This window comes from Natator depressus, chromosome 4 (assembly GCF_965152275.1).
Source record: "Natator depressus isolate rNatDep1 chromosome 4, rNatDep2.hap1, whole genome shotgun sequence".
NCBI lineage: Eukaryota > Metazoa > Chordata > Testudines > Cheloniidae > Natator > Natator depressus.
Window position 1 is genome coordinate 62,768,670 of NC_134237.1, and position 224,971 is coordinate 62,993,640.

At 41.2% G+C, this 224,971-nt stretch overlaps 4 protein-coding genes across 6 annotated transcripts; 2 read left to right on the top strand and 2 right to left on the bottom strand.

Moving 5' to 3' along the window:
• The first annotated feature begins 71,525 nt into the window (after positions 1-71,525).
• RXFP1 (relaxin family peptide receptor 1) lies at positions 71,526-157,827 on the top strand. Its single transcript, XM_074951059.1, has 18 exons — positions 71,526-71,830; positions 96,674-96,829; positions 119,798-119,896; positions 122,857-122,962; positions 128,249-128,320; positions 130,948-131,019; positions 132,181-132,252; positions 133,210-133,281; positions 135,796-135,870; positions 136,468-136,539; positions 137,599-137,670; positions 139,052-139,123; positions 143,099-143,170; positions 147,589-147,660; positions 149,192-149,421; positions 152,464-152,874; positions 153,850-154,068; positions 156,521-157,827. The coding sequence occupies exons 1-18, from the start codon at positions 71,782-71,784 to the stop codon at positions 156,820-156,822; spliced, it is 2,295 nt and encodes a 764-aa protein (XP_074807160.1). The 5' UTR covers positions 71,526-71,781; the 3' UTR covers positions 156,823-157,827.
• C4H4orf46 (chromosome 4 C4orf46 homolog) lies at positions 156,016-160,547 on the bottom strand. The gene is made up of 2 exons (XM_074951060.1): positions 160,183-160,547; positions 156,016-159,575 (listed from the first exon to the last, which is right to left on the bottom strand). Exons 1-2 carry the CDS (start codon positions 160,351-160,353, stop codon positions 159,420-159,422), a joined length of 327 nt encoding a protein of 108 aa, XP_074807161.1. The 5' UTR covers positions 160,354-160,547; the 3' UTR covers positions 156,016-159,419.
• A 522-nt stretch (positions 160,548-161,069) lies between these two features.
• Positions 161,070-190,683, top strand: ETFDH (electron transfer flavoprotein dehydrogenase). 2 transcript variants are annotated; one of them, XM_074951061.1, is made up of 13 exons: positions 161,070-161,334; positions 171,124-171,270; positions 172,250-172,479; positions 172,913-172,994; positions 173,903-174,021; positions 174,322-174,399; positions 178,034-178,180; positions 179,763-179,903; positions 182,093-182,236; positions 186,054-186,222; positions 188,121-188,303; positions 188,720-188,941; positions 189,716-190,683. In XM_074951061.1, the coding sequence occupies exons 1-13, from the start codon at positions 161,301-161,303 to the stop codon at positions 189,877-189,879; spliced, it is 1,860 nt and encodes a 619-aa protein (XP_074807162.1). In that variant the 5' UTR covers positions 161,070-161,300; the 3' UTR covers positions 189,880-190,683. The 2 variants fall into 2 exon arrangements, with proteins under 2 accessions (XP_074807162.1, XP_074807163.1); XM_074951062.1 differs by lacking the exon at positions 161,070-161,334 and adding an exon at positions 163,278-163,766.
• PPID (peptidylprolyl isomerase D) lies at positions 185,586-217,359 on the bottom strand. 2 transcript variants are annotated; one of them, XM_074951063.1, is made up of 10 exons: positions 217,138-217,358; positions 210,812-210,952; positions 209,191-209,297; positions 205,529-205,717; positions 203,457-203,579; positions 201,974-202,080; positions 198,065-198,206; positions 192,449-192,535; positions 192,330-192,372; positions 185,588-191,012 (listed from the first exon to the last, which is right to left on the bottom strand). In XM_074951063.1, the coding sequence occupies exons 1-10, from the start codon at positions 217,202-217,204 to the stop codon at positions 190,924-190,926; spliced, it is 1,095 nt and encodes a 364-aa protein (XP_074807164.1). In that variant the 5' UTR covers positions 217,205-217,358; the 3' UTR covers positions 185,588-190,923. The 2 variants fall into 2 exon arrangements, with proteins under 2 accessions (XP_074807165.1, XP_074807164.1); XM_074951064.1 differs by lacking the exon at positions 192,449-192,535 and having other exon boundaries at positions 185,586-191,012; positions 217,138-217,359.
• Between the last annotated feature and the right edge of the window lie 7,612 nt (positions 217,360-224,971).

Genomic DNA, 224,971 nt, shown 5'->3' on the forward strand with positions numbered 1-224,971 from the left:
AAAAGTCACTGAGATCTTTTCGAGTCCTGCAACCTCATGCTCAGAAACAACCCAGAAGATTTTCTGATTTTTTAAAATTTTGATTACGCCCTCTAAATTTATTATAGGCACTCCAGAAGGCCTACTAGAGTTTTGGGCAGATCTTGCACTTATTGGAGCCAATAGCAAAACTACCATTGACTTAAGTAGGAAAACAATTGGGCCTATTTTGATTCAATAAAAATAAATCTTTATTCTGAACAAGAGCCAGAGTTCAAGTGCCTGATAGAGATGGGTGACTATGTTTGGATAAAATAAGAATGATTCCAATGCTCAAATTGAACCAGATTTTGAAAGAGTTATGAGTCTAATTCTCATCTCATTTACAATGGCTGAACATCTGTGTAATTCGTTGATTTGGGTAAAGTTATTCCTGACTTTTACCAGTGCAAGTTAGAGAAAAATCAGGCCCCATGGCTTTTGCAAGCATTCTACTAAGAAGTACTGTTGCCTGCACAAGCCTCACTGAGCTTGGGTGTGAATGCACCTTTCAATTAACATAATTGTCAGGATAAGTTAATCACAAGCTCCATCTAAGAAAAAAGGGGTACGTGATCCTACCCAAGCGTTTTGGACGGTTTGGGTGGTGGGGCTTTGCTGCATATTGTTTAGATGTGTGAGAGAAGGCAGAACACAGAACCAGAGAGCCATATAAGTAGTCTAAGGGCTGGTCTACACTACCCCAGCATGTTGACCTAAGTTACTCTACTCCAGCTATGTGAATAACTTAACTAAAATCAATGTCGCTTAGGTCGACTTACTGCAGTGTCTACACCGCACTGTGTTGACGGGAGACACTCTCCCACCGACTTACCTTACTCTTCTTGGGGAGCTGGAGTACTGGAGTCAATGGGAGAGTGCTCTGCCATCGACTTAAGCGGGTCTGATCGACACTGCTGCATTGATCGCAGCAGTGCCTATCTACCAGTAAGTGTAGACATGGACTAAGAAGCAGCTGAAAACACAGCACATGATCCTGAAAGAAAACTGGGGAGAGGTTTCTGGGTAATGGGCAGTGCTTAATTTGTGCCAGGACTTGCCAGAGCTAAGCCCTGGCAACTTTGGGCTTGGCAGTTCATAGCCTCAGCATCTCTAGGCTTGCCACGTCAGTTATGAAAGTAAAAAAAAATTGCTTAAGCCCTGGCACCTAATTATTTGAGCCCTGGCACCTCGTTCATTACAAATTAAGCATTGGTAATGGATGCAAGCTAAAAAGAGTATTCTTGGTGCTTTGAGCAAAAGAAGCTGTTTCTTGTTATTTGATTCCATCTATGTTGAGAGACACAGGATTTTGTATGTTCTTTATAAATAAAACTGCATCATGAAAATACATGACTATCACCAATTTCTCCTTGTAACTGCAACAACCTAATAAACCTCAAATATTTGACTAGCCACACAGGTCAAAAGAGATAAACAAGCATCTCAAGGCTGACCTTAGGCTCCCAGCTCCCTGGTTATCACTGGCACAAAAATAAAAACAGCACACGAGGCTGGAAGCTCTTTGGATAAGATCTGTATATTCTTCCCACACTTTGGAAAGTCCTAATCCAATGTAAACTGTGCAGCTTGTGCCCATATGTAATCCTGGTGCTGATCTACGTCTACTATTCACAGCCACCTCCTGATTAATATCTTCAAAAAAAAGTGAACTTTGAGTGCCATTGCAAGACAATGTCCATTTTAAAAAGCATCTTTTCAAGAGAATAGCTGTCTCACTTTTTGTCATACTTCTCAGAAAATATCAGTAAAGCAGGACATAAAAGGCCAAGGCACACGGCACAAATGCAAACCACAGAAGAATAAAAACACATTATGCAGATTCAGAGTGGTACCAAATGCTTTGATATTCTCTGCTCTTTCTGTGAAGTGTTTGGTTTCAAGATAAGACCAATGAGACAAAAGTCTCACATTTACCAGAGTGTTAGATTTTTGCTGCACGTGACATTCATTTCTTCCATCTTCCAGCCCAAATTATTTTTCTGTCTTTTATGTTTTAAAATCCATAATATTTTTGTGTAGATGATGCTTAAATAAAAGCCCTATAAAAAGTACATTGATTTAAACTCCCATTTCTTAATCCAAGGTATTAGCCTGAGCTCAGCATCATGCTCATATCTCATCCAACCTTGTCCATGAAACCTGTGTCTCAGCAGTATATGTATATTACTAGATGATCAGCATAGAGGAGAAAATGTTGGCAACAATCGGTTGCACTGTATCTCCCCCTCCAGGGCCTAGCTAGATCACTCAAAGTGAGGAAACTCCAACATAATTTAGTTTCTGCTTTAAGGATGTCGACTACTAGAAATCTTGAATGTTTGAAGGGATATTCAGACCAGCTATCATCTATAATTTGACAGAGAAGGAAGCCTAAGATATCCGGGCCAGCGGGTTACATTAGCCCGGGCAAAGCTCACATTAAAGCAAAATAAGAATTTTACCCACACAAAGCTCACAGGCAGGCAACTCAGCATGTCTAATGGAATGATAATCAGGGTTAAAATATCCTTACATTAAAAGAATATAAAATTCTTTATAATATCATTAAAATATCATTAAAAGAATATAAAATTAATTACATCAAAGGTTCATAGACTCATCAAGCAGATGTACGAGTGGTTCAACAATCAGACCCAAACTAATAGCTTAATGTTGTGGCTCAGACCCATTTATAGTGAAAATAAATGGGTCTGAGCCATTTATAGTGGCCCTGAAATCAATAATTTCCTATTACCTTTCTGTGTCAGATCCTTGGGCACCAAAGCTGGCACATCATTTTTTAAAAAGCAATCTTCAAACAGATGGGGAACTGCTGGAGTTGAACCTGCCGTTAAGGCACAGCTATGGAGACATGCCAAAGTCTGTGTGATGTTATTTACTGTGTAGATTAATGGTGAGTCTCTCCTACAACAATAGTCACTAGCGGCTGTGTACTGAACTGTGCAGTCTGTCAGCTGACCCATATTCAATCTGAACTTCAGACGTGAGAGGAGCTATACCACCCTTTCAATCAGCAATGCAGTGCTTAAGTTATTGATAGGAAACAAATGTTATAGTGTATTAGGAATAGTACTGTTTTGTTGTCTATGTTACGCTCAGCTAAGACATATTGGATGAATCCTGGAGACTAAAAAGGGCCCTTAAAACAGAACTATGTAACAAAGCTAAAAAATATTGGTTAAAAACTACACTAAGGTTATAAAAATGAATGATGGTATAAATGTGAATACTGTTAATTATTTCACAGTTGATCCTTTTAGCAGAAGCATCTAGTTAATATGCTTTTCCATTACTGTCGAAAGCAGTGGCTGATATTAGGGTAGGGAGCAGCTGGGGAAAGTAAGAGTTCAAGCTTCTCAAAAATGTTAAGTCATCTTGAACGCTGTCCTACAGGGAAGGAGCGAGAGGATATATTTCCGCTCCATTGGTAAAACTCTCAAAACCCCAAACACCATCCAACTTCCACAAGTACCAAAAGTTCCAGCTGTCCCCTATCCAGGTGTCAAAACTAGAGCTGGTCGTAAAAGTTCCAATGAAACAATGTTTTGGGGCAATAGGCAAATTCTGACAAAAATCAGTATGTTTTGCCGGGATCGTCTGATTGGTTTTATGCCAGCTCACCTACCCAGCTCCTTGGCAGGCAGCTGGGGAGCCCAGGCTTCCAGGATCTCTGACTCTGGAGCAGCTAGCCATGTGCTCTATTCCCTTTTTCAGGAGAATTTCTCAGTTTGGGATTTTCATATTTAATCAGAATGAAACAACATTTCGAAATATCAAAATCTTCTGCAAAACAGCTCTAGTAAAAGCCTCAAGGTTCCCCCATGACAACTTCTATAATGCAGTTGTGCACTGCCAATAAAAAAATCTGACAAACTGAAAGTTTGGGAGCGTATGTAAAAGAAGCTGATTGCAATTTCAAAACATGACCCAACAAAAGGTAAATTGATAGTGTCATAAATATAAAGGGAAGGGTAAACACCTTTAAATCCCTCCTGGCCAGAGGAAAAACCCTTTCACCTGTAAAGGGTTAAGAAGCTAAGATAACCTCACTGGCACCTGACCAAAATGACCAATGAGGAGACAAGATACTTTCAAAGCTGGAGGCGGGTGGAAACAAAGGCTTCTCTGTGTCTGTGTGATGCTTTTGCCGGGACCAGAGCAGGAATGCAGGTCACAACTCCTGTAAAGAGTTAGTAAGCAATCTAGTTAGATATGCGTTAGATTCTGTTTTGTTTAAATGGCTGATAAAAGAAGTTGTGCTGAATGGAATATATATTCCTGTTTTTGTGTCTTTTTGTAACTTAAGGTTTTGCCAAGAGGGATACTCTATGTTTTGAATCTGATTACTCTGTAAGGTATTTACCATCCTGATTTTACAGAGGTGATTCTTTTACTTTTTCTTTAATTAAAATTCTTCTTTTAAGAACCTGATTGCTTGTTCATTGTTCTTAAGATCCAAGGGTTTGGGTCTGTGTTCACCTATGCAAATTGGTGAGGATTTTTATCAAGCCTTCCCCAGGAAAGGGGGTGTAGTTCTTGGGGGGATATTTTTTTGGGGGGGAGACATTTCCAAGTGGGCACTTCCCCTGTTCTTTGTGTAACACTTTGGTGGTGGCAGCGTTTAACCTAAGCTGGTAAGAATAAGCTAAGAGGGTCTTTCATGCAGGTCCCCACATCTGTACCCTAGAGTTCAGAGTGGAGAGGGAACCTTGACAGGTAGATTTAGTTATTTTCATATGTAATTCAAAAAAAATCCTCTATTTTTAATATTTCTGAAGCTACTACAGAATGTCCAGTGTGCTGCAAAATTTAACATTGCTGTGCCTCAGAAATCATGTTCCTTGCAAAAGAATGTAATTCTTGTTTATCTTAGTATACACAGGGCCATGATTATTATTTATAGAATACTGCTTATCACTGTATAATTTCCCTAAACCAATACATTTCCAATGTAAATTATAGACAGCACAGTCTACACATATGTACTCTGTGGGCTGGAAGGCATTTAAAACATTAATGTAGTAGGTTTCACTACAGCTGGAAGTTATGTTGACCTTTGGTGTTATTTCCAGGTTATTGCTAATAAAGTATTTCACTCTTTTAACCACGTGTCTCTGTGCTCTCTGATCAGGGCTGAATCACAAGGCAGATACATCAGGTGGTACAATTTAAAATAAGAAAACATAAATTATCTACTTTTGGTGAGCTGCTATTGAAAGCCTCCTGAAAGAAGTGTGTTGTCAAGATGGATTTAAATATAGAGAGGAAATCAAGAGGGTGGAGTTTCTAATGGTTGGCACAGCATTATAATGTCCCAAGTTTGGTATAGACACCAAGGTAGCTAACTGGGAGACACAGCCCAGAAAACTCCAACAAATGGAGCTTTACTGTAGTTTGATTAGAGATCATTCTATCTGCACCATAAGCAAATATGGAGGTGACTTACTGTGATTGAAAGTTCTTTGAGATGTGTGGTCCCTATCTGAATTCCACAGGTGGGTATGCATGCTTACCATGCGCCTGAGTCTGGAGATTTTAACAAGCAGTATCCATTGGCCCACACATACACAATTGATCTCCTCATGCTCCCAAGCGAGGGTATAAGAGGAGTGTGGATTGGCACCCTCTTGGTTCCTCTTCTTACTGTGAATCTAAACAGATCTGAAGTAGAGTGGATGGACGATGGGTAGTGGAGTACAGATAGGGACCACACATCTTGAAGAACTTCCAGTTACAGAAAGTAATCTCCATTTCTTCTTCAATGCTGGTCCCTATGTGTATTCCACACATAGGTGATTAGCAAGCAGTGCTCAGACGAGAGGTGGGTGCAAGGAAGCCAGCAGCAAAGATGCTTGCAGAGGCAGCAGTGGGAGCTGTAGTACTGGAGCAGAGTAGTGCATAATGTCTAGCAAACATGTGTATGGAGCTCCAGGTGGCTGCTCTGCATATGTCGTGCATCAGGACTTCCTGCAGAGATGCTGCAGCAGTGGCCTGTGCTCTCATACAGTGTGCTGTTACACTACTGGGAGGCAGAATATGAGCTAGCCTATAGCACTTGATGCAGCCAGAAATCCACTTAGAAATTCTTTGAGAGGATATGGCTTGACCTTGAGATCTCTCTGCTATTGTGATAGAGAGTCTCAGTGACTTTCTGAAAGGTTGATTCTTTGCAGGTAAAAAGCCCGTGCATGCCAGATGTCGAGGGAGTGAAGTCTCTTCTCTTCAGGAAAAGCGTGGGGGGGGGGGTCGAAAAAACAGGCAAGTGAATGCACTGGTTGGTGTGAAATTCGGACACAACTTTTGGGAGAAATTTATAATGGGAGATAAGAACATAAGAACAGCCATACTGGGTCAGACCAAAGGTCCATCTAGCCCAGTATACTGTCTTCCGACAGTGGCCAATGCCAGGTGCCCCAGAGGGAATGAGCAGAACAGGTAATCATCAACTGATCCATCCTCTGTCGCCCATTCCCAGCTTCTGGCAAACAGAGGGACACCATCCCTGCCCATCCTGGTTAATAGCCATTGTTAGACCTATCCTCCACGAACTTATCTAGTTCTTTTTTTAACCCTGTTATAGTCTTGGCCTCCACAACATCCTCTGTCAAAGAGTTCCACAGGTTGACTGTGTGTTATGTGAAAAAATACTTCCTTTTATTTGTTTTAAACCTGCTGCCTATTAATTTGGAGGCAAAGGGTACCTTCTCTTTCTGAAAGACCTTATAGGGACGGTTTGCTATGAGGGCTCCAAGGTTGCTGACCCTCCTGGCCCAAGTGATGGCCACTAGAAATGCTACTTTCATGGTTAGGTAAGACATAGAGCATGTCACTGTGGTTCAAACAGAGGTCTGATAAATTTCAAAAACGGAAAGTTAAGATTCCATAGCAGTGTAGGTTTAATAACTGGTGGGAAGGCCTTGATGAGGCCCTTCATGAATTGTGTCATAGTTGGATGGGTAAAAACTGTCTAGTGTAAGGAAGAAGGCATTGATGGCTGCAAGGTGGACTCATAATGAGCTAATCAAGAGACCAAACTTCTTGATCACAGGAGGTAATCTGAAATGATCAGGTGTTTGTTGTGACTGAGTAAGACTGATTGTGCTGTGCAAGCTTCCATTTAGCTAAATAGCAGGTCCTAGTTGAATCTTTTCTCCTCTGGGTAAGTTGAATCTTTTCTACTCTGGATGGGGTATGAGCAGGAGCATTCTACTTCCGACACTCATCCAAAAACCAGGCATTGAGGTGGAGCGAGCCTGGGTTGGGGTGTTTGACTCTGCCCCTGGTCTGCATCAGGAATTCTAGGAAGGAGTGGATCTTGACTGGAGGGTGGGCTGACATTGACAGAAGCTCTAGGAAGTAAAACTGTCTGGGCCTGTAGGGTGCTAGGAGAACATCAAACTTGCCTCCTAGCAGGGTGCTGGGAATGGGTCATGGTTATGATGATAGAGGGGCTAAAAAGTGGGGCCTCTGAGACTTGTGTTATTTGGGTGGAGGCTTGGCAGGATGTTGGTAGTAGAAAGCATGAGGAGGAGGAGGAAGCAGTCCTGGTTTGTAGGTCTGCCTCTGGCACTTCTTCCTTGGGGCTGGTGTGTAGATCCCCAGGGAATGGAGGGTTGACCTTGAGTCCTTTAACTAATGAAGAGAGTCATCAGTTTTCTCATTAAAGAGGTACAATTCATTGAATGGAAGATACTGCATAGTATTCTGCACTTTCCTAGGAAAGCCTGAGGATTGCAACCAAGAATCCCTTCTCATAACAATAAAAGTGGCCAAACCTCTGGATGCTGTATCTACTGCATCCACTGTAGCCTGGAGGGCTGTTTTTGCCTCCAACTTGCCCTCCTCTAGAAGGGAGAGGAATAGGGCTCTGTCTTCAGGGGAAAGTTTATCCTGAAAGGCCACCAGCCTAGACTAGTTGTTGAAATCGTACTTAGCTAGCTGAGCATGATAATTGGCTGTGTGGAATTGCAAGCCTGCAGAGGAGATGACCTTTCTCCCCAGGAGGTCCAGTCTCTTGGAGCTCTTGTCTGATGGGGTGGTCCTTAGGTACTGAGTGCTAGTCCTTTCCATAGAAGCCTGTACCACCAGGATATTTGGGGCAGGCTGGAAGAACAAACATTTGCCGGGACAAAATAGCATCTCTTGGCCCTTTTAGGTGTGGGAGTGCAGAATGTTGGGGTGTGTCAGATCGAACTCACTGGTTCCAATATGGCCTCATTAACCAGAAGGGCCATGTAGCGGGGTGGTCACCCTGTTCCGGCCCTTAAGGGTTAAAACAGCCCTGGGAGACGGCTGCTCTGGGGAGCCAATAGTAAAAGCAGCCCTGGAGAGGGCTGTGGCTGGGGCAAAGGAGTGAAAGCTCCTGAGTAGCTGACCACAGCTGTGGCCAGCTCAATTAGGGCTCAGCTGGCCCTGATAAGAGGGCTGTGGGCCAGAAGCTGAAGGAATCTCACTCTAGCCCTGGAGTGAGAAGGGCTAGCTGCCTGGGAGCAAGGTACCTGAAGTGGAGCAGTGCTGGGGAAGGGCAAAGGGAGCTGGGGAGCTCCAGCCTGGTAAGCCCCCAGGCTGCAGGCCTTGGAGAAGGTCTACACAGGTACTGGGGTTGCAGAGATGTAGTCTAGGGTTAGGCACAGGCAGCTGGTCCAACCTCCTTGCCAATGATGAGTGACCATGACAGACTGCAGTCTGCCCCAGTGAGTGGGGGCTAGATGATGACTGGCAGTAGCCACTGAGGCAAGATAGGTTTAGAAGGTTGGGGGTTCCCCTGGGAGGGGAAACCCAAAATAAGGGGGTACTGCTGGGGCAGAACCCTGAGGTAAAGGGCACCAGGGTCTGGGAGGGACAGGGGGCCAGCGGCAGGCGAGACACCAGCCTGCAGAGGGTGCTCCGTATGCTGGGAAAGAGCTAATTCCCAGGACAGCCAGCAGAGGGTGCTGGTGAGTTCTTGCCCCACTACAGGACACCTAAGTTAGGCCATGGGGCTACAGAATGCTCAGTAGTCAGTGGTATGGGCCTTGGTATCTGGAGATTGTTAGCCATTCTTCAGAACAACTCCTGGTATTGCCTATGGTCACCTAGTGGGGACAGAGAATAAGGAGAGAGACTACCTGATCCAGGGAAGAGGAGAAGACTCTTGTCAAAAGGGTTGGTACCTATGGTTTCAGTTTGATATGCTCCTCCTCACCAGTGGATCCAGTTGTTGGCGAGAAGGAGAAGAGTGGAAAGACTCCCAGGTGGGTCCCGGGCATCTCCTATAGGGATCCCATGGTCCCCCCAGTAAGGCCAGAAGGAGAGGCCAACCATTTGTGGGGGACCCCATGACATGGGTTAACATCAGTCTCTGGGGAGGTCACAGCTATAAGGGTACTGACCTTAAGTCCTGGATTGCCTGTCAGGGCTTGGCTCTTTCTGGGAGGATGAAGGAAGAGCCAGCACATCAGGTTCATCCAAATCTGGAATGGTGAAGCCAATCCTGCCTGACGGTTGTGAGATGGTTCCTGGGACACCAAAGTAATATTTTTGAGTGTAGTAACATCTGTCAGGAGAATTCAGCCATAGAAGATGGGAGGACTGCAGATAGAGGAGGAAGATGTCATAGGGTGCCATGTAGGTCTCTATATGTGCTGTTTTGCCAGGGGTTCTGATTGTTGGTATAGCGGGGCAGTCACTCCGCTCCAGCTCAGCAAGGGTTAAAACCCAGCCCTTAGAGAGGGCTGGGGCTGAGAGCCAATCAGAAAAGGCTGAGAGGCAGCCAATCAGGGCCAGGCTGGGCCCTATAACAGGGTTGCAGTGCCAGAAGTCAGAGTCTTTCTCTAGCTGTAGAGAAAGAAGGACCTAGCTGCCTGGTAGCTCAGGGTACTGGGAGTAGAGCAGTGCTGGGGAAAGGCAAGAGGAGTTGGGGAGCTCCAGCCTGGCAATTCCCCAGGCTGTGGGCCTTGCTAAAGGCCAAAGCAGGTACTGGGGTTGCAGAGGAACAGCCTGGGGTTAGGTAGAGGCAGCTGGTCCGAACCCCTTGCCAACGATGAGTGGGCTTTACAGACTGCAGTTTGCCGCAGTGAGCAGGGGCTAGATGATGACTGGCAGTAGCCACTGAGGCAAGGTGGGTGTAGAGGGTTGGGGGTTCCACTGGGAGGGGAGACCCAGGGTGTGGGGGTACTGCTGGGGCAGAACCCCAGGGTAAGGGGCACTGGGGTCCAGGAGGGACACGGGGCCTGAGGCAGGCAAGATATCAGCCGGCAGAGAGCGCTCCGGAGGCTGAAGAGCTAATTCCCAAGACGACCAGCAGGAGGCGTGGCGCTGGTGAGTCTTAGCTTCACTACAGTTGGCATCAACTGTACCAGTGTATCCCTGGGTGTGCTGCAGTCTTTGGGCAGATGGTACTAAGGAGTCTGAACCTGCACTAATAGATGGAACTAGCAGATGATGGGCCTTATACTTTGGCGCTGGAATCGTTGACGGAATTGATGATCCTTCTTTCTACACACTTTACCCTCCAGTCCAGAGGTTTTTGGGGTCTGCATGTGAAGCCTCACACAACCTCAGACTCAGGGAAGCAGCACATCTCTCATGGACTGTCCTCGACAAGGATCTTTCCTTGGACCATAAGAGTACCCCTGACTCTCATGGGGAAGCGCTGGAGGAAGAGTCTTTGAGCTTAGATGCTGAAGGCTCCACTCTTAAGCACATCCACAGTGGGTGCTGCTCATTTGTTGATGTACAGGGGAGTCTTCCAGGCACGAATCAGAGAGAGGCCTCAGAGCCTTCTCCCTCACATGTTTCCTAAGGCGAATCTCATGGCTTCATAAGTTCTGGTGGAAATGAGTGACAAATACTGCACTTAACAGAAATGTGTACCACCCAGACAGCATCACTGATGGAGAAGGATTGAGGGCAGGATACACAGTTTTTGAAGCCCTGGGCATAGTCCCAGGCCATGGGAAGGGAGTCACCAGTTTAGGGAAACAAACTACACTAAAAATATAACTGTACTAAAGCTAAGAAGAATAACTACTAACAATTTGTGCAGGCTCTCTGAAAAGCTGAAGAGGACACTGGATTCCAATTCAGGCCATGTGGCAGTAAAAAGGAACTGAGGGGGTGTTGACCCACACTGCCTCTTGTGCTCCTGAACAAGGGTATAAGTAAACAGGGGTGGCTCCAGGCACCAGCTTTGCAAGCAGGTGCTTGTGGGGCATTCAGAATGGGGTGGCAGTCCGTGTCCCGCGGCTGCAATTCGGCGGCAGCTCTTCCGCTCTTCCGGGCGCGGCGGTAATTCAGCGGCAACTGCTTGGGGCAGCAAAATTGGTAGAGCCGCCCCGTAAGGAAACCTACTGCAAACAGGTACTGCTTATTAAAATCTCCATGTGGAATACACATAGGGGCCAGCACTCGAAGAAGAACCAGCCAGTTATACTTTCAGGTGTGTGTGCGTCATGCTAGCAGTCCACTACAGGCCTGGAAGAAGACATGAAGAAAACAGTAGGAAAAAGATTCACATGAGAAGATTGCTAAATAACAAAAATGACCTGGCTTCAATCCCAAATATCCCCCAAAATGAGTGAACACATGGGAAAGGAGGCAAATATTTTTCTCTGACCTGTGTTAACCAGAATTATGCAGTGTTGTTGTAGGTATGTTGGTCCTGGATATTCGAGAGACAAGGTGGGTGAGGTAATATATTTTATTGGACCAACTTCTGTTGGTGAGGGAGACAAACTTTCAAGCTAACATAGAGCTCTTCTTCAGGACCAATAAAATATATCACCTCACCCATTTTGTCTCAGCCAGCCATAGTCAAGCTTAGTGTAGTGGGGTTCTGCAAAGTCTGTGGAAGAGCAGTCTTCCCCTTTACAGGTTGCATAGTGCATTGGATCCTGCAAAATGCTGAAAATTCTCCACTGCTGTGAGGGGCCCAGCCTTTTAAAGAGACTCATGCCAGCTATACAACTGGCTCCACTGAGTAACTTAACAATTCTTGACAGCAAGAATGTCCATTGTGCTCAGCCTCTTTAACTGGCAGGCAGGAGTAGGAAAGGCTCTTGATATCCTCTCCCACACTTACTTAGCAATGCAGGAGCTAGACACCAATCTGGTTCTATAGTGCTGGATATCCATAATCATAACCATAATTCTCTCAACTCTACTAGGTAAATTACATTTATCACTGAATATAAAACCTAATAGAAAATCTCCTGAACATGAATTTACATGTAATAAAAAGAATTGGAAAATAAAAGAATAATAGGCCACATCCTCTACTGGTGTAAATCAGCATAGCTCCATTGTCACTAGCAGTAGGTCAATTTACACCAGTTTAGCATCTGACCAAGTTACCAATTTCTAAAATGCAAACTGAGGAGTGAACCATTGCTCAAGTTTGTAACTTGGACTACGGATTGAGATTTCCAGAATGTTTTCTAGGGTAAAAACAACATGTTAATCAGCTGTCACTATGGGGGCTTTAATGGGAGGGAAAGAAAATGGCTATCTTGGCATCAGAATGCCAAGTGATTTCCAAGAACTTGTATCACTTTTTTTAGTCATGGCAATTTCATTTTCTCTACATTCGTGACCATTCAATTCACTATTGGTTAACCAAATTAAAAATAACAAGCTATAGAACCCTGGAGTTCTTGTTCCCAGATTATGTTAATGTCAATAAAAATCTGAGCCACAGACTGTAGCTGCAGAAGATATATTTATTCCCACAAGAACAGCATTAATAAGAGGAAATCCTCTCAAACTGGCTTGGTATCTTTGGAAACCTCTTTGAAGTTTGTTTTTGCCCTAGCTCTAATTAATTTTGTCCTTATTAGGTCATTTTCATTTTTATAGGACAAAATATTGAATTCCATGGGGCCAGAACTTTAGCTCAGCAGGAAGGAAAGTAGCTGTAAGACTTCTTTTCCCTTCCCTGATCCCAAGACTGGCTGGGGACTGCTCTGACCCCAGTACAATTCAATGCTGCTTGAAATGATGCCCGTGAAATGGGCCCAACAGCCTCCTAGGGACCATTTCAAAGTTGGAAATTCCTAGAATTCAGACGTATTTGGGCCATGCCCTCTTCCCCCGCCATGCACAACCAAAACACACCCCTACACCAGGACCAGGAGGAGGTGATGTAGAGCTGACTACACTGGTTCCTGAGGATTCTCCTAGATTGTGGAGATCCACAAGCAACGGAATCAGCCATTTTAATGCCTTCCTATCATCCGTCTACTGTGTCTAGAGGAAGAAACAGTGTAGATCCTGATGAACATATCCTATAGAATGGTATTGGAGGGAACAATCAATAGGAAATGTAGGTATTTCAGAGATCACGTTATTCATAGATCAAAAGTGAGTTGCTGCAACCAGTCAATGTTATGTGGTAATACCTATTTGGTATCAGATTTATGGTGCAGATATACATAGTTTTACAATTCTGAAGACACAAATGAACTTGGGGCAGGGGGGTGGTCAAGGTTCCCTCCCCACTCTGAACTCTAGGGTACATATGTGGGGACCTGCATGAAAGACCCCCTAAGCTTATTCTTACCAGCTTAGGTTAAACGCTGCCACCACCAAAGGGTTACACAAAGAACAGGGGAAGTGCCCACTTGGAAACGTCTTCTATCCCCCCAAACACTACACCCCCTTTCCTGGGATAGGCTTGATAAAAATCCTCACCAATTTGCATAGGTGAACACAGACCCAAACCTTTGGATCTCAAGAGCAATGAAAAAAGCGATCAGGTTCTTAAAAGAAGAATTTTAATTGAAGAAAAAATAAAAGAATCACCTCTGTAAAATCAGGATGGTAAATACCTTACAGGGTAATCAGATTCAAAACATAGAGACTCCCTCTAGGCAAAACCTTAAGTTACAAAAAGACACGAAACCAGAAATATACATTCCATTCAGCACAACTTATTTTATCAGTCATTTAAACAAAACAGAATCTAACGCATATCTAACTAGATTGCTTACCAATTCTTTACAGGAGTTCTGACCTACATTCCTGCTCTGGTCCCAGCAAAAGCATCACACAGACAGAGAGAAGCCTTTCTTTCCGTCCCACTCCAGCTTTGAAAGTATCTTGTCTCCTTTTTGGTCAGGTGCCAGCGAGGTTATCTTAGCTTCTTAACCCTTTACAGGTGAAAGGGTTTTTCCTCTGGCCAGGAGGGATTTAAAGGTGTTTACCCTTCCCTTTATATTTATGACAGGGGGGTTAACTGATATATGAAAACTTTCTAAAATTTCAAACATTTCTCTTTTCACACGTAACTGAACAGTAACATGATAGAAAGGGCAGTACTTTTTTCTCAGGGTTTACTTTTTTCCTGAAAAAGATAAAATGATTGCTATATAGAACTCTTAAAGGTTAGTAGCTCCTGATAAGCTGAAGATCTGAAGAATAGCTAAATAAAAAGCTAAAATGTCAAATGCTTTGAGGAAAAAGGCAAAGTGATTAACTAAACATTTCAGGGCTTTTCAAGCCAATGGGTGTTTTGACTGTGTAAAGACTTTTAGGCAGAGCCCTTTAGTTGAAATAATTTAACCTATTGCATAAGGATGCTGCCACTGTACAGTAACTCCTCACTTAAAGTTGTCCCGGTTAACGTTGTTACGTTGCTGATCAATTAGGGAACATGCTCGTTTAAAGTTGCGCAATGCTCCCTTATAACGTTGTTTGGCAGCCGCCTGCTTTGTCCACGGCTTGCAGGAAGAGCTGTCTGTTGGAACTAGCTGGTGGGGGCTTGGAACGAGGGTGGACCGGCAGCCCCCCGCTCCCCTAAGTTCCCTGTGCGGCAGTCACCCAGCAGGTCATCAATTGCCGGCAGTTCAGCTGTCCCTCCCCCCACTGCCATGTGCTGCTCCTGCCCTCTGCCTTGGAGCTGCTCTCGGAGCCTCCTGCTTGCTGTGCGGAGGGGAGGTGGGGAAGAGTAGGGCTAATGTCAGGGTGTCCCCCTCCCCCCTCCTCCTGAACCCCACTTACCCCATCTTCCATAGAGCAGGGGGGGCTCTAGGGCACAACAGGGCTCAGGATGGAGGGAGCTTCCTGGCAGCAGCTGCGGTCTCAGCTTGCTGATCTACTTAACAAGGTAGTGTACTTAAGAGTGGGGTCAGCGTACTTAAAGGGGCAATGTACATCTCTTTCTCTCTCTCACAGACGGTGTGTGTCTCTGTCTCTGTCTGCCATGCTGTCTCCCCTCCCTCTTTGTGCTGCCTTGTGGAGTCTGAGGCTACATTAACAAAGAGTTAACCCTTGAGGGCTCAGCCAATTGCTAGTTCATCATTTAGCAGTAAGGCATTCCCTGGGAAATATCCCACCCTCTGACTTCACTACCTCAACCAAGCTTCACAATCATTATCGCTGTGTGCCAATATTAAATTGTTTGTTTAAAACTTACACTGTGAGTGTGATACAGAAGGACCTGGGAGAGTGCTAGAGGGGAAATATATAAGCTCAAGACTAATTAAAGTGTGGTTCCCTGTCGACTAGGGAAGGTGGCAGCAGGAGCACCTGCAGTCAATTAAGGCCCTGTTAGGAACCTAATAAAATCCCCTGCATCAGGCAGACAGAGGAGGAAGAAGGAGAAAGGACTGGAGTTTGGAGGTGCGTTGAGAGATTTGGAAGACCTGAGAATTGGAGTAAGGGAGACCCTGCCCAGCAGGACCGGGAGACTCCCTTCCCCCCAGCATCTAAGGACCGAGGGTAACCCCACCTAAGGAAGACAAGGGTAAGAAACCCAAAGGGGTTGAGAGGGGCTGGGACTCAGAGCGAGGAGCAAACCCAGACCTCCTCCCCTGCTTCCCTCCTCTACCACCTTCCTGGGCTAATAGCGGGGCCCTTGGCACCCAAGAGCAGGGGCAAAGGGTGGCATCTTAGCTCCCTGCCAAGAAAAGCGCAGGACCCACCAAACTAAAATCGGCCATCTTGCCACAATACATATAATAGTCTTTTGTTTGCTGAAAAAAATTTCCCTGGAACCTAACCTCCCACCCCACCCCATTTACATTAATTCTTATGGGGAAATTGGATTCGCTTAACATTGTTTTGCTTAAAGTCGCATTTTTCAGGAACATAACTACAATGTTAAGTGAGGAGTTACTGTATGTAGAAAAAAAGTTAAAAAATAAAGTTCTCTCTGGCATGCAATCAACATGAAGTCTTTTACTTGGGCCAAATAATATAAAGGGGTACTAGATTTTTTCAGCCCTCATAGCAAACCCAGTGAATGCTGAGCAAGGGGGAAATAAGAAAGTATATCATCCTCCAAGGGCCAAATCCTATTCTGAACATTAAGCCAGAGTAGCCAGGCAATGTGAGGGTAAGTTTTGCATGGAGACAGAATCTTTCATAGCTTCAAGGCTATAGTGACCCCTATTGTTGCTATGCCATCCTACCTCTCACCCCACCTTACCGCCCTCCACACAGTGGAAATGGCAAGTGGAACAAGCAGGTACAGAGCCACCAGTCATGACTCCCATTCCCCTCTCTGGCCCCTCCCCAAGCCATCTGTGCATTGGGATACTGGGAAAGTTTGCAAAACTGCACTCAAAAGTACACATGGGGTTTGCATGCCCTGTGCTGTCTTCCTGAATCTGTCCCAGGCTGGACAGTGAAACCAACCTTGCTTCCATTCTGTTTAAGCACATTCCAGGCACATCAGCTGCAGGGCATGAGTTGCTCCCAAAAGCTACAGAGAAAAAAAATGCAAAAATAATTTATATATCACAGTGTGACAGCAATCTGATCCCAGCTATTGCTTTGAATTAAATGTAATTTCACCTTTCAGTGTATTGAGGAAAGAGGTAGCTGCTTAGCTTTTTAATAATAAAGAGAAAACCAATATGTATTTAAATGTTTAAAATAAGACTTCAGTAAGATATCAGAGTCCTTTTCCCTTTCTTACAAAGAATGAATAACACTGGACAGTGAAATTAAATGGATTTCAGCTCTTTGAAATTATAATCTTCTGTAGCTACCAATTAAATTTATTAATAATGGGTCATTATTTAAACTTCCCATCATGTGCTTGTTATCGGTATTAGGAAAGAGTGAAGAGATGGGATTTGAGAGGAAATAAACATTTTGTTTTCAAAATCCTTTTTCTCTCTGCAAATTTGTTTTGAGCTGCTTCCAATTTTCACAGCACTGGCACTTAGATTCTTGCAAAAATTGACTTGAAGTTTAGAGAAGCTGATTTGCAGAGGTGCAGAATTTGGCAGGAGAAAGGTCACCTGTTATCAGCTTATAACCCACTATTAATCAGTGGAGAAGTCCTTTTTTTAGTCAAACCGCATTTTACTGGTAGATATTAATTAGACTAAGTATCAACGATGGAGGCCATAGTTATGATATATACTATAATCTGCTTTCCACTCAGCTGGTTTTTCAGACCAGTTAGTGTTGCTGGAGTTTCAGACTGCACTGAGATATCAGAAAGGAAATATTTTTTTGGCTATTAGCCATTACGTGGCTGACAGTGAAGCCATTTAAACAGACTTTTTTCTCACACATAGTACATTTTGTAATGGAAATTAGATTTATTGCTTAAATGACCTGATCCTTTTCACAGTTGGGTCCATTTCGGTTAATTTTTTTGAAGTACTGTACATCCTAGGGCAACATGTCCTGCTGATACACTAAATTATTTCTCCCAAATATTAGATATACTAGAACAAAGTCTGATAAAAATGCATACATTGTATATACTATAATAACAGAACTGATGCCAATCCCAGCTCATGAGGAAATTATCTACATTAACTAGAAGGCATTTTCCCCCTCGTTTGTATAACTGTTCCTTATATTAAAGTTATTGAACCAATTTTAAGTTTTGATATTCTGCAGCTTCTTGGCTGCTGTTTTCATAAGACATTATTCATCTTCCCAAAGAATATGTTCTTCGTCCAGGGAAAACACTGATACTATTTAGTAATGTATTACTATTTTTAATTAAGTGCCTCTAAAATGTTCCAGATTGACAGGCCTAGAAATTAAAGTCTTCGTGTGATGTTTTGGGGGATCACCCAGAGTCCAATAAAAGGTTCCATCACCACCTGCCATGCAACCTTGGGTGCCTTTATGCTGTGCAGCTTTAGTTCAGACCCCTGACACCAAAGCCTGCCCACAAGTGCAGGGGCTCATCCTAGCTTCCACCATCCTACTTACTCCTTGCAGGGTGACATCAACAGCCTTTCCAGTCCTGAGTCTCCCCAAACCAGTCCTCCCTGAGATCTTAACTACCAGACTCTCAAACTTTTCCTCTCAGGTTAGTCAACCCAGAAGGTGTCAAACCAATCCCCAGACACAGCTCGCTCTGGCACATACATTCCACACAGTTTGCACAACAGAGTCCCACTTGGGGTAAAAATAAACAGAAGGTTATTTCACAGAAAAGCCACAGATTCAAAGATGAAATAGTAAGCGAGAGCCCACATATACAAGTTACACAGTAAATGAACATAAAAATGCAACTTCAGGCTTTACACTTCTATACTAGACAAAATCCCGTTTCTAATACAAGTTACCTACAGCCTTTGAACAATTGCTTAGCATACCACCTAGCCTGTGGGAGGATGCAGCATTTCCCAGACAGCACTCACCAAGTGACTGGATGAAGACCTTAGTTTCAAGCTTTGTTAAGGGCTTTTTCATTTTTTCTTTTTCCCCTCTCTCCTAGCATGGTGACTCATGATTATTCAGAATTCAGGATTCTAGCAGAATGTATCAATGTCTTCCCACTAACTCTAATGGCCTATCATTTGTCTTTTCCTGGCTTGCACAAGGTTAGCTACTTGGAACTAGTCTCATCTGGCTGGGGACACAGGCCCTCCCAGACCTACTGCACCACAAATTATGAGCATTTTCCTATATCCCCTATAACATAAATTCATAATCACAGGCTGTATACTTATCCCATAATGACCGTTAAGTTTAGAACATTACAAACTTTCATAAGAGACTTCACAAGACATATTTACAACACAATAACAGTGGATATAATCAGTTGGTTCAACTGCTTATTCTTTAGGGTTCAACACCCCTGTTCTCCCCTTGGGACCCTGACTCTCACACTTGTATTCATTAATTTTATCCAGAGGACAGGTATGGCACCACCTGTAGTAATGCAAACTTATATTGCCCTAAAGTAACACTTGCAAAGTGAGATGGCAGTTCATTCTCTGTACTCATTGAATTCTTGGTCTCTCTATCCGAAATCTTAGCAAGGGAGCTGTAACAAGCTGACCTTCTCCCCAGCTCAGGAAGGGCCTACTGCCACACCAAGTCTCTTTTCCAGGCAGTTCATTTTCTTCAAACATAGGCAAACACAACAAAACAGTTCCTCAGCCCACCCTGGGCTACAGCTTCCAGGGATTTTTTCCCCCTTTACCTCTTTGTCCTTCCTCTTCAAGCCTTCCAGCAGGACTCCTCCATGCTCTGGTCACTTTCCACCCCACCCTGTCCCCAACATGTTCCCAAGGCCTCCCTTCCCAGGGCACTCTACCAGCCTCTCTCAAGGAGCTCCCTGCTTCTGCCCTGTCTGACTGTTCCCAAGGAACTGGCAGTGAGAGCCTTCTATCTGCTCTCTTTACCCCTTTTCCGACTGACTCTCCAGGCCAATTCACCCAGGCTTCCCCTCCTTCAGACCCCAGTGCTTTTTCTTTTAGCCCAATTGGGATGAGGCATAGGTGCATCGGTGCTGCTCCCTCTTAAAGGCCCAATGTCACTCTGTGACAGAGGCCTTGTCAATTGGGGTGATGCTTTGCTGCCAACACCTGTTCACTGATCCTGACTGTGGAGGAGAAATTGAGAATGTATTTTTACTGGGCGTGGAAAACTGAATCCTCTTCCAGGGTTTGTCATTTGTCTGTGGGTGAGGGACATTATGAGAATGGCAGGGAGCTCATGTTAAACGTAGTGGTGAAGAGAAACTATGTTGACTCTGGAGGTCTCTGCAAAGTGGCAGGTATTGTGGCAATGGTGGGAAAGGAGTCAGTCTATACAATAGCTTCATTACCAAGAGGTGATTCACACTATGTAAATGTTTGGGAACCCTGATTTACAGGATTTTAAAAAGAAAGACATGTTCCCACATCCTAAGCCATTCATTGAAATAAACCAGAGTATTCTTCATCAGAAAATCCCAAACAAAACTAAATATATTTATTTCTGCTGTGGAAATATATGTAAATTGGTACATGAGATTATAATTTGAACAGCATTACAAGTCCCTCAATATTTACAAACACAAAATATTTTTTTATTTATTCAGAAATAGGGACACAAACAAATCATTTTGGAGGCAGAATTCAAATCTGAGTCTGAGACCTTTCTGACTGCAGAAGGGAATTTAGCACAGGTGTCTTACTGAGAATCACACATTGATTGAATTGCAATTAAATAAAAAAATAGAGAGACCTGGGGTGAATACTGAGTCTCCTTCCTTCCCAGGCCAAAATTATGACTCCTGACTGCATTCCTGTTCATTGCTTAGGACCCATTCCAGCAATGCACTTAAGTATGAAATCAAGGGACATAGGCAGATACTTTAGAAGTGCTTTGCTGAATTGGGGCCATAGTTTCTTAATTTTCTTTTTATCCGTTCTTTCCATATTTTTAAGAAGAAATTAGTTCAGTGGAGTTAGAACAGGGATGAATTTGACCAACATTTTCAAATCATCTTTTGTCTCCCACCATGATATGGCCTGTCATTTGAATCTCAAAATATTTCAAATAAATATGTAAATAGAACTGAAATATTATTTCCTCTTTTTCCGTTTTTTTAGGGTCTAGGTTAATTATTGTACCTCTTTTCAATGAGTAATATTTGGTAACATCAGAATAGCTGAAAAGTGTTCATTGGTAGTGCTCCTGTAAGTATGATATGCTTAATTCCAAAAATCCACAGTGAAGTTAGCTGGGTCAGCTTTAAAATGTGATTCTACTCTGAGAAGTAACTTTACAAAATTGACCCTTGTTACAGATCTGTTCTTTGTGTGTTTGCATATGTTCATTGTTGTTTCTGCTTTCCTTACTGATTAACATAAGGTTTTTTACTAGTTTCTGTTCCTGCTAGCCCTGCAGAGCGAACTAGCTCTGAGAGAGTCTTAAACTGTTGTGTGCACTTTTGAATAGCTGTTGCATTCCACCCCAAAGATGGATGTCGTTCAGGAGAGGAGGAAGACATCCTTGTATATCAGTTTATACGGCATTTTAGGATCTTTTTGGATGAAAGGTACTACGTTAAATTTTGGATTATTGTTTTCTCATCTTCAGGGCAACAACAACAAAAATCTCTAAACTGCAGCTTGCCACAAACGTAAAGTGGGAAATTCAAGCTCTTGGACTCAAATATTTCAGAACTTTCCCTTAGCCCTCTGATGTGCCAACCAAGCAACTGCTAGGGTTTGATAACATTCAGCACATTGCAGACTTTGTTAGCCGGAAAGCTCTATGACTACTATATATTTATCTACTTGTGTTTTCATTTGACAACCACCGTGTCAGAACTGCCACCAAACGTGTAAATTTGCAGAGATGACTTTGTTTCATTTCCTTTATCGCTGCTTGTGTGAAATAAGGATTCAGCCCAATTACAGTAGGGCACAGACCTTTGAAAAAGTGTAAGAAAGTCCTAGCATGCACATTTGTTTTTCTTAAATGTTTGAGGTGACCACAGAAGTAGACAGTGTTTGTGGAGCTCCTTGCACATGTAAAGTAGAATACATTATTTTTTAAAATTAATTATTGTAAAATAGGTGCACTTTGGGCCAAATTCTACACTCATTTGTACCCAGGTAACCCCTTGAGTGCTGATTTAAAAAAAAAAAAAAGCATAACTGATTGCTGGAGGACATGCTGGCTCTTTAAGGCTGGAAAAGGGGGCAAGGATGTAAATAAATCCCCTGTCCTCATAAGAGATGACAGACCAGGGAAGGAACAAGGTCTGCCATGTGTTGTTCCACTGAGAAAACTGGGGAAACTGTGGGTAAATTTTGACTTTTTAAATAGCAACCATTCCCAAATTATTCAACTGGAGGACAACTAGGTGATTTTGGATTGCTAAGTGACACCAGGATTGAGAGCAACCTTAATATGCACTACAGAAGGGTAGGTGGGATCAACTCTGCTTCTTCTATGGCTCTCCATTTTTCAATAAGTGTGAAACAGACAAAATATTGTTCCATTAGCATTGCCTACAGAAGCAGGGAAAGGACATGAGACATAATTAAGATATATACAACAGATACAGAGAGACTGAAGTGACAAAGTTATAAAGATATCAAGTAACCAAAGGATTGTCTTCTTTAAACAAAAGCTTTTAATTCCAGTTTTGTTTTAGTTATGCTTTAGCTGCTATTGGCACTTAAAATTGAAATTATACTCAAACTTTAAAGAGCAAATCTTGAGACTAATACCACGTTAATCTATTCTTTTGCACTAAAACTATCCAGCATATTTTAGGGCATCACTGTTCTTGCATTTTAAAAAAACCACCCTCTCCAAACTTTCTATACTCATGTTTTATGGAACTCTGACTATGTAGTTGTTACTATGGCATTCAGAGTCACACTTCCTTCCCCGTGCTCCTCCTCGAACAGCACAGCCACGCACTGTAATTTAATGAGAGAGAAACCTAATGGCTCAAACGAGACCTAAAAACTGAAGAATATTCACTTTACTTATAGTCTTGTAAACTTTTGAAAGTAAATTTTTATTCTTAAATGTTTGGCATGCTAAAATTGTTTTTATTCACTTCATCTAAAAGAGAGAGAGAGATACTCTACATGTTTGTGGATTAATCCAAGAGTTAGACCATAACTGCCATGCCAGAGAAAGCCACTGAACTTGATGTCTTGCTATCATGCAATTGGATCTAAAAGGGACAGGAAGGCTACTCTAGCTGTGAGACCACTGGCTTAGTACTCAGAAGACCTAGGTTCAATTCCCTGCTTTGCCACTGACTTCTTGTCTGACCTCAGACAAGTCTCTCTCTGCCTCAGTTCCCCAACTGTAAATTGGGATACTAGTACTTCCCTACCTTAAGAAGGTGTTGTAAGTATATATTAAACATTATGATACACTCAGATACTACAGTACCTTAGATTCTCCCATGTTTGTGTCAGGTTTATGTGAGTAACACACCAATAGGTGCCCCATTGGGAGAACAATCCCCTGAAGACACAGCAAGCTTTCACTAATCTTTGCCTTCTGACAAGTCTAATGTAAATAGCTAGAGTATTATCATGTCTTCAGCCCCCAGTGCAGCTCCAGCTACTCTTTTCCCAGGCGTTCCTCAACCACCCCTGCCCACCTTATGGGCGCAGTAGCCAGCTCCAGTCATCTCAGCAATATGGTGGTGACGTGAGGTTTGTGCATTTGTACACTTGCTCCGGGCAGGCTTCCTGTCGGGAAATCATCATCTTCACTAATCAACACTTGTTTCCAGTTTTCTAAGGTTGCTTTTATGCTTTAAAACCACAAATTCTATACCTGCTTCTTAGCTATTAATAAAAATAACAATTTATTACCAACTTTATTGATACATTAGGCCCAGCAAACATAAAGATGACATAAAGACTTTGGAGTGTCAAGTCATGAAACATATCATGGAACAGAATCCAGAAGTTACGATTAAATGGGCCGCTATAGAGCATAATAAAACTGTGACTTTAAGCATTTAAAGCAGTTTGATGGTATGCCTGGCTGTACCTTTCTGACAAAATTTTAGGAAGGAAATTTAATCTGTGGGTAATGAAATACTACTTTTGGATATATATGTTTCAAAGTGAAGATTTATGTAATGTAGACAACACTGTTGCCCAGATATCTCTCAGAATCACTATATCTAAATCACTGCTCCATGCTGTGAAGTCACTTGGTATTTGTTGTTTAGTGAGCCTGGAAGGATGGGAAAAAATGTTAATAGGAATTTTTTTTGTTATATTTGCCAGCTGAAAAGGAAACCCTACAATCTTTTAGTGAGATCTCTGATCTGAATAGACAAACTGTGTCCCTATCATTAAATGATTGAAGGGACAATTCAGCCTTACGTTGGAGCTGACTGGCTCAAGCAGTGGAAGGGAGACACCTCTTCTGGTCTGGCCAGTAACCACTTCAGCCCCCAGTTCAAATTGGGCCACTTTAAGGGCTACCCTTACTGCCTCCATTACTAGGGTCTTTGTAAGGGGACCATAAAGTGCTGATACTATGCCAGATGGAGAAGCCCACTTTCTTAGAGTGATTCTTCCCCAGCAGAGCAAATGTAAAGGACCCTCAAAACAAGCATGAATGGGGCACAAGGTGACCATCTAAGAAACAGTCTAAAATTCTTCAGTTTCCTTTGAGTGCCTATCCCTTTTCAATGGAAAGCTGGGATTGAATTAGCCATACTATTGGAATCCTGGCTGGGAAATAATGTTCTACTGATTCTACGCCAGTTTTACAGAACTATTGCCAGAATAAGACTGAGCCTAACAACAGCAGTAATCTTATGTTTAGTTCAAGATGACAGTGTGCTTATTTTCATAGTTCCACTTTTGTATGACATTTTATGCTTTTTTCTTTGTTTTCCAAAATTTTATCAAAAATATTGAAATTTTCCATGTATTAAAAACTGTTTTCCAGCCAAACAAAACACTGACACACACCAAGAAGATGCAAGAGAGGCATATTAGTTAATCAGAAAATCACTCATTGGCTAATTAATTGGCAAGACTGCTACTCAGCTGAGAGTTGAGAGCTGTTTAAACCTCTTGCGGGTTATACATACACCACATGAGGACAGCCATGTTGAGTCAGACCAATGGTCCATCTAGCCCAGTATTCTGTCTTCTGACAGTGGCAGATGCTTCAGAGGCAATGAACAGAACAGGCAATCATCAAATGATCCATCTCCTGTCACCCACTCCCAGCTTCTGGCGAACAGAGGCTAGGTACACTCAGAGCATGGGGTTGCATCCCTTCCAATCCTGGCTAATAGCCATTGATATCCTATCTTCCCTGAACTTATCTAGTTCTTTTTTGAACACTGTTATAGTTTTGGCCTTCACAACATCCCCTGGCAAAGAGTTCCACAGGTTGGCTGTGTGTTATGTGAAGAAATACTTCCTTTTGTTTGTTTTTAAACCTGCTGCCTATTAATTTCATTGGGTGACCTCTAGTTCTTGTGTTATGTGAAAGAATAAATAACATTTCCTTATTCACTTTTGCCACACCAGTCAAGATTTTATTGACCACTATCATCTCACACCTTAGTCGTCTCTTTTCCAAGCTGAAAAGTCCCAGTTTTTTAAATCTCTCCTTATATGAAAGCTGTTCCATAACTCTAATAATTTTAGTTGCCCTTCTCTTAACCTTTTCCAATTCCAATATATCTTTTTGAGATGGGGCATGCAGATCTGCACCCAGTATTCAAGATGTGGGATTTATATAGAAGCATTATGATATTTTCTGTCTTGTTATCTATCCACTTCCTAATGGTTCCTAACATTGTTAGCTTTTTTGATCGCCCCTTCACGTTGAGCAGATGTTTTCAGAGAACTATCGACAATGGCTCCAAGATCTTTCTTGAGTGGTAACGGCTAATTTAGACCCCATCATTTTGTATGTAGAGTTGGGATTATGTTTTCTAATGTGCATTACTTTGCATTTATCAAAATTGAATTTCACCTGCCATTTTGTTGTCCATAATAAACTACAACCGTTAATGATGAAGTTAGTCTAGACAATTTAATGTCCTTTGTCAGTAATGAATTATTGTGACAGAAAGTGATTTGCTAATGGAATTAACATTGTCAAAATTTATTTTTAATGCAAACATCAAGTTCATTACATTCTCTTAACACATTAATTAAATCAGACAACATGTTTTCCTGTCAGATGATGGATTTCCACCTCAGTATTCAACAAGTCAGGCATCACTGATTTCCAAGAATATTAAAACAACAGAAGTTCTGTCATCTGCTTTGTTTCAAAACCATTTAATATGTTTGTAGCATACAGAGGTTAGTTTCAAGGAAGAGATAATAATTCAGTTTTAGAATTCTTTGACCTACTAGTTTAGGGCCTAATCCAAATCCCATTAAGGTAAACAGAAAGATTCCTGATGCCTTCAGTGGGGTTTGGCTCAGTCCCTAAACTCTCTGTACATCAATTTATTGTTCCCTTAAATGTATACAGTATTTTTCATGGACGGCAGTATCTAAGAGCTTTACAGGATATCTATAGGTGTCTGAAAATGCAGCTATTTCTGGGCTGCAGCCTGACAGCCATTCTGGGCTAACAGCACTTACACACGTTTACTAGGAGGAGAAATGAAAATTAACTTCTTCAACTGACACTACTGGGATAACTATAACGGTCAGAATGTAATTACCTAACCGGAAAGTTGTCTGAGATACTGATACTCTTACAAAAATGTCAGCCCAAACTTACTCCTTATTTGTTATTGACTTCAAAAGGCATTGGGATCAGGTCCAGTGCCCTGTGATCAGAACCTCCATTTTATGTATCATCTACAACATCGGTGCTGCAAAGTTGTTGCCTTCCTCTTAGGATCACAGTCTAGGAGTTAGCAAATTGATCCCCTTGTTAGAGACCAATGGATAGAATTCACTCGTCAGAAAAGCAAGATAAGAGACCAAATATCCCAAAGATTCAGTTACCTGAAATCCCATAAAAAAAATCAGGAAACCCACTACTATATACAGGACACTTTTCCCGCTGTACTACTTTGGCTTCCCCGCCTAAAAGCATTCTGATAATCAAAGGGGTAGATGACACAGCTCCATTCTCAAGTACTTGTTCTTTTAAACAGTCTGGCAAAAGAATAGACCACAGAATCCCTTAAGCCTAGAGTTGGAGACTAGCTTATTATCAGTCACATGTGAGACATTTAAAGGTCCTTAGAATCAGTAGTGCAAGGACAAGAGCTATGTAGGACCCTCATTTGCACGAGCTACCTTTCTCCCAGCAGAAAGTAAGTAGCTCCTTTGGCTGTAGTGAAGTAGCTGGCTGTTGATAGTTGCTGAAATCAGCAGCTAAAGGGTTAATTCGCATTAAGCCAGTGTCTTACACAGCTATTAGCATAGTCCCTATAATACCAATATGTCATTATGTCATAAGTACAGTCCCTCTCACACTTTAGCTAAAAAGATCCTTACAATTAACTTCTAAAAATGTAGTGATAAACTTGGCATACTTGAATACTTTGAGAAAATGCCAGAATTCAATAAGCTCTGCACCGCAGTTTTAATAGACTTCCGTCAGGCCTTTGATTCAGTGCATCTAGCAACTGTGAAGGATCTGATGAAGCAACTTGGCCTCCCTGAGAAGATAATGTCCTTGACAGAAGAGCTCTCCAATGAAACGGAAAGCTACATTTGAGTCAATGGCACACACATGGCATGCTTTCCTATCTCCACAGGAGTGCGGCAAGACTGTATTCTGCCATCGTTGCAGTTCAGTATCGGTATTGATTGGTTGATGGATAAGCTTGTGGAGGCAGCTGTCAGTGGTGTTGACCTGGACACCATTCTGCTTTGAGATCTTGAATATGTTGATGATGCTGTCTTATTGGCTCAGCATGGTGAATTGCTGCAGCTGATGGCTGATCTAGTCAGGCAAGAAGCATCATGCATTTGTCTGGTTATTAATCTGGTTACTACCATCAGACAGCCTCCCGCTCCAGACTGCAATCATCTCAGTATTCACCTGTCACTACAGAACATCCAGCAGTTGGCATCTGTCAAATATGTTTGCTGCACCACAGGCAGTGCTGGAGCATGCTCAAAAGATGTGGCTGTGCATACAGCAGCTGCTGCTGCATTCTGGGCCCTTCAACGGTCTCTGTGGGGAGGTTGGGACGTCATTCTTGCTACAAAGCTGTAGATCTAGAGAACCGCAGTTATACCAGCTCCATAGCATCGACTGCAGTGTTAGCACTGAGAAAAGCTGACGGACACCAGACTGATGTGTTCCGTTCTTAGCATCTTAATCAGCTACCTCATATGAAGTTGCAGGATGAACCAGTCAGGAGGCTGTTCAAAGCTGAACCCAGCAACCACCTCCAGCAGCACTGGTTTGATTTTAGCAGCTTTCTCAGTATGAACATATTATAATGGAGGACCAATGAATTCCAAAACGTTTTTACCGAGGAATGTTGCTGTAAACGTGCCTCTGTGGGTCACAACTGAGGATGCCAAATTCAGGACAAACTGCTGAGAAACAGGGCAAACAGCCCAAAACTAGTGGTTATTCTTCCATTAAGATATCAAACCAACAACCAAAGTAAACTTCTATTTCACCACACTGGCTAATCAGAAGTCATAAAAGCAGTTTCCTTAGACATTCCAGTTCTTCTATCACCACCAAATACACTGGATTTAGAGATAAGTGTTTCTTTAAAACCAGTCTCTTCAAATAAAACATTCTTCTGATCCCAAAGGACCAGCCACACACCCAGGTCAATACATAACTTAGAGCTTACCCAAAAATCACTCTGATGCCAATCCTTTAGTATCTATAATCTAAAGGTTTATTCATAAAAAAGAAAGAATGGTGAGAGTTAAAATTGGTTAAAAGAATCAAATACATAAAATAAATGCAAAGTTCTTGGTTCAGACTTGTAGCAGCGATGGAATAAACTGCTGGCTCAAGTCAAGTCCCTGGCTGCTTCCAAATCATTGGAAGGTCCTCAATTCCTTGGTTAGAATGCTTCCATTAATATAAGTTCACAGTCCAGAGGCTGGAGCAGAAGAGAGACAAAATGGAGGGGTTTCCAGGACCTTTTATATTTTCTGCCATGTGGAGGGAAACCCATTGTTCCAGACAAAGCCCTCAGCACAGCTAGTAGAAAATTACAGATGACAAGATAGTGTTTGGAGTCACATGGGCAAGTCACATGTCCATGAATGAAGGTTTGGACACAGTAGAAGCCCTTACCTATACCTCAAACAGCACGTTTGCAGGACAGTCCATTCAGTGTAGATGGGCGTCTACCATGGTCCACTGTCAGTTAAGTGTTTCTTGATGAGCCACTTAATTTGAACAGTCCCTCCAAGATGTGCTGGCTAACTACCTTGTGGGCGTTACCCCAAAAGCAAACATTTGAAATCCAGGTAGAGAGCCAATATTCATGACTTCAAATACAAAAATGATACATGCATACAGATAGCATAATCATAACCAGCAAATCATAACCTTTCCATAGACATCTTACATGCCACATTTTGTATAAGATTTGTTGCAAATATATAACAGTGGTTGCAACAATTATCTGTTTGGTCATATTTTAATCAGCTAACATCACAGTTGCTTTTTGGCTGACAATCACATAGGCTTCAAAAGCTTCAGTTGTGCAACAAGACTGCCTGTGATAGACATAAACTGTAAATAAAGAGTTAAACCACCTTCACTACCTTACCAGAGATCGATCCAGATGGTGCTCAATTGGCAAGGAGGCCATGTCCTTTTGGGATGTTCTATGATGATGATAACTTGGCATACATTAATAAATATAAATATTTGTTTTTTGCAGCAAATCACAAACTGTCTAACATGTTTTGACATGTCATTTTACTTGATCAGTTAAGCAATGCAGAAGCAATTCATTGCATCTTGAGAAGATGAAAATCTTCTGAGGGAATTGTTCACTGAGGGGTGTTTCTTAGGAGTACAATTGGATCCCTGGCTGCATAGCAATGACAAATTATCACCAAAAGGGTGTGGTTCTTGCCAACAACTATAATAAAAATGACAAATAATTGGAGTATAGCAATGGGTGAATTAAAAATGCATGGGTACAGGCCTACATTATCCTCACAGGGTGGCAAACTAGTTGTTAAAGTAACAGGAAAAGCAGGCTACTCCAATTCAGTGAAGCTGTATACATAGACTAATACCAATATAAACTAAAAAATACAGATTTTCTGGATAGTTGTTTTTGGTCTTTGTAGGGCACAGTATCCAGCACCCTCATTTCCACCTGTCAGTCTAGAACTGAACAGCATCTAGTCTTGTACCTATTACTGAAGAATGTATAGTGACTTAGATGCTGAAGGATGCCTAGTCATGGAGTAAACAACATTTGGATTATTTTATGAAATGTAATTGATTTGCCTTTTTTAACAAACTGCTTCATTTCAATTATGTGCATTTCAAAATCCTATGATGGTGGGAGTTTTTTGGAGCGGGATGTTTAGATTTAGTTTACTCTGTCTACTCTAGGCCAAAAAAGTGATCCAAATCCAGTTCCGAGTTTCCTTCAGATTGAAACTCCTTTTTTACCCATATGTAGAACACAATTTCAGCCTTTTGGAAGTGAGATCAACACCATTATTGGTCTGGATCTCTTAGCTGGAACTGATGTAGCTGATCACACTTTCTCCACAGTGTAAATAGGAAGTTTCTGAATCAGTTTTGTTGTCCTTCTTGATTCCCACTTTTCTTCAATTGGCAGTCTTACAAAGCAATCCCACATTTTACAGGGAATGCTCTATCTCCTCCTTTTATGCCACCTGTGCTTTGCATCACAAGGCAATGCTTACAGCATAACATGAACGCTGGTATGTATAATCCAGAAATACCTACTATACAAGCCCCATCCATTTCTGTCAGCCATACGAGCAATGTCTATGAAGAGTCATTCATCTAACTGTGCCAAGACCAATCTGAGGATCATACTTATGATCTGTATTATTTTTCTATTTGGCCAAATTCCTTTCCATTATGAGACATCAGTCTTTAGACAAATTCTGTACAAACTCCCTCAATCAGAAATCACACCGTTTATAGTTTCAATGAGTTACAATCCTTCCACAAACTTCTATGTGCATATAGGATGTACAGGCTGCTCTGTTCTCTAGAAGAAGGTAGCCTATTTCTGCTACTGAGGCTGGCACACTCCCTGGGCTGGCACAAAGAACAAAACCAGGCTCATCTCCTGTGGCTGGCTTTTATATGGACCTCATAAGAGTGGTGGAGCCTACTTTTGCTCTTCTTCTTCCCCACCTGTAAAAGATCAGCCCCCATCTGGTTCTAGATTTCTTAAAACAAAAAATGCCGAAATGTAAACCTCTCCGTGATCCACAGTAACCCTAACTGCCTTGTGCTTTGTCCTCCCAGCTCTCAGCTTGCATGGTACAAGTGTTCTGCACTGAATAACTGGTGTTTATCATTAACAACTGGTGACTGGTGTGTTTTGTCCACTTTGATCACTTCAAAGAACAGGGAAGGATAATTAATGTTTTCCCTTAATCCAGATGCTGTTTGAGATCAGGATGTTTTATTTTATTTTAAATCAATAGCAATTATTACAGTGCCTTTTTAAACATTTCTAATAGAAAGGCTGCATGTTGAGGCTGCTCAATACACCAAAACCCTAGGATGCCAGTAACATGCCCAATATGCCACCACTTGGAGGCAAGCACTGTAAGTACTTCAGCAGCTAGGCCTTGTTGGTGTTAGCCCTGATAGATCCCAGTAACCACTCAGACACTTGGCTAAGGGAAAAGTTATTTTACTACAGTTGATAGGAAAGGTAAAGGTTTCAAATGCCCTAGATACAAAGGCTTAAACAGTTACAGTTCAAAATGAGCGATGAAGTAAATGTTTAGACCCCAAGACAGCCCAGTTGAGAGTCAACTCTCCTTAGGCCTAGTATCTGGGGTGCCTTCTCTACTTCAATCTCTGTTCCAAGCAAATAGGCACTTACGTATTTCCAAGCCAGGCTTACTTAGTTTCTTTCATTGGGGCCCCTCTACACTGGCTCTTTGCTCAGCTGATGCTGCTTCCCCATAAGCCCTGTACAGGCCTGCATCTAGCTGTAATTTTCAGTAGTCACAGCCTGCTCCACACAGATTTCTGCATACAGTTCCTGGAGAATCTTTGCTGCCTCCAGTTTCCCTGCAGCTCCTGGCTAGCCATGCAGCTGATACTTTCAAACAGAGCTTGGCTGCTTCTTGGTTCAGGCCTGTTCCCTACCTGGCCAGGAGGATGGGGACGTGCCGTGGAGAGAGAGATGATGGGGATTGTAGTCTCCTGCTCAAAAGATCCATCACAGTGCATTTTGATCTGTAGTGACCAAAGCCCTTTCCTACTTGTCCATGTCTCCAATCCTCTTTGGGTTTTTTCCTCTGTCCTCAAAGAGATACACGTGCTCTGTACTCCCTCTGTTACTCACACTCTCTCTATGGCACAAATTCTTCTCCGAGCCTGGGTAAGAGCGGGCGGGGGTGCTAGAGTAAACAAATAATTTTAAAAACTTTTGAATATGGCTTCAATGAGTAGTTTTGTACCATAACTAAATTTGTGCACTTCTAATAAAGTGAAATAAATGATCTTCTGCTCCAAACTCCATGCTTCCTCTATTTACTAATGCAATCTCTAAAATCTTGGGGGGAGCTAAAGCCTCAGCATAGCCCCAGTTGTCTGCACATGATTAGCTAGAGGTAGCTCTCGTGAGATATGTAGTGGGCCCAGGCCAGAAGAATCCTCCTTTCCAGGGCACAAAGCAGCTGCAAAGTTCTTCCATGGAGGCTGCGCTGACCCAGTCATTGGAGAAATCAATGTGATTCCTTACACAGCCCCTCTGTATGGTATAAAAGGAACAGGAGGATTTTATAGGCTACATCTCTTCAGAGCACCTATGTCTCACACTCTCTGGATTCTGCTACACAGGGGGCTTATTTGGAACCATGTTCTGCACCCACTCATGTTGCTCGCCCACTGCACAACCACCATTGCACACAACCTCAGCAAACACACCTCCCACAGAATAGCCATAATACCACTTCCACTGCACACTCTCAAAACTATCAGCTAAACCGTAACAAAGGCTGAGCACTCACAACTTCCTTTGATTGCAGGCATTGTGAGCTCTCTGTGAGATCTGGCTCTTTTGCCATTCCTGAGCTCATTTTCTAGACCACAAGGCTGATTTGCTTTTTATCCAACTGCTCCATAGCAACAGTTTATCTGCAAAATACTAGCGGAGAAAACACAGTGTTACCAGCTCTCATGACTGTATCATGCCTTGCAATATTTGGTGTTTTTCTGAAAGCCCCAGCTGATAAAATCAAGAATCATTGGATGAGAATTTCAGTTTTCATTCTTTTGAAAATTTTTTAGCAAGTATAACCTAAAGGCTCAAAAATCAGAAGGCAATATAAACAACCCATAACAAAGTGTTTTAAAGCAATCTCATGACTGTTTTCGGTTCTGGCACCTTTTTATTATCTTATTAATTATATTAACTTTTTACCATAATCTTGTAATCCTGCTGTAACTGGGTAATTTCATTTTATTACATTTTTAAATTTTATTTTATAGTGAATTACCTGTAAAACAAAAGAGATAAGCAGCTGTTGTAAAAGCCCATCCACATAGCCTTCAGAATGTAAAATAAATTTAAATTCTTTCTGATGCCTACTGCTAAGTTGATATTTAAACTCAGCCCTGTCTTATTATCATAAAGTGTTGGGGGGGTGGTCTATTAATAGCCTTTAATTTCACTATCTATTTATCTTAAGTGAGTCGCAGACTACTTCTAATGCAATTTTAAAACTACATTCCTAGCAATTCTTCCTAAAGATAATTGTGTACAATTGTTGCTTTCCACCCAACTTTAATAAAACACAGCAATACGAAACATATGCAAAGAGGTAGTAACATGTTTGTAGTTTTCTGCACATTCATATAGGAAAGCTTGGCTGGAATATTGTCTTGGTATGCTATCCACTAAATTATGGCTATATTTAAATTATTAAATATGAAAATCCATTCTTGAAATGCACATTTTTTCTACTACACAGTGTTGCTGTAGTCATGTTGGTCCCAGGATATTAGAGAGACAAGGTGGGTAAAGGTTATAAACTCTATTAGACTAACTTCAGTCTGGTGAGGCAGACAACCTTTCAAGCTTACACAGAGCTCTTCTTCAGGTCTGAGAAATGCATGCAGGGCAGATCTACACTTAAAATGCTGCTTCGGCCCATCTGCACCGTAATATCTACACTGTAACACTTCAGTGAAGACACTACTACACCGATGGAAGAGCTTCCCATAGTTAATCCGTGAGAGGCAGTAGTTATGTCAGTGGGAGAAGACCTCCCATTGACATAGCACTGTCTACACCAGGGGTTAGCTTGGTGTAACTGCATCACTCAGGAGTGTGAGCTGTCTTCACAGTGTCACAGCTAAATACAAAGTGGAACAGAATGTTCAGCAAAAGTAGTTACATATTTCAAGGAACCATTCAAGGTGAAGTGGCTTGTTAATACCACTCCATTCACAGGGTCAGGAAGCAGGGGCAGAAGGATGAGTGGGTTATAGATTATTGTATTAAGCCAGGTTTCAGAGTAAAGCCAGTGTCTCTATTCGGTCCATGATTGCTAGTGTCTAGCAAAGTTATGAATTCAAGCTCCCAGGCTTGTCTTTTGAAGTGTTGTGCAGATTTCCTTTGAGAGGTCAGCTTTGTGAAAAGTGTGATATGATGATGTTTTTGTCTTATTTTAATGTGTGGGTTCATTCAAGAGCATAGTAGCTGTCTCGTTTCACCCACATAGTTGTTATTGGAGCATTTAGTGCACTGGATGAGTACACTACATATGCTAGGCAAGTGTAGGACCCATGGATCTTGAAAGGTGCATTGTGGGGGTTGTTGATCATCATAGCAGTGGAGATATGTATACAGGTTTTGCATATGTTGTTCTGGAAGAGTCTGGTGCCGCTTTGAGTTAGTGTGTCCTGGTCTGTGGAGAGCTTGCTTCTGATTATGAGCTTGGAGAGGTAGAGGGTGTGTGGAGTGGGAGGTGACAACTAAGGGTGTGCAGTCAGAGAGGGATTTATTTTTGTTTTGAAGCAGGTTCCTTTGGGGCATTTGGTTGGCCCATTCCATGACACATTCTAATTTTCTGGTGGAGTGCCCTTGTTTGGGGAAGGCAGTGTTAAGTGTATATGCTGGACTTTCTCCTTGGCACATATTCTTTGGTATCTGAGTGCCTGACTGTAGATAATGGATTTCTTGATGTGTCTGGGATGGTTACTGGATCTGTGAAGGTAAGTGTGGTGATCCCTGGGTTTCTTGTATATAGTTGTCTGTAGGTATCCATTGTTGACGCTGATTGTAGTGTCCAGGAAATTGATTCTAGTGTGGGAGTGTTCTAGAGACAGTTGAATGGATGGGTGACGGTTGTTGAAGTTGTGGTAGAAATCTATGAGGGAGTTCAAGCTGTCTGTCCAAAGGATGAATATATCATCTATGTATCTCAGGTAGATCACTGGTTTTGTGGTGCATTTGTCCAGAAACTCTTCTTCAAGGTGGCCCTTGAAGAGGTTGGCATATTGGGGAGCCATCCTAGTATAATGGCTGTTCTCATGGTTTGGACAAAGCGTTTGTTGTTGAATGGAAAATTGTTATGGATAAGAATGAAATGGATGAATTTGGTGATGTGTTTCAGGTGATATTTGAGGGTGGTCCATTGTCTTATAAAAATTTGAGGAAGGCAGCCATTCTGTCATTATTTCTAATGCAATTTTGATTGAGATGCATTCTGGAGTTTTACAGAAGGCCTCAACCTGCCCAGGAGAGTCTCTGAATTGCTTGCAATACTTTGTTGTACTAAATCTACAATGTGCCAGGAATCATACAAATGCATCTGCATCACAGGCTATATCTTCACTATGACCTAGGGTTGTAATTCCTCTGCTGGTATTCCAACACTGGTAGCTCCATGAGAGCTAGTGCAAGTATAAACAGTAGTGTAGCCCTGGTGCCATTGGTAGTGTAGCCACAGCTGAGCCATGCCGAGTATGTACCCACCGTTAATTTTCAGAGTAGAACCACACTTAAAGGAATAGAAATCTCTAACAATAATTAATAGATTTTTGCAATCTCAAATGAAAGATTAATTCCCGTAACTCAAAACCAGCTTTCCTTATTTTTTAAATTATTGTACTATTGTGAACTAGCCCCTTCAGTAATAATACAAAATAGATCTTATTATTCGAAATGTATCTATTGCCAATTGATTTCTCTCCATGAGCAATAACTCCTTCTTATGATGCAATTTAATATGTCTCACCATTTTACCCCTTTAACAGCTCCTTACTACACTCTGTCAAGATGTCACATAACCAATCCAAAAAAGCCATTATTACTAGATATTGTGCCAAAGATATACTGTTCAAATCAGCCATTAGTCTGTAGTTTCATGTCTTGTTACTTTGAGTTCCATTTTGTTTTGAAATACTGCTATAAAAGGGCAACTCAAAACAAAAATTAAAAGGAAAATTAAATGACAAAAGTTATCATTAAAGGTCTAATTTCTAATCCCACAAGAGCAAGGGACAAAAGTAAAACTCCATCCTTCTCTTCACCCCTGGGCTTTCAAAGGCTCAAATCCTGGTCACTGTGAAGTCAATATCAAACATTTCATTGACTTCACTGGGACTAGGCTTAAAACCAAGCATATTAGAACTATGCAAAATACTAAAGGGGGGAGGGAGGAGAAATCATATTTTACCAGTTTAAAGAAGTAAAATCTTTTGCAGATAATCCAGTAACTAAGTGCTAAGAGTCCTCCAATAGCACACACTCCAGACTCCCACTACTTTAGCCAACTTTGAGCTGGTATAAGCGGATGCTGCTTACACCAGATATGAATTTGGCCCCAAGCTTCTACTGTGTTTCTGTTAGAAAGGCAGTCACACACAGATCAAAGGCATTTGTAACCCCTGAAATGCTACATATGATGATCAAAAGCAGCTGTCCTGGAAAACTGGTTGAAAAGAAACCTGGAAACCTGTATGACTCTTGGTCTGATTTCTCTTATTCATTGGTGAATCTCTGAACAATACAAGTTAGCATTAACAAGATCCACCTGGATGCTTTTATTGTTCAATAAATGCCAGGAAACATTGTTCATTTCTGACTCACATTTCTGACAAAAATGAAAGACAGTTTCAGGGACACAGGTTTGTGGGGTTTTTGTTTTGTTTTTTTTGGTCACGTTTTTTTTTTCATAAAATTTGCTTTTACTGTGAAAATAATGAATGTAAGCCCAAAGAAAATGTTAAGCAACTCACAGTTTTGTTAAGGAACAGAATTTTGATATTTCTGCTGAAGCAAATGAAAATATTTGCCCTGCATCCCATTCCCGGGGAACTGCCTATTTCCACATTGTATTTTCAGATAAAAATTATATTTTCCTGGGAATTTTACCCAGGAAAATAAAATTTTAATTTTAAAATACAGTGTGAAGCTTGGCAGCTTCACACAGTTCTAAAAGGGGAGAGGTCAAGGCTGGTGGATTCAAATATGACCTTAGTGGGGGAGAGGAAATGGCAACTATAATTTAAAATGCTCTGTGCAAAGCCTGCAGTTTAAGGATGAGTTCATATTTGGTCTTGTTACCTTCTTCCAATCCATTAAGCTAAAATAGGTTTAGAAAGTTCCAAGCACTCTTTGTCTTTATGTATCACCTTCCTCATCCTAAAATCAAGTTAAATTGTAATGTCTAGCTCTTATCTATGTACAAATTGACTAGTCACTTTACAAACAATAAATAAGAGAGTACACGAATGTTGTCTGCTTTCTGAACCAGAACAGAACACGTTATCCCTAAATTGTAATTAACTAAAACCACTCCCACAGATGGATATTTTCTTGTTGGCTAATCAATAGCCAAATGGATGACACTGAACTCTGTAAAGAGCAAAATTGTTTTAAGAGGCAGTTATTACTGAATGTCATCATTCAGGTTGTACTATTGTAGAGATAAAATCATAAGGCCATCTTGAATTCCTCTAAAGGACAACTGGGCGTCCATCTTGTAAGCCCTTCTTGTCCCCTCCTACCTGTAGTTTGGCACTTTTTCTGTTTTGGTGGGAAATGACAGTAGCTGTCAATCACCTAATCTGCCTAGAGACCAAAAGTCTATATAAGGCAGTGTTCAAATCAGATCGGGGCTGCTCATCTGAGTGGTCGTGTCTGGTTGAGACAAACTCGGTAACTGAGGGTAGGCCATTCACCCCACAAGGGTTACTTGTCATACTTACCTACACACACCTGATCCACCTATATAGGATTCACTTACTACACGCTCGACGATGCAGGATAGGGAGTGGGCGGGTTTTAGCAACTTACCTGAAGAAGCACTCATCTGATCCTGTTCTGGGTTCCCTGGTTCCATCTGAGTTATCCTGGGAGTTCTTGCCACCCTCTTTAATAAATTCTGTTGTACCTTTATTGGTTTGAGTTTTATGTAAAGATTACAAGCCCCCAGTGATAGATACAGGTAGGAGACGAACCTGAGACCAAATGATCTGGGCCACTTTTCATTTCAGCTCCTATTTCGGTCAACACTATCATTTAACAGTTGAGCTCCCTCAACTCCCGTTCCCACTCCTGCCCCAAACAGCTTATAAAGATAGCTAGAAACAAATCACAACAGTTCAAGTAAGACAGGGTGTGGAATGATTATTGGTGAGGAGACAGAAGGAAGATGATTTTGGAAGAAAATTTTAAGATGAGGGATTTGAAGAAGGAAAGAGAACTTGGCAGAATGTAGAGGACTATTAAAAGCACAAGGATAACATAAAGAGAGGCTCAAAATCTATAAGATGAGATGGAGGGAGAAGTAAGAAGACAGAATTAGGAGAGAGCTGAACAAAAGTTCTTGACAAAAACTTCGGGGGGCAAAAATGCAGATTGGATGACACCAAAATATTTTGTGAATTTGTGTCAATTTTGCTAAATTGTTTCAGTAAATAAAATCCTAAAAATGTGACTTATTCCATTTTGAAGATTTCTTTGTAAAGAGTTTCAATTATTTGTATTCAAAATGACTTTTCATTTCTAAATTTCCTTTAATTTTATTTTAAGCAGTAGAGAACATTAGAAAAGGCTTTAAATCAAAATGAAATATTTTGTTTCATTTGACCCAAAAGCAAAAAGATTTTTCCCCAGAATTGCCAGTGAAGCAAAAAATCCATTATTCATCCAGCTTTAGGTGGGAGCAATACGGAGAGTAGGAACAATCCGAACACAAATGTGGGATGGAGGGAAATTATGTAGGACCTTGAAAAAGAGGATAAGAAGCTTGAATTTTTTGCATTGAGACAGGAATTTAGCAGAGGGATTAAAGGAGGACCAAAAAAAAGATGTTTTGCTCTGAACAGCAAAAGAAAATGACAAACTCCAGTGGTGTTTTGGACAGATTGGAGGGAAGAACAGTGGAAAAATAGGGAGATTGGAGAGAGGAAGGTTACAGAATTCAGTGTAAAATAAGATTAAAACAGGGGAATCAGTAAGAATAAGCACAGAAGTTACCCCTTTGAAGTAGTAGGAAGGGGTATGTTATTGGTATTGCCCTTGGCAAGTTTTAAGGGGCGATACATGTGGGAGCAGAACTGGAAAAAAATCAAGACGCATCTTGAAGAGAAAGTCTAGGAAGCAGCAGTAACCAGCCTACAGAAGGATTCTGGCGAGAAAATGAAAGGGAAACTACAACAATGGTAGAAGAAGCAAGCAGTGTTTAGGGGACATGTTGTCACAGAAAACAAGACACATGCCTTTAGGTGGTGAGTGGAACCGGAGAAGTTAAAGATTAAATGAGAGTGAGGGGTTGAGTGAAGAAGTAGCAGCAGGTAGGAGTTGGATGAAGGAGGATAGGAGGAGAGAGAGTTGAGGTGACAGGTGGAGGAACTAGAGCCACACAGTAGAAGGGAGACCTCGGAGCTATGCCAGAGTGAAGGAGAGAGAGTGGAGTTAGGAGCGCAATAGTGTCAGTTTTGTTTTGGCAAGAGGATTGGCAGAGGGGGGAAAGGAGACTAGGGAAAGGGTGAGGGGAGAAAAAAGCCAGCTAAAGTCAAGAGACAGGAAAAAAGTGGGGAGAGAGAGTGAGTTGGGGCAGTCAGTAGATAATAGCCACATCAGGGAGAGATGGGGAGAAGCAGCACACAGGAGAGTGGACTTGAAAAGAAGTAAGGGTGTGGGATGAGGATAAGGGGAGGTTTGAAAGCAATAAGGAGGTTGCCTGGCAAAGCATCTTATTTCTATTAATACTCACAGACAGGAAGAACACAGGTTAAAAGAACTCGCTCTTTTGTGTGTGCTCTATGTGGGAGTGAAATAGTTGAATAAAGGGCAAATAAATCACTCACTAAACTATAGAGTGATAATAAACAATTTAATTAAATGTTGCTCACCAGATATCCTGTGCATCGAAGCATGCACAAGCCTTCCATGTCTGAACTATTTTCTTCACTACCTATTAACTTGTGTCTTTCAGTTTGGCTCTGAAAGGTCACATTAAAAGGATTATAACATCTCATTTGAAAAAAGAGAAGTTGAAGGGAGCAGTCTAGTTGGAAGACTTATTGGCTGTTGCAGAGCCATCATCCCATTAGAAGTTTATTGGCCATTGACCTTCAAAATCAGAAACTGGCGAACAGCCAGCTATGCCTTCCTGGTCTGTTTGTTTGGGGGGATAGTTAACAGTTACATCGTAAATGGTTTCAGAAGGACAAGTTCAGCTAGGGCCCAATCCTGTGACGTGCTTAGCACCTTTAGCTTCCACTGAAGAAGTTCAGTGAGAGTTGAGGGAGCTCAACACCTCCAATAATATCTAATAGGGCTGGGTCCCTAATCAGCTTGGGATCCTAGGGATCTATCAAACAGCAAGACAGTTGTTTATAAAGGTGTTTTGTAATCACACTTTAAAAATGTAAGTGAGAATTTTATTGATTTTTTGTTCACTTGACCAGATTAGCTCTTTTTAAAGGAAATGTGTCACATTTGAAAAAAGCATAGATTCCAAAAAATCAATGTATTGTAATATTCTCATTGTGACTCTATATTGCAATTGTGTTGTGATTAAAATTCAACTGCTGAGTAGCAGTTTATTTATACTAAACTTCCCCCTCTTTTGAATGGGGGGGAAGTGGAAAGTGAAGAAAAAATTAAACAGCTATCTTCAAAGTCCACCTTGCGTATTGGCAGTGTGTGACATGAAACCTAGCTCACGGCCAGTTGCTGAATTAAAAATAAATACTGTCAGTAAATTGTCTATCACTTTTTTTAAATGTAAAATATTCTGACTTAAACAAATATATATTCAAATTAATAGCATAGCACTTAGCTATGTAGAGAAATAGTGTAATGTGTACATCTAGAGTTGTATGCACAGGAGGCAAAGAGCCCAGCTCAAGCCAGAATGATGTTTTCTGGAATGAAATCATGATTTCTCTTTTAGCAAAAGAATTGAGTAACACCCCAGTTCAACATGGTATTTGGGCACATGCCTAACCATACGCATGGAAGTAGTCCCAGGTTCCTTGCTGAATCGGAGCCTAAGGCCCCAATGTATCCAGTGCCACAGCAATACATGTGATGTAGGAACACGTACCCAAAAATGGCATAATGTTCAAAGAATCTTGAGTCCTATGTAGCCTTATCTCTTTGGCATGGGGCTGTACTGTGGAGATACAGAAAGGCCACATCCAGAGAGAAGACCAGGGAGAAAGTAATAGTATTCTTCCAAGCTCCACACACAAAATAACATCCATCCATGTTGTCGTAACTATAAAGGGAAGGGTAAACCCCTTTAAAATCCCTCCTGGCCAGAGGAAAAATCCTCTCACCTGTAAAGGGTTAAGAAGCTAAAGGTAACCTCGCTGGCACCTGACCAAAATGACCAATGAGGAGACAAGATACTTTCAAAAGCTGGGAGGAGGGAGAAAAACAAAGGGTCTGTGTCTGTCTGTAGGATGCTTTTGCCGGGGACAGAACAGGAATGGAGTCTTAGAACTTAGTAGGTAATCTAGCTAGGTATGTGTTAGATTATGATTTCTTTAAATGGCTGAGAAAATAGCTGTGCTGAATAGAACGAATATTCCTTTCTGTGTGTCTTTTTTGTAACTTAAGGTTTTGCCTAGAGGGATTCTCTATGTTTTGAATCTAATTACCCTGTAAGGTATTCACCATCCTGATTTTACAGAGGTGATTCTTTTTTTACTTCTATTAAAAGTCTTCTTGTAACGAAACGGAATGCTTTTTCATTGTTCTAAGATCCAAGGGTTTGGGTCTGTGGTCACCCATGCAAATTGGTGAGGATTTTTACCAAACCTTCCCCAGGAAGTGGGGTGCAAGGGTTGGGAGGATTTTGGGGGGAAAGATGTTTCCAAACTACGTTTTTTCAGGAACCCAGATAAAGTTTGGTGGTGGCAGTGGAAGTCCAAGGGCAAAGGGTAAAATTAGTTTGTACCTTAGGGAAGTTTTAACCTAAGCTGGTAAAAGTAAGCTTGGGAGGTTTTCATGCAGGTCCCCACATCTGTACCCTAGAGTTCAGAGTGGGGAAGGAACCTTGACACATGTGAATTACAGCAGTGAGAAGCTGCTCATAATAGATTGTTCAAAACATGATTGGGCTTGCTGTCTGGGCTGCACTGAGCTACTTAAGGTCCCCCTTGGCAAGACATGCCCATGGGCTCTGTGAGGCTCCTTGAGCTCACTACCTACATGTACACCAAAATGAGACACTCATAGCAAATTGTGCAGATCTGTGATCTTCTCTCTCCTTTCTTTTATGAGGAATGAAATAGTTAGCAATGGTAAACATTTAAATGATCATCACAGGGCACATGAGTTAATCCCAGTCACTGAGATTAATGGAGCAGTTCACACATCTCAGTGCTTGTCTACACAGCAAGATACTGCCCTGACAGCCAGGATGTGACTCTACAGTTCACCAGTTTCCCAAATAGTAACATCACAGCACAGTGAATATCCTGGAGTGAGGTTTGAGGCATTACGCTTTCAAGTAGTAATACACTAACTACTTAAAAGCATAGTACATCAAGCCATCCTCCAGGACATTCACTGCACTGTAGCAATGTCCAGATGAGAAAAGTTACTGTGAGGCAAGCTGGTGTGCTGTTGATTCACACCCTGGCTTGATGTGTAGTAACTTGTCTAGTAGACAAGCCTTTAGAGTTTTATTCTGTACTCTGCAGACTCACACAGACATCCTTTCATTGGTTATGCTCAGTTCAGATTTGAGATTTTCTTCACAACCATAACTGGAGATTTGATGGTTGGGGCGAGGGGAGGGTTATTTGGTTGTGTTGTTTGTTTTGGCGCAGGTTTGGTTCAGTTTTTTTTTTTAAATAAAGCGGAGATTCTGGAGAAGACATCAGCTTCAGAGAGGTGCTGGTATGGCATATGGCTATGTACTGACTATTTCTGAGTTATGGCCAGGTCCCAAGAACTGAACTGCTGCCTTAAACAGATTTATGGGAAAAACTGGTCCAGAATATAGCCTCTGGGCCCACATTGTCATTTAAGGAGGTAAAGACAAAGGAGAATAGAGAAATGTTTTCAGCTGACAGTTGAAAATATATAGGGCCTGATTACTTAGTGTAAAAGGGAAAGAAGCTTTAAAAAGGTGTTAATGTAATTTACTCCCACTTTCAGGCCCCTTTACATTGCCAAAGTGGTTTAAAGGGGCCTTAATGTAAATGAGAGTTAGGTCCATAGAGTTCATGCAGTGGGGAGATGCAGAAATGCTGTTCCAGATGACAAGGGAAGCAGAGAAAAAAGGTCTTGCACCAACAATGGAAATAGTGTGAAGGCGAAAGAGGAATCTGGTGCAAGCTGAAAAGAGGGAAGGAGCAGTGTAGAAGGAAAAATCTGTGAAGGAGGCTGGAGCTATCCCAGGGAGGAGCTGGCAGGGGAGGGTGTGTTTTAAAAGGGCAGTTTAAATTGGATCCTAAAATTAGTTATTATAGAAGATATGCTAATATACACTGAGAAATGCTGTCAGATTCTCATGAGGAGAAAAAAGAACAGGAGAAAAGATTTAGGAGGAACATTAATTGACGCTTTCATGAATGCCAGCGACTGCTAGCAGGTGGCCAGCAGTTAAGAGGGAAATGTGAAGTGGAGAGTTTTTATCTTTGCTGATTTCAGTCCCTTGACTCAGTCAGAGACAAGAACTCAGAGACATTAAACAGGATTTCTTGGATGAATGAGAGGAAGGAGCTTTACTGTTCCTGGCCAAACTTCTTATTAATTACAAGAAAACCTTCGTACATCTTTTGGGGGACTGAACATCCATGAATATTTTATTGGAAAGGTTAAGAGAAAAAAAATGCATCTGAGGAAGGAGTGCGAATCTGACTGAAAAGAATGATCCGATTATTTGTATTACTTTCTATTTTTCTCCTTTCCATTCAGTGATGCATTGAAAAGATTCTCAGTTCATTAGAGCATTGTGGGAACTGTAAAATTTTTATATTTACAGGAGAAAACAATTTATAGAAGTATCTCCAAAAAAAAATTATATGAATCAATGGTCTTCATCTATTATACTTTTATGTACCTTTCATTTTTAACTGCAACACTTAAAAGATTTAAAGTGTATTTTATTTAGGTATCGGTTTCCTATAACACTAATCACTAACCACAGAATGTTAGGAACCATTAGGAAAGGGATAGATAATCAGGCAGAAGATATCATAGTGCCACTATATACATTCACGGTACCCACACCTGGAATACATGAAGTTCTGGTCCCTCCATCTCAAAAAAGATGTATTAGAATTGGGAAAGGTGCAGAGAAGGGCAACAAAAATGATCAGGGGTATGGAACAGCTTCCATATGAGGAGAAATTAAAAAGACAGGGACTGTTCAGCTTAGAAAAGAGGTGACTAAGGGAGGATATAACAGAGGTCTATACAATCATGACTGGTGTGGAGAAAGTGAATAAGGAAATATTCTTTACCCCTTCACATAACACAAGAGCCAGGGGCCATTCAATGAAATTAAGAGGTATTACCAAACGTGAGGAAGTACTTCTTTACACAATGCATAGTCAACTTGCATGAAGTGAGGAGGCATGGCTTCCTTCAGAGGAGGACACGGAGGGAACACCACAAGCCGCCTGGTGGGTGGAACCAGGAGGGCCACGCTCTGCACACTGGAAGCAGAGGGGCAGGACAGGAAGAGGCGGTATAAAAGGCCGACCCAGCACTTCAGTAGAGAGGAATCTGCTGAGGGAGGCAAATACTTCTTCCCTGCTGTTGGAGTGGAACTCCAAGGAGAACAACTGCTGCTCCAAGGACTAGCCCAAGCTTCCAGAGAGCCCTGCCACTACCGATGCTGAGGAGCTGCTACTGCTACCCCGGCAGTATATCATGAGAAGACTGAGGATGACCCCTGAATGCAGGTACCCCCAAGGGGGAGAATAGGAAGCAGCCATGGGGAACCAGACTACCATCGGGCTGTGGTGCTGCTGGAAATAGAGTCAGCGGGTGGAGGGTGGATTCCCTGCTGACCAAATGGCAGACCACTCTGCCACAGTTAGGGCCCTGGGCTGGGATGCAGTGGAGGCAGGCGGGCCTGCATTCCCCTACCCCTGCCACCCACTCTTGGGACTCTCCCTCCTTAGGCCAGGAGGCTCATGCTCCTCAGTCACCCCTGCTGGAGTGCATAGACTGTGTCTGGGGGGCTCTCCCCCTGCCTGACTGCAGGCCAGAGCCCTGACTGTTTGCTGCCCTGCCCTACTTGAGGGTTGGGCTTATACTTGCTATAGCTCTGCCTGATTGCAGGCCAGAGCCATGACTGTTTGCTGCCCTGCCCTATTTAAAGGCTGGGCACATAAACTGATAACAGCTCTGCCTGACTGCAGGCCAGAGCCCTGACTCTTTACTGCCCCTTCCTGCTCAAGGGCTGGACTTATAACTTAGTACTGCTCTGTCTGAACCACCGACCAGAGACTGTTTGCAGCCCCTCCCTGCTTGAAGACAGGGCCCATCTAGTCCCAGTGTTTCCCCCTTTCTTTGTTTTGAGCATACTCTAACAGACCAGACAGTGAGGAGGCATGGCCTCCCTCAGAGGTGGATACGGAGGGATGGCCAAACCCACTTACACTGCAGAACTCATTGCCTGTGGATTTTGTGAAGGCCAAAAGTATAACTGGGTTCAAAAAAGAATTAGATAAGTGCCTGGAAGATAGGTCCATCAATGGCTATTAGCCAAGATGGTCTGGGATGAAACCCTATGCTCCAGGTGTCCCTAAACCTCTGACTGCAGAAGCTGGGACTGGACAACATGGGATGAATCACTCAAGAAATGCTCTGTTCTATTCATTCCCACTGAAGCATCTGGCACTGGCCACTGCTGGAAGACAGGATACTGAGTTAGATGGACCATTGGTCTTACCCAGTATGGCTGTTCTTATGTTCTTATATGTGACCGATGCAAAACTATAAATGAATTTATTGTTGCAAAACTGCTATGAGCTGGGGAAGTACTACCCCATTCTACAGATGAGGAAAATGGAGGCACACAGAAACTGAGCGACTTGCCAAAAGTCACACAAGAAGTCTGTGGCAGGGCTAAAAACAGAGCCAGTTTGTAGAGGGGTAAAGTCACGGTTTTGCCTCTCACCATCCACCCACTGTTTTTGTGGAGATTTGGTCATGCAGCACTTGCACTGCATTCCTCTCATACCCAGAGCCATGATCCAGGCAAGTCAAACATGGTCATCCACACAAGGAGTAAGGCACCTTATTTTCCCTACCTGTTTGCAGCCATGTTTAGCCTCCACTACAAGTTAGCCCATTGTCACTAGTGATTTAGCGTTTTCTTATTGTACATAAGGAAACTATATTATCTGTTAGAAGAATGAATAGAAAATTTTCATTTTCATCCCATAGGATTTACCAATTTAGGACATACAGTGGTCACCATTTCAGTAAGTCAACAAGATATCTGTTGGCAAATGTAATTACCAGAGCTGTGTCCATTTTGAAGTAGAGGGGTAAAACTGTGGTATCTCAGATAAGGAGGTAACTATGTTGGTAAATACTGACTTTTTAATTGTACCATTATCAGGGGGAAAAGGAGTGAGAGAATAGATTCTTCCAGCAAATTTAAACCCATTTTTATCTAATTTTTTTTAAGGTCACATAACCTACATTAATCAACATGCTATCTCTGATGGTATCATTCATTCCTTGTACAATACACATCAATATGCCCAGCAAAATTTAAATTTGGTCTGAATATCTTGTTCACTCCTACTTTAAAAGGAAATGTCTCAGATTTATTTTAAGGTACTTTGACACCAAATCTGAATTTATTTCCCTGATTGCATTTGGAAGGACAACTGGTTGAGCCATCATTAGCATAAGGAATTATATATCTATTCACCACTCCCAGTGGTGATTCTGCAGATGTCTGGATTATCCCCCATCCTCTGTACAAACTATTCCATGAAGATCATGAATAGGATGTTGGGGAAGGAAAAAAAGAACACCATTTCCTTGTCTTCATTCTGTTTTCATGGAAATATTGGGGTATCCTATACATTACTTGTTGACTACCTATATACTGTTGTCCCATTTAGGAATTTCTCAGCTGCCTTAGTGATCAAACAAATAATAATACAGTATTTCCTGTAATCCTGAGGTAGTATTTTTATTGAGTACTTGGGACATGATAACACAATCTAGTTATCAAAGGCAAAGTTTAGCACATTTTAGGGCCAACACAGTCACGTGGGTCTAAGTCAAACAGGACTTAGCATGGTACAGGATTTTCCCATCTGTCTTTCATTATTGCGTGTTCCAAAGAAGTGATGGTTACTCTGTGCACTTGGGTTTCTTATTCTGAATACAAAACTTCATATCCTTAGTTTCATATGATGGAATTCAGTTCTCATGCACATAGGTGCATCTCCCACTGAAGTCAATGTAATAAGAGCAGAATTTGCCTTTATGGTCTTTGTCTTATAATGTATGCAGCTATCATAAGCTCAGTCTTTCTGGTTCATAGGTTCTCATTTTAATGCATTTGTATGGACTAATTACCAGAAGCTGGCTATTGTGTTTGACAGTCAACTCTGACTCTTTTGTCATGTATTATGGATATAACTCAATTCTCAGAGGATTTTTAAATTTAAAACATACAGAAAATTGGGAAGAGGCTTTACATTTTAAGCATGTGCATTATCACTGAACAAAAGCAGTAGCAATTGATTGGTTGACTCAGGTTCATAAGCTCTCTTCTTCCAACACAGCATGTACAGAAACAGAAGGGCCCTAACTGCAAGGGGAGATGGGACTGTACAGAAAGGAAAGGTGGTTGCATAGCTCTTTCCTTCCTGCCCCTTTTTATGTATCAGCATTGCCTATATTATTCGTTTTCCCTATTACTTAGGTAGCAAACTTAGACAGATAAACCTTGGCACACAATCTTTTTTTATAATAGCTTAACTTTCTAAAATGAGTCAACTCTTTTCCCCTTATGAGTTATTTTTGGCATTTCTCCATTCCCCCTTTTTTTTCATTTTATTTGTGCTCTGACACAATTATTTCATTTGTCCATCAAACTCATTTTGCTACTGCTTAAAGTACAGTTCTCTTAATTGAAGAAAGAGAGAGATACATCCATGTAGAACTCTGAGTAAAAAAAAAAAAGCCTGTCCAGTGCCACTCTTTCTACTCATTGATCTTATTGTCCTGACTATAGTAATACTATACAGTAGACTAGCCTAACAGCAGAATGGGAGTACTACACAACACTGTGAACTAGTCACAATGAGTAAAACATGAGAGCTGAAGATTCACATTTTTCCTTGTGTATTCAGATATCACAATGACTAGCACTGTATAAGAACCCATACAGATTAAGATCTTTATTGGGGAAATTCAGGTAAGGTTTAATAAAAGCTCTACACTCCTAACTCTAAATCATAAAGATTATCTCTACCTTGGAATTTGTCTCTCCTGCCAAAAACATTCTGAGCAACATATCTTTGTAATGGAACTTGTGATGTGAAGATTAAGTGGCGAACATCTGTAAAGTGGCTTGCAGATCCATGGGGAGGATGCCATGCGATATACTGTGGGTTTTATAGTGTAACAGTTATTGTCTTTCAAATAATATAAAATATTCTCTTAAGCCATATTGGCAGTGATTTTCTTTGCAGTAAAGCACTCATAAAGATGCTATTTTGTGTTTATAAGGTAAATAAATATGCTGTCATGCCCCATTAAATGTGCAATACATCAAAAAAGATAACTTTTAAAATAAATCCAATGTTAAAATCTTCCCAGCAATTTTAATACTTTTTTCCTCTTCAAAGAGAACTGAGTAGTCATGTACTCCAATTGAAGTTACCATTATTATACTCCTCAGCTGGATTCATAGCAGCAGAATGTGAATCTCAGTATTTAAAATGTAATCTCACCCTCAACTGACTTTAAACCAGTAGAGAATTATACAGGATAGTTGGAGAGAAAGAAGGGACAGATTAAATGTAAAGGGACTGCAGAAAAGGTAGGAGTAAGAAATGGAACCTGCATGTTTTTCCTGTAACATCCTCCTCTACAGAGCCTGCTTTTTAAAAGTGAAATAATGTCATTACTTGGTGAGGAACAGAGTACCTTTCTCATATCCCCTGAACATTATGATAAAGAATTGGCCATCTTTTGGCTGCATTAAGACAATGCCACAATAGCAAAGACCATAAAAGCAAGGAGATCTCTTATTGTTTCCTTGGAATAATTTTTATTATGAGGCTTTAAAGGGAAATTATACTAGAATTTCACTAACTGTTTTTAATGTCATTATTGTTGCAGTGCCTGAACACCAGACATGAAAGGAAGTTATAAGGTTTGTGTTAGATCTTTGCCAGAAACACTGAGGATTTAGCTATTAGGCTATCAGTGTACCAGGCTTGAAAAAGTGATGAATGAAACAGTGATCTGAGATAAACATAGATGTGGTGGCCAATATCTCTCAGTGGTAACTTTCCCAGTATATCTAGAGAAAGTCAACACAGTCACGCTTGTGATGACGCTTTTTTTTTTTTAGGAAATTATGGTTGGCTGAAGATACCACTCTTGAAGCAGAGTCCATGATTTCTAAGTCAGTGTCCCGGGCAAATGTAACTATCTTTCTGTTTTAGGATTTTGCATTATTATCTATCTGTATGCAACCCAGCAATCTATGCTACCAGGTCTGACTGGAGGACTGAGTCCTTACTTGTTTAACTCTACCCTCTGTACGGGAAGAGATTACCCATAAACAAAAATGTTTTTGTTTCATAAACAACAAAATTAATCTTCATTCAACCCTCTCTTGCAGTTAACTTATGTAGGCTAAGGAAATAATCAATTCATCCATCATCATCATCCTCCTTTAATGCAAAAAATTTCTCAGTAAAGCCACATTTTTTTTAATTTAAAAAAAAATTCACAGTAAACTGGAAACTCAATAACTACATGTCTTGAAAGGCCTACAGCCAGAGTTCACACTACCTTCCCAGTTATAAGAACCTCTTGTTCGAGCCACACCCCTGTTACAGGAACCCCTGTTACAAGAAGGACTCTCTTAGTAAACAGAATCTTCTCAACATTCACTGGCCATGCTGTTGCATAAAAAACCCAAGATAAGGAACCTTTAGCAAAATATTAACTGTTACATTATACAACAGCTCTCTCAGTTGCATGCTGTAATTAATATCAGCCTTTTGTTTACTTACTCTAGCCTAAGTAAAAGCAACCCACTCATATACTGAAAGGCCCTTCCAAAGATACAGAGCATTTTTAAATAGCCATTTTACCTAACATACTACATTTCACAGAATAATTTTCACTGTTTCAGGATTAATCCAGGACACACTAGAAACAACATAATATATTTCTTCTTTGGAACAGCCTGAGGTCCTCTACGAGCATTCATTGTAACTAAATCCACTTGTAAATAATCAGAAAACCTCAATGTCATATTTAATTTTTATACATAGATTGCTAAAACTATTGTATATTACATTTGAGATATAATACATATATCCACTATGTTATCCATCATTTTTGAGTTGTGTGTTGTGCACCATGACTAGCAACTAGAAACTACCTATATGGAATGATCTAGAGAAGTTTATCCAGAATCTAGTATTATCTTCTATAGCAGCATATTTTAGGAAGACCATTCTTAAGCCATTTGTTGCTCCAGCTCTTCACCCCTTCTTGTTCTTGGAGTTTAGTTAGGAATCCTAGTAATGTATAAAATACAAACAGTACTAAGAAACAAGGTTAAATTAAAAATAAACACATCCGTTAAAGTTCAGAGATTTAAGCAAGACATTGTTAAACAATCAGTGTACAAGGCTGAAAATTATTTATTATTTTTCAAACTATTGGACTGTAGATTTTCCTAAGAAAAAGGACAAAAATCAGACAGATGTGATTAGATACAGATTCACTTTGGAGATGAAGTCACATCTTCCTTGCAGCCAGAAACCTTTATCTCATTAAAATACATGTTTGAATCAGAAAATGAAGTTTCACAGGATATTGTTCAATGAAGAAATAATTTTGGCAAACCAATTAGCTCAGACTAATACAGATAGGTCTGGCTGTATTATATTGTTACATGGCATTAGGAACAATTCTGGTCAATATAAATAAAGGTGCAAATATAAAAACTACATTTTTGCAAATTGTTCAGATCTGTCCAGGACTTTATAAATGACTGTTCAGAGCTGCCATCTCATTCACTGGACCATTTTTCTATCAAGAGAGCTGATGTTGTCCATCACTGCTAAGGAAGGAGTTTGTTTTTAGCAAACAGGGTTGCTGTCAGGAGCTGGTCAACCAACCTCATTTTTGCATCTGGTTCCTATTTCTGTAGCCAAACCAAAACCCCAGGACCAAACACCCACCCACACCCCATCTAAACTTTGGGAAAGATCATATCCAGACTGGGACTATGCAATCTGATCCCATCTCTAATTCCTGTAGGTAATTTTGTAAATGCTCCAGTCATGTTGAGGAAAAAAAATTAACCAAGGTAGACCATATCAGTGTCCATAAAGAAACAGCTGTTCATAAGTAGATGAACCTGAATGTTTTCGTAGATCCACCACTTAAATTTGCAGGGCGTATTTATTCTGAGCTGCCTCTGAACTCTTCCTTTCCCTGTCCTCAAGGATGATTATTCTGTCCTATATTTTGGACATGCTGGGTGTTATATATGAGAGATGCTATTCACATCATTTAATGGACTTCTGGAAGGTGCTGAGATACTATGGTGATGACAGCTGTATAAGAAGCTGAATAGAATTCAACAGAACACCTGCAGCGTAGTCTAAACCTAGCACAGTTTATATTGTTGGAATGTTACTTCATTAACTGACCACTCTCTGTGTAGAGATAAACTTAAATTCGTAGGTATTGTATTGTGTCTCCAGGCTTTAGTATACAAGAGATATTTCAGGAAGGGTTTGGAAGGCACTGTTATCAGGAGATGGCAAGAGCTCTATCTTATCTTTCTGTATTCCATCATAGGGATCACATCACCATGCTGTCTGAGCACTACCCAAAATGTTCCAGGGTGCACAAGAAGAAAATCTGTCTCTCAGTGCTCTAATCACCAGGGACTGACAGAACTTGCTTCTTTCCCCTACGTAAAATGAAGCTTTTGTCATAGCAAGTTCTGTTTCAAAGTAAGCTTGAAATAACAGTAGTGATGTAATTGTGTTTGTTCTGTTTCCTACATCAGCCTTGCTTACTGGCTCCAAATAAAATACACATCTGAAGGTGCACCTCTCTTTTTTCCAGCTCTTGATCACACTTTTATCTGTTGTGAACTATTAAGCAACAATATTCTGTAGGCTATTATCTGCATTGTACTAACCTTTTTGTTCATTAACTTGTGAAACCAGCAACTTCCTGTTAACTGCACGCTGATTAGGGCTGGCCTTTCGTTGAGGAAGGACACAAAATGTTCAGCCCATGCTAAAATGTGCACTGTTCCCTTGTGGTAAGATCATATGAGGAATACAGTGACTCATCATTTTGAAATACAAGGGCACTTCATGTATCAGATTCTCATTAATGTCAATGAGATATCCATGGTGAATGAAGTAGTATCTCTGTGCTGATCTGGGGTTCAACCGAGATGAGTAAGGGGCTGTCTCATAGGTGCCTGTGTGCAGTGCAGCTTTGGTTCAGAGCTCTGACACCAACAGCCTGCTTACAGCACACTGACCTGTGTAGCATGGAGAGTTGACAACCTTTACTGGCTTTACCGGTATTATGTGTAAGATCTTATAATTGAGACATTCATCTTGTAGTATTTGTGTCCTTCACCTATTGATGAAATGCTGTTTAATGAAATCCTCTAATGCAGCCTTAACAGGTTAGTCTTCAAAAGGTGCTTGCAAAATCCAGATAGAAGAGTTCTAAGCTACATGTGCAAAACTCTTAATTTTAAGAGTCCATAACTTTAAAGAAATACATTATTTCCTTCTATATTTGGGTTGATATTTTTGATTGACGCCTACACGGCAAAGTATAAAGGTAGTTAGCATAACAAAGAGAAGGTTAAGAAAAAGTAACTTGATCAATGTCTAAAATTACTTACATGGGGAGAAGACTTCTGATAGTAGAAGTCTCTTTAACCTAGATGGAAAAGGTACAACACTTGAAGAAGAACTTGTTGATCAGTAATATGGTAAAATGCATGGAGCAACATTATGTGTAAAGAGGCTCAGGCTGCAGGAGGGGGCTCCAGGAGGGGGCAGGGGGTTGGGGTGTGAGAGGGGATGAGGGCTCTGGGCTGAGGGTGTGGGCTCAGGGGTGGGGCCAGAAATGAGGGGTTCAGGGTGTGGGGGGGGGCTCAGGGCTGGGGCACAGGATTGGGGTTGGGGGGGTGAGGGTTCTGGCTGGGGGTGCGGGTTCTGGGGTGGGGTTGGAGATGATGGGTTTGGGCTGCAGGAGGGGGCTCTGGGCTAGGGTCAAGGGATTTGGAGTGCTAGAGGGGGTTCCAAGCTGGGGCAGGAGGTTCAGGGTGTGGGCTCCAGGATGGAGTTTGAATGTCAAAGGGGGCTCAGGCCTGGGGCAGGGGTTTGGAGTGTGGGAGGAGTTGAGGGGTGCGGGCTCTGGGCGGCACTTACCTCAGGCGGCTCCCAGGAAGTGGTGACATGTCCCTCAGCTTCATCCTCTAGGTGGAGACATGTATTGTTTTTAATCTTTTTACTGTGTATGCCCCGACTCTGGAGTGACGTCTTGTCTGAGGTTGTTAGATGTCCAGTTTTTGACCAGAACACCTGGTCAAAATGGGACCCTGGCGGCTCAGTCAGTACCGCTGAACAGGCCATTAAAAGTCTAGTCGGCAGTTCAGCTCCCTGGAAGTGGCGACATGTCCTGCAGCTCTCCACGATTTGCGCTGCCTCCGCCCATGGGCGCCACCCATCCAGCTCCCATTGGCTATGGTTCGAGGGACATGTTGCCACTTCCGGGGAGCTGCATTGCCAACTATACTTTTAATGGCCTAGTCAGCAGTACTGACTGAGCCGCCAGGGCAACCTTAGACAAGATGTCGCTGCAGAGTAGGGGCATACACAGTAAAAAGATTAAAAAAATACACGTCTCCATCTGGAGAATCCAGCCCTGCACACTCTCCTTCACAGAGAGGATCTATGCTCCTGCATCTCATGAAAAGAGAACAGCTACCTCAACAGAAAATGTGGAAATGGTAGAAGTGCTAAATGACTTTTTTCTTTCAGTTTTCACCAAAATGTTAAGTAGAAATTAGATATCTAACTAATGCCAGTGAAATGAGGTAGGATCAGAGGCTAAAACAGGGAGAGAACAAGTTAAAAATTACTGTACTTAGACCAGTTAGAGGTCACCAGGGTCTGATGAAATACATCCTAGAATACTCAAGGAGCTGACTGAGGAGATATCTGAGCCATTAATGATTATCTTCTAAAATCATGGAAGACAGGAGAGATTCTAGAGGACTGGAAAAGGGCAAATATAGTGCCAATCTACAAAAAAGGGGGGAAAGGACCACCTGGAGAATTATAGACCAGTCATCTTAACTTCACTACCCAGAAAGATAATGGAGCAAATAAATAAGCAATTGATTTGCAGACACATGTATAATAATAATGTGATAAGTAACAGCATGGATTTGTCAAGAACAAATCGTGTCAAACCAACCTAATAGCTTTCTTTGACAGGGTAACAAGCCTTGTGGTTAGTGGGGGAAGTGGTAGATGTGGTATATCTTGATTTTAGTAAGGCTTTTGATACTGTCTCACATGACTGTCTCATAAGCAAACTAGGGAAATACAACCTAGATGGAGCTATTATAAGGTGGGTGCATAACTGCTTGGAAAACCATTCCCAGAGAGTAGTTATCAGTGGTTCACAGTCAAGCTGGAAGGGAATTTCAAGTGAGGTCCCACAGGGATCAGTTCTGGGTCTGGTTCTGTTCAATATCTTCATCAACGATTTAGATAAGGGCAAAGAGAGCACACCTATAAAGTTTGCGGATGATACCAACCTTTGGAGAATAGTATTAAAATTCCAAATGATCTGGACAAACTGGAGAAATGGTCTGAAGTAAATAGGATGAAATTCAATAAGGACAAGTGCAAAGTACTCCGCTTAAAAAGCAGCCATCAGTTGCACACAATCAAAATGGAAAATGACTGCCTAGGAAGGAGTACTGCAGAATGGGATTTGGGGGTCAGAGTGGATCACTAGCTAAATATGAGTGAACAACATAAAACTGTTGCAAAAAAAGCAAACATCATTCTGGAATGTGTTAGCAAGAGTGTTGTAAGAAAGACACGAGAAATAATTCTTCCACTCTACTCCGCACCGATTAGGCCTCAGCTGAAGTATTGGGTCCAGTTCTGGGCGCCACATTTCAGTAAGGATGTGGACAAATTGGAGAAAGTCCAGAGAAGAGCAACAAAAATTATTAAAAGTATAGAAAACATGACTTATGGGGGAAGATTGAAAACACTGGGTTTGTTTAGTCTGGAGAAGAGAAGACTGAAGAGGGGACATGATAATAGTTTTCAAGTACTGTGACATTCTATATCTTGGGGGAGCGTACTATAACCCCCATATTCCTCGTTTTCATATAATCGTGATCTTACATATAAAGCATGCCTTGTAAGGTATCAATGGAAAGGTTATGATCTGCTGAAAGTCATTTCTCTATCCATATATGTGTATCATTAATGCATATGAAGTTATGAGAATTGTGTTGTATGGTGGTCACTAAAACATGCTGTAAGTTGGGAAATCAGCCAGATATTAGCTCCCTAAAGGCAACAGCAAGGAAAGTAACCAACACCCAGGTGGGGTGTCAAACAACCCATCAACTGCCATTGTCCAGCAAGGGAGCTAAAATGCAATGACTCACCTGCATGAGGCCACACCAGGGGAATTGCTCAACCTTGCTTGGAGAGACTCAGCAATGCCCCTCAGACGTGCCTGGAGTTGTGCTCCCCAAGCACATGGACTGAGGGTATAGAACAGACAGAGTGGACACACACTGGGCCCTTCTCCTGCCCCCACCTTCGCTGCAAGCAACTAAGACACTGAGTAGACAAGACTCCAACAGAGGAGATTGTTCCTTAAACCTGGGCCAAACCTTTATATGAAGGACTGCAGTATCCAATGGGGTGAGAAACTGCTTAATCTAGATGTTGCCCAGTCTAATAGGGTTGAGAGTTTAGACTACGTCCTTATATATTATTTTATTTTGGTAACCACTCTGACTTTTTGCCTATCACTTAAAATCTATCTTTGTAGTTGATAAATCTGCTTGTTTATTCTACCTGAAGCAGTGCATTTGGTTTGATGTGTGTCAGAGACTCCCCTTGGGATAACAAGCCTGGTACATATCAATTTCTTTGTTAAATTGACGAACTCGTATAAGCTTGCAGAGTCCAGCAGGCATAACTGGACACTGCAAGATGGAGGTTCCTAGGGTTGTGTCTGGGACTGGAGATATTAGCTAGTGTCATTCGACTGCACAATCTAAGGAGCAGCTTACATGCAGAGGCTGTGCGTGAACAGCCCAGGCGTGGGGGTTCTCACAGCAGAGCAGGGAAGGCTGGCTCCCAGAGTCATGGACTGGAGTGACCTAGCGGATCACCAGTCCAGATAACACCAGGGGAACGTCACAAATACATGAAAGAAAAATTGTTATCTTTAACCTCTGAGGATAGGACAAGAAACAATGTGCTGAAATTGAACCAAGGGCAATTTAGGTTGGACATTAGAAAAAACTTCCTGTCAGTGTGGTTAAGCACTGGAATAATTGCCTAGGGAGGTTGTGGAATCTCCATCAGTGGAGATTTTTAAGAGCAGGTTAGACAAACAACTGTCAGGGATGGTCTAGATAATATTTAGTCCTGCCTTAAGTGCTGGGGACTGGACTAGAAGATCCCTTTCAGTCCTACAATTCTATGATTATCCATCAAATATGCCCACGCCAAGTATTTGTCCTTAAAATTACATTCATTAGTTACTATTTATTGACGCTAAAGAAGGTTTTACATAATGTGAATATTACAGAGAATAATAGCACCTGTACATTAGATATTCCATTTCCTCTCAGAGAGATCCAGTATGGTCAGCAGCATTTGCTCTGTACACTGTGTATAAACTAAAGGTATACATTAGATCCTGTGGGATCTAAACAAGGGGTGGGCAAACTTTTTGGCCTCAGGGCCACATCGGGGTTCCGAAACTGAATGGCAAGCCGGTGTCGTGTATGATACTGTTCCCCTAGGAATGTGCTACTTACGGTGTACTACTTATGGCTGCCAGTCCTGGTGCTCTGAGCAGCCTGGCGCTCTGAGTAGCGGCCAGTCCTGGTGCTCTGAGCAGCATAAACCAATAACCTCCCTGCCCCTTATCCAACCCTGCCCCCCCCTGCAGTCCACTCATGGTAAGGGTGCGGGGAGCAAGGGAGTTGGATAAGGGGTAGGGAGACCCGGGGGGGCAATCAGGGGACAGGGAGAAGGGGATGGTTGGATAGACGTGGGAGTCCCGGGAGGCCTGTCAGGGGGTGGGGGTGTGGATAGGGATCAGGGGGTGGGGTCCCAGCAGGAATGTGCTACTTAAAGTGTACTATTTACGGCTGCCAGTCCTGATGCTCCATAAGTAGCACATTCCTATGGGGAGCAATTTAATACACTACACCTGGGTAGGGAAGGCTCTGCCTCCCCAAACAGCCTGGCCTCTGCCCCCATCTGCCCCCTCCCACTTCCCGCCTCTTGACTTCCCCCCCCTCAGAATTCTCGACCCATCCAACCCCCCTGCTGCTTGTCCCCTGACTGCCCCCTCCTGGGACCCCCTGCCCCTAATCGCCTCCCCAGGACCCCACCCCCTATCCCAGGCCGGGAGCTCAAGGGCCGGGCAGGACAGTCCTGTGGGCCGGATGTGGCCCGCAGGCCATAGTTTGCCCTCCTTTGATCTAAACCCTTGGAAGTGTATCAGAGCTTTAATATATTCAGCTATCTTGGGCCTGATCTCGTTTACACCAGTGTAAATCAAGAGTAACCTCACTGAAGTTACACCTATGTAAAACCAGCATGGATCAGAATCAGTCTCATGATATTACTAACTACTTGATTCATCCTTAATTTTTCTGTGCATTTTGGAGCACAATTCTACAGGAAGGGGTGATTCCAAGTCAAATTCTATTGCCATGGAATACCCAGGGCCCAATTTCATGTGATCTTCTGAATACACATATAAATATTTGTTTACCCAGTTTTGACAGCGGTAAGTGAACCAGTCTGCATAAACTAATAACCTCTCCAAACTGTCACCCAAAATTTAACTGCCCCTTTTTTGGAATTATGGAAATGTTTGAATGTTTTATTCATTAGCGCATGGAAGGACCAGAAATCTCACTAGAAACACTGATTCTGTGAGACTACCATTCTATTTTCCAAACAAAAGCGTTTTACAGAGTTCATATAAGTCTCCAGATTTTGGGGTACAGATCAAAATCAAACCTGAAAACAAACATGCATATGCCATGCAAAGTTTTGATAATGTAGTCCTACCCTTATTCGTCATGCACAGTGGTACAGAACTTTACGGTTAGTCAATACTTTTTGTTGGCTCAGTGGGCTCATAGAAACATTTACTAAAATGCACAAGTTGGCATAGACAAAGGAAGACAAACACATAACAAAAGTGTCTGCTAAACTAAATTTTCTCACTGAGGACCATCAACATAACATGGCTGACATCTTTATTGTCTGTGTTTAGCAACCCTTATTTTAATGCTCTGCCTAAACTAATTCTGGATAGGAGTAAATGCAGCATCCTCATTGGTAATTGTGCCAACTGAATGTCTTGTCTATGTACAACAAAGAATCTGAGTTGTAAGCCAAGTGCCAATGAACACAATGTTTTAGTGAATTCAGCTTCTAGATGTTTACTGAGAAAGAAAGAATGGTATTTTACTGACCGCTTGCGGTTACGACTAAAGACCTCCGGACTGTTAAATTGGATGGCACCCTTTCCCTTCTGCTCATGCTGTTCTGTTCTATGTGGACAGTTTTAGAACTGGAAAATTAGAAATGGATCTTAAGATGTTACATCTAGGCAACTGGATTTTGAAATATCTATACCCTGAAGGGTAATTCATTGCATATAGTACATTACATGACTCCACAACGTTGCTTCATTTACCACTAGAAATAATAATGCATATCAAAGGCACATACAGCCCTACTGATTGTATTTCTCAAGTGTCTTCCTTTAGTCCAGAGGTTCCCTTTGTCTGCTGGAGTCTTCTCATATTATACATTGGCAATTAAGTGCACCTCATCAACAAGCCCTCTATTCTTTTCCCTTCTCATGCCCATTTTCCCCCTACACATTTTTTTTGTTTTCTGCTTTTATTCTCATTTTTTCCTCTGTCTTATTTTTAATCCTACCCTTCTCCTTTGGAGGCTCCCACTGCTGTTCTGTTCCTTCCCTCAAACCCCAGTTAAGTATATGCTTGCTAATGACTCTCACTGAGGTTTGGAAGTACTGGGGTGCTTTGAGCTGCAACCTGCAACCCACCTTCTTCCTTGTTAGTGAGGCCTAGTGAGGAGGTATTTGTCTTTTGTAGGTAGATTGTAAAACATTCTTCTTTTCCACTGTGCAAACAGATTATCTTCTGCTGAGCGTGGAGATAATGTTTTTAGCATTTGTTTCCTTGGTTGCAGCATCGCTGCGGACACTAGCCCATATCTGGAAATTGAGTTGGTTGACTGTGCTGGAGCTAACACAGGAAGAATAAAACCAACGACAACATTAACTAGTAGAGTGCAAGCACAATGCTTTACAGGAAAGTGTACAAATCTCTGCACACATAAAAATATCTTGAAGTCTGCACTCTGGCTTGCAAAACAGTAGTAAAACAGGTATGTTATGTAACTGGCTCGTACTTGAGACTAAATCCTGCTCATGAATGCACATGTACAAGAAGTGGAAACATGAACAAATTGTTAAGGATGAGTAAAAAAAGAATAGTTCAAGCTGTAAGGATAAAATCAGAAAGGCTAAGGCACAACATGAGTTACACCTAATGGGGGACACAAGAGGCAATAAGATATGGTTCTATAAGGACATTAGGAGCAAGAGAGATGAAGGAAAGTATAGGTCAACTACTAAGCAGGGAAGGAGAGCTTGTTATGGGAAGAGGGATGTGTTTAATGCTTATTTTGCTTTAGTCGTCACAAAAAGTTAACTTGTGACCAGATGCTTACCACAATTAATATTAACAGCCAGGGAGAAGGAACACAAACCAAATTTGGAAAGAACTGGTTAAAAATATTATTGTAAATTAGATGTATTCAAGTCACCAGGATGTGACAACATACACCCTTGTGTACTTAAGGAACTAGCTTAAACAACCTCGGAACCACTAGTGACTACCTTCAAGAACTCATGGATGACAGATGAGGTCCCAAAGGACTGGAGAAAGGCAAATGTAGTACCTATCCTTAAAGAGGGGAACACAGAGAACCCAGGGAATTATAGATCAGTCAGCCTAACTTTAATACCTAAAAAGATAGTGGAACAAATTATCAGTCAATCAATTTGTAAACACTTAGAGGATCCCAGATGATAAATAATAACCATATTGGATTTGTTAAGCGCAAATCGTGCCAAGCCAGCCTAACTTCCTTCACTGACAAGATTACTAGCCTGGGAATGGGGGAAAGCAGTAGATGTGATGTATCTTGATTTTTGTAAGGCTGATTTTATCCTTACAACTTGAGCTATTCCCCATGACATTTTCATAAACAAACTAGGGAAATGTAATATAGATGAAGTTACTATATGGTGAGGGCAAAACTGGTTGGAAAAACTGTATACAAAGAGTAGCTATTAATGGTTCATTGTCAAACTGGGAGGGCGTATCTAGTAGGATCCCACAGGGTCTGCCCTGGGTCCAGTACTATTCAGTGTTTTCATTCATGACTTGCATAATGCAGTGGAGAATATGCTTATAAAATTTGCTGTTGATACCAAGCAGGAATGAGTTGTAAGCACTTTGTAGGACAACATTAGAATTCAAAATGACCTTATCGTGGAGAATTGGTCTAAAGTCAACAAGACAAAATTCAATAAAGATAACTGCTAAGTACTATACTTAGGAAGGAAAAAAATCAAATGTATAAATACAAAATGGGGAACAGCTGGTTAGGCAGTACTGCTAAAAAGGATGGGGGGGGGTTATGGTGGGAAATAAATTGAACATGAGCCAACAATGTGATGCGGTTGCAAAAAAGGAAAATATTCTGGGATTTATTTACAGTGGTGTTGTGTATAAGACAAAGGAGGTAATTTTTCCACACTACACATTGCTGGTGAGGACTCAGTGGGAGTACTGTGTCCAGTTCTGGGTGCCACATTTTAAGGTGTGGACAAATTGGACAGAGGCCAAAGGAAAGCTGAAAAAGTGATAAAAGCTTTAGAAATCCTGAGAAATGAGGAAGAGTTAAAAACTGGGTATGTTTAGTCTTGAGAAAAGACAAGGGACTTGAAAACAATCTTCAACTATGTTAACAGCTATTATAAAGAGGACAGTGACCAACTGTTCTCCATGTCCACTGAAGGTAGACATTTTATAATTGTAAAAGTATTCTGCAGCAAGGGAAATTTAGGTTAGATATTACAAAAAAAACCCTTTTTAACTATCAGGCTAGAACGCACTGGAATAGGTTAGCAAGGGATGTTGTGGAATCCCCATCACTGGAAGTTTTTAAATGTTAGACAAACTCCTGTTAAGGATGGACTAGATGACCTCTCGGTGTCTCTTCCAGGTCTGCATTTCTATGATTCTATGTGCAACACAGCCACTCCAGCTGGAATAACTTGGAGCTGCCCAAATATCCAAGGGCATAATCTGACCCTTGCTGTGCCCTAGACACTCTCCTAAGTAAGTACCCAGGGTCTGACCCAGGAAGCCCCTCAGTACCAACTGGCAGAAGGCACACCATATCATAACTCACATCAGGCATAACTGACACATTCCTCTTTGCCCCAACTCACTGTTGTTATGATCTACCTAAAAGGTGTCGTGTAAGGTGTCATCTGCAAACTGGAAAAACACTGGTCAATAATAATATTACATGTTTGGTATGTTTGGGCATTGTGTAAATAATTATGTGTGCTGGAAATATGTTTGGCAGACAGTCCCTAGGTATAGCCTGTCCTAGACAATGGAATGTTCTTTCACAGGTTTACTGTGTCTCCAGTGTCAATTAAGCAAGATGTGACCTAAAACAATGAAAAACACACTTACATGCAAGGTAAACAAAGCCATCAGGCAAGCAAATGGGGGAAGATGACCACTTAATCTCAATGCGGGATGCACTCCCAGGAAGCCTTCCTACCTCTTGAAACTAGGTCAATTAACTTTGGAAAGAATAAGTGGTGGCAAAAAGATATTTTGTCATGCATCACTGAGGGGACAATAGAGTACAGTGCCCTTCAAGCCTATGAAAGTTGGGTCCCCTAGCCTGGAGGACTAGGGGTGCTGATAACTTGACATAAATAAGGAAATTGCTTAGTCAAAGATTGTAATTTGCTACAGTTAAGTTTTAGCCACTAGAAAGTGTGTTTTGTTTGTTGTAGCCTTTCTTATCTCTTTCACTCTTACTTGTAATCATTTAAACGTATGTTCTTTGTTAATAAACATTCTTGTTTATTACAAAACCATCTTAGTGCTGTTTATTAAACTGAAGTGTTAGTCGTCAGCCAAGCTAGCAGGCTGATATGTGTTCTATCTCTTCAGACACAGCAAACTAGGTAACGTCTGTGAGAGTCCAGTGGGAGGGACTGTACAATGCAGGGGAGATGATTTTGGGGAGAGTCCGGACTGGAGGGGCTGTTGTTGTCACCCCGCAAGGAGTAACCAGGCTGGTAGAAGCCAGGGTGAAATCATTATGCCGTGAGCATGCTGCTAGGGTTAGGGCTGTAAGCCAATGCAGCACAGCATAGAAGTACCCAAGGTTAAAGGTCAGGGAGTGACAGAAGCACTTACTGGTCTGGGTGAAACCCCAGAGCATCACAGAAGGGTCTTAGAGGGGGTAACCTCATGAGGATCCCCAACCAAGTTTTGATTTTCCACAGGGCTTAAGGGGGATAATACACCTAAACAAAGTCACAAGCAAAAACACTTTTTTTTACCATTTGTTAAGATTGCTCTCATCAATAAACTAAACTATAAAAAATAGGAATTACAAAATTAAGCATTAAAAAGTTGCAAAGTGAAGCAGTCAAGTTAGAAAATGCCAGAATGAATGCTACCTACAGAACCTTATCATACAGCCTTTAATTATTGCAGAAGCGGCCAGCTGTGAATAGTTTGGTGTGATTTGCCCAGCATCACATAAGAACTCAGTTGCCAAGGTATGAACAGAATTCAAGTCTCTAGGGAAGCATTTGATTACCCTAACTATGAGACCAGCCTTTCTCTTCCACAATCCCCTGCCTCATTCACAACACATTCCAAGCCTGCAGTCTCCCAGAACCACAATCGGTATAAACATTCTAATTTCTGCAACAAATGAGCCAGCAGTCCTATAGACAGACTTCATCACTACACAACCCTGATTCATCCCCTGATCCATCCTAGGTACTGAATGAGGCAGAGGTCCTGTGGAAAATACAGAATGTAATCACATAATTAATGACTGCATATGCACAAGGAAACTGAATTAAGGTTACAGGGGCAATGTCCATTCTGGCATTTTCTAATTTGAGTGTTTGACTTTGCAACTTTTTAATCCTTAACTTAGTATGGTTTAGTTTATTGAAAAGAGCATCCTTAACATGAAATAAAGTTTTTTGTTTGTGAATTTCCTTAGTTTAATAGAAAGAAAATCTTTTATATACGTGCTGTTTAAATCAGGTGCTTACAGATGTATTGTCTTCAGGGTACACTTTGCCATTGTTATCTTTGTGAAGCTCCATATTTCACCACTCAGTGACATGTTGACCAATATATTGAAAGTAAACTGCATTCAGACAAAACTTTTCTAATGCAACATCAGTTTTACTACAACTTCTAAATTATAATTTTTTTAACAATGTAACAGAAAACTTAGTAGGGACTCATAGCTACAATTCCCTGCTTTTTTAAGAAGCTAAATATTCATAGAAGTCATAGCCCACAGTTTGTAAGCAGTATATTAAGAGGAGCATGAAAAGGAGCTGGAATTTTGTATCTTATTTTAATCTAACCCTTTTGGAGGGAAGTTATCAACAATTACCCTTTCAAAAGAATCAGTGTAACTTACCCCCAGTACAAACCCAAAGGAGGATCACCGGGACTTATGCAAACCCAGCCTGCTTCCATTCCAGTTCCTTCTTAGACTCTTCTGAGTAATTATGTTCCGGTAGTCTGAGGAACAGACTACCAGTTATCAAAGGCAACCATTGTTGTGACAGCCAGGGCAACAGTGCCTTTAGCTACTTGAAGGGGAGTTCCAAAGAGGATGGAGCTAGGCTGTTCTCAATGGTGGCAGATGACAGAACAAGGAGCAATAGTCTCAAGTTGCAGTAGGGGAGGTCTAGATTGGATATTAGGAAAAAACTATTTCACTAGGAGGGTGGTGAAGCACTGCAATGCATTACCTAGGGAGGTGGTGGTATCTCCAGGCTTAGCGGTTTTTAAGGCCCAGCTTGACAAAGTCCTGGCTGGGATGATTTAGCTGGGGATTGGTCCTGCTTTGAGCAGGGGGTTGGACTAGATGACCTCCTGAGGTCTCTTCTAACCCCAATCTTCTATGAGTCTGTGAATAGTGACTCTCCCCAATCATGCAAAGGAACTGACTGGAGTGATGAAGTGGCTGGTTTTCTCTGATGGTACAATGCAGGAGGGGTCAGCAAATCTACACTGTGTGGAAAAGAGTCAGGCTTTCCCAGTGTTCCAGTTTTTCCCACGTTTCCTAAGAAAGCCCAAAATGACAAAGTACAGACTGGAGGTCATTTGTCACACACATTAATTAGTGGCTGAACTTTGGTTCAAATTCCCCATGCAGGTTTACAAAAAAGGGTTCAGGAAAAAAGGTGAGATACTTAAGTGATAGACCCTCTGAAACAGAAAATTCTGATACAACCTTAACTACAGTCTCACAGTAATGAGACCATAAGACACCACCTTATACAAAAGGTGTTGATCACTACAGTACCATAAAGAGGTTGGTATGTAACTAGTGACAAAGAATCATGGCACTAACACAAACATTTCTCTCCTACTTGATAGTGGGCCCCATGCTCCCCAATTCAGAGGCCTCATCCTTAAAACCACCCAGGTTGTCTCCAGAATTCTTCGCATTTCTCTAGCCAATAACTCCAAAAATGTTTTAACATATAATGTGGTTTGTTATTTGTGCTTTTTTAATGTACATAATGACAATGTGTGTACTTTAATTCACTGACAGTGATAATGAACACTTGATGAGCTGCACATCATCCAATGGTATATATTCAATTACTCAAATTACTGCACCTAGTTAGCAAGGTTTTCTTCACAAACAGACATTCTATAAACGTCTTTCAAATGAAAGCTTAGCTTCTTTAAAAAATTTTGCATCCCCCAGAAAACAGTGTGACCTCAGGGTTGTGTCAAAAGACAAGGAAATCCCAATAAAATAATGAATAAATAATGACATTGAAAAAGCAGGATGTCTCTTAGAACACCTAATAGATTCCCCGATGTTAAGTTAGAATGAAGGTTGCTGCAGTAATTAATAGAATCCTTAAGTAAAATACATAACTATAGTTTTATGGACAATAACTATAAACATTAAAAAGATTGGAAAGAGTATCCATAAGTTCATATACTTGGTTAATGACAATATTGACATGAAGAAATTCACCTTACACATTGTGTTAACAGCCTTAATGTTGATCTACAAGATGTACTTACCAGCTTACACACTTTCAAAAGTAATTATTCTGGGGAAACTCTATGGCCTGAAATCAGGCCAAACGATCACACTGGTCCCTTCTGGCCTTAGACACTATGACTCTATTAAACATACAACAGCTGCAATACACATATGCGTAAGTCTTGCTGATCTACAATATAACTACTTGTTTTCACCCCTTCCTATGGGTCTGTGAGGGGAAAACTGCCATCCGATTAGCTGCCTTTCCCCACTCCCTAGCTAGGGAAGGATCGCTACTCAAACTGCTGCATGTGGTTAGCAGACCACCCCAGCTTAGCACCTCTCAGAAATGGAGAGCAATTTTGGGCAGATGTGTTTTTTCCACAGGAGGAAGTGGGTAGGAGTGTCACAAAGCCCAACCACTAAGAGACAGCTCTGCTTCCTTTTCCAGTCTATTGCACCCACCTCCCCCTCAAAACTGGTGCATGAAATAAGGGGCAAGGAGTGAGCCCAAGCTGCTTGGCTCTTTCTGGTTCTTTTCCCCTCACCCCCCCCCATAGAAAAATGGAACTGGCTCTCCATTCTCCCTCTCCTCTCCTCTCTACCTCTACAGCCCCAAGAGCACCCCCTCCCCTGCACCATGGCAGTTGGTCCCTCTCCCAAAGCCTTAGAAAGGGAGCCCTAGACAACCCCATCCTGCTGCCTCCCCTCAGGCCTGGGAAAAGGTGAAAACCAAGGCACTTTCTTAAATGTTTCAAGGGGAGGGGCATGCTGTGAGTGTAGGGAGTGGGACCTAGAAGGCAGTTTGAGAGAGATGCAGGTGAGGCCATGGAGAAAGGTGCAGAAAGAGATGGAGTCCCTCATTCTCAGCTGACATGGTAACTATGGCCTTAATTCACTGGTGGATATTTTTCTGTTGCTTACCCTTGTATATTTTGTTTGCTTGCATGAATATAGCTCTAGGCAGCAGCTGCAGCTAAATAGAGACCCAGTCAAAGACACATTCAGGGAAAGACAACAGACTTTGCTGGTGCTGTGCTCAGCATCTTTTTAAAAAATGCATCATAACAGTTCGCATTTCATTCAAGGTCAAACTTCTGTACATTCAGATAAAGAAAATTTCTAACACTATCTATAACAGCACCATTAGAAAGCTCCTTGCAATAATATCACAACCACAACATATGTTTGGATATATGTAGTGGGACAGAGCCTCTAGTCTTGTACATTGTCACTAGCTCCGGCTCCAATGTAAGATTATACTAGCAGAGGATCTGTCTCAATGAGTTTTGGTGAGGGAAGCAGGGTCGTCATGAATGTTTTCAACCAACCTCTGCTACTAGACCAGCAGTGGTGATCATTTATAAGTCTGAGTCGTTTGTTTTTGAATTGTGAAAGCTCAAGTGAGGGGTTTTTTTAATCCAGTGAAACAAGATTAACATATTTACCTCTTTTGGTGTCTGCTTAAGGACTTTAGTGATGTAGATCCGTGGCGTGCAAACTTTGCCAGTTGTGCCCTGCCTGACCATTAATGGAATCTGTCCATTCCCCCGCTCCCCATTACTGCACCACCAAGGCTTCCTTAGCAGCACGCTGCTTCTACCTTACAGCCAGGCTGCACTGTAGGACAGGGCCAATTTGCCCCTCCCCGCTCGGGTTTTCAGGATGCGGGAAGGCACATGGGACAGTCTCTGGGGGCGGAGCAAGCACTGGGCATGGAGGCTGCTGGGAGTGGAAATCAGCACAGCACACTGACCCACACACTGGGTGGCCCACTGAGGTGAGTTGGTGGAGGTGGCGCTCTCTCCCCACCTCCCACGGGGGCTGGCCCAGGCCCCAGCGTGTGAGGCTGGCACAAACCACCTCATATCAGTTCTCATCCCCCCTCCCAATGTTCCTCTGTGCCCCCCTAGGGAGACACGCCCAACAGTTTGCACACCACTGATGTAGGTGATGCCCAGGCTTACTTTATAATCACCATCTTATCCTTTACAACATTTAAGTTTCACTTGTGAAATATAAAGGTTGCTATAGCTACAAGTGGAAAATTAAGATTTTGACCCTCATAACATTCAACACATTTGAGTATCTGCCTGAAGTTGATTTGAACAAAGATTTCATTTCAGTGTGGTGTGCCCATTATTGCCTGCTTTCAATAGAAAGTTGACACATAACCAGCCTATTATTTTCTCACAAAAACAACTTGAAAACACTATTATAATGATCCCCTTTCCCCAGCCTCATCTTTCCTCTTCAACATCTGGAACTGTTATTCCAAACTAAGGGCAAAAGTGATTTCAAGAAAAAGTGGTACTTTAAAAATCATGTTCATATGATCCCAATATGGAGCACTGTGCATCATTAAATGCTAAAAAACATTAAGTGAACTGATGCATTGGCTCATACCATGGCATGATTTATCAAATGCTTTTTATTGTGCTGATTAGCCAATGGTTGTGTGGGAGGTGGGGTCTTTATCTGGTAGACTCCTTTGCAGTCAGTTGGGAAGCTACACCACCTGATTCCATTCCCTTTATGCTACCACACTCAATTCTGCATTCATTCAGTTCCTGTTGTGACCCCTTCCTCTGGCCAGGTCTTCAATAGGCTCTGTTCCCTTTAGAGTAAGGAGGAAGTCAGAAGTTTCATGATTATCAGGGGGTTGGACAGCCCTAGATCTCCTGGGTTTAGACCCTTCCCCAAAATCTTTGGTTGGAGTAGGTAGGGCAACCCAGGACCACCCAGCCCACTCTCTCTGGGGTCTAGCTCAGGGCTCATGTTTGTGACAGCCTGCACCAGTCCTTCTCAGTCCCTCATTGCTCCCTGAGCTACCTTCTATTGCTCTTCCTCGGTAATTTTTCCTAGTCTTCTGTACCTCTGCTCCCCTTTTGGAGCCTTGGCTTCTCATCATTGTGCTAGAAAAATCCTCTCTACAGTCTCTCCCCTACCCCTTTCTGCTGAGGCATTTCCCCTCTAAGTTAGGTCCTTAATCTTTTATCCTGCCCAGGTGCTTCCCTGCCTAATTAACTGCCTCCCAGTTACTGGGTGAGTTAACTACTCTTAGATGAACCTGAGCTGCCTTAGTCTCTTGTAGAGCCTGTCAGAGGTAGGCGAGTCCCCTGACCCCTTCAGAGAGCCAGCTACCTTCTGACACTGTGTTAGTAAATCTCCATTATTTCTTATAAGATAAAATTGGGATAGAACTGTTGTGGGTTTGCATGCACCATGAGCATGCAAACCCTCCCTTTTATTCTCTGAAGTTCACAATGTCTATATTTTTCAATGTCACTATAGCTTGTTTGCTTAAACATACTTTCTAAAAGAGACTGGGTGTTTCTTGGGATTGGGAATGTGATATAAAGCTTTAGATATGTCAACATTTGTTACTGTTATACCTTTTCGGTGGCCTAGCTAAAATTATTTTTTTGTCTCATTGTTGTTCCCAGGGAACAGGTGTCCCCATCAAAATGAATGTTAATTGGCACCTGCCTAGCAGTCCTCAGAAAAGTGGCTAAGGGTTAAGTAGGCATTAGACAAAAGTACTCTTTAGATCAAAGAGGTGGTCTCCTCAGGGAAAGGTTCTGATACAGGGTAGTGTGGGAAACTTATGCTGAAAATATCTGGGTTGTACTTGTTTTGTGAATAAATAATAATGCTCTTTTGCTGAGAGGCAGAAGATTTTGGGGTCTTTGTAGTTGGTCAGTTTCCTGGGAGTCAAGAAATAGGTGAACAACTCGGTGTATTTTCTAGTTTTAATTTATTTACTTCCAAAATATACACACATCCTGTATACCTTGGAGAGAGGTGGCCAGAACAACATGTGGTGTATGTCTCACATTCTCAGCTCACTGTCTGTTCTAGTATCCTTCCACCTGTCCTCCCACCCTGGAAGCCCTTCAACCCAACGTCAGTAACCCTGGAACACATAGCCTGAGTATTAACCTGCCTTTTGTGAAGCTCTTTGAAGCAAATGTAACTATACTCAGTTTGAACGGGGACCAACTCTTCTGCTAGTCCCCAACCAGACAAGACTGTGTAATCCATCCAGTCCACCATATGATAGTCTGGTTGCTGCAGCTGGCCCTTATGCGATTCTGTGGACAAGACCTTCTCTGGGTTAACTCCTCCTATTGGGAGTTTCATATTGGGTATGCAGGGACCAAGAATTAATAATAAGCATTTTATTAATGCAATTGCCACAGCAATAACGTGGACTTCACTCTGCAACATGGTCAGTACTTTTCAAGTGCTCTAAATTCACATTCACACACAAACATAATTTCTCACAATTGCTTTTCCTTTCTAGTATCTGGCAGTGCAACAGCTGGCAAGTTACCAGTTATATTCCAGGGTTCCCTGAGGTGTGTCAGCTCTGAACCTTTTTAAACTGGAAAATATTAAAGTCTTTTTGATTCAGTTTTCTGGGCTTGGGGGGTGGCGGGGAAAGAGAGATGAACCTGGGACTCTCCCCTCCAGTTCTCTTCAACCAGCTAACAGATGTTAAAATAAAACTTGCCCTGCCTAAAGGTGTTTGCTATCACATTTTAGAACCACACCTTTTTTTCCTTAGAATAGGCAGGTATACAAGATGAAGGAACAATATGGTGTTTAGAGTGAATAGCACTACTGAAACAATAAACTAAGTCTACTGATAAGAGTTAGTGCTTCAAGATTGATGGGAGAGGCTAAAGGGTTTTGGGACTCTTGTAATGGATGTTGTTATGGGCAGTAACACAAGAGAAGTGAAATAAGGAGAAAGCAATTACTATAGCAGGAAAATAAATTCTAGGAGCTGCGGCAATGTTAATTCCTCTGTAAAAAAATGTTTGAAGGGGACTGTTTTCTTCACCCTTCCAGGTAATTTAGTTTAGCATTGGTAAAGATACAAAAGCAGTACTTAATTATTGTTGTTAATATAAACTCTTCTTTTTAGTAAATGATGTGGTGTTACAGGAAATAAATTCTGTTTATATTACTATACTTTAACTAATCATTGACTTCCTAATAGGAGATCCCCTTACCAGAAAAACCTCTAATCTTTTATCCAAGCTGTAACAAATGTTTCATTTAGAAGGGATTAATTTAAATGAGCTCATTTTCCTTTAATACTTTCCCAATAACAATATTAAAAAGTCCCTAGTTCCATTGATAATTATCTAGAGTGCTGATTATTCTGTGTAATGGCTTTAATCAGGGAAATATCTGTCAATGCACCCACCCCGGCCTTAGTCTATCACAGGACACAGAAACAAGATCCTTAGTGTAAACAAGAAGAGACTGTATGTTCTCTGAAACTTTTCCCCCTATCACTGCTTGGGGGAGAGTGAGAGAGAGAGACTGCAAGGAGAGTAAGTGAGGGAGCAAAGAAAGGGAAGGAAGCTTGCTTTGTATTCTGCTGAAGGTGGCAGTCAGAAAGAGAACATACAGCAATCACTGTGGTTTGAGTGCTATTTAGGAGACAATATACGCTCACTTTTATTAACTCTATTGCTGTGTGAAAGAGAAATGACATCTGGCTGCTGGTTCTACATATTCCTGATTTTTGGAACAAATTGTAAGTACACCTAACATTTTTATATTATTTAGTACTTTGCAAAACAGATATGTGATAAACTTCAATAGCAGATTTTTAAAATAAATATGCATATGATTCTGCACTTTAGTTTAACAATCCTTTGTGACAGCTCATGTTCTTTGATGGATTTCTGGCATTATAATATACCGTAATTTACTATCAGTCTAGCTAGCTGCAAACAGGGCTAGAATTGTATCAGCTGTTTTTGCACTTATTCTTTTGATGGTTTATATTAACAGGAATTAGACAGAATGAAATTCAAAAATAAATGACAGTGTTTAAGTATTGAAGGAAGGGGTTTGGGTTTGTAATGAATGTCTCCAGCGGTATGTCTTTACTTGCTGTAAATACTTAATGGAGACTCCTGTAACATAAAGGTTAATTTCAAAAGTCCAATGTAATCCATATTTTAGATATCGTTAGTTTCTTAGCTTAATGTACTATACAGTGTTAGCACTCAAACAGTAATAAAAATGTTCAAAGGCAAATCTCTGTTTAGACATCCATAATTCTCACTCATCATATTCAACATTGTCAACAGCCTTCCATGAAAAGATCAAAATGGATTTTAATTTCAGTGTTTCCTTGAAATGCTAATAATTTTATGATGGTTTTTCAGCTGACCTTCTGTGATCTCTGTGTCACACTTTGTTTTTAATGGCTGTTTTTTCATTTCATTTGAATATTCTATTTTAAACTGCTGCACACCCACCCACTTGGGCAAAGCTGCCCCCATAGAATTACAACTTTTATGTGACCTTATTCACGTCTTTAGAAATAATTGGAAATAGAAAAAGTTTCTTAGGGACATTACACTATTTTATAAATCCAAAGGGTGTGTGAGCCCTCTGAATTAACAACTGGTTCTCTCCTTGCCATAAGAAAACACTGTAAAACCGGTAGTAAGAATGTGTACTGTACTATTTGAATATGTTTTTCTATTTATTGATCAAGATATTAGATTTTCTTCTTAGTTTCTCCATTCCTTAATAAATACATATTTCTTATATAAAATTTGAACTACTATTGAATTCTATAGTCACTGAAACTAAATTTAAATATTTTGTAAACAAAATGATTTAGCAAAATGCTTGACGTACTAAAATGTCATAATCACGTAAGGTTAGATTCTGCCACCTTCACTTATATTTAGCTGTGCTTTACTCCTCATGCTGTTCCATTTAAATCAATCCTTTCTGCAGATAGTGTGACCACTTAGGGGTAAGATACTACTCAATATGCTAAGCTCCCATTGACTTCAGTGGGAGTTTAGGGTATGTAAGAAATGAATTGCAATATAGACCTTTTGTGATGTCATTCCTGGGGTTATATAGCCTGGGGATCTAAAGTCCATTGATGTCAATGGAAAAACTCCTGTTGCCTGCAGCTTGCTTTGGATCAAGCCCTTACAGACTGCTTGCTTGCTTGGCATTCACCTTGTCCCATTAGCCAGTGTCACTCGTGAAGACCCATATAGCACCTGTGATTGACACAACTTTTGCAAACCAGCAGTCAGGCCTATTGATCTTGGTTTGAGATCAGAGTTTTCATTCTTCTAGGTGGACTGTCTTCCATGGCTGACGAGCCCCACCTGCCCAGAAAGAGGCACACGGAGGTGAAGTGACTTGCCCAAGGCCGTCCAGTAGTTCAGTGGTACAGCTAGGAGTAGAATCCAGGTCTCCTAAGTCAAACACCTGTTTCCACTGGACAACGCCATGTCTCCTCAGGCCCTTACAGATTATATCATCATAATATCTGAGCTTTAGGTATGCAAGAAATTCAGTATTGATCTCATGTGATATCATTCCTGGAGGGATACAGACCATAATTGTATATAATGTGATCTTGACTAGTCTATGAGCAAAGTCTGATTTAATAAAATCTTCTTATATGGTCAGTCACCCAATAAGTTTAGTTTAAAAATTAAAAAATAAAATAGACTTCAAATTATTGTTCCACATTATTGTTTTAAGCTCAAAACAACAAGGAAGAAATTAAAAAAAATATACACAAGACATGTCTATGCAAATTATTGTTTAAATTATTTCTGCTATCAGTTAAAATATATTTACTTCTAAAGTGAACATTTTCTAATTGATATTACAATACATTAAAAAGTACAGCTATACAAGTGCAAATCAGGACAGTTTATATGATTACAAGTCTTATAGTAGTATAATTAGCCTTGAAAGGGTTAGATTGAAATTGCCAAATGTTGATTTCACCATACACGTACAAACCCACTAAAGAATATTTCCATCAGTAATACCGGAAATTTACAAATAGACAAAGTAAACTGCTGCTTAAGAACTTAGAGTTTGATGTAAGGATATTTACTTTGTATATTTTGACATGTGATGTTAACAACTGGTGTTTTAATAGTTATAAAGCTTTAATGTTTTGAATCTGACTGTCTGCTGTCATTAAAAATTTCTGACCTACCCCCTTAATTTCCTGTAACTGAAAATTTAAATAAAAAAAAATCTAAAAAAAAGTCAATATTATCCATCAAAATTATATAAAAAATAGAATTCTGTCAAACCTAACTATAATGTCAATTAACTTGAGGCATTTATTGACTCACAGTAGGTAACATATGAAGAGTTGTTATAGCCATGTTGGTCCCAGGATATTAGAGAGAAAAGGTGGGTGAGGTAATATCTCTGTTTGGACCAACTTCTATTGGTGAGAGACAAGCTTCAAAGTTGGTCCATTAAAAGATATTACCTCACCCTCCTTGTCTTTTTAATGTGTACCATAGTAACATCATTTTAGTTACAAGGAAGATCATATGGCCCATCTATGTTTATTAATCCACCTATATTGTTTTGGTCCTCTGTAATGTTTTTCCCCTCTAAGTGTCTACAATTTTAATATACTTTCTCCCCTGCCCCCACAAACAAACACACACACACACAGTTGCAGCCTCTGTTTTGCAAATGAATTACTCTGTATATTAAATTTCTCCCAAACTTATTTTAACTTTCAGTATTTTCTTAATTTTACTTTGTTCATTTAGAGTCTGTTTAGTCACTGTCTGGACCACCAGATAGTAAGAGTAAGTGCAGGTATTTCATGCTCTGTGTGTATAAAAACATCTTCTGTATTTTCCACGGTATGCATCCGATGAAGTGAGCTGTAACTCACGAAAGCTTATGCTCAAATAAATTGGTTAGTCTTTAAGGTGCCACAAGTACTCCTTTTCTTTTTTTTAAAAAAAGAAAGGCACTATAGTAGCTCGAAAGGTGTGACAAGGAGAAGATGACTTATCTTTTACTGTTGTTGTAACCCTGGTTCTTTCCATGCACTCTCCATCCCAGTGGTTCCCAAACTGGGGTTCATGAAATGTTACAGGGGATTCTCGGGGAGGGAAAATTCCCTAATGGTGGACAGAGCTCTCCATAGGGACCCCGGGCGGCATGGGGCCAGCAGCCCGGAGCCTTGGGGATTTCCAAGAGCTAATCAGATCAAAGCAAGCATATCTATCACACTAAGGAGATTTAAACTTCAAGACTCTTTATATGAAACATTTCATTAGAAATTCTGTTTCATAAGGCAGAGATAATATAGCATGTTCTAAAGCAAAAGAAATTATCCAACATTATTTTAAGCTGCTTTGCATTATTCTTTCATCTGTATCCTTTATTCTGAGTTTTTGTTACACATTGAGCCAAATCCTACTTCTATGAAAGTCAGTGGCAAAATTTCCCTTTAGGAAGCAGGACCATTGTACTACATATTGGGGCTTTGCCAAATTAAAAGATAGGCATCAGATCTCTGATGATGTGCCATGTGTCCACTTTGAACTGCATTGCTTGCAGTTTCTGGCCAAAGAACTGATGTCTCTGGCCATGGACCAAGGAGAATCCTCTGGTGGTATGGATCCAGCATACAGATGGGTTAATTAGAGACCAAATTATCTGTAGTAGAGTTGACTGTCAAAATAATGTTATTGTGTGAGAGAGAGACTTCATTTTGCACACGACTGTTGACATTTGCTGGCCTGGTGAAAATTGTCCTCCCAAATTGAAGTATTAGTGAGCAGTGACAAAAAGGAAGTGCATCTGATTAAAAATGCATTCTAAGGCGGAACACAAAAGTAAACTTGGGGCAAACGCCATACTTATCTACAATATACGTGAAGGCAATTGAACACAATGCAAAGGTTTCCCACACAGGAGGTGGTGCAGCAGCATTCAATAAAAGCAACCATTCACTTTCAGTACAAATTGCAAAGAAATACCAAATCAGAATACATATGCTCATGGACATATGCTCTGGTGGAGGACTATATGCTCTGATGCAGAAAGAGTTGTTTTTGAGCCACTTGATCAATTTGCAAAACAAGGCTCTACAACAGATAGGTTTGTGACACTGGAAAAAAATGAACAAAGGTGAATTTTATGTTGGAGCTTCTAATGAATATGCTCAAGAATATTTATAAATAGTGAAAGCAAAGAGCTGCAGGAAAAGAAGTTTGAAGTATGTCTGATTCAAGTACCACCCATTACTGAAACAAAACTTGACATTCAAACGAGTACAGGATTACTCAGTGCTACGGATGGAGAAAGCATAATACTAGAGAGATGGCCAACAGAAAAAGCCCAGGCACCACCAAATAATAAAACATAATGGTACTATAGAGGTGAAATTGTTACATATGATGGGATTCTGAACAAAGGCCACCTTGTCATAATACTACACAATGTGAGATCAGAAATTCTAAGTATAATTCACAGTGCTCGTATGGATGTTGAGAAGGGCCTAAAGTCAAAGAACAGCCCAGAATGTAGGAGAAGCCAGCCGTGCAGGGACAAAATATCTTAGAGATATGAAGACTTAATGCATCCCCAAGGATTATGGTGGTGTAGAGTTCCTCAGATCATTAAAACAGCTTCCCTGGTGCAACCTGTTACAACTACCTACTCTGCCCTGAGTTAATGTCGCTACTGATGTAGCTGCCCCATTGGAGCAGGGGTGGATCAAGCCCCATAAATGAACAACACTCAAAAATTATTTTCTTTTGTCCTATTCTGGGTTCCAGAATTTATTTTCACCTGAATTACTTAGTGCATTTTTAAAGGCAAAAAGCAGGAAGAGATTACTCTAATTGCAACTCCATAGATATAGTCATTAAAGTTAATAAATGAAGTTCCAATGTTAGGAGGGCTATTTATTAAACCACTAGTGGAACAAAAAGATCCAGCACACTTTCACTGCTAAAACAGCCATAAATTAAAGTTTTATAAAAGTAAATATCCTTGGACAGTTTATCTGGAAATATATAGGGTTGACTCTATCCTGTCCTTCATCAAAGATCATGCAGGGTGTTACTTTCAGATTATGTTTTCTGTTTCTTTGAATAGTTGTTTTAACCAAAGAGTGCTGGATCTTCTTGTTGGTTTAGTAAAGGAACAAGTCCGTGACACCTTGAAAAGATTGTTGCCTTGTCTTGTTCAGTGGAAAGAAGCAGAATGCTCTAGAGGAGATCAAGAGCGTATATGTAGGCATATGTGAAAGATTGAACTAAAGGACATTCACCACCAGCTGTCATTGCTATGAACAAATAGACAGATCCACCCCATATATGAAAATTTATTCTTATTCTTTAGCCCTTTTTTGTCCACATGGGTTTTGTGACTTTCAGAAACCTCTGTGACATTTTCCACTTCAGCCCCTATGCGACAGCGGAACCTGGAACCATCAGGCAATGGGGGGACCCCGGAGCTCTGAGCCACTGGAGCTGTGGCAGGGGCCCTGGAGCATGCTGGACACCCTCCCACACAGCGGGGGCAGGCTCTCTTCTCCCACACTTTGGCTTCAGTCAGTCCTCCTCACCCCATTATTTTTAGTAAAAGTCACAGACAGGTCACAGGCTTCCATGAAGTTTTGTTTATTTCCTGTGACCTGACCGTGACTTTTACTGAAAATAACAGTGACAAAATCTTAACCTTACTCATAAGCATGAATTTGTTTGATTATTTATAGTTAAGGCTATGTTTATGGCATGGAATCTGTGACTTCCAGAGACCTCCATGACATTCTCTGCTTCAGCCCTGGGGCTGCGGAACTCTGGAGCTGGCAGCCAGCGGGGCCCTGGCAGGGTTCCAGCGACAGGCGACAGCAGCGATGACAGGTGACAGACTCCTGAGGGTGACAGACTCCACAGGGTTCCGGCAACAGCTTGGGGGGGGGGGGGGGAGGAAACACCTTGGGCAAGTGGCTGGGGGTGTCCCGTTTTCTCTTTAGGAAATATGGCCACCCTGAAGCTCCCAGCTGCCACGGGCAGAGGGGGAAACCCCACAGGTCCCAGCCACCATGGTGGCAGGGGAAACCATGGAGCCGCAGCAGCAAAAGTCACAGACAGGTGACAGCTTCCATGAATTTTGGTTATTGCCCGTGACCTGTCCATGACTTTTACTAAAAATAACCATGACAAAATCTTAGCCTTATTTATAGTTGATCAACACTTGATCAACAACCATTGCTGGAAAAATATCTAATTTGTGACAAGGACACGAGAGGAAGAACAGCAGTTGATCCTTATCTGCACATTTTATTTATGAATGTTCATAACAAGTTCTCCTTCAAATTATTAGGAGTCCGGTGGTACCTTAAAGACTATCATATTTATTTGGGCATAAGCTTTCATGGTAAAAAACACCACTTCTTCAGATGCATCTTTTTTTCACTCCATGCATCTGAAGAAGTGGGTATTTTTTACCCACGAAAGCTCATGCCCAAATAAATCTGTTAGTCTTTAAGGTGCCACTGGACTCCTTGTTGTTTATGTGGATACAGACTACACGGCTACCCCTCTAATACTTGGCTTCAAATTATTGATCTTCAGAAAGAAAAGGAGTACTTGTGGCACCTTAGAAACTAACCAATTTATCTGAGCATAAGCTTTCGTGAGCTACAGCTCACTTCATGTGATGAAGTGAGCTGTAGCTCACGAAAGCTTATGCTCAAATAAATTCAAATAAATTGGTTAGTCTCTAAGGTGCCCCAAGTACTCCTTTTCTTTTTGCGAATACAGACTAACACGGCTGTTACTCTGAAACTTGATCTTCAGAGTTCACTATTCAAGCTGGGTGATTGGCCGCTAAGTTACGTGGTTTCTGTTTCCTGAAGAATGGAGGAAGAGTGCCTGAAGAGAGTATTGGTGCACTGACTCCTCTCTTAGTGCATGTCTACACTGCAATTAAAGGTGCAATTGTAGCTCAAGTAGGCATAGCTCTAGTTGGTGGGGCTAAAAAGCAAGTGAAGACCCAGCAGCATGGACTGTGGTATGGGTTAGCAACACAACTATGTATCTGGGGTCCTGGACAGGCTTGTACAACCTGTGCTGGGGCCTGTGCACCCATGTCTTCACTGCTATCATTAGCCGTGCTAGCTAGATTAATGCTAGCATGGATATACTTCACCTGAGCTGCAATCACACCTTCAACTGCAGCGTAGACGTACTCTAAGAGAGAAGTCGGTGCCCCAGTGATCTCTTCAGGCACTCTTCCAGTTTGTAATCTTTAGGTCTTTCATCAGGGACAGAAATATATACCCTGGCTACTGTGACTAAAGATAGCTGTAAAAAAACATGGCAACACAGACTCTCACCGGCAAATATTCACCTTGCTAGCCCATGCTGCAGTCCATGCTGCTACATCTTCACTTCTGTTTTTAGCCATGCTAGCTAGATTAACACTAGTATGGGTGTGCCTACATGAGCTACAATCACACCTTTGACTGCAGTGTAGACATACCATGAGGTAGAATGGGGAGGGACTTTTGGAAGAGGCACACCATAAGAGTGACCTGTGAAGTATTTCCTGTCCTCTTGTACAAGAAAGAGCACTATATTTGGCTATATATGTGAACCTCATTGGCCTTTACAACATCCTCTGGCAAGGAGTTCCACAGACTGACTGTGCATTGTGTGAAGAAATACTTCCTTTTGTTTGTTTTAAACCTGCTGCCTATTAAATTCATTTGGTGACCCCTAGTTCTTGTGTTATGAGAAGTAGTAAATAGCACTTCCTTATTTACTTTTTCCACACCAATCATGATTTTATAGACCTCTATCATATCCCCCCTTAGTCATCTCTTTTCCAAGTTGAAAAGTCCCAGGCCTATTAATTTCTCCTCATATGGCAGCCGTTCCATACTCCTAATCATTTTTGTTGCCCTTTGCTGAACATTTTCCAATTCCAAATGATCTTTTTTGAGATGGGGCGACCACATCTGCACTCAGTATTCAAGATGTGGATGTACCATCGATTAATATAGAGTCAATATGATATTTTCTGTCTTCTTATCTATCTCTTTCTTAATGATTCCCAACATTGTGTTTACTTTTTTGACTGCTGCTGCACATTGACTGGATGTTTTCAGAAAACTATCCATGACTCCAAGATCTCTTTCTTGAGTGGTAACAGTTAATTTAGACCCCATCATTTTATATGTATAATTGGGATTACGTTTTCCGATGTGCATTACTTTGCATTTATCAACACTGAATTTCATATGCCATTTTGTTGCCCAGTCATCCAGTTTTTGAAATTCTTTTGTAGCTCTTTGCAGTCTGCCTGGAACTTCACTATCTTGAGCAATTTTGTATCATCTACAAATTTTGCCACCTCACTGTTTACCCCTTTTTCCAGATCATTTATGAATATATTGAATAGAACTGGTCCCAGTACAGACCCCTGGGGACACCACTATTTACCTCTCTCCCTTCTGAAAACTATTTATTCCTACCCTTTGTTTCCTATCTTTTAACCAGTTACCAATCCATTAGAGGACCTTCCCTCTTATCCCGTGACAGCTTTGCTTAAGAGTCTTTGGTGAGGGATCTTGTCAAAGGCTTTCTGAAAATCTAAGTATACTATATCCACTGGATCCCTCTTGTCCATATGCTTGTTGACCCTCTCAAAGAATTTTAGTAGATTGGTAAGGCATGATTTCCCTTTACAAAAACCATGTTGACTCTTCCCCCAACAAATTATGTTCATCTATGTGTCTGACAATTTTGTTCTTTACTATAGTTTCAACCAGTTTGCCTGGTACTGAAGTCAGGCTAACCAGCATGTAATTGCCGGGATTACCTCTGGAGCCCTTTTTAAAAATTGGTGTCACATTAGCTGTCCTCCAGTCATTTCGTACAGAAGCTGATTTAAATGATAGGTTACAGACTACAGTTAGTAGTCGTGCAATTTCACATCTGAGTTCCTTCAGAACTCTTGGGTGAATACCATCTGGTCCTGGTGACTTATTACTGTGTAGTTTATCAATTTGTCCCAAAACCTCCTCTAATGATGCCCCAATCTGCGACAGTTCCTCCGGTTTGCCACCTAAAAAGAATGGCTCAGGTTTGGGAGTCTCCTTCACATCCTCAGCTGTGAAGACCGATGCAAAGAATTCATTTAGTTTCTCCTCAATGGCCTTATTGTCCTTGAGTGCTCCTTTAGCACCTTGATCATCCAGTGGCCACACTGGTTGTTTAGCAGGCTTCCTGCTTCTGATGTACTTAAAAAAAAAATTGCTATTACTTTTTGAATCTTTGGCTAGCTATTCTTCAAATTCTTTTTTTGGTTTTCCTAATTATATTTTTACATTTCGCTTGCCAGGGTTTATGCTCCGTTCAATTTTCCTCACTAGGATTTAACTTTCACTTTTTAAAGGATGCCATTTTGCCTCTCACTGCTTCTTTTACTTTGTTGTTTAGCCATGGTAGCACGTTTTTGGTTCTCTAACTACATTTTTTAATTTGGGGTATACATTTGAGCCTCTATTATGATGTCTTTAAAAAGTTTCCATGAGCTTGCAGGGCTTTCACTGTGGCACCGTACCTTTTAATTTCTGTTTAACTAACCTCCTCATTTTTGTGTAGTTCCCCTTTCTGAAATTAAATGCTACAATGCTGGGCTGCTGTAGTGTTTTCCCCACCACAGGGATGTTAAATTTAATTATATTATGGTCACTATTACCAAACAGTCCAGCTATATTCACCTCTTGGACCAGATCCTGTGCTCCACTTAGGACTAAATCAAGAATTACCTCTCCTCTTATGGGTTCCATGACTAGCTGCTCTAAGAAGCAGTTATTTACATGGACCTTTCCATGTAAAAGGGGTAAACCTTTTGTGACTCTAACCCCCACCTCAACTTTATTGGAAAAGGACTGCCCCTGCTCCTGGCAGAAAAATTGTCAATGGAAATGATTTTTTTCATTTACATAAAAATTAAAATTTTCAGGTTATTAAATAGTTTTTAAAAAATTCAGTGAAAACCCAAAAATGTTTTTAATTGTGGAGAAAATTTCCATCTAGTCAAGAAAACAAATATCTGTCAACAAAGCCTTGAAAATTTTCACCCGGCTTGTCACACCCCGATTACATAGTGTCAGAAGAAAGCAAAAATCAAGCAAACGTTGCTAAAATACATGTCTTACTGCACATCTTAAAGTTGTATTGCTACTTCTGGGAAACATTCGTTTAAAGCAACAGCAAAGTGTTTAACTAGTAGAGTAGAAAGTCAGGTACTAAAAAAAATTACAGAAATTATTTTCCCACAGGAACTGATGAAGTTAAAATGAATATTGGCCAAGAACATTTTGGTTTAAAAATAATTTTAATAGCTTAACACAGTGACATTCTATTTGAACAAATTAGTACATTGTTGGGAAGACAACGTTTATTAAATACAAGCTCTATGCCAAGGCTTGAGAGGCACCTCTTCTGAATGCAAAGGTTAGCATCCTGGCACATTTTTAATACAGTGAACATAGTTTTTTGTTCATTTTAAGGAATTCAAAGCCTTACTAGTTCAATTGTGGAGACTTTGCAGATGGGAAGTTACTGGTGTTGCATATTTAACTTTAAGCAAGTCTGTTGCTTAGGTTTTTGTTTAACAATGTCCAATATTTTTATAACTTATTACTAATAATAAATTGTATAATATGGCATCACTTACACATTTGGGTGCCTATATTTGGAGTTTCACTCAATAAAAAAAATACATAGTTGTGCTTATTTCAATGCATAAAGCTGTATACATATGATAACTTCAGATAAATGCATTTATTGGGCTTGATTCTGAACCCACTTATATTGTTGTAAATCAGGAATAACTCCCCTGAAGTCAATAGTTAAACTACTGTAAAATGGATGAATTTAGAATAAGGGCCATCTTGTTGATTATGTCCAATCAACACTTAAGACATATTTTTTTAAATGTGCCACAATGCAGCTATCAAAATAAATCAAACCTGTGCTTTTTTATTTCAGTTTCATGTCATATGTTCAATTTGCAAAGAACACTTAAAAAACTTCATTACCTGTAAATGATAATGTAACTATGTAATTAAGCAATCAAACATATACAAGATGTGAATTATGGCTTAAGTAATTCACAGCTAGTGTCTTGTCTGGAACAAATCTAAAAACTAAGCAGGACCTGTGCTGCCTGGCCTGAATTACTATATTTCAGTTTAAACGGCAGACCAGAGCTATTCACTATCCAAATCACCAGCTGCTCTCAACTACATAAACCTGATACTAGAGCTGTGTGAGCTATTCACACCAAAAAAAATTTAACTTTTTTTTCTGTTCCCATGTTGTCTGAACAGATCATGCTGTCCATGTTTATTGGTTAAAATTGTTCAGTTATTGTTTTTTTCTCTTGTTTGACTCTTGTTTTGACTCTTCTGTGAACTGCCCACAAACTCTTCATTTTGAGTATTGCTTTGGGTATTGGATGTTTGTAATTGGAAAGCTGAGCTGTTCTGATTAGACATAAAAGTAACTGTGACAGGGTTTTATCTGAGCCTTCATTGGACCCTGACCCTGCCTCAGTTTCCCCTCCCAGCAGACTCTCTTGCTGACCCCTGGTGATTCTCCAGCTCCTGGCATTTCTATCTTCTGCTCTTAGATACACAGATTCTCATGCTTCCAACTCTTCATTAGCCATCAACTATGACACCATGAATTTGTTTTGAAATTTGAATGATTTGTGAATAATTTGTTGCACTATTTGCTCAGGTCTTGTTGTTAATCTTAGGAACTGGGAGAGACTGTTTTCAGCATTGTCATGAATAATGGCCTCTCACCTCAAAAATTCCCCAGTCGATCACTGACAAGCCTGTCATCAGCAAAGTATTGCAGGCTGTTGCAAGGTCACAACATTCATTTGAATCCTTTGTATGTTCAACAGCTATTGCCACTTGTACTTACAGTGTTGAAAAAGCTGTAAAGGCTTTTCCAGTACCACCACCCTGCTTCTCTCCTCACTCATCAGATAGTTCATGTTTTTCAGAAAGGCCCCTTTATGGAACTAGCAGCTGGGTTTTCTCAAGCCTCTGCACTTTCAAAAGGGCTGCCACTTTCAAAAGCTAGACCGCTAGTTTGGAAGAAAGAACATGATCTGCTGGCTTTCAGCCTAATGCCAATAGGATTTGAGGTTCATTTTGAATTCATTCATTTAGTTCAATGAGGTTGAGATTTATTTGTTAAAAATATGAGAATTAAAAACCTTTTCCCTACTACTTTGTTGTTCCTTTATATGAGTATAATAATGTGCTTGAAGCTGATGTGGTATTGAATACCAAGCAGTGAATCACACTGTTTGGATGAATTTCACTGCTCAGGACTCTTGGCATTTAGTCAGCTTGTGCTGTTTTTGTAGCCTATGTTTGAATTCATATTCATTTGCTTTAGAGAAATGACACAAAGCCATGTGAATTTACCACTCCTATAGTGCATGAGAGAGAGAAGATGGACGTAACGAAACCAAACATGAAACATCTCCTAACCTTACTTTGACATGGAGCACTAGGCTGTAAGCAGAATAAAGCCCAAGTAATGTCTTGCAAAAGTAGTGAAAGAGTTGCATCTTTTTAGTTCAACAGCTAAACATATGTTAGTTCTCTCAGGTACACTCTTCACGTGCCTTGCCCATGCATTCTCTCATTCCATTTTCTCCTCTTTAAATGGGAGTAATACAAATAGGAGCATGGGAAAGTGTGGCAAAAACAGGCTTGCACCCCAGGGATTTTGCATCCATTGCATGAGGCAAACCAAGCAACTAGCTGTCTCTGAATAAGAAAAGCACAAGCTGCCTCCTCTCTGTCCCTGTGCTAAATTTGCCCCATCATCCAGAGTTCAGCAGGAAAAGGGTTAGCTGTCTCCCTCCATCCAGCTAGAGCAATGGTTCTTAACCTGTGTCCCAGTCAGCACACAGCTGCGGCCCATGTGACATCCTCAGGTCCATACAGGTAGTATGTGTTATGTGGGCCACATATGTAGCCCACAATGATAAACAGATTGAGAACCTCTGAGCTAGAAGTAGTACCAGGATTGCCTGTCCTGACAAGGATGTCAAAAGAGCACGGGTAGGCCAGCTGTTTAGAATTAATTCATTTCTCCATAATGAACAATTAGCGGGGAATATTATGTAGATTTGGGAACTGAATCTGGAAGTGTGAGTCAGAGAGGAAGAATCTGAAGGAAAAAGGATGAAGCTAAGAAGAGAACCAACTGAGGTTCCCTCTTTATCTCTGGTATTTGGCTGGAGCAATCCAGGCATTGTAACTCCACTTTGGCTGAGGGAAGCCCTGTTTTAATCATGTTTGCATAGGCAGCAAAAGACAGAGTAAGAGGCAAGAGAACAAAGATGTAGGCAAGAGTATAGTTGTGCAGGGCCATGAATATTTAGTTGAGTACATTAGTCTTTTCTCATGTGAGATGGGATGTGCATTGCAGGCAAGATGTTTGTTCATGTCTGGGATGTCCTATGTATAAATAACAATTCACCTATTTTCCATTTACTTGATGCCAGATGTATAGAAAATATAGCTCCAAAATCCACTGTGGACATTGTGAAGAAATAGTTTTATCCATGCAGGGTGATCACAGCTAAACTGCATGTGACTTAAGAGGGCAACCTATATAGCATTTACACTATCTTATTGCTCTGTACCATTTTACTAACAAAATACGTGGATGAAAAGTGCTAGAGAAAACCAAGCCTTGCTCTGGTATATATTTACCTTCCACATCAAGTTCAGACATCTTGTCCTCGCAGCTAAGGCCTTGAATAACTTTTCCTTGTCTACATTTTTTCACTCCTTTCTTCTTACGTATCTAGATACTTATGTGTCCCTCATTACTATAGTCCTTTTTCTTCTTCTTCTTCCTTCTTCTCTTTTAACTTTCTGTCTACCTGATTTGTGAGTGCACATGCAGGCTTTAGACACACATCTGTCTTATCCATAAAACTTGTGGATAAATTTGAGGACACCTTTGAAAATTTGGCCATTTCTGCCAAATATATGTGACATATACACTCTTGGCCCAACTTTACACATTATGAATCTCAACTATTTGAAAATATTAATCAAAGCCATATTGATCAGATTGTTAAAGTTAATTTATATGGTTCCCTGATGGTACTCCTTTTACATTATAGGGTGTCCTGGGATTTAACAGTTCAATTTTGGGCCATAGGACTAAGAAGCAAAGGTGAGCTGTTCTATCCTGGATGGGCTGTGAATGAGAGACAACCTATAAAACAAGAGAGCTACCTTTTGAAGCTTGATATAAATATGAGATTACAAAAATAACTAATTAATTCACAATAAAAATGACTAAAATTAAATATGTTTCCCTTGTTCTTGGTTTAACAACAATATAGAACAGTCCTTTGATAGCTATAATGAAGTGAACTAGAGCAGTTAATTTAATAGAATCATGCACCCTCTTGTGCAGAATTGCAAGATTAGGTAAATTAAGACAGGGCAGTGATAAGACCAGCTAAATTTGCCTGAATGAATAATACATTTAAAGGATATCCACTCATTCCCAGACAAAAACTGAATTAAAATTGAAGGTTGAGAGTACTTTAGGGTAAATATATTACAGGAATATTGTAGTTATTCCAAAACCAAGTACATATGTAATGCCAGGAAATTCGGAGTTAAAATTAAAACTTATAAGAAATCCAAATATGCTAATGTATGGAAATGCATATTTAGGGCAGCCAAACAACTCTGCCCTGTAGTAATACCATGCAATGCAATCACCATAAGGTTATGATTAAAGCATTTTAATGTTAGTACTCTCAGATAAGATTAAATTAATTTTCTAAAGATACATTCACTTTTTTTCTTTTTCCTCTGGTGTCTTTACAGGACAGAGTTAACATCGTTTTGGTGCTCTAACTGTTACATGTTTGGATTTCTTTGAAGTTTAACCTGGACTTTGAATTTCCTGTTTGAAGAGTCTCTGTTGTTCAGTTATAGAATGAATTTTTGTAGAATTTACAAATGTTACAGCTGAGCTTGCCCCAAAGGATGATCACCAGTGCTCTATTAGGCCCAAACCTTGGATCCCACATCCTTCTAAGTTTATTGAGTCTGGACGCTAGCTAGCTCTGGGTCTGGTCTTTCAGGCACAATCCCAGAATACAGACACCAGTGCTCATATCTCTTCTTTGGATGTGGAGCAGTGCTGCATTAAACCTCAAGACAAGTGCTAACCTCCCCAGTAGCTCACACTCCTCCACTCCTGACCTTTATCTGTGTGGGTACTCTTGATTACCGTTTCACCCTTTAGGGACTTTGTGATCGTTAAAGCAAGTAACACAGAGACTTTGCAAAGATACAGTAGAACCTCAGAATTACGAACTGACCTGTCAACCACGCACCTCATTTGGATCCAGAAGTACATAATCAAGCAGCAGCAGAGACAAATAAAACAAAAACCAAAAAAAAAAAAAAACCCACCCCAAATACAGTTCAGTATCGTGTTAAATGTAAACTACTAAAAAAAATAAAGGGAAAGGTTTTTTTTTAAAAAAAAAAAAAGATTTGGCAAGGTAAGGGCACTGTTTCTGTGCTTGTTTCATTTAAATTAAGATGGTTAAAAGCATTTTTCTTCTGTGTAGTAAAGTTTCAAAGCTGTATTAAGTCAGTGTTCAGTTGTAAATTTTCTGAAAGAACAACCATAACATTTTGTTTAGAGTTCCGAACATTTCAGAGTTCCGAACAACCTTAATTCCTGAGGGGCTCGTAACTCTGAGTTTCCACTCTATTTCTAAACTTTATCCATAGACAGACAGTGCATAAGAGAGATAAAGAGTGATAGAACAATAAACACCTGCATGCAAAATCCTGACTCAGTTTCCTTACCAATCTTTAGCATCCTTAGAGTCTTAGTGTCTTCCAAGAAGTCCAGTATTTTTCTGCACCCCTTTTCCTCCTGACCAGTCTTGCCTTCTGATTCTGTTCTGCTTTCTTCCCACTTTCTCAAGAGAGTCTCCATTGTAACAGCAGATTCTAACACATTTCTCACTTCTGGCCTATTCCCAGGGTTCTTCCATTCTCTAATCCTCTATGGGCTTCAGATTCCAACCCAGCGGATAAGAGTCTCTCTCACCAACAATAAAAGATATTATCTCACCCACCTTGTTTTGCTGCTCTATTCAGGGACAGACACCCAGGGATGATGCAAGGATCCAGTGAAAGACACCAGTAAGTCTATAAACATACAGAGTTCATAAAATCCAACTGGAATTCATAAATTCATGTAGACAGATTCCCAAAGAGTCACAAGAAGTAAATCCACTAATTACCAGTAGTTTAGGGATTAATATTTTTGTTTAATGTTAAATCTATTAATTAGTATAGAAATTATTTGCAAATTCTGTACAAATTATTTCTATAGTCAAAGAGGCAAGTGCTGTAATTCTGGGGAGACTATACTATATTCTTCATACATAATGCAAAATTCAACTCGGTCTTACCTATGGAACTTGAAATTGACACCGCCATAATATACTCTTTTATGAGCTGGATGAAACTCTTATGGGGTGAGTTAAAACCTCATTGAGATTGATAGGTGTGAATCTACCCTTCAGTTAACGTAACTGTAAGGCTAAGCCTGCACCTAGGACAAAAGGAGTATGGAAACCAACCAAGGAGTTTTTGCAGAGTATTTTTACGAGGTATATGTGTGTGAGGGAAGGCAGAACACAGAGAGAAACACAGGCAGCTGAAAAAGCAGCTGCAAGCAGAGTGTCTGGCCTCAGAAGAGGGAGAGGATTTTGGGTCAAGGATGCAGGCTGAAAAGAGTGTTCTTGGTGCTTGAGCAAAAGAAGCTGTTTCCTACTATTTGATTCCTTCTGTGGTCAGAGACACAGGATTTTGTACAATCTTTATAAATAAACAAACAAGATTGCACCCCCCAAAAATACCTATCACTAATTTTTCCTCCTAAATGAGGAGCTGCTCAGGTCAAAAAGGGGAAACAATAATAGATATATATGTACAGCAAAACATGATTATTTTTATGTTCCAGACACTATATTAACCGAAGTACAATATTTAATGTAAGATTGTCAAAACAGCAGGCATGGTGCTTTTGTAGAGCTCCCAAATCTCAAACGTCAAATGTTAAATGGAATTTCAAAGAGCTGCCTCCATTCAAGGTACACCTCTACCCCGATATAACGCTGTCCTTGGGAGCTGTCATAAATATAAAGGGAAGGGTAAACACCTTTAAAATCCCTCCTGGCCAGAGGAAAAACCCTTTCGCCTGTAAAGGGTTAAGAAGCTAGGATAACCTCGCTGGCACCTGACCACAATGACCAATGAGGAGAAAAGATACTTTCAAAGCTGGAGGGGGGGAGAAACAAAGGGTCTGGGTCTGTCTGTGTGATGCTTTTGCCGGGGACAGAACAGGAATGGAGTCTTAGAACTTAGTAATTAATCTAGCTAGGTATGCATTAGATTCTGTTTGTGAAAATAAGCTGTGCTGAATAGAATGGATATTCCTGTTTTTGTGTCTTTTTGTAATTTAAGGTTTTGCCCAGAGGGATTCTCTATGTTTTGAATCTAATTACCCTGTAAGGTATTTACCATCCTGATTTTACAGAGGTGATTCTTTTTTACTTTTTCTTCTATTAAAATTCTTCTTTTAAGAAACTGAATGCTTTTTTCATTGTTCTTAAGATCCAAGTGTTTGGGTCTGTGGTCACCTATGCAAATTGGTGAGGATTTTTATCAAACCTTCCCCAGGAAAGGGGGTGTAAAGGTAAGGGAGGATTTTGGGGGGGAAAGACGTTTCCAAACGGGCTCTTTCTTGATAATAATAATACCGGTGTTAGATGTTTGGTGGTGGCAGCGAAAGTCCAAGGGCAAAGGGTAAAATAGTGTGTACCTTGGGGAAGTTTTAACCTAAGCTGGTAAAAGTAAGTTTAGGAGGTTTTCATGCAGGTCCCCACATCTGTACCCTAGCGTTCAGAGTGGGGAAGGAACCTTGACAGGAGCCAAAAAATCTTACCGCCTTACAGGTGAAACTGCGTTATATCGAACTTGCTTTGATCCACCAGAGCACGCAGCGCCGCCCCGCCGGAGTGCTGGTTTACCGTGTTATATCCAAATTCGTGTTATATCAGGTCACTTTATATTGGGGTAGAGATGTATTTGTCTTTTTCTCTAAAGTTTGCCAAATGTAAAACTTAGCCTCTTCTAGCTTTTCCATGTACACTTTCATATCGTCCTATATTCACATTTCTAAAATTCCACTGCAATTCATCTGGACCTACAGCAATGACATATTAACCTATTGGCCAGGTGGCCCAAGGTTTGAGAAAGAAAGGACTGAATTGGGGTTAGTTGAAAATTTTCTCTTCAAACTGGTTTTGGCTGAAATTTGGGTTTTCAACCAAATGAACATGTTCAGGAAAAGTGTTTGATAGCTCACCAGTCACTCAGGCTCCGGATCCTGCAATTTACTCCATCTGGACAAACTCCAGTTGGCTAGCTGCTCGCATTTTTTGCTGGTTGTGGCTTTAAACACTCAGGTACTGCACATATAGTACCTGACATGTTGTTTGTGTGCTGAATTCTGTAGCAATACGGGGGTTGGTGAGGGCAATTTGGAGCAAGGCTGGAGTACAGCATTCTGAATCTGAGCCCAGAGCACCGGAGAAGGTTAATGAACAGTGAATTTATCCTCTAAATAAAACACTAATGGGGACAACAAGAAACAAAATATAAGATTATCTGAACATATCTAGGAAACAGGGACTTAACTCGGGCTGCTCTTTGAACGTTTAAGTAAGTTTGACAGTTATACATTAAGGTGAAATTATCCCATCAGAGCCACATAATGAAGGTCAGCTCCAATAGACTTTCTCTATATGTGCAGCAATGAGAGTTCTGTGCATATAAGAAGAGCAGAACATTGGATTCTCAGATCTGTGGTGTAGAAGTGAGAGGACAATATTGCTCTGATATTCTAATTTTGAAGTAGTTGTGAGTGTAGTCTTGGCTTTTTAAGACCATGTTTAAAGTAAAACGATTTAGGGGGAAGTTTTCAGAATTATCTTAAGTGACGTTTAATAAGACCTATGCTCCTAGGTATCTAAGTTGCTTTTGAAAATGGGGCTTGGGCTCCTAAATCACATAGGTGCTTTTGAAAATTTTACTCCTAATCTAGAATAAGACTGAGAACTGGAATGAAATGCCACAAAGAAGTAAATGCATGATATCCAGGAAAAGGTGAATACAAAATTTGCTCCTTGTGTTATGTAACTAGTCCAGCAAAATGATCACGTATTTCAGAAGCGGCAGTACTATCTGAGCAAGCAATGCAACAGAGCTAGTGAAGATTATGCAGAGTATTTCAAATGCTGCAAGGCACCAGTGTTGCATAATTAAACAATATTCTTCATTGGATTAAATATCCTTGTCATGAAATAAGAGAATTGGGTGGTTTGTTTTGAAAGTATAAATTGAAAATTAAATGCACGGACAGCAACTGCAATGTGCACTCTCAAAAAAGAGGTTGATTGTAGCAAGGTGGTTGGAGCTTCTTTCTGGTAAAGGAGGAGAAACAAGTGAATGGAACAGAAGAGGTCTTGCATGAATATTCTACAAACAGCCAGACTTGGGGGAACATTTAGGCTTTGGGCTGTGCTTTGTTGCAGTTTGATTTACCCATAAAGCCAAGTCCAAGGAAAGGAATAGGTTTAGACTACATCAATGTATATGTATACTCTGGTTATAGGAAGGTGGGAACTTTCCAGCTTCCACCATCCTTTCTGACAATTTGACTTTTAAAATAATTATTCATATGTATTAAATTTGATCTAAAGTAATATATAATAGTGTAGGCATCTATGTTAAAGACCGTTTGAAAATTATAGTCTTACTGCTGTAGTTATGGTTGATGTGACAGTTTCATTATATGTTTACAGAAACTAAGAATTTTCAGAAAAAAATTCTGAGCTGAAATTTATGCTCCTTGTTTTTACTAAATGTTTACTTTTTTTAAAAAAAAAGCTTTTTTAAACATTTTAAATTTTAAAATTTAAATTAAAAAAAATATAATTTTGCTATGGGCTTAATCCTCAACTAGGACAAATGCATTTGACATTTCATGAAATTCATTTTCAAAATAACAGTTGTAAGGGATTAAAACCTGCAAATTAAAAAAATTTATTAAAGCTAATGTTAAAAAAATCATGTGATACATAGGTTGAGAAAAGAGTGTCTGTACATCTGGGTATAGTGCTTAGATTATCCACAAATACAGAGTTTGTTTTTAAAAGTCCTATGGTACATAGAGTACATAATCAGCTATAACCCAAATTAGATGAATAAATGTAAGAATTTAAGAATACAGTTTAGATATGAGAATCCGAATACTCAGATACATCTCTCATGATGAGTTGTACAGAGAGGTGGTTGTGGAAAGCAAAATATATCAGAGTGGAGATTGTCCCTCAGTAACCAAGAATTAGGGTAGGATGTCCATTTAGGAAATGCAATCTATCAGGGAAGTCTTTGTTACTTTCCTTACTGAGCTTTTCATCGGCACTCCAGCTCATCTCTCCTAGTATTGCCGATGTCCGGTGTTGCGTTCTACATAGATGTCCCTTGACCACCTGATGGCGTTCGACACCATGAGTTGCCGCATCAGCCAAGCATAGCAATGACCAATTCCGCATTCCCACAACACTCGCTTGTTACTGGGGTCCCATGCGCCCAAGGCTTCTGATGATCAGCATGGTTGTCTGAACCTGGTAACCCTTGCTCTAAAGGTGTCGGCCAGAGGAGTGTATTTCTCCACCTTTCGAGCTCAAGCATCGTGGAAGGCTGGGGTCCTGTTCTCGAAGGGCACTATGACGTCCACCATGATGATCATTACCAATGAGGACTGGAAAAAGATCATGTCCGGTCGCAGCTGACTGTAGGTTCTGGGGATAGTGGAGTTCATGGCAACCTTCCCTATGGGTGGTGGGATGGCTCTGACCAGGCAATCTTGGATGGTGTGTTGCAGCTGCCAGCTCTGGAATGGGGCTTGCAGCTACACAGGACATGGGATAGCATCTCATTGGCGTAGCCACACTTCCTACATCGCTTGTCCTGATTCCCATGGCGGACAGCTCTGTTCAGCGGAATGCAGTTGAGCCGGACCCTGTGGATGAACCTCCAGTCAGCAAATCAGGTGAAGCTGCCTCTGGGGAGGAAGGGGTTGCTGGCATCCCACTTTCACACCACCTTGAACACCTTGCCCTGGTCTGGCTTCCGCTTCCAGTTTTCCACATACTGGCAGCAGATGGCATACTTCAGTGTCCTCTCCAGAATGGTTCTAGCTCTCAGAGTAAGGATTGTGTGGTCCGTGTTCTTCACCTGTGGCACCAGGACTCCCAGTTCCTGGCGTTCGTCGCACCACATCCAGCGGCAGCCGATACGCTTCTCCAGTCGTTGCACAGCATTGCGGGCACGAGTCCAGAGCGAAGCAATATCTCTCCAGTCTCTTCCAAATTCACCTTCCAGCAAACCACTCAGGTAGGTGGCAACATTTTGGTTGGAGGGAGTCCTGGCAATTTGCTTTTTGATGACATCCCACATAGCACTTTCTGAGATGTTCCTCACCATGGCGTCCAGGCACGTCAGAAGGCGAAAGGTGTGAGTGATCACCGCAGCATCACACAGATCACCCATACAAGGGCATTGGCACCGCCCTGCCTGTGCAAGATGTACACCAGTTCATTGATGGCTCTCTGGGGAAGAAACATCCATGTCTTCACCAGCTGCCTAATGGTGTTGTCTGCCTTGTTCAGAGGTACCTTTGCCACAGCAGATCCCCTCAGGATGAATGAGATATGGGGGATCAGGAAGGTGTTCAAGGCATTGATCTTCTGCCATGGTGCCACTAGGGAGCAGTTGATCCTGGCCACGTCTCGTAGGATCTCCACGATGGTATCCTTAGGTGTCTGCTGGATGTGGAAACCTGTGGGTGTGCCAAGACGTTGGTACGCTTGCCCGTTCTCCAGGAAGATCATAGATTCATCCTCGATCTGAAAAGACATCACCTGGACCGAATCCCTTCTACTGCCATCGTTATGCAAGGATACACACTTCCTGGCATTGAAGCGGAGTCCCATCCAGTTGGCAGCCTGGACAAATGCATTTGACAAATGACAAACTAGGACAAATGCATTTGACATTTAATGAAATTCATTTCAAAATAAGAGTTGTCGGTGATTAAAATTTGCATAGTACAAGTGCATATATTACAAACAAACATTTTAGCATCACACTCAAATCAGCAGCGTTTATTTCACTGATTACACATTTTTAAATGTATACTAACATCTGATTCTGTATGGATTTCCAGATGGGAGGGTGGTGGGGCTGACATTAGGTGCTTTTGAAAATTCCATTAGGTGTCTGTACCAGGGTTGCTGCCTTCAGACCATCATGCCCATGGCATGAGGTGGGCCTGACACATCCTTGCCGCAGTTTCCCCTCAGAAGGGCTTTCCATCTCTCTCATGGATTTATATGGTTCAGGCCTCTATGTGGGTCACTCTCACAATTCACACCCCTTTCATGCTACTCAGTCCCCAAATTAAATACAACCTTCCTCAGCAGCCTAAAGTAAAATGTTAACAAGACCCTCTTGCACCTTCCACTCAAACTCTTGGGCCTCTCCCACTCTTACCAGAGTGCTGACTCTGAAGCTTTTTCCCCCTCCCAGAGTCCCACAGTAGCAGAAACCCAAAGATCTTCTGTTCCTCCAGGGTTCATTTCTCTCCCAGACTAATCAAAGTCCCAGATGAAACACGAGACATACTAGTCTTCTACCTGCTGCTTTCCACCAGGCACTTCCACTTCTGCTCTAGAGATCTGCCCTTGCTTCACTCCCAACCTGTCTGGACCTCCCAGAGCGAGCAGCCACCATTCTGTCACCCTCCCTTTGGCTGAGCTTGCCCAAACTTTTTATAATAACCCTACGATCTCTCCCCAGATGGACCCAATAACAGACCAGACCCTCTGATCCCTAGTCAGTTAGGACCAGCTGGGAGGGTGATTGACCTGTTGCAGGTGAGACTGAGCCTAACTCCTCTTAAAGGGCCAGCTAGCCTCTAACAGTGCCTATCTGCATCTTTAGGTGCCTCAATACTTTTGAAAATCTGGCTCTGTGTGCCACGTTGAAATCAATGGGAGTTTTACCGTTGACTTCAGTGGGCACAGGATCAACTCCTATGCTAGAGGACCCTGCCAGTTTGAAGCACCAGGCTATATGTTTGAAATATATATGTAAAGTTAAGAGATGGATCTTTTGCACCTTATTTTCCCTGGGAGACTCTCCCTTATCTTTGTAGCTACAGCTGAAGTTTCCCTTGTATGTGGTCCTTACAGAACAAAATACCAGAGCACACTTTCACTTTCCATTAACTAAAACTCCTTCTATCACAAGTATTCAGCTAACTTATGAAAAGTGAATCAATTTAGCACTACTGTTTATATACAGGACACAATATTAGTGATGTTTAATGTTTCTTAACATTATGTAGAATTTCTATGTTCCTCAACCTTCTGGATGAGTTTTCTTAGTGATGTTATTGGTTTGCCTGGAACACTTGCATAGTTTGTCTTTTCCTGATTTTACTTTTGCTATCTGTGGATAACATGGGGAAGATCTGTATTGTTTTTTATTAATATTATTTGTACCTCAGTTTATCTGCTTGATATCGTTCTGTCTAATTACATGGAATTAACTCACAAGGGTCTGCTAGGAAGAGCAATCAGCCACTAAAATAATGGTCAGAGATGAGACATCTCTGGATAAACAACTTGAAGAGAGGTAAAGGCTTAATGACTGGGCCATTAATTGGGAAGGTTCTACAGCCAGATAACACAGCTGATATGTCAAGGCTGGGGGCCTACAATCCAAAGGGAACTAAACAGTTCACGCCTTTCAAATACTATATTTATATCACCTCTTATTTATCATTTAGCCAAGCCTTGTCATTGTCCTGTTCTTTTGATATTTTTCCTCTCTGATCATTTGTCTATAATAATCACTTTTTACCTGGTATAAATTAGATAAAACCAAGTCTGACTTGCAGCTTTAATTTATTTCTATTGGGGCAGAAGTTCCAGCACAAATTAATGCTTTCCATATCTACACAGCTCATCTGGTGTATTGCTACAACAAATTAATGTCCAGCACAACAGGAGACTATCCTTTTAGATAGGGGCTCTAGGACACTTTTTTCTTGTACTCTTCCTAGTGTTTTCAGTATGCCCTAGGCTGTTGGGGGGAAGAAATTACTCTGTAATTTTAGTTACCTTGTGACACATGAATATTTCCTCCTCAGTTAACATTGGTGGTAGAGTATTACAATTACACACAAAACAAACTAATATGTGTACTAATTTGGAGGTTCACATTAAAATGCAACTGCGTAATTCAGCTAAGGAGAAAGCATATGTCTGAAGAAAGCATATTCTGTGTTTTGTTTTTTATTAGTTATCCATTGTACTTTGGAAAATCAGGATTTTAGACATGAAGTCATATGCCCTCTTGGATATTTCCCTTGTGGCAATATAACAAAGTGTTTGCCTCAACTTCTTCACTGTAATGGTGTGGATGACTGTGGGAACCAGGCTGATGAAGACAACTGTGGTAAGCTAATAAAGACTTTTTTTTATTCATTTCTAGTACATATATCCTGAGGGCCTCTTTTCAGTGAAACTTAAATACTGTTGAGGCTAAATAAATAGTCAAAGTTAATGGAACTGTAGAAAAATTAAATATACTGTAGAGGAGAACAACATAGATGTTTGCTTAAGATAAATACAGCCAACTCATCACTCATTTGCTAGGAAGAGAAGCAAATCTTTGTTTGTCTATCTTGATGTATTTTCCAGTTTTATCTTCTGATTTGAACTTTTGATACAAAAAGCAAAGATAATTATGGAATAGCTATGATAACACCACAAGATTTATAATAAAGATCAAGTACCTTAAATTCAGTTTAGTCTATACTATAAGTCCATAGTGTAAAACATCCAGAAGAAAGAACACACTCACACTCACACTCCACACACATTACATTGCAAGCAAGAAAGCCATGCTGACAAAGAGTGGACATATTCACTTCCTGAATTTACATTACACTTGTGACGGGTTGGATCACAGAAACCCCCTTGGGACTGCCACCCGATGTGCCAAGACTACTTCTGCCCCTGCTTTCCCTGCCAGTTTGGGACTCCAGCACCCTGTCTTGCTGAGCCAGACATGCCAGTCCGCTCCAGCACAGACCCAGGGTCTGAACCACATGCCCCAAAGCTGCAGACTTAACTGAAAGCAACTTAGGAAGTGTTCCTGCCTTTAACACTCAGATGCCCAACTCCCAATGGGGTCCAAACCCCAAATAAATCTGTTTTACCCTATATAAAGCTTATACAGGGTAAACTCATAAATTGTTCGCCCTCTATAACACTGACAGAGAGAGATGCACAGCTGTTTGCCCCCCCCCCCGGTATTAATACATACTCTGGGTTAATTAATAAGTAAAAAGTGATTTTATTAAATACAGAAAGTAGGATTTAAGTGGTTCCAAGCAGTAACATACAGAACAAAGTGAATTACCAAGCAAAATACAATAAAATACGCAAGTCTGTCTAGTACAGTAATAAAACTGAATACAGATAAAATCCTCATCCAGTAAGCTTCTTTTTACAGACTAGTCTCCTTCTAGTCTGGTCCAGCAATCGCTCACACCCCCTGTAGTTGCTGTCTTTTGTTCCAGTTTCTTTCAGATATCCTTGGGGGTAGAGAGGCTCTCTCTTTAGCCAGCTGTAGACTAAGTGGAGGGGTCTCCCAAGGGCTTAAATAGACTTTCTCTTGTGGGTGGAGACCCCCTCCTCTCTCCTATGCAAAGTCCAGCTCCAAGATGGAGTTTTGGAGTCACATGGGCAAGTCACATGTCCATGCATGACTCAGAACTACAGGTAGCAGCCATGGTTCACATGCTACCTTGAACGTCCTCAAATAGACTTCTTATGTGGATTGGAGCGTTCCAAGACCCATTGTTCCTTAAGTGCTTCTTGATTGGGCACTTAACTTTGCAAATTCCTTTCTAAAGAAGCTGACCAAATGCCTTACAAAGCTTACTTAAAAATCAAGCAAGTATACAGCCAATATTCATAACTTCAAGTACAAAAATGATACATGCATACAAATGGGAGGAATGTATTCAGTAGATCATAACCTTTACAGAGATATGTTACATGGCATATGTACCATACAACATATTCCAGTTATGTCATATATACATTCATAAGCATATTTCCATAAAGCCTTATGGGGGGCACTGTCACAATACTTATGGACTGAAAAGCATAATTTTACTTCACTTTGACAGCACATGATATAGTTCTTTAAAAAGACTACAGAACTGAAGGGTTCATAAGATCCACTCTTCTTTTCTCAAATACAGTTACTCAGAATTTGTAGGTCAATGTATATAATTGTAGAGGAAGGCCTGGAAGGTCCTTTGGTAATGCATATAGAAACTGTGGGACAGCCTGCCTTATTCACATCCTGAGATTATTCAGTCAGGCTTACCAGGAACAAACAGTGTCCACTTGGATATAGTGAGATCGGGATTCAGAGTGCAAAAGCATTGCGGTAATTCATGTAAAATTGTCCTCCTTCCCTCTGCCCTTCTGCATAATCTTCACTTTCTTCCTCAGGAGGACCCTGTGGAGGGCTACTGTTTTCCTGGGGTTATAGGATATGGAACAGCCTACAGGTACTTAGGAAGCCTGAGGTGGCTGGAGATCACTCAGTTCATTATAAGACACTCAACTGGGTGATCAGCTGGATTGCTTTGCCCCGAACTGATTTTCTTGGGTGCGTATTCCTTTATGTCCTGTCCCTAATAGCCAGAAATGATGCTTCTAGGCAAGGTCATTTGGCTCCATCGCTGTCTGCCTAACTTTCACTCAATCAGCCAGGGAGCATCCACTCCCCCATGCATGAATGTCAACCTCCCCAAATGTCACTCTCCTGCATCTCCCACTGCTGTGCATGGCAGTGGGGGCAAAGTCACAGGGCCTAATATTGATCTTGATCATACTGACATAAATCAGGATGAACTCTAGTAAAGTCAATGGAGTTATATCAAGGTAAAACTGGGGTAAGTGAGATTGGGCATTGGTGAGGCCTCATCTGGAGTACTGTGTCCAGTTTTGGGCCCCACACTTCCAATTTTTCCACATCCTTCTTGTAAACGTCCAGCGGAGGGCAACAAAAATGATTAGGGGACTGGAACACATGACTTATGAGGAGAGGCTGAGGGAACTGGGATTGTTTAGTCTGCGAAAGAGAAGAATGAGGGGGGATTTGATAGCTGCTTTCAACTACCTGAAAGGGGGTTCCAAAGAGGATGGATCTAGACTGTTCTCAGTGGTACCAGATGACAGAACAAGGAGTAATGGTCTCAAGTTGCAGTGGGGGAGATTTAGGTTGGATATTAGGAAAAAAAATTTCACTAGGAGGGTGGTGAAACACTGGAATGCGTTACCTAGGGAGGTGGTGGAATCTCCTTCCTTTGAGGTTTTTAAGGTCAGGCTTGACAAAGCCTTGGCTGGGATGATTTAGTTGGGGATTGGTCCTGCTTTGAGCAGGGGGTTGGACGAGATGACCTCCTGAGGTCCCTTCCAACCCTGATATTCTATGATTCTATGATTATAATCTGGGCCACAGATTCCCCTTTGAGGGTAGTTGGCAGTTCTGTGAAGCTGCTGCTGAGAGAGGCTACCCTCATCGGAATTTTGCTGGTGCTCCTTAGGCATAGAGCCTAATCAAGCCATGGAGCTCTGGCTGGGCCACATGCTCACTAAGTAGCTTGGGCAGAAATTAAAGGGGAAAAAACCTATTAAACCATTTCTCCTCCCCAGTGATGGTATAGAATGGTTCCTTCAGTATATTTTGAATGCTTTAGGAGAGAGGTTCAGTGTTTCTTGCCTTAAATATCATTTCATGCTGCCTGGCCTCATTGCAGTATAAGGGGATTATACATGCTGTACCTAGGCACTTGTGAATATCATTAGTAATAAATGAATAATGTTGATTAAAAAATAAAGTGAGAAAGCAATTGATTCAGATCTTTGACTTGAAACTCAAACTAGACTCCTTGCTGAAGCTTAAGAAAATTCAGATGCCGTTTTTTCCCCAATTCTTCCCCCTCCTTTCTTTTTTTTTTTTTTTTTTTTTGGCCTTCGACTTCTTCATGTAGTCTGAAACACTCTCTCTACCATGGAAAAAGTTGTCCCTGTGATATTTCCTGGTGGGACTTGGGCAGGCAAAGTCCTGAAAAACTCACAAAAATACCATCCCAGTTTTACAGACCCAAAAATTTCAGATAATTTCTGTAACCTTTTAGTCAGCATTAACCAAACAAAACCACTGAACCTTTTTAGGTGAACCCACCACTTAGTTATCAGTAGGGCTGACTTCTGTAGTGAAGTACTCTGTCAATGGTTTGACTCATTGAAGAGGTGAATTTTTTTGCCTAGTTAATGTCACTTTGCAGAATGTTAATGTGAATAAAACGTGTATGCAAATAGAGCATTTTTAAAAAAGTTTTCATTTAACAAATATTCTTGACCTTGCTGCAAGGACTAGGCTACCAAGAGAAGTGGTGGATTCTCCATTCTTTTATGTCTTCAATAAAGATTGGATGTCTTTCTAGAAGATATTCTTTAGTCAAACACAAGTTATTGGGCTCAATACAGAGGTAATTAGGTGAGGTCAAACTAGATGATTTCTGTCCTTAAAGTCTGTGAATCTATGACAAAAATTAACTCATCTATCCTATATGTGAGTATTTGGGGGCAGGGGGAAGGGGAGAGGTTTGTATTTTGGAAATCAAGGTAGTGTGTTTTCTCCCCAAATGCGCATACATGCAGTTCACTAACAACTGTGATGTTTTAGTGTATGTGATCACAAATCACTGGTTTAAAAAATGGGAGCTAGTCAGTACAGTGGATAGTGTGCCTTCAGACTCTGGACATCTGTACTGAAATCCTATTCACAATTGAAAATAAATTTGATCTCACCATAGTCCACACAGCTTTGCAGCATTTGATATGATGGAAACCTTCTGCTTAAGTGAGACTCCAGGATTAAAATAATAAGGATGCTTGGGGTCAGGTGTAGGGTGTTGTGGTGAGGTGTTTACCCCACAAAGGCTCTGAAAGCGTTAGTATGGGCCACCACCTGGCAACGCTACCTGGCTGAAATTGGAGAGTAGGCCAGGCTTAATTAAAGATGAGTCCCATCTGGGAAAGGAACTGAGTGGTAAGTTTAAACAGAGGAAGTTTGGCACACAAAGGGGCTGCAGGGAGAGTGAAGAGCTCTGCAGTCACTTTCTGGGATGGGAGTGTCAAGGAGAAAGCTTAGAGGGAAAGTTGGGCCTGGGATCCTCTTGTAAATCGAATAGCCTGGCAAGAGGCCAGGAGAGAGAGAGCAGCCACTGGGGTGGAGAAAGCAGGCTCTAGTGGTAAAACCTGCTAATCTGGATTTCAGAGCCCTGGAAGTGCTCAACTGAGAGGGATGAAAGTTCAAGCCTGAGGGAGGGTATAACGGGGGTTATTTGTACATTTAGTTTGGGATTTTGTTGAGGGGGGGATTCCAGAGGACAGCCCCAACAGGCCTAGCCCTGAGAGAAAGGTGAACCTAGAGAAGTTGTGGGGAGAAGGTCTAAAAGAGAGGCTACAATAAGAAGTCCCAGGAGGAAGCAGCGAGGAGTCTGACAGAGCAGACCTTGACTCTCTAGTCCTTAAACTGGAACCCAGTGTAGAGCATGGACCTAGTTTTCTTACCAGCCACTGATGAGGTAGTATGAGACCAGAGAAGGGGACAAGGATGACAGGGAGCCCTGAGAGAAGAGTGTGAACATCATGGGCCCAGAGTCAGGGCTGAAAACCTTTGTAAGGACACTGGACTGTTTGTCGAACTTTCTGTTATCCTGGAGAGCGTGGAACGAAAATGTGACCTAGACAGAGGGCTGAGTCACGAGAGAGACTTCCACCATTAGCAGCAAGTTTTAGAGAGGAAGGAGCCCCTGTTACACCATGCTCAGCCACAAGAAGGTGCTCTAGTGATGAGTCCACTCTTCTACAGATGTTTTAGTAGACTTGTGTGAGAGAATCTTGCATAGGATGTGTTTGTATTGTACCTGGCTCAAGACAGTGTGTGATAGGGCATTCACCCCACACCAGCCCTGAAAGGGTTAAGAAAGCTGAGAAAAGGCCAATTAGTGTGATAGACCCCATATGAGGGGATTAGGCTGGAGGAACAACCCCTGATTGGAGGATGAAGCTCACCTGAGCAAGTGTAGGCTGAGCTAATATAAAGCCAGGAAGCTGGCAATGGAAAGGACTGCAGTGAAGAAGTGTGCAGCCACTCTCTGGTGTATTAGAGAGAGAAGGAAGGAACCCACAGTAGGAGGAGTAGGAGCCTGGCCCTGAGGTAAGGGCCTACCCTGAAAATGGAAGGGTGGAGAAGAGAGCCGGTGGGCAGGAAGCAGCCTAGGAAATAGTGGCTTGAAGCCACTGGTGAGGTGGCTTCTAAAAAAAAAAATTCTAAAAAATGAGCAGCACTGAACAGACCTTGGCCACAGGTTATAGGTTCCCTGGGCTAGAACTTGGAGTAGTGGGTGGGCCCGGGTTCACCTACTAGCCACTGACAGAGTGGCATTTCCTGAACATTGGGTCTAGTGAGACTCTATAGCCCGAAAGGGGAAACCACATAGTGACCTGTCTGGAAGGCTGAGTCTTTGACTCCCTCACAGAACTAATGGGCAGGATCCCATGGGAGGCTAATATGAGGGGACAAGGAGTCCAGGAGAGTTGGCTGTATTTTAAAGAAGCCTTATTGAGGATGCAGGAACAAACCATTCTGATGTGCAGAAAGAATAGCCAATATGGCTGGCGACCAGCTTGGTTTAACAGAGAAATCTTTGATGAGCTTAAACACAAAAAGGAAGCTTACAAGAAGTGGAAAATTGGACAGATAACTAGGGAGGAGTATAAAAATATTGCTTGAGTATGCAGGGGTGTAATCAGGAAGGCTGCCTGGAGTTGCAGCTACCAAGGGGATGTGAAGGGTAACAAGAAGGTTTTCTATGGGTATGTTAGCAACAAGAAGAAGGTCAGGGAAAGTGTGGGACCCTTACTGAATGGGGGAGGCAACCTAGTAACAGATGATGAGGAAAAAGCTGAAGTACTCAATGCTTTTTTTGCCTCAGTCGTCACAGACAAGGTCAGCTCCCAGACTGCTGCACTGGGCAGCACAGTATGGAGAGGAGGTGAGCAGCCTTCAGTGGTGAAAGAACAGGTTAAGAACTATTTAGAAAAGCTGGCATGCACAAGTCCATGGGGCCGGATGCAATGCATCCAAGGGTGCTGAGGGAGTTGGCTGATGTGACTGCAGAGCCATTGGCCTTTATCTTTGAAAACTCATGGCGATCGAGGGAGGTCTCGGACGATTGGAAGAAGGCAAATATAGTGCCCATCTTTAAAAAAGGGAAGAAAGAGAACCCGGGGAACTACAGCCTCACCTCAGTCACTGGAAAAATCACGGAGCAGGTCCTCAAGGAATCCATTTTGGAGCACTTGAAGGAAAGGAAAGTGATCAGGAACAGTCAACATGGATTCACCAAGGGCAAGTCATGCCTGACCAATCTCATTGCCTTCTATGATGGGATAACTGGCTCTGTGGATATGAGGAAAGCAGTGGACGTGATATTATACCTTGACTTTAGCAAAGCTTTTGATATGGTCTCCCACAGTATTCTTGCCAGCAAGATAAAGACGTATGGATTGGGTGAATGGATTATAAGGTAGATAGAAAGCTGGCTAGACTGTCGGGCTTAACGGATAGTGATCAATCGCTTGATGTCTAGTTGGCACCCGGTATCAAGCGGAGTGCCCCAGGGTTCAGTCCTGGGATCGGTTTTGTTCAATATCTTCCTTAATGATCTGGATGATGGGATGGATTGCACCCTCAGCAAGTTTACAGATGACACTAAACTGGGGGGAGAGGTAGATATGCTGGAAGGTTGGGTTAGGGTCCAGAGTGATCTAGACAAATTGGAGGATTGGGCCAAAAGAAATCTGATGAAGTTCAACAAAGACAAGTGCAGAGTCCTGCACTTAGGACAGAAGAATCCCATGCAGTGCTACAGGCTGAGGACCGACTGGCTAAGCGGCAGCTCTGCAGAAAAGGACCTGGGATTACAGTGGATGAGAAGCTGGAAATGAGTCAACAGTGTGCCTTTGTTGCCAAGAAGGCTAACAGTATATAGTAGGAGCATTGCCAGCAGATTGAGGGAAGTGATTATTCCCCTCTATTCGGCACTGGTGAGGCCACATCTGGAGTATTGCATGCAGTTTTGGGCCCCCACTACAGAAAGGATGTGGACAAATTGGAGAGAGTCCAGTGGAGGGCAATGGAAATGATTAGGGGCTGGCGCACATGACTTATGAGGAGAGGCTGAGGGAACCGGGCTTATTTAGTCTGCAGAAAAGAAGAGTGAGAGGGGATTTGATAGCAGCCTTCAACTACCTGAAGGGGGGTTTCCAAAAAGGTTGGAGCTAGGCTGTTCTAAGTAGTAGCAGATGACAGAACAAGGAGCAATGGTTTCAAGTTGCAGTGGGGGAGGTCTAGGTTGGACATTAGGAAAAACTATTTCACTCGGAGGTTGGTGAAGCACTGGAATGGGTTACCTAGGGAGGTGGTGGAATCTCCATCCTTAGAGGTTTTTAAGGCCCGGATGATTTAACTGGCGTTGGTCCTGCTTTGAGCAGGGGGTTGGGCTATGTTAACCTCCTGGGGTCTTTTCCAACCCTAATCTTCTATGATTCTACAATTCCTGGAGTGAAAGAAGGGCTACAGAGTGAGAGAGAACAACGGGTGGAGAAACCGCAGTTGGAGGCATCGGACCTGGAAGAAAGCTAATCCCCAGAGCAGCCAAGACAAGGTGCCTCCTGCAGGGAGTGAGAACCCCATAACACAGTGCTATTTGTTTCTTACATACAGGAGGATGAAATTCACTCAAAATTTAAACAAATGAATAAAAAGTTATTTCCAAAAGGCTGAAAATAGAAATATTGTTTGAATTAATATATGCTCTGAAGAACTCAGTTATGAGAACCAGCATAGCAAAAAAAATCTTTAACAAGAAGAACAATATGAATACTGATACAAGGTGTTCCCTGCACTGTAGACAAGACAGGTGGTGTGAAGAGATTTCACTGTCAAACTGACTCGAGAATAATTTGTGTCCTATAGGCACTCTCAGCAGAGAGGCCAAAGATTAAATGCTAAGCGAGTGTGAACTTTTCTTTCACTCTTAGAGGTGAGACACTCAGATGAACTTTCAGAGCTAATGCATATTGATGATGAAGTGTAGGGCAACTTGCACTGCAGTCACCTGTGCAATACGTGTTCTGTGGGTAGATAAAGAAATCCAGAGTTATCAACTTGGCACCTTTCATGAACATTAAATTCACTTTAAAACAATTAAAGAAGCAGCAACATTTCCTGATGGGTCAGAACAAAGGAACATGGGGTACGTCTACTTCTGTAGAAAATCTATTCTCCTATTTCATCAAAACAAATCAGGGACCAGCTGAGACATACAGGGCCATCTCTAGGGGGGTGAGGGGCCCGGGACATAGGTGCTGAGTTTCTATCTGCTGGGGGGTGCTCCCCCTGGCTCTGCCCAGGCTCTGCCCCCCACTCCAGCCCTTCCCCAAGGCCTCGCCCCGCCTTTTCCCACCCCCACCCGGCCTCTTCCCCACCCAGTTCTTCCCCTTCCCACTCCCCAAAGCGCGCTGTGCCCTCGCTCCTCCCCACCTGTACCTCCAGACAAAACAGCTGATCAGCGGTAGGCGCTGGGAGGGAGGGGGAGGTTGGTAGGGGGCTCCTCCCCACCTGCCTGCCCTGCCTCTCACTTCACCTCCCCGCCTGTCTCCTCACAAAGAGCAGGGTCCCCCAAAGCACGGGGCCCAGGGCAGTTGCCCCAGTGGGCCGTACCCTAGGGACAGCTCTGGAGACACATTCTTGCAAAAATCTTTAATTATGGAGGGAAAAGAACATGTTAGAGCTTGCAGTTGACAAAGAACATTCATTGTCAAAGAGAAAAGATTAATCTTGTTTAATGTTTCAGCATGGTTCTGGTAAGCCAAAGTAGCAGCATGTAAGCTACCAGGATATATAGGTAATAGCTGGGCAGGCTGCAGAGAGGATTGTCTTCAGAGACCCTGAATAGCTGTCTGCATTCATGCATTCACAAACCTTAGAGGTAGATGAATCGGAGGACCTGTAAAAAGCATGAAAGCTTCAGGAAGCACGCATTTCTCAGGGATGGGAGATGGAAAGGGTTGTCATACTATTCCCTGAGACAGATTTGAATTGATGACTGTGACCGGGTGCCTGGGATGGGCCACGCTGAGAATGCCACCCTCAGAGCAGACTGTAAGACACAGGGCAGACAATCCCCAAAAACTTGTGGGTCATTCTATAATTAGATTCACCAACCCAGTGTCAAAAGAGCTTCTGTAGCTCCACATTGGTTAACAAGAAGCCAAACACCGTTCCCTTTCAGTATTCCAGCCCTTGGCTCCCATCCAGACACACTGGTCTAATATAGTGAGAGGTTACTGAAAACCCTTTTCGCCATACTTAAAGTTCTACCAGTCCCAAAGGATCAGACATTTACCATCAAGTCAATATATATTTCAGATCTTACACAAATATCATGCTGTCAGCCAATCATTCAAAAACTAACTAAAGTTTTATTAAGAAAAGAAGAGAGGTATTGAATGGTTAAGGAATCATATACATACAAATGATTTTCAGTGTTTATAGATCAGGAACACAGCAGTGATATTATATGTACTGGCTTGCAAAAGTCTCTTTGGAATTATCCCAACAGGTCAGAATCCAAAGGCAGATTAGATGTAAAGTCTGTTGGAGTCTTTCCATGTATTTTCCAGTGTATGCCAAATAACTACTTAGAAGATCTCAGTCCCATGGCTTAAACTTTCCCTATTTAAAGTTCAGCAGACTAGAGATGAAAGGATCAGGCCTGGGGTTTCTCTTTATAGCTAAAGCAGGTTTTTCAAGTGCTTTGAGCAAACCATGTGACTGAGGATTCTTCTTTGTTGAGCGCGCACTATCCCATCACCTTGAAGTTAATGTTCTATTTACTATGCATACACAGGTAATCCAGTTACATTGATTAACATAAGGCAATTGCTGGTCATACATTATAACATAGACAAGCTGAAGATAATATATATATAATATTGTTAATTTCATACAATGTCTCACATCTTTGATCTTAGGGTTGACTAAACCCAGTCGCATACATAATATATAGTCAATTAAGACATAAAAGTGAATTAGCATCTACAAGCTAATTTGGTTACATTGTGAAATCTCTAACACGATACAAGTACACAGACCAACACATTTACCGTCTGCCCTTGATTTCTATTACTGCAAATGTATGGGTTAGTGACTGCTGGTCTAGTACATCTCTTTGAAATTCATATACAAATGAATTGTCCTGATACAATTGTAATGCCTCTTGTTAAAAGTTGTTATGGGTCATACATAGGTTGGCTGGTCTGCCAGTGTCACAATGACAGAGGTGAAAATTTCTATATCCCCCTTATTAATCTGCTGAGCCACACACTCCCACCTCCCCCAATAACATGTACTTTAAAAATCTTGTATAAATAAAATGAGTGGTTTAAAACAGAAGATTTAATACAGGGCTGTATATGAAGAATTTATAGGTGAATCAGATGAAAATTAACACTTACATAATCTCTGTTTAGGTTATAAAACTATATTGAGATACTGTATTGAACTGGAATATGCCTCTTTGATGTTTCAGGGATTATGATTTTGTTTATGGGCTCTGTCTCAGATTTCTTACCCTTTCTGAAGGGTGTGAACAGAAGCTTGAAAGATGTTGTAAATGGCTCTGACTATAAACATTTTACAGGTTTTTTCTTATGTGACATGCTTGTTTGCTATGTTGCTGGAATGCTAAAAGAAAACTAACAGAAGGCCATCTCTCTTTAGGGAGGAAGAAGAAAAGCATACAAATAGAAACACTTTCAAGTAAACTTTTTCAGTCAAAAAATATCATTCCATTGAAACTGAAATATATATTTTTTTTGATGGAATGTTTTCTGTAGTTCAGGGTGGACTCCCTGATCAATTCCACAGAGAGTGATGAATTGAAAACCTGACATTTTCAGTTTAAAGACAGACATTTAATCAAAATTTTGTTTCTCAACAACTTTCAAAAATATTATTTTTCTTGTTGAAATGTGGAACAAGCGCAAGCTTCAAAAATCTCAAAATTCTTTGTGAAAAGAACCATCGGTCCCCAGCCAGCTCTACACAAAAGCTCTCCTCCAGTACACTGGAACATTATGAGCCTCTTCCAGTTACTTTCATATCCCTTCTTATGGAGGAATGACACAAATTAATTTTTTAAAATAATATATGATGAGATATTAGTCATCCAAATAAAGATAAATAATGCTGCCTCCAGCTGAATATTGCACAGGTAGGGTTGCCAATATTGGTTGGCTGTATTCCTGGAGATTTCATCACATAATTACAGATTAATTCCTGGAGACTCCAGGCTAATCCTGGAGGGTTGGCAACCGAACAAAAAGGAGGTCATGTCTAGGGAAACCTGGAAGTATAGTAACCTAGTTTCAGTCACGATTTTTGAACGCTTGGGGTCAGCATTAAATGGCTTTGAGTTGCCTTGCTGGTCCTAGATGGCCTTAGGTTCATTACAGTGTGTGCTTGTCCAGCTCAGAGAATGTTGAGGGCTCCCAGATGGCTGGTGTGGAGACTAACTTTCATTCTGCTGGAACATTCCATAATAATGGGGATGAACTCTACTTAAAAAAAATGTAAACAAATAGAATCCAGATAATAACCCTGCAAAAAAATCGCAATGTTTTGTAAATATTCATGCACTCTGCATTAGAACTTGAAAGTGTTTTATTTTAAGTGTATTTTTATAATTTTTGTCATAAATTGTAAAATATTCATTGGGTTTCAGACACTGGAAGTAATTGCTTGACATATCTGTATTCATAAGACCATATTCATCCCTAGTGTAAAAACTCCTTTAAAGGCAAAGTAGTAATACCAGGGATTAATTTAGCTCAATGCCCCTATTGCTGCAAGATCCTGATGATTTAACTCAAATAGTGTTTATGTTACGTTTTTCTAATGTTAAAACACAGTAGCTCAGAGCATTCCAAAGATATTTTATGGTCAGGACTATTTTGCCCATTGCCAGCTGTTTCCAGAAGCTTTTAGTTCCTTTTAAAAAGGCTAAGGGTGATGCTGAACAGTTTGACCTACATGCTGTATTTTATTTGGAGCTGCTGGTGAAACTAGTAACAAACACAGGAAGCGTGTGCAAGTGGTAATAATTCCAGCACCCTGCTGTGCATGAGTTTGATTAAAACTCAAGTTGGCAGGCAGTGCAGCAAGTTTGATAAATTGTCCTACATTCCGGTTCTTCAGTCAGCTTTTCCAGAAAAGACGACCATTTTCAGGAGAAAAAAAAAAAAAAACTTTTCTTGTTTTCTGACTACAAGGCTTGGCCCTGCAGCTTCTGTAACTGAGATTTCGGAATGGAGGTTCTGAACAGAATTTATTGAATCTGTTCTGTTATTTAGCTAATCGATGTGTATGAATTGTTGATGGTTAGCTGCTGTGCAATTTAAAAAATCATGTGCTGCTATGTGAATTAAACTATTAGAACAGGATTTCACTTGAATATCAGTACAGTATGAATACTGGATGAAACTAAGATAAAAGATAGTGACAACATGACAACAAATACTGTCCGCTCTCTTCCCAGCACATGCTATACCAGTTTCGTTCTAGACATTATAGTTAAAACAGATTTACAGTATTTCATACACACTAAATCAGTACTAAAGAGCAACTGCTATACAATACCACAATTATTAATACACTACTCAAGATATAGGAGAGGACTGTAGAAAGTAGGATCAATATTTAACTATTCAACTGCATTTCAAGGAAGATACCCAAACACCACTGGTGCAGTCAGTCTACTTAAGGATGAATCTCATGAAATTAGAATTACTAATGCTAGACCAGAACAACAGTGCTTCTGGTCCTACTTTCTTTAGTATTTGTCACTTAGTTTCTTATAGAATCAATGTGTGTTTCATCAGCTTAATGGGAGTGTATGTGTGTGTAGGTGATAGCTGTGTAATACATGGCAGAACCGTATGACAAATTGCAAGGTCATGTCATAAATAAATGTCTGATGAATCTTTGACTGCCTCACCTGCCCTCTATCCACTAATCAGGCTCCTGAATCATTTTCTAAAATCCCACACCCCTGAGTTGCTTCAAACAGCCACCATTTTCTTAATAACAGCCTGCTAGATAAATGTTTTCTCTACCTTCCACAATATGTGCAATTGCTCCCCAAAATTATATGTTCCTGAGTCCCAGGATTAACAGAATTTGATCCTGGGCCAGGGACAGCTTTTCTGTGCATAAAAATGTCATGATTTTAAATCTGGTCTATTAAAACGTGGGACCATTCATCCAAGCGCACTTTCTTTGAAGTTGGAAATGGATCCCTCTGTTAGACCAAGGGCCTCCACACTTCTTGGCATTTAACCTGAGGAGAAAAGAGAGAGACAGCCATCATGCTGTGGAGCAATCTGCCAATGAATCCGAAATGAACAAGGGGATTAAACCCTGAGCGCATGTAAAGCCCTGTTGTGGGGAGATGCTTATTGTATTTACCTCTGATAAAGACATGAAGTCTTTTGTTCCCTTTATACTTTAACAACATATAACTTACTTATATAACTCTCTCTCTCTCTCTCTCTCTCTATATATATATATATATAGTATATAACTATATCCCAATAAAGAATTTTGATTTTGAGTGATGGATTTGGGACAAAGGCATTTACTATGTTGGAGATGGGATTATCACAAAACTAAAATAATTTGAAAAGAGTTTGAGAAACAGTTTTGGCCAGAGATCACAAATATAGAGTTGAGTGGAGTTTTCTGCTTTATTATCGTACCTTCTTTGTTCAAGGGGAATAAGAACTATTTACACACTGTCTCTTGGATCTGTGTTGTGTCTTTTTTCTAATGATAAATGAACCTACCTACCCCAGGAATCCAAACTGTTCTTGACAACAAACACTTATCAATCAGCTTCCTAAGTTTACAAAAACACTTCTGAATACCTTGATTTGTTGATTCTTGTGATTACTCTCATTATTCTCATTCTTACTCAATTAAGTGCAGACTTTCTAAAAGCCATTATAATAGCTCATCTTTCCTGATTTATGTAAAAAATAACCCCATTGCAAACAGCAGATGCAGCAAGTTACCATCCCATATCTAACCTTCCATTCTTGTTGATTGTAATTTGGAAAATGAAGTTACCTGGTATAGCAAGAGCTGTAGTTCTGGAACAGCTCCTAGCATGGTAAAGTTTTATGTTGCTGTGTGATTTGAATTCCTCTAAATTTTTTCTCTGTGATCTCTTGATATCTGTCATCCACATTTAACCATAATACACCAATAGTTTTCCTGGATAATCTAAATGGTTTGTTCACCGTGGCTTTAAAATAGTAATGAGCCTGAAATCCAAACACCCGCTTCCACCAAATTTCAGTGGTACTTTGATTCAAATCCCTGCATGTGAAGTTACCTCAGTTGTTTTGAGTCTGGGTTAGGTCCAAAACTGGAAAGGCTCTAGCTTCTATATCCAGTTCATATGCAGCTAAATATGGAAGAAGTTTAATCAGAATGGCTGGTCTCATGAGATTTTCCTCCACCATAAGATAAAAACTTTGTAAGAACAGATCACAAACATTCAACATTTTTTAATACGAGCATGAAACTTAGCCTGCTTCAGCTTTGAACCTGAACTATCCTTATCTGAATCAAAACAAAACATTCTTGGCCCATCTCTACTGTAAAATAGTTTAAATCCTATCTTTTTTCAGTACATACAATTTTCATTATTGAGGGCATGATCTAGAAAGATATTTAGCATTCCTGCTTCCTACTGAAGTTAGCAATGCTGAAGCTGAGGCCCTAAAATGATACTTGTGAGTTTCAGTGCAAATGTTATGTGGCATTTTCCACAGTTCCATTTCAAAACCCGTTGGCTTGTCCCTTCTATACATAATGCTCTTTATCAGCACCCTTTAGTGTAGTTACAGGCTCTAAAATCACATGGATGCATATTTCTCTGCCTTTTCTGTTTTATGAATGTTGCATGCTTTGTAACTTTCAGCCTGGCTTAGTAATACCCAAAGATACATATTGTGGTTAAAAACAACTAGAAAGGTCATTACTGTTAGTACACATTTGATTAATACTCTACCATTTTAAATCAAAATGTGAATACTTAGACCAATATAAAGTCTGCAACCATGCCACCCTGGTTGTTATCACCTCATTTCTCACAAAATATTGTTGCCTATGGGCCTGGACCAAAGCCCATTGAAGTCAATGGAAAGACTACTATTGACTTAATGAGCACAGGATCATGTCTTATGTGAACTGGGAGACTTATGGGGAAAGTCCAGAGGCTTCAAGAAGTACTGTTTGTTATTCATGATGAGACATTCTTCAAAGACAGTACTGAATAAGTACCCAGCACAGTGATAGGGAGCACTGGAGGTGCCCTTTTCCAGGTGAGATGTAAAACCAAGGCTCTGATCACTTGTCTTGTGGAAAGCTCTCGTGCCACTTTTCACAACAGTGGGAATGTTACACCCAGCATCTTGTCTTCTTTCAGTTTACAAGTTCTTGTAAACATCTACCTGCATTCTCCTTGAACTTTAATTCTAGAACTTAAGGTCTAAAACTGTCGTAGAATGTTGCTTTGCACTGTTACATAGTTGTTGTGGTCCAGCTCAGAAATGGTTGCTGAAGTGACTTCTGTGTGTATGTATATGTGTGTGTGTGTGTGTGTGTATATATATATATATATATATATAGGTAAATCACTTGAGAACCCTTCAGGATGGTATTTTAATAGATACACATATAAAATATTATTATTTATTATTTATTTATTAAAATAAGCATTTTCTAAAAACATTTTATTTTTATGCAAGAATCTGTCCATACTGTGCCTAACCTGTAGGTACAAACCAACTGGTAGTTGTGTAAACTGGACTTTTCCATTATGAATGGAACATTGAATTAACAAAATAATGACTACTATTACTCATCTGGCTAGCGCTCCACTTATTGGGATCTATAAGAGAACTGTAGAAAGAACACAACTTAACTATGTAAATGATACTTTTTTCATAAACAGGGTCATTATATTTAATTGGGTGGCCGGAACTGTATTGAGGACAGCAATCTTCTCAGTGTTTAGAAATATGGTTGCTGGCCAATTTTCCTTGTAATTCAGCAACATTGTTTTTTGGCAGCTAGGCCGTGATTGTTTGCAGTGTGTACTCTCTTCTCTAGGAAAATATGGTGTCATAGCCACTTGTTTCCAGGCCACTGAAACAAACACAAGCACTCAGGTTAAATTTAAAATGACTCCCTAGAGGAAGCAGAGGGAAGAGAGAGAAAGTGATGCAAGGTGATTCCTCTATGATTACCTGTATTACTACTAGAATGCTCCTGGTCTTTACAGTCCTGTGAATGAGGGACCATGCTCAGGTCCTAAATTTAGGTCCCCCATGTGGCAGTTCTTAATGCTAGCTACAGATCATCAAATCAGATATTTGATGGCAGACATAGACTGGAATGTTCAAAGGAGTCTGAAGGAGTAATGTACCCTAGTCCCACTGAAAATCTCTCCCAAGTGTATTGCAAATACACTTGTAAAAATGTGGACCTAGCTACCAACTCTGAGCAGTGTGGTCAGCAGGTACTCAGCACCCTTCATGGGCCTTTTCTCTTTAATAACACTTACTGCATATTACATCTCTTATGAAAAGGTCCTGTAAAACTGAATAGGATTAAACCAATATAATTATATAGAAATGTAATAATGTTACTAGAAATTCCTCTAAAAGCCTATACAATTTAACAGAGAATTATGTAATTTCCATAGATTCTCTATCTATCCTGTAACTGTCTCTAACTGTCCTGTAGATTTCTATAATGGGTATATAAACCTGATTGGGATGTTTGAAAACATCTATGCAAAGGTTATTATTTTTTATTAAACACTACTCAATTTTCCATATGGGATAGAGAGATTTGTATGATTTTTTTTCTGCTTCATCACATCACACACAAGCTTGCCATTTTTGTATGTTCAATCAAAAATAAGTAAGTTATTCTGTTAGTTGTGTCACATCTGTCCCAGACAATAATTTTCCCCATCATAATATAAATTAAAATCAGAGATTTAAGATTACATGAAACTACATGAAAATTTCTCAAACACTGTCAAATGAGATAAAGCATATCTCCCTGTTTGGCCTTAAGAAGTAGAGAGGCAAACAGCTTCCCCGATGTAGTTGGGAATCTGGCCCTATGTCTTTGCTGGCTTAGAAGAGGGCAGGGTGTTAGGGTTGTTTGTATATTTTAACACCAGAACAAATGGTTTTCAACAATATTTCAAAATATCCAACTAAATGGTTAAGTTACCAAGTGTTCCTATGCTGGTACTGCTGTGTTTAGGAAGCCCAAAAGTATTCTGAGACTGCATCCTGAGTGAAAAGTGTTTACTTAGTACAACTGTGCATGTAACAGGGTGGCCTGTCCCTTTAAGTGCCAAGAGGCCTGGGGCTAGCCCTCTTCCATTAGCCCCGTCTGTGCCAAAGTTAGCTGCCTGCCTGCTTAAGGGGACAGGACTAATTGGGGTCAGGTGATGGCCTGGGGGAAAAAAAAGACTGTGGGGCCTCATAAAAGGGCAGAGAACAGTGTATAGAGGAGGAAATGTAAGAAGGAAGTTGGACTCTTGGGAAATGCCCTAGAGGAGGGTGTAGAAGAAGTGGAGCAAAGCAGCCGGGGAGTTAGAGTTCTGTCCCAGAACAGAGAAGACTACAAGGTCACTGAGGGAGGCTGAGAGTGTGCGAGAGGCTCCAGGGAAGCTGTCTCGGAGTCAGCACTCTATCCCAAGGCAGCAAGACTTAAGGAAAGCCCAGAAAGGGCTGACAACAGAGCCTAGAGGGTGGGATGAAGAGTGGCTCAAGGGAGGGTGGAAGAACCTTTTGTTTGTTTAGACTTTTATTACCCCAGAAAAGGATTGAACTCTGAGAGTGACCTATCCAGAGGGCTGAATCACATGAATCCCTGGAAGAGGTAGAAAACCCTGGTGAGAAGAAGCTGATGCAGGTGTGCTGCAGTACCACCATGCCTGTGACAGTGCACCAGAAATATGCAAAACTGACATACCTCTTTAAAATCATTGACAAAAAGATCCTTTTAATCTCCCATCTCAATCATCCCTCCTCTCGGTAAAAATACAGTCCAGTAATAGCAGCAGATTCCAGTCCTGTATAGTAGGCTCAACCACCCTCATTTAAGACCCTGATCTTGCAAATAAAAGTCAATGGAGTCTCTCCATTTAGAGGAATGGGCTCAAAAATAGTAGTAATAAGGGAAGCCTCCCTACAACCTTAACTAGGGGACAGGAATTATGGCCTCCTAGAGACAGATTTTCAAAAGAGCTCTGTTCCTCTTCAGGCACCTGCATAAGTGGCCAGATTGGGTGTGGAACTCTTTGAAAATCTTGCCAGTGATCTTTTTTCTGCTACTTATCCAGTCAATGCTCAGTTTGGCAACCAAGTGCTCAGGAGTTATTACAAAATAAGGTTCAACAGATAATCCTGTCTGATCTCCTACCACAATATAAATCATGCAGGCAAAAGGCCACTAGCCATTATCACCTAATGGTTATTATATCCTGAACAGAATAAATGCATCCTCCAGTCACAGTCCTCTGAACGACAACAGAAATCCCCACACAGCACCTACTCCCAAAAGCCTGTCTCTACATTGAAAGAATATCATGGAGCATCCATAGTGGCCCAGGAAACATTTATAACATATAATGATCATTAACCTCTACCGACTATAGAGGAAGCCCGTCTGATCCTCACCTATAACCTTATTAATATTTATAAAAGTCATGCTGCTAGCCAACACTTCAGTCCACTTATAATCCACATCCTAAAATGAAATGGTGCCTGGCATTTTCTCCCTGGTGCTCTGTGATCTATTATAACTGGGTTATTCCGCATTTTACAAGCATGGAAGCATTTTAATTTTTTTTCAAACTCTCTTCCTAGCTTAACAGTGCAGTGTCAGTCAGTGAAGCTGTGAAGCTGGAGTACTGTGTCCAGTTTTGGGCCCCACACTACAAGAAGGATGTGGAAAAATTGGAAAGAGTCCAGCGGAGGGCAACAAAAATGATTAGGGGACTGGAACACATGACTTATGAGGAGAGGCTGAGAGAACTGGGATTATTTAGTCTGCAGAAGAGAAGAATGAGGGGGATTTGATAGCTGCTTTCAACTACCTGAAAGGGGGTTCCAAAGAGGATGGATCTAGACTGTTCTCAGTGGTACCAGATGACAGAACTAGGAGTAATGGTCTCAAGTTTCAGCGGGGGAGGTTTAGGTTGGATATTAGGAAAAACTTTTTCACTAGGAGGGTGGTGAAGCACGGGAATGTGTTACCTTGGGAGGTGGTGGAATCTCCTTCCTGAGAGGTTTTCAAGGTCAGGCTTGACAAAGCCCTGGCTGGGATGATTTAGTTGGGGATTGCTCCTGCTTTGAGCAGGGGGTTGGACGAGATGACCTCCTGAGTTCCCTTCCAACCCTGATATTCTATGATTCAGAGACCTGAGTACCTCTCTAACTTCCCAGTATTTCACTTCTGCCTTGAAGTGGCAGGAGATTCCTCTAGGCCTTTCTTTGACTCAAGGCAAGAGCCCTTCCCATTGTTTTTATTATTAGTATCTATTCATTTATTATTCTCCTCCCTCTTCTTGGTATTCCCCTGGTATACAGAGGATTTTTGAGAAGAGTTGTCTGCAGGAAAATGGCATTTGAAGAGAAAACGTGGACATGTAGCAAGCCCAGTTAAGATCAAAAGGGCTCCTGACTGTGGCCCAAGTGCACAATAGAACACTGCTTTGCCTGTTTTACAGCAATGTGGCAGGCTAGCATTGTCCTATTTGGGGTAGAAGTTCAGCAGCAGGAGCTGGCTTTGCAAAATCTCCAAGCCAGTATTCCCTACCTATTTGGTGCTCCAGGCCCAGGTGAAACATGGCAGTCAGGGCTGACTCCAACAGTGGCAATGTTGGGGTCTTGCTTTGTCTTAAGTCTTCTTTTCCATTTTTGTATAATAAATGAATAAGTGGATATAATATAATATAGTATAATGGTAGCCTAGCTGGAGATGGCTAATCTTTACTAATATTTATTAATCAGAATGTATAGTTCATTTTCTCAGCTCAGGAAGTTAACTGGGGTACTATAGAGGTAATCAGCAGAGCAGCTTGGGAATGTTATGAATAAACATTCTTTCATCAGAAAATATGGATTAGTCAAAACCAAAACTTTTTACAGAAATGTATCAGACTATTGTTCAGAAGGTTTCTCAGGTCTAGAATGGAATTTCTGGTCAAAACAAGCAAATGAAAAAATCTACCATAGAATAGCTCAGTTATTAGGACACTCATGTGGGTCCTTCCTCTCCTGGATTTGGAACAGGGCCTTGAACGTAGTGCCCTAAGTTCTAGGTTCTACAGTTCGTCTCTCTCTCAATCTTTCCACTTGAGGCTGTTCATTTTGTATAAATAAGTAAACATTCATCAGGCCAGAAAGAGACTAACTCTGTATCCCAATGGTTAGGGCACTCCACTGTCTGGATCAAGTAGAGAAGGGACTTGAACCTGAGTCCCCCACATCCTAAGTGAGTGCCCTAATCACTGAGCTATTGGCTATCTTGAGGTTATACTCTATCCTTTTAATTAAAACTGTCATTCTATGTTGGAATGAAACATGTCAAAACATCAAAAACATTTATGAAATGGAATTCATCATTTTCGGACAGTAATCAGTTTTCTGAACAACTCCTCCTGTTGGCACTGCATTGTGAAACTAGAAAGATGGGTGAGAGAGTAGAGGTTAAAAATAAGGCACTTCCATAGTTGGAAGATGAGGAGGAATAACCCAGATGCCCACTTCAGAGAAGGAAAAATTATATCTGGGTAAGTAAATTTCACCTCTGGTCTTTTCCCTTTTTCAATATTACCAAACTGATAAATGTAGCCATGGCCCTTTGATTATAATGCTTTATTAAATGCTTCCACGATGAATGGTATCAAGTATACACTAAATTATAAAATTTGGGAGGAAGAGAGTCCATTCATGGAGATTCATGACTCTTAGAACAAAACTGCAATCATTTGGCTAAGAATAATCATTGTAAAGCTCATAACACAAGAAGTGTTTCTAACAGTGAAGACATAGTTGCATTTAGAAGTAACACTTTAAATTACCATTGACATTTCTGAATCTCCAGCTAGTGGCTGCTATCTTCATAATTAGTGGCATCGTTTGTGATATTGGTCCAAATCGATCCAAATGAAAAATTTTAGGCCAAAGGGAGTTTTTTGACAAAGTTAAAGAAAAGTCAAAATCCGTCTTAGAATGGAAACTTTGACACAAGCAACTTTAACAGGGAAGTCAACTCCATTTCCTGTTTATTAGCAGTGTGCCTCTGTCTTCTTTATTAGGTTTTGACTTGACCAGAAAACATTATTTACAACTATATGTGAAAGTCTTCCAAAGAAACAGTGCTCTCCTGGTTGCATGGCATCACCATATTTGGAAGTCCCTAGTTGTGGGAAGACGTTGAAAGAGCTGCACAGTAACTAGTTTCAGACAGTGGTGTTGAATGTTGCTTTAAAGTGTATGGTGAACTTAGGTTATGCTTGTTGGTTTGAATATGTCTCATAACTTGTCCCCAAAAGTACTGCACATATAACCTTGACCTAGACACTGAGCAAAGAGAAATTAAGGCTGGATATCAGAAAACATTTCCTCACAATGCAGTCTATTACAGCGTGGAACAGTCTTCCAAAAAAAATTGTGGAAGTCCCATCATATGAGTCGTTGAAACTAAGCTGGACAAAGCACTTGAGAATATACGGTGGGGAGATAAGCCTGCACTGGTAGAAAGAAGAATAGATGACCTCATAGGTCTCTTTTTACCTCTCATTTTTAGGATTCTGTTATATGATTAGCTTTGCTTGAGGGAAAATTGGGGTTTTAAGACTTTTTTTTTCTTTGTCACAAGAGTCACACCAAAATGCTGGGATTCTGTAAGGTAGAACAAACTTTTCCTGCAAAATGCACATAATTCCTAACCTGTGTGTGTCTGTGTGTGCAAAGGATTGTACAACCAAATTTAATGAAGTTCCTGTTATTTATCGTACCTGTGGGAAATGTTTTGAAGGTTTTTTTGTTTGTTTTGTCTTTGTTTTGATATAACATGCCTTCTCTGATTTCTTCTTAGGAGACAACAATGGATGGTCTCAACAATTTGATAAGTATTTTGCAAAATACAATGAAATGACTTCCTCACATGCTTTTGGGGTAAAGACATCAGAGTGCAGTAAGTACTAACAGGAGTTATTCATGTGATTAGTACAGTGAGTGCAACATACTTCCTTCTGGGAAATCTTCTTACAACATATTCAGATGCAATGTCATTCCATTTATAGTGAAATAGATTGAAAATCTCATATAGTTTCGATGCATTTATGCAAATTTTAAGTCCATTAATAGAGACTTTCAGGCTACAGTGAAGTTGCTCTCTGAAAAAGATTAATTCCTCCATTAGAAACATCACAGATAAACCAATTATGAGGACAATATATATTCTTAGAGAGATGCACAAAGTGGAATGACTTAAACCCCACATCTTTCAGAACAAAATGTAAAAAAAAAAAAATTATCAGCCTAGCTTTCCTACAATATCCACATATCAAAATATATACATACATAAATATTTTTTAAAAATCCCCTCCTCCTGGGAGAGGGAGAAACTCAGATCCTACATGCGTCTTTTGAAATTTGTAAGCCATTCAGATACTGCAAAGAGGAAAAGGAAACAGATACAGGTTCCTAATATAATTTTGATTAGCAATTTGCTATGAAATATTATCAGTAAATATGGCACCAAAATGGAAAATTCAGATTCAGATTTTGAACAAATTCAAATCTGGGAGTTTTTAGATCAAGTCTTTTGGGTTGTACCTGTCGTTTTCTTGTGATAATTTCAGTAACAGATTAAATCAGCCAATTGCTAGAGGTCCTGCTACTGTATTATCATACCACATTCTGCACTAAATCCTTAGTGACTTCAGTGAGAGTTACAGTCATTAAACTGAGGTAGTATATTGCCCATCATTCTTGCCAGTGCGGTCATGCTTTATTAGATAGGTTCATTCCTCACTATCTGCTCTGTGCAGAGCTAGGATTAAGAGAAGACACAATAATTGAGTTTTGCATCCCAGCCACAGAAGGAGGTATAGCAGGTAGCTTCACATCATGGGGAATGAAGAGAAGCAGCTATGATTTTTTTTTCACAAGTACTCTGTCAAAAAAATTTTTGATTAACTTTTTCCACACTGGAAACTGTTGAAAAATAAAAGATCTATTATTGAGTGGCTCTGAACTGTACAATTCAATTCCTGAGCCAAGAGGCTTGATCGCCTTCCCTCACTGCAGTAATCTCTACTCCTAATATCTTATCCTTTGGAAATGCTAACAGTTATAGAAGAATCTAACAAAACAAACAGAAATTATCAGGGTTGTAACTGTGCAAAGAATAAATGACGGTACAAACTACAGGGACTAAAAGGAAAAAGCATCTTGATATTGCCTGTCAGTTTTAATCAAAATGTGGTTTTGTGCAAACTGACTTAACTGAAGAGCCAGATGTGAAATATGTTGTATAAAGATTGAGTAAAGCTAAATTAAGATTCCTAAATGCACATTTTTTCAGATTTGATCTGCTCATTTGCAACTAAAAACTTACAATTCTTATCCATAGATAATTCAACACTAAATTAGGCCAAGTCGACACTCAAAAGTTAGGTCGACCCAGCTACATCATTCAGGGGTGTGAAAAACTGACACCCCTGAGTGACCTTGTTATGCTGACTTAACCCCCAGTGTAGACAGCACTGGTTGACAGAAGAATTCTTCCATCGACCTACCTATCAACTGCCTCTCAGGGAGGTTGATTACCTACACCAGTGACCTACATTGACCTACATTGATGGGAAAACACCCCCCATCAGACTAGGAAGTGTCTACACTGAACACTACAGTGGTGCAGCTGCAAGTGGCAGCTGTTCCACTGTAGCGGTTTCAAGTGTAGACAAGCCTGTAGTGTCTGAGCTGGAAAAAAATGGAAAGGTTTGGCTATTCTTGTGAGGGACTATATTAATCTCGTTGCTTAGGACCAAAATTTAAGAGGGAAATCTCTCTGTGAGAGCACAGTTGCATGTAAATCAGGTGATTGCCTGGACAAATACAATGTGCAATTGTCAAACTGGTCCTTGAAATCACAATTCTGCAGCACAAATCATGTGCTCGCATTTTTGGGCATAGCCCTTAAGCCTCCATTTTTCAAAATGTAGCCATTTATGTGAAATTTAAAATATAGGAAAAAAATCTGCTGTCCATTCTGCAAGTTTGCTAAATCTTCTCAAAATGTATGTTTTTGTTCTTCTTTATACATCCAATGCTTTCCATTACATGTGACAATATTGTGCCATTAAACCTAACACCATGGACAAGCTAACCCATCTCGTGATTGTGACAGTCATTTGTTAGAGCAAATGATAGAATTTTGTGAGTCAATATTTTTTAAAATGTACATGCTCCATGTACAATATGTGCAAAATCCTGTCTGTATTTATGTACAAAATTACTAAATGTATGTACACACATGGATATTTAGATATTTAGATGCTTGTTCATGCATGTAGTTACATGTGTGCTTTAATATGGGCATGCAATGGTGCGCTTTTTTTTTTTTGTAAATGGGCCAACACCTACCAGTAAAACCACTGACATTTTGGTCCTTCATGTACCACAACCTCCTTTTGGTCACAAAACCTGTTTGCATTTGCAAATCAGGCAGATGTCAAGGTTCCGTTACTTGCAACTAAAAATTATCTAACTAGCAACTTAGAACTATTTCTAAACTCCATACCACCATCTCAGTACCGCACCCGGGTTATAGGACCCAAGACAGATAAAACATCCTCCCCACCATATCAGGCCACAATCAAAATATCAAGCTCAAAGTTGTGTTCTAAATGTGATGCTATTGTACTGGATTCAGGAGTCATTACCAATCTTTTAATTATCTGTATTTATATCAGTCACTGTGTTACTAGATCTAAATTAAATGCGTACTTGAGAACCTTAAATCAAAGCATTATCCAGTTCTGTTTAGTGTGCTCTGACATGTTATACTAAACCCATTTTTCTACCATCTCTTTTCTCCCCATCCCATCACCTACCTTCTGCCATGACCGCTATCTTCTCTTCATTCAGTGGTTGATTCTGTGCCAGCAGAATGTCTGTGCCGAGGGCTAGAGCTTGACTGTGAGGGTGCCAATTTACGTGCTGTCCCTTCAGTCTCTTCAAACGTAACTCTGATGTAAGTAGAGCAAAACAAGCAGCTTCTTGATCTGAACAACATTGAATATCAACTCTGCAGACTATCTCATAATTATACCCTTATAATTAGAGCCACTTGGTTTAACTGAAACTGGTGTAAACTGAAAGTACAGTATCATTCTGTGTTGACAAGCCTTGTAGTAAAATGCTTTTAAACACAGATTATCCCTGCATAAAATAAGAGAAAAGAAATTAAAACACAGTTCAAAGTGTGAAATATAGTAAGTCTGCAGTCAGCTGTTGTTTGCAATAATGCCTCAAATGAGTACAATTTCACCAGCATCAAGAAACACTGCAAGAGAAATAACTCTGTGAATCACACATGCTTAGGACCTCATCCTGAAACACTTACTCCTGCAAGTAGCCTTTACTTATACCAATAACCTGAAATTCAGGGAAATGCCTGTATGAATAGGGGCTTACAGCTAGGGATTTTGCTCACTATCTTATGATAAGAAGTCAGTACAACAAGATTTAAGATTTGAGAGAGATCTGGAGGGTGGCCTGACCATTGGTCCTGGCTTACACACTCAAGTATGAAGCTGTGCTTCCCACTTGGGAAACAAAATGCAGCATCAAACAATCCCACCTGAGAAATTTTTCTGTAAAGTTTCTTGCTATTTTCAGGACATGAACCTACTTGCAGTGGTTTCTTTAATGGACATGTGGGGCACAGAGGCATATGCTCTGGGAGGTAGGTTTTATGTGTATTTCAGGTTAGAAATAAACTAAATCTAAGAGATTTATCTTCTGATTTTTGAAGGCTTGGGTTTGCTATGCTGCCATTTGTCAACAGGGTGTGGACACCAAGTCAGACTCTGTGGTGATGCAGCTCTGGGCTCATCATTAATTAGATTGAGAGCAGGTGCAGATAGTCAAGCAACAGTTTCCTGTCTGACAAATTCAGACCATTTCACATTGGTATCCACGATGCTTTTACTATGTGCTGCCACATGTAGTCAACTGGGGATCGATCTTGAATGGAACGCAGGTGACATAACATGGTGCCCAGAAGGTTAGGTGTGGGGGATGTAAGAGTGCATGTGTGGCAGCAAGCAAGGTTCCTCAGGTCTGCTGCCTTCTCATTGGCTGGGGGATAAGTCTAGCCAACAGTGAGCTTGGCAACAGTGTTGCCAAGAAGACTAACAGCATGTTGGGCTATATAAGTAGGGGCATTGCCAGCAGATCGAGGGACGTGATCGTTCCCCTCTATTCGGCACTGGTGAGGCCTCACCTGGAGTACTGTGTCCAGTTTTGGGCCCCACACTACAAGAAGGATGTGGAAAAATTGGAAAGAGTCCAGCGGAGGGCAACAAAAATGATTAGGGGACTGGAACACATGACTTATGAGGAGAGGCTGAGAGAACTGGGATTATTTAGTCTGCAGAAGAGAAGAATGAGGGGGATTTGATAGCTGCTTTCAACTACCTGAAAGGGGGTTCCAAAGAGGATGGATCTAGACTGTTCTCAGTGGTACCAGATGACAGAACTAGGAGTAATGGTCTCAAGTTTCAGCGGGGGAGGTTTAGGTTGGATATTAGGAAAAACTTTTTCACTAGGAGGGTGGTGAAGCACGGGAATGTGTTACCTTGGGAGGTGGTGGAATCTCCTTCCTGAGAGGTTTTCAAGGTCAGGCTTGACAAAGCCCTGGCTGGGATGATTTAGTTGGGGATTGGTCCTGCTTTGAGCAGGGAGTTGGACTAGATGACCTCCTGAGGTCCCTTCTAACCCTGATATTCTATGAGGTTCTTGCTCCTCCACCCATCTATTTAAATTCTTCAAGGCTTTTCATAATCCTGTTGCTCCTGCTAGTTGGAGAATTTAAATACATTGCGGGGGAGTAGGGGCTGTGCAAGAACTAAATGGCCCTCCCTCCCCTGAGCCCATAACAGGAAGGAATTTTTCCTATTGGACCAAACAGGTAGGGGTCTGGTGGGTTTTTTCACCTTCCTCATGGCATTTTACGGAATGTCTATGCAGCCCGCAGCAGTGAGCCTCTGAGCCCAGGTCAACAGACTCAGGCTTGTTGGGCTCACCCTGCAGCACTTGTAGCTGTCTAGATGTTGCAACTTGGGCTGGAACTCAGGCTCCGAAGCGGAAGGGGGTGGGCTTCAGAGCCTGAGCTGCAACTTCAAAGTGCTGTATATACAGCTGTTTTTAGCGTGGTAGCATGAGCCCAAGTCTGCTGACCTGGGCCCTGAGGCTTGCTGCCATGGGCTGCTGCTGGCTGTGTAGATGTACCCATGGAGGCACAGCTGGGTCAAGCAGTAGGACTTTAAAGTTTAACATTAAGAAGATAGCACTTAGATCATCACAACTTGCAGCCAGTGTCCAGTGCAGATAAATGGCCGGCTCCCAGAGGTAAATGAGACCTGGAATGTCACTGGTGGACCTTTTGCCTATAGGAATAAGGGAGACCTGAAATCTTTGTAGATTGAGGTCTGCCCTTAGTAACCTCTGTTCGCCCCTCACACGGGGGGGGGGGGGTGTAGAGAGGCTTCAGAAGCAAACTGAGTCCTAAAGGTAGGACTGAGCATGTGTACCCTGAGCTATTGGTTATCTGGTGGGAGCCCTGTAGCCCCACACTGGAAGTGTGTTACATGAAAATGAGGGGTGCCACATATCATCCCTCCCCACTGTTAAATTAATAAAGTTGTAGGCTGCTGCTTAAATCCATCACATGTATCTGTCATTCATTTGCCTGCACGTTCTGATCAATCTAGTGCTGTGAGACATTGCCCTTTTTTACTCCTGAATAGAAGTCATAGCATTATCACTTTATTTTAACAAGCTCTCCCAGCCCTCAAATTTTGTTATAACTGATGACAATCCATGATCAGGTAATGCCAGAGCCAACTCTTCTTCTAGACAGTTTTAAATTCTGTCTTTATATGTGGAAGTTTCATCCACATCTTGAAGGAAATACTGTGCCTGCTAATTTTTCAGTTTAAAAACGAGCATGAAGGCCAGGCTAGTGGTTTGGTGCTAGAGACACAGTTTTTATTAGTACTTATCCCTCATTCATGAGGTCAGCAGAGGATGAGTGTGCCTGTGGAGACAGCTCACTCAACTCCCAAGAAATGGATTGTTTCACATCATTTAACAATAACCCTCCCTGCTGGTTAAGGAGTGCTGCATTAGTGAGCTGTGACGGGAATCCTGATTAATCTTAAACTAGAAGGGCAGTGGCTATGATATGCATCATTGAGAGAGGTACAATGCATTTAAAGTAGGTGGAAAAAAATGAGTTCTCCGGGCTCAAGCAGAGACATGGAGAGGCCCATGTGGAAAAACACATTTTTAATTATTCTCACAGGATTTCATTTTCTGCATAATTAAAATGGCTTCACCCTGTGATTCCCAGCTGTTGACTATTGTCTTCTGTAATACAAGAGACTTGGGTCAGAGTCCCAGTCCCAGTCTCTTGCTCCCTAGGTCAGAAGGTCCCCAGAGTGCTGCAAAGGTGGTGGATTTAGCCCTGAGTGCCTCATGTCATAAAACAACCACCCTTCAAACTGATTTAAGGAGCAGCAATGACAAGGACCCAAAGTGAGTCCCTTCCAGTCATCTTTGGCCAGAAGGATAGTAGCTCTTATGTGAGAACTTGAGTGAGAATGTTAGTGGAAGTGAAGGGAACACTGAAGATTTCTCAAGGATGAAAAATCTACCTCCCCTCTGAGGGGGAAAAATACTATCCTACAATGTGGCACCTTAGAGACTAACCAATTTATTTGAGCATAAGCTTTCGTGAGCTACAGCTCACTTCATCGGATGCATACTGTGGAAAATACAGAAGATGTTTTTATACACACAGACCATGAAAAAATGGGTGTTTATCACTACAAAAGGTTTTCTCTCCCCCCCACCCCACTCTCCTGCTGGTAATAGCTTATCTAAAGTGATCACTCTCCTTACAATGTGTATGATAATCAAGGTGGGCCATTTCCAGCACAAATCCAGGTTTTCTCCCCACTCCCCCCACCCCCAAAAACCACTCTCCTGTTGGTAATAGCTTATCTAAAGTGATCACTATCTAAAGTGATCACTCTGCTTACAATGTGTATGATAATCAAGGTGGGCCATTTCCAGCACAAATCCAGGTTTTCTCCCCCTCCCCACCCACTCTCCTGTTGGTAATAGCTTATCTAAAGTGATCACTATCTAAAGTAATCACCCTCCTTACCATGTCTAAAGTGATCACTCTCCTTACAAAAACATCTTCTGTATTTTCCACAGTATGCATCCGATGAAGTGAGCTGTAGCTCTCGAAAGCTTATGCTCAAATAAATTGGTTAGTCTCTAAGGTGCCACAAGTACTCCTTTTCTTTTTGCGAATATAGACTAACACGGCTGTTACTCTGAAACCTATCCTACAATGCTGATCCAAGAGCACCGCTTGTAATTTTATGTATTGCCCTATGGAAGATTCTTGATCAACCATGCAGTTCTCATTCCTGGGTCTACAGGGCTGATATTGTTAGGGTATGTCTACCCTGGAGCCAGAAAGTGTGATTTTCAGCTAGAGGAGATATATCCACACCAGTTATGATGGAGCTAGCATGCTAAAAATAGAAGTGTAGCCACGGTGGCGCAAGCAGCAGGAGGGGATAACCACCTGAATACATAACCCTCTGTATTCGGGCTGCTAGCCCCTCCCACTACTTGTCCTGCTGCAGCTACGCTTCTGTTTTTAGCATATTAGCTTGATCAGAGTTTGTGCTATATCTCCTCAAGCTGGAAATTACACCCTCCCGCTTCAGTGTAGACAGACCCTTAAGCTCTTTCAGTAAGATTAGCTTTGCCACTTTAATTGCATCTTTCAATGGCTGCATAATGTGTAGCTGATATGAGTTTATATATAGAAAGGGGTGGAGGGAACAGTGCTTATAAAAATCAAACCAAAATCCTGCCCAGAAATGTAAGATAGGTGACACCCTTCCCCCTTCTAAACCACCCTTTCCTTCCAAACTCATCCCTGGTTTAACTCCATTGATATAAATGGATTCCAGTGATCTAATATGATGCAGAGGCAGGAGAGGAGGGTATACAACAAAAAATCCCTTCTCCATTTAATTTTCAAAACACACACATACACATACTGGCATATAAGGGTAACCTTACTGGAAATATTTAACTTATTATAGAAATTTCTGCCAACTAAAACATGGTACAAATTGATTAGATCAAAATGAAGTTGGTGGAGTTATACTGGGGATAAATTTGGCCTACTTAGTGTACTTACAGAATAATTTTATTTTTATTACAGGTCCCTTAAACGGAATCAGTTACGAAAGCTTTCTGCTGATAGTTTCAAGAAGTACCAGGATCTCAAAAACCTGTAAGGAATCATTTTAACCTAAAATCTTAAATAAGAGCAAACTGTGATAAGGCAATTTTATGGCTTACTGACAAAACTCTGATTATACTAAAAAAATCTACTGTTTCTTACCTTTAGCTGAAATTTTCAATCATGTAAGTTATTTTTGTTCAAATAGCCTGATGTGGCTTCCATCCCTTTTTTACAGGTTAAACTTTCTGGACGTGACATTTTTATCATTTTTTGTACATTAGAAAACTAATAATAATGTGGATCTTAACATCTATTGTGTCTTAAAGAAATTAAATTTATAATAGACAGCAATTCTATCAGAAGAAATGAAAGAAAACGGATACAGTTTCATTCACTATTCTGAAAGTTTGCAAAGTGAAAGGCATTCCTTGTCATAAAAAGACTCATTCATGTCTTTGAGAACCTTTTTTTTTTAAATCACATTTCTGAGCCTTTTGGTGATGACTGCTGGTGACTACTACCACAAAATGGCTTATATCATGACCAAAACCTTTTGATTGAATTATTTCTTGTATATTACTATAGATGTTCTGTATACATTTCATTATTTTAAAAAATCCCAGTCCTTTAATGAGGGTGAATCATGAAAAATAAGGAACAACTGAGAAATAAAGTGTGAAAGCATAGGACCACTTATCATTGTGGCCAGCTCAAGACATATAATATTTTTCTTAGAACATTCTTGGATTCTAACTTGAATTCTGAGGTTGTGCAGCACCATCTTGTGTTCACAAACTTAAGTACAATTTAGATCTCAAACTAAAAAGGTTCTGAAAACAAAGTGTCTTGTTTCATTAAATGAAACGTATACATGAAACACTTGCTTACGAAATTTAATTCCTTTAATTTCCTTCTGATTCACAAGTATGGGTTTGCTAAGGGATCTCTCACAAATTGATAAGACCTTTTTGGATCCAATCCTGTTTCTTTTGCAATCCGTGTCAAATCTCCCATTGATTTCAACAGGAGCAGGACTGAATCCTTCATTTGATTTTGTTGAAAACGTTTATTTTTTTACAACAAAGAAAATATTGTATAGAGAAGGGAAGCATGTTTTTTAAAATCAAATACAAGTCTAACATCTTATCCCCAAAAGTAATGATACCGTATGTAATATTTTGAAACTCAAATTCAGGGATGAAAGTAAGTTAGAGGACTTACCGGTATGCCAGAGTCCTGAGCAGGGGGCATGTCCTCAACCAGAAGAGGCGTGGCCTTAACCAGAAGAGGCAGGACCTTAAATCCCCGGGCCCTTTAAATATTGATTTAAAGGGCCCGGGGCTCCAGCTGCAGTAGTGGCAGCTGGGAGCCCGGGGCCCTTTAAATCACCTCCGAGCTACCAGCTGCAGAGGCAGCTGGGAGCCCCAGGGCTCGGGGGAAATTTAAAAGGCCCAGGGCTCGAGCTGCCGCTACTGCAGTGGAGCCCCAGGCCCTTTAAATCACTGAGGAGCCCTGGGGGCTCCCGACTGCCACCACTACCCCGGGGCTTGGGCAGCAGGGCTCAGGCAGGGATTTAAAGGGCCGGGGAGGTAGCGGTGGCTGGAGGTCTGGGGCCCTTTAAATCCCTGCCAGAGCCCCACCACCGCTACCCCAGGGCTCGGGCAGCAGGGCTCAGGCAGGGATTTAAAGGACTTGGGGCTCCGGCAGCCGCTACCACCCCGGCCCTTTAAATCCCCTCCGGAACCCCGCCACCCCTCCCCTTGGTAGCAGGGCTCCAGCGGGGATTTAAAGGGCCAGGGCGGTAGTGGCGGCTGGAGCTCCGGGGCCCTTTAAATCCCCGCTGCAGCCCCACCGCTGCTACCTCAGGGCTTTAAATTGCCATCTGGGAAAGCCGGTCCCGGTACGGCGCACCAGCTCTTACCAGTACACTGTACTGGGGTGTACTGGCTTACTTTCACCTCTGCCTCAATTCATTAATTGCAAAGGAGACGGAGCAAAAAGCGGGGTGGGGAAGTATGCATAATACTTTGTTAGCAACAATCAGCAAGTTTCATCATACATTTTGATTAAATTACCGAAAATGCAACCCTTTGACAATTGACCCATATTATAAATAGAAATTCCAGCAAAGTGTTGTAATTGACCTTTGCTGCAGGCCTTATTAGAATGACATCAACCCCAAAACTGTCTATATACATCAAGATAAACAAATCACTGCATGCACTCCATTATAACAGTTCTGTAGTCTTATCTGCAGAGGCAGATCCTGCACCCATGCATGCCTGTTGACAAAGTATGACTCTGCACAAGCATAATTGTCTCCTCCATACACAGATCAGATTGCAGGATTAGGGATGAAATCAGGAGGCAGCATGCATGCACTGGTTCATTTACAATGAATGCAAAGCAAGTCAGGTGTTTGTTTTGGCTGATTTTGAATTATCACTGCAGCAAGGTGTTATTTTTTAATTTAAATACACTTTTTGAAATCTTTAAGGTAAGACCAGCCATGTGAAATAACTGCCATGAGAGTTTAATTTTAAGGCCTACCCACCTTGACAGCATCCTTTTAAATAATATATGTACTTAGTTTGAAATGTAGTTGATAAGTTTGGGGATCCTTTTGCATTTGCATTTTTACAGAATGAATTGTTGTCATTATTATATCTTCTTAGGTATCTTCAGAATAATAAAATCAGAACTGTATCGGCACATGCTTTCAAAGGATTATACAACCTGACAAAACTGTAAGTATTACCATTGCAATGCTGAAGCAATGTGGAATGGGGGAACTTTTGAAAACAGCTATACATTTCTCTCTCGGTTATTGTGGACCTTAGATAATTCCAAAATGGCCCAAATTCTGAACTTCAATTCACTCAGCGCTTATTCTCACTAAAAACTTCAGAGGATTTGGACAAATGGTAGCAAGGTTATTTGGCAGGAAAGTAATCTTAAAATATTTCATGGATCTTGTACTCTGTCCCTATCTCCAAAATTTGCTGTTTCAGAAAGAAAAAGAGGAAACCTCAGTGATTTTAAATGCCCGCTATCCTGGAATGAGTTATTATGGAATTATGAGCCAGGAATGAAAACAGTAGGGCTGCCATGTTTAATTTGAGATAATTGAAAACTCTTATTTTTCTGTAGAGAAGCTATTACATAAGGAAAGGACTCTTGCTTCTTATTGTGCAGCAGATTTTACAAAAGATGACTCTTTTCTAATTTAAAAATAGTTTTGGCCAATGAGTGAGATTGTACAAAAAAATAAATCCATGTACTGAAATCACTTAAAAGGTAAATTCCAAAGCTGTTATTACCCTTATTCTTTGTATTTTTCACCCTAATTTTTTATGATTGTTTATTATTACTACTAGTTCAGACAATTTGCAGTCCCACTCTTCATTTTTCAGTCTTTTTCAGTTATTCCAGTATCTAAAACCTATGCCTAATGACCTATGACCTGTGAACTTGCTCCCATTTTAGTCAATTGGAGTTTTGCCATTCATTTCAGTGGGAGCTGAAGCAGGCCCTAAATGCTTCTGATGCAAGGAGGGTAGTTAGAGCCTACTGTGTTTTCTAATAGAAAAGATGAAAATGTTCTAGATGATCATTGCCAAAAAGCTCCAACTGGACGTAGTTTCACTGTTGTCCATGCAGCCATATCTTTAATCAGAACGCCAGGCTGCTACCATGGCAAACACTAGCATCCTGAAAGAGACAAAGGGTCAATATGTGATCACAGTCGCACAAGGATAAATGTTTTTATTGTTAACAATGGAATCTCTTGAGGATGTAATTTAATAATACTGTTAGGAATAATAAAAGAAAATCTTAAAATTCTTCTTCACTCCTCTAACATTGATTAGAGAGTCTATTGTTTTTTATCTTAATTGATCTTGTTTCAGGTATCTGAGTCACAACAAGATAACCTTTTTAAAGCCTGGTGTCTTTGAAGATCTGCATAAGCTTGAGTGGCTGTACGTACTGTTCTTAGTTTTGGATAGATTTTCTCAAGAAATAGTTAAGGCAACACAAAGAAATATTTGTATCTTTTTTTATCTATGTAACATTTCTTTGTATACAGCATGATAATTAAGGGAATCCTTCTACTCCCAGTACATAAAAACTCCCAGTGACTTTGGAAGTAGAATTGAGCCCTAGAACTTTCATGGCTCTGTTGTAGCTTATTTTTCAGTAGTATGCATGGTTATAAATAAGTAACTGCTTAACACAAAATAATACATAAAATAAATCAGATACTTCAAAGTGACAGAAATGGAGCACTTCAGAATGGAATTTCTTGAACAGTCCTTTGCCTGTATATGGTGCTTCACATCCCACAGAGGAAATGACATTCATAATATGAAATCCTGACAATATTACTGCTTCTTCTGACAGTAGGATTTGAAAAAAATAACATTGAGATTTAAGGGCATTAATTACATATCTGTCTGATTGATGAAGAATGACTGACAAACTTTTACTGTGCATGTTCAATTGCAGGATTGTCTCAGGGATGTTTTGATGTACTGATACTTTGAAAAAAGAAAAGGCGTACTTGTGGCACCTTAGAGACTAAACAATTTATTTGAGCATAAGCTTTCGTGAGCTATAGCTCACTTCATCAGATGCATCCGTTAAAGTTCTGATGACCTTGTTTTAAAAGTTGACAAGACCCTTGCTCTTATTTTTAAGTTTAAAAATATCTTTCCAATAATCATGTGAACTGCATTGGAAAAGGAGTTCCCATGTCATTTGATGAAGCTTCAGTACTGTACCTCAATATATCACAGTATGCTAATTCAATATTCTTATGTAGTTCAAATGGGTATTTCAATAATGGCACTTCAGGGTACATTATCTTTTCTAATGTCTGTTCAGTTTCAGACCCCAGTAATGTATCAGTCTGATATACACTTTGTTCTGATTTACAGGATAATTGAAAATAACAAGATCAATCAGATCTCTCCACTAACATTTCATGGACTCAACTCACTTATTCTCCTGTAGGTACTGAAATATGAATTAAATGCAATACTTAAAAAAGAGAATAGATAAAAACTAATGTGTGTTTATAAGATTTGTTTGTAAAGCTGTATTCATAATAATAATTCATAATAATTCATAATAATCATGTGCATCCTGATTGGTTTCTTATGTGCCTTTTGAAAAGCAAGGACATAGAGCTCACTTCTGGTCCTTTTGAGTTTAGCGGACTAATACAGGACTCATGTACTTTAGCATACAAAAAGACTGAAAAAGCTAGGTTTTGGAGAGGGGTGGGGCTCAGTTCCCCCAAAATAAGCTCTCCGGTAGAGGAGCTTATTTTGGGGGAACTGAGCCCCACCCCTCTCCAAAACCTAGCTTTTTCAGTCTTTTTGTATGCTAAAGTACATGAGTCCTGTATTAGTCCGCTAAACTCAAAAAGACCAGAAGTGAGCTCTATGTCCTTGCTTTTCAAAAGGCACATAAGAAACCAATCAGGATGCACATGATTCTCTACATTTAGCCATGTCTACACTACAAATTTGTGTTGACCTAAATTACGTCGGCATACAGCTGCCGCAGTTATTACATCACTTGTGTGTGTGCACATTTGGCTCCTTGTGTCAGCGGTGTGCATCCTTACCAGGAGTGCTTGTATTGATGCAGAGTGCAGTGCACCATGAGTAGGTATCCCACTGTGCAAGTTGCCACCATGGAGTGCAGGGTCTTTGGGAAGTTTTTGCAATGCCTGATGGGGCTGAAACAAGTCAGACAGGGATTACTGGGAGCATGGAGTCAACTTTGCATGATACCGGGTTCTCCATTCCATAATTTCATCTGCATCCCATAATTTTCACACCTTCTTTTCATAAACCCATGCATCCCTCCTCGCTGACAGAAGCATGGTGCCTGCACAACTCTCCACTATTGTCATGAGCATTGCAAGCACTGGGCTCATGGTCAGCTGGGAAGTTACACTCTGCAGTAGAGGGCTGCTAGGTGTAATTGGCAAGCCGGGCAACAAGGAAAGGGAATTTCAAAAATTTGTGGGGCTTTAAAGGAGAAGGAGGGCTTCCTGTCTACCTGACCCCTGGGCAACGGAGTTCACAACAGTGACCAGAATGGTGTGTGTGGGACATTGAGGGACAGCTGCTGGAGACCATTAACAGTTGATGTAAGTAACACAGAGTACACTCTCACTGTGTCAAACTTACTACATCAACTGTAAAAAGAAAAGGAGTACTTGTGGCACCTTAGAGATTAACAAATGTATTTGAGCATAAGCTTTCGTGAGCTACAGCTCACTTCATCGCACGGCTGCTACTCTGAAATACATCAACTGTGACTCTACACCGCGCGGGGAGGTGGTGTTATTAAGTCAGCATAGTGAGGCACTTACGTTAGCGGGAGCAGCCTTATAAAGTCAGTCATATATCATATCCCAAACTATCAGTTGGATAATTTGGAACCCAATAAACACATGGGCACTGACAAACTATGAAGCGAGAGGAAGGGGAGAGAGAGAGAGAGATTTTCTTGTATCCATTTTGGAGGGGAACAGTGATATCAACTTCTCAATAGCTTTACATTGCATATAGTTGTTTAATGGAAACTATGGTTTTCAGTAAATTGTATCTTTTTCCAAGTTTATTGGACTCAGTGACTTCAATATCCTTGGATATTCACATACTCTGTGGAAACTTACAGTAAGAAAAAAATGTTTCCTTAGTAAAACCTAGCTTTATTTGATTAAATTCTTATACATCTTTACCGACCTTCTTTTGTTCAATATCTTCCCACACATTTAAATCATTTGATAATGTTTTCCAGTACATAGTGCTTTGTGATATTTTAGTTCTAGGCTACTTTATATCCATCACAATAAAATATTTAGTAGCATTCTCCTCCTTTATCTTATAACTGGGAATCTAACAGTTTTTAGGGAAGTGCCTGGGTCTTTTCACCTCCATCCTCTCTATTCTATCCTGACACAGATTTTAAAAGGCCAGAATCTTCTCCCTTCAGTGTAAATCCAAAGCAATTCAACTGAAACCAATGTGAGAAAAGACCATGGCCAATTAGGTAGTAATCATACTATGTATCTATGCAAATGTCAAATGCTTCTGAATATAAACAAGGACCCAGCCCTGCTTCTATTGATTCAATGGGAAAATGATCAAGTTTTAGGTTTAATTTCAAAAAGATAAATGGGGCCAGATTCACACATACGCTTCAGGTGCTTTGTTCTGCTCCAGCGATGCAAGGCAGCCAGAGTGTACCAGTGAATCTGCCCCAGCATCTGCAGAAGATTTCCCTTTCCCAAGTCAATCATTTAGTAATTCAAGAGACAATAGGATCACACCAGTGCTCATAATGAAATACACTGAAGTGTTTTTTAATCATTTTACTATCTCTAACAATATGAAAAATGAATACATTCTGCCTGCTTTGTACTGAGAAGAAACAAAACTGTAAAAGGGGCTGGGGCATTGTTTTGACATCAATTGCTAGCAATACTATTTTTCTTTTTCCAGAGTGCTGATGAATAATTCTCTTGCGCGTTTGCCTGATAAACCTCTTTGCCAACACATGCCCAGGTTACATTGGCTGTAAGTCATTATTCCCCCCTCCCCCCAAAAAAACCCCAACACCTTTTTGTCTTCTTTAAATCAGTGTCATTCCATGACACTTTTTACCAAGGTAATACGAGGGAAGGGAATGATGCTGCAGAATAGACAATCCCCATTTCATGCCAGCCTAACTAGACTGACTTCCTGAGGTGTGTTGAATTCTGCTAGAAGAATATTGCAGTCATGGTGAGCAGGCAGCTAAATTATAGTTGTATCCTGCTGGAAGCACTAGAGACAAGGGGCTCCCTGAGTTCTTCCCCCCCCCCCCCCCGAGACCACTCGATCACTGCCATTAGGGCAGTCATAATTTGACTCTCAGATTTTGAAAACAAAAAGAGTTAGTCTCTCTAGTACCTGAGTTCAGGATTCAGATTTTCACCCACCTGAGTTAATGACACTTGTATCACCTAAAGCAGTTTGGGGTGTGCTGAAAAATGAAACATCCAAGTATTATTATGCTTTGTGCAGCCCTTAGGTTCTGCTGAGGTTTCTCTTTAATAAATAATTACTTCAAGGTAACTATCTGATTGAAGTTAACTTTTTTCAGTGATAGAATGTTTTGGTTTTATCTCCTAGGGACTTTGAAGGCAATCATATACATAATTTAAGAAATGTCACTTTCATCTCCTGCAGCACTCTGACTGTACTGTAAGTAAATAGCACATTCTATGCGGCCCGAATGAGCAGTGTTTACGGTGAACATCTGTTACATTATGCACAATGGGCGATATCGAGTTTCCACAATATTGGTTGGTGCTTAGAACTGATGGAGATTATTAAAATGCTAAATTTTAATTATACACAACAAAGTAGAACTATTCTGTGGACATATGGTAACATTCACCACCGATGAATGCAGCATAACTCCATTTAAGTGAGTTTGACTGATAGTATCAAATACCAAGATTTAGAAACTAAATGTAAAAGAAAAAAAATTATACCACATGAACTGACCAGATTCAAGGATAATATCATTCGGTCAGGTTGCTGATCCGAGACATTGTAGAATTTCCCCAAAGCTTCCTCAGAGCCATTGCAATCATCTTCACAGTTCCCCTTCACTCCCTTCTGGTGCTGTTGATGAGCTCTGGACTGCTATTGTTGTCACTTTCTCATCTCCTCTTCACTTCTTTCTCTCAGCTGTCTCTTTCCTACATGGCTCTCCCCTGATTATTCCTTGTGTATTGGGAGGTTTTGGGTGAACAAAGAATGTAAGCTCCCGTCCTTGATGGTTGAATTTCTCAGAAATATCAAATTTTGGATTTGGACTTTCACACTTTTTGCATAAAACATGTGCTTCGTTCACATGCTCAAAAATGTCATGAATTTTCAAATAATCAATAATTAATGCCATCATACTGTCACATGGCATATAGAATATCAAGATATTTGACATTTCTGAATAACTTAGTTGTCGGTAGATGCAAATGCAACTGAAAGAGCATATAACATATATATATATGCTTATACATTCACAGTAAAAATTGTTCATAGAATATTAAAATGTATGAACTTTTAATAACTTGGCATAGCTTTAATGTACTGAGCAATTAAGTAAGATATGAAACATTGTTTAAAACAAGATGTAAATTAAAGACAGAATGTGAAAAATTATATAGAATGTAATCAATTACTTGATTATGTATCATGGTCTTCTCAGAAAACAAACACATTTGAGGAAGCATAAGTTTGTTTTTATCCTTTCAGGGTGATGAGAAGAAACAAAATCAGCTCCTTAAATGAAAACAGCTTTTCCTCTCTCCAGAAGTTAGATGAACTGTAAGTTGATTTTTTTAAATCAAAGAACAGCTGAATAATTTAGATCATTTAAATTGTGAAGATGTATTTGTCAGTAATTCTGCTTTCATATAACAAGCTTTAGAGACAGCATCAAACTCTACAGTCATTCAGCATAGTCTGCCCACAAGAGCAGTGTGTTTCCTGAATAAGGACAAGGCATGTCACAGAGGATATGTATACTAGCACCCATATGCCAGCAATAGCACAGCTGCATAAGGTTAAGCCAGTAATGTAATCAGGGCCCCCAAGCATTTTTTCCACCAGTGAACAGGAAAGCAGCTGACAAAGAAGAATCTGTACCGTGTGGGCGCATCCCAGATTTGGGTTTCTCATTTGATGCAAACTGTCTGACCAACTACTGGCCAGTATCTAATCTTCCATTTTGGCTTAACATTATGGAGAAGATAGTGCTAAGACAACCCTCAAAATATCTGGTTGCATCCTATCTACCTGACTCTTGTCAGTCAGGGGAGGGGCCTGTCTACAGCACTGATTCTACACTGGTCACATTGGTAGACGATTGTCTCATGTGATAGATAAAGGTCAGGGGGCAAATTCTCTACTCATGTAACTGGATGCCTCTCCATTGACATGAAGAGTTTGATTTGATATATTGCTCGTCAGTTAATTTAATGATTTGTGGAAACTGCTGGGATTTTTTTAAATGTTGCATTTTTTAAATTATGTCAAAGCATGCAAATCCTATTGCCCAGGATAGGCATATTTTTAATCTTTGTAATCACTACATTATTAATAAGTGCTAAATATTATTATTAAAAACTAGATGTAACAGATAATGTATCCATAAGGACATTTTTTAAAAATCCATTTTAGTTGCACAATGGATAAGAATTTTATTCCAAATCAATTAACTACTATAAGTAAGGAATTAAAGTGGAAACTGACTAAACATTCCCTGTAAATATAATTGAAATGGTCTTATCCTATTAACTGAGAAATTAGATTATTTGGTTAGTTTAGGCAGGAAAAATCCTTTGATATTTCTGTCCAAGACCATAAATGAATCGATTGGGGAGGAGGTGGGGAACTGGAGAGAAGAAGCAGCACCAAAGAAGAGAAAATGAAAAGATAATTAAAATCAAAGAAAAAGTGAAGTAAAAAATAATAAGACCTGTGAGTATTATATGGTCTCCTATAGTCTGAGGTCTCTATCTTTCACCTTTTGCTTTAACATCATTCTTTTATTTTCCAGGTTTCTGATAACCTATATAACAACCTATAATTTGAGTTGACAAAGGGACTCAAAGTTATGGACCTCTTTACGTTATTAATGCTTCTTGACATAATGAAAAGAAACCACTAACAACTAATTATATTATATCTGCGATTGTTTCCACAGAGACTTGGCTAGCAACAAGATTGAATCACTTCCTCCATATCTATTTAAGGACCTGAAGGAGCTCTCACAGTTGTAAGGCTTTATAATAACTCTTCCTTATACTGACAGGTTTCAGAGTAACAGCCGTGTTAGTCTGTATTCGCAAAAAGAAAAGGAGTACTTGTGGCACCTTAGAGACTAACCAATTTATTTGAGCATAAGCTTTCATGAGCTACAGCTCACTTCATTGGATGCATACTGTGGAAAGTGTAGAAGATCTTATTATATACACACAAAGCATGAAAAAATACCTCCTCCCACCCTACTCTCCTGCTGGTAATAGCTTATCTAAAGTGATCACTCTCCTTACAATGTGTATGATAATCAAGTTGGGCCATTTCCAGCACAAATCCAGGTTTTCTCACCCCCCCCCACCCACACAAACTCACTCTCCTGCTGGTAATAGCTTATCTAAAGTGACCACTCTCCTTACAATGTGTATGATAATCAAGGTGGGCCATTTCCAACACAAATCCAGGTTTTCTCACCCCCCCCACACACAGACATACAAACTCACTCATGCTTTGTGTGTATATAATAAGATCTTCTACACTTTCCACAGTATGCATCCGATGAAGTGAGCTGTAGCTCACGAAAGCTTATGCTCAAATAAATTGGTTAGTCTCTAAGGTGCCACAAGTCCTCCTTTTCTTCTTCCTTATACTGTGTGTTATTGTACATTATTCATTCGAAACGATAGCTTCAGTCATTCAGTCCAGGAAGCAAAACCAAGAAAGTCATGTTCATATCTGAGTTTTACCTGAAAATGCCAAACTTAGTCTGAAATGCAATTTAAAAAAAAGATTATGTAAAAAATAATTGCCTAAAAGATGCATAGTATCATGATTGTAATTATTTAAAATTATTCCTGCCCAATATATTGTTAGTATTTTTAATAACTAGATTCCATTACTCAGCATACACAAAATGAATATGCCATTTAGAATGAGAGATCTCATGGACTTCAACAGGATCTCAGCATTTGACAGGAGTTGGCCCTAAGAATATATTTTAGGAATACACTTTTTCCTCAAGTATTGAATCTACTGTTAAAATGACACATTATCTCTACTGGAATCTATTAGTTTCTGTGGTTTATGCTGCTATGATTCTGTTTTCTATGTATTACAACCTGAAATATAGAAATCTGCCTCTGTGCTTGACAGCAAAGCTGCAACAAGATTCAAGAGAGAGATTATTACAAATAAAGAAAACACTCTTCATATTTGTTTGATCTTTGTACCCAAATGTATAAACACTGCTGCTGGGCCATAATAGTGCCTATCATGAGCAGTTCTGTTGACTTCATGGACTCCTGACTACGGTAGAGCCATTCAGCATATCAAGTATCACACCCGACAGCAAATGTTTGCAGGATCAGGCCCCGTGTGTGGTGTTTGCCTGAATCTGAAATAGAAGTAATCTAGACTGTTTTGTTCTTTGTGCTTGGAAAACATAACGGCTCTGAACAGGTTGACAGATCATGAGAGAAAAAGGCACAAAGTGAGTAACACCAGGAAATTAGTGGAGGAATATTAAAAAGATGTAAGCAGGGATGGACTGAGAGTAAACCAAAAATATAGTGCCCAGACCTGTTTGTATATTTCTGTGGGGTGGTTTATTTACAAAATCTGGAAACCACTTTGGAATTATAGGATCCCAATCATATTTGCTTATCTCCAAAGAGGGGTGGAGTCACAAAATTTAAAGACATTTTCAGAGCATGATTCTACTTATTCAGTCCTGCTTTAGGGCCAAATTGTGACTTTTAAACCATGAGCCACATTAGAGAGGATTAGTATGGACTGTGCAGTAATAACAGGGATCCCTCAGAGAACTCTTATTCTTGTATCCTCCCCATTGACATTCACCTTTTTAATGTATTTCTGTGGTGAACGACAAGGTGTATGGTATCCGGTACCCAGCTATATCAGGTCCCACTGTAACTGGGTTCATGTAATGCAACACAATGAAATTCTCATTCTGTTGCATCACAAATCTACATAAATACCTTTAATCAGGAGTAGGTATTCTTCTGATGTCTTTCCCTCACACTGTGTCCTTGGTAAGGGCCAGCACAATGCAGTGGTGCACATAAAGCTGGAGAGACTGGGTATAAGACATTAGTCCTGCAGTCACTGTAGGCCTGTAGGGGACATCAGGAGGACAGCAAAAAGTTGTGAGGTAGACACACACACACATACATATAAATACTCAGAGTAGTTGTGCCTGATTCTAATCTATATTATTTTATTCTACTGCCCTCAAGTTTCTTTCTCAAGTCACATAAATGCATGTAAAAAAGATGCATTTTAGAGACTAGGAAAAAACCTGTGACTTATTTTGAAATTACTCCTGCGGGAATTCTGCACCACTGTGCATGCACAGAATTTATGTCCCCCCACAGATTTCTTTGCTTCCTCACAGAAAAATGACTTTCTGACAGGGAAGCAAAGGGAAGTCACAAGAGTGGTCATACAACCCTCCCCAGCAGTATGTTTTGGGTGCCCAGGACAGCTGGCAGAGAGGAAATCACTGTGGGGCAGAGGATGGGACTGGAGAAGACCCTGCTGGTGGCTCCTACCTTATGCCGGGCTCAGCTGCTAGTCCTGGCTGGGCTGGGGAGGACGGGACTTCCTCTTCCCCTGCACGGCATCTGGGGCCATGTCAGACCTACCCCCAGATTTCTCCCCCAGCTGTAGGAAGCTCTGCAAGCTCTCCCCCACCCCTGCACATCCTGTACCCATCAATCCTCAGCTGCCAGGGGAGGAATCACTGTACATGGAGCTGCTCCCCCATCCACCTAACCCCTGTGTATCCAGACCCCCCTCATACCCAGACCCTCCCACTGAGCTCCCCCCGCACCCAGAACCACCCTCCCACCAATGAGCCCCACTCCCCCTGCACCTGGACCACCGCAACAAGCCACCTGCACTCGGATCCCCTATTGAGCCCCAACCAGCTGCACATGGATCCCCACCCCACTGAGTCCCACTCCCCCAGCAACTTGAACCCCCCACGGATCCCCCACACCCAGACCCTCCTGCCAAGCTCTATCCCCCACACACCCAGCCCCCACTGCTGACCCCCAACCACCTTCACCTGGACCCCTCAGCAGAGTCTCATTGCACCCAGAACCCACCAACAAGCCCCTGTGCATCCAGATCCTCCCCACACCCAGATCCCCCATTGAGCTGCTAGCACCCAGATTGCCCCACACAGAGCCCTCTCAACCCACACCTGGATCCGCCCACTGAGCCCCCCTACACACGCACTCTGGATCCTGCATTGCTGAGCCTGCCTGCCTACACCTGGTGTACCTGGCACAGAGAGGCAGCGCCCTGGAATGTTTGTGGGGCAGACCTGGTCCTATCTCAGGGTTGGGTGCAGCCTCACCGCTGAATCCATGTCCCAGGTGGCAGCTGCACAGTGATCTCCCACCTCTGTGCAGCCAGTGGCCTGTGCTCCCCAATGCCATGCTGGAGTCTCCACAGTTATTTGACAAATAAAATTTGCAGAATTTTGCAGAATTTTAATATATTGTGTGCATGATTTTTAATTTTTTGGTGCAGAATGTCCTCAGGAGTATTAAATATATGTGATTTTTTTGGTAATCTTGCAGTCCTAGCTAGAGATAAGTCTGGGTGGCACTTGATCTGCAAGGAGGCGACGCCACTTTGGATTTGCTATGATGATGATGAAGAATTCTTCGGAGCTTTTTTTAATATATAAAGTCCAAAAAGTTTAGCAACTGAAATATTTCTGCAATTAAAAACATTGAATAAAATTTCTTGTGTTAACATCACACCTGTGAAGCATCAGTCTGTTCTTTGTTCTTGTTTACCAAGTTGTCAGGTAGAGGCGTATCACTATTTACAATTGTAACTGCCTTACTATGAGTCACTATTACAGGAATTGAAAACAAAGGGATAATGTGGCTAGACATTATCTTTAGAACAAGCTTTAAGGAATCTGCACAGTACTAGATATCACTGTTTGCATTTACAGGAACCTTTCATATAACCCTATCCAGGAAATACAAGCAAACCAGTTTGATTACCTACTAAAACTCAAATCCCTGTAAGTATTTAGTCCTTTAGATATATGTGTTATGGATATTTTCTTTTTGATTTTGCAATTCTTGTTGAGAAAAATTGTTTCTCCAGAACAAGTGTAATAGCAAGCCATATATGAGGTGCTTTGTATCTCTACTCCTCTATTGTATTTATTGGTGTCCCTCAAAGATGTAACTTTGAAAAAAATTACTTACAGTATTCAAATATTTTTTCCTGAGCTCTCCAGCTTCTTTTGGGGGAAATTTTGAAGCACAAAAAGAGACCAGTCAGTCCAGATATCATATAAAAATATCCAGAAAGGGTAAAATCAATTCCACTGTCATGAAGGTAAGGGCTCTTCTAGATGAACAGTTAGTGCACGCCTCACGCTGGGGTGTAAATCTACAGCACACTAGTGTGTCGCACAGTAATTCTCCATGTGAACAATGCTGCCACACATTAAAAGTTCCATAGCACTATTTGAAATGGAACTTCTAGTGCATGGTATCAGAGTCCAAAGGGCAACTTAGTGCACAGCAGACTAATATGCTGTAGATTTACACCCCCCAGCTTGTTGTGCACTAAATCACCCCGTGGTCAAGTCCTTAGGTGCCTCACTCCAGGCTAGAGGGAGGTGGCTCCCTCTGCTTGGGATTCACGGCCATGAAACCTCTCCTAGAGTTAAACAATTAAACCTGTTGGTGGAGAAGGAGATGCCCCACCCCCCTTTATCATTTAGCCCAGTGATTAAGGTATTTACTTGGGATGTGGGAGACACAGTTCCGTTCCCCACTCCTCCCTGATGGAGAACAGATTTGAATTTAGGTCTCCCCTTTCCAAGGGGAGGTATGAGGTATTTTAGAGCAGATTATGCTCAATCTCTCCTGTTGAAGCTGTTCTACTGCATATAAATTAAATATTCATTAGGCCATAGAGCAAACGTGAATGTCCTAATCACTGGACTATAGAGTCATTCATCTGGGATGAGTTCCAGTCCCCCTGTTTCAATATGTATTGAATTATTTATACACAGTGAGTTTCCACAGGAAAGCTTGAGAAAGACCTACCCCATACTCCAGTGATAGAAAAGACTGTATTTAGAGATGTTATGCAGAAAGACTTGATAAGATTTAGACGTAACCCAGATGTAAGGACCAAGGGAGAGGTCTGAGTCAAAGATGACACCCAGAATATAGGCCTGAATGATAAGCAGGATGGTGGTGTTGTCCATGGTGATCAAGAAAAGAGGGGTTAAGGGGGAAAATGAAGAGCTCTGTTTTAGCTACGTTGATCCAGAGCTGATGGTTAGACATCAATGAAGAGATGTCAGAGAGACAGGCTGAGATTTTAGTCTGGACAGGAGACAGGTCTGGAGTAGAGAGGTAAATCTGTAAGTTGTCTGCATAGAGATGATCGTTGAATTTGTGTTTATAGATGAGGTTATCCAAACATCAGATGTAGAGGGAGAAGAGAAGGAGACCAAGGCCAGAGCTTTGTGGAACCCACACAGAAAGTAGGAGTGGGAATTAGGAGGCTCATTACAAGGACACACTGAAGGCGAAATTAGAGAAGTAGGAGGAGTCATGGAAGCCAAGGGAGGACAAGATTTCAAGCAGAAGAACATGGTTGATTATGTCTAAGGCAACTGACAGGTCAAGGAGAATGAGAATGGAGTACTGGTTCTGAGATTTGGCTAAGAAGAGGTCATTTGAGCTTTTGGAAACAATGGTTTCAGTGGTGTGCAAGGGGCAGAAGCTGGATTGGAGAGTGTCTAAGATGGAATTGGAGGAGAGGAACTCCAGACAGTACTTGTAAACAGTGTGTTCAGTGAGCTTTGAGACGAAAGGGAGAATGGACATGGGGCAGTAGTTGGATTGGCAAGTGGGATGAAGGTTGGGTTTTTTTCGAATGGGAGACACTAAAGCATGTTTGTGTTGTTGTCATAAATATAAAGGGAAGGGTAAACCCCTTTAAAATCCCTTCTGGCCAGAGGAAATCTCCTCTCACCTGTAAAGGGTTAAGAAGCTAAAGGTAACCTCGCTGGCACCTGACCAAAATGACCAATGAGGAGACAAGATACTTTCAAAAGCTGGGAGGAGGGAGAGAAACAAAGGGTCTGTGTGTCTGTCTATATTCTGTCTTTGCCGGGGATAGACCAGGAATGGAGTCTTAGAACTTTTAGTAAGTAATCTAGCTAGGTACGTGTTAGATTATGATTTCTTTAAATGGCTGAGAAAAGAATTGTGCTGAATAGAATGACTGTTTCTGTCTGTGTATCTTTTTTGTAACTTAAGGTTTTGCCTAGAGGGGTTCTCTATGTTTTGAATCTAATTACCCTGTAAGGTATCTACCATCCTGATTTTACAGGGGGGATTTCTTATTTCTAATTACTTCTATTTTTATTAAAAGTCTTCTTGTAAGAAAACTGAATGCTTTTTCATTGTTCTCAGATCCAAGGGTTTGGGTCTGTGGTCACCTATGCAAATTGGTGAGGCTTTTTATCCAACATTTCCCAGGAAAGGGGGGGTGCAAGTGTTGGGAGGATTGTTCATTGTTCTTAGGATCCAAGGGTCTGGGTCTGTAGTCACCTAGGCAAATTGGTGAGGTTTTTTACCAAACCTTGTCCAGAAAGTGGGGTGCAAGGTTTTGGGAAGTATTTTGGGGGGAAAGACGTGTCCAAACAGCTCTTCCCCAGTAACCAGTATTTGTTTGGTGGTGGTAGCGGCCAATCCAAGGACAAAGGGTGGAATATTTTGTACTTTGGGGAAGTTTTGACCTAAGCTGGTAAAAATAAGCTTAGGAGGTTTTTCATGCAGGTCCCCACATCTGTACCCTAGAGTTCAGAGTGGGGGAGGAACCTTGATAGTTGTGAAGGGAAAGAGCTAGAGGAGAGTGAGTGGTAAGAAGAATAAGGGAGGGGATGAGAGTGGACGTAAGGGAGATCAGGAGATGGGATGAGATTGGGTCACTGGGACAAGTGGAGGTGTCAGAAGAAGAAGAAAGCAGATGAGAAATTTCTGCATCAGTGACCAGAGATAAGCAGAAAGTTGGCTGGGAGGAGAAGGGAAAGCAACCATTCTGTGGACAATAAAACACGCCCTGAGGAAAAGGCATTAAAAGACCCTTAGAGCTGGCCACTACCTCACAGCTACTAACCATTAAGGCAGATACTGTTCTTCACCTGTGGCTTGATCTGCTGTGAACTCAGGTGGACTTTGCACTCAAATCTTTATAGGATAGGCCCCAAATTCATCTCAGTGCAAATCAAAAAACAACAGTATATATTTAGAAAACACACTATACATTTAACTGTTGCACTGTTTGAACTGAAAGAATTAAGTAATTATTCTGTTAATATAATACTATAAAATTATACTTCAGTGACATAACATTGTAGTTGAAGATATTAATGCAATTTTTTCTTACATTAAGAAAAAATAAAAACAAAAAAATCCCATGGTAGTTTTGAAAGAGTGGCCAACATTTTAGGAAAGATGTGGACAGATTGGAGAAAGTCCAGAGGCGAGCAATAACATTTTGAAAGGTTTAGAAAACCTGACTTCTGAGGAAAGCTTGAAAAATGGGGTATGTTTTGTCTTGAGAAAAGAAGCCTGAGGAGGGACCTGATAACAGTCTTCAAATATGTTTAGGACGGCTATAAAGAGGACGGTGACCCGTTGTTTTCCATGTCCATCGAAGACAGGACAAGAAGAAATGGGTTTAATCTGCAGGAAGGGCGATTTAGGTTAGATGTTAGGAATGGTTTTCTAACTATAAGAGCAGTTAAGTTCTGGAATGGGTTTCCAATATAGGTTGTGGAATTCCCATCATTGGAAGTTTTTAAGAATATGTTAGACCAACACATGTCAAGGATGGTCTAGATATACTTGGTCCTGCCTCAGCACAGGGAGCTGGACTTTATGACTTTTCATAAAGTCCCTGCCAGCCCTACATTTCTGTGATTTTTCTCAGTCTTTGTCAAATCAGTATGCCAGTCATTGGGTGAATTCAGTGGTTGTTACTATAGCTAGCGAAGTGCTTTGGACCCTCTGAAATGAAAGGCACAATATGAATGTAAAATATTATTATTAGAACTGTTATTTTCCCTGAGATAATGGAAGAACATCAATAGAACAATACTTTGGAAGGGCAGAGCAATAATATAGATAACTGAAAGTGCTGAGAGCACTGAAAGAGGCTCCTTTGTGCTATTAGGACAGTGAGATTATCAAAATTAACTGTAATTTATTTTATTTCACTTTTTAGCTTTTTATTTAGAATTTCTACTGCAGAAGTTTCAAATATATGAATGGACTAGAAGCAATTCTCATTCATCTATAGTTTCATATAATCAAAGCTACACAATTGTGCCCCCAATAAGCTTGTTGTGTTTTACCACTGATTTTATGTTGCCTTTTTTGATTGTGAATATATCGGTTATAGCAGCCTGGAGGGCATTGAAATTACAAATATCCAAAGAAGGATGTTCAAACCACTTAGAAATCTCTCCCACATGTAAGTAGATTATTCCAGTTTTCCTCCTTGTGTTTTGAATTTTTAACTTGACAAAGTGCAGAATGTTTAAAAATAGAAATGTATGAGAACTGGCATTTACTGCCTCTCTGGCTGGTGAATAGTTGAAAAACCAATTGATGCTGTCAGGTAAGCTGAGTTTCAGAGTAACAGCCGTGTTATTCTGTATTCGCAAAAAGAAAAGGAGTACCTGTGGCACCTTAGAGACTAACCAATTTATTTGAGCATAAGCTTTCGTGAGCTACAGCTCACTTCATCCGATGAAGTGAGCTGTAGCTCACGAAAGCTCACGAAAGCTTATGCTCAAATAAATTGGTTAGTCTCTAAGGTGCCACAAGTACTCCTTTTCTTTTTAGGTAAGCTGAGAGTATCATTAAGAAAAAGTGATGGGGGGGAGGTTAGGATTCATTTGAACATAATGATAAAGTTAAAATTATTATTAAATCTCCTAAACAACAAAGTTCAGTTCCTTGTAAACAGATATTGTACTGACCCTATCTAGGTTTGCTTATTGATGTATAAATGATTTAAAGTAATATTAATAGCACCAGTTTAGGTATGCTAGTATATGTATAATGTATTCTGATATAGACCATTATTAATAATGTTTCTGTGGCTCTCAGAATGTACCAGATCACTTTCAGCTGATGAAAAAATACAACCATAATCAGCATGAATGATCAAACCTTTATCAGTATCAGTAAGTAAAACAAAGGGGGGAAAATAACCCAACTTAGCAGCTGGGTGTAGATCTCGTGACTTTCTACAGGCACTCTTCGCTTTCTGATTCCCCTGCAGACATTCTTATATGCCTTCACATAAGTAATTAAACTAGGGAACGGGGAAGGAGGGCAAGAGCTACTTAACTCCCAGCTTAGTGAGGATAGCTATTGTTTCTGCACTCTGTCACAATCATATCTTTTTATAGTGTGCGCTATGGATTCAATTAAAATAACTACTTTTTTAAAGTACTGTTATTACTAATGTTTAGCACACTTATGTTGTGCTTTTAAGCATCAAACCACTAAACAAACATTAACTAACTAATCGGTTCATACCCTGACAGGTTTTATACAGACTTGGAGTTTATTTCAAATTCAGACTGGAAATAAGGTTTACATTTTTAAACACGAGAGTAATTAACCACTGGAACAATTTACCTTGGCGAGTGGTGGAGTCTCCATCACTGACAATTTTCTAACAGATCTGCTCTAGGAATTATTTCGGGGAAGTTCTATGCCTTGCATTATACAGGAGGTCAGACTAGATGATCACAATGGCCCCTTCTAGCCTTGGAATCCATTAATGAATTTATGCATTTCTTTGTGTGCATACTGAAAAAATCAAAATCCTTTATTACTAGTTTTCTATTACCATAAAACATTTTATGCTTTGGCTCTTTACTAGGTGTTCCACAAATGCCCATATTATTGTGAAAAACATGTATCCCAAACCACATCAATTTGATAATCAGAGTGAAACATTTTTCTCATTTTCTTTTTTCCTCAACCAGATATTTTAAGAAATTCCAGTATTGTGGATATGCCCCTCATGTGCGCAGCTGTAAGCCAAATACTGATGGGATTTCATCCTTTGAGAATCTCTTAGCTAGCATTATACAGAGAGTGTTTGTCTGGGTTGTTTCTGCTGTCACTTGCTTTGGAAATATCTTTGTTATCTGCATGCGACCTTACATCAGATCTGAGAACAAGCTCCATGCCATGTCAATAATGTCTCTCTGCTGTGAGTATTCCCCCGAATAAAAGGTAGCAAACAAATATAAAAATCTGGTTTTAGTGTGTCTGGCCATAAATTTTATTATTATACAGCAGAGCACTAGATTGCAAGAGCGAGAAAGTTCAGCCAAATTATAATATAAGATGCTATACCTCAAACAACACAAAGGTTGTTGGATTCTACCTTTAAGTTACTGTGGAGAGTGGGTTAACACTGAAGGCAAAGTGTCTGATATTACTCCTATAGAAGTTGAGTGTCAAATCACAGTCTTCAATAAGAACAGGAATGAGCCCCAAATTTTCAAAGGAACATTAACACAGCTTCATCACAATTATGAACATATAGTAATTTGTGCACATCAGCAGGATTTGTGTTCAAAACAATCGAATTTGCATACCGGTTGTAACAACTCAATTTTACACACATTCTGTGAGTTCTGTTTGCAAGAGAAAATTCTGTTCTTTACATGACCAAATGATTGTGTGTGCAAATGCAGGACTGACTTTCAAAATGTGACCCTGAATGTCAGAGCTTCTTTTTAAATTTTAAAACCAAGAATTGTTGACAAACAACTTCGTAATTGATGAATGGAATTACAAATTCCCTGCCTGTGTCTGAGAGACAAGGTGGGTGGGGCAATATATTTTATTGGACCAACTTCTGTTGGTGAGAGAGGCATGCTTTTAAGCTTACATAGAGCTCTTCAGGACCTGGAGTTGGCCGAATAAGAGATATTACCTCACCCATTTTGGCTCTCTCATATCCTGGGATTAACACGGCTACAATACTGCATTTATTATAAATTAAATACAAAGAGGTCTACCTTAACTTTGGTATTTCATGAGATTACATAAATCACATTTGAAAGCAATTGTCAATTGTATATAAAACAGGACAGCAGCACTTCTAAATACCCACTGTCCAGGACTCTGTGGTTTGTTGGCTTGTCCAAAATACTGCGCTAGACACCCCAGGAACCCTTATCCCAAATCCTTATGAGGTCCACAGCAGGGCAACCCTGTCTCTCTCACTTTCAGCATTGCTATCTCTTACAACTTTCTTGCATGTCTCATGATATTTAATCATTTCCTTAAATCCCCAACTACTGAATAAAAAAGAGATTGCATGGGAATCTCAACTGTTATTTTAAAAAACAATTTTAGTACTTATGGTTGCAGTGAAAAGATTGAAAACATGAAGCAAGTGCATCCTACATGTTCAAAGACTGTAAGGCAAATAAAAAGAACCCCAAATTTCTTCTTAACCCTCCCCAACCCTCATGATGGGGGGGGGCTGATTCATGCTTTTTTAACGTTTGGGTTTGGCATATTGTCCCCCTCAGGTGCACCCAAGGAGGTCTGCAACAGAGACCTTCTCCTGTCTAGAGTTGGTCAGAAATTCTCCAACAGAATGTTTTTCCATTGGAGAAGGCTGATTCATTGAAATTAAAACTTCTGCTGAAGCTGTTTGCTTTTGACAAAGGTCTGATGGAAAGCAGGGACGGTTCTATGGAATCCTGCCTACCAGCACTGGTTCCTAGGATCACAGCTCCTTGGCAGCCTGCCAGGTGGACTGTCCTTGAGCCAGTGACTTTGGGGCTTTCAAGGTCCATGGTTCTGGGACAGTCAGGTGGACTGCACCTAAGCTGGGGACTCCAGAGCTTCCAAGGTCCAGGACTCAGGGGCAACCACTCATGCAGACTGCCCTGGAGTCAGGGACTCTACAGCTTTCCAGGGTCTGTGGCTCTAAGAATGGCCATACTGGGTCGACCAAAGGTTGATCTAGCCCAGTATCCTGTCTTCCGACAGTGGACAATGCCAGGTGCCCCAGAGGGAATAAACAGAACAGGTAATCATCAAGTGATCCATCCCCTGTCGCCCATTCCCAGCTTCTGGCAAACGGAGGCTAGGAACACCATTCCTGCTCCCACCCTGGCTAATGAATTTATCTAGTTCTTTTTTGAATCCTGTTATAGTCTTAGCCTTCACAACATCCTCTGACAAGGAGTTCCACAGGTTGACTGTGCGTTGTGTGAAAAAATACTTCCTTTTGTTTGTTTTAAATTAATTATTTCATTTGGTGACCCCCTAGTTCTTCTCTATGAGAAGGAATAAATAACACTTCCTTATTTACTTTCTCCACACCAGGCAGCCAGCTAGGTGGACTGCCCCTGAGCCAGGGATCCCAAGGCTTCCATAGTCCACAGCTCCAGGGTCACCAGCCACGTGGACTGGCCTGAAGTTGCAGACTCCAGGGCTTTCCCATTTTTGGAGTATTTCAAAATTTTTGGTTTTTGTTCCACATCATAATTAAACCAGATTTCAAAATATTGAAATCCTCCACAAAATGGAATTATCTTTCTTTGCACAGCTCTAATCCTGACAATGCCTAAGGTGGCTCAGAGAGGAACTCCCTAATGCATACTTTGAAGAGTGTGCATGAACCCTCCCACAATATTTTACTTTTCACTGTGGAGCTAATTTAGTCAGCCACATGCGTGCAGTGTGGCCTGCCTTGCTTGAGAACTTTTCAACCTCAGTAAAAGGCTCTGTGCAATCTGTATTGTGCATGCCTAGTATATGATTTTTCATAGGATCATAGCTTGGGCAAAACAAAACTAAATGTATGTGACACTAGCAAAGACACTTCTACTCAGTGTGAACACTTTGCCCACCAAGTTTCAGTGTTCTAGCCATTTTGGAACTAGAACTGTTCATAAAAAGGTGCAAGAAGTATTTTTGTAATGAGAAATGTACGTTATTTTTATTCATGCTTTATAACAACTGTTTTTTGCATGAACTTAAAAGAAAAATCACTGTAGGGCAGAGAGCAAGAATGAAAATATGTCAGCCCAAATGGTGAAAATTTCAGAAAGGCAGCAGTCACTGAAAACTAGTTAGAATTGAGAATTTTGTAACTTTAACTATAGTTGTTGGTAGAACTTTAAGTATATTATTAATACATATATATTGTAAAATAAAGGACAATTCAGATATATAAACCAAATTATTCCCTATTTATTCATGTTCTTAAATGCTATTTCTACAGGTGCTGACTGTCTGATGGGAATATATTTATTTGTGATTGGAGCCTTTGATGTTAAATATCGTGGAGAATACAACAAGCATGCTCAGTTGTGGATGGACAGTATCCACTGCCAATTGGTGGGATCATTGGCTATTCTGTCCACAGAGGTGTCAGTTTTACTGTTGACTTACATGACTTTGGAAAAATATATATGCATAGTTTACCCTTTTAGGTGTTTGAAGCCAGGAAAATGCAGGACAATTTCCATTTTGATTCTCATCTGGGTTATTGGCTTTGTGGTTGCTTTTATTCCACTGAGCCACAAGGAATTTTTCAGAAACTACTATGGCACCAATGGGGTCTGTTTTCCTCTTCATTCAGAACAGGCAGAAAGTACAGGAGGCCAGATTTATTCTGTTGTTATTTTTTTAGGTAAGTATGTTATGTTTCTTCCTTTACAGATGTTGGCTGGAGCTACACAGGGAGCCCAAGTTTTAAACGAAGCTGGCAGCCTTACTAGGCTTCCCAAATCCCATATTTGGATGCTCTGATAAGTGCATAAAGTGGGCATTTATATGCTAAAGTACAACGATCAGCACCCAAGAATTAGATTTGAACACCTTATTTACTCATGTTTTTGAAAATGGGCGCTCTGTGAAAATCTGAGACCCACAAATTTATAAAAATATTTTTAAAATCTCAGTATTATACACAAGCTTACTCATTTGCTGCTTAGTTTGATGATGGTTTGATGACCAGTCACTGGCCAGTTGGTTGGAGCATGTGCTAATCAGGGATTGAGTCCCCAATCTTTGCCTGTCTAGGCCACATCTTTCTAGGGACGAAAGGATGGTCTAGTGGACTGTGCATTGCACTAGGACTTAGGAGATCTAGAGTCAGTTCCTGGTTCAGTCGCAGACTGCCTGTGAGACCTTGAGCAAGTCAGTTAATCTGTCTTGTGCCTTGATAAGCCATCTGTAAAAAGGGGATAATACTGACCTGAGAGAGTTGTTGTAAGCATAAAATTCCTTAGTAGTTAGCAGGTGCTCAGATAGTACAGGGATTAGGGGTTGTAATGTGTCTGGGTAGATGATTGTCAGTAAAGCAACGCTGAAACCAAAGAACACAGACCTACAAGATGCACTACATGGTTTAGATGGCAAATGTTCACTATTTAGTGATAATTAATAAATATACTTTGAGTAAGGAGGGCATTAACCTCAGTGTCCTATATAAAGACTGACTCAAGTTCTACCTACCTATCTAAATTCCAGTTGTATTGGTAGTTTGGATACAAGATTCTCCTTTGCTACCTGCCCTATAACTTGCCCAATTTGCCAGTAAGCTACATGCCTGGAAATATTAATTCAGGTCTTAAATCACTAACATCCCTTAACTTCTTAACAGGTGTAAACTTGGCAGCTTTTATCATCATTGTGTTTTCCTATGGAAGTATGTTTTACAGTGTTCACCAAACAACCATCACAGCAACTGAAATCCGGAATCATATTAAAAAAGAGATGACCCTTGCTAAACGCTTTTTCTTCATTGTTTTCACTGATGCGCTATGCTGGATTCCCATCTTTATTTTGAAATTGCTTTCTTTACTTCAAGTAGAAATACCAGGTATGTTTTTTGTTTCTTTTCTAAATAAAAAATTCAGTTAAATGGCTTGTGTGAAAGTCAGCTAGAAAATGCAAACTAGAGTGCTAACAAAAAATAATCCTATGTTATATCAGTTAAAGCTTAAATATTCCCACCCCAAGTCTATTTTTTCTAGCCACAGCAATAAAAGTTCAAAAGCTTATGATCATATATTATTGCACAATGGACAAAATTTGAAAACAAAATTTTAATTACAGCTGGTATTTCTGATCCTATGGCTCTAGGTGGCAGCCACATTGCTGCAATAACAGCTGTTGCGGCTCTGATGTCTGAACTCAATGTAAGACTACACAAAAAAGTCTAGCTTGATGTAGTTTCTTTCAACCGTTCACTGCTGCAGTGTTCCTTTTGAAAAGAGAGAGTTGCGGGGGGTCCACAAGGTTAATTTAGGGAGGATTGCAGTATTGCCACCCTTACTTCTGTACTGCTGCCTTCAGAGCTGGGCAACCGGAGAGCGATGGCTGCTGACCAAGGCCCAGCTCTGAAGGCAGCAGTGTTATACCAATAAAATAAAAACCAGTAGGATCTTATTAAAGGGGAAAAGGCAAAATACCACATTTATGTGAATACAGAAAGAATCATAGTCAGCAGTTAGTTATAGCTATAACATTCAATTTCATATTTATTCACACATTCATTCATACACACACACACACACACACAGGTTCTGCAAGGTTGTTATCATAGTTACCAGCGTTAGAGTTGCTCATGCCAAGCCACTGGCCAGGTGGCCTGGACCTGAGGAGGGAGCAGGGCCTTGTCAGATGCACATCTGATGCTCCTGGAAGTTGGTTTGCAGAATCAGACCCCAAAGTTCTCACTTTCTAGAGTCCATTTTTATAGGAATTTCTTCCTATGCCAGTCTATGGGAATTGCTTTATCATGCTGTTGCTGAATCAATCAGCAGATGGCACATTCCTGATGGGTCCGTGCTGCCAGATGTTATCTTGTTCTTTGGTTCTCCCACTCTTGAGGCTGTTGGGTGGATTCCAGTCTGCCCTCCGGGGGTCCTCTGGTTATTTTCCACTTGACGCCTTCTTCAGCCGATGGACACTGGATTCTTAGGCTGGCACCTCCCTGATTATTCAGTTATTATCCACACCAAGCATCCATTCACATACATCCTCTATCTCTATTTTAATCACAATTGTTAACAAAGCGAGAAGAATACAACAAAAGGGCTGGGAGTCTCTGGGTGCTGTTTCTATTTTTACAGAGTATTGCTTTGAGTTTCTCTCTATGTGAGTAGTTGTTATTACAAAGTATTGCTTTGAGAACAGACTGTCTTAGAATGTACTAACACAATTAGCAGCTTGTAAGTTTCACACATAGAAGGAGAGAAACAGTACCAAAAACCAAGAGGCCTCTTAATTAGTAACACCCTGGAATTTAAACTATGGAGAATCAAACTCATTTGTGATTTTAATACAGAACTTCTTTAATATGATCCAACAGCAGCACAGAAGTAAGGGTGGCAATACCATACCATGCCAGCCTTACTTCTATGCTGCTGTTGGCAGTGGCTCTGCCTTCAGAGCTGGGCTCCCTGTCAGCAGCTGCTGCTCTGCAGTCACCCAGCTTTGACAGCAGCACCACCATCAGCAGCAGAACAGAAGTAAGGGTAGCAGTACTGCAACCCCCCCCACAATAACACTGACCCCCTCACACACACACAAACTCCCTTTTGGGTCAGGACCCCTACAATTACAACACCCTGAAATTTCAGATTTAAATATCTGAAATCATTAAATTTACAATTTGTGAAATTGACCAAAATGGACCATGAATTTGGTAGGTCCCTACATATCACAAAGGACATTTGTTTAGTATAAAGGCTGCCACCAGCAATAGTAGGCTTAGAAATTACTACTCTATCAATTTTAGTTATAAATACATGTCAGAGGAGAGACCTAGTAAGAAATTCTTGCCTTTCAGGAACATGGACTCAGCAAAAGGGTGTTAGAGTTATCTTTTGAAAGGGGTAGAGTCAAATATCAAATGTCTGACCAAAAAATGTGTATAGCAAATGTCCCGTAGGAAAAGGAAACTTACTCTGAAAATGCATTTTTTAAGAAGTGCAAGTCTCCTCTACCTAAGAAAATGTAATTCTAAAAGAAAGTATTGTTAGAAGTAGACAGAGTGTAGTTTGAAGGAATGAGCACAAAGCTGAGTCAGGAAATCAAACCCCAGCTCTGCCACTGGCATGCTGGGTGAGCTTGGACAAGTCCCTTCGACTCTCTGCCCCTGATTCCCTAACTGTAAAATGGTATAGTACCTACCTACCTTACGGGCCACTGTGAACATATCCGTTAATATTTGTACACTGCTTTTAGCACAAAGTACTATATACTAATACAATGTTATTGAGTACATACACTTTTGAATATTTAAAATTTCTTTTTTCCTCCTCAAGGTACTATAACTTCCTGGGTGGTGATTTTTATACTGCCCATAAATAGTGCTTTGAATCCTCTCCTCTACACTCTGACCACACGACCTTTCAAAGAAATGATTCGGCAGGCCTGGTATAATTACAAACAAGGAAGATCCATAGGAAGCAAAAGCAATCAGAAAACATATGGCCCATCATTTATCTGGGTAGAGATGTGGCCAAAGCAAGAGATTACACCAGAGTTAACAAAGCCTGCTATTTATACAGACTCCTCTGAAACATCAGCAACCACACATTCCACAAGACTGAATTCATACAGATAAATGTTTTGAATAGTCACAGTAAAATTTGCACAGCCATCTCTGATGTGGACTCACTGTTTTATAGCAGTAAGGAAAAAGCTGTAACACAGATTCACATCAGTGATGGCCAAGAGGTCCAATCAGAAAAAGACAACAGAGAGTGAACTTAACAGTACACACGTTTTTGAAGAGCCTTAGGAAGTAGTAGCCATAGGAAAAAAATATGTATGCGAATAAAATTCCACTATCAGTCCAATTTTTACTTTCATTTTGGGGCTGGGCAGATAAAGTCAAAAAGGTTAAAACTGTTACTTTGTACCTTTCTAAATTCTAAAATGTAATTCATATGCAGTCTATTGTTAGATGACCAGATTGCTAAAAATATAAAAGTTAACTCTGAATGGCTATGCAACTTCCTAAACTTTAGTCAGTTGCAGTATTTTTCTGAAGAGTTACTCATAGGTCAGGCATGGGGCACTGGACACCAATTAAAATTATTCAGATTTATGAATACTTAAAAATGGTACAACGTTGAGCTAAGTTTTGGGGGATCCCAACTGAAGCAATCAGGCAGATTCTCCAGATGTGTGTATCAGATTTTTTTTTTTTTTAAAGACACTTTTTGATATTATGAAAGAAAGGGATACTGGATAAGGAAACTTTCAGTAACTGGCTTGTGGCCAGCTGAGTTCCCAAGATAACACAGGTTTCAGAGTAACAGCCGTGTTAGTCAGCTGGAGGAAATGCTCTTCTGCATTTACACTTTGAAGTTTTTTTTTAAAAAAGCAAAAAGATGTTTTTAATGTTTGCACTCAACTTCATAAAAGATACAAGAAGGAAAATATAGTGTGACTCACACTTTACTGTTTACAAAACTATAAAATATGTTAGAATCAAATACAGAACAGATGAGTATCATGTTTCCGCTACTGTATATATTGATTTATTTGGAATAAAGATTTACCTGCTGATCAAACTGATTGTTTTCCCCTTGATGAAAATAGTAAACACACCATATTTCATTTTGTATCCTCACTTGATACTCTGGATAATGCAGAATGTCTGCAACATTAAACTCTCCTTTACTCCACTTTGAGAGCATCAAGTTGATTAGCTAAATAATCAAGGAACAGTAAGAGCACCTGTACTACTTACAGCTTCTCTACCCTTTGACAGATGGGAGGAAGGAAGAAAGAAGCTGCCATAATTAGCTGTTCAATATTTGTTCTAATGTCTTTTATTTTTTAGGTAAAAAAAATAAATAATTAGATTTTCTTGGGGGGGGGGGGAACGGGACACCAAGAAATAGGGATCAATGACTACTCAGTCATGGCACACCACTACAGTTTTCTATAGCTTCCCAACTCATTTCAGTGCTGATTTTTTCATATGTTTCTGGGTACAGTAGCTATGATCCAGATATTTACCACAAATTAGAAATCTTTTAGATAGTCAATCCTTGTTTACAATGGTATGCCAGATTATAGGGTTTGAATCAGAAACCTATTAGTTCGTTAAATGGGAGGAAATGCAGAACAAGTTCTGATACAGCATATTATTTCAAAGATTACAGAAAACGGAGAATTAGCACAGATACTACTGAAACTGAAATATATACTTCAAATAGCAACCCAACCTTTTAATACACAATACAGCTGAGTTTCTATCGGAAGAAAAATATGATCTAAGCATACAATAAGGCACTTTAGATATAGTTTAGTAACCAAAATACATAAAAATATCAGGTGTAGAAGGGTTTGCAGTGATCAAATAATCTGTAAAAATGCAACTATGGAGAAAAGTATTGAAAAACTGGCTAAGATGATTGTCAGTGTAGAGAGGGAGCTGGGCTACAGTCTTAAAAACGAGAGACCAAGTTCTAGACTCAGTTATATCTATATTAATCCCTGTTAAATGGCAGAGTAAGAATGGAGTTTGTATAGGTATAAGTGAAGGTAGAAAGTTTCACATGTAGTCTCGTTTGATTAACAAGATTTTAAAGAGACTTATTTTGGAAATGACAAGCTTATATACATTCCTGAAGGCTATGGGGGTTAACAAAACTATAGCTGTCTGCAAGTGATTACACTTGGGGAATTCTTGATTTACAGAACCACGGTGGTCAATTAGAGAGGTATCAGATATCTCTCTCTGTGTGGTATTTGAATACAAGTGTAACATTAATGAAAATTTTATTTAGTACATTTCATATCTCCTTGCTAATCAATAGAACTGCAAGGAAACCAACAGTTTAAAAATCCAGACTTGGTCCCTCTTCCCAAGCCAAACTAAAACAGTCTATACTATTATCAACAGATTCTGAATGATGTTCATGCATGCACCAGTATCAACGTTTTCTCCACAGAAACAGCTTGTGCACAGAACAAAACATTTCCTTGAAGGGGGGCAGTTGATGAAAGCCCCGGTAAGACATTAAAAAGCACAAAAAAGTTGTTTAAGTCTTCATTTATACAGACATTCCTTAACCCAGCATGGCCGAGAGCCAAGTCCTGGCATTGCAAGACAAGGGTAACAAAGTGAAAATGTTGTGGGATGATTCAGCTTCAGCTCACGCAGGTACCCTCTTGAGCTTTCCTCCTGTGTGTGTTTGCACAGAGTCAGTCACTGGGTTTCAGAGATTCATACCCTTCCTTCAGAAGATCCCGCCACGTTTTAAGGAATCGGGCATTTTCTGAACATTTGGTCGCGAGCTCCTCTACCTGGGCTGACACAGCAGACGTTGCCTCCAGGATCTTTGTTAGCGAGAATGCGGCCTGCAGCAAGAACATAAGAACCACCATGCTGGGTTAGACCAATGGTCCGTCCATCTAGCCCAGTGTCCTGTTTTCCAACCGTGGCCAATGCCAGCTGCTTCAGAGAGAGTGAACAGAACAGGCAACCACTGCATGATCCATCCCATTGCCCGCTCCCAGCTTCGAGCGATCAGAGGCTAGGGACACTCCAAGCATAGAGTGGCATCCCAGACCATCTTAGCTACTAGTGGACCTGTCCTCCATGAAATTATCCAATTCTTTCTTGAACCCCATTATAGTTTTGGCACCAAACGCACACGGGTGTTCAGAGATACCGGGAGGGGGGTGCAGCCAGTCTGAGGTCTGCCTCACGTTCCTGGATGGCCAGGTACCGGGCTGGAGGCTTCCCCGTGCTCTGACCAAGGCAGGGCGACAGACAGGTCTTTAATCAGTCCTCGTCTACACAGGTACGAGCAGAGGTCTGATTTCCCTCCCCCCCGAACACTCACATTCCGGTTTAAAAGGGTTTAGTTCATGGGGCTGGGAAAGGGGCGACACTGGACCCGGCGCAGCGTGCCTGGCGCTGGGCAGAGCAGGGCCGGCTCCGACCTGCGCGGCGGAGACTCACGTCATCGATCTGCATCTCCACCTCCTCCAGCAGCTCCCGCGGGTCACTGAGCTGCTCCAGCGGCCGCGCCCCGCTGCTGGCGCCGCTCCGGCTTCTCCTGGGCCCGGCGCCGGGGGAGGCGCCGAGGGGCGCGCCGGGGGAAACGGGCTGCGCCGGCCCCGCCTCAGCCATGCTCCCTGCCTCGGCTCCGAACGGCCGCAAAACGATCCCTCGAAATCAACCCGTTTTGCGGCGCGCGCGAAACTCACTAGCCCCGCCCCCTACCCGAGAGGCAGAGACGGAGCCTTCGGCGACCCCGCCCCCCGTGGTAGGGCCGGTGATCCGTGAGAGCGTATCCCGGCCCCCTCCGCATACACCACCCCAACTTCCGTTCTGCTGGCCGGGGCAGGGATGTGGTAATGTGGTCCGCTACTATCCCGATATGCAGTGCCTCTCCACTTGAACTACTACTCCCAGCATGCAGCGCGGGACCTTCAAGAGAACACGATTAGACCATTGATAGGCGCACTGCATGCTGGGAGGGATAGTTTTCTCCTGCCGCAATGCATGCCGGTATCAGGCGTCCTCCCCAGCTCCAGCCTGCGTCCGCCAGGCCGTTAGCTATGGCGGCCATGGATGCCATTATACAGCCCCGCCTTCTCGCGTCCCGGGAGTTTTGTTTAATTATGGGACAATAAAGAAATTCCTTTTCTCCGGCCTAGCGCATGCGCCGTGCTGCACCCTTCCCTAGCGGGAACATCGCCCTACCTGTAGGGCGGGCCAGCGCCTCTCCTCCCGCAGGGCATTCTGGGAGCTGTAGTAATCCCTCCTCGGTGGGGCGGGAACTCCGTCTCCCGGCAGGTAGCCTGGCGCGCAGGCGCAGTGGGGGGGGGGACGGGGTGGCGAGAGCTGCGGGTGTGCGCTGTGTGGGGTGAATGCCATTGGCCGGGGCTGTGCGTGGGCTCGCGGCGGCAGGCTGACCCGGAGCTCCAGCGCCCGGGCGCTCGGGGAAGGCAGAGCGGGGACCCCCGGGCGCTTTGGGGGGCGGGCTGTGCGTAGCGGGGAGCGGCAGCGTTCGCCCCTGTTCCAGGCCCTGAGGGGAGGCTGCCCCGTCCCCGGGGGGCGCCCAGGCAGGCACTATGCCGCTGCCGCTCTGCACGCTCTCCAGCCAAGGTAACGTGGGGCGTCGCTCGTGGGCACCTTGCTGGTCCGCGGGGCTAGTGGACTGCAGGCTGACTCTCGGGTGGTGCCTGAAAATCACCCGCTCCCCAAGCAGTTTCCTCTTCTGCCCTGTTAACATGCTACCACGATTCCTTGCTCGTGGGAAGGGGGGCTGTGCGCCCCACCCCACCCCCGTGTGTGCGGGAATAGCAATGCGGGTAGGACAGGGGAGTGAAAGTGGCGAGCTAGGGGCCCTGTCCAGTAGCAAGTATGATTGTGGGCTGTACCCACCACACACGGCTGCCCCTCCCCTTGTCTTTACAGCGAGACACAAAACTGGACCAAAGGTCATTGCCTTGTGACTCTTACAAAACAGATATATTTGAACACGAGTCAGCCGTGTTGTGATGCCCCTTGCTTGTGCTTGATGTGCGAGGTAGTGATAACGTGGTTAGAATGGAAAGGACACTGACCCCACAGTACTGACCAGAATTACCATTGTTGTTAGTTCATTTACCTCATTTGACTGTGTATTCAGTTCACAATTTCTCCTTGTGGAAGTCATTGCAGTGCTGTACGTGTCCACCCATGCGGAACTCTTGCAGGATCAGGGTCTTGCAAAGTCAGATCTTAATTTTGTAGAGTTTGATCCTACAGCCACATACACATGTGAGCAACTTTACATCAGATAAAACACACTAGTAACTGTTCGTAGATGAGAGTCCAATCTGGGAAACATTAATTCATATAACTTTCCTCACATGAATAAAATTGCATGCATAATTGTGTGCAGGACTTGACCCATTATGTATCTGTTTTATTGGTGTGTTATCTGCTGTAAAGTACCATGTACAGTGTATACATTTTTTTTTTCTTTTTTTAGGTGGTGGTTTCCCAGTGTTGTAATGCATGGATAATAGGAGAAAATAACAGTTACTTTTCCATCTTTGTTCCATCATTTAAATAATGAACATGGAAATAATCCCCTTGTTAGCAGTTAGCAAAGAGTTTCATATGGATACAAGTTCCTTCCCTTTTAAAAAAAATGTTTGCAAAAAGTTCAGACTTATGGGTGTTATGAGTGAAGTACCAAGTCACTGAGGCCCCAATCCTGCAGTGACTTCTATACAGGAAGGTCAGATGAGTCTGCCTGCTCATTTGCCAATGCAGGATTGGGACCTAAAAGATCATTAACAAATGCATATCTTAGTTTCATATAACTTTAGTCAAGAAGGAATCTTATCATAGCGCTCTCAAATGGTAAATGAAGGTTGCATGTTTTAAGGAATGTACCTGCAGTTGTTTCTGTGGTTATGAAATATGTTCTATTCTGCAATACATTACTAACTGTAAGGTTCTCTGTTTTAAAATAAATACTGCTTGAGACTTTCACTCCTAAATCTATTGCAGTTAAGTGTGACATCTGGATTGTCTATTTAAGTTAGTATGACTTAAGCTACGTAAATAATACTTGTAGTCCATGTGCATTACACTGTTCCAAGAGATTACACCCTGTGGTGATATAAAGGTTATATTGGTTTGCCTTTTGGTTGGGTGCATTATTCACAAGTGCCAATACAAAAATTGTTCCTCTCTATCTTGGATATCGTGCTCTTGCGACTTTGAAGAAATATTTAATAAATGTTCAAAGCATTTTAGGAAACAAGTGATACTTATTTAAGGTCTCTCTTCACTTGTAAAGTCAGGCTGAGGGATTGGGGGGTGGAGGGAGGGAGAGATGATTCTTAGTTTGTGGTGGTATGACACAGGTATTTCTAGTTCAGATGGCTTATGAACTGTGACACTTTAAAAATTATTATATATTTGTGATGTTTCACTCAAAATGATTTTATGAAAATATGCTAATGACTGAATATAATGTAACTGGAATTTGCTTCATGCAAAAGGTTTCTTGTAAGGTATCATTACAAAGCTTATAATTTACTGAGTGTGGTCATCCTATTTGTATAAATGTATCACTCTTGTATCTGAAACTAGAAATGTGAAATATAACTCTGAGGTTCTATTGTAGTTATGCAAAGTGTGGGCCATTATTGGTGGTTTGGAATCTTGATGGCTCCCATCAACCAGGACAATTGACTGTGGGTGGCTGTGTTTGCTTGCAGGCCTTCCTGTGAGTCAGGCTGGGAGGAATGAGGGCTTGAAGTCTTACAGTGACATGTGATTATGTCACCTGAACTGGAATCCATCTTTAACCTGGTGCTTTTCCATTGAGAAGGAGGGGTAGGAACCCAGAGAAGGACAAAGGATTCCTGCCTTATGCAAAAGATATATAAGTGGGTGGAACAGAACAAAAGAGCAATCATGAGAAATCCCCTAGCTACCACCTGAGCTGGAACAAGGGCTGTACCAGGGGAAAGAATTGTGCCCAGACTAAGAAGGCGGCCAGTCTGTGATAGAAACTTATTGAAACATCTCTGAGGGTGAGATTTTGTCTGTATTCAGTTTTCTTACTGTTAGACTTAGACTTGCATGTTTTATTTTATTTTGTGTGGTAATTCACTTTGTTCTGTCTGTTATTATTTGGAACTACTTAAATCCTACTTTTTGTACTTAATAAAATCACTTTCTACTTATTAATTAACCCAGAGTATGCATTAATACCTGGGAAGGGGGGCAAACAGCTGTGCATATCTCTCTATCAGTGTTATAGAGGACGAACAATTTATGCGTTTACCCTGTGTAAGCTTTATACAGGGTAAAATGGATTTATTTGGGGTTTTGGACCCCATTGGGAGTTGGGCATCTGAGTGTTGGAGACAGGAACAGCTGTCTTAAGCTGTTTTCAGTTAAGCCTGCAGCTGTTGGGGGACATGGTTCAGACCATCAGGCAAGTGTGTCTGGCTCAAACCAGGCAGGGCACTGAAGTCCTAAGCTGGCAGGGAAAACAGACTCAGAGGTAGTCAAAGCACATCAGTTGGCAGTCCCAAGGGGGTTTCTGTAATCCAACTTGTCACAATATTTATATGAAGATATGGGACCATAAGATAGGGTCTGAAATTCTAGAGCATTTATAGATGTAAAAATCTAATCCAAGTTCAGCCTGATTTAAACTATTAAGATAGCAGTTTTTCATGGTGTAACAAGCAAATCTTCCTCCTTTCTCTATCCCCTCCAATCTCCAACTCCTTTCCTCCTCATATCCCCCTCCAGCTCCCAAGATGTTGAATGGTTACATGAATCTGGGTAGTTAAACTAGTACACTTTGAGTATTTCAAGTCCCCTCTTATGCATTTAGCCTGAAAGGAACTAACTTGACCTGATCCTGTAGTCCTCACAGGCATTGGCCTGTTATGTGCCATTGGTTTCATGACACATAACAAGATTGGGTCCAGAATTCCTTTTATTTCCATTATGTTCAAAATGACCCAATGTTTGTTTGTTTTGATTTTATTTATTTCATTTAGAATAATACCAGGTAAATCAACTTTTAATATTCTGAATCTTTTGAACCAGGACAAGGTACTATTCTTTCACTTTTGCACTCTCTTATATTTATTCATTCATGTTACATTTACCAATTCCTCTGCATAGTGATGTAGGGAAAATAGTCCTCAGGCTATACTCCACATTATTACTTGTGAAAAGGGGATATTATCTTTATAATAAGTATGTGATATAATAGTCTCTCTGAATAAGGTCTTTTTTTAAGTATTGAAAACTTATACTGGGGGCATTTGCTTCTGACCACCATCAGGATTTTGTTGTGCTTGCAGTAATGTTTAGGAAGCCCAGTTGAGGGTTTACTGTATGTGTAAACCTTACCTTTGAAACAAAATATACTTTAACCCAGTGTTTGCCAAACTTGGGACACCACTTGTTCAGGGAAAGCCCCTTGCAGGCCCGGCCGGTTTGTTTACCTGCCAGGCCAGAGCTGCAATTGGCCAAACCTGCGGACGCAGCAGGTAAACAAACTGGCCCGGCCTGCCACGGGCTTTCCCTGAACAAGCGGCATCCCAAGTTTGGGAAACACTGCTTTAACCAATCTAAATTTTTACTGTTGATCATGAAGTTTTGTTCAGGCCTACAGCCAAGGACTAGCTGCCCATCTAGCGTTCACTAATGTATGTTCAGGTGCAGTATGAAACAAACTTAAATACAGATTGAAGGTATTTTAAATTTTTGTAAGCCTTTTTTGTTTGTATGTTGATGTTTACTGTAAGTCTTTGGAACTTTGAAATTGAAATGTTTCCTTACAATATGTTTTTCTTTTGTATGTGCATACTATTGTTAGCTCTAGGACTTTTTGATTGTGGGGTCTGTGAGGACTGTTTTAATCACAGAGATGAAGATCACCAAAGCATTTGTTTGGACTAAAAAGAACACAAAAGGAATTCTATGCATTTTGAAAACTGATAAAAGGTTATATTTTAGGCTTCTTCACTTTGACATGGTCTGTGTCATCATCTGTATACATGATCATGCTTTCAGTGCTATTCATAACTCTGGAAAATGGAAAACTTCGGAAGAAGTTCTGCTGCTGTATCATGTATTCTGGGTTGGTGGCTTTATTACAAGGGATATTGGCATGAATTACTTAGGAGTTCATGTAGTCTGACTGCCTATTGCTCATTTGAAGTCATAATTTTGTTTTTATGATTGAACAGCTGCCTGTTGAGTACAGATCACAACTTCAAGTAAAGAATAAACAGACTAGATAACTTCCTAATGAATAAAGACCTGGTTTCAAAGATTGGTGGTTATTCCAGTCTCTCTATTAGTAGTAGTAAACTAAAAACTGCCTTTTTAAAAATAGAAACAATCAATCCTAGCCTTTTCTGAGCGACTCAGGTTCTCTGGTCTCACAAAACTGCACAAAGATGGTTGAAAGTTCTGGTGAAGAAAGGCCTAGGAGAAGACTAGCCAGAATGTTCGATTAGTTATACTTTGAGTTTATGGAGCAATGTGGGGAAAGTTGCCTAGCCCATCCCTGTACTTTGACTAGTTTTTCAGAGTTAAGACTTTCTTGAGTTCTAACTTAGCTCAACTTTTTTTTTCCTTTTAAGGATTAAGCAACTAATATTGTTTGTCCTTACACAATAGGCTAGTTGACATTGAAATGTTATGGTTATTTTTCTATTATTTGAACTTATATTTCTTTATTATTCTACTGGGTTATGTTTTAGTGTCTGAGCTACAGCAAAACTGGTCACGTCTGTATTCTGTACGTTTTTAAAAATCCAACTTTAGTGACCAAAATTGGGGATGGCAGAAGCAGGGTCCATTATGGAGTCCTATATGCAAGAATAAATCCTGATTTTGATGCTCATATATTATGATGGTCATCATAATCATCATGTTACTATTATGCCTCTGGCGTTTCCTCCACGCCTGTCTGTTTCTGGCAAGTCTTTCAATGGTTCCCTAGCTGTGCCACAGGTTTTTCAGCTCAGCTTCCACAGCTCTTCGCCATGTTGTTTTCAGGCAGCCTCATTTTCTCTTGCCTGTAGGTGTCCATCTGATTGCTACTCTGGTGATATCAGTTTCCATCCGAAGCACATGACCAATCTATCTCCAGCGTCTCCTGGGAATGATGGTGCTCCGATCGTCTTGGCTGCACTGTGTCAATAGATCTTGGTTTGAGATTGTTCTAGGCCAAAAGATACAGAGGATTTTTCTAAGGCAGGTTGTATGGAATGAAGAGAGTTTGGACATGTCATACTTTCTCATTCCCCAGCATTCTGCACTATAAAGTAGTGTTGAAAGTACACATCTCTGATAAATCTTGAGTTTGGTTTTGGTTTTGTATTTTGATGATTTCCGGACTGTATTTACAAAAAGAAAAGGAGGACTTGTGGCACCTTAGAAACTAACAAATTTATTTGAGCATAAGCTTTTGTGAGCTACAGCTCACTTCATCGGATGCATTCAGTGGACAATACAATGGGGAGATTTATATACACAGAGAACATGAAACAATGGGTGTTACCATACACACTGTAATGAGAGTGATCACTTAAGGTGAGCTATTGCCAGCAGGAGGGTGGGGGGTGGGGAGAGGAACCTTTTGTAGTGGTAATCAAGGTGGGCCATTTCCAGCAGTTGACAGGAACAGCGGGGGGCGGGGGGGAATAAACATGGGGAAATAGTTTTACTTTGTGTAATGACCCATCCACTTCCAGTCTTTATTCAAGCCTAAGTTAATTGTATCCAGTTTGCAAATTAATTCCAATTCAGCAATCTCTCGTTGGAGTCTGTTTCTGAAGGTTTTTTGTTGAAGAATTGCAACTTTTAGGTCTGTAATTGAGTGACCAAAGAAATTGAAGTGTTCTCCAGCTGGTTTCTGAATGTTATAATTCTTGATGTCTGATTTGTTTCCATTTATTCTTTTACGTAGAGACTGTCCAGTTTGGCCAATGAACATGGCAGAGGGGCATTGCTGTCACATGATGGCATATATCACATTGGTAGATGTGCAGGTGAACAAGCCTCTGATAGTGTGGCTGATGTGATTAGGCCCTATGATTGTGTCCCCTGAATAGCTATGTGGACACAGTTGGCAACGGGCTTTGTTGCAAGGATAGGTTCCTGGGTTAGTGGTTCTGTTGTGTGGTGTGTGGTTGCTGGTGAGTATTTGCTTCAGGTTGGGGGGCTGTCTGTAATCAAGGACAGGCTTGTCTCCCAAGATCTGTGAGAGTGATGGGTTGTCCTTCAGGATAGGTTGTAGATCCTTGATGATGCATTGGAGAGGTTTTAGTTGGGGGTTGAAGGTGATGGCTAGTGGCGTTCTGTTCTTTTCTTTGTTGGGCCTGTCCTGTAGTAGGTGACTTCTGGGTACTCTTCTGGCTTTGTCAGTCCGTTTCTTCACTTCAGCAGGTGGGTATTGTAGTTGTAAGAACGCTTGATAGAGATCTTATAGGTGTTTGTCTCTGTCTGAGGGGTTGGAGCAAATGCGGTTGTATCGTAGAGCTTGGCTGTAGACAATGGATCGTGTGGTGTGGTCTCTAAGGTGCCACAAGTCCTCCTTTTCTTTTTGCGGATACAGACTAACATGGCTGCTACTCTGAGACTGTATTTAAGCTCCTGAAGGTGTTCCTGGCTTTATTAATTTTGTTCCAGATGTCCTGGCTTGTTCCACTGTCCTGGCTGATGGTGCTGCCCGAGTATGTGAATGTTTCTACATTGGTGAGAACATGATCTTCTATCCATACTGGTGATTATGAGGCAGTATTAAAGGTCATGATTTCTGTCTTATTGCGATTGATTGTCAGTTCAATTTGCTGGCTGAATGCGTTGAGTCAAATTGTTTTTTCTTGTATATTGTGTTGGGTATGTGATAGGACAGTGACATCATCTGTGAAGTCCAGTTCTTCAAGGGATGAGAAGTGTCCATTTAATGCATGTCTTCTGTTGTTCCCCACATTACCCAGGCAATGTTGAAGAGGATTGCAGACATGACACACCCCTGACATCCTCCTGTTTTGATTTCAAAACTGAGCTCACTGTGATCAACACTGCATGTAAAGTTGAAACAGAAGCTTTTGATGACAATTATACGGAAAGGAATTCCATATGCCCGCAGAATGCATCATAGGCTGGTCCTGTGAATGTTATCAAAAGCCTTCTCAAAGTCTATGAAATTTATGTAGAGTTGCCGTTGCCATTCTAAGCACTGTTCGATTATGTTTCGTAGAGTGAAGATCTGGTCTATGCATCCATGCCCTTTCCGAAAACCAGCTTGCTCTCTTCTGAGAACACTATCAACTGCCTCTGATATACGCTGGACTATGATCTTACACAATACTTTGCTTGGCACAGATAAAAGTGTTATACCACGCCAGTTATTACAATCACTGAGAGTTCCTTTCTTCGGTATCTTCACTATAACCCCATTGGTCCACTCATCTGGCACTGTTTCGCTTTTCCAGATTGATGTAAACAGAGGGGTCAGGATAGATGCTAATTTAGGATTTACCTTGAACAATTCTGCATTCAGGTTATCCTTGCCAGGAGCTTTCTCATTTTTTTTAAAGATTTGATGGCTTGAATGATCTCTTCCTTAGTTGGGCTGTCTGTGTTGATACCAAGATCATCTTCTGCCTCCTGGATGTTTGCTTCCTCTTTAGGTGGCTCCCTGTTCAGCAATTCTTTGAAATACTCTGTCCAGCGCATTTCTTGTTCTTTTTCGGTTGTTAGTAGGTGTCCTTGTTTGTTCTTGTTGAGTGCTTGTTGGTGTCTGCCGTTTACCACAGATAAGACGGTTCCTAGTTCATCACAAGCAGCTGCATCCTCTGCTTGTGTTGCCAGATTATCAATGCCGTTTGTCTGCTCTCACAAAGCGTTTGACCCTTGCTGTACTGCTCGTGGTATTTGTCCTTTAGCTTCTGGGATTTTGTGTCTAAAACTTTTTTCTTCAGGACTCGTCTGGTTTCTGTGGCATTCCATGTGCTGGGTATAATCCAATCCTTCCGTCTCTTCTTCCTGTAGCCTAGACAGGCTTCACTGTTCTGTTTATAAATTGCTGTTACTTTGTCCCACTTCTTGTTGATCTCCTCATCTGCATTCCCCCCCTCTTCATCAAAGTCTGCAAGTGCTTGAAACCTGTTCTTTCACTGCAGAACGAAGGCTTTCTGTATTGCAAGGGACTTTGGCTTGTCAATATCATAACGTCTATGTCCCTTGTTTGGTGGACCCACACTTCTCAGTTTTAGCTTGATGGAGGCTGTCACAAGGTGGTGGTCGTCGCTGCTAACATCTGCACCCCTTCTCACTTTCACATCTGTCAGTGAGCGTCACCATTTGCCACTGATCATGATATGGTCAATCTTGTTCTTATCTCTGCCATTTGGAGAACACCATGTCAGCTTGTGAATTTTATGATGTTCAAATAGGGTTCCGCCGACGGCGAGGTCATTCATATTACAGAATGAATATATTATGATGGTGGATGCTCTAAAATATGAACAAAGACTCTGTTAATATGAAATTCATCTTTCTGATCCCTCAAGCCTGCCATATATGGCAGCCATAGAAGTTTCTTCCCTCTCTCCTTAATTACTTTTCTTTAAAATTACTAACCGTAGAAACAAGTAGAGGAAATTAAGCCTGTTATAAAACTACAGGCGAACTCTGTGCAAGGAACACAGGAACTAGAAAATAGGAGAAAACCCTAGCAAAACAGGAAATAAATACTTTGGGTGCTAGAAGGGTAAATATCCCAAATTTAACAGCTGAAATTAAGGTTACGTCTACACTGTGTACCTTACAGCATCACAACTGCTGTAAGATCTCTCGTGTAGCCGCTCATCGCTGGCAGGAGAGCACTTTCCTGCTGGCAAAATAAAACCGCCACTAAGGAGCGGTGGTAGCTTTGTCGGCAGGAGAGCATCTCCCACTGACAAAGCGCTGTCCACATTGGCTCTTTTTGTTGGTAAAACTTTGGTTGGTTGGGGGTATGTTTTTTTTTCCACACCCCTGACCAACAAAAGTTTTACCGACAAAAGTGCAATGTAGGTGTAGCCTTAAAAAGTAATGTTAAGAACTCTTTTTTCCATGTTGTGGGCCCTGTTTTCCTATTACTATTTCATGATAATGGGAGTATGATGGTGCAAAATGTATCATGTACTATCAGGTGGAATGATACCTACTGCAGTCAACTTCCTATCTTTAATCCTGAAACATAGAGTAGGGTCATGATTTATTAATTTGTTTAGGATTTTTCTGTACTGAGTAGCCTCAAGATTTAAAAAAACAAACAAACATGGGTTCAAGCCTTTGTTAACTATTCTCTGTGTCAACAGTTACATGATTCAGCTCATCTAGTTGTCCTTTTTTTTACAGCACATCATTGTTTGCGTGCTTTAAAGTCAGTAAAGAAAGACATTCTACCGACTTTGTGTATTGCAAGATGGGCTTCTACTTCCTCTGTGCCTCGAATCACTACACACTATACTATTCATTCTCGGAACAAAGACAAAAGATGGGAAGGTAAATGAAAAATTGCATGTTAAGAAAACAGCTTGTCTATATTAATTGCAGGCATTTTTAAATGTTAACAGCATAGTTATTTTACAGAGATGCTGTTAAGTGCAATACTAAAGATTCAGATGACATTTTATGGTTGCTTGCTTACGATGGTCAGCTTTAGTGCAGCAGAACTGATCTTATTTAGTTTGCTCCTAATTAAACTAAGAAAGTATGAGACTTCAGGATGCAAATGTGTAAATCGATCTTGTAGCTATAGACATACAAACCAAAAAGTTAACATCTGTCTTATTTATCTTATTGCAGTCAGGATATGTATTTTTCTGCTTTTGTAATGTGGTCTTATGAGTTGATCATGATGAAATAGGGCAAATAAGATATTTATTTATGCTATCTTAATCTATAAATTCACTAACCTTAGCAGCTCCTTGGAGAAAGCGGGTGTGACTGGGTCCTCTTTATGTCACAACAATCCCTGTTGCCAGAACAGCGCATGGGGACCCCTGACCGTTAGAGCAAAGCAGCAGATACCTGGGACTGGACCAGCATTCCCAGCATCAGGGGGAAGAAGGAGGACTGTTAAAGGTTGCTTAATGGCACTTCTCCCCCCTCTTTTCTCCTGAGCTGTACCAAGCACACCTGAGAAGTGAGCGTAGATCTGGGCCCTTATTTTAAGCATTCTAGGATGGCATGAGTACTGGAGATTAGAATCTAAAGTTCTTTCTGTGTCCCTCTTTATTAGCAAAAGCTTAGTTTTATATTCCAAACGTTAGGCAAAAGCACAATTAAAATGCTGCTCATGTACATTATGTTCACACCTGTTGAATATTAGCCCCATCTTAGTCCAAGGTGACAGTATTTTGATACTTGGTGGCTGATATGACAAAGCAAAACAATAAACTTTAGAGAGAGAGGGGAAGAGAATGGCGAGAGAGATGTATTATTGGACAAAATTGCTATATCATACTTTGCTCTATTAAAGGGGTGAACATGGAAAGATTTGCAGAAGAAGCTGATGTTGTTATAGTTGGAGCAGGCCCTGCAGGTCTTTCTGCAGCTATTCGACTTAAACAGTTAGCCAATGAGTATGGCAAAGAAGTTCGTGTTTGCTTGGTGGAGAAGGCTGCTCAGATCGGTGCACATACACTTTCTGGTGCTTGTCTTGAGCCACGAGCTTTGGAAGAACTCTTACCGGACTGGAAGGAGCGAGGGGTATGAATGCTTAATCATGATTCATCTCTAACTTGAAACAAACTTTTGTATCAAGCTCCATGCTGCACCTCTGTATATTATTTCTAAATAAGATGATTTATAAATATCATCTTTCATTGCACAGTTTTTTCCTTTGTTGTGTAAAAAATTATTGGATAAGAAAGGAACTGTTTGTTTGCGGGGAGGGAAGCCCAATGCCAAAAGCGAATTCCAATAGTTGAGGAGTATTAATTTTGTTGACTTTTTACCTGAATATTATTCTGCCCGAGACTCTGTGCTTTACCTCTCTGTCATGAAATTTTCTCACAAGACCATTATATCTTTGCGTCATACTACACTAGTTCTTTAATTAGCCCCTTGGGAGGGAGAGAAAATGTCTGCTTCTTGACAAGTAGCAAAAATAGTGTTCCGTGATGACTTTTCTTATTTTTAGGCTCCACTTCAGACTCCAGTAACTGAAGACAAATTTGGGATTTTAACAAAGAATTCCAGAATTCCAGTGCCAATTCTTCCAGGTACAGCTTGTTGAAAAGCTAGAACACTTACTGAAAAAACAGGCCTAAGGTTTAATATAGTTATAAAAAGCTCATCGGGGCTATATTATATTTTCAAGAAGAAACTATGGTATATGTTGGGAGGCAAGCAATACTGCATCAGCTGCTTTTTAGCAACTTTGTACACAAACTATAATGATGGGAATATAAGTACTGTACATACTCATTCATAAGCCAAATATTTTTGGTAGAAAGGTGACGCATCAAAGAGCGGGGGTCGGCTTATAAACGGGTCTACACCAAAATTTGATGATTTAAAACTCTATGAAATCATTTAATTGAATATCTAATACATTGTCGTTTTGTTTACCTGGAGCGTCTGCAGGCATGGAGCCCCTCAGGTCCCTGCGGCCGCGGTTCACCGTTCCCAGCCAATGGGAGCTGCGGGAAGTGGCGCCACTTCCCTCAGCTCCCATTGGCTGGGAATGGCAAACCGCAGCCACTAGGGGCTGAGGGGCTCCGTGCCTGCGAACGCTCCAGATAAACAGAACGTCCCGACCCGCCAGCGGCTTACCTTGACGGTCTGGGAGCCGAAGTTTGCCAACCTCTGAAATATAGGATTGGCTTATGAAAGGGTCATACAGTTTTTACCATTTTTACTTATCCATCTTGCGGGAGGGTAGACTTATAAACGAACCGGCTTATGATTGAGTACATACGGTAGGTAGATTGTACATGTTAAAACTCACACAACATCTCTGTATAGAGATAGCAATCATAGCAAAAAGATACTAGTAGATTGCGTTGAACCAAACTTTTGTATTTTTAAAAGTATTACATTTTAAGCATGTACATCTCCTGTGTGTATATGTATATATTTTAATTCATAAACCTGAATAGATTGTGGTGTACTTCTCCCTTTTGCCCAGGTCTTCCAATGACTAATCATGGGAATTATATAGTGCGCCTGGGGCACTTTGTGAATTGGCTGGGTGAGCAAGCAGAAGCTTTGGGTGTTGAGGTGTATCCAGGCTATGCAGCAGCTGAGGTAATAACATAACTATTTGTGTGTGAGAGATTTTAGCCTAATTATCTGGTTTTTAGCAAGACCCATATTACACAGAAATGCTTGAAAAATTAGGGCTCAGTTCTGCAAATTCCTGAATACTCTGTCTCCAATCCAGCAGAGCATTTAAGCACATGATTAATCCCATTGTTTTCAAGACTGAGCCCTTAGTTAAAAGGTTTGGGTTTTTAACCTCCATGTTTTCTGCATTTGGAAATAATTTTAGAAATGGGCTTAAAATGACAGGTCTTTAAAATAGATGATGTTTGAATATTTCCATAGGTTCTTTTTCATGAAGACGGCAGTGTGAAAGGGATTGCCACTAATGATGTAGGCATTCAAAAGGATGGAGCACCTAAAGTGAGTACTTATCTTTTTAATAGGTAAAGGTCCAATTCTGTAGTTGCTACATACGTCATTCTAGTGCCATTGTTGTGCTTGGTGTTATACCTTCAAAACAAACAAACAAACCAAAAGTCCCTGGGATTATCAGTGAAAGTCTTCAGAGAAGGAGAAATTGTTTAAGGAGGGATTTGAATGAAAATCGGAGAGGTTTGTTTGGCATAGGTGGCGTCTGGAAGGATGAAGTGGGAAGAAAGAGGCGACTGAATGGAAGAAGTCATGAAGGTGAGTGGGAGAGAGATCTGTCCAACTGGTAACTCATAAAATACAAAACACTGTTGTTCTAATGACTGATTGCTGCCTTTTGCCCTTTTTGCAATTTTGTTGTACTTTGCCGACTCCATCCCATCTGCCTTTTGTGGGCAAGGTGCTTACTGGATGAATCCTCCTGCCTGTCTGGTAGCTGTCTGTATCCACGTAGTGTTTCCTCCTTTGGAGTATTTTTTTTTGTTCACTTTTCAAAATGTGCTTTTCCTGCTAATAAGGAGGCTGAGGTTCCTACGTTTAAAATAGTCGACCATGAAATCATATACTACACTCTCGTCTTGAAATAATTCAAACAGAACAACTGTCACCTCCCTTTGTTACCCCAAATAGCTAAAATTATTTTCAATTCTATATTTTCACCAGTAGATGGTACCAGTAATATTCACATTTGTTGCAGTGGTTGAAAGCCTGATTTTATTCTTGATGTAAAGAGCCCCAGACCTAGGAACTGTAGAAAAGAACAGAATGTCTTCTATGAGTTGTAAGAAAACTGCACTACTTATTCAGAAATTTCTCTCTCTTTTGACAAACATTTTTATTAACTCATTTAATTTATTAATCTTAATGATTAGGGTCCCAATTCTACAAACACTTGCGCAGGTGGCAAAGAGTCCTGTGGCACCTTATAGACTAACAGACGTATTGGAGCATAAGCTTTCATGGGTGAATACCCACTTTGTCGGAACACTTGCACAGGTCTTTAACTTTAGGCTCGGTGAGTAGTTCCATTGAAGTCAGCTGTACAGCTCACAATGGATGGAGTTAAAGATGTCCAAGTGTCTGCAAGATCAGGGCCTTGATCAGTAAATTTACTAAAATTATAAGCTCTTTGAGGCGAGGAATGTCTCTTGTTTGTCTTAGAACAGTGCCTAACTAATGGGGCCCTAAAATATGTGACGGCGATGGTATAAATATACAATAAAACAAGCATTGGTTCTTTTATAGGTGCAGGAGAAAGATGCTAACTGCAAAACATTTTTTGTTACTTAAATTTATAAATTTGAAACCTAGATAATGTAGGATGTCTACACTTAGAAACCATAATTAAATAACTTATGTAACTGCCGTTATCTTAGCAAGGACAGGGCTTCTGTGAAACTGCACCATATGCATGCATAGTCATATTAACAAAAGTAACAAGTCCATTCTTAGTCATCTGTATGCTGTAAATACAGTTCACCTTCTGCTTCTCAATCAGAAATGCAGAAAGTGGGGAAAGTTCCTTGTATACTGGCTTAGGGATAGGTAAGTGCCAGTTTTTGCTGGAACATAGTACTTTTAGTTCCATCCCCAATGCCATGTGAGAAAACTGTAATAAATTAAGTCAAATAAAAAATTTCAATACCATTTTTTTGAGTTCGGGTAGGAGATATATATAATATCCTTTTGACAAAAATGCTGAAAGAAAATTATTAATCCACCTCCTGGGAGAATTTTTTTTAAATCCTAATTTAATTCCTTCCAAAATATTGGAGTTTTTCCATAATATAATACATCTACAAACATATTAATACCACTTTTATGGTAACAAAGACAATTACTACTAAAATAACATATTTAGTTTTGGATTCTACATCTCCAAACTTATCTTGCACCAGATCTTTTTTTTGGTTGACTTATTTTCCGGCTAATATCCAGTCCTAGTAAGATCTCATTGTGTATTTCAACATACCAGATTTGAGCAATAATTTGTTTGGATCATTTCATCTTTTTTTCACTTATGAACCCAGCCCCAGGGTACTGATCTCTAAAAGTCCCGTGTATGAACTGGAGACACTTCATCATAGTCGACTATCACAAGATGCATCCAAGAAGATGTTGCTGGGCATGGATCAGCGTTCACATCACACACCCTGTCAGTGCCTGGCCCAGGCTGGGAAAGCTAATGATCCATCTAGCACACAACATTCAGTGATGAATCCTGGTCCTGAGGTACATTGCACATATGCTAAGAAGATGTCAAGTTTTATACTAAATCCTATTCCATCCAACCAATGGACAAAATGTCATGCATTGGAAGGTCAGCAGCAGAATGACATGCTGTGACAAAGTGGGAATTGTTTGTAATATTTTTTTTCATTAATCCTATTTGTGCCTCAGTTTCCTCATACTTGGCCTGGCTACCGAGTGAAGGATGGGAAGGATTAAGCTTGCTTTTATGGAAAGCTAAAGAGCTATAGGTGTGTGGGTGAGTGTTGCCTAGCTGAGCGGACTGAATGAGTCATTAAAAAGGACTGGCCCAGGCCAACCCACATCAGAGGAAAATCCAAAAAGACAACGGAAAACCCTGTTACCAGGATCTGGACACCTAGCAAACAAGGACCTAGAAGAAAGAGATTTTTCTCCGCCTCACAGCAAGGAAGCTAAGCAGAGGCCCCAGCTCAAGAACAAAAGACTGAGATGAGTGAGATGGAGGAATGAAGAATTGGCTTCTGTAAGGAGCCTGGGCGCGCTCACCTGGGAACTGACTAAGGTGGTCAGAGAGAGAGACAGCCTGCAAATGGAGTTCACTGAAGCTGGGCTGGTGAATTGCACTGGGCTGACCAGAATGGACTGTGCTTTAATCTTTATTTCTGTGTGCTAACTTCCAGTGCTGTGTTCCAGTCGACTAGTAAACCCCACAGTTTTGAAATTGCAGCTTGAGTGTCACTGCAAATATTGGATGAGATGTGTTAGTCCCTTGAAAGAGCATACAGGTCTCTAACCAGGAGTCTCTCTCAGTTGGACTTGCTGAGCAGAGCTCACAGTGTGAAGTGAGAGTGCTGAAGCCCTAGAGGTAGTCTCAGGAGATGGTGAGGCTGCATAGCCTACCCTGAGAGAAGAGTGGACCCCCTGAGGGTCTGGTATATTGAAGGGGTTCCTCAAAGAGACTGTTTAAAAACTGGGGGCACAGCACTGATTCTGTGGATCTGTGACACAGCTACCTGGGTGAGGTCCTGACCTCCAGTCTGGCCTCTTGATGCTGGGTAAAAGGGCCTTTATAGTGTAAATGTGCTCTAAGAGCCCCCTATTTGGCTAGAGGATCATTGTCCTGATATGAAAACTGTGGAAGACAGCCCTGCACATACTCTGGCACAGGCGGAGTATGGTGGTAGGGTGGGAGGAGTGTTTCAGGGGTGGGATCACAGCACACAGTGCTGCATGGTTTCTGGGCAAGCCCAGGAAGGCTGCAGTAACATCGACAAGTGCCCAGCAGTTGCTTCAGTCTCTGGAGTATCCCAGAATCAGGAAGATCGAAAAGTGCCTTAACAGCACCTCTCTGTCTCCCTTTCCCTCACCCATGTTATCTAAACAGCATGGTGACTACAGGTACTCTGCTTTACAGGCTATCTTTGAAAGAGGTTTGGAGCTACATGCCAAAGTCACATTCTTTGCAGAAGGTTGTCATGGACATCTTGCCAAACAATTGTACAACAGATACAATCTAAGGGAGAAATGTCAACCCCAGAGCTATGGTATCGGACTGAAAGAGGTATCTGTACTTAGTTTTATCACAATACTTGTAAGCTTAAATGATTGAAGTATGAGACTTGCTGCAAATTAGACTGTTTTAAAATGTGTGTATAAACTGCTTTCTAAAACTGAGGTTTTTGCTTTAGATTGTGCACTTAAGTAGCGAGTGGTGGATTTTGACAAGAGCTTGGAGTTAAGTTTTTAAACTTTTGAATCGTTTTAGTATTATAGAATAAGGAGTGTGAAAAGGCCTGTTTAAGTTGTGACATCCATCTCCTGGCCAAGGCAGGGTTAGTCCCTATTGTACTTTTCCTTCTTACTCACCTTAACTTCTGATATGACATTAACTCGTTTGCTTTTGTGCTGCCATTTTATTTTTATTTTTTTTGAACATCGTAACTAACTCTAGGTAGTCTTGTTTGGTTGCCCTTCCTCTTTTTTTTCCATTTACAATGCAGGTATTCTTTAATCTTTGTGAAGCTGTGCTGGTCACTTCACTATCCATCTGGTTTTGTTTCCAAACTAAATTCACTCTTTAAATTGATTTAAATTGTATTTCTTTTTAAGGTCGACTTTTAGCCTAGTACTTGCTGTCCCTGATTAAGGGAGAACAAAGGTACACCTAAGTTGGAAAACTGTTTAGGCACAGCTGTCTGCAAGCCCTAGCAATCTTGTGACTATTCTGTGACATGTTGGGGTATAAGCTAGCTGGTGCCCTGTTGCATTACAGTGAAGTGATGGCTGGAAACTTTCTTTGACCTATACAGCAGATGTCAAAATTGTGCTAGCTACATATTGTCTGCAGTGTTAATTCAATATGCATATAATTAAGACATTGTGTTAGGGTTTTATTTTTGGAAAATATTTTTAATGTTTTTTCTGAGTACAAATATATTACACTGGTAAAGTAATGGTTGGTTTTAAACAAAGTATATTCAAAGTTTGATCATATATTAACTTGAGTTCTTTAACCATCAGCGTCTACTCCAAACTATGTATATTATCTGCCAAATAATTTTTTAGATTTCTGTATTTTTTAAAACTGTGAAACTATATGAACTTTTACAAAACTTCAAGTAGTACAGTATAGTAGAAGGTTGGCTTTTGAGGTTCCAAATAAGTGATTATAGTAGCTTATTTTAGGTCCCAAGTATAGAAGTTATTAAGAAGAATTTTTGCTGTTAAGTAGCCCAACATTTTTGCTTTCTTTAAATAAATAAATAGTCAGTGTAAGCTTGTGGTTTTCTTGCATTCATTCATGCATAAGTTATTAAAATAATTGATGCAAAACGCAGGCTCTTCTGTGAATAATGGTGGGTGCTGGGGCTGGGACAAAGGACCATGCTGTTCGTTGAATTTGCTGATGTGAGTTGTTTTAAGGAAGGAAAGTATTTGAATTGCCACTTTACAAATGATCTCAGCATATTTTCCTGCCTTACTCTGTCTTCAGCTGTATGAGCTTTATCATATGCCACAGCGTAGTAATTCAAAGTAATGTTTTTGCAATCTTGTCCCTATCATTTCTACTTGGGTTTTGTTTTTATATTGCATCATTAAAATGTCCAGCCTGTACTTGCATTATAAAGTAGTCTCTATTCCAGTTGTGGCTTATTGATGAAAAGAAATGGAAACCAGGAAGAGTGGAACACACTGTGGGCTGGCCCTTGGACAGACATACATATGGAGGATCATTTCTTTATCATTTAAATGAAGGTGAACCATTGGTAGCTCTTGGGTTTGTGGTAAGTAATGGTTTGCTACTAGAACAAAATTTTAAGTTTCTGCTTTAAAGCAGGAAATGCTAGAACTTCTTGATGAACAGTTGTAAGAATTTTTTAACATATGCAGAGGTATGTATTTTTCCTTAACTTTATCTGAGAAATGCTAAACCATTTATATGAAAATTTTCCCAAAGAAATTCAACCTAAGGCAGGCACCCAGCACTGGAAATTTCAGCCCAGATGGGGTCTTCTGTAATGGGAAGTACTAGGCAACCATAACTACAAATATCGCTGCTTGCATCACCTATAAGAGCAAGATAGGTGTCAAGTAAAATTGTAAATGAGTTTGCATGACCAGTTGTGTGTGTTAGCATTCAGGTACTCAATTACCCATGCAAACTGTATCAGCTTTTTCAGAATCTTGTTAATACTTGGTTCTTGTACTACCATGCTGATCATGGATGAATGTATTCCCTCCTGTTTAAGTAGTATAAACAACTTTCCCCCCACAATCCCATTTTCCCTTTGTTTGCCTCTATCTTCTATACCTTCATAACCTCCAGACCAGACTATTGCAACAAGGCCTTTGCATTAAGGCAGTGGTCCCCAAACTGTGGGGCACGCCACCCCTTTAAGGAGTGTGGAGGAACATTTGGGGCGCGGGACGTGCGGCAGGGCCCAGGACAGGCTCCACTTGGGATGGGGAGGGAACGCCATGCTTCCAGACCTGCTCCACCCCATCCTCTTTCAGCCCCCTTTCTTTTCCGCCTCTAGTCCCGTTTTGCCCTCAGCCCAGCTCTGCCCTCATTCCTTCTCTTCTCTCAGACCAACTCCTTCTCTAGCCCCAATTCCTCTCCAAGCTCCACTGCTAAGATGACCTTGGCTGTGCAGTAATGGAGGGGGGGCACAGACAGATTCCGTTAATGGTAATTGGGGGTGCGATGGGAAAAGTTCGCTTATCAATGTATTAAGGTCTTGTGTACATCAGGAAAAAGCACAGAATAGCAACTGCACACTAGCACCCAATGTAGCCACTCGTATTCCATACGAAGAGCGACTTTGTGCAGTTTAGCTTAATCCATTTAAGCTAAACTGCCCAAAGGCACTTAGTGTAAAATAAGAGAGTCCACGCTGGGGGCTAGTACAGAATTTCTGTTTTAAATTCACAACCTAGCTTATTTTGTAATAGCTTCCTTTGGTACATAAGCCTTAATTGTGAAAGCTCCTTGTAAAACTGATGAAGAAAGTAGTTGTCTGCTGTCTGACTATGGTGGGCTGTCAATTCCCTTGGCAGCGAGTAGACTCTGAGATGGAATCAGCTGAGATGGATGTAGGTAGCTTTGGCCAAGTTATCTAAAAAAGTCTCTCTCTTTCTCTCACCCATATTATGTTTTTCTGTTGTCCAAAACCCTGGAAATAATTGTCCCACAGGTGAAGCTTGCAAGAGCCAGAAACAGGGCTCTTTGACATAAGGATCATGCCTCTGGAATTGCTCCTGTGAGGAATATGTCAAAGCTGGAACTTGACCATATCTAGAAAAATGCAAGACACATCTTAGCACCAGCTTTTGACTGAATCTAAAATATGAACTCCTGGGCATTCCGCCAACTGGTGAAGTCTCTTTTCATTCTGTCTTTGTATCATTGTTCCCTTGGTGCTTTATATGGATGCTTCACTCATTTGGAAATGTTACTTGACTCAACTTTAAGCCATGTAAAAGTAGTGCTTGAAAAATTTATCAATGAGTGGCTGAAACTTACTACTTATTTACCCAGGGTCGAAGGAGAAGCCTCTGGGCAATACCTAGTGATCAGAGCATTGTTTTGATATGACTTTTAAGAAGTTTTATGTTTCAACCACACTGTTCAGGCAAACTGTTGAAAAATGCAGTTTCATTATGATGATTTTATTTCCAGTGGGATGGACTTTGGCTTAGTTATGGGAGCTGGTTACAACTTGGTTAGATACTTTTGGGACAACCTTGTAGCGACTTGGTTCTGAGCATAATGTTAATGGGTCTGACGTAGGCCATGAATATAGTTTGGCTGCTTCTTGCATCTTGAATATAATGAAGTTGGTGTAACATGAAAGTGGACCTAACATACCATGTTTTAATGCTGATATGGCACTTTAAAGTAGGAATATAAAATAACTTTTGTTGAAATGTTCACATTTTAATATCATGGCATGTTTTATGTTTTGTTTTAAAGGTTGGTTTAGATTATCAAAATCCCTATTTGAGCCCATTTAAAGAGTTCCAGAGATGGAAGCATCATCCCAGTGTGCAGCCCACTTTTGAGGGTGGAAAAAGGATTGGCTATGGTGCTAGAGCCTTGAATGAAGGTGGTTTCCAGGTAAGGGGGTGTTTGGGGTTTTTGTTTGTGTGTGGGCATTTTCTTTTGTAACACTACTAAACTATTTATCCTGAATTCCCTGTGGCCCTAGTAACAAGAACTAGTTATACTTGTAATATCTAAACTAAAATGTCTTCAATTGGTCTGTCGTCAAGTGACCATTGAAATAAAAGATTGGATAAGGACAAAAGGAATTTCTGGACAGAAAGCAATGCCTTTTGGCACCGGGAAGTCTCATTGGCCTTTCTAAAATAAATTGATCAACTCCTATGAATATTGTCAGGCCTTGAGAAAATGCCACGCTATCTACTAAATTAGCATGTCCTAAGATATGTCTTGTGTCTGTGTTACAGCAAAATATGTACAGGAGTAAAGAGAGAGAGTTGACTAGTCAATACTGTATTTTTGCTAGGAGGAAGTGGCCAGATGTGCCTCTTTGCCCTGGGCTATACCAATTTATGTGAGAGAATACGGCATTTGCTATAGACATTCTCCAGTGGTCACCATGAGTTCAGCTGAATATCCTGCTTTTGTACACGTCTCTCCTCTGTTCTGAATAATGTGTAACTTATTTTAAGTAGTTCCTGGTGCAAAGCTTGGTTTATTGCAGGGGTAGGCAACCTGTGACACGCATGCCAAAGGTGGCATGCGAGCTGATTTTCAGTGGCACTCACACTGCCCGGGTCCTGGCCACCGGTCCGGGGGGGGCTCTGCATTTTAATGTACTTTTAAATGACGCTTCTTAAACATTTTAAAACCCTTATTTACTTTACATACAACAATAGTTTAGTTATATATTAAAGACTGATAGAAAGAGACCTTCTAAAAACGTTAAAATGTATTACTGGCATGCAAAACCTTAAATTAGAGAGAATAAATGAAGTCTTGGCATACCACTTCTGAAAGGTTGCCGACCCCTGGTTTATTGTATGTAATTTGTGTTATATCTACATTAAATGGAGTTTACTTTTCTGTATGTTAAAACTTGCTAGTTGATCATTAATTTTTAACTACTGCACTCTTCAAGGCATGTGCCATTTAAAGGTGTGTTTGCTGGCTTTAAAAATGTCGCATTGATCAGTAGGAAATAAATGTCCATAGGAACAAGAATGGTAATTGTCTGGAGTAATCATACTAACCTATGTGGTGCCTTGACGATACCTATAGTAGAAGTCTTTGACCAGTTAGCACATGGAGTACAGAATTATGTTTATATTTGAGTAGAATTATAGCTCTTAGTTTTTCTCTCTTTTTGGTGAAGATATTGCCTCATACATATAGAAGCATATATGTACAAAATTACCCTCGGCAGTTCCAAATTTGTATGCTATAGATAAACTTAAGGCCATATTCTTCTGTCTTTGAGGAACATGCAATTTGAAAAGCTTGGTTTTAGTGACTTGTCCAATATCACTTAGGAGCATATGACAGAAGCAGGGATAGAATCCAGTTTTCTCAGGACAGCATTCAACTGCCTTAATCATGAGACTGTCCTTTCTCTTCCTACAACCCACTGCCTCGTTCACTACACACTTTCCACCTTTTGCACCAAATGAGGCAGAGGGTCCTACAGACAACAGCCTCCTTTACTACACAACCCTGATTCATTCCCAGAGCAGGTCCATCTTGTGCACTGAATGAGGCAAGGGTTCCATAGGAAACAAAGGATGTGATCATGCCGTTGAAGACTTTATCGTAATGTATACACGCAAGGAGGACAAATTAAGGTCACACAAGCAAGCAACCTTGATTTCTGGAATTTCCTAACTTTTGAGTGCTTGACTTTGCAACCTTAAAAATGTTGTGTTTATGTAGCTTGTGTGTAACTTCCTAAATTTTTAAAAAACACACTGAAAAAACCCAATTTCCTTCATACTCTGAAAGGGAGCATTTAATAGTGGGCACAGATACTCTGTCTACACCCTCCAACCCAACCTCTCTATAGCTCAGTCCTGTCTTTTCCCCATTCTGGCTCCTTATCCCAGTGCTATTAGCCTTGCCTACCCAGTCCCAATCTCCACTGCTCAGGCTTCTTATCCTAGTCGTAAGAGCATAAGAGTGGCCATACTTGGTCAGACCAATGGACCACCTATCCCTGTATCCTGTGTCTGACTGTGGCCAGTGCCAGTAGCTTCAGAGGCAATGAACAGAACAGGGTAATTTCTGGTGATCACCTTTTAAGTCCCAGCTTCTGGCAGTTAGAGGATTATGGACACCTAGAGCATGGGGTTGCATCTCTGACCATCTTGGCTAATACCCACTGATGGACCTAGTTTCCATGAATTCGTCTAATTCTTTTTTGAACCTAGTTATACTTATGGCCTTCACAATATCCCATGGCAATGAGTGCCATGGAAATACTCACAATTCCTGGCCTGCAGTGATACATAGACGTAATACAGTAAGGTCTCCCAAAAATATTGGAGGGAAATTGCCATATCTATAACACTACTGTGAGTACTCCTGGAGTTCTCCTGATAGCACCAGAGCACTATCTGCTTGAGAGTCTTGTGGAATTCACAAAACATGAATGGAGATCTAGTGATAATTTATATTAAAGTGGCTTAACCATTATGCTCTCTCTAAAGAGAGTGTTTGCACTGATGCAGGAAGACATGGGAATTTGCAAAATTTTGGAAAAGACAGATGGAACGGGAAAAATATATTTAATAAAAAGATTCATCCAGGAAACCACTTTTATTGTCCCCGGTACTATGCCAAGCAGAATTAGTTATAATGCAGTACTAGTGGTATTCATGAACATAGAGGATGTAACGAGTCATTTAATCCCAGGAAATCCGTATTTAGCTGTGTAACTGTGTTTAGGGACATCACCTGAGAAAATGTCCAGTTGAAGATTTAAAAACTGCTATTATGCTGTCTGACCCCCAAACCCAGTTGCCTTCACTGTGAAGGCAATCTCAAGTTCGCAGCTTGAGGGGAGTAACCAGCACACAAAACAAACACTGTCCTGTAAAGAGGAAGGAATGCTGTAACGCATCTTCAAATTTTAGTAACTATCCTCCTGTAAGCATTCCAACTTAGCAAGAAAAAAAATCTTCAAAGATAATCCAAATGTGGTTATATATACTTATTGGAATTTCTTGATGTTTTTTGCTCCATGTGACTGACATGTGAATCATTTAGTTATTTTAGGGATGTGGCTTTCCACAGGCAAACTTCTCAGAAGTGACCCTCACTACTTGATTATATTATACTTCTCAGAAGAAAGGGAGAGGGAAAGATGTGCCCAGAAACCATTCCATTATTGGTCTCTGCACAACTTTTTTTCCTTAAAGGAACTGAGACTTAGTGCCAAACTCAGTAATGCCTGGAAAGTCAATCTGTCAACTAAGAAAGAGGATGCAGACTTGAGAGCTAAACAGGGAACTAGACTGATACAGTTACAATGAGAGGACGGAAGCTTGACTTATTAAAGCAGAGAGTAGGTGGGTGAGGCAATACCTTTTATTGGACCAACTTCTGTTGGTGAAAGAGACAAGCTTTCAGGCTACATAGGCATTGTCATTTTAAACGCGGGAGCAGAAGATCTGTGGCAGGGAGGAGGAGGCACCTGTTGAGTGACCTTATCATAGTCTATTCAGTAGTCATTTTGAGAGGAATAGTGTAATGAGATCACATTTGTTTCCTTGAGCTTCCATTTGATTAAACAAAACCCATGACATTCTGCAATACTGGCCTTGATATCTCTTATTTGCTCAGGACCTGGTCTCATGCCAGATTTGTTTTCCATCATACATGCTCATTTAAAAAAAAAAAAAAAAAAATCTTAATCTCACTGAATTTTTCTCTTCAGTCTATACCCAAACTCACTTTCCCTGGTGGAGTATTAATTGGTTGCAGTCCTGGTTTCATGAATGTTCCTAAAATCAAAGGTACACACACTGCAATGAAAAGTGGCATGTTGGCTGCAGAAGCTGTTTTCAACCAACTAACTAATGAGAACCTCCAATCGAAGACAATAGGTAAGATCGGATTTAAACTTGTAACTGGCGTGTGTGTTCAGTTGAAGGAACTATTTGAAAGCCAAATAAACCCCCTATTCTAAGTTGGTTTAAGAGAAAATTGTACATTGTTTAAGCGAAGTATACTTTTTAATGACAGCTGCTTCCCCACAACTACAAGTTCTTATTCATTTTAAAAATGTATTACGTGGTAAGTACAGACATAGTGTGAGAAACTATTGTTGCATCTTTAGCAACTGGACTCTCCAGCTTTTCCTTAATACAGCAGGCAAAAAAAGATATTTAGGGACTATCTACACCGGAGGTGGGCAAACTATGGCCCGCGAGCCACATCCTGACCAGCCCCTGAGCTCCTCCCCTGCTGTCCCTCCTCCCCCGCAGCCTCAGTGTGCTGCGCTGCCAGCACTCCTGCTGCTCTGAGTGGCATGGTGGGATTGGATAAGGGGCAGGAGGCCCCGGGGTGGCAGTCAGGGGATGAGGAGCAGGGGTGTGTGGATAGGGGGTGGGGTTCCAGAGGGCAGGGGCCAGGCTGTTTGGGGAGGCACAGCCTTCCCTACCTGGCCCTCCATACAGTTTTGCAACCCCAGTGTGGCCCTCCGGCCAAAAAGTTTGCCCACCCCGATCTACACTAACAAGTCCAGTATTTTTTCTTCCACGGTCATGGGGATCTGTTTTATAGTAGACCTCCTGTCAGTGTGGACAGGAAAATAGTGTTTCCTAATGTGGGTACGGAATTGCTTTCCCATGCATGTAATAAATTGTTTAACAGACACCCTAACCTATGGCAGAACACTGCACAGTATATTAATGGCACTTTAAGTATAGATGGTTCTGTAAATTCTATTTACTGTATTTCAGAATCCATTCCCATATAAAATTACTAATTGGGGGAAATGTCTCCTCATGGAGTTTTGTTTTAATAAGTTGTCTTCTTCAGGCCTTACTTAAAAGATGGTCTGCTGTAGTGAAATTACATTTAGCATAGTACAATAAACTATTAGACTTCTCGCATTGAGGATGGAGTTTTCAAATCACAGTGCTCATGGTTGCATAGCTGTAAGTTTTGAATATATAATCTTTTGAAGCTTGGTGGTCGGATAATAGGTGGGTTACTCTGGTTAGCTTACAGCTTAGCAGAGTCTAAAGTGAACTTACAGCACTGGCATCCTCATTGTCATTTGTGTCCTCGTTGTCATTTGTTCAGTCATTTTGCATTTTCAAAGCCAAAATGATTTTGATAAACTGCCTCTGTCTGGAAGTTTAACATTTCTCAGAGTATTCATAGAGTTGTGCTCAAAGCCAGAAAGAACCATTAGATCTAAATTTAGTCTGACCTCCTGTAAATCACAGGCCTCTACAGAAATCTGCCATCCAAACATCATGGTGAAGCACTATAGTCTTGTGTATTCTTGCTTCCCATTCCAAAGTCCCTTTTCTCCTATCACTAGGCAAGAGAAGTTTTAAGGACTTAAAGGGTCCCATTCCTGAACACAAGAGCCTGTAGCACCACTTCGTTTTATAAATATTTGAAAACTGAATTTAAGCATACCTGCTTTGATAATTTTATGTACAAATATACTAGAAACTCCTGGAAAAAGTGTCTGAGAAAGTTAGAACTGTATTTCAGAAAAGAATCCTCATTTTAGGCATTTAAGTGTACAGTTGGCTTTCATCACAAGCTCTCATTTTCTTTCGTGGTAATACAGGAATTTAGGTTCACTATATTATAAATGGGTCTAAATCTAGTTTTAAAAAAAAACTGATCTTTGTGCTTTGAAAATGATTTAATCCATTGCTAATAACCACTTCTCAACTTGCAACAAATTCTTATTTCAAGGACCTAATCTTCCCTAAAATCATGCTATAAGCATTTAACAAATAATGTATGTTACCACTAGGACTTGATGTGCCTGAATATGAAGAAAACTTGAAGAAATCCTGGGTGTGGAAAGAGCTCTATTCTGTTAGGAATATCCGACCTTCCTGCCATGGAGTACTGGGTGTCTATGGAGGAATGATTTATACTGGTATATTTTATTGGATACTGAGAGGAATGGAACCATGGACATTAAAACATCCAGGTAATTTTCTTTGAGAAAATACACATGTACATTTTGTATCTGTCTTATGGTCTCTTGTGGTTTCGCATTAAGCAAGGTTGGATTGGGTCAGTACTTAAGTCATGTTAAAAGGGAGGATGTAGAAAGTAAGTGTCTGTAGGTGGTGGTTTTGTGTGTCCTATGGAATCAGTGACCTGCTGTAGTTCAATAGAGAGATTCGGGGCCCCACACTACTGGAGATAATCTTTCTGTTGAGACACAGCTAACATGACCATTTGTGGCTAAGAATTCTACAGAACATTTTGCAAAGATAATGGGAGTCTTAGCTCCAGTTGCCTTATTGTAAATTATAGTTTTTGATTTGGATAACTGTAAATTAATTTCAACTAAATATTTGCACACTAGGAAACTTAATGTTTCATTCAAAATTACTTTAGGGCCAGACTCTGATCAGCTAAAGCCAGCCAAAGATTGTACTCCTATTGAATATCCAAAGCCTGATGGAAAAATCAGTTTTGATCTCCTGTCCTCTGTGGCTCTAAGTGGGACAAATCATGAACATGACCAGCCTCCTCATTTGACTCTGAAGGATGACAGTGTCCCTGTGAACAAAAATTTAGCTATATACGATGGGCCAGAACAGAGATTCTGTCCTGCAGGTAGGTAATTAAAATAACAATGGTTGAATAAACTAACAGCTTTGCAAAGAGAAGGGAAAGGTACTTACATATTTTTACTGAAATGTTGCAGAAGGGGAAATGACCTGGCCTAGTAGGCCTTTTAGTTCCTTAAGGCAGTGGTTCCCAAACCGTTTAAGATAATTACCAACTGCATTTTGTCTTTCTTGGGGACGCACCCATATCCCTGCTTGTCCCTCTCCAGCAGCATGGTTGGCTTCTCCCCTGCCCACTCCCCCAGCTAGCTATACACTCCCCATGACTGGGCTGTGATAGTTACCAAGCTGCTGACTCTCTACCCAAAACTCACTCCACATGCTGCTAGGGCATATCCAGGCTGTTTTCTGTGTGTTCACTGGCCCCTTCCTCTGTGCACCAGGCAGCATCAACAGTCCAGAAGCAGCAGCTGGAGCCTGTCCCTGCCCTGCATATGCTCTGGAGACACTCCATTGGTTCTGCTGCCTAGGGGAAGAGTTGTGGGGGGTGGCCTTCTGGGGTACACTGGACCCAAGGTCCTTGCTGAACTAATTTTTGGGGGGGAAAATGCATTTCTTGACAAAGCAATTGTCAATACAAGTGTACAAGAGATAACTGAACTACATAATGAAGTTACCAGATGGTAGTCACAGCATTTGTAAGGTAATGGTTATTGAAGAGTGCAAGAGTTTGTAATAGAATCCTTTAAATCTAGGTCTTAGCATTCAATTGTACACTCATCTGTCCACTGCAGTGACACATCATTCTCATCTTTTGCAGGTGTTTATGAATATGTTCCCCTGGAAACAGGAGAAGGGTTACGGTTGCAGATAAATGCTCAGAATTGTGTCCACTGCAAAACATGTGATATTAAAGACCCAAGCCAGAATATTAACTGGGTAGTACCTGAAGGGGGAGGAGGGCCAGCTTATAATGGAATGTAAATTTGATCAAAACTATCCAGTGTACTTCCCGGACACATTGTAACCTCACACAAATATATGCTATGGTGTAACTAAGCCTATCACTGACTGAATGTTAATTGGGTGAAGTTACTGAGCCAGCTGAATTTCATACCACTATGTGGTAAGAAATTTCATTAACCACTATGTTAAATAGTGAATGCAAAGTCAAGGAGGTCAGACAGACCCTAGCCTTAGTTATGAAAGAATATGCCTTTTTACTGGATCAAAGACGGTGGTGCAGCTTTCCCAAGTGCTGTTTTCTGTGACTTACAACTTGATGCTAGATCTCTTGCCAAAGTTCAGTGGAAACACCCTGAACCACAGCTGTAAAAATATGGTGAATTCACATTTTCTGCTCCTTCCTACCATGTTCTATCAATGCAATCTTGGTTAATTTCCAGTTGCATTAGGGAAAATGAGTCAAGCAAGGGAGTACTGTATCACTGCTTTCAAAGGTTACATTAAGTAGACAGGCAAATATTTAGCAAGCTTCCTGTTTCAAGGGAAGAAACTTTTAATAAAGCTAGTTTGCCATAAAACATGGTTTTGTGTGAACAACTGAGTTTATGAATAGTGTTTACAAACTGTTTGTTTTAGACAGAACTACTTATAGTGGTACTGATGTATACATGCTGACTTGCTGCTCTAGTGAAGGAATTAATGGGAGAATACTGTACTTCAACTTGCTTCCTGGGTGTTAAAACTGATGATCTGGTAAACTTTTAAGAATATCTACCCTGCGAAAGGACAAGCATTATCACCACTAATATGGTTAAGTATGTGTCTTATTGTTTTCTGAGAGTCACTTTAGCTATAAAAACAATTGGAAACCAAAATTTTTACTTTTAGTATGAAACTCCAGTTTAAATAGTAAACATTAGAAATAATCGATTGCAGTATAGGAGATAACAGAAGTAACACTTGCCTCTATCTACCATGTCTTGTCTCATATAGTAGGAGTGTTTACAATGGTGTATGGGTCAGTCATTCAGTGCCTAAACTTTAACAGGAAAAAACCTTCACTTAAGCAAACATTTTAGCATAAGCTGCTTTTTCCTTTTCCTTTTGGGCCTTTATCTTCTGTTTCACCTTGAGTGCTTCAGTTTGGATAGCTGTTTAAAAAAAAAAAAACAACATGGCTTTCCACCTCCTATAGTTGTCCCACAGCACTATATCAATCACCCATTTTTATTTTATGCTTTACATAGGCTAAACTGTGTCTGCCTGGATTCTAGTCATAAGGGGTAGTTATCAAGCTGGGTACTAGTGAAAGAAATCCTCCCCGACTGTTTTTTCCATTCAGTTGCAGAATAGGATAAATAGGCTCAGAGAAATGGATGTAGGAAACAGTAGTGACCCTGAATTCCTGATCCAAAGAGTAACATTCAGTTAAGCAGCAGAGAATGGAATCAGACCAGAAAGCAACTTCAGATTTTTTGGGATAAAGGATGCACAAACCCCAGTTCTTGCTGAAGTAGAACTCCCTGACCCAAGGAGATGCATGCCTCTTCCTCTATGAAAAGAGGTAGAAGACACTTCTCCACACAGATGAGTGGAAGATTGACAGCTATCAGCAGTAGACTTTCTCTGTGTGAAAGAGAGTTACTTCAGCACTAATTCTATGTCCTCATATTTTGTCAATGTCTAGAAAGTAGAGACCTCACAAAATGAAAAATTCTCAGTCTTAGTTCATCTCTTGCAGAACTACCATAATACTATGTAAAAGCCTGTTAGGGCTTGGCTACCCTTGTGAGTTACAGCGCACTAGCTCACTGGCAAGGCACATAGAGCACTGCTGGTACTCCACCTCGGCAAGTGGAATAACGTTTGCTGCGCTGCAGCACCAGTGTGAAAGAGGTGTTATGTTACTGTGCTCTGATTGACCTCCGGAAATGTCCCATAATCCCCTTATATCAAGTGGCCACTCTTGTCATTGTTTTGAACTCGCTGATATACCCTTTCAAACATGGAGGGATTGGCTTTCTGACAGCTGGCTACTTATCTGCTCCAGGAAAAAGGAACCATTACTGAGAGATGCTGCTTGCTTTGAGTGAGTGAGAGAGAGAGAGAGGTCAGCTGCTGTCTGAACTTACAAGAGAGCACGTCAACATGCTGTCATTTCCCACCCCCAACCCACTCACTCTCCCTCCACGTACACACTCCACTTCATGCCCCACATTTGAAAAGCATGTTGCAGCCACTTGCACGCTGGAATAGTGATGACAATGCACTGCTCTGTGTGGCATTGCAAGAACAACTAATGTAGCCACGCCAGTGTGCTTCCAGCTGAGAGTGCGAACACTCAGCAGTGTTTTCCCTGCTGTGGTCTCCGAAGGCTGGTTTAACTCCCAGTGCTCTACAACTGCAAGTGTAGCCATGCCCTAAAAGAGAATATATGCCACATTGCTAAAATTCGCTTGACAGTTTACCTTTATCTTCAGGTGTTATCTCTTGAGCCTTCTTAAGATCAGCCTTCAATAAAAAATACAAAAAAATAAGTAGATGCTTTATTGATCCTTTAAAAAACAGCAGCAACAAAAATAGTTACCAGTGCCTGATCAAAATCTCTTATTCCCTGCCAGCCTTGAGCCCGTCTGTAAAGTGCTTTGGTGTTTGCTGGATCTATGGCAAGCGCCTGCAAAATGAATAAAAGTGGTTTAGTATTCATCAGTGTACTCTAAAGCAGTGGTTCTCAAAGCCGGTCCACCGCTTGTTGAGGGAAAGCCCCGGAGCGCTGGACCAGTTTATCTGCTGCGTCTGCAGGTTCAGCCGATCGCAGCTCCCACTAGCCACGGTACGCCGTTCCAGGCCAATGGGGGCTGTGGGAAGCGGCGCAGGCTGAGGGACATGATGGCCGCCCTTCCTGCAGCCCCCATTGGCCGGGAGCTGCAATCGGCTGAACCTGCGGATGCGGCAGGTAAACAAACCAGTCTGGCGCACCAGGGGCTTTCCCTCAACAAGTGGTGGACTGGCTTTGAGAACCACTGCTCTAAAGCCTTCCGCTAATATGAAGAGCGCCAAAACACACACAATTAGCCAATGGGCAAGACCCCATGGGAGAATAACATGAGGGGGAAAGGAGTCCAGGAGAACTGGCTGTATTTTAAAAGAATCCTTATTGAGGTTACAGGGACAAACCATCCCAATGTGTAGAAAGAATAATATGGCAGGCGACCAGCTTGGCTTAACAGTGAAATCCTTGCTGATCTTAAATACAAAAAAGAAGCGGAAGATTGGACAAATGACCAGGGATGAGTATAAAAATATTGCTCGGGCATGCAGGAGTGAAATCAGGAAGGCCAAATCACACCTGGAGTTGCAGCTAGCAAGGGATGTTAAGAGTAACAAGAAGGGTTTCTTCAGGTATGTTAGCAACAAGAAGAAAGTCAAGGAAAGTGTGGGCCCCTTACTGAATGAGGGAGGCAACCTAGTGACAGAGGATGTGGAAAAAGCTAATGTACTCAATGCTTTTTTTGCTTGTGTCTTCACGAACAAGGTCAGCTCCCAGACTACTGCACTGGGCAGCACAGCATGGGGAGGAGGTGACCAGCCTTCTGTGGAGAAAGAAGTGGTTCGGGACTATTTAGAAAAGCTGGAGGAGCACAAGTCCATGGGGCCGGATGCATTGCATCCGAGAGTGCTAAAGGAGTTGGCGGATGTGATTGCAGAGCCACTGGCCATTATCTCTGAAAACTCATGGTGATCAGGGGAAGTCCCGGACGACTGGAAAAAGGCTAATGTAGTGCCCATCTTTAAAAAAGGGAAGGAGGAGGATCCTGGGAACTACAGGCCAGTCAGCCTCACCTCAGTCCCTGGAAAAATCATGGAGCAGGTCCTCAAGGAATCAATTCTGAAGCACTTAAAGGAAAGTGATCAGGAACAGTCAGCATGGATTCACGAAGGGCAAGTCATGCCTGACTAATCTAATTGCCTTCTAGGATGAGATAACTGGTTCTGTGGATGAAGGGAAAGCAGTGGACATGGTGTTCCTTGACTTGAGTAAAGCTTTTGACACGGTCTCCCACAGTATTCTTGCCAGCGAGTTAAAGAAGTATGGGCTGGATGAATGGACTATAAGGTGGATAGAAAGCTGGCTAGATTGTCGGGCTCAATGGGTAGTGATCAATGGCTCCATATCTAGTTGGCAGCCGATATCAAGCAGAGTGCCCCAAGGGTCGGTCCTGGGGCCGGTTTTGTTCAATATCTTCATAAATGATCTGGAGGATGGTGTGGATTGCACCCTCAGCAAGTTTGCAGATGACACTAAACTGGGAGGAGAGGTAGATACGCTGGAGGGTAGCGATAGGATCCAGAGGGAGCTAGACAAATTGGAGGATTGGGCCAAAAGAAATCTGATGAGGTTCAACAAGGACAAGTGCAGAGTCCTGCACTTAGGATGGAAGAATCCAATGCACCGCTACAGACTAGGGACCGAATGGCTCGGCAGCAGTTCTGCAGAAAAGGACCTAGCGGTTACAGTGGATGAGAAGCTGGATATGAGTCAACAGTGTGCCCTTGTTGCCGAGAAGGGCAATGGCATTTTGGGATGTATAAGTAGGGGCATTGCCAGCAGATCGAGGGACGTGATCGTTCCCCTCTATTCAACACTGGTGAGGCCTCATCTGGAGTACTGTGTCCAGTTTTGGGCCCCACACTACAAGAAGGATGCAGAAAAATTGGAAAGAGTCCAGCGGAGGGCAACAAAAATGATTAGGGGGCTGGAACACATGACTTATGAGGAGAGGCTGAGGGAACTGGGGATGTTTAGTCTACGGAGGAGAAGAATGAGGGGGGATCTGATAGCTGCTTTCAACTACCTGAAAGGGGGTTCCAAAGAGGATGGCTCTAGACTGTTCTCAGTGGTAGCAGATGACAGAACAAGGAGTAATGGTCTCAAGTTGCAGTGGGGGAGATTTGAGTTGGATATTAGGAAAAACTTTTTCACTAGGAGGGTGGTGAAACACTGGAATGCGTTACCTAGGGAGGTGGTGGAATCTCCTTCCTTCAAAGTTTTTAAGGTCAGGCTTGACAAAGCCCTGGCTGGGATGATTTAATTGGGGATCGGTCCTGCTTTGAGCAGGGGGTTGGACTAGATGACCTCCTGAGGTCCCTTCCAACCCTGATATTCTATGAACCCATCTATTTTAAGGGTAAGCTGCCTGAAAACAAATCAACTTTTAAATGAAAGCACCATCAATCAATAGAGTGCAGTATTACTATCCAGGGTATATCTAGCACGGGGGTGGGCAAACTTTTTGGCTCAAGGGCCACATCAAGGTTACAAAACTGTATTGACGGCTGGGTAGGGGAGGCTGTGCCTCCCCAAACAGCCTGGCCCATGCCCCCATCCAACCTCCCTGGCCCCTGACTGCTCCAACCCCGTCCACACCCTCACCCCCGACAGGCCCCCTGACCCCTATCCAATCCCCCCTGCTCCCTGACCGTGCCCCCCACTCCATCCAGCTGCTCCCTGTCTGCCTCTCCAGGATCCCCTGCCCGTTATCCAACCCCCTGCCCCCTTACCATGCCGCTGAGAGCAACCAGAGCCAGCCACGTTGCCTGACAGGAGCAGTGGGCCAGAGCACTGGCAGCACAATGAGGTGAGGCTGCAGGGGAGGGGAGATAGCATGGGAGGGGCTGGGGCTAGGCTCCCCAGCCAGGAGCTCAAGGGCTAGGCAGGACGTCCTGCAGGCCAAATGTGGCCTGCAGTTTGCCTACCTCTGATGTAGCATGTTGTTGAGTATTAATAGTGCTAATGCCCTGTCTACAGAAATGAGCCCATAAGCAGGTGCAGCTCCTCCTTCTATCCCCAAAAGATTCAGGGATGGTGGGATAAAGGATAGATTTGTATGATTACTGCAAATTTTCTAACCACTTAAATACTCAGTGAATCCATTATTTAATGACAAAAAGGATCATTAAACCATCCAGTCTGATCTCCTGAATAAATCAGGCCATTAAATTCCACCCAGTTACCCCTGCAGTGAGTCTAATTACTTGATTGGCTAGAAAGGTATACAGTTTTTATTTTTAAGACATCAAGGGATGGAGAATCCACCAATTCCCTTGGTAGTTTGTTCTAATGGTTAATCTTCTATTAATAATTTGGACCTTATTTCTCATTTGTATTTGTCTGGTTTAATCTTTCAGCTTTTCTCAGCTAGATTAAAGTACTCACTTTAGTACTCATTATTTTCTCCCCTGGAAGCTACTTGTACACTAATCAAATCACCTCTCAATCATTTTGATAAACAAAACTCACATCCTTAAATCATTCTCGTGTCTCTTTTCTGCACCCCCTCCAATTTTTCAATGTTTTTTAAAAATGTGGACTGCAGAACTGAGTGAAATATTCCAGTATCATTCTCACCAATGCCACATACAAAAGTAAAACCCCTCTTTACTCCAACTGCTCCTGTTTGTACCATCGAAGGATCACATTAGTTCTTTTTGTCACTGCATCATACTAGGAGCTCAGTGCTGCATTGTTTGTTCCCTGTAACACCTAAAATCTGTTCCAGAGTCTCTTTCCAGGATACAGCCCCTCATTCTTTGTTTCTTGATGTATAGTTTTTCATTTGGCAATATTAAATTTTTAATGGGGATAGCTTACAAGCAATCCAAATTGCTCTGTAGGACTACCCTGTCCTCATCATTTACCATTTTGCTAATCTGTCTCATCTGCAAATTTTAATCAGCAACAATTTTATATTAACTTCCAGATCATTGATGGAAATATTGACTAGCATCAGGCTTGGCACCAAGCCATATGGAATCCCACTAGAAACTCCCTCCTTTGATGATGATTCCCTATTGACAGCTACTTTGAGATGTGTTAGCTAGACAGTTTAGTCTGTTTAATGTTTGCTTTGATTTTTAAATTGCTAATTCTTAAATCAGAATGTCATGTGGTATTAAGTCAAATGCCTTACAAAAGTTTATTTATGTAGTTACATTTATCAACCAAATTTGTAATCTCAAAGCATGAAATCAGATTTGTTTGACAAGAAAACCATACTGACTGGCATTAATTCTACTTCCATCCTTTAATTTATTATCAATTGAATCCTTTATCAGCTCTTCCATTCTTTTGTGCAGGACTGATGTCAGACAAGCTGGCTTACAGTTACCTGGCTCATCCTGTTTGCCTGTGTTAAATATTGGCATTCTTCCAATCTTATGGAATTTCCCTGGCAATCCAAGATTTATCAAAAGTGATCAGCTGACCAGAGATTGCCTCAGCTGACTTTCAGCACTTGAGTGCAAGTTATCTGGGCCTGCTGATTTCAAAGTGTTTATCTGCAGTAATGTTAGAGAAAAGGTGGGTGAGGGAATATCTTTTATTGGACCAACTAATAAAAATAACCTACTAAAATTTGTCTAACACCCTCAATTATTAATGGTCTGGAAAATACCTCATCTTTATGTGAGGAGTACATCATTCTGCTTTTTTCTCCAAATATGTAACGGTTACTGAACACTTCTGCCTTTTTTCATCATCATCAATTTGAGCTCCAAATAGTTATGGGCTTATAACTGTTGCTAGGTGTTCCTTTGTTCCTAAAACTTAACTCCTATTTGGCCTTAGCCTTTGAATTCCTCCGTTCTCTCGTCTAATGTCTGCACTTCGCTTCCAGTTTACATCAGTTTGCTATTTCCCCCTTTTTCAATTGGTTATATTGCCTTTTCATTTCTAATTGCTACCTTCCCTTTACCATTTAGCCAAAGTTATCCATTCATTACAATTAACTTGTAAAATAAAACTAGAAATCTGATTCAAAGAGTGAGGGTAAAGCTTGCTGAATGCTACACACCTATAAAAAGATTCCTTGTTTCTGAAAGATAATGTAATCTATTGTTCTATACAAAGTAAGAGTGCTCAGAGGAAATGCACAGCTTGCATTTAGCTCCAATAAATAATAACTTGTATTCTGAAATATTATTGATATGACTCCACTAATATTTTTTCTGAACAAGTAAATAGCCTGCCAAAAATGAGTTAATTTGTATATTAAAATTGGTTTGCACTAAAGCCTTACCTATCTTCCTTTAATTTATTATAGGAAAATGAGCCTCTCCAAACCTGATTTTGAAAAAAGGCTTTTAGTCTTGTCTTTATTTTCCAAATCACTTTCTGCTAATCAAAAGATGAAATTTAGCTTACCTCACAACAACTTTCAATAGCTCCCTGCCAGTCTGACACCTTCAGTTTACAAGCAGCAATATTTAAAAAGCAGATCAAGGCAGTAGGATTAAACTTTGCTGTATTTGATTCCTCCGCTATGGCTTTAGAAGCCTCCACATACCTGCACAAAACAAATTTACAAATTGTATGCATTAGTGTATATACTGTAACTTGCAACATTAACTTTTTTCTGCCCTTTGCTATCTTGCTGAAAGTATATGCAAGAACTACCCGTCACATGGACTCTTATCCACCTTAGTTTACTATTTCTAAACATCCATGCCCATTATATTGTTATATAAAAGAATTAAACTGAACTTATGCTTCCTACAATTGGCTGTACAAAAAAAAAAACCACACACCACAATTTTAAATAATCATCTTTTACACAACACTGCCCCTTCCTCCTCTCCAAGTATTTGGCTACACTACCTAAATTATTTTAACTCGTTGTACTTGAAACTGTACAGGTAAACAATATAAGCTGCAGAGTTTGCAAAATGCAGTCATTTACCTCCACCAAACAAGACTGCCATAAGAAAATTAGTGGAGAGAAAAGAGGAGGGGTGTAATTTCCATTTCCTTGTGATGCTAGTGTCATAGTTTTGAAGAAACTGCACCTGCATCTCTCCCACCCAGCTCCGTAGTCCACTCCAGGAATTCCCCGCCAAGTCTGAGGTCTCCAGCCAGCACCAATCCCTGGGCAGGAACCTTTGTTTCACTCTCTTCTGACTGGGGTTTTAAGGCTGCACAGCTCCCTGGGATATCACAGTACAGGGCAAGCAAGCCAGTCTACCTAAAGGCTATTTCTTTCTCTCCACTGGCTCTGCACATTGTATTTGCCAGCAGTTACAAGTTACCACATGTTTCTTTTGAAGCAAGCACATTTATTCTTAAGGTAAAAGCATTACAGAGAAGACAAAAAGTGAAAATGCCTATGTGCATGCTAAAAGCTTACCGGAGGTCACCCATCAGTCTTATGGGGCCTTAGCGAGTCAAAGTCCTTCCAACCCTTCTGCAAGGGTTGTGGGGCCTTCCCTGGACAGATGATCCTGTCCGTTTGCTGGATCAGAAAGAAGGCCATGCATCAGTTTAAACACAGCCTTTTTATGCCAAAAGCCCTGTCTTCCAAGACTGGAAACCCAGATTGAATCAAAATATGCAAACCTCCAAAGGATGAAGTACCTCTCTGGAGGTGATTACAACTTGAGTGATTCTCCTTAAGGACCCCCACTGTTTTAGTTCCTGAAGAGCTGTGGCAACCTTCTTCTTGGAGTAAAATGCAATCATAAATACAAACCCTGGCCCACAGTGATACATGAGCCTAATACAATATGACAGGTTTCAGAGTAACAGCCGTGTTAGTCTGTATTCGCAAAAAGAAAAGGAGTACTTGTGGCACCTTAGAGACTAACCAATTTATTTGAGCATAAGCTTTTGTGAGCATCCGATGAAGTGAGCTGTAGCTCACGAAAGCTTATGCTCCAATAAATTGGTTAGTCTCTAAAGTGCCACAAGTACTCCTTTTCTTTTTGCTAATACAATATGTTTCCCCTCAAGATACTGCATGCAGTTGCAACACTTGTCATAGCCAGTTCAAGGCTCGGTTTTTGAACTTCAAAGTCAGGACTCAGCTACATCAGTGACTTCATCTCTATGCACGAACCACAAAAAGATAGTTGAGATCTTCTGGGATAATGCAGCTGACAAAGGCAAGGTGGAAGCATAATCAGATGACGTAAGGAGATCAGCCTGGCAACAAAACAATCATACAGAAGAAATCTGACTACTCCACCATTCATCCATTTCTAAGACACGCATTCTAAGACCTTCCTCTTTGGAACAGTGTTTCCATCATCACAAGATTTACTTTTTAAAAAACAAAACAAAACATGATTTCACATATGTTCAATTCAGTCAGAGCTTCCTGTAATCAAAGAACAGAAGAGAGCAGAGATCACTGAAATTCATTAGGGACTTAGCTAAGCATATCCAGATTAGTTGTGAAATGTTTGAATACTGCAGCAATGGATGCTATACAAAACACTAAAAAAACCCAGCATGCTGGAGATGGGGAAGGAAATTAATTCTGCAGTTGAATGCTCTGCCCCAAATTGATGTGTCAATAAAAAAGGTTTTAGAACAACCTGATAAACAGGAATAAGTCATCTGGAAGAGACAGTATTCCCTGAAGAGTTCTGAAGGAACTCAAACATGAATATGCAGAACTACTAACTACACACTGTCAACTATCTTGAAATCAGCCTCTGTACCAGATGACTGGAAGGTAGTAGCTCATGTAACACCACTTTTTAAAAAGGGCTGCAGAGGCAATCCTGGTAATTACAGATTGATGAGCCTAAATTCAGTAGCAGATAAATTGGTAGAAACGATAGTAAAGAACAGAATTATCAGACACACAAACATGGTTTGTTGGGAAAGAGTCAACATGGCTTTTGTAAAGGGAAATCATGCCTCAATCTATTAGAATTCTTGGAGGGAGTCAACAAGCATAGATAAGGTTGATCCAGTCAATACAGTGTTCTTGCTTTTCAGAAAGCCTTTGACAATGTCCGGCACCAAAGGCTCTTAAGGAAATTAAGAAGCCATGGGATAAGAGGGACAATGTTCTCATGGATCAGTAACTGGCTGAAAGAGAGGAAACAAATGGTAGGAATATGTGGTCAGTTTTCACAATGGAGAGGTGAACAGTGGGGCTCCCCAAAGGATCTGTACTGGAACCTGTTCTGTTCAACATGTTCATTAATGATCTGGAAAAGAGGAGTAAACAACCAAGTGGCAAAAGTGTAAGGATGATACAAAATTATTCAACATAGTTAAGTCCAAAGTAGAGTGCAAGGAGCTAGAGAGATCTCACAAACCTGGGTGACTGGGCAACAAAATGGCAGATGAAATTCAACTCTGATAAATGCAAAAAATAATCTCAACTATTCATATACAGTGGGTTCTAAATTAGCTGTTACCACTGAAGAAAGAGATCTTGGAGTCACTTTGGATAGTTCTCTGAAAACTTCCACTCAATACACAGCCACAGTCAAAAAGGCTAACAGTATATTAAGAACTAACTGGAAAAGGATAGAAAATAAGACAGTAAATATCACAATGCCACCATATAAATGCATGATGCTCCCACACCATGAATGCTGTGTCCAGTCCTGGTCATCCCATCTCAAAACAAAAAAAATAGTGGAACTGACAAGGTTCAGGGAAGAGCAACAAAGATGATCAAGGGTATGGAACAGCTATGGAGGGTATGAAACGGTGGGTATGGAGACCAAAAAAGATAAGGACTGTTCACCTTACAAGAGAGACAAGTAAAGGAGATGAGAGAGAAGTCTATAAAATCATGGAAAGTATGAATAGGGAAGTGTTAATTACCCTTTCTTACAATACAAAAATGTGTGTCACCCAATGAAATTAATAGGCTGCAGCTTTAAGAAAAACGAGGAATTACATTTCACACAACGCACAATTAAATCGTGGAACTCATTATCATGGGATGTTGTGATGCCTAAAAGCATAACCGGATTAAAAAAAGAACTGGATACGTTCACGGAGGATAGGCCCATCAATGCCTATTAGCCAAAACGATCAGGGATACAACTCTATGCTCAGGACAACCCTAAACCTCTGACTACCAAGAAGCCGGGAGTAGACGCCGGGAGTACATCGCTCCATAATTGTCCTGTTCTGGTATACTCCCACCAAAGCTCTGGTAGGGATCACTGTGACAAGATATACCACGGTCTGACCCAGTATGGAAGCTCTTATGTTCTTATGCCAACCGTTAAGCCCCCTGTCAATATTCAAATCTAGGGACATTTAATTAGAATGCCTCACCTTGGTTTCTGCAGCAAGAACTCTTACCTTAAGCCTTTAGTGTACTTTTTAGTTGCCATTGCCCAGTTCTGTGTTTTGAAGAAAGTATTTCCTATATTCTTTATATCTTCTGCTATGGAAACAATCTTGTCAATCTATTGAGAAGAGGAGAAAAAAAATCCTATATAATGTAAGTATTAAATTATGTAATTTATACCAAGTTGCAACAAGTCTTTGGACTGCTTAATATTTAACAGTAGGATCCCAAGTCAACTCTCTTTCAAAGATTGCCAGAATGCACCAAAAAACACAAATATTCCAAGTTTTGAAATTAAACTATATTCAAACAACTGTTACAATATTCTATTATATGAGCAACACATTCTCCTTGATCAATGGTATGAAACTCCCATTGAGTTGTACATGAAGATAAGAACATAAGAATGGCCATTCTGGGTCAGGATATTGGTCTGGATAGACCATTGGTCTGTCGTCTGACAGCGGCCAGTGCCAGATGCTTCAGAGGGAATGAACAGAACAGGGCAATTATTGAGTGATCCATCCCTTGTTGGCTAGTCCCAGCTTCTGGCAGTTAGGGCTTTAGGGACACCCAGAGCATGGGATTGCGTCCCAGACCATCTTGTCTAATAGCCATTGGTGGACCTATCCTCTAGGATCAGGGGGACGGACTTCAAGAGAAGAAAACATAACAGCAATAGAGAACATGCGATCACTAATCTAATTGTTTCCCCCTAAATGCAGTTACATGAATGAACATTCATTCCTCCTTAATCCAGGATCAAGTAAACAGAAGCTTTGGCTGTACCCATAAAAAAATCAGAGATTTGTTAGTGATGCAGGTATATAACCAAGAACTTCTCATTCCCGAGAGTATTTTGTCTTTTATTTCCCACAGTTCAAGGCACAGATACTTGATCTGCATCGGCCTTCCAACTAACAATCAACTACTAACACACTTCTGTCTTTCCCTCAAACTACTTCTAGATCCATAAAGTAAAGCTGATAGTTAACTGCCCGCCAAATACGATGACAGTGTTGTCTGTCTACACAGGGCATGCCTAGAAATTGCTTTGTGGGTGAAAAATGTGGTAGTGAGAGGATTTTCTAACTATGGAAAGAAACTAAATAAACCTTTAAATAATCTCCAGAGTATGCTATTAATACTATGAAATCCTATATAAATTATGCCTCTGGAAACTTGTCACTACAGCACCACAATGAAGAACTGAGTAGCAGATATAAAGGAAGAATAGAAAAAAACCGTTCTAAGTGGAAGGTTTTGTTTTTAGCCTTATGTGCACTGGAAAAAATAAATGATAGTTGGCATTAACAAGAGCAGCTAAAAAAAGTATCACAAAATTCCCCATTATTACCTCTGACCTGCCCTAACAGACTTCTTAAAAATAAACTCAAGTCTGGTGAACCTGACAACAACCACCATATATCTCAGGTTATGTAAATGTCATCATTGCACAGGAAAAATAATTATCTTCAAAGAAAAACAACTTACATCTTTTAAATCTACATCTGAATCTTCAGGGAAATCTGGGTGAGTATCACCAGAGCCATCCATTGGGGAGATTCCCCAGTTATCGCCTTCCTTCAGCTCTCCACATTCTGCAATAATGCACAACTGTAAAAAAAAAACAGGAGGCGTACAATATGCAATGTTGCTATTCACTAATCGGAAAGCTTTAGTTCTTTTGTATTGCCAAAAGATTGGTGAAAGTGTCCTCCTGTCACTCCCAAGCTACAGATTTCAGAAGCCTACTTCAGCTGCTTCTAACTATCTTTATGAAACTTCATTTTCAGCTTTACTGCAAGGTAAACTCATCAAGTTCAACCACTGGAGGGAGTATAGGGCTATTTACCCCATAGTAAAACTAAATTGCCTAGTTTTCACTGTGTTTTTACCTCAGGATAGCTCATGCATGTTAGATACTGAGGTAGAAAAACCCACCTATTATAGCAGTGAAGAAGACAAGGCCATATGTGGAAGGGTGACACACACATTGATTCACTACCGCTTCCTGTTGCTGCTCTCTGTTTCTTGGAAGCATCAACCAAAGCTTAGACCACTTAGCTTGTAAAAATCTAGCAGGATCACACCACAAGAAGCCATTACACTAGGAATGATTGAATTGCTCATCTTTGCTACCACACATGAAAGGAAAAGCATGTGTGTTTTTAGGTTTTATAGCCTGGTAGCAAAATGAAGCAAAATACATGCTTTCCTTTCCAACAACAAGGGTAATTTTTCAGATATTATGGAGGAGATATTGATGATGAAAAATAATTGGTCATATTTTATGATTTGGTCATATTTTATGTTTGACAAAGAGCCATCAATCTTCTAACATAGCCATGTTAAATGTACTAATTAAACTGCTCAATACTGTTAGACCAGAAGTGGGCAAACTACGGCCCGTGGGCCAGTCCTTCCCGGCCCCTGAGCTCCTGGCCTGAGAGGCTAGTCCCTAGCCCCTCCCCCATGGTTCCCCCTTCCCCGCAGCCTCAGCTTAGTGCACCGCAGGCGCAGTGCTCTGGGCAGCAGGGCTGCGAGCTCCTGTGACAGTGCAGCTGCAGAGCCGCAGCCTGACTGGTGCTCTGTGCTGTGCAGCACGGCTGCCTGTCCTGGTGCAGCCACGCCGGCAGCCATCGGTGCTCCAGGCAGCACAGTAAGGGGTCAGGCAGGAGTTGGATAGAGAGGAGGGGAGTTCAGGGGGTGGTCAGGGACCAGCTTGTGGATAGGGGTCAGGGCGGTCAGGAAGGAGAGCGGGGGTTGGATGAGGTGGTGGGGGGCAGTTCGGGGCAGGGATCTCCAGGGGGCCGTCAGAGAACAGGGTGGGTTGGATGGGGCAGGAGTCCCAAGGGGCCGGGCCATGCCTGGCTGTTTGGGGAGGCACAGCCTCCCCTAACCAGCCCGCCATACAATTTCAGAAACCCGATGCAGCCCTCAGGCCAAAAAGTTTGCCTGCCCCTGTGTTAGACCATTAGACATCCCCCGTACCTGTCCTCTAAGCACAGGATGGGAACCAAGAACTCCAGCTCTACCCAGCTCTAACACTAACTCCTTCTGCAACCTTTGGCAAGTCACAACTTCATTTATACAGGTTTCAGTTTCTCATACCTTCAATGTGCAGAGACATTACATTCCTCCCTCATTTCCAAAGGCGGTGTGAAAATTGATTAGTAATAACTAGTTAACATTTGTAGGAGTTTTACACATGTAGAGTATCAAGAATAATTAACTACAAAATATTTTTTCCCCTTTCCCAGTTTTTAATACTTTCTTTGATCTAAATATTTTATTTAGGATTAGTAAACGGCTTTACCAATCCTGTGACTTTTAGCCTGGAAGTCATTTTCACAATGGAAGACAAAAGCTAATCTGAAAATGTTATATGTTCTGTGAGACAAAGCTCAGAAAAACTTTTTCTAGTTTTGCTCTAACAAAAGCAAACTAATTTTGAATCATACTGAAAAACACAACTAAAATTAATTCTCACAGAATACTAAAACAGTTCTCACAGAAGGCACCATATAATGGAACAAGTGTCCTCCTAGATGTCCTGATCTTACCTTTGCAGGTTTTTCTCCATTCACGTCAACATTTTCTAGTATTTTAGCAACACCCATTCCTTTGATCACTTGGCCAAACACCACATGTTTCCCATCCAGGTGAGGGGTTGGCACTGTTGTGATAAAGAACTGAGAGCCATTTGTATTGGGTCCTGCATTTGCCATGCTCAGCAGCCCTGCCCGATCATGCTGTACGAGAAAATGCCATCAAAGCAAATATAAGTAAGATATGATTATTCTACAAGGTTACAGTGATATACTACCAGGACATCCAATGTACCCCAAATAAGCCCACACTGACAACTTGCAAGGGGCCTGAGGACCACACATAATTTGCAACTGGCTTCATCTTCCCTGACATCAGAGGACAGTTGTCTTTATTGTATTTCCCATAGTTGGTGGCAAGCAAGCTTAGTGACTTGACACTACCCAATCAGTTAACAAGAAATGTTGCATTGGCTCTTTAACTGCATCAATCAGTTCCATGCTGTCTAAACACCAAAACTTGAGAAATCAGTTGAGGGGTGCCTGATGTGATCTCCTGACATTAAAACCAGCTCTCTGTGTCCCATTTAAAAAACAAGATACAGGAACTGACTCAGTAATAATGCAATTAATAGGAAATTGTTAAATACTTTCTTAAACCCTATCCATCAAACACTTGTGCATTACTTATTTTACATGAGTAGTCTCATTAACCTTAATGCACCTATTCATGTGAACTGAGTTACTTCCATGCTGTTTGCAAGACTGAGGCCTTATAATTTAAAACTTATTGCTGTATAATCACACACTTTTCCCCTACAATTCTTTTGCCTCCTTGTAAGTAAGCACATGGATTATTTTGCTTCACCATCCAGATTTTCTCTCTTTAATACTTTTTTCTAAATCACAGCCAAAAAGTTTCATGTTTATTGGAAATATAGGCTTTGCTCAAGTCTTCTACATAAGTCTTTGCGACATAGGCTTTACTCAAGTCTTCTACAAAAGAATGGATGCTTACCCTACAGAAGCCGTGCTTCTTCAAGAAGTCACAGTTGCTCTGGATCTCACAGTAGGTGCATGTGCACTTCATGTATGTAAGATTGATTTTTATACCACTGTCTTGCAAAGTTATACATGTGACCTGTGGCTCCTTGTGCTCCAGTATGAGGGCAAAAAGGGTTGGACAGCCACAACCCTCCCTCAAGTTCCTCACACTTCAAAGCCCATGGTAGACGAGGACTCTGGAAAGCAGGAATGGAAAGCACGTCATGGGATCCACACTGGCCTCAAAAGAACATCCTCAAAGAATCACAGTTACTGTAGGGTAAGTACCAATTCTTTTTTCTTGGAGTATGTGTCAACATGGGTCCAACAGTAGGTGGCCGGCAAGCAGTATCCCTTCAGGATGGTGGAAATTAGGAGTTTCAGCTGCCTCAGTAGAATACTGACTGTCCTCCTGAACTTGGCAACTGACCTCGTAGCTAAGTTCGAAGAACAGTGTTTGACAAAGGTCCATGCTGCTGCCTTGTAGATCTCTGATACTGGCACACTTCTGAAACAGGCAGAAGATGTCACTTGAGTTCTGATGGAGTGAGTTTGTACGTTTGGTGGGAGAGGTACAACAGCTGACTGGTAATACAAAGAAATGCACTGAGTAATCCATTTTAATATCTTGTGATGAAATGGCTTGACCTTTGGAACACCTCTAACCAGAAACATGCCAGGGGGGGGATGTCTGAATGCTTTGGTCCTGTCAGTGAAAAAAGCAGAGTCCTGGACACATCCAGTATATGCAATTCTTTTCAACTGGTGCCAAATGTGCTTTCAGGAAGAAGACAAGTAACTTGATAGAATTGGTTCAGATGGAAATTCTGAGACCACCTTAAGGATGAATTTCAGATGAGGTTTTAGCACCACCTTGTCCCTATGGAATGTTATACAGGGAGATTCAGCCTGAAGCGCCACTAACTTTGCTGGCTCAAGTGATAGCGACTAGGAAGATCATCTTCAGAGTGAGGTAACATGGGAGAATACTGACAGATGCTCAAATGCATCCTCTGTTTGGTGGGGAATTGCATAGTAGCCCTTTAAGGAACTGATACCATGGGGTGAGAGAAGACAGAGCAGGATTTGCTCCAGCAGGTGACAAGCTGAAATCATTAAGGTGCATTTTAAAGGAGCTGAGAGAAAGACGGGCTTATCTGAGGTGCAGTAAGTATCATGGATCTCTGGTATCAAGACTGGGGTGGAGCTGCCCATATTGAGAAACTCTTCTATTTGGCAGTGCTGAGTCAACCAGCCGCAGTGCCAATAAAGTTATTGATGCCAATGTCGATGACCCTAATGCCAATGTGGTTGGCACAGTTTTTGACTGTTTTCTTTCCTGTCGCTGCTTGATGCTTCCCATTCTTTGGAACTGTGGTAGGCTCCACGGTGGCATTTATCAATTGTTCGAGTAGGTGCAGTTACAGCTGTACATCCCTCAACTTGCAAGTCCTTGAGGAGAAAAATTAGCATGGCACATACTTATTGGGGATGCGACTTTCCCCTCAACAGAACAGTCATTTACTGTGTCCTTCGACCAGTAAGGTAAGTCTGTCACAGGCCAGGAAGAGTTTCAACTGGATGATTTGGAATCCACCAGACCAGTAGGTTCAGGGTGCCTAGCCCTGCTGTATGGGGAGGTGTAGATGGGGTCTCTTCTTCTCTTTTTCTTCACCAAAAAGTTTGAAAAGGAACGAGTTTGAAGCTTAGGAGTAGTGGGGCAGACACTTGCTGACTTCCATCTCTTTGTCACAGGTAGTAAGAAGGAGTTGAGTGAGGGTCATGGTCATGCTACCCTTTATGTTCTTGCACAGGAGCACAAGAAGACACTGGGTGTAAGCATGGCCCCCCATGGAAACTTCTATTTAAAAAAATCCCATCTTGCATGCATGAGCTGCAGGTGCACCTATAATGGAATCCACACCCACAGACACTTAAAGTTTTCTTTACAGCAAGACTTTCCAAATAACGCAACCTTAGGAGTGCAAAAACATGAATATAAAATAGTCTTTATTAATGTTTCTTTTCCTGTTATGGAAGATATTTGCATGGAAGTAAAATACTCTCTCTCAACCTGCCCAAATTTTGCTTCTGCTGGATTCTGCAAAGACGACATTAATCCAGTATTTACGGAAAAATGGAAAAAGATGTGATGCAACAGATTCCTCCTTCTGAATTTACAAGATTAAATGCGAGAAATCCCTTGTTTTAAATCACAAATATATGATGACAAAATCCATAGGATTTATTTAATTCAAAACCACTGTATATGAAATTTTGCTCCAGAAATAAAGTTCCTCTAATAGTCAATGCAATAATTTTATTATGGAATATTTCCTCTCCTTCAGCCAAGGTACACAATGCACAATTTAATTATGTCATTTTGTTCATGATTTTTAAAATTATGAAGAGAATTTAAAGTGCTGCTGCCCTTGTTTTGTAGGAGTGATAGTCTTTTCCCCTAAAACTGAAATATTTTACAGGTAAAGCTACTACAACTTTCTTCACCTCCTCATAGACCGACATCATCATCATGGATCATAATATGTGTACTAAGATTCCACTGGAATAATAAGAACCAAACCACCCTAATTTCAAAACCTGATTCCATTTAGCATTTTTAACTACTTTACCTTATAATGAAAGTTTTCATCTTCAAATTTTTCTCCATATACACTTTCTCCACCTGTGCCATTTTGATTTGAGAAGTCTCCACCCTGGATCATGAATTTCTTAATAACTATTAAGTAGAAAATGAGTCATAAGAGATGGTGTCAAAGCAGAAAGAACGTTAAGCAGGATTACATTCAAGGATGAAGACCAACCCCACTTCATCAACATGAGCCTTAATTCCTTTCTTATATGAGCAAGAATCCCCTGAACACTTCCATAGTTACAACCAGAAATTCACAACTTCTTGTGGCTTAATATAGAAAAAGCAAAATGGCTAACGATCAATCAAATTTCTCACTGGGCACATAATTGTGCAATACCAAAAATAAGCCATATATCCTTAGTATATAGCATGGTTTGATGATAACTTGCATCTACATCCTACATATTTTTACAATTATTTTACGCAAGAGAAGGACGGGCAACAGAAGTGTAATCTTGAGGGTACTGTAGAGAGGGAATCATGATCAGCAAAACAGTCAGGCGAGTCAGTTATACCCAAACAAAAGTGAACAAGATTTCTTAGTTATCAGATTCCCTCGAATTATCCATTTTCAGCTTTTTGAACAACACTTGACTCTCACACCTCAACAGGAAAACCATTTAATCTATTTATCACTCTCAGTAAAATATTTCATTAAATGATTCATTTATATCTGCAAATGTCAAACAGCATCATCTAAGTGAAAGTACAGGGGTCAGGGTGTCAGAAGGCCTAGTTTCTATTCCAGATTGTCACTGATAGCGTGACTTTGGGTGAGCTATTTTACTTCCTTGAGTCTCAATTTCTCCATCTGTAACATGAGTAAAGAATTATTATCCCATTTTCATAAAAACACTTTGAGATTCTTGGATGACAGTTAAAAAATAAAATTAATAACTTCAAAAATCTTATGTCCCAGAGTATAATAATTGTTTTAGAAAAATGTATTTTCCAAAGCTTTAATAGTCTAGTTCCTCAACATATGAAGAAAAGTCCACAATTACAACAGAGCAAGCTGGGATAAAAAAAAAATTTTTTTTCACATCAACTAATGATTTCGTATTTATTATAATGCAGTTTCATATTAGGAAGCCTACAGCACTGACTGTGGGATGTTCTAGAAAAGCATAACATGTACACACAAAACCAGGATTCAGTCCACAAATAAAAATCCTTCCTAATAACCTCCACCACCAGCTGTTGTGGAGAAAAACACGAGTTACTTTTCTGAACTGAAAACTCTTGTATTAAACCAAAATAGCTAATGAGTTCATTTTAGAAAGGCCATATGTTATGCTAAATCACTTTTAATATATTTCTACTGTAGCTTGGCTCTGCATTTTCTTTTTTTCCTTTCTAAATCACTAACTCAAAAGGATTTAAATATTGAAAGTCCAAGAAAACTCTCCCTGAGTTCCATGAAAGCCAGATCAGCCCATAACTTAAGTACTGATCACTGTTAGAAATCCACACACATCCCTACCCGCCCAATATTGAAATCAAACTGGTTTCAAAATACTTGAAGTCAACTGTTAATATTAGGCAACTTAAACAGAAAATGGGAAAAGAACAACAAAATAAACATGATTCAAACTTACTTCTATGGAAAGGGCATCCTTTATAATGAAGAGGCTTTCCAGTTGTAGGCCCTATCCCTTTTTCTCCTGTACATAGTGCACGAAAATTTTCAGCAGTTTTGGGCACAACATCTGCAAACAATTCTAAGACAATTCGACCAACTGGAATATGAGAGAGAAAGAGTGCGCACACATTTCAGTCCAATCCTGAAAAACAAGTGGAGGAGCCCAGCATCTCAAGACAAACATGTTTATATAGCAGATCTGTAAGCGTGGAAGAGGGGTGGAGGGCAGGGGGGGAATTAATGATTGAATTAACAGCATTTAAGCCATTGTTAAACTAACCTAATCCTTAAAATATACAATTTTCCATATCCCTCCTACTGCTACCATGGATAGAGCTAGTGAATTACAGCTACAATGTTTGTTATCATAGATTGGGGTGGGCAAACAGGGGTGGCAATGCCGCGGGCCTCGCACCATTCCCAGAAGCAGCCAGCACCATGTCCCTGCGGCCCCAAGGGGCGGGGAGGGGGAAGAGGAGGGCTCTGTGCACTGCCCTCGCTTCCAGGCACTGCCCCCCGCAGCTGCCACTGGCCAGGAATGGGGAACCGTGGCCAATGGGAGCTTCGGGGGAGGTACCCACAGGCAAGGGCTGCACACTAAGGGGCCACAGGGACATGGTGCCGGCCGCTTCTGGGAGCGGCGCAGGGCCAAGGCAGGCAGGGAGCCTGCCCTGGCACCATTGTGCGCCATTGCCACCTCGGAGCCGCTCCAGGTAAGCGGCGCTGGACTGAAGCCCAAGCCCCTCCTGCACCTGGCACCACAACTCCCTGCCCTGAGCCCCCTGCTGTACCCCGCACCCTTCCTGTACCCCAACTCCCTGCCCTGAGCCCCCTGCCGCAACCCGCACCACTTCTGCGCCCCAACCCCCTGCCTGAGCCCCCTCATACCTCCTGCAACCCTCCTCTGCCCCAACCCCTTGCCCCGAGCCCCTTCCTGCACACCACACCCCCCACACACACCCCTCACTCACTCCAACCCCTTGCCCCGGCCCTGCATGCAATTTCTCCACCCAGATGTGGCCCTCGGGCCAAAAAGTTTGCCCACCCCTGCCATAGATACAGTCAGTGAAAAACTGGCACCATGAACTGGTTAAGGGGGAGACCATGACAGATGTGTCTAAAAACTATTAGAAAACAATCCACACGTATATATGACTCAAATTCTGCCCTTGGACATGCTCACAGGACTCACATAGACTTAAAAGTGCACCAGATTTGTGCAGCACATATTCTTGTTAGAACATGTTGGGAAAATAGAGTTTTGCTTCCATGGAAAATTTCAACTGCTTTTTCTTTTTTATTGTCATTTTCCATGGAAGATAACTACTTTTGTTGAAATATCAAAACAAAAATATTTTGGCTGAAAACCAGGGTGGCCATGCAGGGTTGGTTTTCAGCCATTCATTTTTTTTTTTTTTAAACAAAATCTGCCACAGAAAGTGAATGCTTTTTGTGGGAAAAAAAATCAAACTCCTTTCCATTGAAAAATGGTATAAATGGAAATTTTTTGAGCAGCCCTAATCTCCATACTTAGACTTCAATCCCACAGAAATTTATATGCAATAGCACTTTTATATATGTGGACAATCACCGAGTAGAACTACAGTTTCCCTTTAAAACACATCTACTCTTAGATGCTAGAAATGTTTTTACTTAAAAATGAAACCTCAATTGGTAAACAAATCCACAGAGCATTAATCTAATTTCACAAAGCTGCCTTTTTACAATGATTCCACTCCAACCAGCTGCTAACTGTAAGTGGTGCTGCTGTTTTCTCATCAATCTGACAGTCAATTAAATAACTTTCAAGTAAGGCAATTCCTAACATAATTTTGTTGTACTGAAAGCTATATATATGAACATTAAATCTAATAATGGAGTGAAAGTAAATTAAAGTGTTTGAAAGTGTAATTCAGTAAGTTGGTTTTAGCATTTATTAAAGAACTGCTCACTTTTACCTTTTTTTTTATTCTCAGTATTACTGTTAAATAAATCACACATGAAATTCTGACAATATGGAAATGTCTGTTTTTACCAAAATCTTGAAAAGCTAAATTTTCCAAGCGCTGATTTTTTATTGGTTGGTTTTGTTGTTGTTGTGTCTGTGGGTTTGTTTGTTGGTGTGTTTTGTTGTTTGTTTTACACAAGCTGGAGGTAGCTTTTGAAAGTTCTACTTCAGTGACACCCATGATCTCAAGAGGCTGTTGACTAACACACATTTGGAGGCAAAAATGCCTATGAAGAACCATTCCCCACTACCTCCAGCCATGCCACTTATTCCTCCCTCTAGCAGGAACTTCCCTTTTTTGCAGCAGCAGACAACTTATGTCCTGTTTCGCTATGACTGTGCCATGGCACCCCCGCCCCGCCCCGCCCCCCCCCCCCCCGAAAAGTCAGTAAAGTGACATGCAGCTTTGAATCAGGTGCTACTAGATTTTATCCAGCTGAGAGGATCATTCTAATCAAGATGGAACATGGCACGTTGATACTAGTGGTCTCTCTGAGGCAAATACCCAAAGTCAAAACAACCGTGTGTGCTACAATGTATGACCCAGACTGGGTGGTATTTCAGCCAGCCCCTGTTTTAAGTGTGACATTCACATAGCACCTTGTGCCTTTTGATTAGTGTTTGTGGGGTCAGGCCTGTACACTGTGAACTCTTTAGGGTAGCAGCCATGTCACATTGTGTCTCTTTACTGCCATAGCAAGTACTCCTTTTATGGTGGTAAATCCCCAATAATTTGCGCTCCCATGTTATGTCCAAATTCATCGTCAGCCTGTGAAGCCTGGTGCATGGGTCTGTTTCTCTGGGTTCTGATGGTGTAGCCCTAAGCACCCCTCTCTTCACACTGTATACACTATTATAATCTTTGTAAAAAATACACCTAGTTAGGTATCATTTGAAAGATAACTCACTGATCATTAATATTCTTGCATGATGTATTTACACAGTGTGTATTAAGAGTTTTGGATATATGCTGGAGTTATGACTGAAGTGTGTTTATCAGGCATGTCCAGAGAGATTTTAAAATAGGTTTATCCTAAACAAAGGAATGGGGTTTACCTCAATTTAAATATAAGCAATAAACAGGGCCATCAAATTAACCAGGGGTGGTGGGCGGTAGCGAAATTGTAGGAAAGAGAGCAATTTGCATTTTAGTAGACACCAGCATGGGAAGAAAGAGCAGGGAGCTTCCAATCCCACCAGATGCCATGCAGTCTTCCTCTCAGCTTGAATAAACTTTACTTTGAGGGATAACTCTCATATCCTCAGAAGAATCCATTTCAAAGGTTTACTGGTCTATAAAGACAAGGAGTCTGCATCTCAAGTGAATCAGATGATTATACACAATATGACTGTACTATAAGAGTATTCAGAGTGAGGTCTTTTCTGAAGGCTATTGACACTCTGCTGATTAATATCACTGTGAAATGTATGTATTAACATTATATGAGGGAATATGGATACTTAATGATATTATGCTTTGACATCTGTGGCCAAATAGGGGGAGACAGGTTCACTCGCAGAGCGGAAAGAAGGCAGCTATTTACCAGTCTTCTATGTAAATTAAGTATGAAAGAATCCAAACAATGGAAGCCCTATTTACATAGATATCAGCAAGGGAATGGGAAGATCATAGAAAGAAAGAAAAAACAGCAGGAGATCTCTTGAAACAAAATTATTGAACTCTGGAAGATATAAGCAAGGACAGAAACCATCTTTGTGTCCATCGTTAGACAGACACATGGGAGCAGAGCTCTTGGAAGCTGGGAAAGAGGTCCTTCAACCAAGGTGGGCAATGAAGTCTCTAGAATCTCACTATAGATGAGGTACCTGCTTGAACAAAGCCTGTACCTTGCTAAATTATGGTTTAGACTTTTAGATGTGTGTTTTCACTTTTATTTGCTTATAACCATTTCCAACTTTTATTCTTGAACTCACTTAAAAGCCTATCTTCTTTTGTTAATAAACATGTTTTACTATTAATCTAAACCAACGGCAAGGTGTTTAAATGACAGTAAATGTTAATGCCAGTGAATATGGCAAGCTGGTGGGATTTGTCTCTTTAAAGGAGACAACAGATAATTGTATTCCTCTCAATGCTGCACAGCACAGGGGCTTGGGAAAGTTCAGGACAGGAGGCGTGAGGGGTCACATCAGCCAAGTCTGGTACAGAGAAGAGCAGCCTGAGATCATGGCTGGCAAGCTGCTGGATTCAATGTGGCTCACTCAGAGCTGTACAGAACATAAGTGCTCGCTGGCTGCCTGTGTGGCCCAGGCTTGGTCTACACTAGAGAGTTAGGTCATGGGTGGCCAACCTGAGCCTGAGAAGGAGCCAGAATTTACCAATGTACATTGCCAAAGAGCCACAGTAATATGTCAGCAGCCCCCCATCACCTCCTCCAACCGCACTCCCAGCGCCTCCCGCCACCAGCAGCCCCGCTGATCAGCACCTCCCCCCCCTCCCGATCAGCTGTTTCGTGGCCTGCAAGGAGGTGGGGGAGGAGGAAGAGCAAGGACAGGGCAGGCTCAGAGGAGGGGGCAGGAAGAGGGGGAGTGGGGGCAGGGCCTGTGGCAGAACCAGGGGTTGAGCAGTGAGCACCCCCCGGCACATTGGAAAGTTGGCGCCTGTCGCTCCAGCCCCCGAGTCGGTGCCTATACAAGGAGATACATATTAACTTCTGAAGAGCCGCATGTGGCTCTGGAGCCACAGGTTGGCCACCCCAAGTTAGGCTGACATAACGCAGCTTATGCTGGCCTATGTCAAGTGTCTACACGGCAGGCTTGCTCCCACCGATGTAAGTGCCCTACGACACCAAGACCTCCACAAGAGGCTTATGTTGGTACACTATAGTTAGGGTGACACAGTATCTGTGTCATTTATCAGAGTAACAGCTGTGTTAGTCTGTATTCGCAAAAAGAAAAGGAGTACTTGTGGCACCTTAGAGACTAACCAATTTATTTGAGCATAAGCTTTCGTGAGCTACAGCTCACTTCATCGGATGCATACTGTGGAAATTGCAAAAGACATTATTATATACACAGACACCATGAACCAATACCTCCGCCCACCCCACTCTCCTGCTGGTAATAGCTTATCTAAAGTGATCATCAAGATGTGCTGGAAATGGCCCACCTTGATGATCACTTTAGATAAGCTATTACCAGCAGGAGAGTGGGGTGGGCGGAGGTATTGGTTCATGGTGTCTGTGTATATAATAATGTCTTTTGCAATTTCCACAGTATGCATCCGATGAAGTGAGCTGTAGCTCACGAAAGCTCATGCTCAAATAAATTGGTTAGTCTCTAAGGTGCCACAAGTACTCCTTTTCTTATTATATACACAGAGACCATGAAACAATACCTCCTCCGGCATTCCTTACACTGGCTGTCTTGTCCATTTGAGGGCTGGGGGAGCCCTGAAATTGACAAGAAAGCAGGCTCCTGGCTCCCCAGCTGGGCTGCTGCTGGGTCTCAGCGCTAAGCTGCGCGCCCCTCCACTCCCAGCTGGGCGCGGGAAGGTGAGAAGCCCGCACCGGCGGGGGGCAGCTGGGCTCCCAGCTCCCATCCCCCCCCCCCTTCAGTCACTGGAAGCGCTCCTGGTCAGGCTGCGCACCAAGGACAGAAGAAGGGAGGGGGACATGGCCATCCGCCACCACCACAACGATTACTGCGGCGGCTGTACGTCAACCTGCCTTCCTTAAGCCTGTAGCCAGATAGGGCGCCACATGTAGCCGAACATTTTGAGGCCCTCGGGGCTGTCCCCGGAGCACGCAGGCCCCGACCGAGGGCTGCGCTGGCAGCGCTCAGGCCCTGCACAGTGACAGCCACAAACCCCTTCTCGGAGGCGAGGGGGCTGCCCTACAGGAGCCCCCGGCAGGCTCGCGGGACCAGCCCCCCTCCGCTCCCCGACCCGCGACTCCCCGCCCGACGCGCTACAGACACAAAGCAGCTTGGGGGCCTGGGCGGCACAAGGGCCGCCGGGGTGCCCGGGCCAGGCGCGAAGGGACCGCGGCTGCTGCCCCTTCCCGTCTACCCCGCCCTCCGGGGGAGGGGGCTGGCGAGCAGCAGCCCCGGGGGCGCTGCCGCGGGGCTGCCCGCCGAGAACCCTCCACCCCCGCGGCCGCCAAGCTGCCTTCCCCGGGGTCTCGCGCCCGTTCTCCAGGGCAACCTTCCCCCCCCCCCCCCGCCGCCGCCGCCGCCGCCGCCGCCCCTGCCCCTCCCGGGAACGGTCCCTCTCGCGCCCTCCCTGCCCGGGAACCTTCCATGTCCTCACGCACCTCGTTCGCCTCCGACGTCCACATCGAAGAAGACCTTGGGGTTGGCGACCGGGGACGGGGGCGCCATGCTCCAGCTACCGGCGGCTCCGCTGGTCGCTCCTCCCCGCCCGGCCACGTGCACTGACTTGGCTTCCGTTTCGCCGGGATCGGGAGAATAGCGGCGGCCGCTGGGCGTTGGGCTCGGGCTCGGGCTCGGGCCCGCCCCCTGCTGCTGCCTGTAAGCCTCTCACAGGCTAGTCGGCGCAGAGAACCGTGCAGCCAGAGGGGCCCATGTGACCGCGCACGAGCCTTCCCTGTCCGATGCACCGGGGGTGCAGACGAGCAGCGTCCGTCTATCCTGGCAGCTGCTGCTCCTAGCCCCCTCCTTGAGGGACGGCGTGGGGGCAACCTCATGACGGGACACACCAAACGTTGCACTGGGTGCCCTGTGTCCTTCGTTTCTCACGCTTGCTTAAGTCTGACTAACTGGGGGAGACGTGGGGACCCCGTCCCGTGTAGATGCGCTTCTCGTCCTCTGCTGATAGAGGATTTTGCTTTTTGTGCGTTGGCTCACTGAATCATTGAGATTTCCTGCCAGTCACATTGGCCCACAGCCTCGAAGATATTTAGGCTTTGAGGATCTGGGCCCTTGTGCCAGTTTGAGGAGACCACCAGTCCCTGATTTCTCTGCCAGCATGGGGCAATTGACACCTTGGTGCCCCCAGGTCACAAAGTAATCTAGTGTAAAGACATGCACTCCTAACAATATTAATATCTTGCATGGACACAGAGATGCTACTGAAACTGTGTCACATCTAAAAGGCCAGGAGGGGATTTCTACACAAAAAGTCCAAACAAGAACCAAATGTAAGCATGCACATGACAAGCAAGTGGTTGGGGGTATCTCACAATTCATGGCTAAATTTCCCTCCTCCTCTTCTGGAAGCAGGACTGGAATTGGAGACAACTTTTTAGCCCTTGATCCTTTCTCCAGTTTTGGGCAGCTTGATGGACTTTAAATTGTAAGACTGAAAATTTCTAGTAAGCAATATACAAGAAACCTTTGGGTGGTTGTATGTTGAAGTATTTAACTTTATATTGGGTTTAATTTTTTTACTGTTTCCAAATTAAAATTAACTAGATAAAATGTCTTTTGCTGCACCCTTTGACAGTCTCATGTGAAGTCTGCACAGTAACAATGCTTTGAGTTCTGAGCCCCCAAAAAATCAACCCCAACATCAAAATGCTTGAGGGGAAAGTCATTTTTGTTATCTTATTATTTATTACCAGTTTTAAAATCCTGGGGCATGGCTTGGGGAACATATTTTCAATATAAAACAAGATGGAAGTGATACTGATTGGGAAAGAACTTTGAGGACCTGGTGTACAAATTTTCTTCTTAATACAGGGTAGACATTGATGTTCTAGTGAAACCCCTTAAATGCAGAGCACATTGTAATGGCTGGACAGATAGCTATAGATCAGCATTCACATTTCACCAGGTCCTTAGAGCGCTTTCCCCATTAATTAGTATCACCTCTATGTTGTCTGGTTTGAGCTGCATCAAGCTGGCTCTCATCCATCTCTTAATATGTGCCAGCCAGACACTGATAGAGTGTGGGGACAGTAGTTCCAAGATCAAAAGATAAAACAAAGTAGAGCGGTCTGTCACTGGTGTACTGATGACACTGGGTCATGATAATTTTGAGTGCCTTTATATAAATGTTGAACAGAAGAGTATTGAGCTCCACAAGGACCATACAGCTGGAAGAAAGAACAGTCATCCTTCACCATTTGGGAACAATTGGAAAGGAGTGAGTGGAACCAGTCTAAGACAATTCCATCTTTCTAAGCCAGGTCATGCAGCTGTGTCAGTAATTTCACATGCTCAAAGGACACCAAAACCTTGAGTCATCAGATATCTGGCCTCAATCCATTGGCCTAAGGAGATCTCCGACCATTACAATTAATATTGTTTCTATGTCACGACCTGGGCTGAAACCTAACTAGGTGATGTTCAGGTCCAGGTAGGTGAGTGGTTAGCTGTTTGTGATGATGGCAACAACTTCTCATTTATCTTTCCCAGAAATGATCTCAACCAGGCAGTAGTTGGCCAACATGCTTGTGTGCAGAACAGATTTTTATGAGCAGAGGTCTGACTAAAGTTTTTCTGAGAGGTGTTGGTAACTTTTCCTCTGGAAGAGTCATTAACAATGTCTTCCAGGAGAGCATTTAGGCAGTCCCTGCAGTATTTCACTAGCTGGTGGAAGGGAGGGAGTGGGTCCAGTTAGCATGTGGTCAATACTTTATTATTACGTTACTATAATTTATATTACCATAGTGTCTATAGGTCACAATGTGCTAGGCGCTATACAGACATAGAAAAAGACAATCACTGCCTCAAAAAGCCTATAATCTAAGATTCTTAATAGACAAGACAAACAAAGGGTGGTAGAAAGGAAGTATTATAGCCCTTATTTTTACAGATGGAGAACCAAAGAAAAGAGAAATTAAATGTCTTTCCCATAGTCATACAGGAAGACTGGAGGTAGATCTGGGATTTGAATCAAGATATCTGAAGGTCTAGTCAAGTGACTTAACCACAAGATCATCCTTACTCAATACAGTGATTGTATGATCACCACCTCTTAGGACATCGGTTTATATGCATTGACAGATAGTGGAACATTGGTAAATAGATTCTGGAAAGAATACTGAATTATGTTCTGATTAAATGAATGCATGAGATTCTACATGAAATTTACAAGTAAATGATTATTTTAAATTGACATAAGGTGTCTCCAAGTAGTAAAACTATTGACCTTTGTGAGCCTTATTTTAATTTGAAATAAGAATTTAGGAACTACATCTCTAGGCCCATATTCATTAGCTCTGTTGATTAGTGAAATTAATTATTGGAAGTATTTTGAAGATGAAGCAGTAGCTGATTTGCTTGCTGAGCTGCTTTATCCATGTTTAACTTCAAATGCTTAATTTTCTGTACATGTAGCAATAAGGGACCAATCCAACTCTCACTGCAGTAAATCAGAGTCTTTCTATTGGATAAGCACTTAAAATTTTCAATATGTATTAAAAATCTTCCCCTCCACTGTCCACAACCTCTTGCTCTTCCTTTCTCATCCAGGTGTAACTCTTTCTCCACCTGAGCAAGTCAGTTATTGCTAACATCTGAAGAAGAGAAGTGTTGCTCTGATGGGTCTCATAAGATCAGTCAGAGAAGAGCCCTCCTTACATCATGTAGAATTTATACATCAACCAACCCAATTAAAAAAAAATCCTGCTCTTCTACCCTCCTTGACTAAGGAATCTGTACTTGGGATGGATATAAATATATAATTTAATCACAATAATCCTCATTATAGACCATACATTTTAGGGCCGGAAGGGACCATTATTATGATCAACTAGTCTAACCTCCTACATAATATTTCTTGAACTTCATCAAAAAGGAAGTGGCTGTGATAGAGTTAGGGAGCTCTGAGCTGTAGGAGGCCTGTTAGGGCTGCCCCAATGCAGAGGATGGGAGGTATCAAAGGGAAGGCATTCAGCAAAGGGAAACAAATATGCAGCCCCCTCTGTCTCATTTCTGACCATATTTCCCCCCCCAACCAGCTCTTTGCCCTGTTCCTCATCCAATATCCCAGCTCCCTCCATATCCCCCCACTTCAGGAGAGAGGTTATGAGTGTTATTGCTACATTGCCATGCATGTCCCTCTAATAATATATCCCCAAACTTCCTTTCTCCCCTCTCAGCAAATACCTCCATAAGACCCCAGTACTGACCCCATAAAGCAGGACAGTTCCTGCCCCAGCAAACTGGAAGTACTGTTGTGATGAACCTACTGGAGTGTGAGCAGAATCAATCTCTTTCTGTAGGTGAGATAGTCAAAATTATGGTGAAAGGGATTTAATCTGGACACTATTTGGCTTGCTTATTTTTCTTGCATATTGTGTCTATTTTTCCTTTGTTTTATACTAATTTTCCATTAAAAAGGGAAAGCATTTCAATATCAGCCTCCACATCCTGAAAAAGGGAGCAAATGTGATACTTCCTGTCACACAGTTTTTTGGAGATGAAAGCTGGCATGATATTAACTGTGACTGAATTTTTCACACCAGTAAGAGTCTTATATAAACCATGAATTTCCTAGAGTGGAACTAGGTATTTACATCGAGAGAAAAACAAACACATTTCAAGGAATTAGTGTTGTCTTTACTTGATAACATTTTGTACAGAATATATAAAGTTGAACTCTGTTTAAAACTTGACATTCAGACTCTACAGTTGGGCACCATCACTTTAACTGATGAAAGAACACAATGCCCTCTATAATAAACATTTCATTAATCTTTCTTGTCAAAAAGCATTCAGGGGAAAAAAGCTGTATAAGACAGATTCTCTCTCATTGTCTTGGTTGGTACAGCTAACTTGTACAAAATATCAGAGTTCAGGAATAACCCTAGCATTTTTCCTCTTCTTCTCCACGGGTCTTTGATCATGATGAAATTGTTACACACTAGGATTTCTGTCTATTAAATATAGTTTTTTTTTCCATTCCTTTATTCTTTATTAGACTGTGAACCTGCATTTGACATAGGGAAGAAAAGTTTAAGCTGTAAGGGCTTGATTCTGCAAGAGGCTGAGCTCTCTGGCCCAGTTCAGTAAAGCACCTAAGCACATGCTTAACTTTAAGAATGTGAGTAGTTTTATTGACTTTAATAGGATTAATCATGCTTAAAGTTAAGCACATGCTTAAGTGTCTCATTTGATTGAGGCAGAGCACTTAGCAGGATGTGGGAGTGAACCCTAACTGAAAAATATGTAGTGGTTCAGGAGAGTACCATGTGAACTCAAGTGCTAAAAGAGAGAAAGACATTTCTAGACGGATTTTAAAAAGGAAAAATCTTTGAAAATCTTGCCTTGCAGTTCACTGACAAAGGGGGTTGTTTGGCTCCTAGCAGGATTTAGAGAAACTGTCATTAAACTGAATTCAGATATATCTGGTACATCCTAAACTTGTGAGGTAATTTAAAAAAGAAAACCCACCTATGGCATGTTGGAGTAAAACTCAAAGAGGAAGGATGGGCTAAAAAGGTTAAAGGGAAAGTTATGCATTTATCCTCCACTAGTTTTCAGATGCCCTGACCTCTAGAGAAAAAAAGGTGCAAGAAAAAATGAGACTGCCTGATAATGTGTATAAATGATGGGATGGCTTTCAAAAGATTATAAATGCTCACCTTTTACAGCTATGCATTTTCTTAGTTTCTTTCTCCTCCACCGCCACCACACTATTCAATATTTAGATTGTAGTGATTAAAAGAAGACATATCTAATAAACCTTTTTGTTGATTTTTAATATTAGAGACTGTTAATGAACAAGTGCTTTATTCTATACATCACTGGTGTTTCAGAACCACTCTGCTAAGATAGGTTTCAGAGTAACAGCTGTGTTAGTCTGTATTCGCAAAAAGAAAAGGAGTACTTGTGGCACCTTAGAGACTAACCAATTTATTTGAGCATGAGCTTGAAGTGAGCCGTAGCTCACGAAAGCTCATGCTCAAATAAATTGGTTAGTCTCTAAGGTGCCACAAGTACTCCTTTTCTTTCTGCTAAGATAATTCTTCAGAGGATCATATCCCTTTAAAAATTCTTTCACTTTTAACTGGGTATGTTCTTTACGTAAAAGACAGTGAAACTGTTCATCTATATCATAGCAACACACCTTGCTACCACATTAGCCAAGAGGGTAGGAAAGGTTGCTGCAGCAACAGCATGTTATATAATACTCCATTCAACCAAGAGTGAGTAAGCTACTTTGTAGCGGGAAGGGGGGAGTTATTTTCTACAGTCCCCAGCTCTTTGCTGCTGGCAGCTTGTCTAGCTGCTTGCATGATATAATACATTCTTTGTGGCGGTGATATTTCCTAAATTGATCATATTTTATTCAGTATTTTTGAAGTGCCAAGAAAAATTGTATTTCATTATTTTTACAGTGCCCAAAATGTGCTATGTGCTTTACAGAACACATAAAAAGATATGGCCCCATCCTCAAAGACTTTTATAAAATATACATCACCATATCAAACAATTAGATCGCTTTTTGTAAACTCATCTCTCGTTAATTGAAACTCTGGACTAACTAAAGATAAAGGTATCTTCTGAGTTTACTCATAGGTTGAGCTCTTGTGAAGCTCCTAAGCTCCTCCATAGATCCTGCAAAGCTTAGCTTTGACTGTGAATAGTTTAGAAGCTCTGCAGAGCTGAAACCTAAGTGGTGTGCTCAGGATTCAGAGACAGCAGCCAAAGGCATCAGCTCTAATAGAACTGGAAGTTTCTTACGTGCCTGGCTTCAGGCTGGGAAAGACAGGTATGTATTTCAGGGGACATGGTTCCTTCCCTGCGCTGTCCTAGGTGCAGAACCTAGCTCCTAAGCTTTGTAGGAATGGAGGTTCTGAAGAGTTACTCTCCTGTGAAACTTAGGAGCTCTGCAGAGTTTAACAGGTTTTTGATTATCCAAGCCTCCAGTTATCGAAAAGTTTTGGGTGACAACCTATCAACGCCATAGTTTACTGTTGGGGACACAGATGCTACCTCCATAAAGACTAGCTTCTCTTCTGACGGAAGAGTGTCATCAGATAGTCTCTTATAGTAAACAGGGTGTATAGTAAACTCTGGATAGATTCTATGGATATGTGTTTATTTTTAATCTATCACATTTCTATTTACATATTCTCCTGGTCTCTGGAAAAGCCCTTCAGCATCACAACCTGTTAAACTTTATCAGCAAATGGCCTATTTTTTGTTGCACTTTACTTGCTCATGTTTTGCACCTATATGTATGTGAAGAAGCTACCCATCTTTCTTGCCACTTATACTTTACTTCCTAACTCTGTCCACCTTGCCTGAAAAGCATGTGACAGTGCACGATGGTTGTGGAAGTTGGTCCCCAATCCGGTGCTCAGTGTGCAGCTTCATTTACTTCATAATTATTTAGAAATTGCCATTGGAAGTTTGAAAGGGCCCAGCAGTGTCTGTATATGTTGGTACCAAACTGAGATGACAGTCACTGTCACACATACAAACACAAACCACTGTGAACCAGTTTTGTACCAAGCATCAACCCTCATGTAGACTAGAGCCCGCAGTCTTTGCAACAGCAAAAGTTGCTTGAGAACTTTATGGAAGAGACATAGTCCGCTATTCAGGGATTAGATGCCTACATTAAAGATCATCCAAGTAGTGCCTATTGTTGGCTATGGGAGCAGCTGCTTACGTGCCCTAGTATCTTGAGATATCATAACTGTATATATACAGAGTTTGAACTGATTGGGGTAGAGTTAGTTGGCAAGAGAAAGAAATCTCATTTCCTTTTCTGTGGAACATCTTATTTCTCTCTCAGTTCTATTAAATATCCCAAGATGACTTTCATCTTGGGCTCATATAGACATTTCTGAAAAGGTTCTCATGTATTATTTAACTTTGTTTTGCTTTTGGAATAGCACTAAACAGCATGAGGTTTCCAAAAAATGGAGAAGATGTTTCTGGATCCTCTTCAAAAGCTTTTCCCAACCCCATATGCACATACCACTAGTCCTTCTACAAGGCTCTTCACCTCTCTGAAAATCAGTCAGGACAAGAATGAGCCTGTGGCCTCATCATGGGTGGGAAGAGGAGGAAGGTGCAAGACTGCACCAGGGCCCAGTCCCTCTCTTTGGGGAAGTGCTTACTTCAATTGCCCACACTGGGCCGAACTGCCCCCCAAAAATCAGCCCCATGTCTTTTCCTGTAGTAGACTGTGGAGCTGGCTATATGCAAAAAAGGCAGCATATCACA

Excerpts from the sequence above, each read along its gene's own strand:
- ETFDH (XM_074951061.1), top strand. The coding sequence starts at position 161,301 with ATGCCGCTGCCGCTCTGCACGCTCTCCAGCCAAG. Across the intron at positions 174,022-174,321 it reads CAGGCTATGCAGCAGCTGAG|GTTCTTTTTCATGAAGACGG; the intron begins GTAATAACATAA and ends ATATTTCCATAG. Across the intron at positions 174,400-178,033 it reads AAAAGGATGGAGCACCTAAA|GCTATCTTTGAAAGAGGTTT; the intron begins GTGAGTACTTAT and ends TCTGCTTTACAG.
- C4H4orf46 (XM_074951060.1), bottom strand. The coding sequence starts at position 160,353 with ATGGCTGAGGCGGGGCCGGCGCAGCCCGTTTCCCCCGGCGCGCCCCTC. Across the intron at positions 159,576-160,182 it reads TGGAGATGCAGATCGATGAC|GCCGCATTCTCGCTAACAAA; the intron begins GTGAGTCTCCGC and ends TTCTTGCTGCAG.
- RXFP1 (XM_074951059.1), top strand. The coding sequence starts at position 71,782 with ATGACATCTGGCTGCTGGTTCTACATATTCCTGATTTTTGGAACAAAT. Across the intron at positions 96,830-119,797 it reads GGCTGATGAAGACAACTGTG|GAGACAACAATGGATGGTCT; the intron begins GTAAGCTAATAA and ends ATTTCTTCTTAG. Across the intron at positions 131,020-132,180 it reads TTATACAACCTGACAAAACT|GTATCTGAGTCACAACAAGA; the intron begins GTAAGTATTACC and ends ATCTTGTTTCAG.
- PPID (XM_074951063.1), bottom strand. The coding sequence starts at position 217,204 with ATGGCGCCCCCGTCCCCGGTCGCCAACCCCAAGGTCTTCTTCGATGTG. Across the intron at positions 198,207-201,973 it reads AAGTACACTAAAGGCTTAAG|GTATGTGGAGGCTTCTAAAG; the intron begins GTAAGAGTTCTT and ends TGTTTTGTGCAG. Across the intron at positions 192,373-192,448 it reads GAGATTTTGATCAGGCACTG|GCTGATCTTAAGAAGGCTCA; the intron begins GTAACTATTTTT and ends TTTTTATTGAAG.